Here is a 273,196-nt window from a genome sequence, read left to right as displayed (position 1 = left end):
AGATTGGCTAATATGTCAGTAAGGAAAATGGTAAATGTTGGAAGGGATGTAGCAAAATTGGGACACCAATGCATTGTTGGTGGAGTTGTGGACTGATCCAACCACTCTGGAGAGCAATTTGGAACTCCGCTCAAGGGCTATAAAACTATATATACCCTTTGATCTGGTAATATCATTACTGGATCTGTCTCCTAAAGACATAATAAAATAGGGAAAAGGACCTACTTCTACAAAAAATGTTTTTAGCAGCTCTTTTTGTGGTGGCAAAGAATTGGAAATTGATGAGATATTTATCAATTGGGAAATGGCTGAACAAATTGTGGTATATGTGGGTGATGGAATACTATTATACTATAAGAAATGATAAGTAAGATTATTTCAGAAAAAGCTGGAAAGATCCATAGCAGGGGTCTGAAATAGAAGAGTAAACTGAAGGGGAACTGTTTCTTCTTACAACAACTGCTGTTCTCTGTTTGGCTGTGACTAGAGAGAGCTGTTACAGGAACCTGGAGCTGCTTATTTGTAATGGAGGGAGGAATGAGAAATGCTGAGGGATGCCACACAGGGATACTAGTATACAAGGGACTGCTCTGGAGAATACTCTGAGGTCTGCTCTGGGGTTCTGCCTATTGATCCCTACTGAGGGCTGATGGATCAATCTATTTCCTAACCTCCTTCCTCCCTCGCTCCCTCCCAACCCTCTCCACCCAGTTCTTCTTGAAGCCTTTGGCTCCTTCCCTCCCCACTTGAGTAAATTATAAAGATTCTCTTTTCTTTTCCTTTTTCAAGTCAAGGGGTTTATTGGGATAACAGGATGGGAAACTGAGGTAAGAGGGATGAGGTAATCTAAATGAGGTAAAATTGAAGGTTTGGGGAGTCACAAGTGTGACTCTTAGACAGTTAGGGAGATGGAGGACAACAGCAGTTCAAAATCTTCTTTCTTCTTCTTCACAAAATCAGCCTGACTTGTCTCCTTTCTCAGCTTCAACCCCAGAAAAAAACAAAGTTCAAAGTCTCTATCTTTCTCCTGGCCAGCTCAACTCTCTCCAAGAGACCACCAACTGAAAAGCCAAGTTTCTTTTTCTTATCAGCTTCAACTAATCAGAGTCATAGAGACAGAGACCAAGTCCAAAACCCAAGTTGTTTTTTTTTCTCAGTGTGGCCAGCAAAACCCCCAACTGCCACTCCTTGGAACATTCCGTTGGAATCTTCTCTGATTGACAGCTAGAGCTAGGTCTCCAGCCTTGGTTCTTGAAAGTTCTCTCTTTTCCCATGCCTCTACTACAGGTCCCAAAACTTTTTTTTTAGCTTTATTTGTCTTGCACAGTGATACTCAGCTTTATTCTTGGTTGTAAACCCAATTCTTTTGCTCTTCAAAATATCTTGTGTTATCCTGATCGTAGCCACATTATTTATTTATTTATTTAGATTTTTAAATTTGTTTTTGTTTTTTATTTATTTTTTTTCCCATTTGAATTAGTTTATTTAGTCAATTTAGAACATTATTCCTTGGTTACATTAATCACATTATTTCCCTCCCTCCCCTCCACCCACCCTTCCTGCAGCGGAGGTACAATTCCACCGGGTATTACTTGTGTCCTTGATTAGAACCTATTTCCATGTTGTTGGTGTTTGCATTAGGATGTTCATTTAGAGTCCACATCCCCAACCCTATCCCTTCAACCCATGTATTCAAGCAGTTGTTTTTCTTTGGTGTTTTTACTCCCACAGTGTTTCCTCTGAATGTGGATAGTGGTTTCTCTCGTAGGTTCCTCCAAGTTATTCAGGATCACTGCATTGCCACTAATGGAGAAGTCCATTACATTTGATTGTACCATAGTGTATCAGTCTCTGTGTACATTGTTCTCCTGGTTCTGCTCCTTTCGCTCTGCATCACTTCATGGAGGTTGTTCCAGTCTCCATGGAATTCCTCCACTTCATTATTCCTTTGAGCATAATAGTATTCCATCACCAACATATACCACAATTTATTCAGCCATTCCCCAATTGAAGGGCATCCCCTCATTTTCCAATTTTGGGCCACCACAAAGAGCGCAGCTATGAATATTCTTGTACAAGTCTTTTTCCTTATGATCTCTTTGGGGTACAAACCCAGCAGTGCTATGGCTGGATCAAAGGGCAGACAGTCTTTTAGCACCCTATGGGCATAGTTCCAAATTGTCCTCCAGAATGGTTGGATCAATTCACAACTCCACCAGCAATGCATTAATGTCCCAACTTTGCCACATCCCCTCCAGCATTCATTACTTTCTGTTGCTGTCATGTTAGCCAGCCTGCTAAGTGTGAGGTGATACCTCAGAGTTGTTTTGATTTGCATTTCTCTGATTATAAGAGATTTAGAACACTTTTTCATGTGCTTATTAATAGTTTTGATTTCTTTAACTGAAAATTGCCTATTCATGTCCCATTTATCAATTGGAGAATGGCTTGATTTTTTGTACAATTGGTTTAGCTCTTTTGTAAATTTGAGTAATTAGACCTTTGTCAGAAGTTTTTGTTATGAAGATTGTTTCCCAATTTGTTGCATCTAATTTTGGATGCATTAGTTTTGTTTGTACAAAAACTTTTTTAATTTGATGTAGTCAAAATTATTGATTTTACATTTTGTGATTTTTTTTTCTAGCTCTTGCTTTGGTTTTAAAGTCTTTTCTTTCCCAAAGATCTGACAAGTATACTATTCTGTGTTTGCCTAATTTGCTTATAGTTTCCTTCTTTATATTCAGGTCATTCATCCATTCTGAGTTTATCTTGGTGTAGGGTGTGTCCAAACTTTTTACACAGGGGGCTAGTTCACTGTCCCTGAGACCACTGGAGGGCCAGACTATTAAAAAAAAACCTATGAACAAATCCCTATGCACACTGCACATATCTAATTTTAAAGTCAAAAAACAGAATGGGAACAAATACAATATTTAAAATAATGAACAAGTAAATTTAAATCAACAAACTTACCAGTATTTCAGTGGGAACTATGGGCCTGCTTTTGGCTAATGAGATGGTCAATGCCCGGTTCCATATTTGTCACTGTTAGCCATAACAAGTGATGCAAGTGTGCATCAGTTAGTCTAGATCTGGTTGGAGATTTCAGATGTTTCATTCTGAAAAAAATCTGTTCACAGACATAAGTGCTGCCAAAGATGGTTGCCCTTTTGAGTGCATGGTTCCTGACATTAGGATATGTCTCAGAGAGGAGAAATGCATAGAAATTAGGCAACCTGCTTGACTTGAATGCATCTTTCAGAGAGTCAGAATTCTGCAGTTCAGCCAGTTCCATTTGGTAAATTGTATCCATATTTTCAATGTCAATAGAAAATGGATTATGGAAAAGCTATATGTCCTGTTCATGGAGATAAAGCTCTTTAAATCTGAATTGGAACTCCTTTTGCAACTTTTCCAGTGAATCCACACATGTTTCTTTTGGGAATATAATCAAGGGCTTTTCCACTAACAGATTTTGAGTTAAGGGGAGATGGTAGAAAATGTTCTTCTTCACTTGTTTGTAAGCAAGGAAGAATGGCAAAAAGCAGAGTAAAACCTGAAAGGTAATGAAAATGGATCCAAGAGAAGCAAACGGAACAGTCATGAGCCAGCAGGGGAAGAAAATTCCATGGAATTCCAAAGAAGACTGAAAAGAGAAAAAACTATTGGCCAGAACTAGGTCTGGTCACTCTCTCACTTTTCTCATGGACCTACTCTCTCACCAGAGACTCTGACCAGAGCTAGGGAAGAGTTGGTTTTCCATATACCATTTCCTACCTGGCTGTTGCTGAAGAAAAGTGTTTCTACTTTGTTATTGAAGATTATTCTGAATCATCATTTCACCCTTGAAAGACAGTTTGATCTCCCATCAAATATAGCTATAGAAAAGATAGGGGGAGGGTCTCCCTAGTCCCTCTGTCCTACATTTTCCCCTTTTGTCTTTTCCCCCCAAAAAATAAATTAGCCATTTAGTATACCAAAGACTGTCTCTGAAGTTTGCAATAGGAGGAAAGATTTTCAAAGTGAATACAGAAGAAAGTTGGGAGGGGTTGACTCACTCTTGATCAGGTCCAGACTCCATTAAGCTTAGTGGGGAAGGAGGAAGTTGCCACACATTAATCAGCCCCCTTCAGCAGTTGGTTTCCTGTCCGTAGCATTTTGAGGCCCCCTCTGTCAAATACCACTATTACAATAAGGAGGCCTAATTTTATTTCAAATGCTTTCACATGTGACTGCATATCACAGATGAGCTTCCCTTTTCCTTGAAGTTGCACATTGAAACTGTTGAGTATCTCTGTTATATCTGTCAGAAAGGCGAAATGCCATTTCCATTCTGCATCATTGAGCTCTGATACTTCTTTGTTTTTTGAAAGCATAAAAGGTGGAATCTATGGAAGCAAGTCATAGAAATGTCTCAAAACTCTCCCTTGACTCAGCCAACAGACTTCTGTGTGGTACAAAACATCTTCATAGGCAACATTTAGTTCAGACAGAAATTCTTGAAAATGTCTGTGGTTTAGTGCATTAGCTCTAATGAAGTTAACACAAGATACCACAATTTTCATAAGAATCCCACTTCAGTGATTTACTACATAGCAGCACTTGTTGGTGGATGAGGCAGTGTATGGCTATGGGATGAGAATGGTTACATTTGTCCATCTCTTGGTTAATGCTTTCTTAAACCCCACCATGTTAAGAGCACCATCAGTTGTCACACTGGCTAGTTTAGCCCAGTGTAGCTCCAAATCCTTCACAGTTTGAAAAACCTTTTCATAGATATCCTCTCCTATAGTTGTTCCTTTGATGCTTTGCAGTGCAGCAAGCTCTTCTGTGACTTTTTGTCACAAATTGTCATTTGTCTCACGAATAAAAATTAGAAGTTGTGAAGAATCATGAACATCATTGCTCTCGAGTGCCAAGGAAAAATAGGAAAGTTTTCTTGTGGAGTTTTGCAAATGCAGATGCAAATTGTCTCCCATTTCTTCAATCCTTCGTGTAATTGCAGATCCTTAAAGGCTAACTGTACTAAATAAGTCTGCCTTTTCTGGACACATCTCTTTGGCAACAGAAAGAAGGCACTCTTTAACAAATTCTCCCTCCACGAATGATCTGCCAGTGCACACTATTAGCTTGGCAACTTGAAAACTTGCTCACAATGATGAAATATTTAGCTGCTTCTGCTTCACAAAAGTATTTTGCTGAGTTGTCAATGTTGTCAATGTATTTTTCAGTTTAAATATTTTATCTTTTCTCACATCTCCTACTAAACAATCATATTTATCTTTATGTTAAGTTTGAAAGTGTCGATGCAAATTGTATTCTTTGAACACAGACACTATATTCTGGCATATCAAACACAGCTCTTTCCTTGTACTGCATGAAAAAGTAATAGTAAGTCCACTGTTCTTTGAATATCCTATACTCTGAGTCAATTTTTCTCTTTCTTGATGTCATTGTTTCCTAGGAATTTCAAATTGCTATTAGTATAGCCCTACAAAAACAATATACCAATGATAATTTTGCCCACACAGAGGCATACAAACTGCACTGCCCATCAATGCAGTCTGATCTGTGTCCATCAATGCAGCCTTCCCAGTCCACATTATTTCAGCCTCACCAGTGACCATATTGGTGGAACTCCACATTTATCTCAGGCTCACACTGGTGCAGTGCAGGGACCAGCACTATTACAGAGTCAGTTCCTCCACAACCTTTCCAGTTCACACTACCCTGTATAAACCGCACTGCGATCTGTGAACGCACATAGGAATCTGATCACACCATGCAATCAGATTCCATGGCAGGAAAAAAGAAGGCATGACACTAGTGTGTGTCCTCTCATGGTTCGTATTTATGGATCTGTAATTATAGACCATAAAATGAAAAACATATGACTCACTTCCCCCACATAGTACAATGGCAACCATGCTCCCCCAGATGCACAACATGATGGCCCCTATAACCTCTTTTTGCCCCAAGTCTCTCCCCACATTACTACACAGTACAATGGCCCTTTTACAGGGGCCATTATGTTGTGCATCTAGGGGAATATGGGGGCCATTGTACTACCATGTTTCCCCCCAAATAAGACACTGTCTTTTATTAATTTGACCCCCCCCCCCCCAAACAGGGGGTATCTTATAAAACACCTAGTAGCAGTGGTGGACTTCTCACAGTAGAGGCCCACTGCTGATGTCATAGGTCAGATCATCACTATCCAATGCCTGTATACAGTACTGGAGGCAGTGCTGGGCTTGTGACACTGTATACCGCTGTCTGGGATAGTGGAGGCTGTAGCGCTGGCTCTGATGGGCCTGTCACACCTCAAACAGGTCCATCATCACCACCACTATATCTGGCAGCAATATACACAGTGCGGAATCCCCTCCCCCATATCGCCACTCACCATGCTGATGTTTTTCATTATGCAATCACATAATCCTTTGCGCAGCTCCTTGTTTTCATTCAGTTATTTTCAGAACAAGGCGCCACGCAAAGGATTATGTCACCGGAAGTAGTACTGTATATGAGTGATGTCACGCTTTGCGGCACCGCCACATATAGTACAGCAGATGCATCTTGTGCCCCTCTCACTGACCACTAATGAAAGAGGTGCCCCTTTTGGAAGTGTAGTGGGGGCAGGATAAATGGCCTCAGGGGGCCGCATGTGGCCCGCAGGCTGTAGTTTGGGGAACCCTGATCTATAGGTACTGATGCAGAGCAAAATAATGAAAACTAGGAGAACATTGTACAGAATAACAGAAATATTTTATGATGGTTATCTGTGAAAATGTGGCTTTTCTCAGCCATGCAATGATCAAGGACAATCCTGAAAGACTTATGACGGGAAATGCTCTCCTAACTGTTAGTCATCTTTCACATCAGTGTCCTTATGATAAATCCTAATCTTATATCAAGCAGATAGTTGATAGGAGATGATGTCACCTGTGTGACCCCAGAAAGGGTGGGAGGGTAAATTTCCTTCACATAATCTCCCCCCTCTGATTCTTTGGGAGACCAGCATGTTAAATCTCTTCCAGGAGATTAACATGTCAGATCTCCCCAATGGATCATTCCACATATGGAACCTATATATTTAAAGATTCTCTTACTAGAGGGATATAAAATATTGCACCTTACATAGAAGGAATTGCCACTAAAGCTTCCTCAGAGGGAAGAGAAGCTTTAAGGTAGGAAGATAGAGACAGGATAGAAGTTTTAGATACCATGAGGGGGATGACGGAGTCGAAGTAGAGATACGAGGTGGCCAGAATGAGTCTTTATTAATTTTCCATGAGCCACAGCTAAGCTCTGATCAAAGGACCCTTCCGAAGGCTTTTACCAGTCCAGAGATCCACATTTAATACCACACAGGTCAGAGAGGTGATAGAGAAAGATTAAAGATGGAGCTTGGCCAGAGGCCAAGCTCCTGCCAAGACAGCCATCAGCTAGCCTGAAAGAGAGAGAGAGAGAGAGGCAGAGCTTGCTGGGCTAAATATAATCTTTGATATGCAAATATACACAGTACATAGGGATGATTCTCATTGGTTAATGACAAGGTATAGGTGTGGTTTCTCTTAACCAGGTGAGCACAAAGAAACCTGTGTTCCCGCCTAACTTGGGGGAAGCTGGGGTCAAGGGTCAGAGGCTTCCCCAGCCACGTGCAATACTGAGCATGCTCAAGACTGAGCATGCTCTCTTCTAAGGCAATCTGTACATACCAACAGTTTCCCTTGCCCATAGCTAGGGGTGGACTGCTACAGATGTAATTACTTTTTATTATGTGAAAGACAACCTAATGAAATAGCTTTCATCAGTTTATATTCATTGTTTTATGCCTTTTTAGACCTTTAAATCCTCTACATGTATTCCTATTAGATGCTCAGTTTTATAATGTTATAGCCACAGATTTAATAGTAAGTAAAAATCCCAAATGTTGATTGAATAATTAATAATCATACTGTGAGTAAAATCACAAGGAAAATCTCCAAAGTGCTTTGGCAAATAAGCCTAGAAATTTATGACACCTCAGTTATAAAATAATCTTGTTCACCTTCATTTTTACTATGGAACAGGGGGCTATATAATCTGGGGAAATATGGGGAAAACCTCACCTTCTCAAGAAAGAAATCTAGAAGACAAAAGTCTGGTTGTCTCCCTTAGAAGAAATATTCAGCTGACCAACCCACTTTTTGGGGGGTAATTTTATGTAATCCAGCTCTCTTGCATAAAATATATAAAAATCAGTCAACAAATGTGCTCAGGATTATAAAGATTAAAATTAATATGCAATAATGAAATATTATATTTTATAAAGTTTTATTAATAACTAAAGCAAAAGAACTGCCTGAATTCAGCCTGGTTGCAGGTCAAAGAGAGAGTCTGGGAGGTGCATACATCCACTTAAATACCAATAACATGATCTTGCCAACGTGGATATGCCGGAGAGGATATATATATTATAAGGAATTTTGGGAAATACTAAGGACTTCTGGGGAATGAAGTCAAAGGTTCAAAATCTCCATTTATATATGCCCCCCCCATCCTGTTGAGAAATCAGTTTCCCCAGATGGAGCATAGAAACATAATCAACTTTAAAATTACAATAATTTGTGGATAAAAGTGAAAAACAAAGCACAAAACCAATGATTATTAGGTTGACCAAAAAACAGTTTGGGGGCAGTCCCCTTTGGTATAAGAGTATACATTCAAAACAAAGGCATTTCAAACCCCCATAGTTCAATTCACATCCCAAAATTCACTCTGGATCTTCTGGTGCAGCATGTGGTCTCTGCAGGCATCTATCTTCATGGCGCATTCTGGATTCTGGGAGGTAGCAAGTTTCTCATCCTAAAATTGCTTAAATTTAAATCAGAGTTCACAACAATAACTTGGCTACACTGAGGTGAATAATAAAAAACACAGGGATCACTCAGGGATGTATGGCTGGGTTATGATGTATATGAATCAATTTGCAAAAGAAAATAAAAAACTTGAAAAAATCCAAATAAAAGAGAAAAATAACTTGTGAATGAAATACAAAATGTAAAAAGTCTTATGTATAAAAAAAATCTAAGTAAAGGAAAAATGAATCTATAACAGGTCTTTGAATCAGAGACCAATTAAAATGGTTTAAGAAATTATGCACTAGTGTTCATCAAAACAATATGGTACTGGCTAAGAGACAGAACCAAAAAGGTTTGTGAAGGTAACCTTGACCTGATCACACGGCCTATTGCCTAAGATAAGCCCATTAACATGCTCGGAGCACTTGCCCGGGAAAGTGAGGTTATGACCTACATGCCCAAAAGGTGTTCCCTCCACTATACCAACCAATCTTGATTGTCTAAGATATGTGATGTAATTTTTACGTGATTAGAGGCATCTCTCTGCCTCCTCATCAATAAAAGCAAAGGCAACCCCTGGGATTTTCTCTTTCTAGGAAAGTTCTTTCCCCAGCTAGGATCTCCATTCTTCTCTCTCTTTCCTCTAAGTCCTTTCCTTCTCCAAGGCTGTAACCATCTCGGCCTGCATTCTCTACCTTAATCTCCTCAACCACCTCGTATTCCATTAATCCTCATTTTCCACCTTAAGGAAAATCATAGGGGTTGCCTGCCCTATCCAACACTGACGTGTCGGTGTCTTTCATTTCCACCCTGGTTCTTGGTTCCTATCTCTCCTCGGGTCCCATTACAAAGGTGAGCCCCTTCCCTTGTGGGACCCTGCTGGTCAGGGAAGTCCATTAGGGACAAACCCACAAAAATGATATCCATTTTCTTTTTAACTTAGCCATGAACCACAGTGTGGGTACGTTATGATTTTCATAATAAAACAGTAATACAGTAGATAATGCACATTCAAAAAAGTATCAAAGTCCCCAAAATTCACAATAGTCCAGTTGATTACAATAGCAAACAAACCCACTATCATATTTCATGTAAGTTGCTGTATGACATAAAAAAACCTATGAACTGATGAATATTTGTCACAATTTTTACAGATGTAGCAAATCTTTCAACCTTGGCAAATATATTTTTAAACAAAGTAAAACTTATTTGGTTCTAGAACATCAATATATTTTTAAACAAAGTAAAACTTATTGGGGTCTAGAACATCACCAAGAAATCTAGATTGTTTTGGTGTAAGTAAATTAAACTGAAGAGTTAAATTATTATGCATGTACAGAAGCTCTTTTTGACTTCTTGCTTTATATGAACTTTTTACCTTTAATACAACATTCTTTATAATACATATATAATATAAAAAATCATCCATTCAGAAACCACTAGTTATCTAAAATTATTTCTGAAGACACCTTAAAATTTAAATTCTTTAAAAGTTGTATATAGCTTTTGATGAAGTCCATCCATCATAATCTATGTGACAAGTCACAAAGGCAACATGTGATCTTCAATGGATCTAATGATAAGGGTTTGGGCAAGATGTTCATGGGCTCATATAATATTTTGTTCTTCAACAGAGGTAAAGGTACAAATTAAAGATCAATATAGGCAAAACAGTAGCTTAAAATGATTCAGTATTACAGAAAGGTATTGACTAGATTAATACAGATAAACTTAAAAAAATTTAAACCTTAAAACAATCAGTAAATATAATTATATAAACAAATGAGAAGGTGCAGGCAGGCAGTGCAATCAAAATCCTTTTTTTTTTTTTACCAATCCCAATAGACTTGTATTATATTATAGGAGGAGAATAAACTCAGAATAGTTAGCAATAAACTTCCAGATCTCTTTTAAAGTTTCTTTCCCCTCCCCCAGCATTTATCATCCATTTGAATCTCTTTTATCAGAGCTCTGAAGTTTCTGATAGAAGCACTGGGCAAAATCTCCACTCTGCATGTTGAGAGTATTTAAGACTTTTAGACCTTTGTCAAAATATTTCAGTTTGGTTTGTAGTTTAAGTAGCATAGTTTACTACATATTCTTTTTTTTTAATATTTTATTTGATCATTTCCAAGCATTATTCGTTAAAGACATAGATCATTTTCCTTTCCTCCCATAGCCAACGCGTAAATCCACTGGGCATTACATGTTTTCTTGATTTGAACCCATTGCTTTGTTGATAATATTTGCATTAGAGTGTTCATTTAGAGTCTCTCCTCTGTCATGTCCCCTCAACCGCTGTATTCAGGCAGTTGCTTTTCCTTGGTGTTTCCACTCCCATAGTTTATCCTTTGCTTATGAATAGTGTTTTTTTCTCCTGGATCCCTGCAAATTGTTCAGGGACATTACACCGCCATTAATGGAGAAGTCCATTACGTTCGATTATACCACAGTGTGTTAGTCTCTGTGTACAATGTTCTCCTGGTTCTGCTCCTCTCGCTCTGCATCACTTCCTGGAGGTTGTTCCATTCTCCATGGAACTCCTCCACTTTATTATTCCTTTTAGCACAATAGTATTCCATCACCAACATATACCATAATTTGCTTAGCCATTCCCCAATTGATGGGCATCCCCTCGTTTTCCAGTTTTTGGCCACCACAAAGAGCACAGCTATGAATATTTTTGTACAAGTCTTTGTGTCCATTATCTCTTTGGGGTACAGACCCAGCAGTGCTATGGCTGGATCAAAGGGTAGATATTCTTTTGTCGCCCTTTGGGCATAGTTCCAAATTGCCTTCCAGAATGGTTGGATCAGTTCACAACTCCACCAGCAATGCATTAATGTCCCAACTTTGCCACATCCCCTCCAGCATTCATTACTTTCTGTTGCTGTTATGTTAGCCAATCTGCTAGGTGTGAGGTGATACCTCAGAGTTGTTTTGATTTGCATCTCTCTGATTATAAGAGATGTAGAGCACTTCTTCATGTGCTTGTTAATAGTTTTGATTTCTTTATCTGAGAACTGCCTATCCATGTCCCTTGCCCACTTATCAATTGGAGAATGGCTTGATTTTTTGTTCAGTTGATTTAGCTCTTTATAAATTTGAGTAATTAAACCTTTGTCAGAGGTTTCTATGAAGATTTTTTCCCAGTTTGTTGTTTCCCTTCTGATTTTAGTTACATTGGTTTTGTTTGTGCAAAAGCTTTTTAATTTGATGTAGTTAAAATTATTTATTTTACATTTTGTGATTCTTTCTATGTCTTGCTTGGTTTTAAAGCCTTTCCCCTCCCAAAGGTCTGACATGTATACTATTCTGTGTTTACCCAATTTACTTATGGTTTCCTTCTTTATGTTTAAGTCACTCACCCATTTTGAATTTATCTTGGTGTAGAGTGTGAGGTGTTGATCTATTCCTAGTCTCTCCCACACTGTCTTCCAATTTTCCCAGCAGTTTTTATTGAATAGTGGATTTTTGTCCCAAAAGCTGGGATCTTTGGGTTTATTGTATACTGTCTTGCTGAGGTCGCTTTCCCCCAGTCTATTCCACTGATCTTCCTTTCTGTTTCTTAGCCAGTACCAAATTGTTTTGATGACTGCCGCTTTGTAATATAGTTTGAGGTCTGGGACTGCAAGGCCCCCCTCATTTGTGTTTTTTTTTTCATTATTTCCCTGGATATCCTTGATCTTTTGTTGTTCCAAATGAATTTTGTTATAGTTTTTTCTAAATCAGTGAAGAAATATTTTGGTAGTTCAATGGGTTTGGCACTAAATAGATAAATAAGTTTGGGTAGGATGGTCATTTTTATTATATTGGCTCTTCCTATCCATGAGCAGTTAATGTTTTTCCAATTGCTCAAGTCTAGTTTTAGTTGTGTGGAGAGTGTTTTGTAGTTGTGTTCATATAGTTCCTGTGTTTGTCTCAGGAGGTAGATTCCTAGGTATTTTATTTTGTCTAAGGTGATTTTGAATGGGATTTCTCTTTCTAGTTCTTGCTGCTGAGCTGTGTTGGAGATATATAGTGTAGCAGTCCAGCCCATAGGTATTATGGAGAGACAAGGATTGTGAGTGAGCACATGGCCATCCTGCGCATGGCAATGAGCTCCATTGCCAGCGTGGCTGAAGTTTAGGCGCGAAACCTTGCTTTCCTTTGTCTCACTCTCCCGAGGATAATAACCCCACCTTCACCTTGTCATAAGTTGCATTATCCAATGGCAATACCCCAGGTAACTCATTCATATGTATTGAGGTATCATGTAATTGTTCAATATGTATTGAGCTCATTTGTATATCAAAGAGAATAAAATGAGCAAGCCACAGCCAGCCCGCCCACTTGGAGGACACCGACAGGTTTGCAAAGGAGCATCTTCTCCCCTTTCTCTCTCCTCTCTATCTTTCTCCCTGAGGCCTGGTCTTTAGGCCCGGCCTGCCTTCCTTCCTCTCTCTCTCTTTCTTCTAATGCTAATACCTAGCATTATCTACCTCCTTTAGTTTCTGATCTCCTTTCCTACTGAGCTAGCATTATCCTCTGACCAGTGCAGTGTTAAATTGAGACCATTGGGTGGGATAGCCTGGATAGTAACGCCCAGTGGTCAGAGCAGGCTGTGGCTCCCGAAAAATGATAATTGTTTACTGACTTGATTATTTACATCTCTAAAGTCGGCTCGTTCACGTCCTTCGCGGGATCTAAAACTTCTACCCTGTTTCTATCTTCTCTACTTGCAACCTCTCGCGGGCCGGGAGGTTGTATCTGGCGCCCATGTGCCCAGGACTCACACCTGGCACTTTCTTGTGGCATTCTATCCTTGTTTCTCACAGCAGTTGGGAGGGCTAGCCCCAGGACGCAAAGGATTTCTCAGGCTAGGCGGAACAGAGCGAGAGGACGATCCCTTCGGATCTGGCCAACTGAAGGTGAATCGTTCTCAGAGATGGGCTTGACCATTTCCTCCCATGCAGGTTACATACAACTCCTCATGTCGTTGGTTGAACAGGGAGGTAGGAAGGTCTCCAAAGCGCAGATCAAAGCCTTGCTAAAGGTAATTCAAAAGGCTTTCCCAGGCTTTCCATCTATGGGGACGCTAGAGGTTGCGCAATGGGACCGAATCGGTCAAAGCTTAAAAGACTATCAAAAGGAAGGTAACAGAGTCAGGAAAACGGTATTTAACACCTGGTCAATTATCAGAACTATTCTAGAGGATCTGGCTATTCAAACATCTAATGCAGGGGAGAAGGAAACTCCACAGACTCAGGAATTAAAAAAGCAGGATCTCAAACCCACTGCTCCTGAGGCAACTGATGGGGGAGGGGAAGGAATGTGTTCAGAGTGGTCTAGGGATCCTCCAGAGGCCCCAGGCTATACTTCTAAGGGGAATGAAACAAAAGAGTCATTTGCAACTCCAAAGCTGTATCCCTCTTTAGACAATCAGGCCCCTCCCCATTCCCCTCCTCCCCCAGACTACAGGTTGGTTTCATGAACCTCTCTCGTGGCCACCCCGCCCCCACCCTGCTCGCCTGAGGTTTCTAAGCCTGGTTCACTCAGGAATGAGCCGATCTCACCTACTCAAAAAGGCAAGGAGGACATTTCTGCTTTCCCAGTCAGGTATATAGAGGACCCTGAGGATGCCAACAGACGCATTGCTCAGCGTAAACCCATAGACTGTAAGGTCTTGAAAATGCTCAGAAGCAGTGTATTGAAAAACGGGGCAATCGCTCCATTCACATTAGCGCTCCTCAGCAATCTGACCCAGCAGACACTCACCCCAGCTGACTGGTACCTGGCAGCTGAGTCCGCCCTCAGTGGAGGTGACTATTTGACCTGGAAACTGAAATTCCATGATCTATGTTCCCTACAGGCCTCAGAGAACAGGCAGACAGGAATCAATGTGCCCTTTGAACAATTGGTAGGGCAAGGAGAATTTGAACCGATTGCTAGGCAAATTACAGTGACAGAGCAGGTTTTTAACCAGATAGCCAGCGCTGCTACTAGGGCATGGAGAGTCCTACGCGGGAAGGATTCAGAGAGCCTGTACACAGAGATTATTCAAAAGCAAAACGAATCTTTTGCTGACTTTGTTGATAGGCTCAGTACAGAAGTCCGCAGACATATTCCTCACGAAGATGCAGCTAAGGTTCTAATTAGGGACCTTGCTTTTTTAAATGCTAATGAACAGGCCAGAAGAGCTTTAGCTCCCATTAAAGCTACAGGAACCCTAACAGATTTTTTGAGAGCATGTCAAGACATAGGCATGGGTGAGACACAAACTGGTTTAACAGTACGTGAGCAGCCGAGAATGCCTAAAGGGCAATGCCATGTGTGTGGCAGGAGAGGTAACTATCGTAGAGCATGTCCAAATAAAAGAACAGGAAAGGTTCCGAATATCTGCCCTAAATGTGGAAAGGGCAGGCATTGGGCATCTGAGTGCAGAGCTGGCAATAGGCGAAGTCTTCCCAACACAGGGCCTAACAACCAGTTAAACTAGACTTCGGGCCAGCCTTGAGCCCAGGAGTAAATCAGGGCAGAACCATGAGGTGTTCTTTTCAATTCCCTATAATTGCAGCCGAAAGCATAGTATTAAAAGAGAAGTCAGAGCCTACTTGGATTCCAGCTAGCTTTCATTTCCCAGTACCTCAAGGTGTTAAAGGGTTAATACTAGGCAACCCTGACCTCATTGCAAAAGGTTTAGAAATCTTTCCCACATTGTTTCAGGATAAGGAGACTAATGGGCTCCACATCCTGGCTGCTGCAAAGCCAGCATTTTGCATTTCAAAGGACACTAATCTAGCTTACCTGACCATATTCCCTGAGGCTGATTTTTCTCTAAAGAGCAAGCTTCAAAAAAGTAGCTCTGACCCCACAGCTCACGGATTGTTTTGGTCTCAAAAAGTGACTCAGGATAGGATGGTAATGTCTTTGTTTGTAGAAGACAGGGTTATCTCAGGCATTTTAGATTCTGGAGCAGACATCTCGGTGATCTCTGCTACGGATTGGCCAGAATCATGGGAAGTCATTGAACCTCACCAGAAGTTAATAGGCATAGGCACACCTGAGCACATTCTCCAATCAGCTAATACTTTATCGTGGTCTGATAGTGAAGGACATAGAGGTATATTTAAACCTTACGTGCTAGATATTGCCCAATCTCTTTGGGGCAGGGAGGTGATGTCCGAGATGAACATAACGTTGACCACATCGGACAAACTGCACACAGAATTTGTGGGTGCGGCAAGCGTCGCCCTGCTATTCGCTGACCCTATCACATGGTTAAATTCCAAACCCATTTGGATTAACCAGTGGCCGATATCTAAGGAGAAATTAGTACATTTAGAGGCCATAATACAGGAACAATTAAGCTTAGGTCACATACGAGAATCAAACAGTCCCTGGAACACCCCGATTTTTCTGGTGCCAAAGAAGGCAGGGAAATGGAGGCTAGTCCATGATCTTAGGAAGATCAATGAGCAGCTAGTGGACATGGGGACGAGGCAACCGGGATTACCTTCCCCGGGTCCGATTCCCATAAACTGGAATCTGATAGTTATAGATTTGAAGGATTGTTTTTTCAATATCCGCCTGTCCCCCCAAGATTGTCACAGATCGCGTTCTCTGTACCCTCAATCAATTATAGTACGCCTTTCAAAAGATTCGAATGGCTCTGCCTGCCACAGGGCTTGCGTGTAAGCAGCTGTTTATGCCAGAAATATGTAGCTAATGCCCTAGAAAAGGTTAGACATAAGCACGCAAAATATCACATAATCCAATATGTGGATGACATTCTGTTAGCGGCGCCATCTAGTGGCGAGGTGGAGATACTGCTCGCAGACGCCACCAAAGCTTTAATGGCGGCAAATCTGGTGATCTCTAAGGAAAAGATTCAAACCACGCCCCCTTACAAGTACCTAGGAACGCTAGTGTATGATCAAGAGATCCGACCACAGAAAATTGAGATTCGTAGAGATTCCCTGAATACGTTGAACGATTTCCAGAAATTGTTAGGTGATATTAATTGGCTCAGACCTTTTCTTAAAATCTCTACAGGACAGTTAGAAAACCTCTATGCCACTTTAAAGGGAGACACTGCTTTATCATCCCCTAGAACACTTTCTCCCAAAGCGGAGGAGGAGTTAAAGGCAGTGGAAGAAGCTGCATCAAAAGCCAGATTGTATAGAATTGATCCATCATTACCCTTAATAGCATCTGTTATACAGACAAGGTATACTCCCACAGGTGCTTTGCATCAGGGTCAACACATCATAGAATGGATTCACTTAGCCAATCAGCAAACTAAATCCCTCACTAGCTATCTAGAACTTATCATTTTACTGATAACTCATATCAGAAAAAGGGCAAGACAGTTAACTGGCATAGATCCTAGTACAATTCATGTTCCCATAACAAGAGAGCAAGTTCAGAATTTATTTGCACAGTCTTTGCCATGGCAAATTGCTTTTGCAGATTATACAGGGCAGATTGATAATCACATTCCTGCTAATAAGATATAAAATTGACTCCTATTATTTTTCCAAGAATGACATCCATGCATCCTCTTGTAGATGCTATGAACGTTTTTACAGATGCATCAAAACATGGGAGAGCAGGAGCTGTAGTCCAGGATAGCACAATGTTATTAGACACTACTTATAGCTCTCCACAAAAGGCTGAATTAGCTGCAGTTCGCAGTGTACTAAGGGATGTAGTACAAGCTTGTAATATAATCTGTGATTCATTATATGTGGTTAATTTGGTTAATTCTCTGGAAACAGCAAAGATTAAACCTGTACCTGATGAAGAGTTATATCTCTTGTTCCGTACCACCCAGATGGTGATATGGCAAAGGCAGAACAAATTTTTTATAACACATATTCGTGCACACACTAACCTCCCTGGTCCTCTCTCGGAGGGAAACGCTAAGGTGGATACCTTAGTGGCATCTGCTTTTCAAGAAGCAGTTAAATCACATTCTTTATTGCACCAAAATGCAAAATCTCTCAAATGCCAATTTGACATTACTAAAAGACAGGCACAGGAGATAATCCAGCAGTGCAGCTCGTGTGCCCAGTTCTCCTCTACACCTCTTCCTCCAGGAGCTAATCCTCGAGGCCTCAAAGCTAACCAGCTTTGGCAGATGGATGTGACTCAATATGCTCCTTTTGGAAGGTGGAAGTATGTGCATGTGGCAAATGACACATACTCAAGGGTCATATGGGCCACAGCACAAACGGGAGAAAATGTTTCTCATGTCATTGCACACTTGCTGGAAGCATTTGCTCATTTGGGCATTCCAAATCAGATAAAAATTGACAATGGTACTGCATACACCAGCAAAAGGTTTGCAGAATTTTGCAAATTGTGGAATATAAACCATAAAACTGGAATTCCAGGTAACTCCACTGGTCAAGCAATAGTGGAGAGAGCTAACAGGACTCTCAAGAACCAGATACAAAAACAAAAAGGAGAGTACCTGACAATTTATGAGGGTGATATCTCCAAACCCAAACCTATTATTCCTAACAAATTGTTAAGGATGGTACTTTTAACTCTCAATCATTTCTCCATCCCAGAAGGGCTGAATGCTACACCTATGCAGACGCATTTTGAGTGTCATGATACAATGGACACGGTGCAGCAGCCCTGGGTTTTTTGGAGATTGCCAGGAGACAAAGATTATAGAGGTCCGAACAGACTAATAACAATGGGTCGAGGCTATGCTTGTATTTCCACAGATAATGGAGAGATCTGGACTCCCAGCAAGCACCTCAAACCATGGAAGGGACCGCTTCCAGATGCAAGGGGAGCAGAGCAACAGGCTCACCAGTCTAGCACCGCACCGGCTGCCCGAGACCAGGATGAGAAGCAGACGAGCATCGCTGCTGTCTCCAGTCAGCTACCTGATGGTCAAGCGCAGGGCACCGGGATCGAAGGCATTACTGGTGAATGCACGCACTCTGAACACTGACATTACATTTACTCTGATAATATTCACTATTTTGACTTTGCTGAACATCGGTCATGCTGAAGTCTACTGGTCCATCGTGCCCAAACCTCCCATTTTGAGAATGTTAACTTGGATGGACAAGCCCCCTCTGGTATATGTTAACAACACGGACTGGCTACCACACCCTATTCTAGCCAAACGTGTTCCTCTAGAGTCTGAAGGGGCTCTGTACAATTATTCAGGATCTACTGTGTATCCTCCATTTTGTATATCTTTTAGAAATTCGTTTATTGGTAATTCTTTCTGTGTACCACGCAGACATCAAGCGTGGATTGTCAAAAATGCCACTGACAACAGTTATGTAGGGGTTGGCATGGGTGTGATAGGAATGGGAGATGAGTCACCACGTAAGGCGTTCCAATCTAAACACCCGGCTAACAAGTACCTATGTCCAAATCAGATAGGTACGGTACAAAAGGAGTTGCCATGGACAGATTGTTCTGTCCGAGTTCCCAGAAAGGTTAAGATGCCGGCAACCATAGACTTTAACATCTACAATTGGGCACCCAGGTTACGTTGTGGTCGCTCTGAACAACTGACGCGATTAGACAAATACACTGACTATGAGAAATGGCACCTGCCATGTCAGGATTTTCAGAAACTTGAGGACTTACTAGAAGTGGACATGGCTGGTTCTAGACTTGTTATTGAAGCAGGTCCTATACAGAACACGCAGTGGAAGATAGTGGCTGCCACGCAGCCGATATACAAGTTTAAGGTCAAGGTGAAGAACTCAGGACTTGATCTTGAGTATGACAGTCACATCAATGTCACTGCATGTGTTTTTGCTCCTTATGTAATGCTAGTGGGTAACAGCCTTCGAATTTTTAAAAATGACCAAGGTCTATATGAGATCAACTGCACAAAATGCCGCCTACATCAATGCCTTAGTCCTAAAAACCAAGATTCACATGTTGCTATTATGTATCATCCGCCTTTAATGTGGGTACCTGTCAACTTGACAGAGACGTGGGCATCTACGCCTACTGTGCACATTGTTCAAAAGGCATTTAACATGGTTATACATAGGCCCAAGAGAATGGTCTTGGAAGTTATAGGAGCCGTAGTCTCAGTAATTGCCATGATCACATCACTAACCACGGCAACATTGGCATTAACTTCCTCTATCCAGAATCATGAGTTCATACAGGAAGTGGTGTCTAACGCTTCCAAATTATGGCACACTCAGCAGAGTATTGACTTAGCTTACAGAGATGAGTTGGACAGTTTAAAAGATGCTGTGTTTTGGTTAGGTAAAGAGGTTGAAGCTTTACACACAAGAATTACTTATCCCTGTCATTACAATCAAACGGGTTATTGTATTACTCCGTTGCCATATGATAATGTGTCATATGAATGGCAGCTGGTCGTTCAGCACATCAAGGGTGCTTGGGGCAGTCAAAACAGCACTTTGGACATTATTAAGTTGCAACAGCAGATCAACAGATTAGACCAAATTGTATATGAGAATGAGGCTGCAAACATAGCTTCAAATTGGAAAGCAACTTTATCTTCCCTGCATCCCCAAAATTGGTTTGGTAGAGCTAACTTAACCAGCATTGGTACTATCATTTTGTTCATATTACTGGCTATTGGTTTGATTATACTTTGCAGCAGAAGCTGCAAAAACAGAGCCTATATTCAAGGCATACTGCCAGAATTGGCACGGTCTTATCACACTCGGCAGTTGGTGCCTGAAAATGTTGAATTGAACACGACCAATCTATGAAAGACCAGAGTATCATGATATTTTGCATTCCAATCTTTGCTATATACTGAGTATGTGAAGGCATGTTTGCTATGTCACATGTCTGTCCCTCCTGAATTGTTCAGAGAGGATGTTTTTCTTTAAAGGGATCTCTCCCAACACACAAACAAAAAGAAAAGGGAGAGGAATCTTATAGAGATCAGTATTTTTCTCTAAGATCAGTATTTATATCTTTAGAGGACACTTTTTAAAGTCACTTTTGATTGATCAACCTTGATTTTTTCTTTTACACTATTAATGCCAGAACTTTGAGTACAAAGAAGGTACTGTTAATGCTCTGATCCAGAATTATGAAGGTGCAAAGATTTCTAAAATTACAGTCATCTTACAGTCGGTAAAGATGAGAACATGGCAGCAATTGTTAATTTTCAGTTGACCATTCTGGAGAGTGATGTCTGATTGCATGCAACGGGAATCATAATGAATCTTTCATTATGGACCGGACAGCCTAAGCCACGGTAATGCATTTTCCATGTGAAATGGATGTTTGAGGTTGGGGAATGCAGAGACAGCACACTGACGCCCTCAGTCACTGGATGTCCTGGCATCGTCCTTCCAACCAGTTTCTTAGGTGGCAGGCATCTGGCAGTGAGAGCGAATAGATCCCAAAGATGCAGAATCAGTTCAAAAGAAGGAAAGCAGTTATCCTTCGGGTCCAGAGGAGGTCAGTTTTGCTAATCATGATGAGATCTGACAGCTTCTCATGGTTCTGACTGGTGAAGAGTGACGTGGTTAACTGAAGCACCTATCTTGTCAGACAGAGAACTTCTACCTCATGAAACCAGGATCAGTGTTATGGAAATTATTTTTCTTTTTGACATTTTTATATCTTATATAGTTATTTTGTTAAGCAGATAGATAGAAAGAAAGTTCACACTTGATTTTATATTTGAGTTTTATAATCTGGTTTGGTTTTCTCACTTTGAATCGTTGTGATTGTGCACCAGTGTGTTTATATTTAACATGTGTTGAGTTACGTTTTGATATTACACTATTCATTTGTGTGTAAAACAAAAAGGGGGAGATGTAGCAGTCCAGCCCATAGACACTATGGGGAGACAAGGATTGTGAGTGAGCACATGGCCATCCTGCGCATGGCAATGAGCTCTATTGCCAGCATGGCTGAAGTTTAGGCGCGAAACCTGGCTTTCCTTTGTCTCACTCTCCCGAGGATAATAACCCCACCTTCACCTTGTCATAAGTTGCATTATCCAATGGCAATACCCCAGGTAACTCATCCATATGTATTGAGGTATCATGTAACTGTTCAATATGTATTGAGCTCATTTGTATATCAAAGAGAATAAAATGAGCAAGCCACAGCCAGCCCGCCCACTTGGAGGACACCGACAGGTTTGCAAAGGAGCATCTTCTCCCCTTTCTCTCTCCTCTCTATCTTTCTCCCTGAGGCCTGGTCTTTAGGCCCGGCCTGCCTTCCTTCCTCTCTCTCTCTTTCTTCTAATGCTAATACCTAGCATTATCTACCTCCTTTAGTTTCTGATCTCCTTTCCTACTGAGCTAGCATTATCCTCTGACCAGTGCAGTGTTAAATTGAGACCATTGGGTGGGATAGCCTGGATAGTAACGCCCAGTGGTCAGAGCAGGCTGTGGCTCCCGAAAAATGATAATTGTTTACTGACTCGATTATTTACATCTCTAAAGTCGGCTCGCCCTTCGTGGGATCTAAAACTTCTACCCTGTTTCTATCTTCTCTCCTTGCAACCTCTCGCGGGCCGGGAGGTTGTATATAGAAAAGCTGATGATTTATATGGGTTTATCTTGTATCCTGCAACTTTGCTAAAGTTGTTGATTATTTCAATTAGCTTTTTGGTTGAATCTCTAGGATTCTTTAAGTAGACCATCATGTCATCTGCAAAGAGTGATAACTTGGTCTCCTCCTTGCCTATTTTGATGCCTTCAATTTCTTTTTCTTCTCTAATTGCTACTGCTAGTGTTTCTAGTACAATGTCAAATAGTAGAGGTGATAATGGGCATCCTTGTTTCACTCCTGATCTTATTGGGAATGCGTCTAGTTTATCCCCATTGCAATTGATATTAGCTGATGGTTTTAGATATATACTGTTCATTATTTTTAGGAATGACCCTTCTATTCCTATGCTTTCTAGTGTTTTTTTTTAAAATATATTTTATTTGATCATTTCCAAGCATTATTCGTTAAAGACATAGATCATTTTCTTTTCCTCCCCCCCACTCCCCATAGCCGACGCGTAAGTCCACTGGGCATTAGATGTTTTCTTGATTTGAACCCATTGCTTTGTTGATAGTATTTGCATTAGAGTGTTCATTTAGAGTCTATCCTCTGTCATGTCCCCTCAACCTCTGTATTCAGGCAGTTGCTTTTTCTCGGTGTTTCCACTCCCATAGTTTATCCTTTGCTTATGAATGGTGTTTTTTTCTCCTGGATCCCTGCAAGTTGTTCAGGGACATTACACCGCCACTAATGGAGAAGTCCATTACGTTCGATTATACCACAGTGTATTAGTCTCTGTGTACAATGTTCTCCTGGTTCTGCTCCTCTCGCTCTGCATCACTTCCTGGAGGTTGTTCCAGTCTCCATGGAACTTCTCCACTTTATTATTCCTTTTAGCACAATAGTACTCCATCACCAACATATACCACAGTTTGTTCAGCCATTCCCCAATTGATGGGCATCCCCTCGTTTTCCAGGTTTGGGCCACCACAAAGAGCGCAGCTATGAATATTTTTGTACAAGTCTTTGTGTCCATCATCTCTTTGGGGTACAGACCCAGCAGTGCTATGGCTGGGTCAAAGGGTAGATATTCTTTTGTCGCCCTTTGGGCATAGTTCCAAATTGCCCTCCAGAATGGTTGGATCAGTTCACAGCTCCACCAGCAATGAATTAATGTCCCTACTTTGCCACATCCCCTCCAGCATTCATTACTTTCCTTTGCTGTTATGTTAGCCAATCTGCTAGGTGTGAGGTGATACCTCAGAGTTGTTTTGATTTGCATCTCTCTGATTATAAGAGATGTAGAGCACTTCTTCATGTGCTTGTTAATAGTTTTGATTTCTTTATCTGAGAACTGCCTATCCATGTCCCTTGCCCATTTATCAATTGGAGAATGGCTTGATTTTTTGTACAATTGATTTAGCTCATTATAAATATGAGTAATTAAACCTTTGTCAGAGGTTTCTATGAAGATTTTTTTCCCAATTTGTTGTTCCCCTTCTGATTTTAGTTATATTGGTTTTGTTTGTACAAAAGCTTTTTAGTTTGATGTAGTCAAAATTATTTATTTTACATTTTGTGATTCTTTCTATATCTTGCTTGGTTTTAAAGCCTTTCCCCTCCCAAAGGTCTGACATGTATACTATTCTGTGTTTACCCAATTTACTTATGGTTTCCTTCTTTATGTTTAAGTCACTCACCCATTTTGAATTTATCTTGGTGTAGGGTGTGAGGTGTTGATCTATACCTAGTCTCTCCCACACTGTCTTCTAATTTTCCCAGCAGTTTTTATCGAATAGTGGATTTTTGTCCCAAAAGCTGGGATCTTTGGGTTTATCGTATACTGTCTTGCCGAGGTCGCTTTCCCCCAGTCTATTCCACTGATCTTCCTTTCTGTTTCTTAGCCAGTACCAAATTGTTTTGATGACTGCTGCTTTGTAATATAGTTTTAGGTCAGGGACTGCAAGGCCCCCATCGTATGTGTTTTTTTTTTCATTATTTCCCTGGATATCCTTGATCTTTTGTTTTTCCAAATGAACTTTGTTATGGTTTTTTCTAAATCAGTGAAGAAGTATTTTGGTAGTTCAATGGGTATGGCACTAAATAGATAAATAAGTTTGGGTAGGATGGTCATTTTTATTATATTGGCTCGTCCTATCCATGAGCAGTTAATGTTTTTCCATTTGTTCAGGTCTAGTTTTAGTTGTGTGGCGAGTGTTTTGTAGTTGTGTTCATATACTTCCTGTGTTTGTCTCGGAAAGTAGATTCCTAGGTATTTTATTTTGTCTAAGGTGATTTTGAATGGGATTTCTCTTTCTAGTTCTTGCTGCTGAGCTGTGTTGGAGGTATATAGAAAAGCTGATGATTGATGTGGGTTTATTTTGTATCCTGCAACTTTGCTAAAGTTGTTGATTATTTCAATTAGCTTTTTGGTTGAATCTCTAGGATTCTTTAAGTAGACCATCATGTCATCTGCAAAGAGTGATAACTTGGTCTCCTCCTTGCCTATTTTGATGCCTTCAATTCCTTTATCTTCTCTAATTGCTACTGCTAGTGTTTCTAGTACAATGTCAAATAGAGGTGATAATGGGCATCCTTGTTTCACTCCTGATCTTATTGGGAATGCATCTAGTTTATCCCCATTGCAGATGATATTAGCTGTTGGTTTTAGATATATACTGTTTATTATTTTTAGGAATGACCCTTCTATTCCTATGCTTTCTAGTGTTTTTAATAGGAATGGGTGTTGTATTTTATCAAAGGCTTTTTCTGCATCTATTGAGATAATCATGTGGTTCTTGCTAGTTTGCTTGTTGATGTGGTCAATTATGTGGATGGTTTTCCTAATGTTGAACCAGCCCTGCATCCCTGGTATGAATCCTACTTGATCATGGTGAATGATCCTTCTGATCACTTGCTGGAGTCTTTTTGCTAGTATCCTATTTAAGATCTTTGCATCTATATTCATTAGGGAGATTGGTCTATAGTTTTCTTTCTCTGTTTTTGACCTGCCTGGTTTTGGAATCAGTACCATGTTTGTGTCGTAAAAGGAGTTTGGTAGAACTCCCTCTTTGCTTATTATGTTAAATAGTTTGTATAGTATTGGGATTAACTGTTCTCTGAATGTTTGATAGAATTCACTGGTGAATCCATCAGGCCCTGGGGATTTTTTCTTAGGGAGTTCTTTGATGGCTTGTTGGATTTCATTTTCTGATATGGGATTATTTAAGAATTCTATTTCTTCTTCTGTTAGTCTAGGCAGTTTGTATTTTTGTATATATTCATCCATGTCACCTAAATTGGTGTATTTATTGCCATATAATTGGGCAAAGTAGTTTTTAATGATTGCCTTAATTTCCTCTTCATTGGAGGTGCTGTCCCCCTTTTCATCTTTAATGCTGTTAATTTGCTTTTCTTCCTTCCTTTTTTTAATTAGATTGACCAGTACTTTGTCTATTTTGTTTGTTTTTTCAAAGTACCAGCTTCTTGTCTTATTTATTAAATCAATAGTTCTATCACTTTCGATTTTATTAATTTCTCCCTTAATTTTTAGGATTTCTAGTTTGCTTTTCTGCTGGGGGTTTTTAATTTGATTGCTTTTGAGTTTTTTCATTTGCATTTCCAATTGATTGATCTCTGCTCTCCCTACTTTGTTAATATAAGCATTCAGGGATATGAATTTACCTCTGATTACTGCTTTGGCTGCATCCCAAAAGGTTTGAAAGGATGTCTCGCCATTGTCATTTTCCTTGATGAAATTATTAATTGTTTCTATGATTTCTTCTTTAACTAAACGATTTTGGAGTATCATATTGTTTAATTTCCAATTAGTTTTTGATTTGGTTTTCCATGTACCATTACTAATCATTATTTTTATTGCCTTGTGATCTGAGAAGGCTGCATTCATTATTTCTGCTTTTCTGCATTTGTGTGCTATGTTTCTGTGACCTAATGTATGGTCAATCTTTGTGAATGTGCCATGTGGTGCTGAGAAGAAGGTGTATTCCTTTTTATCCCTATTTATTTTTCTCCATATGTCTATTAATTCTAATTTTTCTAAGATTTCATTCACTTCTTTTACCTCTTTCTTATTTATTTTTTGATTTGATTCATCTAAATTTGATAATGGTTGGTTTAAGTCTCCCACTAATATGGTTTTGCTGTCTATTTCTTCCTTTAATTCTCCTAGTTTCTCCATTAGAAATTTGGGTGCTATATTATTTGGTGCATACATGTTGATTAATGATATTTCCTCATTGTCTAAAGTCCCTTTTAACAAAATATAATTACCTTCCCTGTCCCTTTTGATCAGGTCTATTTTTGCTTTGGCTTTATCAGATATCATGATTACCCCTCCTGCCTTCTTTCTGTCAGTTGAGGCCCAGAAGGTCTTACTCCATCCTTTAATTCTGACCTTGTGGGTGTCAACCCACCTCATGTGTGTTTCTTGAAGATAACATATGGTAGGGTTTTGGATTCTAATCCATTCTGCTATTCGTCTATGTTTTATGGGTGAGCTCATCTCATTCACGTTCAAAGTTATGATTGTCATTTGTGGACTCCCTGGCATTTTGATATCCTTCCCTAATTCTAACCTTTTCTTCTTAGGCTCTACCTTTTAGTCCAGTGATTTACTTTGAATCAGTCCCCCTTGTCCTCTCCCTTGATGTTTCCCTTTTTAGTCCCTCCCTTTTTGTTCCCTCCCCTTCCCCCTTCTCTTTCCCTTCCTTTTTGTTTTCCCTCTCCCCCTCCCCCCCTTGGTTTTCCCTTCTCCCTACCCTTGTTGGGTAAGATAGAATTCAAGATCCCAATGGATCTGGATGTTTTTCCCTCTCAGAGTTGATTTCCCTGAGATTAAGGTTTAAGTAAAAAACCCTCTCTTCCTCTCTTTCTTATAGGAGTTTTCTTCCCCTCCCCTTCCCATGTGAATCTTTGTGTGAGAAAGATTATTCTATTTGGTCTTTCTTTATCCCCTATTTATACATTATATTTTCCCCACATGTTAGTATACATAGATTGATATAAATGTAGTCCTTTTAGAAGAGAGTTTGAGTAAAAGAAGAAGATAACATTTTTTTCCTTTCCCCTTTCCTTCATATTTACCTTTTCAGGTATTCCTTGCTCTTTGTTTTTCGGTATCAAACTTTCCACAGAGCTCTGGTCTTTTCTTTGCAAAAAGTTGGAAATCTTCTATTTTGTTGAATGTCCATACTTTCCCTTGGAAGTATATAGTCAGTTTTGCTGGGTAGTTGATTCTTGGTTGAAGACCCAGCTCTCTTGCCTTTCTGAAGATCATGTTCCATGCCTTATGATCATTCAGAGTAGAATTTGCAAGGTCTCATGTGACCCTGATTGGCATTCCTTTATATCTAAATTGTCTTTTTTCTGGCTTCCTGTAGGATTTTTTCTTTTGTTTGAGAGCTTTGGAATTTGGCAATTACATTCCTGGGAGTTGTCTTTTGGGGGTTTAGTGTAGAAGGTGTTCTGTGAGCTCTGTCAGTGGCTGTATTACCCCCTTGTTCTAGAATCTCTGGGCTATTTTCTTTGATTATATCTTGTATCACAATGTCGAGTTTGGTGTTTATTTCTGGCTTTTCTGGAAGTCCAATTATTCTTAAATTATCTCTTCTCCCTCTATTTTCCAGATCTGTCACCTTGTCAGTGAGATATTTTATGTTCTCTTCTAATTTCTTGGTATTTTGGCTTTGCTTTATTAATTCTTGCTCTTTTACGCGATCGTTGTCTTCCAGTTGCCTGATTCTGGCCTTTAAAGCCTGGTTTTCCTTTTCAGTTTGGTCAAACCGGTTTTGTATATGCGTGAATTTCTTTTGCATTATTTCCCACTTTTCCTCCCAGAAGGCTTCCATCTTTTTGGTCATTTCTGATTCAAATTCTTCATGGGTTTGTGGAGAGTTTCCATTTCCTTTGGAAGGTTTTGGAGCATTTTCTTGGGTATCGTCTTCTATCTCCTCTGTATTTTGTATTTTGGCTCCATAGAATGTGTCCAAAGTCGCCCTTTTCTTCTTATTTTTCTTGGGATTTTGGGGCTTCTGTGCTTCTGTGGAGTTTGCCATCTCTGAATGGGGAGGATTAGCTTTTCTTATCTCTGTCTGGTGTTCAGAGGCTTTAGTCCTGGGCAGATTGTCCATTCTATGAGCTTTCCCTGAATTGAACTGAGTATGCCTTAAGGCAGTGACTTTCACTGGAACTGGAATGGAAGGATCTGGCCAGGGGGTTACTTCGCCCCTGGCTCTCTTTGTTTCCCTGCTGTTTGGGTTCCCCCTCCACTGGGTCGGGTAGCTTTCTGGAAGTTGCCTTCAGAATAGCTGGCCCTGAGGCTGTCTTGCTGCCCGGAGGGTTTCTGTTGTTTCAGACAACCCTGCTCTCTGAGGGGGGAGGGGCCGCAGCTTCCCAGAGCTCCGAGGGCAGTGACTTTCACTGAGACTTGGATAGAAGGATCCAGCCCATGAGGCTGTCTTGCCAGCCCTGAGGGTTACTGTTGTTTCAGAAGACCCTGCTCTCTGAGGGGGGAGGGGCTGCGGGTTCCCGGAGCCTTGGACTCTGCGCTCCTACCCCTTAGGTCCGAGTGTTCTCGGGTTCTGGCTTTTGAAGGGGGCCATACCTTTTGATCCAGGTCCAGGTCCAGGAGGAGGATTCCCAGGGTCTATGCTGTTGATCGTTTTGAATTTCAGCATCCTAGGAGCCTATAGTTTGAGATCGGTCCAGACGGGTTTCCGGAGATCTGAACTTTAGCTTTCTCTAAGCCGCCATCTTGACCCTTACTACATATTCTTGAGGGGAAGTAAGCAGAATGGGCAATAGGCAATGAAAATACAAGCTGCTAGTAAGAAACTCAAGTAGAGTCAATATATGCTTGCTAGCTCTAAATCAGACTGTTCTTTGAGAGTTTGAAGAATGTTTTGGAATAGCTTTTTTTTTTTTCAAAAAAAAGAAAAAGGCAGGAGCAGCTGGGTAGCTCAGTGGATTGAGAGCCAGGCCTAGAGATGGGAGGTCCTAGGTTCAAATCTGGCCTCAGACACGTCCCAGCTGTGTGACCCTGGGCAAGTCACTTGACCCCCATTGCCTAGCCCGTACCACTCTTCTGCCTTCGAGCCAATACACAGTATTGACTCCAAAACAGAAGGTAAGGGTTTTAAAAAAAAGGCAGAACGAAAAGGAATTAGTTAGGAGGCTTGGAAAAGTATTGGTCTTTCACCTCCTCCCTAGGGGCAAAACTTCGAGGGAAAACAATAGCATATTTGCATATGATAGAAAAAGTACTGTTCCTTGGTGTTTGGGATCAAGAGAAAGAAGGGGGAAAAAACAGGCTTATTTCCCAAAACAGACTAATACCCTTCCAAACTAGAAGTCCAGGATCAGCTTAAAAAAAAAAAAGATCTGCTTGAAAATTAGGTGTGGGGTTCTTTTCTCCACACTGAAAAATGGCTATGGCAGGCTAGAAAAACTCAAGTGGAATGTGGAAAGGGATTGGGGTGGAAAGATTTTCATATGTCACTCTCTATGGGAAAAAAAATGGCTGAGATTGGCAGGCTCTTGAGGCAGGTCTGGACTTGGCAAAAAGAGGTTCCAAGCTGGGTAGAGAGTGGTGAGGATTTCTGGCTCAAGCAGATGAGCTGGAGAAACAGCAGGCAGTGGCAGATGGCAGGATGGGGCAGGAGTGCAGACACACCCCACCGCCAGACCAAAAAATGTAAAGATTAAAATTAATATACAATGACTAAATATTATATTTTATAAAGTTTTATTAATTTATTTTTGCTAAAGCAAAAGAGCTGCCTGAATTCAGCCTAGTCGCAGGTCAAAGAGAGAGCCTGGGTGGTACATACATCCACTTAAATACCAGTAACATGATCTCACCAATGTGGAGACACAGGAGAGATTATAGGGAATTTGGGGAAATACTAAGGACTTCTGGGGAATTAAATCAAAGGTTTAAAATCTACGGTTATACAGGATCTTAGACATGTCTAGAAACCCTGACTTTGTGGTATAGGGCTCTTTCAATAAAGTCAGTAATGGCTCAAAAGATTGAAGATTGTTTACCAATATTACATATTGTACAAATACCATTTGAAGTCTTCAGGTACATGAGAAGAATTGATCTTAACAAATATGCATATACTTTTAGAATAGAATGTCTGTAAGCAAATTAATGATATTCTTCTGTAGGTAAACTGCCTCTCAGTAAAAGTTCATCTGTGTGGATAGTGCATTAGACCTGTCCCTAAGTCAATGGTTGCGCCTTGTTTGTTCATCTGCTGTTTTTTCTGGTGTCTGGCCTCGGTGTTGTGCTGTGGTTCATGCTGTACAGACATCTGCTTACTCCTCTCTCTGGACTGGCTTTCTTTGAAAATGCTTGATGACTTTGGTTTTCTTCCATAGATTTCTGGTATCTGCCAAAATAGAAGCAAAATCTCGACCCCAAATGAAAGACTTATTGGGTCTTACTCAGTTAAAAAGTGACTGAAAATATATCCTTTTTGCGTTTGAATTTGGGCTTTTAAGTTTCTTTGAGCTCTTTCTCCAATTGCTTGTTTTTAAGAATTTTCTGGGATATCAGTCTTATGAGAGGTGTTTCATGATTTATCCAACTTAGCCCATGTATTGCTGGTGAAGCACTGTTATTCCAATTTTTTAAAACTGTTTTGGAATGGCCAAATGTGCAAGATTATTTAAAAGATGTGCAATAACTTTGCATACTTCTTCATTTTGAGCTTTAGCTCATACATCATGAGAGTAATTATCTCCAATCACATATTATTTTTCAATTTTTACAACAGGAGCATATTGTAATGCATCCCTTTGCCAAAATTGTGCAGTTCTTAAAATTCTGCAGTTACCTCTTTGAAGTGAAGGAATGACATTATATAATCCACAAAATTTGCACTGCCAAGTAATTTCACTTGTTTGCATAGAATATTGAGGTTCAATAGATCTGGCACTCTGATATGGTAGTGAGTGCGAATTATCTGCTTGCTGAAAAGCATTGGCAGCTAGTCCATTTACTTTTGAAATTCCCTCATAGATAGGTCAAGGGAGGTTCATGCCAGAGTAAATGTGTGTTATAAAATTTTCACTTAGACTTTGCAAGATAGTATTCATTGTGATGTGAAATTACAGAACAAGTTCTATATCTTGCATTAGTTTAATATTCATATCTTTAAAACAAATAACCATATAAACAACATGCAATGAATCACATATGATTTCACAAGTCTGTGCTATGATCTTAAGCATGTGTCTAACTGCAGTCCACTCTGCTTTCTGCAAAAAAACTATACTGTGCATGCACCAATATTACAGGACTGTCTGATATAGAGCTTCTGCTTTTTCCTGATTTGATGCAGTGAAAGTATTCACAGCATTATCAACAAGGCGCAATGATATTATTATTTTTTAAACAATTATATATAAATTCATAACTTAGAAGATTTTGGTACTAGGAATAGGATTATCAATTTTACCTATAAACTTTGCAAAATTCAATTGCCAAGATCGATACTGTACAAATAACATTTGGAGTTGTATTCCTGTCATTGGGTTTAGACTAACCAATGTTTGTCATTTGAGTAAGTAGTAGTTCTGTCAATTCTAAACAACTAATAAATAACTCTACTGGTTAATAACTTAATTAATAAAGTTAATAAATAATTACTGGTTAAAAATTTGAATCCATCCAATAATGTGTCCTCTCTGATGCCATGCATCAATGAGAGTGTGTCTTATCTTTAAAATTGAGGCTACATCAGTTTGAGAATGATTAATTGTAAATAATTTGCTTTTGGATAAAGTTGTATCAAGTTTTTGCATTTCTTTCTTAGCCTCAGTTGAAGTTTTCTAGTTTAGGAGAGTACAAAATTTTCTTTTAAAGTAACTAATGATTATACCAACTCTCCTGTGCTTAATTTTTTTTAAATGCCTTTGTCAATGTGCCTCATATAAAGTTTCTGAAAATCATTCAAGTTTCTTAAACCATTTCTCCTTATTTCTATTCTTGGTGACCTCATGTCCTGTTTAAAAACAATTGTCCCTACATATTTAAAATTTGGATACATTTGAAATTTCTCTGAAGCATAGACCAATTTAGGCTTGTCATCATGTGGCAGGATTAATTTTATTAGTCTGCTGGAGTAATTTTCTTTTTAAGATCCAAATAGGTTTAGAAGCAAGTCATGTGACTGGACCATCCAATGTAGCTTCATATCTAATTAAAAGCCTTAAAGATTCTATTTGCACTATGATACTTAACCTAAAGTTATACTAAAATGTAGCCTAAAATTCATTACAGATAAAGTATCTCTTGTCCAAAGAGGCTACGGATATGAAAAATATCAGAAAAAAATTTTACTTTCCCTATAAAGAAATATAATCAGATATTTCTTTCTAATTTGCCGTGTCCAATATAAATTTGAGCTATTTGGTTTGAAATTTGACTTCACAGTAACTCCATCTTTTAGCAAAGATCTGTTTAAAAAAAATCAGGTGTACACTTTTTTTTTTAATGACAAATTGCAAAAATGTGAAAAACTTTAGTTGTGATTTGTATCTCTCCCTAACAATGTTTAAAGTTTGTAAATTGTGAGGAATGATACTTTTGCCTTTAAGCAATAGTCACCATGGATTCTCTGGGACTGTTTTAAAGAAATTTATAATAGTCTCCCAGATCCCCTTTTGATATGCAAAAATTGCACTGAGCTTTGCTGATAAAGAAAAGCCCATTGCTCTGGCTATTTGCTTGAGAGCAACATTTCTGCCTGTTTTAACTTTTTTTGGAATCAAGAGCCTTTTCTTTGGGGTCCTGAATTTCAAAGTAGCTCAGGATTATTTTGCCAATGTTTAAATTTTATTTAGGCCTGTGGTCTCAGTAGATATGGTGTGACCCAATGCTGTTATGTGGGACATTCTTTGAAAAATTCAGGAGACCATTTCGGCTTTCATTTGGTACATGATCAGTTAAAATGTCCAGCTTTGCGTTAGGTAAAGCAAACACGTGTCCTCTTTTTTAAATTGAGCTGCCATCGGATTCTTGAGTACTAAAATTTCTGTGTCTTGGCATGTTCTTATAGCCCTTTTGTGAGGAATTGTCTCCTCAAAGAACTCTTTAACATTACATTGTTTAGTTATGATTTGTCATGCCAGCTAGCCCAATGTGATTAAAGGTCTGTTCCAAACATAACAATTACTCTATTAAGACTTCTAAATTTCCCTGTGCCAGTTATTTCCTCATAGGTAATGGGCACATGGATTTCCTTATTTTTTTCTAGCTTGTTCCTTGCAAAATGTTTGAAATAGCAGTTTTCAAGTTAAGAAAATCTTCCACAATAAGCTTAGATTCAATTGATACCAATGATCTGGCCTTAGGGATTGCTTGCTGATCTTGTCCAGCAGCTCCTAGGTGTTGGCAGCTTCATTCCATACTGAATTACCCTGCTTTTGATCTCTTTAGGAGTCAGGAATGCAACATTATTAGGCTGTTCTAAACTTACTTCTGCATTCTATGGAAGAGGCATGAAGGAAGAGGATTTTGTGGACAAGCCAGGCATGCAGACCAAGGTGAAGGACCTGTCTGTCAATCAAGGGGAAGATTCCAAACAGAATGTTCCCAGGAGGAGGCAGTTGGAGCTGGCCAAAGGGAGGAACTGATTCTCTCTCTTTGGGGGTTACTGACCAAGGGAGAAGCCTTTTCTCTGGGTTCCTGACCAAAAGGAAACCTCTTCTGGCTTCTCTGGCTTTTCCTGACTTAGGCAGAGAGAGAGACCTCTGTGGCTTTTGACAGAGTCTCAACTTGAGTTACTCAAGCAGAGATTATCTGACTAAAGAAAGAAGAAAAGAAGAAAGATACTTGTCCTCCAAACTCTCTGATTGTCCCTGATTCACAGCTGTGGCTGGACTGACATTTCCCACACCCTCCTAATTCTTGTAGATTAGGGTCACTCCTATCCCTCTCACCTTCAATTTCCATTCTGTCCAATCTTTTCCAATAAACCTTTTTACCTGAGAAAGAGAGCAAGAGTATCTTCTCTAAACCTCTCAGTTCACCTTTGAGTTATATAGAAAGGTGACTGACTAAGACTAGGGGAGGGGAAAGGGTGGCAGGAAGGCTTAGGGTAGAAGACTGGAAGGGTGGAGGGTAGAAAATAGTTTGATTTACTAGTCATTAGGGATCAATAGGGAGCCCAGAGCAACCCCTCTAGCAGCATTTCGGCATCTCTCTATATCTCTCCATCTGTCTCTCAGAAGTACTTCTAGCTCCATAACAAATAGGCATTCCTGAAGGTTTCCGTTAGCAACTCTCTTGTCAGCCGGAGTATTCAGTTGTTACAACCAGAAATAGTTTCCACAGATAATCATTTTATTACAATTGGCACCTCAAAGTTTGACTGAACCCCACAATCCTTTTACAGGCAGAGTAGAATAAGAGGGAAACAAGGTTTAGACAAGTTATTTCTGGAGTTGTGATTGTGGCTGTAATTGCCTATTTTGGGGTTTACCACATATTGTATAGCAGAGTAAACCATATGGCAGTGGAAACTATTGATTATGTTGGCAACATAACAATGTCCGTTTTGCAGTTGCCATTCCAAAATGAACTGGTAATCTGGCAAGTTCTGGGTCAAGTGTACGTGATCTTTATGGTTGTCCTGCAGACTCTGACCCAAGTTAAAAAGATCTTTAGATTTGTGGTTCCCCTTAAAGCAGAGAAGATTATGGCTATTGATAACAACCTAGAAGGCATGATTAAGGCGATGTTTGAGAAATTAAGGAAAAAGGGCTGGATCTGGTTGTGGGCAAGGACAATGAACATATAGAAAGTGTACCTCAGGAAAATGAAGGTGACCATGAGAACAAACCTGATGGTGACCCTGAGAAAATCTGTCCATTAAAAGAGGTCACCAAATTGTCCAGTAATGCTGGTGTGATCCACTCCAAAGCCCATAGACAATTCTCCACACAGGAACTTGAATCCATAAGGAGCAGTTTCCCTAAATTTGTAGAGAATCCTTTCAATTATCAGAAGGAGCTTAAACGGGCTTTCAGGATCTTTGGTCCAGATTTTGAAAATATAGATTTCCTATTGTCAGAACTGTTCAGCCCCCATGAAGATACAATTTTTGGAGAAGACAAGATCTGATAGCAATTTGACTAGCTGGCCAGCTGTAGAGCAAAGGATCAACATGGACTTTTCTTTTTTTTTTTTAAAAATATATTTTATTTGATCATCTCCAAGCATTATTCGTTAAAGAGATAGATCATTTTCTTTTCCTCCCCCCACCCCCCATAGCCGACGCGTAAGTCCACTGGGCATTAGATGTTTTCTTGATTTGAACCCATTGCTTTGTTGATAGTATTTGCATTAGAGTGTTCATTTAGAGTCTATCCTCTGTCATGTCCCCTCAACCTCTGTATTCAGGCAGTTGCTTTTTCTCGGTGTTTCCACTCCCATAGTTTATCCTTTGCTTATGAATGGTGTTTTTTTCTCCTGGATCCCTGCAAGTTGTTCAGGGATATTACACCGCCACTAATGGAGAAGTCCATTACGTTCGATTATACCACAGTGTATTAGTCTCTGTGTACAATGTTCTCCTGGTTCTGCTCCTCTCGCTCTGCATCACTTCCTGGAGGTTGTTCCAGTCTCCATGGACTTTCTCCACTTTATTATTCCTTTTAGCACAATAGTATTCCATCACCAACATATACCACAGTTTGTTCAGCCATTCCCCAATTGATGGGCATCCCCTCGTTTTCCAGTTTTGGGCCACCACAAAGAGCGCAGCTATGAATATTTTTGTACAAGTCTTTGTGTCCATTATCTCTTTGGGGTACAGACCCAGCAGTGCTATGGCTGGGTCAAAGGGTAGATATTCTTTTAGCACCCTTTGGGCATAGTTCCAAATTGCCCTCCAGAATGGTTGGATCAGTTCACAGCTCCACCAGCAATGAATTAATGTCCCTATTTTGCCACATCCCCTCTAGCATTCATTACTTTCCTTTGCTGTTATGTTAGCCAATCTGCTAGGTGTGAGGTGATACCTCAGAGTTGTTTTGATTTGCATCTCTCTGATTATAAGAGATGTAGAACACTTCTTCATGTGCTTGTTAATAGTTTTGATTTCTTTATCTGAGAACTGCCTATCCATTTCCCTTGCCCATTTATCAATTGGAGAATGGCTTGATTTTTTGTACAATTGATTTAGCTCATTATAAATATGAGTAATTAAACCTTTGTCAGAGGTTTCTATGAAGATTTTTTCCCAATTTGTTGTTTCCCTTCTGATTTTAGTTATATTGGTTTTGTTTGTACAAAAGCTTTTTAGTTTGATGTAGTCAAAATTATTTATTTTACATTTTGTGATTCTTTCTATATCTTGCTTGGTTTTAAAGCCTTTCCCCTCCCAAAGGTCTGACATGTATACTATTCTATGTTTACCCAATTTACTTATGGTTTCCTTCTTTATGTTTAAGTCACTCACTCATTTTGAATTTATCTTGGTGTAGGGTGTGAGGTGTTGATCTATTCCTAGTCTCTCCCACACTGTCTAACATGGACTTTTCTAATCCTACTTGCATGTCATATCTTGGAAAATGTAGGCAAGATTTGCTACAGGTCATAAAACTATGTTGTTCAAAACCTAATGCATAGGCTAGGTTTGACAAGATCTTGCAGGATAAAGGGGAACATCCTGCCACATACATTGTCAGAGATGGCAGATTCCATCTGTGAACCTTAAAATTTTTCAGACCCTACTTCATAAGATTGGATTAAGACCATTCCCCATTTGGGCAGTGAACTCTACTTAGATCAGGAATGTGAGAACTCTACTTCACCTACTTAAGTCTGCCCTAGGGGAAGATAAAATTGTAAACTCTTTTCTGAACAATGAAAAGTACTTAAACCCATACTTATAATAAGGCAAAAAGTTCTTAAGATAAGTACCTGTAAAGGTCAAGCAACTTGTGAATTTACAAGGAACAAAGAGCTGAGAAACTTACTCAGATCTTTCCTGGTGTGAATTACTCAAAAATGTACACCTTCTTACGTGTGGACTAAGAATGGTCTGTCCTTTGAAAAACATCTACTGTGATTGGGAGATATAAGGACTTGGGGAGGTGACATAGGAGAAAATGCCCTTTAAATAGGAGCTCAGATTCATTCAGGAAACATTCAGATTCAGGATTGAGCTGGTGAAGTCAGCTGAGATGGAGCTGGCCTGATGTCACTAGAATCCTTGCTTGGACAGATCTTGTGGTGAGTGATTAAGGACTGACTGATCTTTTCTCTTAGGGCTTAGGCCTGGGTTGGCCAGGACTGGCCAGGGCCAGCTTATCCCTTTCTCATTATTTCCTTTTCCTCTCTTTCTCTCCTTTTCTTTAATTCCTCATTTGTATTAATTAAAATCTCTATAAAACCCAGCTGACTTGGGTATATTCTAATAATTGGGAATATTTCCTTGGCGACCACCTTATATATTGATTTAAAAACAAGACACTATAGTGGAAACATATTTTCTGTGGTCACAACTTACTCATCCACTCTTATATCTACTACAATTTATATCTTCCACTATTTTAATTACTACCGTTTATGACAACCAACTATTTTAATTATTACACATCTTAGGTCTAGAAGCAGATAGTGAAGTGTTGGCTTGCCATGTCCATAGGCAATTTCCAAGGGGTTGCTCACCTAATTTGGAAACTTTTTTCAAACACTATTTCCCCAAATATGATTCAGTCTCTGATTGAATTGAGAGAGGCATCAACTTACTTGCATGAGAATGAGTCAGCACAAAGTAAACAAGTTCAGGACCTGAAGGACAAGTTTGCACTGACTGAGAAAATTTTAAAACAAAAGAAGATTGATGAAATAAAAAATCTGAACATGCTTAGGACTTATATAACAGCTAATGACAAGCAACCTAGTTACATGGAAAGACCAGTGCAGAAAGAAACTAGGGAATGTTTCTTTTGTCACAGGAAAGGTCACTTGATTAGAAATTGTTTTTTCAAGAAGAAACATGAGATTAATAATAAGAATACAGAAAATATACAAACTAGGCACAAGAAGTCTACTTGTTGTTCACAATGCAAATTAAAGTCCTCAAAGCAAGCTAGTGATTTGCAAGAAATGCAAAATGCAATGAACTCTCTGTGGAGCAAAGCCTAAATACTCAGATACGGTTAGGAAAGAGTTATGAAACCAGGCCCATAAGATAGATAGTGTGACAAATGGAGATAGAAGAAATAGGGAGAATGAGGCTGCAGTTGAAAATAGTAGAAAAAAGTTGGGAAACAGTGAAAATTCAGTGCAAAGAAGTGAATCTGTGAGTGTTAGCTATTTCAATAAAGTAAGAAAAAGACACAGAGTAAAGAAATTGAGGCAGAAATTGAGGAAATAACATCTCAAATAGTGAATGAGATGAAAGACTTTGAAATCAGTTGTACAGTAACTAGACAGGAAAAGTCTGTAAAGGAAATCAGATCATTCCTCGAGAACTTTTTTCCAGTATAGAGTAGATAATGGGATTGAATTATGCAAAAGAAAAAGGATGAAAAAGTCATAAGAACTCAAGCAAAAGTTTGTGACTGATACAGAGACACATAATTTCAATTCCCTAGAGGTTACTGTTGCTGAAGAAGAAAATATAAAGGTTTTGAGACCGTTCACAGATGACCTCCCACCAAACTCAGTTATTTCTGTAAATAGCTTTATGGCACAGGTACCCTTAGAAAATACATCTAATTTGAATCCAGAAGCTAATAGTTTCCATCCAGCAATGAATGATTTAGATGAGGAAAAACTAACTGAAAATGGAGCTGACATTATTTTTGACAATAATTATCCTATTCAAAGCATTGGAGGTGACATTACAGTTAAATTTGAATCTGGGGATGGGATGGCAGGCTTAGTAACAATCAAGGATTCAGTTGGTGCCAACATTCCAACAGGCAAATGAGTATCTGACCAAAGCAACAGCAGTGACTTAGGTTCATGTTCCATTGTATTAGGGAATACAATCTCGAGTGTAGACTTCACAGGGAATGAATCAAATCAAAAAGAATTAACTGGGATACATATGGAACTGGCAGAGGGTAGCAGAGAAAGGAATAATGATTCAGTGGATATGAACACCTTAGCTACAAAGGCGGAAACAGATATATGTTGTAGTGGGGGACAATATGAAAGCACACATCCTAATGATGATGCAGGGAGACATGCCAACTTATTCCCAGAAGAAAATACTGAAATAGAGGGAAATATTCCTATCTCTACACAGTCAAATGAGAATGAAGATAAACATAAACCTCATACTAGTGGTGGATATTTTTCCAATCTTAGTCTCAGGCAATTAAGCTCTTGAGACTTCCCTTCCTCCCCCCTCAAGCAATGACATTAAGAGTCGAGCAGGGTTCAGAGGAGTGACCCACCTCGAGCAGAGGAAGACTTAGTGTTCTTGGCCAAGAGAATCGGAAAACTCCCTCAGACCCTCGTCATCGCCAATCCTTCTTTTGTTTTCCCTCGTGTCAGGGGGTGTGCCCTGCCTACCAGCTGTGCAAAATAAAGGGTTGAAAGCCACAAGGGCGCCAGATAAAGCTTCCTCAGAGGGGAGAGGGAAGCTTTAAGGTAGGAAGATAGAGAAAGGATAGAAGTTTTAGATACCACAAGGGGGATGATGGAGTCGAAGTAGAGATATGAGGTGGCAGGAATGAGTCTTTATTAATTACCAAGGAGCCACAGCCAAGCTCTGATCAAAGGACCCTTCCGAAGGCTTTTACCAGTCCAGAGATCCAGATTCAATACCACACAGGTTGGAGAGATGATAGAGAAAGATTATAGATGGAGCCTGGCCCAAAGCCAGGTGTGGTTTCTCTTAACCAGGTGAGCACAAAGAAACCTGTGTTCCTGCCTATCCTGGGAGAAGCTGGGGTCAAAGGTCAGGCTTTCCCAACCATGTGCAATACTGAACATGCTCAAGACTGAGCATCCTCTCTTCTAAGGCAATCTGTACATACCAACTGGTCCCCTTGCCCATAACTAGGGGTGGACTGCTACACATACCATCGAGTTTTCCTATTCAAAATGAAAGTATAAAGCCTAGTGATGACAAACTACCTGAAACTGATTTGAGAAACACAGATGGTGGTGACATAGGCTTAGATCAAAATGCAGAGCCAGAGTTATCAACATCTGACAAGAGTTTACATGACATTGAGCAAAATCCAAAGAACATAGTGATTGGATTCAGTGATTCAGATTCAGATACTGAATCAGAAGGAATACCAGAAGGTGTGATAATAGTGAATGGAGATGATTTAGAACAAATGACTTATCAGTTTTATAAGCTTTATGAAGAGGTAGACAAGAAGGGGATGTGTGGGACACAAGTGAGAAGATAGAGTACCTGGAACCAGTGCAAATACAATCTTACCAAGACTATGATGAGGAGTTATTTTTTGGGCACAGAACAATTTGCATACCATTAGAAGAAATTTATGCAAGCTTAGGGGTTGATGATGAAGATGATTTTATAGATAAGTTGAATTACATGGCTTGTTCTGATACAGATTTTGAATGGGAAGGAGAATATCAAGAAACATATTAAAGAATTGGAGGAAGAGAGATAGATACACACTTTCATTTCTATTCTCTAACTTCAAAAACATGACAAGTACCATTTATGCTGTAATAGTGACACCAAGATTTGTTGGAGTTCCACAGGGTGCCATACTACACAAAACCTCATGTGAATGAAGACTAGTCTTGGGGTAGCATAGAAAAAAAGTCATTCCAGCAAAAGAAGAACAAGTAATTCAACATCTTGAGCACTCCTAACCTTGTAACATAAGACTTCATCTTCACAACTACGTCAGACACAAACATCTGGAATGCTAGAGAAGCATGGATTCACATTGGTTGAATTTGTTATATTAGACTTTTAACATCGAGTTGTTGTTGAGAACTGAAAGAAAAAAAGGTTATCCATATCTTTCAAACTTCATCCTTAATACAGTCTCTACCGAGGGAAGGAAGAAAGAGAGCGTATACTATGTAAATATTATTTCAGAGTTTCAGTAACCTCTCTAGACACAATGATGTGATCATGTCATTAGTTAAGATACATACAAATGACATATGAAAAAAAGTCCTAATCATGAAAAGCAACATGAATAGCCCAAGAAGTAGGAATCGAAACAAAAGCCTTATGAATGTAAGCCTACTGAAAACAGGAAAGCATCCCTGAAGTAAATAGTACAGTTCCAGTAAGAAATACAGCCAGTAAAACAAAAGGAAAAATGCATTTGAAAGTTTAGCAGCCATATAGAAGCCTCTATATAATTTTTATACATCGTCTCTACCTGACACAATAACTAAACAGATAGAAACAATGTTATTGCAAATGAAAGCATAATTTTCTATATCCTATCTCCAAGAAAAGATTACAGTAAACATTCAATAAATCTCCTAGTGAAAGGTGAAACAACAAGAATTAGCAAGATTCAAATGACTATTCTTAACAAAATCTTGAGAACCTATGCATAATGCTTATACCCATCCACGAGAAACACACATTCAGCTTACTTGCAGGCATGAAGATGTACATATGCAAATCTTACCCCCATGTATGAAGAAAACATGTAATCTTACTTGCAAACACGAAGATTGATAAATTCTAATAATCATTCATGAAGATTTCAATTTACTTCCATGCATTTGTAAATTTGATGATTACCTGCACACACACATGTAACAACCCGAGTTTCATACATGTTCGTGTGTTCTTGGTTCCTGATTTTTCCAGTGGATCCTGATTGGAAGAGCATGTCTTCAATCAAGACTGGAAGGTGAAGTCTGGCATGCTGACCAGACGAAGGACCAGAGAGGAAGAAAGAATTTCTACAAGCAACATGAATGGACATGGAAGGACTTTGGAACTTTGGAATTTTGGAACTTTTGATCGTGAGGATATGTAAGAGAGCATTGTACATGTTACATCACATATATGCATGCACATCCTACATAGAATTACACTTTAGGAAGATATCTCATGGACTGGGTAAGTATACAACATGCATAGTTGCATAACAAAGAGACACACTGATAAAATTTCTGTGGAAAATTCACACAGCTAAGGATATTTCTTTTCTGTATGAGTTTGCACGGAAATTTAGAATGATGTACATATGTAAATCTGTACTAAGTACAACCTATGTACACATGTACATACTAAAATACTAATGAACTAATTTAATTAGAATAGTTTATTAATATTCTAACTACTAACAATAATGGCAATATAGCAAATTTGTTCAAGTCTTGGGAAAACAGAGACTGAAGTATAGAAGTTAGATTGCATTTTGATTATATGTTAGCATTTGTTAGTATTATAATATTTTGCTTAGTGAATTTATATATATTAGGAAATAGGAAGATTGCATATTCTGAATGTTAGTGTAATTGTTGAAATGATTTGAAAATTGTTACTTGATTTGTTATGGAAAACTATGTTCATGTAAATCCCTTACCTAAACATTTTCCTAACCCACTCTTAGTTTAGCATCTAGGTAGATGGAATAGCTAAGATAAGTTGGGATTTTGTTATTTTGGGGGGGTAAGAGAATATTTCGAATGGTACAGGGTTAAGAATAGATATATAGAATTATTATAAAGGTAAGTATCATTGAAAAATGCAAGGTGCATTTTTTGGAGAATAAAAGGGGGGATTGTGGAAGAGGCATGAACAAAGAGAGGATTTGCAGGACAAGCCAGGCATGCAGACCAAGGTGAAGGACCTGTCTGTCAATCAAGGGGAAGATTACAGACACAATGTTATGTAAAGGTTAAAATTATGGTTGAGACTGAATGTAATAATTATATTTCGTCACCAAGGATATTATTTATAAAATCCTAATGAAACACCCAAATTCAGCTGGAAAATCTATGGTGATTTAATGGATATAGTGGAGGAGATTAAGAAGAAGGAAGAAGGAAGGGGCTAGTACTGGGCAGGAAGATTAGGAGATCTAGAAAGTAAGGTTTTGAGTTTGAAGGAGGAAAGAATCAGCCTCAGCTAAGATGCTCAAATCTGAATCAGCTCAAGGGCAAAACTTACTACCAACCCTCCAAGATGTTGAAACACCTAGCACACTCTCAGCCAGATGCCTCTCCAGGGAAAGAGCAAGAGAGAGGAAGTGACGTGCCTTATATGGACGGTTTTATATCACTTTCCTGCATCTCATTTGTACCAATGATTGCTTAGCTTGGGACAACCCAGGGGTCTGTCTGTTTTTCTGCACATGTCTGTTGAAGGCCATTTCCTCAGATAATTAAATCTTGAGTTTGATGCAGAGCTTCCTAATCTTGTTAAACTAAGAAGTGTGGAGAAATGTAGACTTTCCAAGATCTGATTCTGTTATTCCAAGTATCTGCATTGTTACTGATCAGGAAATAGCTAAATCAGACCTTATAAAGTACAGTCTGATTAGGGTGAACTAGTTTTAAAATTCACAGTTCCTATGAGGAGGCAGTTGGAGCTGGCCAAAGGGAGGAACTGATTCTCTCTCTTTGGGGGTTACTGACCAAGGGAGAAACCTCTTCTCCCGGTTCCTGACCAAAAGGAAACCTCTTCTGGCTTCTCTGGCTTTTCCTGACTTAGGCAGAGAGAGAGACCTCTGTGGCTTTTGACAGAGTCTGAACTTGAGTTACTCAAGCAGAGATTATCTGACTAAAGAAAGAAGAAAAGAAGAAAGATACTTGTCTTCCAAACTCTCTGATTGTCCCTGATTCACAGCTGTGGCTGGACTGACATTTCCCACACCCTCCTAATTCTTGTAGATTAGGGTCACTCCTATCCCTCTCACCTTCAATTTCCATTCTGTCCAATCTTTTCCAATAAACCTTTTTACCTGAGAAAGAGAACAAGAGTATCTTCTCTAAACCTCTCAGTTCACCTTTGAGTTATATAGAAAGGTGACTGACTAAGACTAGGGGAGGGGAAAGGGTGGCAGGAAGGCTTAGGGTAGAAGACTGGAAGGGTGGAGGGTAGAAAATAGTTTGATTTACTAGTCATTAGGAATCAATAGGCAGCCCAGAGCAACCCCTCTAGCAGCATTTCAGCATCTCTCTATATCTCTCCATCTGTCTCTCAGAAGTACTTCTAGCTCCATAACAAATAGGCATTCCTGAAGGTTTCCGTTAGCAACTCTCTTGTCAGCCGGAGTATTCAGTTGTTACAACCAGAAATTGTTTCCACAGATTATCATTTTATTACAATTCTCAGAATTATCTCTAGTTTCTGTTGGAGAAGCTGTTTTACCTGCTTTCTTCTCCAGAGTTAAGATGATTGTAATCCTGCATTAGGTTTTTGTGGAGGTGGAGGTTGAAATTCAGGAGGAGTGTAGGGAAGGGCGGCCAAAGAGAATCCCCCTAAGGTAAGGGAGGGTCTCTTACTCTCAGTTTCTGTAGCAACCTCAAGTAAGAGGGTAGGGAATGAATAGATATAGTGGCTGACATGGGCACTGTATCCCAGAAACCCAGGCGAACTATTGTCAAGGGTACTCCCTTGTTTTTTTTTCTGACTCTGAGACTAAAAACATCCAATGACCCCACCTATGGTCCTGAGATCACTATCTTCCTTTGATCTTCCTCTATATGGTCAGAAAGATGCACCTTCAGACCACACCTCGATGCTATTGGACATCCATTTGTTCCCTAAAACTAAGGAATCTTTATGTCCCCAGGCAGACCCTAGTATGATCACCCCACCTCATGCCTGAGTGACTAACTGTTGTGAAGAATGTATAAAATCCCCAGAACTGATGTCATCTGGGGGGACAGCCTTTCCTTTCATGCTGTCCTCCCAGGGAACTGCCCCCCACCTTGCTGTTCTACCTTGCTATCCTCCTGGCCACTCTCAACATTACTTTCTAAATTAATAAATCTTTTGGGGTTTGGGAAGGATGCCTTTTGCAAGCATGCAATGACTCCAAAACTTAGCTTAAAAACAAAAAGAGATTTATTAATCTCAGGACGCTGGGTGGGGTCATTGGGTGTTTCTAGGTTGAGTCACAAGGATGCAAGGGCAAAGGAGTTTTCTCTGATAATAGTTGGCCTGGGTTTCTAGGGGTACAGTGCCCATGTCAATAACTATATCTATATAACCATATAACTGACTAGTTAAAGCCATAAAAGTTGAAAGAGCAATAGTGATCTGTTAAGTGTTAACAGAATTAGTGAATGGTGGGGGTGGATACTGAGAAACAGCTCAACTCTCCACATGTTGTGCAGTATTCTGACTAGATTACATGTGATCCAAATTTTTTTTTTTACTTCATTTCATAGCTTGCCCTATTAAATGCCATAGTTGTTTAGTAAATACTCCTTGTTCTGCAAAGTTAGGACATTACCAGATAACTTTAAGTAACACCTGGAGCTAAACTTCTGAGATCTTAATTCCTAGTCTTAAAGAGTTCACAATATGAAAAGACGGGTTTTTGACCCATATTCCTGAATGGAACAGCAACTCACCCCACTGGCCAAGTGCAGGTCTGCTGATCCATCTCCAATCTTAACCCCAATACCTCTCCTCAGGTGGTTTATACCACCTTGGGTGCCATAATGTAACCTCCTGTAGTTACATCTTGAAATTCTCATGGGTGGACACCTGAGAAGGAGATTGGAAACTGAAGGAAAACAGATAAAGGAGAGAAAGAGAGAGACAAAGAAATAAAGACTCAGAGACAAGGAGTTAAAAATATGGACATGTTGCCGAGCTCCTCAGATGGGATTTTAGAGGATGCTCCACACGTGTCCTCAAACTTTTATTGGAGAGTTTAGAATTGTGGAGTGGGAGGTAACTAATGAATATGTGACATGGCATAGGTTTTAACATTGGTTGAATTGACAATCATGTAATCAAAGAGGAGAAGGTTAATTGAACATGCAACTTGGAAAGGAATGTGGTCTAACAAGGTGTGAGCTAGGACTCTGTGGCAAATAATGTCCTGCTCAGGAATTCTTCTTGTCCTTTGGACTGAAGATTTGGCAATACAATAATCAATAAATAACATGACCATGAGTCTGGTATATGAACACATAAGATACAATATCAATACACCAATCATACTTTCAAGATGCTAATCTAGTTGGTATGCTACAAGCACTAAGGCAGAAATGAAATGAATCCAGGTATTCTAGCTCCCAGATTGTTTCTAGAACTCTGACATTGGCAGATTAGAAGCAAAGAAACCTGCCATCTACCTGTCAGGCATTTCCTCCTGCAGTCAAGTAGTACAGGTAAGGTATGGGTGTTTCTATAGGCGAGGCAGTCCTGGCAACAAGATAAATGTGTACCCAGGCACTGATCTAAGCCATTGGCTCTCTGCTGCTGAAGTGAAGACGTCTTAGGGTGAACTTCAGTCTTTTCCGTCAGCCCTCCAAAGGTCTGGAATATGCTGGGAGTTGGAGCCCTTAAAGGTGAGCTGGGCAAGGCTAGGCTGTCCCAGGGTTGCAGTATCTTCCTCTCCTACCCAATTCAGCCAGGATATGTTGAGCACCCATGGTGCCTGACTGGGTTTAATTGGGATCTTGGACAGAGAGCTTTTATGGTGGAGAGTTGGGGGAAAGGCAGTCATCTCTCAAGGAAGATCTGGAGTATTTCCCCTCTGACTATCTCTAAGCTTTAGAAAGCGGGTCTCTTAAGATCCTGGCATTCAGGTGACTGGTTAATCGAGAGGAAAGCTTAAGGATCATCTGACCACTTCCTCATTTTAGGCTGGAAAATTGAAAACTCAACAGTTTGGGTTTCCTCAAAGTCCTGCAGCTAGCCTGTAGCTAGGTCCCACCTACGGAAAAAAATTTTCTAGAAGGGAAAGGAGCAGCTTTGAGCCTCAGGGTAAGCCTGTTGGACTGCTGCCAAAGCTGGAGGAAGCCTTGGGGGCTGAACACTTACCTCAGCCTGGGACCCCCAGCAGAGTCCAGGTTTCTCTGGTTGTGTCTTAGTGAGAGGATCAGCCCCTGGTAGGTCTCTTTTCTCTTCCTTCTCAAATTTCCCCTGCATTTTAATCCTGTGATTCCACGGTAGATAGGACTAGACCTGTAGCTTTCCTCTTCTGACTTTTGCATTTGGCTTCTGGCTTTAGGTCATCCTTTCCCTTTCCTCCCCACCATCACTGAGAGGTTTTGCATGAAAAGAATACACTTAGAAAATGGTCCCCAGGTTTTGAGTGGGTGGTTTGGGACTTGAGGGTGTCTGCCAGAGTGCAGCCAGTTATCGTTCTCTGGTCCCAGAAGGGGCTAGGAAGGCTGTGGGGACGTAAGAGCAAGAGGAAAGAAGCAAAGAGGAGAAAGAAAGGGTGGAGAGAGGAAGGATTGGAAAGGAAGAGAGAATGGGCTGGAGAGAAGGGAAGGGAAAAGAATGGAAAGGAGGAAGAGAGCGAAAGGCAGAGAGGAGACAATGGGGAAGGGAGTTGGAGTGAGTAGAGAGAAGGAAGGACAGAAATGAGGAAAAGTATTCTCAACATGGAATCTGGAAACCCCAAACTTGTAGCCTAGAAAGATTTAATGATCACCAGTTTGCTTAGCTTAAAGGTGCAAACCTCAGGTTTGACCCTGTTCCTGTGAGAATCCACCCTGAGAAAAATCTCAGGTTTAACAATCTACTTCAGATGGGGACTAAGCCCAGGCGGAAGCCCATGACTGGTGCGTGACTGGTGCAGTAGGCAGCAAGTCAGTCTACAAACTGAAGGTCCCAAGTTCAATCCTGGGAAAGAGGGTGTGATATCCTGGTACAGGCTTCTGGAGATAAGAAGGGGCTTGGGCTTAGGTAAACCTCACAATGAACCCTGAAGATGGAGTGCTTGGTAGAATAGATGTTCCATGCTCTTGGGGACACATTTCTCACTTGGCTCTGTTCCTGGAGTCCTGACCACCTACCACCACCAGTAACATACTTCTTTCTGGGGAGGGGATAAATCCATGCAAATAGTTTTGGAGGCTTCATGGAGGAAGAAAGAGGAAACTGCTTTACTTGGACTCTGGTGCAGATAAATATAGCCAAGGTCACCTCATCCAGGGCTGGAGACCTCTAGGACCCTTAGAGGCCTTCTTCCTAGAGAGGTACATTGCAAAGATCCGTGAGATCCCAGCCTTACCCAAAGTTTGGTGTGGTTTTCTTCTCCCCCCAGAAAGAAGTATGTTACTGGTGGTAGATGGTCAGGCTAGTAATAACCAATCAATTGAGTGGTTCATGATCTCAGTGATCAGAGACAAATTCATTCAGCATCTTGAATCATCAAATACAATTCTGGAAATTCATTATTTAGCCCTTCCCTCTCATTGATAGATACCTTCTGAGGTGGGGTAATATTTTAAAGGTCCTCCCTGATTCCTTGGTGATGTTGGGAAAATCACATGCCTGATGATGGGACCCACTATCTACATGAAGAAATCAGATTATGCCTGGTGGCTAAGAATGACTTTCTTCATTCACCCCAATGCAGGGACCCAAGGATGGTGCTATGCAGCCCCCTAGACAGGTGGCTTAAGCTAGTTTCTATTAACCAGTTAAAATGGGGTTCACAATCTCAATCTCAAGCATCCCAATTTTATAAACTGTTCTGCAGCAGGAAATGTGAGAACGTCAGGACAAAGGAATGAGGAAAGAGGCTTGAAAAATACTGAACCCTAAACAATAACCAGAGCATTATTTAGAAATAAAAATCATGTAGCAAGACTGATCATACCTTGAAGAGAGGACATTTTTGTCCCGAGCAAGTCACTCTTGTGGGCAGAATCCTTTTTCCTCCCCTCCTCCCTCCCTGCTGTCCAATGTTTTCTCTGAATAAAGCCTCTTTTCTCTGCCAGCACCTTATCAAGTCTCCTGTCTGCTCATCAGAGTGATTTCTGGGGGTCCCTGCCCAGAATTCCACTCCACACATCCCTAACTCCACTTGGGCTGTAAAGGCTTTCAGCTCCAATGAACCAGCTACTCCCCATATCAACCCCGCTACTTTCTGGCCTCCTTCTTTGTGTCACATCCCCCATTACATAGTAGTCTCCTTGAGGGCATGATCTCCCTTTCTTTTTATTAATCTATATACTATCACTTAGCACCAGGCCAGTAATGACTTCATTTTTCCATAATCAAATAGTCCCCTTGCTGACTTTACCAGAAAGGAGCTCCAAAGACAGAGAATGACTCAATTGACTGGGAAGTAGTACATCTAGGCTCTTCCCAGCCACCCTAGCCTCCTGCTATGGCTTTCGAGAACTCAAGAGAATGGCTATTGTCCCTTCCCCTTTCCAAAACATAAGTGAGCCCTCCAATTTTCTGTACTGGATTGGGAAACCACGAGGATGATGCCTGTCAGAGGAGAAAGGATAGAAAGGGATGATGCCAAGAAAGAAAAAGCAAGATGTCAAACAGTAAGCTTCCATTCAAAGAAACTCAGGAATTAGAGTTGGATGGGACCCCCCTCCCTTCCTCCTCTCCCCTCCCCCACCTTCCATTTTAGAATCAATCCTGTGTATTCCAAGGCAGAAGAGCAGTAAAGGCTGGGCAATGGCAGTTCACTGACTTGCCCAGGGTCACACAGGTAATGTGAGTGTGAAACCTCCTTTCATGATTACAATAGTATTAGCCTTAATGATTATTTTGATGACGTAATCATTAGTTTTGAGTTAATAGTCAAATAATATAGTTTGCTGTATAAAAATTATAAACATTAGCTAAGAAGAAAACAGTTTAAGGTGGTATCAAATCTTGTTTACAGGCATTTTGACCGTAAGCCTATAACCCAAGAGTTAACAGTGAGCCCACCGTACCCCTTTCTGTGTATAACAAGACAGTCAAACAGGAGGTAGAGTGTATGACAAGATGGCCAACAGGAGGTGGAGGACTCTTGTTTGCCCATTATCTGTCCCCCAACTGCTGACTCCTAATATTACACCATAATTGCCAGTAAAAACACCAAGACCCTACGTATTGCAAAGGCCTTAGAAAGGTCAGTTATAATAAGAGACATAAGTTACCACCCATAGTGATCTTTTTTACACTTCTTAGTGTTTGGGCAGGCTCATCCCCCCAGAAATCACTCTAATGAGCAGACAGGAGACTTGATAAGATGGTGGTAGAGAAAAGGGGCTTTATTTGGAGAAAATATGGGGGGAGGGTAGGAAAAGGGCTTCTGTCTATGCAAGAGGCTTGCTCAGGGGAAAAACTGCCCTCTCTTCTTCTAGGTACCATCACAGGCTTTTATAATAATCCTGATGCAAGATTTTCCTCTTCCCCTTTGTCCAATCCCACGGAAGGGGGGACTGTGATGTTTATAGTCGAGCACATGATTTTCAACCTTATGTGCCCCTAAAGACCCCCATGATCAAGAAAAATCCGTGACTATCATGAAATTCCCAGGCTGAGACCATAATGATAGTTTTGAAACTTATTATACTTTCCCTCCTTCAGCTTATCTTATAGTTTTGTTATGGGGGGCAGATGTGTACCCCTGGGGTTCAGGAAGGATACCTTTTGCAAGAATGCAAGACTCCAAAACTTAGCTTAAAAACAAAAAGAGAAATTTATTAATTTAGAAGGTAATATTGAGAATGGCCAGGAGGATCGTTAGATTTAAAATAGTTTTGAGCGTTAAATAGTTGTAGATAAGAGAGTGGGAGCCATAAAATGTGATAATTAAAATGTTTGGGAGCAAAGGAAATATATAACAATTATGACTGCTGAAATATGTTTTCTACTGTGTCTTGGTTTTATATAAATATAAGATGGTCGCCAGGGAATATATTCCCAATTTATGAATATGCCCAAGCCAACTGGGTTTTATAGAGAAATTTAATTTATAATATACTGATTAATCAATAGAAAAAGAGAGAAAGTAAGAAAGGAATAAGAATGAAGGGCCTCAAGCCAATAAGGCTTAGACCTCAGTCCTAAGAGATAAATCAGTCAGTTGGTTTTATCACTCACCCAGGATCTCTCTAGGTAAGGCTTCTCATGCCAACCTCAGGCTCCACCTTCAAGAGAGCCTCCTTTCAAGAAATGTTTCCAGAGAATCCTCCTCCTGACTCCTCCTGAGTTCTCCTTCCACAGCCTCCTTCAAGACCTCTCCAGGAGCTCTCCCTCCAGGACCTCTCTCCTCTCAGACCTCCTTCAGAGCATAAAACCTCCTCCCCTCAGTCCTCAGACCTCGCTATCTTTAAGCAAAAAACTAAGTTCCCTCCCCTCAGTTCTCAAATCTACCAATCACTGTCAATGTCTCCCCTGTGCCAATGGTGGCTCTAGCTTAACCCAGGACTGCCCAGAGGTCTGGCCCCTTTGCACATGTCTGTTGAAGGTCATATTCTCAAATAATTAAATCTTGATCTTTGCTGCAGCCCTTCCTAAATCCCGTTACTCTGAGTAGGGTGGAGATTGTAGTTTCTAAGACCTGGTTCTGTCATTCCAAGCATCTCTATTGTATCAATTCTAAAATCAATCATGACTCAAAGAACTTCCTGTTCTATGCTTAAGCATAGGCCAAAGTCCTTTCCATTGTTTAGCAAAAGGTTTCTGTCCTAAAGTAGTCTTAAGTAGGGAGGAGAAGGATCCTCCCATGCCAAGGAGTTTCATATTCCAATAGAGTTCTTACTATCAGTAGGAAATTTTTTCAAGTATGAAATTTCCCAATGGGGAAATTTCCAACATTCATAAGTCTAAGAAATTTTAAGGTTTACAGGATAGCCAGGTAGAACAGCAAGATGGGGAGCAGTTCCTGGGAGGACAGCATGGATGGAAAAGTTGTCCTCCAGACGACATCAGTTCTGGGGATTTTATACTCTTTGCAACAGAGTGTTAGTCACCCAGGCATGAGGTGGGGTGATCATACTGGAGTCTGCCTGGGGACATAAAGATTCCTTAGTTTTAGGGAACAAACAGATGTCTGATAGGATCAAGGTGTAGTCTTTCTGTCCATCTTAAATCTAGAGGACGATCAAAGGAAGATAGTGATCTCAGGACCCTAGGGGAGTCATTGGGTGTTTTTAGGCTCAGAGTCACAAGGATGGAAGAGAGCAGGGGAGTTTCCCTGATAGTAGTTCACCTGAGTTTCTGGGGGTACAGTGCCCATGTCAGTTTGTCTTTCTTCCCAGGGTACAGATAAACTTTTCTCAAGGCTTTTGAAAATAGGTCAGGAAAACTAAAAGTTTTATGGGGGAAAGGGTACAGCTTATGGAGGAAGGAGGGAGGGTACAGCTCTACTCCAAGGAATAGTAATACTAAAGGGTCTTAAAAATTGGGGTTATAAGCCAAATACTACTCTGAGAATGACACACTGAATCTCATCCCCTACACTAGCTTATTCAGCAATTGTATCATTAATTAAGAACTGCCCATGTGAAAGATTTTATATCCATTCTATTTTAATTTTGATTGTATTTTCTGTCACTGTTATATTTTTTGGCATAAAAAAAGGCTCTGTCCTAAGGCTTGGGGTCTCTGGTTCTGATCTAGACCAGAGTATGGCTTTATTATGAGACTAGTCACCTCTTAATAAAGCTACCATTCAGCTTGGAGATTATTGGTGTGATAAATTTCACCACAGTAGGAAGTATTTGAGGTCATATTTGAATCCAATGATATGGGGCTTCTTGGGTACCCCAAATCCCCAGAGGAATCTCAGGTCAAAGAATATGTGAGAAATTCCCCATTCTTGCACCCCCTGAAGTGTTGGCTAAAGGAAGTTGTCATTTCTTTAGCCTTTCCCCAAGCTATTTGATAAGCACAGCTATATACCTTTTTTATATCAATTATACATTTTGTAAAAAATAGACTCGAATACAGGACTACAATCCCCATGAGCCTTTGCTCCACTTCCCCAGAATGCCTTGTAATCTCACCTGGGCCAAGATCGAGAAGGTATTTATGCTGATTCAAAGGCTTTTGAGGGCTCTCTTGGACTTCCGTTTTGGGGCAGGCGTGGCTTTTTTCACAATGTAGGTGAGGTTGTGTCTAGGCCTCTCTATGGCCTGGACACGTGTCTCTTATCCTGTATTTTCTTTAATCCTTAATCTTCAATAAACCTCTAAAAAATATAATACTCCTTGCAGAGAGAAACAAATTTCTACCTGCCTCAGTCTCCCCATCTCCCTAATATTCCTAAATTTTAATCTTTACAATTTCCTTTGCATTTCCCCTAGCTTTTAAATTTGCATCAACTATACATTTCCTTAGATGATAAGCATAGACACATACCTTTGCACCTTAGATATCAATTCGTTTTCTGAGATATACAAGTCACCCTCCTTTGTGATCAGGGACACCTGGGTTTCTCTTCTCACCCTCTATACCCTCCACCCCACCTCCATGTAGTCCCTGTCCCTATGAGGTATAAAAATCCTGAACCCCATCTCTTCATAGAGGCAGTCTCTTACTTGCATCTGCCTCCTGGCCATTTCAACTTAATAAATTTCTCTGCTTTTAAAGATAATCATCGGAGCTTGTCATTCTTGAGGGAACACCCTTCCTGGCTCAGGATTAATCTCAAGCTCTCCCATAACACCAGGATCTCTCATCTCTCTGCCCTCTCCATCCACTGAGCCACCAACCTTCCTCCTTCCCTCACTTTCAAATGGGAAAACTGAGGCCTAAAGGGAAGGAAAATTATTTGTCAAAGGTCACACAGGTAATTATTGACAGGGCTGGAAGTAGAATTCATGTCTTCCTGAATATGAAACTTAAAGATGTGAGGTGTCCCCACTAAAGCATCTGGTTCTGTGCTTAGATGATCAAAAAAAGTTCTACATTTTGGAAAACTATGAACATATAAAAAGTGTTTGAAATCCAATTCCTTCCAACAAGCATTGAATGAAGGGAGGAAGAGGTGTTCTTAACATTAATAATAATGATGATATTTCACATTTCTATATGTAACCTCCTGTAGTTACATCTTAAAGTTCTTGTGGGTGAACACCTGAGAAGGAGATTGGAAATTGAGGAAAAATGGATAGAGGAGAGAGAGAGACAAAGGAATAAAGCCTCAAAGACAAGGAGTTAAAAATACGGACTACATGTTGCCGAGCTCCTCAGATGGGATTTTAGAGGATGCTCCACATGTGTCCTCAAACTTTTATTGGAGAGTTTAGAATTGTGGAGTGGGAGGTAACTAATGAATATGTGACATGGCATAGGTTTTAACATTGGTTGAATTGACAATCATGTAATCAAAGAGGAGAAGGTTAATTGAACATGCAACTTGGAAAGGAATGTGGTCTAACAAGGCGTGAGCTAGGATCCTGTGGCAAATAATGTCCTGCTCAGGAATTCTTCTTGTCCTTTGGACTGAAGATTTGGCAATATAATAATCAATAAGTAACATGACCATAAGTCTGGCATATAAACACATAAGATACAATATCAATACACCAATCATACTTTCAAGATGCTAACATAGCTGGTATGCTACATATCCCCCTTTTTGCTTAAAAATTAAAACAAGACAGTATAATGGTAAAAAGAAACTATAAACCAAACAAAAACAACAAAATAATGATTATAGCAAAAATAATAAATAAAAAATGAATTCTAAATCAACTAGCAAAATTAAATTTAAAAAATTATGTAAGACCAATAATAACAGTAAAAATGACCTTAACTCACCAGTCATCCTGAATTAATGTGAGCAGTCTCATAGTCCTGTAGGACAGGTGTATTAATATAACATTTTACCCATGTTCAGCCAGGACTGTAAGAAGTTGCCAGACTTTTAAATCTAAAGAAAGGGACTATAGTGTGAGATGAGAGGGAAGTCTTTCCTTTCCCTTGGTCTGATCATGCATATTCTTTGGGATATTGAAGCCAGGCCACATAGATATTTGATTGGAACTTTGGTACCAGGCTGACCTGTGTTTAAGGGCGTCAAAACACTGCATCCTTTTACTTACAACCTTATCAACCAATATTTATCCATCTCATATGGATTATAGGCCTCTCTATGTCTTAGGCTTCCTGGCAAAGTGTAATGTATCCGTTGCAATTCCTTCTTCTGCAATCAGACAAAATAACTCACATTAGTCCCATGAGGTTTAACAAATTTTTGCAGGTTCCTATAGTCTCAAGATTTTGGGTAAGCATATATAGTAAAGCTTATAGAAATTGTTTACTCATTTCAGGATCACAATATTAATACTGCTTTCAATGTACTTCTAGTGCTTAAGAGAAAATATATGGGAAAAATAATCAGGGAAAATAAAAATAAAATTAATACAAAATTTTAAACACATAGCTGACATTTCATGTGGCATTGTTTTAGCTAAGCCAATGTGTAATACAAGAATTTTCATTCAAAAATGATTTGTTTCCCTAATTTCAGTTGACCAAGATTGACATTGTAAGTGTGCAAAATTTTTCATCATGAAAAGCTTTACAAAAACATCAATACAACAATTAATGTGAATTTTAAAAAGTATCAACATTCCCATAAACATTACATTCTGATTGGTTGCTGCTCTATATCATTTTTTAAAATAAGAATGATGAGAATGAAGTGATATTGTAACTTCTGGCTGCATATTTCTTATATAAGCCTTATTTAAACCTCTTCTTCTGTATAAATAAACCAATCAATATAACAACCATGAATACGACATTATCAATGTTTGTAAAATTAATTCTGCCAAACCAATTTTTTGGGTTAATAGAAGCTTAAGTTTCTTTTCCATTTAGAAGCAATTTCTCCAGCTTCTTGCTCACATACAATTTGGTCTAACTTATTAATTTGTTGTTGTAAATGTGTAATACACATTGTGCTTTTGTGATGTCCCAACGCACCTTTAATGTGCTTTGCTATGGATTGTCATTCATATCAAACATTATCATATTTTTGGTTGAAATGACATGGAAAATAATTCTAGTGTGCAAAGTTTCAACCTCTTAGCCAAAATACAGCATCTTTCAAAATTTCTAATTCATCCTTAAAAACAAGGTGAAGACTTTGTTGTGTGTGTCAAAGTTCAGATGAATTAGATACAACCTCTTGTATAAAACCTTGGTTTTGTATAGTCAGTGAACACAATTGTTGCTGCAATTATAGCAATAATTGAAACTATTGCCCCTATAATTGCCAATATAAAGCATTTGGAGTGATGCATAATGATAGTAAATGCTTTGTGAACAAAATGAACAGTTGCAGTAGATGTCCATGTCTGTAAGATTAACATATAACCACACCAATGGTAGTAGTAGTAGTAGTCTCTCAGTAACCAAGGATGACGATTGTCTTTGTGCGTTTTCATCTATGATAGATGAGTGTGCACAAAGACAATTGTGCGTGAAGGAGATTTAAGTGGAAAAGTCGATGCACAGAGACAGTCCCACTCTCTCGGCATTGGAAGCCTGGGCCCAGTGGCACGAAAAGTTGTTGCACCTGGAGACTTCCTCAGCTGCATTGGATGGCCGTGTTGTCCTTTGTGCTCCAACACGCCCTGAGCACTGCACAGTGCTTTGCTGCGTCGCCCTCTCAGCCGTTGAACCTTCTTATTGGTTTCTTCTGCCTGTTCGGCCAAAGCAGTCTTCACACACTGGGTGAGCAAAGCCCTGGTTCACCAGGGATCTACAACCCGATGGCTACCCTCACAAGGTTTAGCCGGCCTGTCGAAGCCGTTGCCCGGGGTGTTGGCCACTGCCGCATGCTAGCAGCTACTGGGAGCCACAAGTGAGAGCTGGGTGTCAGTTGAGGGTCAGAGGTTGGAGAGCTGCCCTGGGAGGGCATGACAAGCCCTCCATACTAGAGATACTCCTCCTCCCTGAACACCCCATACACCCCCTCATGGAAGTTGATAAGACACAAAATAGGCAACTATAATATATTAATATTTTATAATATATTAGTCATAAAGTTTTACTTCCCTTGATTTGAACTCCCCGAACATAAATTACTACACCTTCCCTTTCTTTATGAAAATCTCATAATAATAATAATAATGGTACATAATAACTGCATAGGTATTGTGATGAATAGAATCAATACATTGATGTAGATGACAGTTTAAGTAATTTAGGTTCCCAATTAAAATCTCAAAGTCTATTCCACCTGATATCTCATTCTTTCTAGGAGTTTGACCAGGACAATCTGTCCATGATAAATCCCTGGGCAGTGTCTCTACCTGATTAAACATAATTTTTTTTTTTTGTGCAAATATAAAATGAACTGTTTAAGGCAATTATCATACATACATTTTGGATAATATAAACAATTTCTGTTGGAATTGAACAGTATCCAATGTACTGTTATAACATTTCCAATTGTACAATTTGTTTTTTGATCAAATTTGGGTACCATGGAACAATTCCAATAAAAGAATTGCAAGTTACATATTGTACAAATACCATTTGAAGTCTTCAGGTACATGAGAAGAATTGATCTTAACAAATATGCATATACTTTTAGAATAGAATGTCTGTAAGCAAATTAATGATATTCTTCTGTAGGTAAACTGCCTCTCAGTAAAAGTTCATCTGTGTGGATAGTGCATTAGACCTGTCCCTAAGTCAATGGTTGCGCCTTGTTTGTTCATCTGCTGTTTTTTCTGGTGTCTGGCCTCGGTGTTGTGCTGTGGTTCATGCTGTACAGACATCTGCTTACTCCTCTCTCTGGACTGGCTTTCTTTGAAAATGCTTGATGACTTTGGTTTTCTTCCATAGATTTCTGGTATCTGCCAAAATAGAAGCAAAATCTCGACCCCAAATGAAAGACTTATTGGGTCTTACTCAGTTAAAAAGTGACTGAAAATATATCCTTTTTGCGTTTGAATTTGGGCTTTTAAGTTTCTTTGAGCTCTTTCTCCAATTGCTTGTTTTTAAGAATTTTCTGGGATATCAGTCTTATGAGAGGTGTTTCATGATTTATCCAACTTAGCCCATGTATTGCTGGTGAAGCACTGTTATTCCAATTTTTTAAAACTGTTTTGGAATGGCCAAATGTGCAAGATTATTTAAAAGATGTGCAATAACTTTGCATACTTCTTCATTTTGAGCTTTAGCTCATACATCATGAGAGTAATTATCTCCAATCACATATTATTTTTCAATTTTTACAACAGGAGCATATTGTAATGCATCCCTTTGCCAAAATTGTGCAGTTCTTAAAATTCTGCAGTTACCTCTTTGAAGTGAAGGAATGACATTATATAATCCACAAAATTTGCACTGCCAAGTAATTTCACTTGTTTGCATAGAATATTGAGGTTCAATAGATCTGGCACTCTGATATGGTAGTGAGTGCGAATTATCTGCTTGCTGAAAAGCATTGGCAGCTAGTCCATTTACTTTTGAAATTCCCTCATAGATAGGTCAAGGGAGGTTCATGCCAGAGTAAATGTGTGTTATAAAATTTTCACTTAGACTTTGCAAGATAGTATTCATTGTGATGTGAAATTACAGAACAAGTTCTATATCTTGCATTAGTTTAATATTCATATCTTTAAAACAAATAACCATATAAACAACATGCAATGAATCACATATGATTTCACAAGTCTGTGCTATGATCTTAAGCATGTGTCTAACTGCAGTCCACTCTGCTTTCTGCAAAAAAACTATACTGTGCATGCACCAATATTACAGGACTGTCTGATATAGAGCTTCTGCTTTTTCCTGATTTGATGCAGTGAAAGTATGCACAGCATTATCAACAAGGCGCAATGATATTATTATTTTTTAAACAATTATATATAAATTCATAACTTAGAAGATTTTGGTACTAGGAATAGGATTATCAATTTTACCTATAAACTTTGCAAAATTCAATTGCCAAGATCGATACTGTACAAATAACATTTGGAGTTGTATTCCTGTCATTGGGTTTAGACTAACCAATGTTTGTCATTTGAGTAAGTAGTAGTTCTGTCAATTCTAAACAACTAATAAATAACTCTACTGGTTAATAACTTAATTAATAAAGTTAATAAATAATTACTGGTTAAAAATTTGAATCCATCCAATAATGTGTCCTCTCTGATGCCATGCATCAATGAGAGTGTGTCTTATCTTTAAAATTGAGGCTACATCAGTTTGAGAATGATTAATTGTAAATAATTTGCTTTTGGATAAAGTTGTATCAAGTTTTTGCATTTCTTTCTTAGCCTCAGTTGAAGTTTTCTAGTTTAGGAGAGTACAAAATTTTCTTTTAAAGTAACTAATGATTATACCAACTCTCCTGTGCTTAATTTTTTTTAAATGCCTTTGTCAATGTGCCTCATATAAAGTTTCTGAAAATCATTCAAGTTTCTTAAACCATTTCTCCTTATTTCTATTCTTGGTGACCTCATGTCCTGTTTAAAAACAATTGTCCCTACATATTTAAAATTTGGATACATTTGAAATTTCTCTGAAGCATAGACCAATTTAGGCTTGTCATCATGTGGCAGGATTAATTTTATTAGTCTGCTGGAGTAATTTTCTTTTTAAGATCCAAATAGGTTTAGAAGCAAGTCATGTGACTGGACCATCCAATGTAGCTTCATATCTAATTAAAAGCCTTAAAGATTCTATTTGCACTATGATACTTAACCTAAAGTTATACTAAAATGTAGCCTAAAATTCATTACAGATAAAGTATCTCTTGTCCAAAGAGGCTACGGATATGAAAAATATCAGAAAAAAATTTTACTTTCCCTATAAAGAAATATAATCAGATATTTCTTTCTAATTTGCCGTGTCCAATATAAATTTGAGCTATTTGGTTTGAAATTTGACTTCACAGTAACTCCATCTTTTAGCAAAGATCTGTTTAAAAAAAATCAGGTGTACACTTTTTTTTTTAATGACAAATTGCAAAAATGTGAAAAACTTTAGTTGTGATTTGTATCTCTCCCTAACAATGTTTAAAGTTTGTAAATTGTGAGGAATGATACTTTTGCCTTTAAGCAATAGTCACCATGGATTCTCTGGGACTGTTTTAAAGAAATTTATAATAGTCTCCCAGATCCCCTTTTGATATGCAAAAATTGCACTGAGCTTTGCTGATAAAGAAAAGCCCATTGCTCTGGCTATTTGCTTGAGAGCAACATTTCTGCCTGTTTTAACTTTTTTTGGAATCAAGAGCCTTTTCTTTGGGGTCCTGAATTTCAAAGTAGCTCAGGATTATTTTGCCAATGTTTAAATTTTATTTAGGCCTGTGGTCTCAGTAGATATGGTGTGACCCAATGCTGTTATGTGGGACATTCTTTGAAAAATTCAGGAGACCATTTCGGCTTTCATTTGGTACATGATCAGTTAAAATGTCCAGCTTTGCGTTAGGTAAAGCAAACACGTGTCCTCTTTTTTAAATTGAGCTGCCATCGGATTCTTGAGGACTAAAATTTCTGTGTCTTGGCATGTTCTTATAGCCCTTTTGTGAGGAATTGTCTCCTCAAAGAACTCTTTAACATTACATTGTTTAGTTATGATTTGTCATGCCAGCTAGCCCAATGTGATTAAAGGTCTGTTCCAAACATAACAATTACTCTATTAAGACTTCTAAATTTCCCTGTGCCAGTTATTTCCTCATAGGTAATGGGCACATGGATTTCCTTATTTTTTTCTAGCTTGTTCCTTGCAAAACATTTGAAATAGCAGTTTTCAAGTTAAGAAAATCTTCCACAATAAGCTTAGATTCAATTGATACCAATGATCTGGCCTTAGCGATTGCTTGCTGATCTTGTCCAGCAGCTCCTAGGTGTTGGCAGCTTCATTCCATACTGAATTACCCTGCTTTTGATCTCTTTAGGAGTCAGGAATGCAACATTATTAGGCTGTTCTAAACTTACTTCTGCATTCTATGGAAGAGGCATGAAGGAAGAGGATTTTGTGGACAAGCCAGGCATGCAGACCAAGGTGAAGGACCTGTCTGTCAATCAAGGGGAAGATTCCAAACAGAATGTTCCCAGGAGGAGGCAGTTGGAGCTGGCCAAAGGGAGGAACTGATTCTCTCTCTTTGGGGGTTGCTGACCAAGGGAGAAACCTCTTCTCCCGGTTCCTGACCAAAAGAGACTGGCTTTTCCTGACTTAGGCAGAGAGAGAGACCTTTGTGGCTTTTGACAGAGTCTGAAATTGAGTTACTCAAGCAGAGATTATCTGACTAAAGAAAGAAGAAAAGAAGAAAGATACTTGTCTTCCAAACTCTCTGATTGTCCCTGATTCACAGCTGTGGCTGGACTGACATTTCCCACACCCTCCTAATTCTCCTTGTAGATTAGGGTCACTCCTATCCCTCTCACCTTCAATTTCCAGCCTGTCCTATCTTTCCCAATAAACCTTCTTACCTGAGAAAGAGAGCAAGAGTATGTTCTCTAAGCCTCTCAGTTCACCTTTGAGTTATATAGAAAGGTGACTGACTAAGACTAGGGGAGGGGAAAGGGTGGCAGGAAGGCTTCAGGTGGAAGACTGGAAGGTGAAGGGTGGAGGGCAGGAAATAGTTTCATTTATTAGCCATTAGGGATCAATAGGCAGCCCAGAGCAACCCCTCTAGCAGCATTTCAGCATCTCTCTATATCTCTCCATCTGTCTCTCAGAAGTACTTCTAGCTCCATAACAAATAGGCATTCCTGAAGGTTTCCGTTAGCAACTCTCTTGTCAGCCAGAGTATCCAGTTGTTACAACCAGAAATTGTTTCCACAGATAATCATTTTATTACAATTGGCACCTCAAAGTTTGACTGAACCCCACAATCCTTTTACAGGCAGAGTAGAATAAGAGGGAAACAAGGTTTAGACAAGTTATTTCTGGAGTTGTGATTGTGGCTGTAATTGCCTATTTTGGGTTTTACCACATATTGTATAGCAGAGTAAACCATATGGCAGTGGAAACTATTGATTATGTTGGCAACATAACAATGTCCGTTTTGCAGTTGCCATTCCAAAATGAACTGGTAATCTGGCAAGTTTTGGGTCAAGTGTATGTGATCTTTATGGTTGTCCTGCAGACTCTGACCCAAGTTAAAAAGTTCTTTAGATTTGTGGTTCCCCTTAAAGCAGAGAAGATTATGGCTATTGATAACAACCTGGAAGGCATGATTAAGGCGATGTTTGAGAAATTAAGGAAAAAGGGCTGGATCTGGTTGTGGGCAAGGACAATGAACATATAGAAAGTGTACCTCAGGAAAATGAAGGTGACCATGAGAACAAACCTGATGGTGACCCTGAGAAAATCTGTCCATTAAAAGAGGTCACCAAATTGTCCAGTAATGCTGGTGTGATCCACTCCAAAGCCCATAGACAATTCTCCACACAGGAACTTGAATCCATAAGGAGCAGTTTCCCTAAATTTGTAGAGAATCCTTTCAATTATCAGAAGGAGCTTAAACGGGCTTTCAGGATCTTTGATCCAGATTTTGAAAATATAGATTTCCTATTGTCAGAACTGTTCAGCCCCCATGAAGAGACAATTTTTGGAGAAGACAAGATCTGATAGCAATCTGACTAGCTGGCCAGCTGTAGAGCAAAGGATCAACATGGACTTTTCTAATCCTACTTGCATGTCATATCTTGGAAAATGTAGGCAAGATTTGCTACAGGTCATAAAACTATGTTGTTCAAAACCTAATGCATAGGCTAGGTTTGACAAGATCTTGCAGGATAAAGGGGAACATCCTGCCACATACATTGTCAGAGATGGCAGATTCCATCTGTGAACCTTAAAATTTTTCAGACCCTACTTCATAAGATTGGATTAAGACCATTCCCCATTTGGGCAGTGAACTCTACTTAGATCAGGAATGTGAGAACTCTACTTCACCTACTTAAGTCTGCCCTAGGGGAAGATAAAATTGTAAACTCTTTTCTGAACAATGAAAAGTACTTAAACCCATACTTATAATAAGGCAAAAAGTTCTTAAGATAAGTACCTGTAAAGGTCAAGCAACTTGTGAATTTACAAGGAACAAAGAGCTGAGAAACTTACTCAGATCTTTCCTGGTGTGAATTACTCAAAAATGTACACCTTCTTAGGTGTGGACTAAGAATGGTCTGTCCTTTGAAAAACATCTACTGTGATTGGGAGATATAAGGACTTGGGGAGGTGACATAGGAGAAAATGCCCTTTAAATAGGAGCTCAGATTCATTCAGGAAACATTCAGATTCAGGATTGAGCTGGTGAAGTCAGCTGAGATGGAGCTGGCCTGATGTCACTAGAATCCTTGCTTGGACAGATCTTGTGGTGAGTGATTAAGGACTGACTGATCTTTTCTCTTAGGGCTTAGGCCTGGGTTGGCCAGGACTGGCCAGGGCCGGCTTATCCCTTTCTCATTATTTCCTTTTCCTCTCTTTCTCTCCTTTTCTTTAATTCCTCATTTGTATTAATTAAAATCTCTATAAAACCCAGCTGACTTGGGTATATTCTAATAATTGGGAATATTTCCTTGGCGACCACCTTATATATTGATTTAAAAACAAGACACTATAGTGGAAACATATTTTCTGTGGTCACAACTTACTCATCCACTCTTATATCTACTACAATTTATATCTTCCACTATTTTAATCACTACCATTTATGACAACCAACTATTTTAATTATTACACATCTTAGGTCTAGAAGCAGATAGTGAAGTGTTGGCTTGCCATGTCCATAGGCAATTTCCAAGGGGTTGCTCACCTAATTTGGAAACTTTTTTCAAACACTATTTCCCCAAATATGATTCAGTCTCTGATTGAATTGAGAGAGGCATCAATTTACTTGCATGAGAATGAGTCAGTACAAAGTAAACAAGTTCAGGACTTGAAGGACAAGTTTGCACTGACTGAGAAAATTTTAAAACAAAAGAAGATTGATGAAATAAAAAATCTGAACATGCTTAGGACTTATATAACAGCTAATGACAAGCAACCTAGTTACATGGAAAGACCAGTGCAGAAAGAAACTAGGGAATGTTTCTTTTGTCACAGGAAAGGTCACTTGATTAGAAATTGTTTTTTCAAGAAGAAACATGAGATTAATAATAAGAATACAGAAAAATATACAAACTAGGCACAAGAAGTCTACTTGTTGTTCACAATGCAAATTAAAGTCCTCAAAGCAAGCTAGTGATTTGCAAGAAATGCAAAATGCAATGAACTCTCTGTGGAGCAAAGCCTAAATACTCAGATACGGTTAGGAAAGAGTTATGAAACCAGGCCCATAAGATAGATAGTGTGACAAATGGAGATAGAAGAAATAGGGAGAATGAGGCTGCAGTTGAAAATAGTAGAAAAAAGTTGGGAAACAGTGAAAATTCAGTGCAAAGAAGTGAATCTGTGAGTGTTAGCTATTTCAATAAAGTAAGAAAAAGACACAGAGTAAAGAAATTGAGGCAGAAATTGAGGAAATAACATCTCAAATAGTGAATGAGATGAAAGACTTTGAAATCAGTTGTACAGTAACTAGACAGGAAAAGTCTGTAAAGGAAATCAGATCATTCCTCGAGAACTTTTTTCCAGTATAGAGTAGATAATGGGATTGAATTATGCAAAAGAAAAAGGATGAAAAAGTCATAAGAACTCAAGCAAAAGTTTGTGACTGATACAGAGACACATAATTTCAATTCCCTAGAGGTTACTGTTGCTGAAGAAGAAAATATAAAGGTTTTGAGACCGTTCACAGATGACCTCCCACCAAACTCAGTTATTTCTGTAAATAGCTTTATGGCACAGGTACCCTTAGAAAATACATCTAATTTGAATCCAGAAGCTAATAGTTTCCATCCAGCAATGAATGATTTAGATGAGGAAAAACTAACTGAAAATGGAGCTGACATTATTTTTGACAATAATTATCCTATTCAAAGCATTGGAGGTGACATTACAGTTAAATTTGAATCTGGGGATGGGATGGCAGGCTTAGTAACAATCAAGGATTCAGTTGGTGCCAACATTCCAACAGGCAAATGAGTATCTGACCAAAGCAACAGCAGTGACTTAGGTTCATGTTCCATTGTATTAGGGAATACAATCTCGAGTGTAGACTTCACAGGGAATGAATCAAATCAAAAAGAATTAACTGGGATACATATGGAACTGGCAGAGGGTAGCAGAGAAAGGAATAATGATTCAGTGGATATGAACACCTTAGCTACAAAGGCGGAAACAGATATATGTTGTAGTGGGGGACAATATGAAAGCACACATCCTAATGATGATGCAGGGAGACATGCCAACTTATTCCCAGAAGAAAATACTGAAATAGAGGGAAATATTCCTATCTCTACACAGTCAAATGAGAATGAAGATAAACATAAACCTCATACTAGTGGTGGATATTTTTCCAATCTTAGTCTCAGGCAATTAAGCTCTTGAGACTTCCCTTCCTCCCCCCTCAAGCAATGACATTAAGAGTCGAGCAGGGTTCAGAGGAGTGACCCACCTCGAGCAGAGGAAGACTTAGTGTTCTTGGCCAAGAGAATCGGAAAACTCCCTCAGACCCTCGTCATCGCCAATCCTTCTTTTGTTTTCCCTCGTGTCAGGGGGTGTGCCCTGCCTACCAGCTGTGCAAAATAAAGGGTTGAAAGCCACAAGGGCGCCAGATAAAGCTTCCTCAGAGGGGAGAGGGAAGCTTTAAGGTAGGAAGATAGAGAAAGGATAGAAGTTTTAGATACCACAAGGGGGATGATGGAGTCGAAGTAGAGATATGAGGTGGCAGGAATGAGTCTTTATTAATTACCAAGGAGCCACAGCCAAGCTCTGATCAAAGGACCCTTCCGAAGGCTTTTACCAGTCCAGAGATCCAGATTCAATACCACACAGGTTGGAGAGATGATAGAGAAAGATTATAGATGGAGCCTGGCCCAAAGCCAGGTGTGGTTTCTCTTAACCAGGTGAGCACAAAGAAACCTGTGTTCCTGCCTATCCTGGGAGAAGCTGGGGTCAAAGGTCAGGCTTTCCCAACCATGTGCAATACTGAACATGCTCAAGACTGAGCATCCTCTCTTCTAAGGCAATCTGTACATACCAACTGGTCCCCTTGCCCATAACTAGGGGTGGACTGCTACACATACCATCGAGTTTTCCTATTCAAAATGAAAGTATAAAGCCTAGTGATGACAAACTACCTGAAACTGATTTGAGAAACACAGATGGTGGTGACATAGGCTTAGATCAAAATGCAGAGCCAGAGTTATCAACATCTGACAAGAGTTTACATGACATTGAGCAAAATCCAAAGAACATAGTGATTGGATTCAGTGATTCAGATTCAGATACTGAATCAGAAGGAATACCAGAAGGTGTGATAATAGTGAATGGAGATGATTTAGAACAAATGACTTATCAGTTTTATAAGCTTTATGAAGAGGTAGACAAGAAGGGGATGTGTGGGACACAAGTGAGAAGATAGAGTACCTGGAACCAGTGCAAATACAATCTTACCAAGACTATGATGAGGAGTTATTTTTTGGGCACAGAACAATTTGCATACCATTAGAAGAAATTTATGCAAGCTTAGGGGTTGATGATGAAGATGATTTTATAGATAAGTTGAATTACATGGCTTGTTCTGATACAGATTTTGAATGGGAAGGAGAATATCAAGAAACATATTAAAGAATTGGAGGAAGAGAGATAGATACACACTTTCATTTCTATTCTCTAACTTCAAAAACATGACAAGTACCATTTATGCTGTAATAGTGACACCAAGATTTGTTGGAGTTCCACAGGGTGCCATACTACACAAAACCTCATGTGAATGAAGACTAGTCTTGGGGTAGCATAGAAAAAAAGTCATTCCAGCAAAAGAAGAACAAGTAATTCAACATCTTGAGCACTCCTAACCTTGTAACATAAGACTTCATCTTCACAACTACGTCAGACACAAACATCTGGAATGCTAGAGAAGCATGGATTCACATTGGTTGAATTTGTTATATTAGACTTTTAACATCGAGTTGTTGTTGAGAACTGAAAGAAAAAAAGGTTATCCATATCTTTCAAACTTCATCCTTAATACAGTCTCTACCGAGGGAAGGAAGAAAGAGAGCGTATACTATGTAAATATTATTTCAGAGTTTCAGTAACCTCTCTAGACACAATGATGTGATCATGTCATTAGTTAAGATACATACAAATGACATATGAAAAAAAGTCCTAATCATGAAAAGCAACATGAATAGCCCAAGAAGTAGGAATCGAAACAAAAGCCTTATGAATGTAAGCCTACTGAAAACAGGAAAGCATCCCTGAAGTAAATAGTACAGTTCCAGTAAGAAATACAGCCAGTAAAACAAAAGGAAAAATGCATTTGAAAGTTTAGCAGCCATATAGAAGCCTCTATATAATTTTTATACATCGTCTCTACCTGACACAATAACTAAACAGATAGAAACAATGTTATTGCAAATGAATGCATAATTTTCTATATCCTATCTCCAAGAAAAGATTACAGTAAACATTCAATAAATCTCCTAGTGAAAGGTGAAACAACAAGAATTAGCAAGATTCAAATGACTATTCTTAACAAAATCTTGAGAACCTATGCATAATGCTTATACCCATCCACGAGAAACACACATTCAGCTTACTTGCAGGCATGAAGATGTACATATGCAAATCTTACCCCCATGTATGAAGAAAACATGTAATCTTACTTGCAAACACGAAGATTGATAAATTCTAATAATCATTCATGAAGATTTCAATTTACTTCCATGCATTTGTAAATTTGATGATTACCTGCACACACACATGTAACAACCCGAGTTTCATACATGTTCGTGTGTTCTTGGTTCCTGATTTTTCCAGTGGATCCTGATTGGAAGAGCATGTCTTCAATCAAGACTGGAAGGTGAAGTCTGGCATGCTGACCAGACGAAGGACCAGAGAGGAAGAAAGAATTTCTACAAGCAACATGAATGGACATGGAAGGACTTTGGAACTTTGGAATTTTGGAACTTTTGATCGTGAGGATATGTAAGAGAGCATTGTACATGTTACATCACATATATGCATGCACATCCTACATAGAATTACACTTTAGGAAGATATCTCATGGACTGGGTAAGTATACAACATGCATAGTTGCATAACAAAGAGACACACTGATAAAATTTCTGTGGAAAATTCACACAGCTAAGGATATTTCTTTTCTGTATGAGTTTGCACGGAAATTTAGAATGATGTACATATGTAAATCTGTACTAAGTACAACCTATGTACACATGTACATACTAAAATACTAATGAACTAATTTAATTAGAATAGTTTATTAATATTCTAACTACTAACAATAATGGCAATATAGCAAATTTGTTCAAGTCTTGGGAAAACAGAGACTGAAGTATAGAAGTTAGATTGCATTTTGATTATATGTTAGCATTTGTTAGTATTATAATATTTTGCTTAGTGAATTTATATATATTAGGAAATAGGAAGATTGCATATTCTGAATGTTAGTGTAATTGTTGAAATGATTTGAAAATTGTTACTTGATTTGTTATGGAAAACTATGTTCATGTAAATCCCTTACCTAAACATTTTCCTAACCCACTCTTAGTTTAGCATCTAGGTAGATGGAATAGCTAAGATAAGTTGGGATTTTGTTATTTTGGGGGGGTAAGAGAATATTTCGAATGGTACAGGGTTAAGAATAGATATATAGAATTATTATAAAGGTAAGTATCATTGAAAAATGCAAGGTGCATTTTTTGGAGAATAAAAGGGGGGATTGTGGAAGAGGCATGAACAAAGAGAGGATTTGCAGGACAAGCCAGGCATGCAGACCAAGGTGAAGGACCTGTCTGTCAATCAAGGGGAAGATTACAGACACAATGTTATGTAAAGGTTAAAATTATGGTTGAGACTGAATGTAATAATTATATTTCGTCACCAAGGATATTATTTATAAAATCCTAATGAAACACCCAAATTCAGCTGGAAAATCTATGGTGATTTAATGGATATAGTGGAGGAGATTAAGAAGAAGGAAGAAGGAAGGGGCTAGTACTGGGCAGGAAGATTAGGAGATCTAGAAAGTAAGGTTTTGAGTTTGAAGGAGGAAAGAATCAGCCTCAGCTAAGATGCTCAAATCTGAATCAGCTCAAGGGCAAAACTTACTACCAACCCTCCAAGATGTTGAAACACCTAGCACACTCTCAGCCAGATGCCTCTCCAGGGAAAGAGCAAGAGAGAGGAAGTGACGTGCCTTATATGGACGGTTTTATATCACTTTCCTGCATCTCATTTGTACCAATGATTGCTTAGCTTGGGACAACCCAGGGGTCTGTCTGTTTTTCTGCACATGTCTGTTGAAGGCCATTTCCTCAGATAATTAAATCTTGAGTTTGATGCAGAGCTTCCTAATCTTGTTAAACTAAGAAGTGTGGAGAAATGTAGACTTTCCAAGATCTGATTCTGTTATTCCAAGTATCTGCATTGTTACTGATCAGGAAATAGCTAAATCAGATCTTATAAAGTACAGTCTGATTAGGGTGAACTAGTTTTAAAATTCACAGTTCCTATGAGGAGGCAGTTGGAGCTGGCCAAAGGGAGGAACTGATTCTCTCTCTTTGGGGGTTACTGACCAAGGGAGAAACCTCTTCTCCCGGTTCCTGACCAAAAGGAAACCTCTTCTGGCTTCTCTGGCTTTTCCTGACTTAGGCAGAGAGAGAGACCTCTGTGGCTTTTGACAGAGTCTGAACTTGAGTTACTCAAGCAGAGATTATCTGACTAAAGAAAGAAGAAAAGAAGAAAGATACTTGTCTTCCAAACTCTCTGATTGTCCCTGATTCACAGCTGTGGCTGGACTGACATTTCCCACACCCTCCTAATTCTTGTAGATTAGGGTCACTCCTATCCCTCTCACCTTCAATTTCCATTCTGTCCAATCTTTTCCAATAAACCTTTTTACCTGAGAAAGAGAACAAGAGTATCTTCTCTAAACCTCTCAGTTCACCTTTGAGTTATATAGAAAGGTGACTGACTAAGACTAGGGGAGGGGAAAGGGTGGCAGGAAGGCTTAGGGTAGAAGACTGGAAGGGTGGAGGGTAGAAAATAGTTTGATTTACTAGTCATTAGGAATCAATAGGCAGCCCAGAGCAACCCCTCTAGCAGCATTTCAGCATCTCTCTATATCTCTCCATCTGTCTCTCAGAAGTACTTCTAGCTCCATAACAAATAGGCATTCCTGAAGGTTTCCGTTAGCAACTCTCTTGTCAGCCGGAGTATTCAGTTGTTACAACCAGAAATTGTTTCCACAGATTATCATTTTATTACAATTCTCAGAATTATCTCTAGTTTCTGTTGGAGAAGCTGTTTTACCTGCTTTCTTCTCCAGAGTTAAGATGATTGTAATCCTGCATTAGGTTTTTGTGGAGGTGGAGGTTGAAATTCAGGAGGAGTGTAGGGAAGGGTGGCCAAAGAGAATCCCCCTAAGGTAAGGGAGGGTCTCTTACTCTCAGTTTCTGTAGCAACCTCAAGTAAGAGGGTAGGGAATGAATAGATATAGTGGCTGACATGGGCACTGTATCCCAGAAACCCAGGCGAACTATTGTCAAGGGTACTCCCTTGTTTTTTTTTCTGACTCTGAGACTAAAAACATCCAATGACCCCACCTATGGTCCTGAGATCACTATCTTCCTTTGATCTTCCTCTATATGGTCAGAAAGATGCACCTTCAGACCACACCTCGATGCTATTGGACATCCATTTGTTCCCTAAAACTAAGGAATCTTTATGTCCCCAGGCAGACCCTAGTATGATCACCCCACCTCATGCCTGAGTGACTAACTGTTGTGAAGAATGTATAAAATCCCCAGAACTGATGTCATCTGGGGGGACAGCCTTTCCTTTCATGCTGTCCTCCCAGGGAACTGCCCCCCACCTTGCTGTTCTACCTTGCTATCCTCCTGGCCACTCTCAACATTACTTTCTAAATTAATAAATCTTTTGGGGTTTGGGAAGGATGCCTTTTGCAAGCATGCAATGACTCCAAAACTTAGCTTAAAAACAAAAAGAGATTTATTAATCTCAGGACGCTGGGTGGGGTCATTGGGTGTTTCTAGGTTGAGTCACAAGGATGCAAGGGCAAAGGAGTTTTCTCTGATAATAGTTGGCCTGGGTTTCTAGGGGTACAGTGCCCATGTCAATAACTATATCTATATAACCATATAACTGACTAGTTAAAGCCATAAAAGTTGAAAGAGCAATAGTGATCTGTTAAGTGTTAACAGAATTAGTGAATGGTGGGGGTGGATACTGAGAAACAGCTCAACTCTCCACATGTTGTGCAGTATTCTGACTAGATTACATGTGATCCAAATTTTTTTTTTTACTTCATTTCATAGCTTGCCCTATTAAATGCCATAGTTGTTTAGTAAATACTCCTTGTTCTGCAAAGTTAGGACATTACCAGATAACTTTAAGTAACACCTGGAGCTAAACTTCTGAGATCTTAATTCCTAGTCTTAAAGAGTTCACAATATGAAAAGACGGGTTTTTGACCCATATTCCTGAATGGAACAGCAACTCACCCCACTGGCCAAGTGCAGGTCTGCTGATCCATCTCCAATCTTAACCCCAATACCTCTCCTCAGGTGGTTTATACCACCTTGGGTGCCATAATGTAACCTCCTGTAGTTACATCTTGAAATTCTCATGGGTGGACACCTGAGAAGGAGATTGGAAACTGAAGGAAAACAGATAAAGGAGAGAAAGAGAGAGACAAAGAAATAAAGACTCAGAGACAAGGAGTTAAAAATATGGACATGTTGCCGAGCTCCTCAGATGGGATTTTAGAGGATGCTCCACACGTGTCCTCAAACTTTTATTGGAGAGTTTAGAATTGTGGAGTGGGAGGTAACTAATGAATATGTGACATGGCATAGGTTTTAACATTGGTTGAATTGACAATCATGTAATCAAAGAGGAGAAGGTTAATTGAACATGCAACTTGGAAAGGAATGTGGTCTAACAAGGTGTGAGCTAGGACTCTGTGGCAAATAATGTCCTGCTCAGGAATTCTTCTTGTCCTTTGGACTGAAGATTTGGCAATACAATAATCAATAAATAACATGACCATGAGTCTGGTATATGAACACATAAGATACAATATCAATACACCAATCATACTTTCAAGATGCTAATCTAGTTGGTATGCTACAAGCACTAAGGCAGAAATGAAATGAATCCAGGTATTCTAGCTCCCAGATTGTTTCTAGAACTCTGACATTGGCAGATTAGAAGCAAAGAAACCTGCCATCTACCTGTCAGGCATTTCCTCCTGCAGTCAAGTAGTACAGGTAAGGTATGGGTGTTTCTATAGGCGAGGCAGTCCTGGCAACAAGATAAATGTGTACCCAGGCACTGATCTAAGCCATTGGCTCTCTGCTGCTGAAGTGAAGACGTCTTAGGGTGAACTTCAGTCTTTTCCGTCAGCCCTCCAAAGGTCTGGAATATGCTGGGAGTTGGAGCCCTTAAAGGTGAGCTGGGCAAGGCTAGGCTGTCCCAGGGTTGCAGTATCTTCCTCTCCTACCCAATTCAGCCAGGATATGTTGAGCACCCATGGTGCCTGACTGGGTTTAATTGGGATCTTGGACAGAGAGCTTTTATGGTGGAGAGTTGGGGGAAAGGCAGTCATCTCTCAAGGAAGATCTGGAGTATTTCCCCTCTGACTATCTCTAAGCTTTAGAAAGCGGGTCTCTTAAGATCCTGGCATTCAGGTGACTGGTTAATCGAGAGGAAAGCTTAAGGATCATCTGACCACTTCCTCATTTTAGGCTGGAAAATTGAAAACTCAACAGTTTGGGTTTCCTCAAAGTCCTGCAGCTAGCCTGTAGCTAGGTCCCACCTACGGAAAAAAATTTTCTAGAAGGGAAAGGAGCAGCTTTGAGCCTCAGGGTAAGCCTGTTGGACTGCTGCCAAAGCTGGAGGAAGCCTTGGGGGCTGAACACTTACCTCAGCCTGGGACCCCCAGCAGAGTCCAGGTTTCTCTGGTTGTGTCTTAGTGAGAGGATCAGCCCCTGGTAGGTCTCTTTTCTCTTCCTTCTCAAATTTCCCCTGCATTTTAATCCTGTGATTCCACGGTAGATAGGACTAGACCTGTAGCTTTCCTCTTCTGACTTTTGCATTTGGCTTCTGGCTTTAGGTCATCCTTTCCCTTTCCTCCCCACCATCACTGAGAGGTTTTGCATGAAAAGAATACACTTAGAAAATGGTCCCCAGGTTTTGAGTGGGTGGTTTGGGACTTGAGGGTGTCTGCCAGAGTGCAGCCAGTTATCGTTCTCTGGTCCCAGAAGGGGCTAGGAAGGCTGTGGGGACGTAAGAGCAAGAGGAAAGAAGCAAAGAGGAGAAAGAAAGGGTGGAGAGAGGAAGGATTGGAAAGGAAGAGAGAATGGGCTGGAGAGAAGGGAAGGGAAAAGAATGGAAAGGAGGAAGAGAGCGAAAGGCAGAGAGGAGACAATGGGGAAGGGAGTTGGAGTGAGTAGAGAGAAGGAAGGACAGAAATGAGGAAAAGTATTCTCAACATGGAATCTGGAAACCCCAAACTTGTAGCCTAGAAAGATTTAATGATCACCAGTTTGCTTAGCTTAAAGGTGCAAACCTCAGGTTTGACCCTGTTCCTGTGAGAATCCACCCTGAGAAAAATCTCAGGTTTAACAATCTACTTCAGATGGGGACTAAGCCCAGGCGGAAGCCCATGACTGGTGCGTGACTGGTGCAGTAGGCAGCAAGTCAGTCTACAAACTGAAGGTCCCAAGTTCAATCCTGGGAAAGAGGGTGTGATATCCTGGTACAGGCTTCTGGAGATAAGAAGGGGCTTGGGCTTAGGTAAACCTCACAATGAACCCTGAAGATGGAGTGCTTGGTAGAATAGATGTTCCATGCTCTTGGGGACACATTTCTCACTTGGCTCTGTTCCTGGAGTCCTGACCACCTACCACCACCAGTAACATACTTCTTTCTGGGGAGGGGATAAATCCATGCAAATAGTTTTGGAGGCTTCATGGAGGAAGAAAGAGGAAACTGCTTTACTTGGACTCTGGTGCAGATAAATATAGCCAAGGTCACCTCATCCAGGGCTGGAGACCTCTAGGACCCTTAGAGGCCTTCTTCCTAGAGAGGTACATTGCAAAGATCCGTGAGATCCCAGCCTTACCCAAAGTTTGGTGTGGTTTTCTTCTCCCCCCAGAAAGAAGTATGTTACTGGTGGTAGATGGTCAGGCTAGTAATAACCAATCAATTGAGTGGTTCATGATCTCAGTGATCAGAGACAAATTCATTCAGCATCTTGAATCATCAAATACAATTCTGGAAATTCATTATTTAGCCCTTCCCTCTCATTGATAGATACCTTCTGAGGTGGGGTAATATTTTAAAGGTCCTCCCTGATTCCTTGGTGATGTTGGGAAAATCACATGCCTGATGATGGGACCCACTATCTACATGAAGAAATCAGATTATGCCTGGTGGCTAAGAATGACTTTCTTCATTCACCCCAATGCAGGGACCCAAGGATGGTGCTATGCAGCCCCCTAGACAGGTGGCTTAAGCTAGTTTCTATTAACCAGTTAAAATGGGGTTCACAATCTCAATCTCAAGCATCCCAATTTTATAAACTGTTCTGCAGCAGGAAATGTGAGAACGTCAGGACAAAGGAATGAGGAAAGAGGCTTGAAAAATACTGAACCCTAAACAATAACCAGAGCATTATTTAGAAATAAAAATCATGTAGCAAGACTGATCATACCTTGAAGAGAGGACATTTTTGTCCCGAGCAAGTCACTCTTGTGGGCAGAATCCTTTTTCCTCCCCTCCTCCCTCCCTGCTGTCCAATGTTTTCTCTGAATAAAGCCTCTTTTCTCTGCCAGCACCTTATCAAGTCTCCTGTCTGCTCATCAGAGTGATTTCTGGGGGTCCCTGCCCAGAATTCCACTCCACACATCCCTAACTCCACTTGGGCTGTAAAGGCTTTCAGCTCCAATGAACCAGCTACTCCCCATATCAACCCCGCTACTTTCTGGCCTCCTTCTTTGTGTCACATCCCCCATTACATAGTAGTCTCCTTGAGGGCATGATCTCCCTTTCTTTTTATTAATCTATATACTATCACTTAGCACCAGGCCAGTAATGACTTCATTTTTCCATAATCAAATAGTCCCCTTGCTGACTTTACCAGAAAGGAGCTCCAAAGACAGAGAATGACTCAATTGACTGGGAAGTAGTACATCTAGGCTCTTCCCAGCCACCCTAGCCTCCTGCTATGGCTTTCGAGAACTCAAGAGAATGGCTATTGTCCCTTCCCCTTTCCAAAACATAAGTGAGCCCTCCAATTTTCTGTACTGGATTGGGAAACCACGAGGATGATGCCTGTCAGAGGAGAAAGGATAGAAAGGGATGATGCCAAGAAAGAAAAAGCAAGATGTCAAACAGTAAGCTTCCATTCAAAGAAACTCAGGAATTAGAGTTGGATGGGACCCCCCTCCCTTCCTCCTCTCCCCTCCCCCACCTTCCATTTTAGAATCAATCCTGTGTATTCCAAGGCAGAAGAGCAGTAAAGGCTGGGCAATGGCAGTTCACTGACTTGCCCAGGGTCACACAGGTAATGTGAGTGTGAAACCTCCTTTCATGATTACAATAGTATTAGCCTTAATGATTATTTTGATGACGTAATCATTAGTTTTGAGTTAATAGTCAAATAATATAGTTTGCTGTATAAAAATTATAAACATTAGCTAAGAAGAAAACAGTTTAAGGTGGTATCAAATCTTGTTTACAGGCATTTTGACCGTAAGCCTATAACCCAAGAGTTAACAGTGAGCCCACCGTACCCCTTTCTGTGTATAACAAGACAGTCAAACAGGAGGTAGAGTGTATGACAAGATGGCCAACAGGAGGTGGAGGACTCTTGTTTGCCCATTATCTGTCCCCCAACTGCTGACTCCTAATATTACACCATAATTGCCAGTAAAAACACCAAGACCCTACGTATTGCAAAGGCCTTAGAAAGGTCAGTTATAATAAGAGACATAAGTTACCACCCATAGTGATCTTTTTTACACTTCTTAGTGTTTGGGCAGGCTCATCCCCCCAGAAATCACTCTAATGAGCAGACAGGAGACTTGATAAGATGGTGGTAGAGAAAAGGGGCTTTATTTGGAGAAAATATGGGGGGAGGGTAGGAAAAGGGCTTCTGTCTATGCAAGAGGCTTGCTCAGGGGAAAAACTGCCCTCTCTTCTTCTAGGTACCATCACAGGCTTTTATAATAATCCTGATGCAAGATTTTCCTCTTCCCCTTTGTCCAATCCCACGGAAGGGGGGACTGTGATGTTTATAGTCGAGCACATGATTTTCAACCTTATGTGCCCCTAAAGACCCCCATGATCAAGAAAAATCCGTGACTATCATGAAATTCCCAGGCTGAGACCATAATGATAGTTTTGAAACTTATTATACTTTCCCTCCTTCAGCTTATCTTATAGTTTTGTTATGGGGGGCAGATGTGTACCCCTGGGGTTCAGGAAGGATACCTTTTGCAAGAATGCAAGACTCCAAAACTTAGCTTAAAAACAAAAAGAGAAATTTATTAATTTAGAAGGTAATATTGAGAATGGCCAGGAGGATCGTTAGATTTAAAATAGTTTTGAGCGTTAAATAGTTGTAGATAAGAGAGTGGGAGCCATAAAATGTGATAATTAAAATGTTTGGGAGCAAAGGAAATATATAACAATTATGACTGCTGAAATATGTTTTCTACTGTGTCTTGGTTTTATATAAATATAAGATGGTCGCCAGGGAATATATTCCCAATTTATGAATATGCCCAAGCCAACTGGGTTTTATAGAGAAATTTAATTTATAATATACTGATTAATCAATAGAAAAAGAGAGAAAGTAAGAAAGGAATAAGAATGAAGGGCCTCAAGCCAATAAGGCTTAGACCTCAGTCCTAAGAGATAAATCAGTCAGTTGGTTTTATCACTCACCCAGGATCTCTCTAGGTAAGGCTTCTCATGCCAACCTCAGGCTCCACCTTCAAGAGAGCCTCCTTTCAAGAAATGTTTCCAGAGAATCCTCCTCCTGACTCCTCCTGAGTTCTCCTTCCACAGCCTCCTTCAAGACCTCTCCAGGAGCTCTCCCTCCAGGACCTCTCTCCTCTCAGACCTCCTTCAGAGCATAAAACCTCCTCCCCTCAGTCCTCAGACCTCGCTATCTTTAAGCAAAAAACTAAGTTCCCTCCCCTCAGTTCTCAAATCTACCAATCACTGTCAATGTCTCCCCTGTGCCAATGGTGGCTCTAGCTTAACCCAGGACTGCCCAGAGGTCTGGCCCCTTTGCACATGTCTGTTGAAGGTCATATTCTCAAATAATTAAATCTTGATCTTTGCTGCAGCCCTTCCTAAATCCCGTTACTCTGAGTAGGGTGGAGATTGTAGTTTCTAAGACCTGGTTCTGTCATTCCAAGCATCTCTATTGTATCAATTCTAAAATCAATCATGACTCAAAGAACTTCCTGTTCTATGCTTAAGCATAGGCCAAAGTCCTTTCCATTGTTTAGCAAAAGGTTTCTGTCCTAAAGTAGTCTTAAGTAGGGAGGAGAAGGATCCTCCCATGCCAAGGAGTTTCATATTCCAATAGAGTTCTTACTATCAGTAGGAAATTTTTTCAAGTATGAAATTTCCCAATGGGGAAATTTCCAACATTCATAAGTCTAAGAAATTTTAAGGTTTACAGGATAGCCAGGTAGAACAGCAAGATGGGGAGCAGTTCCTGGGAGGACAGCATGGATGGAAAAGTTGTCCTCCAGACGACATCAGTTCTGGGGATTTTATACTCTTTGCAACAGAGTGTTAGTCACCCAGGCATGAGGTGGGGTGATCATACTGGAGTCTGCCTGGGGACATAAAGATTCCTTAGTTTTAGGGAACAAACAGATGTCTGATAGGATCAAGGTGTAGTCTTTCTGTCCATCTTAAATCTAGAGGACGATCAAAGGAAGATAGTGATCTCAGGACCCTAGGGGAGTCATTGGGTGTTTTTAGGCTCAGAGTCACAAGGATGGAAGAGAGCAGGGGAGTTTCCCTGATAGTAGTTCACCTGAGTTTCTGGGGGTACAGTGCCCATGTCAGTTTGTCTTTCTTCCCAGGGTACAGATAAACTTTTCTCAAGGCTTTTGAAAATAGGTCAGGAAAACTAAAAGTTTTATGGGGGAAAGGGTACAGCTTATGGAGGAAGGAGGGAGGGTACAGCTCTACTCCAAGGAATAGTAATACTAAAGGGTCTTAAAAATTGGGGTTATAAGCCAAATACTACTCTGAGAATGACACACTGAATCTCATCCCCTACACTAGCTTATTCAGCAATTGTATCATTAATTAAGAACTGCCCATGTGAAAGATTTTATATCCATTCTATTTTAATTTTGATTGTATTTTCTGTCACTGTTATATTTTTTGGCATAAAAAAAGGCTCTGTCCTAAGGCTTGGGGTCTCTGGTTCTGATCTAGACCAGAGTATGGCTTTATTATGAGACTAGTCACCTCTTAATAAAGCTACCATTCAGCTTGGAGATTATTGGTGTGATAAATTTCACCACAGTAGGAAGTATTTGAGGTCATATTTGAATCCAATGATATGGGGCTTCTTGGGTACCCCAAATCCCCAGAGGAATCTCAGGTCAAAGAATATGTGAGAAATTCCCCATTCTTGCACCCCCTGAAGTGTTGGCTAAAGGAAGTTGTCATTTCTTTAGCCTTTCCCCAAGCTATTTGATAAGCACAGCTATATACCTTTTTTATATCAATTATACATTTTGTAAAAAATAGACTCGAATACAGGACTACAATCCCCATGAGCCTTTGCTCCACTTCCCCAGAATGCCTTGTAATCTCACCTGGGCCAAGATCGAGAAGGTATTTATGCTGATTCAAAGGCTTTTGAGGGCTCTCTTGGACTTCCGTTTTGGGGCAGGCGTGGCTTTTTTCACAATGTAGGTGAGGTTGTGTCTAGGCCTCTCTATGGCCTGGACACGTGTCTCTTATCCTGTATTTTCTTTAATCCTTAATCTTCAATAAACCTCTAAAAAATATAATACTCCTTGCAGAGAGAAACAAATTTCTACCTGCCTCAGTCTCCCCATCTCCCTAATATTCCTAAATTTTAATCTTTACAATTTCCTTTGCATTTCCCCTAGCTTTTAAATTTGCATCAACTATACATTTCCTTAGATGATAAGCATAGACACATACCTTTGCACCTTAGATATCAATTCGTTTTCTGAGATATACAAGTCACCCTCCTTTGTGATCAGGGACACCTGGGTTTCTCTTCTCACCCTCTATACCCTCCACCCCACCTCCATGTAGTCCCTGTCCCTATGAGGTATAAAAATCCTGAACCCCATCTCTTCATAGAGGCAGTCTCTTACTTGCATCTGCCTCCTGGCCATTTCAACTTAATAAATTTCTCTGCTTTTAAAGATAATCATCGGAGCTTGTCATTCTTGAGGGAACACCCTTCCTGGCTCAGGATTAATCTCAAGCTCTCCCATAACACCAGGATCTCTCATCTCTCTGCCCTCTCCATCCACTGAGCCACCAACCTTCCTCCTTCCCTCACTTTCAAATGGGAAAACTGAGGCCTAAAGGGAAGGAAAATTATTTGTCAAAGGTCACACAGGTAATTATTGACAGGGCTGGAAGTAGAATTCATGTCTTCCTGAATATGAAACTTAAAGATGTGAGGTGTCCCCACTAAAGCATCTGGTTCTGTGCTTAGATGATCAAAAAAAGTTCTACATTTTGGAAAACTATGAACATATAAAAAGTGTTTGAAATCCAATTCCTTCCAACAAGCATTGAATGAAGGGAGGAAGAGGTGTTCTTAACATTAATAATAATGATGATATTTCACATTTCTATATGTAACCTCCTGTAGTTACATCTTAAAGTTCTTGTGGGTGAACACCTGAGAAGGAGATTGGAAATTGAGGAAAAATGGATAGAGGAGAGAGAGAGACAAAGGAATAAAGCCTCAAAGACAAGGAGTTAAAAATACGGACTACATGTTGCCGAGCTCCTCAGATGGGATTTTAGAGGATGCTCCACACGTGTCCTCAAACTTTTATTGGAGAGTTTAGAATTGTGAAGTGGGAGGTAACTAATGAATATGTGACATGGCATAGGTTTTAACATTGGTTGAATTGACAATCATGTAATCAAAGAGGAGAAGGTTAATTGAACATGCAACTTGGAAAGGAATGTGGTCTAACAAGGCGTGAGCTAGGATCCTGTGGCAAATAATGTCCTGCTCAGGAATTCTTCTTGTCCTTTGGACTGAAGATTTGGCAATATAATAATCAATAAGTAACATGACCATAAGTCTGGCATATAAACACATAAGATACAATATCAATACACCAATCATACTTTCAAGATGCTAACATAGCTGGTATGCTACATATCCCCCTTTTTGCTTAAAAATTAAAACAAGACAGTATAATGGTAAAAAGAAACTATAAACCAAACAAAAACAACAAAATAATGATTATAGCAAAAATAATAAATAAAAAATGAATTCTAAATCAACTAGCAAAATTAAATTTAAAAAATTATGTAAGACCAATAATAACAGTAAAAATGACCTTAACTCACCAGTCATCCTGAATTAATGTGAGCAGTCTCATAGTCCTGTAGGACAGGTGTATTAATATAACATTTTACCCATGTTCAGCCAGGACTGTAAGAAGTTGCCAGACTTTTAAATCTAAAGAAAGGGACTATAGTGTGAGATGAGAGGGAAGTCTTTCCTTTCCCTTGGTCTGATCATGCATATTCTTTGGGATATTGAAGCCAGGCCACATAGATATTTGATTGGAACTTTGGTACCAGGCTGACCTGTGTTTAAGGGCGTCAAAACACTGCATCCTTTTACTTACAACCTTATCAACCAATATTTATCCATCTCATATGGATTATAGGCCTCTCTATGTCTTAGGCTTCCTGGCAAAGTGTAATGTATCCGTTGCAATTCCTTCTTCTGCAATCAGACAAAATAACTCACATTAGTCCCATGAGGTTTAACAAATTTTTGCAGGTTCCTATAGTCTCAAGATTTTGGGTAAGCATATATAGTAAAGCTTATAGAAATTGTTTACTCATTTCAGGATCACAATATTAATACTGCTTTCAATGTACTTCTAGTGCTTAAGAGAAAATATATGGGAAAAATAATCAGGGAAAATAAAAATAAAATTAATACAAAATTTTAAACACATAGCTGACATTTCATGTGGCATTGTTTTAGCTAAGCCAATGTGTAATACAAGAATTTTCATTCAAAAATGATTTGTTTCCCTAATTTCAGTTGACCAAGATTGACATTGTAAGTGTGCAAAATTTTTCATCATGAAAAGCTTTACAAAAACATCAATACAACAATTAATGTGAATTTTAAAAAGTATCAACATTCCCATAAACATTACATTCTGATTGGTTGCTGCTCTATATCATTTTTTAAAATAAGAATGATGAGAATGAAGTGATATTGTAACTTCTGGCTGCATATTTCTTATATAAGCCTTATTTAAACCTCTTCTTCTGTATAAATAAACCAATCAATATAACAACCATGAATACGACATTATCAATGTTTGTAAAATTAATTCTGCCAAACCAATTTTTTGGGTTAATAGAAGCTTAAGTTTCTTTTCCATTTAGAAGCAATTTCTCCAGCTTCTTGCTCACATACAATTTGGTCTAACTTATTAATTTGTTGTTGTAAATGTGTAATACACATTGTGCTTTTGTGATGTCCCAACGCACCTTTAATGTGCTTTGCTATGGATTGTCATTCATATCAAACATTATCATATTTTTGGTTGAAATGACATGGAAAATAATTCTAGTGTGCAAAGTTTCAACCTCTTAGCCAAAATACAGCATCTTTCAAAATTTCTAATTCATCCTTAAAAACAAGGTGAAGACTTTGTTGTGTGTGTCAAAGTTCAGATGAATTAGATACAACCTCTTGTATAAAACCTTGGTTTTGTATAGTCAGTGAACACAATTGTTGCTGCAATTATAGCAATAATTGAAACTATTGCCCCTATAATTGCCAATATAAAGCATTTGGAGTGATGCATAATGATAGTAAATGCTTTGTGAACAAAATGAACAGTTGCAGTAGATGTCCATGTCTGTAAGATTAACATATAACCACACCAATGGTAGTAGTAGTAGTAGTCTCTCAGTAACCAAGGATGACGATTGTCTTTGTGCGTTTTCATCTATGATAGATGAGTGTGCACAAAGACAATTGTGCGTGAAGGAGATTTAAGTGGAAAAGTCGATGCACAGAGACAGTCCCACTCTCTCGGCATTGGAAGCCTGGGCCCAGTGGCACGAAAAGTTGTTGCACCTGGAGACTTCCTCAGCTGCATTGGATGGCCGTGTTGTCCTTTGTGCTCCAACACGCCCTGAGCACTGCACAGTGCTTTGCTGCGTCGCCCTCTCAGCCGTTGAACCTTCTTATTGGTTTCTTCTGCCTGTTCGGCCAAAGCAGTCTTCACACACTGGGTGAGCAAAGCCCTGGTTCACCAGGGATCTACAACCCGATGGCTACCCTCACAAGGTTTAGCCGGCCTGTCGAAGCCGTTGCCCGGGGTGTTGGCCACTGCCGCATGCTAGCAGCTACTGGGAGCCACAAGTGAGAGCTGGGTGTCAGTTGAGGGTCAGAGGTTGGAGAGCTGCCCTGGGAGGGCATGACAAGCCCTCCATACTAGAGATACTCCTCCTCCCTGAACACCCCATACACCCCCTCATGGAAGTTGATAAGACACAAAATAGGCAACTATAATATATTAATATTTTATAATATATTAGTCATAAAGTTTTACTTCCCTTGATTTGAACTCCCCGAACATAAATTACTACACCTTCCCTTTCTTTATGAAAATCTCATAATAATAATAATAATGGTACATAATAACTGCATAGGTATTGTGATGAATAGAATCAATACATTGATGTAGATGACAGTTTAAGTAATTTAGGTTCCCAATTAAAATCTCAAAGTCTATTCCACCTGATATCTCATTCTTTCTAGGAGTTTGACCAGGACAATCTGTCCATGATAAATCCCTGGGCAGTGTCTCTACCTGATTAAACATAATTTTTTTTTTTTTGTGCAAATATAAAATGAACTGTTTAAGGCAATTATCATACATACATTTTGGATAATATAAACAATTTCTGTTGGAATTGAACAGTATCCAATGTACTGTTATAACATTTCCAATTGTACAATTTGTTTTTTGATCAAATTTGGGTACCATGGAACAATTCCAATAAAAGAATTGCAAGTTACATATTGTACAAATACCATTTGAAGTCTTCAGGTACATGAGAAGAATTGATCTTAACAAATATGCATATACTTTTAGAATAGAATGTCTGTAAGCAAATTAATGATATTCTTCTGTAGGTAAACTGCCTCTCAGTAAAAGTTCATCTGTGTGGATAGTGCATTAGACCTGTCCCTAAGTCAATGGTTGCGCCTTGTTTGTTCATCTGCTGTTTTTTCTGGTGTCTGGCCTCGGTGTTGTGCTGTGGTTCATGCTGTACAGACATCTGCTTACTCCTCTCTCTGGACTGGCTTTCTTTGAAAATGCTTGATGACTTTGGTTTTCTTCCATAGATTTCTGGTATCTGCCAAAATAGAAGCAAAATCTCGACCCCAAATGAAAGACTTATTGGGTCTTACTCAGTTAAAAAGTGACTGAAAATATATCCTTTTTGCGTTTGAATTTGGGCTTTTAAGTTTCTTTGAGCTCTTTCTCCAATTGCTTGTTTTTAAGAATTTTCTGGGATATCAGTCTTATGAGAGGTGTTTCATGATTTATCCAACTTAGCCCATGTATTGCTGGTGAAGCACTGTTATTCCAATTTTTTAAAACTGTTTTGGAATGGCCAAATGTGCAAGATTATTTAAAAGATGTGCAATAACTTTGCATACTTCTTCATTTTGAGCTTTAGCTCATACATCATGAGAGTAATTATCTCCAATCACATATTATTTTTCAATTTTTACAACAGGAGCATATTGTAATGCATCCCTTTGCCAAAATTGTGCAGTTCTTAAAATTCTGCAATTACCTCTTTGAAGTGAAGGAATGACATTATATAATCCACAAAATTTGCACTGCCAAGTAATTTCACTTGTTTGCATAGAATATTGAGGTTCAATAGATCTGGCACTCTGATATGGTAGTGAGTGCGAATTATCTGCTTGCTGAAAAGCATTGGCAGCTAGTCCATTTACTTTTGAAATTCCCTCATAGATAGGTCAAGGGAGGTTCATGCCAGAGTAAATGTGTGTTATAAAATTTTCACTTAGACTTTGCAAGATAGTATTCATTGTGATGTGAAATTACAGAACAAGTTCTATATCTTGCATTAGTTTAATATTCATATCTTTAAAACAAATAACCATATAAACAACATGCAATGAATCACATATGATTTCACAAGTCTGTGCTATGATCTTAAGCATGTGTCTAACTGCAGTCCACTCTGCTTTCTGCAAAAAAACTATACTGTGCATGCACCAATATTACAGGACTGTCTGATATAGAGCTTCTGCTTTTTCCTGATTTGATGCAGTGAAAGTATGCACAGCATTATCAACAAGGCGCAATGATATTATTATTTTTTAAACAATTATATATAAATTCATAACTTAGAAGATTTTGGTACTAGGAATAGGATTATCAATTTTACCTATAAACTTTGCAAAATTCAATTGCCAAGATCGATACTGTACAAATAACATTTGGAGTTGTATTCCTGTCATTGGGTTTAGACTAACCAATGTTTGTCATTTGAGTAAGTAGTAGTTCTGTCAATTCTAAACAACTAATAAATAACTCTACTGGTTAATAACTTAATTAATAAAGTTAATAAATAATTACTGGTTAAAAATTTGAATCCATCCAATAATGTGTCCTCTCTGATGCCATGCATCAATGAGAGTGTGTCTTATCTTTAAAATTGAGGCTACATCAGTTTGAGAATGATTAATTGTAAATAATTTGCTTTTGGATAAAGTTGTATCAAGTTTTTGCATTTCTTTCTTAGCCTCAGTTGAAGTTTTCTAGTTTAGGAGAGTACAAAATTTTCTTTTAAAGTAACTAATGATTATACCAACTCTCCTGTGCTTAATTTTTTTTAAATGCCTTTGTCAATGTGCCTCATATAAAGTTTCTGAAAATCATTCAAGTTTCTTAAACCATTTCTCCTTATTTCTATTCTTGGTGACCTCATGTCCTGTTTAAAAACAATTGTCCCTACATATTTAAAATTTGGATACATTTGAAATTTCTCTGAAGCATAGACCAATTTAGGCTTGTCATCATGTGGCAGGATTAATTTTATTAGTCTGCTGGAGTAATTTTCTTTTTAAGATCCAAATAGGTTTAGAAGCAAGTCATGTGACTGGACCATCCAATGTAGCTTCATATCTAATTAAAAGCCTTAAAGATTCTATTTGCACTATGATACTTAACCTAAAGTTATACTAAAATGTAGCCTAAAATTCATTACAGATAAAGTATCTCTTGTCCAAAGAGGCTACGGATATGAAAAATATCAGAAAAAAATTTTACTTTCCCTATAAAGAAATATAATCAGATATTTCTTTCTAATTTGCCGTGTCCAATATAAATTTGAGCTATTTGGTTTGAAATTTGACTTCACAGTAACTCCATCTTTTAGCAAAGATCTGTTTAAAAAAAATCAGGTGTACACTTTTTTTTTTAATGACAAATTGCAAAAATGTGAAAAACTTTAGTTGTGATTTGTATCTCTCCCTAACAATGTTTAAAGTTTGTAAATTGTGAGGAATGATACTTTTGCCTTTAAGCAATAGTCACCATGGATTCTCTGGGACTGTTTTAAAGAAATTTATAATAGTCTCCCAGATCCCCTTTTGATATGCAAAAATTGCACTGAGCTTTGCTGATAAAGAAAAGCCCATTGCTCTGGCTATTTGCTTGAGAGCAACATTTCTGCCTGTTTTAACTTTTTTTGGAATCAAGAGCCTTTTCTTTGGGGTCCTGAATTTCAAAGTAGCTCAGGATTATTTTGCCAATGTTTAAATTTTATTTAGGCCTGTGGTCTCAGTAGATATGGTGTGACCCAATGCTGTTATGTGGGACATTCTTTGAAAAATTCAGGAGACCATTTCGGCTTTCATTTGGTACATGATCAGTTAAAATGTCCAGCTTTGCGTTAGGTAAAGCAAACACGTGTCCTCTTTTTTAAATTGAGCTGCCATCGGATTCTTGAGGACTAAAATTTCTGTGTCTTGGCATGTTCTTATAGCCCTTTTGTGAGGAATTGTCTCCTCAAAGAACTCTTTAACATTACATTGTTTAGTTATGATTTGTCATGCCAGCTAGCCCAATGTGATTAAAGGTCTGTTCCAAACATAACAATTACTCTATTAAGACTTCTAAATTTCCCTGTGCCAGTTATTTCCTCATAGGTAATGGGCACATGGATTTCCTTATTTTTTTCTAGCTTGTTCCTTGCAAAACATTTGAAATAGCAGTTTTCAAGTTAAGAAAATCTTCCACAATAAGCTTAGATTCAATTGATACCAATGATCTGGCCTTAGCGATTGCTTGCTGATCTTGTCCAGCAGCTCCTAGGTGTTGGCAGCTTCATTCCATACTGAATTACCCTGCTTTTGATCTCTTTAGGAGTCAGGAATGCAACATTATTAGGCTGTTCTAAACTTACTTCTGCATTCTATGGAAGAGGCATGAAGGAAGAGGATTTTGTGGACAAGCCAGGCATGCAGACCAAGGTGAAGGACCTGTCTGTCAATCAAGGGGAAGATTCCAAACAGAATGTTCCCAGGAGGAGGCAGTTGGAGCTGGCCAAAGGGAGGAACTGATTCTCTCTCTTTGGGGGTTGCTGACCAAGGGAGAAACCTCTTCTCCCGGTTCCTGACCAAAAGAGACTGGCTTTTCCTGACTTAGGCAGAGAGAGAGACCTTTGTGGCTTTTGACAGAGTCTGAAATTGAGTTACTCAAGCAGAGATTATCTGACTAAAGAAAGAAGAAAAGAAGAAAGATACTTGTCTTCCAAACTCTCTGATTGTCCCTGATTCACAGCTGTGGCTGGACTGACATTTCCCACACCCTCCTAATTCTCCTTGTAGATTAGGGTCACTCCTATCCCTCTCACCTTCAATTTCCAGCCTGTCCTATCTTTCCCAATAAACCTTCTTACCTGAGAAAGAGAGCAAGAGTATGTTCTCTAAGCCTCTCAGTTCACCTTTGAGTTATATAGAAAGGTGACTGACTAAGACTAGGGGAGGGGAAAGGGTGGCAGGAAGGCTTCAGGTGGAAGACTGGAAGGTGAAGGGTGGAGGGCAGGAAATAGTTTCATTTATTAGCCATTAGGGATCAATAGGCAGCCCAGAGCAACCCCTCTAGCAGCATTTCAGCATCTCTCTATATCTCTCCATCTGTCTCTCAGAAGTACTTCTAGCTCCATAACAAATAGGCATTCCTGAAGGTTTCCGTTAGCAACTCTCTTGTCAGCCAGAGTATCCAGTTGTTACAACCAGAAATTGTTTCCACAGATAATCATTTTATTACAATTGGCACCTCAAAGTTTGACTGAACCCCACAATCCTTTTACAGGCAGAGTAGAATAAGAGGGAAACAAGGTTTAGACAAGTTATTTCTGGAGTTGTGATTGTGGCTGTAATTGCCTATTTTGGGTTTTACCACATATTGTATAGCAGAGTAAACCATATGGCAGTGGAAACTATTGATTATGTTGGCAACATAACAATGTCCGTTTTGCAGTTGCCATTCCAAAATGAACTGGTAATCTGGCAAGTTTTGGGTCAAGTGTATGTGATCTTTATGGTTGTCCTGCAGACTCTGACCCAAGTTAAAAAGTTCTTTAGATTTGTGGTTCCCCTTAAAGCAGAGAAGATTATGGCTATTGATAACAACCTGGAAGGCATGATTAAGGCGATGTTTGAGAAATTAAGGAAAAAGGGCTGGATCTGGTTGTGGGCAAGGACAATGAACATATAGAAAGTGTACCTCAGGAAAATGAAGGTGACCATGAGAACAAACCTGATGGTGACCCTGAGAAAATCTGTCCATTAAAAGAGGTCACCAAATTGTCCAGTAATGCTGGTGTGATCCACTCCAAAGCCCATAGACAATTCTCCACACAGGAACTTGAATCCATAAGGAGCAGTTTCCCTAAATTTGTAGAGAATCCTTTCAATTATCAGAAGGAGCTTAAACGGGCTTTCAGGATCTTTGATCCAGATTTTGAAAATATAGATTTCCTATTGTCAGAACTGTTCAGCCCCCATGAAGAGACAATTTTTGGAGAAGACAAGATCTGATAGCAATCTGACTAGCTGGCCAGCTGTAGAGCAAAGGATCAACATGGACTTTTCTAATCCTACTTGCATGTCATATCTTGGAAAATGTAGGCAAGATTTGCTACAGGTCATAAAACTATGTTGTTCAAAACCTAATGCATAGGCTAGGTTTGACAAGATCTTGCAGGATAAAGGGGAACATCCTGCCACATACATTGTCAGAGATGGCAGATTCCATCTGTGAACCTTAAAATTTTTCAGACCCTACTTCATAAGATTGGATTAAGACCATTCCCCATTTGGGCAGTGAACTCTACTTAGATCAGGAATGTGAGAACTCTACTTCACCTACTTAAGTCTGCCCTAGGGGAAGATAAAATTGTAAACTCTTTTCTGAACAATGAAAAGTACTTAAACCCATACTTATAATAAGGCAAAAAGTTCTTAAGATAAGTACCTGTAAAGGTCAAGCAACTTGTGAATTTACAAGGAACAAAGAGCTGAGAAACTTACTCAGATCTTTCCTGGTGTGAATTACTCAAAAATGTACACCTTCTTAGGTGTGGACTAAGAATGGTCTGTCCTTTGAAAAACATCTACTGTGATTGGGAGATATAAGGACTTGGGGAGGTGACATAGGAGAAAATGCCCTTTAAATAGGAGCTCAGATTCATTCAGGAAACATTCAGATTCAGGATTGAGCTGGTGAAGTCAGCTGAGATGGAGCTGGCCTGATGTCACTAGAATCCTTGCTTGGACAGATCTTGTGGTGAGTGATTAAGGACTGACTGATCTTTTCTCTTAGGGCTTAGGCCTGGGTTGGCCAGGACTGGCCAGGGCCGGCTTATCCCTTTCTCATTATTTCCTTTTCCTCTCTTTCTCTCCTTTTCTTTAATTCCTCATTTGTATTAATTAAAATCTCTATAAAACCCAGCTGACTTGGGTATATTCTAATAATTGGGAATATTTCCTTGGCGACCACCTTATATATTGATTTAAAAACAAGACACTATAGTGGAAACATATTTTCTGTGGTCACAACTTACTCATCCACTCTTATATCTACTACAATTTATATCTTCCACTATTTTAATCACTACCATTTATGACAACCAACTATTTTAATTATTACACATCTTAGGTCTAGAAGCAGATAGTGAAGTGTTGGCTTGCCATGTCCATAGGCAATTTCCAAGGGGTTGCTCACCTAATTTGGAAACTTTTTTCAAACACTATTTCCCCAAATATGATTCAGTCTCTGATTGAATTGAGAGAGGCATCAATTTACTTGCATGAGAATGAGTCAGTACAAAGTAAACAAGTTCAGGACTTGAAGGACAAGTTTGCACTGACTGAGAAAATTTTAAAACAAAAGAAGATTGATGAAATAAAAAATCTGAACATGCTTAGGACTTATATAACAGCTAATGACAAGCAACCTAGTTACATGGAAAGACCAGTGCAGAAAGAAACTAGGGAATGTTTCTTTTGTCACAGGAAAGGTCACTTGATTAGAAATTGTTTTTTCAAGAAGAAACATGAGATTAATAATAAGAATACAGAAAAATATACAAACTAGGCACAAGAAGTCTACTTGTTGTTCACAATGCAAATTAAAGTCCTCAAAGCAAGCTAGTGATTTGCAAGAAATGCAAAATGCAATGAACTCTCTGTGGAGCAAAGCCTAAATACTCAGATACGGTTAGGAAAGAGTTATGAAACCAGGCCCATAAGATAGATAGTGTGACAAATGGAGATAGAAGAAATAGGGAGAATGAGGCTGCAGTTGAAAATAGTAGAAAAAAGTTGGGAAACAGTGAAAATTCAGTGCAAAGAAGTGAATCTGTGAGTGTTAGCTATTTCAATAAAGTAAGAAAAAGACACAGAGTAAAGAAATTGAGGCAGAAATTGAGGAAATAACATCTCAAATAGTGAATGAGATGAAAGACTTTGAAATCAGTTGTACAGTAACTAGACAGGAAAAGTCTGTAAAGGAAATCAGATCATTCCTCGAGAACTTTTTTCCAGTATAGAGTAGATAATGGGATTGAATTATGCAAAAGAAAAAGGATGAAAAAGTCATAAGAACTCAAGCAAAAGTTTGTGACTGATACAGAGACACATAATTTCAATTCCCTAGAGGTTACTGTTGCTGAAGAAGAAAATATAAAGGTTTTGAGACCGTTCACAGATGACCTCCCACCAAACTCAGTTATTTCTGTAAATAGCTTTATGGCACAGGTACCCTTAGAAAATACATCTAATTTGAATCCAGAAGCTAATAGTTTCCATCCAGCAATGAATGATTTAGATGAGGAAAAACTAACTGAAAATGGAGCTGACATTATTTTTGACAATAATTATCCTATTCAAAGCATTGGAGGTGACATTACAGTTAAATTTGAATCTGGGGATGGGATGGCAGGCTTAGTAACAATCAAGGATTCAGTTGGTGCCAACATTCCAATGGGCAAATGAGTATCTGACCAAAGCAACAGCAGTGACTTAGGTTCATGTTCCACTGTATTAGGGAATACAATCTCGAGTGTAGACTTCACAGGGAATGAATCAAATCAAAAAGAATTAACTGGGATACATATGGAACTGGCAGAGGGTAGCAGAGAAAGGAATAATGATTCAGTGGATATGAACACCTTAACTACAAAGGCGGAAACAGATATATGTTGTAGTGGGGGACAATATGAAAGCACACATCCTAATGATGATGCAGGGAGACATGCCAACTTATTCCCAGAAGAAAATACTGAAATAGAGGGAAATATTCCTATCTCTACACAGTCAAATTAGAATGAAGATAAACATAAACCTCAGACTAGTGGTGGAGCAGGATCTATGATTATTAACAGTATAGTCAATCTGCATAACCCCAAACTAAAGCTTCCTCAGAGGGGAGAGAGAAACTTTAAGGTAGGAAGATAGAGAAAGAATAGAAGTTTTAGATACCACGAGGGGGATGACAGAGTCGAAGTAGAGATATGAGGTGGCAGGAATGAGTCTTTATTACCAATTACCAATGAGCCACAGCCAAGCTCTGATCAAAGGACCCTTCCAAAGGCTTTTACCAGTCCAGAGATCCAGATTCAATACCACACAGGTCGGAGAGATGATAGAGAAAGATTAAAGATGGAGCCTGGCCCAAGGCCACCTTTCACAGTCTGGACTATCAGAAGTTGTCAGCCTTTTCAACAGTTAGTAAAATACTATCTCTGGAGATGAAGGATAAGCCCTTCCTTTCTCTTGTACTGATACTGCATCTTAGGGATCTATCCGTGCTCACTGCCAGATGCCTGCCACATAGGAAACTGGTTGGTAGCCCGATGCCAGGACATCCAGCGACTGAGGGTGTCAGTATGCCATGTCTCTGCAATTCCCAACCTCAAACATCCATTTCACATGGAAAATGTATAATCGTGGTCATGGCTGTCTGGTCCATAATGAAAGATTCATTATGATTCCCATTTCAATGCAATCAGACATCACTCTCCAGGATGGTTATCTGAAAATTAACAAATGCTGTCATAATTCTCGCAGTCTCATATTTCTCTGTGGCTGAAACAGTTACATACTTGCACCTCTGTAATTTTGGATCAGAGCATCAACAGTACTTTCCTAGTACTTAAAATTCTGGCAATAATTTTGCAACAGAAAAATCAAAGTTGAATACCTGAAAATGAATCAAAAGTATTCTCTAAAATGAACATACTGATATCTATAAGATTCCTCTCCCTTTTCTTTTTGTTTGTGTGTTGGGAGAGATCCCTTCAAAGAAAAACATCCTCTCTGAACAATTCTGGAGGACCATGTTATCACATATCAAATGATCTTAGAAAATGATCCTGGGAACCTGATCCCAAAATTAATAATGAATTCTAGACTCTTGGCTCACTGTCTATGTGGTATCTTTGAAACTGAACCAATGTGTAATATCAGAACTTATATCCCAAATGATTTCTAATTCCTGATCTAAATAGATCAAGATTCGCCTTGTATATGAACATAACTTTGCACCATTACAGGCCTTGCAAAAACATTAATACATCACAGTGCAATTTTTAACAAATACCAATATTCCCATACACTTTACATTCTCAATTGTAGCTTAAATAACCATGATTGTGATAATGAAGTAATATTTCAAATTCTGACTGCATATTTCTCATATCATCCTTATTTAAATCTGTTTGCACAAATAAACCCATCAATATGATAACCAAGCATATAACATTACCAATATTTGCAAAATTCATTCTGCCAAACCAATGTTTGGGTAAATAGAAGCTTAAGTTGTTTTTCACGTAGAAACAATTTCTACAGTTTCTTGTACCAATAGAATTTGACATAGCTTTTTCATTCCTAGTTGTCAGTGTATAATATCCAATGTGCTTTTTCTACAAGCTTATCTGTGCCTATTGTGTCATGTTTTCAATCCATACTCCAAAACTTAGATTATACTTTGCCCTTGCTCCATGAATTTGTGTAATAATTTTTTCCACCTAGGAGAGACAATGACTGCGCGTCCGCAGAAATTGTCAAACCTAGAGTCCTCAGTTTTTTCCTGAGGTCTTACTTCCATATACCAGAACGTCTTCCAGTATATGAAAGGGAAGCCAATAGATCTCGAATCCAGTGGCCATCTGAATTCTGGGACTGTTGGGAGAGAGCAAGACATTTTTCCTATCAAGATATTACCCACAAAGACAGGGTATCAGGAGTAATGGTTAACAATGGTATTAACACTTAAACTATACCTATGGTAGTCAGCCCTTAATGTCCATCCTGGTATTGTCAGGAACATAATCTCTGCCTGGATGTCAATGATCTTTTACAATAACTCAGGTTCCTGATTAAAGATTTCAGAGTGCATTTTGCCTGATCTCTCATCCTTTCTTGAGAGTAACATCAGTGTCATCTGTCCATTAACCATGTCTGTGCAGCATTTTCTGCTTAGCACTCATTTGTGTTGTCAGAGGTATCAGATCTATGCTATGAATGAAAGTTTTCTATCTCCTACTCTTTGGAGTGTCATACCAAGGTCTATACCCTTGTTGTTAACAGCATTTCTTACAATACAAGTGGTAGATTTACAATGCATACAATATACATTCCTTTTGACAGTATCATATACAAAATACAGGGTATACTTTAGTAGCTAAACAATTGTAGCTATTTCATCTCAATCCCATAGCAAAGTCTTTGGAGTGTGGGATATATTTGGTGTCTTGTACAGACATGAGTGTGATTTAGTCCTTCTGAGTTAGCATACTAGATGTTGTTCTGGGTACCACATCTCAATGGATGTTAGCATGACAAGTGTCCCTCCAGCGTGCCTGGATTGTGGCTGGCATGTAGAGTTAGCTGATGCCATCACCTTCCGTCTGCTTCTCTTCCTGGTCTGTGTCAGCTGGCATGAAGCATGACGTGGGTGACCAGATGTTTTCATTATCTGTGAACATACAAACAAGACCTCGACCCAACGTTATCATCCCCTTGGGTCCCTTACAGTCTTAATATCTTGATGATATTCAACCCAATTCAGGTATCTCACACAATGTAATCTTTATCATTACATTCAATACTGATTATTACAAAGCTTTAACTTATATTCCTTCTGGGGTGTAGAAGAGATAGATGATTAGTGATACCATATCCACCCCTTTTTCTTACGAAAGTGGAACAGTTACAGCTTAACAAAATTGACTTCCAGCTAAGTCTGATTCTCATAAAGATATGTTGTTTGCAAATATGATGTACCCTTGAAGACAATAATCATAATTACATTTTGGATAGTAATACCCTTTTGTGCTGCAAGTGGACAGCATCCCTTATACTGTCATAACATTCCCAATTGTACCCTTTTGATATTTGATCACATTTGGCTAACATGGAACAATTCCAATAAAATGATTTCAAGTTACACACTGTACCAGTACCATTCAAAATTTTCAGGCATGTAATAAAGTTAGATCTTTTACCAAATACCCATATATTCCTAGAACAGAACATGTTAGTGACTTAATGATATTCTTCCGCATGTACATTGTTTTTCATACAATTACATGTGTGTGTGGATAGTGTGTTAAACCTGCCTATAGGGCAGTGATGATCTTTCCAGCTCATTTGCTGTTTTTCCGATTTTTCCAGCTCATTTGCTGTTTTTCCCGGTGTCCTGTGCCAGACACCTCTGCAGTCTGTCCTTGTTTTGGGCAGATTGTCTTGCCATCAGATGCTCTTGATCATCTTCCATGGACTTCATGTATCTGAGAAAGTAAACAGAAAACCTCGACCCCAAATGAAAGCCTCATTGGGTCTTAGAAAGTTAGAAAGTGACAGAACATATATACCTTCAGTTTTTGAACCTTGGGGCTCATGAATTCCTTTGAGCTCCACTTACCATAGCTTGCATGTAAGCTATGAGCTATGCAATTTAGCCCTTGCATTGCTGTTAAAATCCCTGCTATTCCAAGCTGTTTGGAATAGACAGTAGTGCACAGATATTTATAAAATCTGTAATCACTTTGCTCACTTCTTCATTTGAGCTTGAACCCATAAACCAGGAGAGTAAGTATCTCCCATCACTTTTCACAGTTCAACCTTTGTGCCAGGAGCATGTTGAAATGCATCCTTTGCTCCAAAATATACAGTGGATATCTATCAGAGGTGAAATTAATCCACAACAGAAAATATCATTCCATAAATCACTTATGATTTGACCCATGTGTGCTGGGATCTTAAGCCTTTGTCTGCCTGCACACAATTTTTGCTTTTTGAAAAAATTCACCTTGTGCAGTTATTAAAATTATAGCATTGTCTTATGTTGTAAAAATATGCACAGAATTATCAAACATTTGCAAAGGAGTTGTTGTTTCTGAATTACTGCAATTAAAAGATCTTGATACTGTGACTAGAATCATTACTTTCATCTGCTAAGTCTGCAAATCTTCACTGCAGAAATAAATCAAATCGTGCCAGTAACCTTTGAATTTGCCTTATTATCATAGGTCTCTTTTCAATATCATGATCAGCTTCAATATCTCTAATTTGAATAAATGATAGTATTGCCTCTTTCAAATCCTTTATAAATCACTGTACTGAATAACAGATTCCTTGATAACTTTAATAATTAACTACTGGTAAACAGATTGAATCCTTCTAACCATGCTTTTACTCTGCTGAGCATGTGTCTTATTTTTCCATAGTAAAAGCTATTCTAGTTATAAATCATATGCTTTCTGGATACAGGTACATTAATATGCCCACTAAAAAGTTTCTGAACTGCATACAGGCTGTTTGAATAAGCTCTGCTCACTATTCATCTTGTTGCTTTATGTCCTGCTTAGAAAATTGTTAATAATTCCTCCATAGTTAAAATTAGAAAGCCTTATAAATTCCTTTAAATCATTCCAATTCATGCTTATTATACCTTAGTATTAAATTTTCCTTCTAGCCAATTACAGCATTAGTGATAAAAACTTGGAACCTCAGTTACTCTGATGCTATCTTCCACGTGGCTCAAGCCACGTGGCCAGTAGAGAAAAAAATTCAAGCTGCTTCAGATTTAAGCCCAAACCTTAAAAATTTTCTGTTTGCACTTTACCTCATGCTTTATACCAAAATTTCTCTACAGATAAAACGTTTCTAGTCCTGTTATTCTGTGGCATATAACAAAAGTCAGAGAAAGATTTTTAATTCTCTTTTTTAACTTCCTTTATCAAAAAGTATAAGCAGACATTCCTTTATAATTTTGCCTGTATCCAACCTAAATTAAAATGATTCAAATTTCCAGATCTCATCTCACTGTGCTTCTTATCATTTGCAATCACCCAGGTAAAGCCTGCCTTTACCTGGCCAGACCTCAAACAAAAGAGTTCCTAGGACCTTTTTCAAATGCTAAATGAGTGTAGAGGCTTGCTTTTTTTTAAAAAAAATCTTCTGCCTTTGGTTACAGAATGGCAATATCTTTTTACAGCCTAGGCTGTTCTGAATTTAACCTAATAACCAGGATTATTACCTTGATTCATTAATTTTGCTGAGACCTGTGGTTTTATTAGAAAAAGTTTTTTGTTTTTTATCCCTTTTGCCAAGTGATTCTGATCCTTTAAATGCCCTGCTTTGAGTCAAAGCAACTACTTTCAGACCTCTCCTGAAAAGGCACAGGGATTTTCTTGTGAAGATTAGCTTGCTCCCTGCAGAACTTTTGAAATAAGAAGTGTTTAAGAAAGGACTCCTTAGCATTCTGCAGCAGTTTCTACCTTGTTTCTTCGCTAGCCTTTCCAGCTTTTGCTAAACTGCCTGTTTTTCCATATGAACAGCAGCCTGGCTCTCTGAGCTTTTGTCTTAAGGAGCCGGTAAATTTGACTTTGCACTTCCCTGATGAAATCTTAACTCCTGCTTTTTCTTTTCCCAGTTGCTCCTCTCGAAATTCACTATGCTCTACCAACTGTCTGTTTTAGACTGAGATTTCTCAAGTTCTCAATCGCCCCTAGTGAGGGTTTTGCTAGGTCAAATTTTCTTTTTTCTTCCCCTCCCCCTCAGACCGCTCCTCAGGTGTTTCTTAACCTCCAGAGATCCAGGTCGGGGAGAAGAGGCCACGGCACAGCATTGTACTAGCAGGCCCAGGTGGGGGAGGGAAATGGCACTCCCCCACAGAGCTAGTTTGAGAATCATGCTCTGACTGACCATGTGCTTATCTCATCCTGATATTTTTCCAATCTTAGTCTCAGGCAGTTAAGCTCTTGAGACTTCCATTCCTCCCCCATCAAGCAAGGACATTAAGAGTCGAGCAGGGTTCAGAGGAGTGACCCACCTCGAGCAGAGGAAGACTTACCATTCTTGGCCAAGAGAACCAGTAACTCCCTCAGACTCTCGCCATCACCAGCCTTCCTTTGTTCCCTCGTGTCCTGGGGCGTGCCCTGCCTAACAGCTGTGAGAAATAAAAAGGGTTGAATGCCACGAGAAAGTGCCAGGTGTGAGTCCTGGTCACGTGGGTGCCATATAAAGCTTCCTCAGAGGGAAGAGAAGCTTTAAGGTAGGAAGATAGAGACAGGATAGAAGTTTTAGATACCACGAGGGGGATGACAGAGTCGAAGTAGAGATATGAGGTGGCCAGAATGAGTCTTTATTAATTTTCCATGAGCCACAGCTAAGCTCTGATCAAAGGACCCTTCCAAAGGCTTTTACCAGTCCAGAGATCCACATTTAATACCACACAGGTCAGAGAGGTGATAGAGAAAGATTAAAGATGGAGCTTGGCCAGAGGCCAAGCTCCTGCCAGGACAGCCATCAGCTAGCCTGAAGAGAGAGAGAGAGAGAGAGAGAGAGAGAGAGAGAGAGAGAGAGAGAGAGAGAGAGAGAGAGAGAGAGAAAGAGAGAGAGAGAGAGAGAGAGAGAGCAGAGGCGGAGCTTGCTGGGTTTACATATACCCTTTGATATGCAAATATACACAGTACCTAGGGATGATCCTCATTGGTTAATGACAAGGCATAGGTGTGGTTTCTCTTAACCAGGCGAGAACAAAGAAACCTGTTTTCCCGCCTAACCTGGGGGAAGCTGGGGTCAAGGGTCAGAGGCCTTCCCAGCCATGTGCAATACTGAGCATGCTCAAGACTGAGCATGCTCTCTTTTAAGGCAATCTGCACATACCAATTGTTCCCCTTGCCCATAGCTAGGGGTGGACTGCTACAGCCCCAATTTGGGGAATAAGAGGGAAAGAAAGAAGGAAAAAAGTGATTGAGAGACACATTGACAAAAAATCAATTAGGGGGCACTCCCCTTTGGCATAAGAGTTTACATTAAGAATAAATGACAGGGACTTCCGGTCAAGATGGTGGCTTAGAGAAAGCTAAAGTTCAGATCTACGGAAAACCCTTCCCGACCGATCTCAAACTATAAGCTCCTAAGGCGCCGAAATTCAAAATGATCAACAGCATAGACCCTGGGAATCCTCCTCCTGGACCTGGACTTGGATCAAAAGGTACGGCCCCCCTCAAAAGCCAGAACCCGAGATCACTCGGACCTAAGGGGTAGGAGCGCAGAGTCCAAGGCTCCGGGAAGCCGCAGCCCCGCCCCCCTCAGAGAGCAGGGTCGTCTGAAACAACAGTAACCCTCAGGGCCTTCTATCTGAGTCCCAGTGAAAGTCACTGCCCTAAGAGCTCTGGGAAGCCATGGCCCATCCCCCCACAGAGAGTAGGGTCGTCTGAAACAACAGTAACCCTCAGGGAGGGCAAGACAGCCTCACGGGCCAGATCCTTCTATCCAAGTCTCAGTGAAAGTCACTGCCCTCGGAGCTCCCGGGAAACCACGGCCCATCCCCCTGCAGAGAGCAGGGTCCTCTGAAACAATAGCAACCCTCAGGGCCGACAAAACAGCCTCACGGCCAGCTATTCTGAAGGCAACTTCCGGAAAGCAACCCGACCCAGTCGAGGGGGCACCTTAGCAGCAGGGAAACAGAGAGAACCGGGGGAGAGTGTGGCCCCCTGGTCCGACCCTTCCATTCCAGTTCCAGTGAAAGTCATTGCCTGAAGGCATACTCAGTTTAACCCAGGGAAAGCTCATAGAACCGACAATCTGCCCAGGACTAAAGCCTCTGAACACCAGACAGAGATAAAAAAAGCTAATCCTCCCCATTCAGAGATGGCAAACTCCACAGAAGCCCCAAAATCCCAAGAAAAATAAGAAGAAAGGGGTGACTTTGGACACATTCTATGGAGCCAAAATACAAAATACAGAAGAGATAGAAGACGATACATAAGAAAATGCTCTGAAACCTTCCAAAGGAAACGGAAACTCTCCACAAACCCATGAAGAATTTGAATCAGAAATGACCAAAAAGATGGAAGCCTTCTGGGAGGAAAAGTGGGAAATAATGCAAAAGAAATTCACGCATCTACAAAACCAGTTTGACCAAAGTGAAAAGGAAAACCAGGCTTTAAAGGCCAGAATAAGGCAACTGGAAGACAACGATCGTGTAAAAGAGCAAGAATTAATAAAGCAAAGCCAAAATACCAAGAAATTAGAAGAGAACATAAAAAATCTCACCGACAAGGTGACAGATCTGGAAAATAGAGGGAGAAGAGATAATTTAAGAATAATTGGACTTCCAGAAAAGCCAGAAATAAACACCAAACTCGACATTGTGATACAAGATATAATCAAAGAAAATAGCCCAGAGATTCTAGAACAAGGGGGCAATACAGCCACTGACAGAGCTCACAGAACACCTTCTACACTAAACCCCCAAAAGACAACTCCCAGGAATGTAATTGCCAAATTCCAAAGCTCTCAAACAAAAGAAAAAATCCTACAGGAAGCCAGAAAAAGACAATTTAGATATAAAGGAATGCCAATCAGGATCACACAAGACCTTGCAAGTTCTACTCTGAATGATCATAAGGCATGGAACATGATCTTCAGAAAGGCAAGAGAGCTGGGTCTTCAACCAAGAATCAGCTACCCAGCAAAACTGACTATATACTTCCAAGGGAAAGTATGGGCATTCAACAAAATAGAAGACTTCCAGCTTTTTGCAAAGAAAAGACCAGAGCTCTGTGGAAAGTTTGATACCGAAAAACAAAGAGCAAGGAATACCTGAAAAGGTAAATATTAAGGAAAGGGGAAAAATGTTATCTTCTTCTTTTACTCAAACTCTCTTCTATAAGGACTACATTTATATCAATCTATGTATACTAACATGTGGGGAAAATGTAATGTATAAATAGGGGATAAGGAAAGACCAAATAGAATAATCTTTCTCACACAAAGATTCACATGGGAAGGGGAGGGGAAGAAAACTCCTATAAGAAGGAGAGGAAGAGAGGGTTTTTTACTTAAACCTTAATCTCAGGGAAATCAACTCTGAGAGGGAAAAACATCCAGATTCATTGGGATCTTGAATTCTATCTTACCCAACAAGGGTAAGGAGAAGGGAATACCAAGGGGGGGAGGGGGGGAGGGAAAACAAAAAGGGAGGGAAAGAGGGGGGGGGAGGGAACAAAAAGGGAGGGACTAAAAAGGGAAACATCAAGGGAGAGGACAAGGGGGACTGATTCAAAGTAAATCACTGGACTAAAAGGTAGAGCCTAAGAAGAAAAGGTTAGAATTAGGGAAGGATATCAAAATGCCAGGGAGTCCACAAATGACAATCATAACTTTGAACGTGAATGGGATGAACTCACCCATAAAACGTAGACAAATAGCAGAATGGATTAGAATCCAAAACCCTACCATATGTTGTCTTCAAGAAACACACATGAGGTGGGTTGACACCCACAAGGTCAGAATTAAAGGATGGAGTAAGACCTTCTGGGCCTCAACTGACAGAAAGAAGGCAGGAGTGGTAATCATGATATCTGATAAAGCCAAAGCAAAAATAGACCTGATCAAAAGGGATAGGGAAGGTAATTATATTTTGTTAAAAGGGACTTTAGACAATGAGGAAATATCATTAATCAACATGTATGCACCAAATAATATAGCACCCAAATTTCTAATGGAGAAACTAGGAGAATTGAAGGAAGAAATAGACAGTAAAACCATATTAGTGGGTGACTTAAACCAACCATTATCAAATTTAGATAAATCAAATCAAAAAATAAATAAGAAAGAGGTAAAAGAAGTGAATGAAATTTTAGAAAAATTAGAATTAATAGACATATGGAGAAAAATAAATAGGAATAAAAAGGAATACACCTTCTTCTCAGCACCACATGGCACATTCACAAAAATTGACAATACATTAGGTCACAGAAACATAGCACACAAATGCAGAAAAGCAGAAATAATGAATGCAGCCTTCTCAGATCACAAGGCAATAAAAATAATGATCAGTAATGGTACATGGAAAACCAAATCTAAAACCAAATGGAAATTAAACAATATGATACTCCAAAACCATTTAGTTAAAGAAGAAATCATAGAAACAATTAATAATTTCATCGAGGAAAATGACAATGGCGAGACATCCTTTCAAACCTTTTGGGATACAGCCGAAGTGGTAATCAGAGGTAAATTCATATCCCTGAATGCTTATATTAACAAACTAGGGAGAGCAGAGATCAATCAATTGGAAATGCAAATGAAAAAACTCAAAAGCAATCAAATTAAAAACCCCCAGCAGAAAAGCAAACTAGAAATCCTAAAAATTAAGGGAGAAATTAATAAAATCGAAAGTGATAGAACTATTGATTTAATAAACAAGACAAGAAACTGGTACTTTGAAAAAACAAACAAAATAGACAAAGTACTGGTCAATCTAATTAAAAAAAGGAAGGAAGAAAAGCAAATTAACAGCATCAAAGATGAAAAGGGGGACAGCACCTCCGATGAAGAGGAAATTAAGGCAATCATTAGAAATTACTTTGCCCAATTATATGGCAATAAATACACCAATTTAGGAGATATGGATGAATATATACAAAAATACAAACTGCCTAGACTAACAGTAGAGGAAATAGAATTCTTAAATAATCCCATATCAGAAAATGAAATCCAACAAGCCATCAAAGAACTTCCTAAGAAAAAATCCCCAGGGCCTGATGGATTCACCAGTGAATTCTATCAACCATTCAGAGAACAGTTAATCCCAATACTATACAAACTATTTAACATAATAAGCAAAGAGGGAGTTCTACCAAACTCCTTTTACGACACAAACATGGTACTGATTCCAAAACCAGGCAGGTCAAAAACAGAGAAAGAAAACTATAGACCAATCTCCCTAATGAATATAGATGCAAAGATCTTAAATAGGATACTAGCAAAAAGACTCTAGCAAGTGATCAGAAGGATCATCCACCATGATCAAGTAGGATTTATACCAGGGATGCAGGGCTGGTTCAACATTAGGAAAACCATCCACATAATTGACCACATCAACAAGCAAACCAGCAAGAACCACATGATTATCTCAATAGACACAGAAAAAGCATTTGATAAAATACAACACCCATTCCTATTAAAAACACTAGAAAGCATAGGAATAGAAGGGTCATTCCTAAAAATAAGAAACAGTATATATCTAAAACCATCAGCTAATATCATCTGCAATGGGGATAAACTAGATGCATTCCCAATAAGATCAGGAGTGAAACAAGGATGCCCATTATCACCTCTACTATTTGACACTGTACTAGAAACACTATCAGTAGCAATTAGAGAAGAAAAAGAAATTGAAGGCATCAAAATAGGCAAGGAGGAGACCAAGTTATCACTCTTTGCAGATGACATGATGGTCTACTTAAAGAATCCTAGAGATTCAACCAAAAAGCTAATTGAAATAATCAACAACTTTAGCAAAGTTGCAGGATACAAAATAAACCCACATCAATCATCAGCTTTTCTATATACCTCCAACACAGCTCAGCAGCAAGAACTAGAAAGAGAAATCCCATTCAAAATCACCTTAGACAAAATAAAATACCTAGGAATCTACCTTCCGAGACAAACACAGGAAGTATATGAACACAACTACAAAACACTCTCCACACAACGAAAACTAGACTTGAGCAATTGGAAAAACATTAACTACTCATGGATAGGATGAGCCAATATAATAAAAATGACCATCCTACCCAAACTTATTTATCTATTTAGTGCCATACCCATTGAACTACCAAAATACTTCTTCACTGATTTAGAAAAAAACATAACAAAATTCATTTGGAACAACAAAAGATCGAGGATATCCAGGGAAATAATGAAAAAAAAACACATATGGTGGGGGCCTTGCAATCCCTGACCTTAAACTATATTACAAAGCAGCAGTCATCAAAACAATTTGGTACTGGCTAAGAAACAGAAAGGAAGATCAGTGGAATAGACTGGGGGAAAGCGACCTCAGCAAGACAATATACGATAAACCCAAAGATCCCAGCTTTTGGGACAAAAATCCACTATTCGATAAAAACTGCTAGGAAAATTGGAAGACAGTGTGGGAGAGACTAGGAATAGATCAACACCTCACACCCTATACCAAGATAAATTCAAAATGGGTGAGTGACTTAAACATAAAGAAGGAAACCATAAGTAAATTGGGTAAACATAGAATAGTATACATGTCAGACCTTTGGGAGGGGAAAGGCTTTAAAACCAAGCAAGATATAGAAAGAATCACAAAATGTAAAATAAATAATTTTGACTACATCAAACTAAAAAGCTTTTGTACAAACAAAACCAATATAACTAAAATCAGAAGGGAAACAACAAATTGGGAAAAAATCTTCATAGAAACCTCTGACAAAGGTTTAATTACTCATATTTATAATGAGCTAAATCAATTGTACAAAAAATCAAGCCATTCTCCAATTGATAAGTGGGCAAGGGACATGGATAGGCAGTTCTCAGATAAAGAAATCAAAACTATTAACAAGCACATGAAGAAGTGTTCTACATCTCTTATAATCAGAGAGATGCAAATCAAAACAACTCTGAGGTATCACCTCACACCTAGCAGATTGGCTAACATAACAGCAAAGGAAAGTAATGAATGCTGGAGGGGATGTGGCAAAATAGGGACATTAATTCATTGCTGGTGGAGCTGTGAACTGATCCAACCATTCTGGAGGGCAATTTGGAACTATGCCCAAAGGGTGCTAAAAGAATATCTACCCTTTGACCCAGCCATAGCACTGCTGGGTCTGTACCCCAAAGAGATAATGGACACAAAGACTTGTACAAAAATATTCATAGCTGCGCTCTTTGTGGTGGCCCAAAACTGGAAAACGAGGGGATGCCCATCAATTGGGGAATGGCTGAACAAACTGTGGTATATGTTGGTGATGGAATACTATTGTGCTAAAAGGAATAATAAAGTGGAGAAGTTCCATGGAGACTGGAACAACCTCCAGGAAGTGATGCAGAGCGAGAGGAGCAGAACCAGGAGAACATTGTACACAGAGACTAATACACTGTGGTATAATCGAACGTAATGGACTTCTCCATTAGTGGCGGTGTAATGTCCCTGAACAATTTGCAGGGATATAGGAGAAAAAAACACTATTCATAAGCAAAGGATAAACTATGGGAGTGGAAACACCGAGGAAAAGCAACTGCCTGAATACAGCGGTTGAAGGGACATGACAGAGGGGAGACTCTAAATGAACACTCTAATGCAAATATTATCAACATAGCAATGGGTTCAAATCAAGAAAACATGTAATGCCCAGTGGAGTTACTTGTCGGCTATGGGGGGTGGGGGGGGGGGGGGAGGAGAAGAAAATGATCTATGTCTTTAATGAATAATGCTTGGAAATGATCAAGTAAAATATATTAAAAAAAAAAAGAATAAATGACAGGTTCAACCCTCTTCAGTTTAGTTCATTATATCCCAAAGTTCATTCTGGATTTCTAGATGTAGTGTGTGATTTCTATAGGCATCCTTATAGCATCTTCTCCAGAAGATTCACTTTCTTGGTTTGGGGTATTAGTGATTTTCTTTTCCTAAAATTACTTTAAAAGATCCTAAACTTTGGATTTTAGGACATTTACACAATGCTCCCCTCAGGAGGGTGTTTACTAATATTATAATCACCCCACCCAAGAATGTATGGCTGAGCTATGAGGTGCACAAATCAATTCTCAAAACAAAAACAAAAACCAAACAGGAGATAGAAAATTTTAGACCAAAAAAATACATATTCAATATATATTATGTCACACATATATATCTCTAAGGGTTAAATTAGGAGTTTTGACAAAATAAGATAGTAGCTTTTAATAACTTAAGTTTTAATGAGAATATAGAAGAGTTGTAAATTAATATTATCCCTTTAAGCCAGAGGGGGAAAAATTTCTAGCAGCTTTTTAACAATTTAAATAAATTTAACAATTTAGTTTTATTAAAATAGAGATAGTAAAAGAATATAGTAAAATGAATATAGTAAAGGAGACAACTATAGGAAAGAGGTAGAGGAAGAAATTGCTTAATACCTAACTACCCTATTACCTATCACTGCCTATATCTGCTGTTGGAGAAAGTCCAGTTAATCACCGTTTAGCTCAGCTCACCAGGCACAATCAATCTATCTCTCAACCACCAACTAACAACAAACCCCTAACCACCAACTAATCACCAACCTACACCACCAACCAACCCCCAACGACCAACTACCAACTGCCAACAATCAACTACCAACCACTTCCCAACCCCAAAAAGGTAAAAAACCCCTCTTAGTTCTCATGCTGGCCTTTTGTAAACCCCTTTCTTTCCTGATTTCCTGTCTTTCTGGTTTCTACTTCCTTTCACTATGGGCTGGTATTTCTATAGTAAAAGAACCTCCAAGTCCCCAGTTAAACTAGAAGTGAGAGATTAAGAATTTCCTTTTACATATCATATCATATCATATCATATCATATATATGTGTGTATATATGTATATATATACATACATATATATATATATATATCAAAATCCTATGTGTATAAAAATTAAGAGTAGAAATAAAATCATAGCAGGTCCTTGAATCACCAGCAAGGCCCAATTGAGGTAGCTTATATCTTACAATCATGTAGGACAATTGCAGTAATACTACACTTACCCGTTTGCAATTAGGACTACAGAAAATTGCCATACTATAAAAGAGAAAAGGGGGCAAAAGTCTGAGGTAAAAGAGAAGTACGATTCCTTGGTATTATTTTTTTCCTTCAATCTCAAGGAAAGGGGAGCCAAAATGAAAGCCAAATAGAAGTACTTGTAGAAACCAGGCACAGAGAAGTCCTATATCTGAAGTCACCAAACAGTTATTTCCTCAAACTCAAAGACAAGTCTTCTATTTTGGCATAGATCCTTATCAATCATACAGGGATTATTGGTCTCCTTGACCTTGTGCTTCTTTGCACTGTGTAATGGCTCATTAGTAATACCTCCTTCTGAAATCAGACACAAATTAAAGTTAAAGTCCCATAATACTTAACAATCAATGGCAGGTTTCCATAGTCTAAAGCTTTTGGGTATACAGTGTTATTAGCACTAATAGGTATTATAAACTTATCTTTCAAAGTGAAAAATATTAATGTTGATTCCATATGCTCAAGTTAAAAAAAAGAAAAAATAAAATTCCAATTAGAAAGATAGAGAGAAAAAAAAAAAACATATTGCACATCCCTTTAGATAATGGGTCAGCCAAACAGAGGCATTTCTCACTTAAAAGTAAGATCTATTTCCTCTCTAACTTGGCCATGATCCATAGTGCAAGTATAAATAATTTTTTCACCTGGTAAAAGCTTGTTATAAACTGTAGTACAACAGCTAATGCAATGCAATGGAACTTATAGCTAATAAATAAAACATACTAACTGGAAGTAACCTTGCATAAAAGAACATTTTAGATTAGATTAGATTAGATTAATATGAAAACTTAAAGCAAAATCAGATCCCAAACCAAAGAAGCAGCAAATTCAATATATGTGACAGGATATAGCCACTCAATGTCAGTAGAAGGTACCTATTTTACATATGATCAATGAATCCAAGAATCCTTTTCTCCAATTTTGATAGCTGTCAGAGTAGTTAATAGTACTTGAAATGGCCTTTCCCAGGTAGATTGAGTTCCTCCAGTGAGCTGGAAATTCTTTATGTATACCTTGTCTCCTGGGTATAGATCATGGGGTGAGAAGTCTAGTGGTCCAGCCTGTACTACAGCTCTAGATTCATGGAGTTCATGCAATTTGACCTGCAAATTTTGTATATATAAGAAGCAACAGAAGTGTCCCTCCCTAACAATGATGTGTATGCAGGGGAAAAAGGCTTGGTCTGTATGGGGTTGTATCCAAAAAGCATCTCAAATGGTGATACATGTAGATCTCCCCTGGGCTTCCTGCAAAGGTAAAACAGGAGTAAGGGGAGAGCCTCAGGCTATTTCAAGTGAGTCTCAGTGTGCAATTTACCAATCATATTTTTTAAGTTCCCTATTCTTGCATTCAACTTGGCTTGAGCTCTGGAAATGATGGGGAGAATGGAATTGGGGATTGTGTGAAATGAGAAATTAGTGTTATTTCTTCCCTATATGTATGTTGCTTTCTGTCCTAATAAGACAGAGGCTAGAAAAATGTATTCAACACTGCTCCTCCTCCTTCCTCTGATGACCAGCAGAGAGAGAAGATAGAAGAGAAGAATAGGAGGAGATGTTTTACTCTCACAATTAAGATTTTTACTTAGGAATAAATTTTAAGGTTGACGTATGTGATTTCAGAAAATCACAAATGATTCTGGAATGTATTTGCTGAACTAAGTATAGTGAATGTAAAAGTTAATTCACTGTTGCAAATTGTTTATCAGTTAATAAGATTCCAAGAGGGTTCTATTCTGTTTTAGTAGTGAAAAAGCTGTATGTCCCACTGAGATTTAAAATCAACAATGGTTAGAGATTTGAAAGCCTAAAATATTTGTATTTCAGTAAACTGAAGGTGGGGATTGAAATGACATGGGTAGTCAGCCTGATTGTGCATCTGTTATGGGGTGGGGAGGGGAGGGAAAGAACATGAATCATGTAACCATGGAAAAATATTATAAATTAATTAATGAAACAAATAAAAATTTTCAATTAAAAAAAAGAAAATTGGGGTTATTAAGCCAAATACTACTCTAAGAATGACATACTGAATCTCATCCCATACAGGGAGAAAGTCTGGTTTCTGCTTTTTATAAAGGAAGGCATTGGGAGAAGTTTGATACTACATCCTGTAGCCCCCCCATCAGAGGGGAGAGGAGATTGAGGGAGGTGGTCTCAGTCAAAGCTTGAAAGTATGGTGATGAGATAGAGGTGCCATGCTTAGCCTCAGAGGGGCATCTTATTCTGTGGAGTTGAAAGTAAGCATGGAAGGAAATATTATACTCACCTTTCCAGTGATTTCCCAGATTGAAATGTTCTTCCCTCGTCCCTACTTCCCTTCAAGATTTGTGCTCCTCCCCAACTGAATGTAATCTACTTGATTACTCAGGACTGTCTTGTTTCATTTTGCTCTTTGTATCTTCAGCTCTTAGGGCAGGACGTGGCCTTTCATTAGTGGACTCATGTAATATCTAGAAGACTGTTAAAGTTAGTGAAACTGATTGGGATTAGGATAAATGGAACTTGAAAGAAACATCTTTAACTGGTTACAGGGCCCCCATTAAGAGACTGAACACTTGGTCATAGCTTTACAAAATGGATATTTTGAACCTATATACTGATTATTCCAGGACAGTTATCTCTGGTATAAAATTTATTCTATTTTGGTTCTTATTTTTGGTTTAAATCTGCAGGTCAAGTCAAATCACAAATTATTTAAGCACCTACTTTGTGATAAGAGCCACAGAGGCAAAGAAAAGCAAACACAGTCCTCAGACACTTCCCAGCTGTGTGACACTGGACAAATCACTTAACCTCCACTGCCTAATCCTTACTATTCTGTGGAACCAGTACACAGTATGAATTCCAAGACAAAAGGTAAGGATTTTAAAAAGATAAAAGAACTTAACATATGGACTTTCTGTCTCAGAGATGATAGATACTATCATGGGGCATAGCCTCATCACTCAGGAGTAACCAACCCATTTCTTTAGGGGAAAGGTTCCTAGTTCATTCATCCTGTTCTCCTTTGGGGAAGTTCTCTTACACAGTGTTTGGCACATAGCAGAAGTGCGGTGGTTATCGGTAACTGGTTACAAAGTCTCAGCAAAGTCTTTGTGACCCTTCAGAGTATGCTTTTGTGGTAGGACAAACTTCAATCTATCCTAACAAAAACATGTTCATAATTCCATTCTTTGGTTCTAAGAATGTTAGTGGCAATGGCATAGTGTTGTTGTTGGGCTGGAAGCCCAACCTCTCATTTCCTCTTGCAGTTTGTCAGCGATGCTACTTCTTCCCTGCTTCTTCCTTGGTTCCTCACTTCAGAATAAGCTTTCTTTCTAGATATTCCCCTGACTATTTCCTTCTGGAAGATTTCCCCCCCCCCCCCCCCTTTTAAAATGACTGTGAGAGGTGGCTGGGGAAGACATAAAAAAAAGGGTAAGCAATAGGAAGACAAATGACCAAGGGTCCAATCAAGGAGGTGACTTCAGTTACAACAGGATTTCACTAGAGCTATACTCTGAGGTCATGAAGTATGTTTGAGCAGGTCCTGCTTTTTCTGAGTTCACTTAAGAGTAGAGATCCAAGGCTGGTCATTCCTCACTTCCTCTGTATCGGAAATCATTTTTGGCATGGGTTGAATAGAGTTCTCCTGATTTGGGCAGTCCTATTCTTTTAAATTTGACCACAAGGAGGAGGACCAGTCTGACTAGCAGTATTACTTTGCTCTTTGGGAGTGTTTCTGCATCCTTGGAGTTCTAGGCAAGCAAGGGTGGTCAGATAGCTCTATCTAAACTAATCGTTGGGTCAATGTGCACTTTTTAGGGAAAATTGAAATATCTTTTTCTCAATTTATATAAAGACAACATTATTTTTAAAAAAGCAACTTTGAAAAACATTAGGACTCTGCTCAAAGCAATAAAATGATAAGTCATGAGCCCATAGCTGAAATATGCCCATTGACCTCCTGGTGAAAATGAACTTAAGATGTAGGCTGATATATATATATATATATATATATATATATATATATATATATATATATATATCCTTAACCTTCTGTCTTAGAATTAACACTGTGTATTGGTTCCAAGGCAGAAGAGTGGTAAGGGCTAGGCAATGGGGGTTAAATGACTTGCCCAGGGTCACCCAGCTAGGAAGTGTCTGAGACCAGATTTGAACTCAGGACCTCCTGTCGGTAGGTTTGACTCCCAATTCACTGAGCTACCCAGATGCCCCCTGAGATATATATTTTTGGACATGGTCAATATGAAAATTTGTTTTGCTGAATGATGAACGTTTGTTATAAAAGCTTCTTTCTTTTTAAAAATTTGTTTAATGAGAGGATGGGAAGACAGGATAAGGATTTCCTGATTGGTCATGATCGTGTGTGCTTCTTGGAATGGCCAATCATGACTAAAACAAGGTTTATGTTTCTCTGATTATCTTCCAGTGATAAAAGGTCAATGCAGAGTATCCAAAAATTACTAGCACTTATTATGTCCCAATGTACCATATAAATTGGTAGAATGTCTCTTTGTATATCCTTCCCCCTCAGACACTTTTAAAATTAAATTATTTATTTTTATATTTTTGATTATACATTTCTTAGTGACTCTGTTGCCATCTTGAGTCAGTAAAATCTTCTTTTTTTTTTAATTTCTTTTATTAAATTAAAAACTTGATACTATTTTATGTTTCTCCCAGTTACATGTAAAACCAATTTTTAACATTTAGGTTTTTAAAAAATTTTGAGTCCCAAAATTTTCTCCTTTTCTACCTCCTCTCCTCTCTCACTGAAACAATAAGCAATCTAATATAGATTTTACATGGGCAATCATGTAAGCCATTTTTCTGTATTGATCCGTTTGTGGATGAAAACAAAACAAAAAAGAAGAAGAAAGATAGTGAATTGTAGCATTCTTTGGTCTGGATTTAGACTACATCAGTCCTTTTTCTGAAGTCAGATGACATTTTTCATGATGAGTCTTTTGGGGATGTCTTAGATCATTATATTGTTGAGAATAGAAAAGTAATTCCCAGTTGTTCATCAAATAATATTGCTGTTATTGTGTACAATACTCTCCTAGTTCTGTTTACTTCATGCTGTATTCATATTAGTCTTTCCAAGTTTTTCTGAAATCCTTTTGCTCATCATTTCTTATAGCACAATAGCATTCCATTTCAATCATATACCATGATTTTACTAAGACATGCTTCAATCAATGAATTTCCCCTCATTTTTCAATTCTTTGCCACTATAAAAAAAGCTTTTTTTGTTTTTAGGTCTTTTCTTTTTTTCTTCTTGATCTCTTTGAGATATAGACTTAGTAACAGTATTTCTGGGTCAAAGAATATGTATGATTTTACATCCTTTTGGGCCTAGATCCAAAGTACTCTTCAGAATGGTTAAAGAAATTCACAACCCACCCAACAGTGCTTTAGCGTCTCAATTTTCCCAATCCCTTCCAACTTTTGCCATTTCCTTTTCTGCCTTAATAGCCAGTTTAATAGGTATGGGGCAGTACCTCAGAATTGTTTTAATTTACATGTCTTTAATTAATATCTGCTTAGAGTTTTTTTTTCCACATGACTATCAATAGCTTTATTTTGTTTAAGAAGTGTCTGTTCATATTTTTTGATGATCTATCAATTGGGGATTGACTTATATTCTTATACATTTGGCTCATTCCTCTGGGTGTTTGAGGAAAAAAAGTCCTTTATTAGAAACAATTGTTATAACTTTTTTCAGTATTATGATATTGTGTATTGTATATCTTTCCTATTTCTCCCCTTTTTTAATCCTACTCTTTCTCCTTACATTCTGTCCATCCTCAAAAGTGTTTTGTTCCTGACCACTATCTCCCAGCCTCCCACTTCTCTTATCTCCCTTTCCTCTGACTCTCCTTTGGGTAAGATAGATTTCTATATCCAAGTGAATGGATGTTCTTCCCTCTTTGAGCCAATTCCAGTGAGATTAAGGTTCAAGTGCTCCTTTCCACACCTCTGCCATCTTCCCTAAAAGTTCTTTTGTATCTCTTTTATGTGAGATAATTTACCCCATTCTATATCAGCCTTCCCATTTCTCCCAATGCATTCCTTTTTCTCACCCCTTTATTTTATTTTTTAGATGTCATTCTACCATATTCAATTCAGACCCTTGTCCTCTGTCTTCTATGAGGGAAAATTGTGAGACTGGCTGTAAATTAATACTTTTATTAAATCAAAAGTAGTAGGGGGGAAAGATGGAAAAATAGAAGAGCTATCAGTGGGGTTGGAACCATGAATGGCTGTTGAACTTCCAGACTGAGCAAGATAGGAAGATCCAGTTCTCACCACCACTCTAAAAAAATAAATTGAGTAAGAGGAAAGGAAATGAAAGCAATTAGAGAGGATAGGTTTTCCTAACAGGATAGGTTGCTTTTCTTCTTGCTCCATTTTAGCTTGTTATTCTCTGGCCACCGTTAGGGCCCCTTAGCCATGCTCATAGGGAAATCCAGCCAGCAACAAACACAGAAGATAAGAGAGCCAAATCTGTTCTTGCCTCAGTTTATCAACCCTTTTCTCCACCCACTAACTCTCATGCAGCACCTCGGGAGCCAACTGTGGCTTTCTATTTTGCCTGGGTAACCCAGGGTGTGCAGTCCAGGGGACATTGGCCCTGCCCCTGTCTCATGATCTCTTGACTATTGCTGCCGTTTTCCGGCTGCCATTCTATCCTTGTGACCCAATCCACTCAATGATTTCCTTCACACAATCCTTGCTTCTGGGTCAAATTCAGGTTCAAGACAGGTAGTTGACAGGAGATGATGTCATCTGCAGGACCCCAGAAAGCAGGGGAGGGTAAATCTCCTTCACACACTGGCATATGCTCTGGTCTATGAGTGACCCCAAGCGCTCTTTTCTTCCTAGAATTATGACCAAGGTTCCCACTCCCCTGGAGCCAAATACTCTAGTGCTCCTCCTCATTGTGGGTTTGTGACCCAGGACTGTGCCCCAGATTTGCATATAGGCAATGTAACAGAGTTCTAGACTGGTGAAGCAAAACTCAAATAATATATTATTTATTTTTTGCAGACTGTCTAAGTAAAACTTACAGGGACTGGCTGTGGGTGATATTGGTGTTGGCTGCTTTCCTGGGTGGCTACAGGTAAGGGAAGATTTTTTTTTTAGATATGATCTTTGGAAAAAATGGGGGTATGTCTCAAAAAGGAAAGAGTTCTAAATCTAGAAGGAAAACAAAGATTGATTCATGTTGCTTTTCTTGCAAGACATCTCAGAGGTGGGGTTCTCAAAACCATGCTATTAATTGGTATATAGGTTTTCCATATTTCCTTCTGTAATAATTAAAATGAAATTATGAGACTGTTAGTAGCTTTAGTAGATTTATTACATCAAAGTAGAGATAGAAACGAGAGGGAAATATAAGAAAGAGGTAGAGAGTTACCTCACATACCATACTATGTGCTGTTCTGATGAAATAGAAGTTCGACACCAACAGGGGGTCCAATCTCTAGCTAGAAGTTCACAAGAATCTCTTCAGCAAAAGTCACCAGAGCAAGAGTCCTTTCAGCAAGATTACCAATGCCAGACTCAGAGTCAGAATCCAAATCCAAATGCCCATCCAAATGGGAATCAGAATGGGAATGTCCATTAGAATGTGCTCCAGACCTTTGATCTCATTTTTATAAACCTTTTTCTCCACCCATTGGCTCTTGCAGGTCACAATCATAGTTCCTTAATTTGCCTGGCACTGTCCAGGGGGGCGGTGTTTGTGGGATCAATTTTCTGTTTCTTTGGTTTCAACTTCCTTTCACTGTGAGCATGTGTATCCTTGCACATCTCAGTGGTAAAGTACCTCCAGGTCCCTGATTAAATTAAAAGGGAGGGGAATTCCATTCTCACACTTCCTTCCTTCCTTCCTTCCTTCCTTCCTTCCTTCCTTCCTTCCTTCCTTCCTTCCTTCCTTCCTTCCTTCCTTCCTTCCTTCCTTCCTTCCTTCCTTCCTTCCTTCCTTCCTTCCTTCCTTCCTTCCCTCCCTCCTTCCCTCCCTCCTTCCTTTCCTTCCTTCCTTCCTTCCCTGCCTCCTTCTTTCCTTCCTTCCTTCCTTCCTTCCTTCCTTCCTTCCTTCCTTCCTTCCTTCCTTCCTTCCTTCCTTCCCTCCTTCCCTCCCTCCTTCCCTCCTTCCCTCCTTCCCTCCTTCCTTCCCTCCTTCCCTCCTTCCTTCCTTCCTTCCTTCCTTCCTTCCTTCCTTCCTTCCTTCCTTCCTTCCTTCCTTCCTTCCTTCCTTCTCTTTCTTTCTTCCTTCCTCCTTTCTTTCATCTCCTTTCTTCTTTTTCTTTTTCATTTTTTCCCAATATCAAGAGGGCCATATTTCATGTACTGTCCTTATTTCCCACAGCACCTATTTCATTCTGGAACACCATAGCTCTTCACCAGAACCAGCCACACAAAGGTGAGTTGTCTTGCTCAGTGAAGAATGCTGAAAGGTTAAATTACTTGCTCAAGGTCCTTCAGACACTATGTGTCAGAAGCAGAACATTAACTCAGGTCTTCTTGACCTTCTGTTTACTAGTGTCCTATCCTTCCCCTTGGAAAAACATTGGAAATAAGAGAATGAGAGGCCATTGGTGGCTGGTAAAAATAATTTGTGGAATCTTTTCAAAATATAAGTCATCAAATGATTATTGTCTCCTGTAGGGGCTTGAAGAGTTCTTGAAATAATAGCAAGGATTTTTGATTTTTAATCAAACACTAAGATACTGTGCTCTTTTGCTTCTCTATCTTGTATACCTTATCTGTTACACTGATCAACTTCTATTTCTTATCCAGTACCAAATTGTTTTGCTAATTATGACTTTGTCATATAATTTGAGATCTATTACTCCTTGGCTCTTTTCCTTCTCATATAAACACACACACACACACACACACACACACACACACACACACACACACACACACACAACTCAACTTCTATCTTAGAATCAATGGTAAGTATCAGTTCCAAAGCAGAAGAGAGGTAAGGGCTGGATAGATGAGGTTAAATGACTTGCCAATGGTTGCACAACTAGGAAGTATCTGAGTCCAAATTTGGAGACCAGGACCTCTCATCCCTAAGCCTGAATATCTGCTGAATCACTCACCTTCCCCTTTTTCCCACTTTTTTCCCCATTAATTCCTTGTATTCTTGACCTGTTGTTCCTCCAAATAAATTGAGTTATTTTCCCAGTTCAATAAAGTAATCCTTTGGTATTTTGATTGCCATAGTAATTGAATAAATAAATGAGTTTGGATAGTAATGTTATTTCTATTATATTTGCTTTATCTACCCAGGAACAATCAATATTTCTCCTATTATTTAGATGTCTCTTCATGTAAAGAGTGTTTTACAATTATCTTTATGTAGTTCCTATGTATGTCTTTGTAGGTAAATTTCCAAATATTTTATGTTTTCCATAGTAATTTTAAATGGATTTTTTTCTATCTTTTCCTGGTGAATTTTGTCTTTAACATAAAAAATCGCTAATGATTTTTGGGGGAAAGTTTTATATCTTAACTTTGCTGAAGTTAAATTTGTTTTGATTAGTTTTTTAGTTGACTCCCTAGGGTTCTTTATAAAAACTATCATTTCATCTTCAAAAAATGCTAATTTTGTTTCTTTTTTTGCCTATGCTTATTTCTTCAATTTTTAAAATTTATTATTGCAATACCTAGCACTTCTAGCACAATATTAAATACTAATGGTAATAATGGAAATTTTTGCTTGCCCCTGATCTTCCTGGAAGGACTTCTAGTGTATCCTCATTACACATAATGCTGTCTCTTCATTTTACACAGATATTACTTATCATTTTAAGGAAAGCTCAATTTATTCCTAATCTTTCTGATGTTTTTGATAAATAGTTATTGTCTCTCGACAAAAGCTTGTCCTACATTGAATGGTATAATCATATTATTTTCTTGTTAATATTATTGTAATATAATATTATAACTAATATAGTCCTATTCTATTATGAAAATATCCATAGTTTTCTTAATATTAAACTGATGTTCTATTCTTGGTATAAATCTAGCCTTGTCTTTTTATATAGACTCTATAATATATTGCTATATTATCCTTGCTATTTAAATAATGCTTATTAAAAATTTTTGTATCAATAAGAGGGGCAGCTGGGGGGTTCAGTGGATGGAGTACCAGATCTACAGTCAGGAAGACTTGAGTTCAAATCTAGCTTCAGAAACTTCCTAGCTGTGTGACCCTAGTCAAATCATTAACTCTAATTTTCTAGCCCTTACTGCTTTTTTACCTTGAAACTGATACTTGTATTAATTCTTTTTTTTTTTTAAACCCTTACTTTCCATCTTAGAATCAATACTGTGTATTGGTTCTAAGGCAGAAGAGTGGTTAAGGGCTAGGCAATGGGAGTCAAGTGACTTGCCCAGGGTCACACAGTAGAAGTGTCTGAGGTCAGATTTGAACCTAGGAGCTTCAATCTCTAGGCCTGGTTCTCAATCCACTGAGCCATCCAGCTGCCCCTACTTGTATTAATTCTAAGACTGAAGGAAGATTAAAGGTTTGAAAAAATATTCATTGGGAATATTTGTCTCTAGTTTTTGTTATCAGTTTTTATACTCCATAGTTTAGGTATTAATTTAGGTGTGCATTTTTGTCATAGCAGGAATTTGGTAGGAACCTTTCTTTTCTTTTCTTTTTTTTCCAAACAGTTTGTGTAGTATTGGATTTCACTGTTTTTTAAATATTTGGTAGATTTTGGGGGTTAAATCTATATGGTCCAGGGTTGTTTTTTTTCCTTTAGAATTCATTTATAACTTGTTCAATATATTTCCCTAAGAAAGAATTACTCTATTTCCTGTTTGGTGAATCTGAGCAATTTATATTTTTGCAAATTTTCATCCATTTCATTTTGATTGTCAGGATTTGGGACATGTAGTTGGGCAAAATAGTTCCTTTTCATTTCTTTTATTTCTTCTTCATTGAGTGTGAATTTACCTTTTTCATTTTTGATACTAGCAATTTTTTCTTTCTTTTTTAAAATCAGGTTTTCTATTGCCTTATCTATTTTATTTTTAAAAAATATTAGTTTGATTTGTTAATTCATTGTGCTTTGATTTTTTTGCTTGTTTGTTTGTTTTTGTTTAAAAATTTTTTTTATCCTTACTTTGATTTTCAAGATTCTGGTTTTGGTGTTTAAATGGGGATTTCTTATTTGTTGTTTACAAAGTGTTGTTGTTTTTTTTAAGTTGCAAACCCATTTCAATGATCTTTTTTTTCTTTTACTAATAAAAGAATTTAGCAATATAACTTTTCCTTCAGTACTACTTCAGCCACATCCACCAAATTTTGGTATGCTGTCTCAATGTTTTCATTATCTTTAATGAAATTATTTAGTCTTTCTACATTTTGTTCTTTGAACCACCTATTCTTTAGGATTAAGTTAGTTTCCAATTAATTTTTAATCTTTGCTTCAAAGAAAATTGAATATAACTTTTATTACATTATGATCAGTAGATGATCCACTTAATATTTCTGCTTTTCTACACTTGTCTCTGAGGTATTTATACCCTAATATATGGTTAGTTTTTGCGAAGGTGCCATACTACTTGATATAATATATACTCCTGCCTATTTTCATCAGTTGGTCTCTGGAGAATATTTAACTTTGAAAAAGTTCTATTTGAGAGGGCAGCTGGGTAGCTTAGTGAATTGAGAGCCAGGCCTAGAAACAGGGGGTCTTAAGTTCAAACCTGGCCTCAGACACTTCCCAGCTGTGTGACCCTGGGCAAGTCACTTGACCCCCATTGCCTAGCCCTTACCACTCTTCTACCTTGGAACCAATACACAGTATTGATTCCAAGATGGAAGGTAAGGTTATTTTTTTTTTAATTCTATTTGGATCCTTTATTTATTTTTTGGTCCAACTTATCTGGGTCTTGGAGAGGTTAAACTGAGGCCTTATTCTAATACAATTTATCATTCATTTCCCCCTGAAACTCACTTATATTTTCCCTTAAAAATATAAATGCTATAATATTTGGTACATATATGCTCACTATTGCTATTAATTTTTTTTCATGGTACTTTCCAGAAAAACATAGCTTTTTTTGATTATGATGGATTTTGCTTTTATTTTGTCTGAGATCATGATTGTCACAATTCCCTTTTTTACTTCAGTTGGAACATAATAGATCCATACCATAAATTTTAAAATAGCATAATAGGTCCTTATTTTTTTCTTTTCTTTTTTTTTTAAACCCTTATCTTCCATCTTGGAGTCAATACTGTGCATTGGCTCCAAGGTAGAAGAGTGGTAAGGGCTAGGCAATGGGGGTCAAGTGACTTGCCCAGGATCACACAGCTGGGAAGTGTCTGAGGCCAGATTTGAACCTAGGACTTCCTGTCTCTAGGCCTGGCTCTCAATCCACTGAGCTACCCAGCTTCTACCAATAGGTCCATTTTAAACTCTATCTTTTTGTTCCAAAAAATACACATCAGTTCCCAAGAACCAAAGGAATTCTTGATTTGGAGTAAGGAAATATGCTTTGGGGGCTGAAAATTGCTTATGTGTGATCTTCAGCAAGTCAAAATGATGTATTATCTTTTTTTAATTCTTTTACCTAATACTGCTTAGCAGAGTACTAAAATATTTGTAGTTGAAGTTGTCAACAGCATGGACTAGATGCCTTCAAATACTTTTTGTCCCTAATGATCCTATAGAATTAGTCGTTGGGCATCTTACTACTTCCTTGAATATAATCGGTAAGATGTACTTTTTAGTCAGCTTAAACTGTCAACCCTGTGTTGTAAAAATAAATTTGGCGAGTTATATAAAATAAAATATTTAGATGGTTCAAAACTTTTCAAAACTGTTTAACTCGCCAATCAGGTTCAAACTGTTCAGATACTTTTGATAGCAGTAATCAGAAGTATCCTCATTGATGAAGTGAAGCTCAAATGTGAACTTCCTTTCAGGGCCAGGCGCAAGGACACTAAAGACACTCTTATTATAAACATAAAATGTTTATTGAAATATGTAAGAATAAATAAAATATTTCTAATTCTAAATCCATACAAATAAACTCCTGGGTTCTGCAAGGAAACACTTCTGTGTTTCACAGGCTACTCTAATTCTCCTTAATCTGACTAACCCAAATTTATATTATCTAAATAAAACTACCGCTAACATCCTTATAAACCTTAACTTTGCCTTCAATTATAAAATACCAAAGGCTAGCTGGTTGAGTCTTGTGAATTTTAAAACTACTCCACCCTACTCAGACCATACTTTAGAAGATTTGTTTTAACTATTTCCTGATTTGTAACAATGGAGATACTTGGTCTAACAGAATCAGGTCTTGGGAACTCTACATTACTTAGTTTAACAAGGTCAGGAATGTCTGCACCCATACTCAAGGATTAAGTATCTAAGAAGATGGCCTTCAACAGACATGTGCAGAAACAGCTGACAGACCCCTGGGCTGTCCTATGTCAAGCTAAGCTATCATTGGTACAGATGAGATGCAGGAAAGTGACGTAAAACCGTCTATATAGGGCATGTCACTGCCTCTCTTTGGCCTCTTTCCCCAGAGAGGTGACTCTGGCTGGCAGCATGCTAAGTGTTCCGACATCTTGGTGTGGTGGCAGCTATTTGTCTGAGTTTTGGCGGTGAGTTTGCCCTTGAGCTGATTCAGGTTTAGGCATCTTGGCTGAGCCCTCTTGGATTTCAGGCTGATTCCTTCCTCCTTTACTCTCCAAAACCTTACCTTCCTAGAACCTTCCTCCTAGAAGAAGACCAGAGTCTTCCTCCTGGCACATGCCAGGCAGGAGAAATCCTACACCCTTTCCTTCTTCTTAATTTCTTTCCACTATATCAATTAAATCACCATAAATTTCCAGCTGACTTGGTTTTTTTTTTTAATATTTGGGATATCCATGGCAACCAAATAATTAATACAGTGTAGGTCACATTGCTAAAATTATCCTTTACAGTCTCAACAAGAATCAAGTTAGGACTCTGAGTCTAACCAAAGACCAGGTTTTTCTTTGGTCTTCTCAGATATAAATCAATCTATAAAAAGCGCAATAGATATTTAATAGTGTTTCCCAAGTTGGGAAAGGAAAACACTGAACTCCTTCAGGTCTTTCCCTCAGACAGAGAGAGAGGCAAAGATGTTACCTCCTTCAGCACTGAGAGAGAGTCTCTGAGAGTGTCTCTGCCAACTGCCAGAGAGAGTAATTGACACAGAAAAACGGTTATAACTGTCACATCTGAAATTAATTGCTCTCTCAGCTCTGCTTCAAACTCTAGTTCTTTTCTCAAGCAGCCACTCTACTTCTTATCCCTAAACTAATAACACAATACTTATTTTCTAATATCATGATTACAGTGTCCAACATCATGAAAAGCCCAAGATTGAACTTCAAACTGTGCCACAAAGGTAGGCTTCTGATTTTGTAAATGGTATGTGTTTGATATTCATGTCACATATCCAAACTGAATTCATTGGGAACATAGTTTAAGTTGTTGGTCTAAACCCAACTTCTTCCAGAATTCTTTCCAAATAGGAACATTACTGGGCAATTTATGTTTTGGGGAATTATTGAACATTAGTTTATTGAATTCCATTATTCCCAATTCTTCCCTATCTAATAGGCTTCATTGATCTGTTTTTCTATTCTTTAACCTATACTAGATAATCTTACTGATTACTCATTTGTAATATATTTTAAAGTCAGGAACTGCCCATCTTTATTGCTATCTCCCATACCTCTTATTTCCCTGAATTTTCAAGATCTTTTTCCTCTTCCAAATCAATTTGTCATTATTTTGTTTTGCTATGCAAAGTTTTTTGCAGCAATGAAATTAATGCATGTAGGAGAAGAAGGGAAACAGTCAATTAGGGGAAATTTTTGTAATGAAAAATCTCTGAGAAGGGCCATAAATCCTATAGGCAATGTGAGAAAGAGATTACAACATCAGTGAGATTGGCAAGCAAATGCAAGGAAATGGAAGCTTGAAGGAACTGCCAATCAAGGAGAGAAGGAAGGAAGATTCTAAAGAAGAATCTGGTCAAGGAGACAGTTAAGAAAGCCAGCATCTGAAACTGGTTATTTCTTCTCTCTTGAACTTTGGAGAAGGAACTAGCAGGCAACTGCTCTGGATTCCTGGCTGGTGACTTAACATTAAAAAGACTGGAGCATAGCTCTGAAGATCCTTTTCAGTTATCAACAATATCCCCTCAGAGACAAATCAACTTTACTTCCTTGTATTGAATTTCATAGTAGATTAGGGAGACCATAAATTCCTTCTTTCCCTTCTCCCACCATCCCTAACCTTTCTTCAAGAATAAACCCCTTTCAGAAAGAGCTATAGTGTGAGAGTAGTCTGAAATTTCTAAGAACTCACCACTTTGAGAAGAGGTGTTAGACAGAGACAGGAAGTGGGATGGGGTGGGGAAAGGAGTAAGAATCCTAGTTTTCCCTCTAACCTCTTTCCTGGTGTCATCGCTCCAGCCTTTCTCTGCTACCTTAAATATCCTAGTGAGGAGCATCTATTACAGCAACTAATAAAAGCATATAAGATCAAAAGCTATTCCCCAATAGATGAATGGTGAAAGAATATGAAAAATGGTTTTCTTCACAACCGCAAAAAATGATTAATGAAAATATAAAATATTACTTTAATCACTAATAATGAGCAAAGTCTCCAATTTGAAATTCCAAAGTTTAACCTTGCAGCCAGCAGATTGGCAAATATGACAAAATATAGGAATAGGTGATATTGGAGAGCATTGTAGATACCAAAAAGATACCAATATAGTATTGGTAGAAATTTAGGCCAACAAATATGGAAAATTATTTACAATTATTCAAAGAAATTAACTAAAATGTCCACATTCTTTGGCTCAGAGATCTCACTGCTAAGTTCACAGGCTACACTAATCCTCCCTAATCGGACTAACCCAAATTTATACTATCTATATAAAACTACTGCTAATATCCTCATAAATCTTAACTTCGCCTTCAAATTATAAAATAGCAAAGGCTAGCTGGTTGAGTCTCAACAAGAATCAAGTTAGGACTCTGAATCCTAAAAAAAACCAGGTTTTTCTTTGGTCTTCTCAGATATAAACCAATCTATAAAAAGCACAATAGATATTTAATAGTGTTTCCCAAGTTGGGAAAGGAAAACACTGAGCTTCTTCAGGTCTTTCCCTCAGACAGAGAGAGAGGCAAAGATGTTACCTCCTTCAGCACTGAGAGAGAGTCTCTGAGAGTATCTCTGCCAACTGCCAGAGAGAGTAATTGACACAGAAAAACGGTTATAACTGTCACATCTGAAATTAAATGCTCTCTCAGCTCTGCTTCAAACTCTAGTTCTTTTCTCAAGCAGCCACTCTACTTCTTATCCCTAAACTAATAACACAATACTTATTTTCTAATATCATGATTACAGTGTCCAACATCATGAAAAGCCCAAGATTGAACTTCAAACTGCGTCACAAAGGTAGGCTCCTGATTTTGTAAATGGTATGTGTTTGATATTCATGTCACATATCCAAACTGAATTCATTGGGAACATAGTTTAAGTTGTTGGTCTAAACCCAACTTCTTCCAGAATTCTTTCCAAATAGGAACATTACTGGGTAATTTATGTTTTGGGGAATTATTGAACACTAGTTTATTGAATTCCATTATTCCCGATTCTTCCCTATCTAATTGGCTTCATTGATCTGTTTTTCTATTCTTTAACCTATACTAGATAATCTTACTGATTACTCATTTGTAATATATTTTAAAGTCTGGAACTGCCCATCTTTATTGCTATCTCCCATACCTCTTATTTCCCTGAATTTTCAAGATCTTTTTCCTCTTCCAAATCAATTTGTCATTATTTTGTTTTGCTATGCAAAGTTTTTTGCAGCAATGAAATTAATGCATGTAGGAGAAGAAGGGAAACAGTCAATTAGGGGAAATTTTTGTAATGAAAAATCTCTGAGAAGGGCCATAAATCCTATAGGCAATGTGAGAAAGAGATTACAACATCAGTGAGATTGGCAAGCAAATGCAAGGAAATGGAAGCTTGAAGGAACTGCCAATCAAGGAGAGAAGGAAGGAAGATTCTAAAGAAGAATCTGGTCAAGGAGACAGTTAAGAAAGCCAGCATCTGAAACTGGTTATTTCTTCTCTCTTGAACTTTGGAGAAGGAACTAGCAGGCAACTGCTCTGGATTCCTGGCTGGTGACTTAACATTAAAAAGACTGGAGCATAGCTCTGAAGATCCTTTTCAGTTATCAACAATATCCCCTCAGAGACAAATCAACTTTACTTCCTTGTATTGAATTTCATAGTAGATTAGGGAGACCATAAATTCCTTCTTTCCCTTCTCCCACCATCCCTAACTTTTCTTCTTTAAGAATAAACCCCTTTCAGAAAGAGCTATAGTGTGAGAGTAGTCTGAAATTTCTAAGAACTCACCACTTTGAGAAGAGGTGTTAGACAGAGACAGGAAGTGGGATGGGGTGGGGAAAGGAGTAAGAATCCTAGTTTTCCCTCTAACCTCTTTCCTGGTGTCATCGCTCCAGCCTTTCTCTGCTACCTTAAATATCCTAGTGAGGAGCATCTATTACAGCAACTAATAAAAGCATATAAGATCAAAAGCTATTCCCCAATAGATGAATGGTGAAAGAATATGAAAAATGGTTTTCTTCACAACAGCAAAAAACAGCAAAAAATGATTAATGTGTGGAGAAGAGAGAAATTTTAAGAAAATGCATGCAAAGGACAGAAGTTGGAGATGGGTCAGCTGTCAAGTCAAATGAAGATTCCTTTTGGAATGTGACCGGGAAAAGTAGTTTGGATCCAAGCCAACTGCTGGACTTTTTCTGGGTCTTAGGGGCTTTCTGGCTGATGTGAAGGAAGAAGCTGGGTTTATCTCTGGGACTTGGGATAATCAAGTTGGAGGTGGCCTGGCTGATTTGAAGGCAGAAGAAGGACAATAGTCCATATATCTCTCTCTGACTGGCTCTGTTTCATGCTAATGACTGAATTGTCATTTCTCTCAATATCCTCCACCCTAACACTCATTGTAGATAATAGGGAAATCCCACCCCTCTTATTTCCATCCTCCACCCTTGTCCTGTCTTCCCCAAATAAACCCCTTGTTTGACAAAGAAGATTAAGGACTATTTCATTGAAACCTCACAGCTCACACTGAGTAACTTGAGGGAGACTGAAGAAGGGGGGGAGGGGAGGCTGAAAGGCTTCTGAAGAGGAGGTACAAAAGGGAGGAGGTTAGGCAAAAAGAAGATAACTATCTGATCCATTAGTTATCATTTCCCCATCTAATATACCCTCCAAATATCATCTATTACAAATGACAATATAAAATATTACTTTAATCACTAATAATAAGCAAAGCCTCCAATTTGAAACTCCAAAGTTTAACCTTGCAGCCAGCAGATTGGCAAATATGACAAAATATAGGAATAGGTGATATTGGAGAGCATTGTAGATACCAAAAAGATACCAATGTAGTATTGGTAGAACTGTAAATTTAGGCCAACAAATATGGAAAATTATTTACAATTATTCAAAGAAAGTGACTAAAATATCCACATTCTTTGGCTCAGAGATCTCACTGCTAAGCATATACCCCTAGGAAGTCAATGGTCAAAGGAAAGACTTCATAAACCTAAAAGTATTTATAATACTTTTTGTCAGAGCAAAAAACTGGAAACAAAGTAGATTCCAATTGACTGGAGAATTATGAGTATATGAGTATATACATGAGTATAATGGAAAATTCCTGTACTGTGAGAAGTTAAGAAATATGGAAATAAATTATGGAATTGTAGGACATAGAAAAGCTTTTATGAAGTAATATAAAGCAAACAGAACCAAAAAACTGTGTATTCAGTAGCATAAATGGAAAGAACAAGAATAAAAGAATTGAAACTGAATGTTACAAAAGCACAATGATCAGATTTTTCCCTAAAATTACTCCTGGTTACACATCATTCTCCCAGTGATTCTGAACTCCCAATGGTCATCATTCAAACTATTTCCTGTTGTAATAATCAAAATGAATTGGACAAATATAAGAATTTTAAAGATTTGTGGTCACCATTTATAATGCTAAAAAATTAAACTATGAGTATATTAGTAGCTTTAGTAGTTTTATTGCAGCAGGGTAGAGATAGTAAAGAAAGGGAAATGGAAGAAGAAGGTAGAAAATATTGCCTAGCTAAATACCCTATAATTGTTGATCTGAAGAAATCCAGCTCAACTCCGACAAAGGCTCCTTCAGGTCCTGATCTCCATCCAGGAATCACGGAAGTCTCTTCAGCAAGAGTCTCACCAGTGCAGAATCCCTTTTTTAGAAAGAGCCACCAACACAGAATCCAAGGCAGAATTGGATGCCTAATCAAGCTAAGTTGAGGAAAGATTCCCAGGGCTCCCAGTCTCCTGCTTATATGCAGTTTTCTCCACCTATCAGCTCTCCTCCTCACATCTAAGGAATTAATCACATTCTCCCAATTTGCCTAGCACTGGGGGAGGGGGGGGGGAAGGAGGAAGGATGCTTGTGGGCTTTTAGGGTATGAACTTCTTTTTCTAGTAAAAGGTTCTTACTAAATGCTAATGACTAAATAAGTGTGAAAGGCAGGGGACTCCAAATTCTTGATTTATTAACTTAAAACAGAGAGTTTAAATTCTCTTTCACACTGCTCCCCAGGGCTGATCCCATATTCCCATTCCCTTCAAACTGTGACAAGGAAATCACTTTAAAAGACTGATATATATTAATTTAAGGTCGCCAAGGAATTCAGCTATGTAATTCCTAAATGAAAACTCAAGTCAGCAGTCAACCTTTTATAAAGTTTAATTACAAACAGGAGGAAGAAAGGAATTAGAGATAGAGAGAGAGAGGGAGAGAGAAAGGGGAGAGAAGGGAATAGGGCTTAAATACCCCTTCTGTTTAGGCTGGGCCAAAAGGCCCAAGCCCTTAGATAGCTGAGGCAAAGAAAGGAGATCAGTCCCTATTACTCACGTGACCAAAATGGAGAAACAGTCTCAGGGGCCTCTACCTCCAGCTTCCTTCAGAGCCAACTCTCAAAGCACCACCTCTCAGACCAAAAACCTCTCCAACCAACAACCCTCAGTCCTCAGACCCCTCTATCTTTAAGGAAACCATCCAAGTTCCCTCCCCTCAGTACTCACATCTACCAATCACTGTCCATGTCTTCCCTGTGCCAATGGTGGCTCTAGCTTAACCCAGGACCGCCCAGAGGTCTGTGGCTTTGCACATGTCTGTTGAAGGTCATATTCTCAATAATTAAATCTTGATCCTTTGCTGCAGCCCTTCCTAAATCCTGTTAGGACTGAGTGGGGTGGAAATTGTATTTTCCAAGACCTGGTTCTGTCATTCCAAGTATCTCTATTGTATCAATTCTAAAATCAATCATGACTCAAAGAAATTCCTGTTCTATGCTTAAGCATAGGTCAAAGCCCTTTCCATTGTTCAGCAAAAGGTTTCTGTCCTAAAGTAATCTTAAGAAGGGAGGAGGAGGAACCTCCCATGCCAATGGGGTTCACATTCCAATAGAGTTCCCACTATCAATAGGAAATTTTTCAAGTATGAAATTTCCCAATGGTGAAATTTCCAACATTTATAAGTCTAAGAAATTTTAAGGTTTACAAAACTAACCTCTTTAAATTTCTACTCCAAAGCTACCTCCCCCTGTCACGGTGCTCTCTGTTCCATAGGCAATACATTTTTTTTTCATCATAAATCGTTTCCTTTCTCATTCCTTCTATTTTCTGGCTCTCCCTGAGGCCAGGATCCCTCCTTGGGACCTAGCCCCCCTGACCTCCATTTTCACTACTGGCTGTACTTTCACTCATTTCCTCTCACTGGGGAACAAAGAAAATTCCAAGATATTAACTAGAGATATTTTGGTGTTTACTTTATATTCCATTAAAAATTGTATATGAAGTGTGAATTTCTGACAAAATCTCTTGCAATATTGTGACTATGATATATTTTTTAAAATATATTAATTAAACAAAATTAAAAGATCTCATCACTTTTATTAAATACTAACTACATGCTAGGCACTGAGCATACAAAGTGAAAAGTCAAATAATTTTTGCTCTCAAGAAGTTTATATTCATTTGAGTAAGACAACAGAGGTATATATAAACATATGTGTATTGATATGCAGGTACATATATATTTCAAAAAATTCAAAATAAATGAGTGGGGAGCCATGAGCAACTGTAAAAATTAAAATTAATTATGTTAATTTCAAATATTATATTTTAAAAGATTTATTAATGATCATTAGAAATAAAGGATTAAAAGAGAAACAAAAATTTAAAAAATCACATGCCCATGGCTAATCAGACTGTTCAAAATCCCTGCTTACCACCACAGTCGCCAACAGGAAGCAAAGAGCCTGAGACCAGGAATGCCCACTAAATTTATCCCTCTGTCTACAGGAAGTACATAACGATAGGATGTCAGTCGACTCACAGGAAATGTAGTTTTTCAGGTAACAAATTTCTAGTTATACACAATAGGCATGATGAGGAAAGCTCTCCCATAGAAGGTAGCACTTGAGCTTAACTTTGAAGGAAATGAAAAATTCTAGGAGTCAGAGGTGAGGATGAACATTCCAGGAATGAGAGACAGCCTATGGAGATGAGAGTTGGCATATCATGGGTAAAGAAGAGTGAGAAGCCCAGTTTGGCTGTATTCTTGAGTTCATGAAGGTAAATAATGTAAAATGAGGTTAGAGTAGTAGTTTAAGTTATCTGATAAATGTCTTTAAATGATAAAAAAGAGTTTCTATTTGATACTAAAGGTAAAAGGAGAGATTCAAGAACTGGATGGAGTTCACAGGTGGCCAAGCTGGTGGTGACCAGCCAGCCTGCACAACACACTATGGCCATCTAGCTCTTAAGCCACTTCTGCTGTGACCTGTGGAACCTGAAATACTTGCACCACTTCAGGTGGAGCCATCTGAGTGAGTGCCTGGCCTAGGAGCCCCATGTTTGGCAGCAGCTGGTCCAGGAAGAGATTTCCCAGGCCAAAGGGGAAACAGACTTTTATCTGCAGAGCATAGAGAAAAAGAAACGGTTCCTGAAGAAGGCAGGAGCCATTTTGGTCCCAGAGAAGAACTGGAGCTTCACCCAGTACCCCATAGAGGTGAAGATTCAAAATCACAAAGATATTTGGGTCAGCCAGGGCAAGCTCAGATCCAGAGGCTTGCCAAGTAGGTCTAGCCAAATGCACCCTTTGCTGGCCCTTGGCTCTTCTGTGAAAGTGGCTGACCTTCCCAGTGCAGGGTGCCCCTTCTGGATTTCTACCCTCCCTGCCTTGGGGTATCCTCTCAGGACCAATTCCAGATTCCTGCTTGAATTTTCACAGCAATAAAGTGAAGCAATGGGGGGGGGGGGGGGGGGGCGGGGAGAAGGAGACAGAGAATCAAGTAGGATAGAGACATAGTCAGATGTATACTTGAGGAAGATTGCTTGAGCAGTTACATGGAGGATAAATTGTAGAGAGGGAAGACTTGAGAAACATAAGCTACTTAGGAAACTCTCAGAGTAGTCAGCTATTTAAGGATAGGCTCTGTTTGGGTTTTGTCTTTGTATCCCTAATGTTAAACACAATGTTTACACATAGTGAATGCTTAAAAACTCTTCAGTGAATCAAAGGATGGAAGGATGAATGGATGCTTTGTTCACAACAAATAATCTTAACATTTTTAATAGTTTGAGAAAGAAATTCACGAGACAGTTTGGTAGAAGACAGGGAGTTGGAAAGAAGGCCCATCTCTCTCCCAGCCAGGCTCTGGAAGGTTTAACTAGAAAAGACTGGCCTACTGGAACTACATAGGGACAAAGTTAAGCAAACTTGAAGAGAAGGCAATTTGAAAGCAAGGTAGATTGAGATGTATATGAGTCAATGTAAAATGTTTAATAGTATTTGAGTGAAGCCAAAACACAAGAGAACCCAAAACACCAGCTTGAATAGACCCCAAAACCAGTCCTGGGTGCAGTAACCTACAAGAATTTTCTGAGTGGACCTAGGTCCTGGGGATCCCAAAATACTTGTAGCCATCTGCAGCATTTCTGGAATCACTGAGGTCAGGATGTAGATAACCTTTCATCATATAAAGTTAGATTTAAACAGTAAAATAATTTTTCCTGAACAAAATAATAAATCATTTCTCCCTTAAATGGATAAAGAGGAAGAGCCTTAGAATGGAATATAGAGAAAAGAACTTGAGACTAAGCTCCAAGAAAGAGATTAGAAGAGTTGTAATCATGCCCCTCAGTAGTTGTAATAGAACATAATGCATGATTTAGAATCACAAAGACTTGTGTTCATATTTTGTTTAATTTCTTTATCAACTATATCACTTTAAATGGAGAAATTACTTCAACCTCTCTGAACCTCAATTTTTTTTTTAATAAAATGGGGATAATGATAGCATCCACCTTTTTGGGGTTTTTGTGAGACTCAAATCAGGTCTTACTGATTCAAGGCCAAGCTATCTTTTCACTGCATTATTCACCTGCCTATAATTGGGTTAACTGTCTTTTGTAGTGATTAAAATAGTGGGAGTTATAAATTGAGGCAGATAAAGGAGTGTTTGCCTTAAATTGTGACCGCAGAAAATATGGTTTCAAGACAGAGTCTTGTTTTAAATCAAATATAAGGTGGTCGCCAGGGAAAAATTCCCAAATATTAAATATACCCAAGTCAGCTGGGTTTTATAGAGATTTTAATTAATACAAATGAGGAATTAAAGAAAGAGAGAGAGAAAAAGGGAATAATGAGAAAAAAGGCTAGGCCAGCTTAGGCCAGCCTTAAAAGAGAGAGATAAGTTATTCATCAATCCACTCACCACAAGATTTGTCCCAAGCAAAATTCTAGTGTTCAGAGAGACACCAGCTGCCTTCTCCAATTCAGCTTTTCCCAGCTGATTGTCCTCAACTCCCTTTCTGAGCTCCTTTTAAAGCAAATTTTCTCCTATGTCACCTCCCCTAAGTTCTTACATCTACCAATCACAGTAGATGTTTTCCAAAGGACAGACCATTCTTAATTCACACCTAAGTAGTCTAAACTTTTGAGTAATTCACACCTGAGTAAGTTCTCACCTCTTTGCTCCTTGTAAATTCACAAGTTGCCTGACCTTTATAGGTACTTAGCACCCTTTTGTATTAGATCTAAAAACAGGCACAGCTTAAGAACTTTTGCCTTACTTTAAATATGTGTTTAAGTATTTTTCATTGTTCAGCAAGGAGTTTCTTCCCCTAAAGTATGCTTAAGTAGGGGTGGAGTAGAGGTCTCACATTCCTGATCTAAGTCCCTTCATTGTTTAAATGGGGAATGGTCTTAACCAAACCTTATGAAGTAGGGTCTGAGAATTTTTTAAGGTTCACACTTTCTTTTTCTGGATCTCATTTTTCTCCTCTAAAAAGGGAGGGGACTGAACTAAGGTATCTCTGAAATTCTCAGTCTCACTATATTCTTATAATTCCATGTTCCATAGGCGCATCGATGTCCCACTCCTGACTCCTTGGCTTGCACCCATTGTTTGGGATGGAACTTTCGATGAGGACATCTTGAATGAACAGTTCCAAGGCAGGAATATCACCATTGGAGTGACAATATTTGCAATCAAAAAGTAAGTCCTGGGATCCTAAAGTGACCATGCAATTGAGAGAGTAGAAGGAAGTAACTGCATAGTAAAGAAAGAAGTAGATCTTTGTTATTAGGGACCCAACCATATTAATTATGTTTGTTTGTATTTTTTCATGTGGAAGATGGTTTAAGAGGGTTGTGATTGCAGATATGACAAATAAAAATTCCAAGAGTCTGGGTTCTGGGTAAGAAAATCAATTTATTGATTAGAGTATCTATAACCAATAAATTAATTGGTCTATGATCTCTCTCGGTGATCAAAGACAAATTCATCCAGCATCTTGAGCCATTAAATACAATTTGTAAGTTCATTATGAAGGACCTTCCTATATAATCTAATACATCTCTAACTGGTGGATATTTAATGAGGGCATGGTTTAATATCTTTCAGTCCCTTCTTGATCCTCTCATGATGATGAGCAAAGTCACATGTCTGATCATAGGATTCCAATATCTTTGATGATTAATCAAATTAGGAAATCAAGTTGGACCTGGGAAAGATTGACTTTCCCCCATTCATCCCAATGGGCAAATCAAGGACAGGACCATACTGCCTCTCAGACATATTTGGCCCAAACTAGATTTGGTTTAATAGACAGGATGGAGCTTGTTTTCTTAATCTTAATCACCCCAATTTTAAAAGCTGTTTTGGGGCAGGGAATGTGAGGGCATCTCTGATTATCAGGGCAAAGGAATGAAGAAGAAGGCTTGAAAAATACTATGTAATGGAGCCCCATTAGAAATCAAATGTTAGAGTCAGAGTATTATTTAGAAATAAAAATGACACAGTGTTAGGAATAAATCTTCTCACTAGTTAGGCTGTTCTTGGGTGTAGGTGGAATAATCACCTACATAATGAAATTGAAGTGTCTCTGCATCAAGCTTCTGAAATTGTCTATTTCTGAGGCTAAGTAGAGGCTTCACAGAAGTATCTGCTGGTCCAATAATGCAAAGCAATAGTCCCTTAATTGGGTTCTGTGACCTCCAAGAGAAAATCTCCAAGACTGGGAACACTGTGGGAAGTCAGGACAACAAATAAAAAGATCTTGGGCAGCACCTCACCTTGAGTGGCAACTGACACTTTCAGAATTGAACAGAAGAACAGATAAAGAATTCAAGGATGAAAGTTGTCACAAAGTCTCAGGCACAATCATCTTTAGGACATAAAAGGAAAATTGATAGTCCTGAGGCAGAACTCAGGTCTTTAAGTCAAAGACAGAACTTTCAATATGATAATGGTTGTTAGGATAATGAAAACTATTTCAACTGGATAGCCAGTTGAGGGAATGATAGGATGAAGTAAAACAGTAAAAGAGCTTTTTGTTCCAAGACTCAGTCAACATTGGGACTGGTAATAAGTATTCATATTTAATTTCTGATTTGACAATCCACTGTAAATTCAGGGAAATCTCAACCAATTTTGTTTGTATTATAATTTATAATTCTATATTCAGAAGATCATGCCTAATTTGTTGTGGTCATGAATTTAGCCTCTTTTTGTGTTCATTTTTTAAAAATCCCTTGCCTTCCATCTTAGAACCAATATTGTGTATTGGTACCAAGGCAAAAGAGTGATAAAGGCTAGGCAATGAAAGTTAAGTGATTTGTCTAGGTTCACAGTTAGAAAGTGTCTGAGATCATATTTGAATCCAGGACCTCCTATCTCTAGCCATGACTCTCAATCCACTGAACAACTTACCTGCTCTCCCATCTTTATGTTTAATGCAATAAATCTCAGGAATGAAATAGATTCCTTTCTTATTTATTTCCTATTATTCTTGCTCTTTACTTTTGTAGTTCAGATCAAATGAATAGAGTAGATTAAATAAGTCCTCAGATACCAGATTTTTAGAAGCTTCCTACTGCTTATAAAGCCAGCTTTTTGATTAATAGTATACCAGTTCATTGGAAGTAATTTTTACAGATGGATAAACATAGAACCATTTGATGATTCGTTTGTGGTCATCTGCGAGGTGTTGCAATGGAAGTAATGCTTAGTGCATAAGCAATATTGGCAAGTCTTCAAGACAGAATCTCCAGAGCTGACAGGGGAAGATCCAAAAGCTGTTGGAGGGACAGATTCATGGGGCAGTCTGGCATACAAAGAAATTCATGCTCCACAGATAAAGGACCTAAAGTAATCATTTTAGGTTGTAATTTTGCTACTCTTTCTGGTTTTCCAGTTGCTCTATTGTGACAAAGGTAAATGCTTGAAGCAGGATCTGAGCCTTTTTTCCCCCCAGAATCACCAAATGTGAGAGTTGGAAGGGATCCCAGCAGATTTCTAGTTCTAATCCTATCCTATAAGGAATCCCCTCTACAAAATACCTGTTAAGTGGTAACTTTGCCTCTGCTTAAAGACTTCCACTCACTACCTCATTTCCCTTTTGAAAAGTTTTAAGTACCTGAAATTTTTTTGACATCAAATCTATATTTGCCCCTTTGTAACTTCCATGCACTGCTCCTGGTTCTTTCTTCTGGACTCAAACCAACAGCTCTAAGCCCTCTTTCTCATTGCAAGTTGAATGTTCATCAATGTTATATCCTATTAATTTTAATCTTGAATCCTATATCAAATTGAATGATAATTCTTTGATATGTGGGCACAAACAACAGATTGTAAACTCCATGGAGGTAGATCCTATGTGTTTTCCATAGTGTCCATCACACCATTAGCTACTTTAAAAGTATTTTATGACATTCCTTTGAGAATAATGCTTTTCTGTTATTTGGTGGGGGATTATTGCCCTTAGGTATGTTATCTTCCTGAAGCTGTTTCTTGAAACTGCAGAGAAGCATTTCATGGTGGGATACAAAGTGAATTACTATGTGTTCACTGACCGGCCAAATGATGTTCCAAAAATACCCCTCCAAGAAGGAAGGAAAATCATCACGTTGGTGGTCCAAAACTATTCCAGGTGGCAAGATATCTCTATGCACCGGATGGAAATGATTAGCAATTATTGTCATCAGCTCTTCTTCAAGGATGTAGATTACCTCGTATGTCTGGATGTAGACATGAAGTTTAATGATCATGTCGGGGTAGAGATGCTTTCTGACTTGGTTGGCACTCTTCATCCTGGCTTTTATGGAGCTTCTCGGGAAACCTTCACCTATGAACGCCGCCCTAAATCCCAAGCCTACATTCCCAGAGGCAAGGGTGATTATTATTATATGGGGGGTTTTTTTGGAGGCAAAGTACAACAGGTTTATAAATTGACCAAGGCTTGTCATGAAGCTATGTTGATTGACAAAAGTAATAGGATTGAAGCAGTGTGGCATGATGAGAGCCATTTAAACAAATACCTATTTCTTCACAAACCCACCAAAGTCCTTCCCCCAGAATATATGTGGGATAAACAACTCTTAGGGTGGCCAGCCTTCCTCAGGAAAATGAGGATGTTGGCTGTGCCAAAGAACCATGCTAAGATTCGGAACAAGTAAAAGCTCTCTTCTTACAAAGTTATTGTTGAGGGATTATTTTAAAGGCAATAAAACCAACACTTCCGCATTTCTTTGGCTAGATCTCAATTATTTCCCACCCTAATTCTGAAGTAGTTCTCTTTCTCTACTGTGATAAAATCTAAGGAGTACAAGAGTTAGGAAGACCTAACTTCAAATCCTCCTTTCCACACTTACTTGTTCTGTGACCTTGGTCAAACCATAAGACCTCTCAAAGACTCAGTTTCCTCACTGATAAAATAAGGATAATATTAGCACTTATCTCCTAGGATTTTATATATATATACACATATATATACTGTAAAAATTAAATTTGTCTCTAATAATAAAAGTATTATATTTTATGAGGTTTATTAAAGATTATTAGAAATCAAGGAATAAAGAAATACAAAATAAGAAAACCACGTGCCTAGGGCTGATCAGCCCATACAAAGCTTACTTACTACATCTTGCAATGACCAATTAGAGAGAGTGAGAGCATAGAAGAGCTTGAGATAGGCGTTATTGCTAGTTTAAATACTAATTGTGATCTCACCCAGGGGGAGACTCAGGTGAGATTATAGGGAATTCTGGGAAATACCAAGGACTTCTGGGGATTGAAGTCTGTAAAGATTAAAAATTTTGGGGAAGCTGATACAGGTAGAAATTAGTTTCTCTCTGCAAGGAGTATTATATTTTTAGAGGTTTATTAAAGGTTAAGGATTAAAGAAAATACAGAATAAAAAAACGTGCCTAGGCCAGAGAGGCCTAGACAAGATAATCTCACATCATGGAAGAGCCGTGTCTGCTCCAAAACAGAAGTCCAAAAGAGACACAAAAGCCTTTGCAATCAGGTTAAATACCTTCTCGATCTTGGCCCACCTGAGAATTCAGTGAGATTACAAAGCATTTTGGGGAAGTGGAGCAAGGGCTTGTGGGGATTGAAGTCCAGAGTTCAAGTCTATTTTTACAAGTCTAGGGTTCAAATCTCCATTTTACAATACTCTGTCTCTGTCTCTATATGTGCACTTTATAGAATATATTTACATATAAATATATGATAAAAGAACTATATGTACACACACACACACACATATATAGTGCTTTGCAAACCATAAAGTGTTATATAAATACTAGATAGTTTTACTAGTGTTTTATCAGTGAATCAGTCAATGCTCATTCATGAAGCACCCACTCTGTGTCAAATCCTAGGCTTTTGTATGACTGTATAAAGACAGAAATGACTCCATCTGCCTTTAAAAAACTTGGATCCTACTAAAGGAGATAAAAAGGTATGAGGAAGAGAAGATACAAAATAGACAAAATATAATAGTGGGGGGAGGGGGGAGTGAGGGAGATTCCAGCAGGTATAAATGGGAATTATTGTTTCCAAAAGAAAGGTACATGGAATTATGACAAATTTCCTTACTTTGCACAATGATTAATAGACAGGACATATTTTAAAGAACTTAAATTTGTGTCATTCATTTGCATCCATTAATTCTGTTGAAACTTTGAAGTAAATGCAAGAGAAATTATTACTACTGCTTGACAGTTGAGGAAACGAGGCTGAGAGAATAAAGTGACTTGCCCAGGTGCATACGGTGAGATAGCATAAGAGGTAAGACTCACCTCTAGCTCTTCCTTCTAGCCTTCCTTCTGTCCTGTCCCAACTTATCCCCCTCCTCTCCAGGGATGGTAAGGTGGTATATTTCCTTCTCTCTGTACTCTTCCCATTAGATTACAATATAACACTGATTGGTATGCTCTTTGATTATTCCAGGGAAGAGGTCTGGGCTTGCTACTTTTAACTGGGTTCCTTTCTTTCTTTCAAAGTCAAATCAGATTTTAGCAATTATAATGTAGAGAAAAAACGTTAAAAGTAAGACTGTGCCACCTTTCCAGGAGGCAAGATGATAACAATACCAGATGTCAGCTGGTACCAGACTCTCAGCATCTTGTCAGCCTCTTAAAATGTATTCCTGAGCACATTAGATGGTAATCATTTATAGGCATTAGGTATGATGGTTTTATAGGTATTTCTTTTTTTTTTAACATTATTTTATTTGGTCATTTACAAACATTATTCATTGGAAACAATGATCATTTTCTTTTCCTCCCCCCGCACCCCTCCCACCACCTCTCCCATAGCCAACATACAATTCCACTGGGTTTCACATGTGTTCTTGATTCGAACCCATTTCCATGTTGTTGGTATTTGCATTAGAGTGTTCATTTAGAGTCTCTCCTCAGTCATTTCCCCTCAACCCCTGTAGTCAAGCAGTTGCTTTTCATCTGTGTTTTTACTCCCACGGTTTATCCTCTGCTTGTGAATAGTGTTTTTTAGATCCCTGCAAGTTGTTCTGGGACATTGCATTGACCCTAATGGAGAAGTCCATTACCTTCGATTGTACCACAGTGTATTAGTCTCTGTGTACAATGTTTTCCTGGTTCTGCTCCTTTCGCTCTGCATCACTTCCTGGAGGTTGTTCCAGTCTCTATGGAATTCCTCCACCTTATTACTCCTTTTAGCACAATAATATTCCATCACCAACATATACCACAATTTGTTCAGCCATTCCCCAGTTGAAGGGCATCCCTTCATTTTCCAATTTTTGGTCACCACAAAGAGTGCAGCTATGAATATTCTTGTATAAGTCTTTTTCCTTATCTCTTTGGGATACAACCCCAGCAGTGCTATGGCTGGATCAAAGGGCAGACAGTCTTTTAGCACCCTTTGGGCATAGTTCCAAATTGCCCTCCAGAATGGTTGGATCAATTCACAACTCCACCAGCAATGAATTAATGTCCCTACTTTGCCACATCCCCTCCAGCATTCACTGCTTTCCTCTGCTGTCATGTTAGCCAATCTGCTAGGTGTGAGGTGATTCCTCAGAGTTGCTTTGATTTGCATTTCTCTGATTATAAGAGATTTAGAACACTTTTTCATGTGCTTATTAATAGTTTTGATTTCTTTATCTGAAAATTGCCTATTCATGTCCCTTGCCCATTTATCAATTGGAGAATGGCTTGATTTTTTGTACAATTGATTTAGCTCTTTGAAAATTTGAGTAATTAAACCTTTGTCAGAGGTTTTTATGAAGATTTTTTCCCAATTTGTTGTTTTCCTTCTGATTTTAGTTACATTGGTTTTGTTTGTACAAAAGCTTTTTAATTTGATGTAGTCGAAATTATTTATTTTACATTTTGTGACTCTTTCTATGTCTTGCTTGGTTTTAAAGTCTTTCCCTTCCCAAAGGTCTTTTATAGGTATTTCTAATAAAAATGTCTAAGGATCTCCTTTGAATATATCAACCAATCAATAAATAAGCATGTATTTGTTATATGCATTGCATTTGTGCTAGATTCTGAGAACATAAAGACAAAATGAAACCATGCCTTCCCTGAAGGAACTCACATTTTACTGGAGGAGGAAAATATATATACCAAAATAAGGAAATGCAAAATATAGACCAAATTGATACAAGGTGATGAGGAGGAGATGGTATGAGTGACCAGGAGCAGCAAGAAAAGTGATGCTTGAACATTGAAGGAGGGTAGGATTTTTAAGAAGTGAAAGTAAGGGAATTTTATTCTAGATATGAGTTACTATGTAAAAACACAAAGACAGGAAATGAATGTAGTAGCTTGTATAAGCTAGAGCAAGGCCAATTTGGCTGGATGGAAGCAAACAGGGGAAGTAATATGAAATAAGACTAGAAAAATAGGTTGGGATCAGATTGTAAACACCATTCAGTACCAAATAAAGACGATCATATTTGATCCTGAAGTTGGGGGGGTGGAGTCTTAAGAGCTTATTAAAAAGATAATGACATGTTCAGATATGTACTTTAGGAAAATCACTTTGGCATTAATGTGAATGCTTTATAATTTAGGTTTCCTTTTTGTATATTCTTCATTTTTTTACACACAAATTATTTCTGAGTGGAATTTTGTAGGTTGATTCATTTTTCCCCTTTCATAATAATTTTCATATTGTAAAAATTATTTTTAAAAAGCTGTACTTCACCAAAATAAAGTGTATCATTAACATTAGTTTGTAAATCATCTTTATATCCATTACCTGCCAGGCAAGGAAGATGGAATCCAGGAGAATCATGATAATGTATAAGAGAAGTACCTTGGGCAAACTGCAGAACATGAGTAGACATTCTGTAACTAGTTGTGGCTGACTAACTTTGTTCCCAGTAGAAGGCTCTTTGGATTGGCCATGTAGCAAGAACTGGGATGTCCTGAGTAACCTTTAGGTGTCTCTATACCACTTGAGTCTGAGGTTGTTTGGGTTTTTTTGGCTTATAGTTTCTGTAAAAGAAATAGTTTCTCCAACTTTTGAGTTTGAGAGAGTGAGCCATAGAAATCTATGAATTGGAATCTTGGTTGAGTTGTCTTAGCCAGTACAGTATCAACACCCCAAGGAGCAAGAAGCAATGTGCAGCAGCAGCTGCCGCCTATTGGATCCATGATAGAGAATTCTGAAATGAAGACTCATCCAGCAGTAATACAATCTTTGAAGAAGAACTTGGTGGGACTAATCCTGTGTAGAACTGAGCAAAATTTCAAGCTTACTCTGCCAGAGACTGAGGTAGTATAGGAGAGACTATGCCCTGGAGGTATTGAGAGAAATGCTTGTATGTTTGTTCTTACTATATCTTTGAATTAACTATCCCTTTCTAAAAGTTACCTGATGTTAAGTGATTAAATGGAACTAGGGTGCTTGGGTTATGTCCAGCCTACTATATGTCCACACATGTAAAGAGAGAGGACCATATAAAATAATAATGGTCCCAGTTATAATCATATATTCTAATATATATGGTCTAATGAGGAACTGAGTCTGGTGCTAGAAACTCTTCCAGCTGGTTGTCCAACAATAAACCTACCTAATGGCCTTGGTGCCAATCCACAGCTGCAATATTTTTTTTCCCCCCAGCCTGAGGAATTTCTCTCTGTGGATCATATTTGTTTCCAGGGTTTTTTTTTTAAACTAGCTTTGAAATTTGTGGACTTGTTTTTGTTTTTTTAATATATTTTGATAACTATACTTCAAATACAATTGGTTTCCTTTATAATCCAATGTAATTTTTTTGCATTTAAAATAATTATTCTGAGAAGGGATTTATAAGTTTCACCAGATTGTCAAAGAGCACAAAAAAGACTAAAACTCCTAGTCTAAGGAATAATGATGACACAAACTCATTCTCTCTCTTGAGGACATTCAAAGTTTCTCCTCCACCTCAGAATAAAATACCTTCTCCCAGGCTTACTCCAGCTGCCATCATTAATGTCCTCATCCAATGCAGGTGGCCTGTTTAATAAATAAAATGGCATAAGACTTAAAAGGTATCAGATAGGGAACAAAAGTTTAGATTTCAGCTGCTTAGGGAGAGACAAATTCCCTCTCTCTCTGTTTTTCTGTTCATCTCAATTTTCTCTCACAATCTCCTACTTCCCCTCCTTACCAAATGTAAGAAAAACAGGAAATAATTATCCAACATAGGTAATATATGTTTCTACAAGAATTGTCTAAATGCATTTCCCAGGGAGACATGATTCATATCTTTGGAAACTTGTCTTCCTGTCTTCAAGGAAGACTTTGATTTCTGGGAGAGGAGAAGGGGCCATTCTATTCTTTTTTTAGAGGGGATACCAGACTCTCTTTGAACTACTAAATATTTTTGGTCTGGGGTGCAGTCTTTTGGTTTAAACTGCTTTTCTGGTTGCTACCCCTTAAAGGGGGGTGGTACCCTAAATTTACACCCTTTAATTTGACTTCTCATCAAATGTTAGTTACACAAAAAGCCATTATAAATGCTAACTAGTGAATAAGCCCATTTATCCACGCAAAAAGTGAACAGAAATTGGAGAAGTTATCCAAATGAAAATATGCAAAAAAAGATAGAGTGAATGAGCACCTCCCCTCCCTTCCTTTTTTTCCTTTCCCTATCTTTCCCTCCTTTTTCCTTACATCATTTCTGGCAACCCAGATGAGACTTGAACCTACCTGCCTACCTGCCTGCCTGCTTGCTTCCCTGCCTTACTACCTACTGGTAAGCTTTACACTCCCTGTCCCAACCTCAGCCCAGTGGGGGCCAGCCCAGGAGCCTTAGTTTACAACTTAACCCTCCTCACCCCCACCGGGCTAAAAACCAGCAGGGGTCTGAATGCACACCCCACACAGATAAACACTGGAATCCTGAGAAATTGCTAAAATTATGAACAGTCTACCTCTGTGATTTATTGTTTGCTTGCTCTGCAGAATATCAGTATGGACACATATGTATACTTTGTTCAAAACTACCAATCCCCTCCTCTGGTGCATTTTCCTGTCCCTCATAAAAACCACCTTAGCCCCTTTGTTTGAGGTGACTCCCCTCTGGAGCCAGTCTGATATTCTGTTATCTACCCCTGGGGGTGTGAACTGGTAAGGATATAGGTTGGAAACCCTATGAAGCATGTGAAGAGGGGCTTTGAAGATTTACCCCCTTCAGCCTTCTCTCCTTAGCTATGGCTGCTCTCCCAGGTGTGCTCTTGTTCCTTTTGTCCCCCCTCCACTACTAGAGACTTAAATGTTTCTTCTTAAGATGTCTCTCCCCCTTGAAGCTGTTCACTCACACTTGATTCAAATTTGGGGGAAGGATAACTACTTTAATGTCAATTAACTCAATCAGGGTAATACAAAGGAATGGCTGACAGCCTGAGCCCCCTGAGAGATAGTCAGGTTGACTGACCCTGGGTTTGGCCCCTTGGCCACTGTTCAGACCCAGGGCAACAGGAGCTGAGGTAAAGTCTGATAGGATTCAAAAATGTCTTTCTCAGGTCCCTCTTCAGTAGTCTTTTCAATCAGGAAATGTTGGGGCGGGGGGGGGGGGGGGGGGGGGGAAGATTTCCAGTCACAAGCAGGAAAAAGGTGGGTAACCCTCAGGAGAAAATCTTAACCAGCCCTCTCTCTGCAGCTTCTCAAAACTGAGAACCCAACTGCTGCTTCAGAAGGAACCTTCAGGCTCCTTAAGATTCCAGCCTCCTGGGGCCCATCCCTCAATGAGGAGAAAACTCTTCCTTTAGTGTCAGCTCCTGTCACATTAGTCACAGTCTCATCTCTTTATGTTCTTAATTGGATACTCACAAAAAGAAAAATGGGGAAGTTGAAAGGTTGAACTTCCCACATTCAAAAATCCTCAATTGAGGACAAAAGCAAATGTTTGTTCAATGATTTTTCCTCTTTCTTCCTTTGAATAGGCTCCCAAGGGAGTGAAAAAGAGAAAACTTAGAGCAGAAAAAGGAAGATTTTACTTCACAGTTTGATTCAATTTCTACTTAAGATTTAATTTTAAAGATTGATATATGCAACTTTGGAGGATTGCTAATGACTTTGATATGATACAATGTAATTTCATTTATTATGGTAATTGTCAGTTAAATGTGAAATGTTAGTTGGATTTTATTGAGCACAAATGAACGCATTTATTGAACACATAATAGTTTCAGTGAATTTGAGAGCTGTTTGAATGTGATTAATAGCCCACCTGAAACAGAGAGGGAATGTTTATTCTATAAGGGCAAAAATTGTACTGGCTACTTTGTATAGTATAAGATGTAAAAGTCATTCAGAAAACGTTGTAATGTCATTGAGGAGAACTTATTCTAGGATTTTAACTTGGGATATTTTACGTGAGATGTTATTTAATGTATGTGCTGTCAGAACTAGCAACAAGTGATCATATGACACACAGGAAGTTTTAAAAGTGGTTAATCTGTGTATGTGAATTAATATAGGTACTAAGAATTTGGTATATTGCAAAAGAAGGAATTTCTAAACAGTGTTACATTTGAGTAAAGCTATATGAATTGTTTTTTAAAATGTGTACAGTATATTAGAAGGAATTTGTGATCTAGAGATTTAACGTATTCAGACACAATTTGTTGGAAAGTAATGATGAGTGATTACAAAATATGTATGCATTTGTACTGTAAAGAGGATTAAGTTTTCATTTGAATAGGTTAAGGATATATGACATGCAAGCTGCAAGCTGTATGTACTTAACAAAGTAAAATTGACCAGCCCTGAAACCAAATAGGGTTTGACATGAGAATTACATGCAATTAAATATAGTATCTTTTCTCTATTTGCAATAATGGTAAAGGAGGAGAAACTAGCATAGAAGTAATGGAGAAGGAAATAATAGGTGTGAATTCTAGTGCAGAACAGACACAACGAATGGTAAATCAGAATAATATGTAGCAATGTTTTGAGGTGAAAGAAACAAAACTGGAGGTTTTATTCTGCTTTAAACAGAGGTGTGAAAGGAGTAATAGTAAATGCTTTGAACTTCAGTTCCTTTAAATACTGGAAGTTTGCTAAAGTTATTTGGAAGTTGTGGAGTTCAAATTAAAATCCATTGAGAAGAGGGCAGCTGGGTGGCTCAGTGGATTGAGAGCCAGGCCTAGAGATGGGAGGTCCTAGGTTCAAATCTGACCTCAGACACTTCCCAGCTGTGTGACAAGTCACTTAACCCCCATTGCCTACCCCTTACCATTCTTCTGCCTTGGAACCAATAAGGAAGGTAAGGATTTAACAAACAAATAAATAAAACAAAATCCACTGAGAGTAATTTATTATCAAGGTTTTGATATATGCAAAATTTTAAATTGTAGTGCTCTCACTTGTTAAAGGGGAATGAAAGACAAGGTTGTTAAGTAATAAAAACCTAAATCAAGCCAGGCACCCTTGGGATAAATTGCTCACAAGCTAACCCCTTCCTCACACACAGGAAAGAGCTATTAGTGCTTATTATTGTTCTACATTGATACTTAGGCACTGAAATAGCAACCCAGTGCATAAGTATGACCACAAAAAGTTGACAACCACTGTGTGATAAAACTTAAAGGTGGGTATACTTTAATTATACACTTCAGAGGATTTAAGAAAATATTTAAGCAAGTAAAAGTTGCCAGCTCTGTCAAACAGAACAGCTTGTTTGAAGCTATGGAATCTTAAATGCAAACATTCCATGTCCAGAATGATAAAATGTGTTCAGTAATATACATAATTGATGTTACCTCACACGAACTTTGGGAATATAACACGAGAACCCCCCAGATGTTAGTTGACAGTTTGATTAAATATTGATCTGTATAAAGATATATGTTGCAAATGGTAGCCAAGGAGAAGGCAGAACTTTAAAAATGGCATATGTGTGGAAAATGCTTGCTCAGAATTTTCTGACTGTAAATTTATAACTGATGAGCAGTATGCTAAAGATACAATGTTTCAGTGATGTAATCCTTTAAATCAGGATTTTTTGGAGTTATTGATTAGCACTTGCAGGGCTACCAAATGGAATGTTTATTTTTATAATGGTAAAAGCAAATCAGAGACGGTGAAGATGTATGTTGTGTTTGAATATGGAAGAAAGAGGGACTTTGATATAAAGTCCATAAAGCTTGAATATGCAGATTTGTGAAGGGAATCTATGTGTGAAAAGAACAAAAATTGCAGATTTCAAATGAAACAGAAAGGTGATTAAAACATATGGAAACAATTCCTATGAAAATTCAGAATTTTAGGATTTAACCTGCACAAAATTACCACACAAAAACTATGACATCATGTAAACTAATCTGTGAAATTGCAAGTGCTGATTCGATTTTACTTTCCCAACTGGGAATTTATGTAGCACCACACAAGCATTAGTGGTGAAACTGCAGATCCCAAACTGTTAATTCAGAATTCAGGAGAGGTTCAGGTTACAATAGCGATTGCATTAACTACTTAGATAACTATGTGAAGGTAACAGAAAAGAAGGTTTCATGGTTAAACATTTAGGAAAAACTTTATGGGAGAAGGGAAGTCATATATTTGAGAAATGTAGCCTTTATTAAAGATTTATTAAAAATGTCACATCATTATAATTACTTTGTCTTACTTTCCTATTCCCCCCTTTTAGTTTCTGACCTCTACCTCCCCCAATTTGCCCTCTTTTCTATCTTTTCTATCCCCTGTCCCTCCTATTTTCCTGTATGGTAAGATAGATTTCTATATCCAATTTATTGTGTATGTTCTTCCCCCATTGAGCCAATTCTGATAAGAGTAGGGTTCACACACTCTCCTTCCCATATTCCCATTTTCCCCTCTCCTGTGAATGCCCTTTTATGACTTTTTTTAAGGGCAATAATTTCCCTCCTCTTTCACTTTCTCATGCCTTAATTTAATTTAATTTTTTTTATATCGTACCACCATATTCAACTCATCCTCATCCTCGGGGATACCAGAGACTTTTTTACCAAGTCTGTTCCACTACATTGTAGAATGAAAACAAGAGTAGGACAGCTAAGGTTCTGTCCCCAGGCACCAGATTTTAGGGGACACTGATACAACTTACATTCTAGAAGCATAGAAATGTTTGAGTTTTGTACCTAGTTTAATGGAATATTTAGTTAAAATAGGAAGCTACCAAATGCAGATGGCTGAATTCCAGCTATGCTCTTTCCTGGGCGTCTTGGCTTTGCTATATCACTACAAAGTGGCACAGGATCTCCCTAGTAAAAGTTATAAACATTGCTTATAGCTCTGCTTCACCGTGCTTTTTGAGAGGTCTCATGATGCCCCTGATCCATTGGGGCTTACTTCTTTCCCCATTAAAGACTCAGTGTGAGGCCCACTGAGGAAAGCAGCCATGCTTTCCTGAGACTGCTGGCAAGGCCCCAATCTCTCACACAAAGGCACTGCTGCTCTTGGCCAAAGGTCATTAAACCCTGAGTCCCCCCTCCCTCTGAAGAGCAAAGATAACATCACAACTGAAAGTACCAAGCCTGCCTTTCCCTAAGAACAGATTAGCAATCACTGTTTCTCAGCTTGCTTCTGTCTATAATAAGCAACCCTGATAACGTTCATGTTTGAAGCCATTTTCTTAAACATTATCCTGTGGGAAAGTAACACCCCCCACAAGAATGTGGTCATGCTTGGAATTCTACTTCCTCTAAAAGTCTTTCTCTTTGTCATAATAAACAAAGCTCCCAGCTCCCAGTCTTGGTGCCAGTGATTGATTCTGTGACTCTTCCTCTGGGTCCTTTTCAGGATTGCTGACCACAATCTTTCCTGTCCTTCTTTCTTCTTATCTCACTCTTTGGAGTCAGGAAGAACTGAATTCAAATCCAGCCTCAGATACTTACTGGATGTGTGACCCTGGGCAAGTCATTTAACTTTGCCTCAGTTTCTTCATTTATAAAATGACCTAGAGAAGGAAACCAAGTCTCTCCTGTATCTTTGCCAAGAAAACCCTAAATGGGGTTATAAAGAGTCAGGCATGATTGAAACAACTGAACCACCACAATAAAACATCACAACCATTGAAGAACCTTTGCTCATGGTCTCTTTTCTTCACCTCTTCTGTCCTCAATCATTTTTCTTTTGCGTTCCTTTCCTACATTCCTTCCCTCATCCAAACCCCTTGCTTCTTATCCCTCATTGATTTTTGTCCTGCTTGCATCCTTGGATATCAAGGATAGATAGAAGATTCCCACAATTTGGCTGCATTTGTCAGCCCTTCTCTTTTTCCTCCCCTCTTCCCTCTACCTTCCTCCCATCATGTCTGTTACAATAGGTGTTTCCAGTAGAAATGGAATCTGTTAGGTTAACTTCACTAGTTGTCCTATTCCATTGCCCTATTATGATTTGGGAGATAGAGATTCAGAATAGTGAGATGAATGGGGGTCACCCATATAATAGAAAATGATAGAAAATGCAAACACCCTCACCTGGCATTTAAGGCCTTCTACAATCTGGTCATATCCTACATTTCTCATTTATTTTATAATCTTTACACACTATGTTATAACCAAATTGGTCTACAAGTTGCTTTCTGAGTTTGATCTATTTATTACCTTCTACTTCTATTAATTTGTACAGATTGTTGTCCATGCCTGGAATATGCCCTTTCATTCATCATTTTACTAGGTTCCCACCAGAAGGCTCTTTTAAAATCTTTTTGCTTCAAGGTTCATATAAGGCGTTACCTCTTCCACAAAACTTTTCCCCAGTATGCCTCCTCCTATCCAAAAGCATGCAGTATTCTTTCTTGTTCTGTTTTGCCCCTGCTACATTTTACCTTTTATCACTTTTATTTGAATAAACACATGCCATATCCCACCCCAAATAGACTATAAGTTCTTTGAGGCCAGAATTGTGTCATTTATTTTTTGTGTCTACACCACCTACCATGACCTTTGCATGCAAGGATCCATTATCTCACCATTGTGGACATGCTGTCTTCTGATGCATATCAGTCTCTCTATGACATGATAGAATGTCTTTGAGAACTTCTGTGGCTTACTGTCAGTCTGGGAATAAGTTTCCTCAATCTTTGTAGGGCTTTGATCTTCAGGCAACAGACACACAGTATGTAAGATAATTGAGGGTAGGCAGTGTCTAGAGGAAAGATTAATTAGGGGTGGGGTTACTTTAACAGAGAATAAATTTGGGAAAGAAGGAGAATGAAGTTGAAGGCGAACTGATTAATTTGGGAGAGAAAAATAAATGTCAAGGGAGACAGGATAAATTCTGGAGAGGCAATAGATGGACAAGGAAATGAATGGGAAAAAGAAGGAAGGATAAATTGGAGGGGAAGGATATATGGGAGAGAATGTATTCTGGTAGGGGAAGGAATTGAAGGATATATAAAGAAAAAGAACATTGATAAAAAATTTTCCAAAATGTTAAGAAAGCTAAGCAATAAGAATTCTTCAATGAAGTAGAGCCTCACAGTAATGACACAAATAACAATGAAAATTATATTAACTTTTTGTTTAACTTTGTGTTCCTTTTCTTTTTTAAAGGTGTTTTTATTGATATATCCTGCTTCTTACATCATCATGCTTTCCCCAAATATTCCTCCCTCATTTTCTTTCAGATAGCCATCTCACAGAACAATTTATTTTAGAGAGGGTGGAAAAATCATCACAATTGAAAGAGTTGGAAAAAAGGTGCAATGTGTTGACACTTATGGACATTCCACCTCCACGAAAGGGTAGGTTGAGAATGTCTTCCTATATCTTTTCAGCCAAGTTTTGCTTGATCTTATTTTATTTTAATTTAATTTTATATTTTATTACCCTTTTGACTTTTTAATGTGTAGTTGTCCTTTCCACTTACATTGTTGTAGTTACTATGTAGCTATATTATCTTCCTGACGGGTTATTTCGTTCTTCTTTTCATGGAATTTTAGTCTTTTAAATAAGTCATGTGTTAAATATAAAAAAGGAGTAGAAGTACTGGGTAAAGGTGCTGTGTAAGCGGAGTCCCTCTCTTCAATAGGCTGCCACCAGGGGGCGGACAAGACACCATCTCAGAGACGCTTCCCTTGTCGTTATGGACAACAACCCAACAGCAGAGGCTATGAAACAAAGGACTTCGAGAAGTCAGGCGATAAAGCTAGAGTGGACGTTACCATGGTGAGGACACGCGGCCCCGCACTGGGACCCCCTGTCCCGAGCCCGCGAACCTCAATAGGCTTCTGTTTCTCCAGTATCTCCTTGGCTCCAGTGCCTATCGGACCCAACCATAGAAACAGAAGCTGCTTCGAACCTGAGGTGCGTCAGAGCGGGAAACTGAAGGGTATGAAGAGTTTGCTTGGGGATGAATCCTTTCCCATTCATTTTTTCTTTTTTCTTCATTTTTGCTTCAATTCATTCTTCTTCCTCAAATTATCCTTCCTTTCCCTTGTTTCTTCTCCCATTCATCTGCCTCTCTTTTTCTCCTCTAAGTTAGCCATCTCCCCCTTGATTTTTCTTTTCTAAATGTATCCTTCCTCATTCATCAACCCCCTCCAAAATTCATTATTCTTCCCCCAAGATCATGAAGCCTTTCCTCCCCAAAGATCATCCTCCTTTCCCTACAGATTTCTTCTTCCTCTTCTCAAAATCACCGGCCTTTTCCCCAAATTCATGCTTTCTCCAGTACATTACTTTCCCTTAGGTTCTTCTTTAGGAAATCTGACATCTGCTAAACCTGTCCCCATTCCTTTGACCTTTAAATAGCCCATTAAGGTAGCCACTTATCTAATTCTCTTCCCTTCTAATTCCCCCATCAAGCCGGAAGATAATCTCTCTGCACCATTCCCTCCTCCCATACACATAATATAAGCGTATGTATCCTCAAATACTAGCCTCTCTGCCTTGGCTTCTCCCAAGTACCACTTCTTCCTAATCTCAAAGTTTCCCTTCTTTATCTCCTCTTCCTGAGATCCCAAGTGATCAGTGTCCTAAAGAGACAGACTGCCCTTCAGATCCCAGTGGCCCTGAATTCAGTACAATTCAGTAAACTTTTCTTCTATTTTGTACTGTGTACAAAGCACAGTTTTAGATGTTAGAGACAAAGCTCAAGTAGCCTTTGATTCCTATCTTCCCAGAGTTCATAGTCTAGAGGGAGATGTGACTCAAACACACGTAAAATATGCAACATTATCTAAGGACTTTAGACAAGAGACCGTCATGAAACAGAGCAGTTAGTAGTAATTTGGATGGATATATGACTGACTTCCCATTCCTCTTACCCAAAGTTAGGGTCTGGGGCCAGATACACTGTATTGCTTATGACATTGTCATTTAACTTTACACTCAGAGAGATAAGAACAGTATTTTCATCTGATTTATGAATCCCCTTGAAGTTATGGAGACTGTACCTTATTCATCTTCATATCACCCACAGCACAAAAAGAAGGAAAATAGTATTTAGATTCCCCACTCCATCCTCACTCTTTCCCTCATTTTGGCTTTCTCTTATGCACTTAGTAATAAAGGAGGCAACAAGATTCTGCTCCCTGTGACTGTTCATTTTTCATTTTCAACTGTTTTTTTTTTTACTCCCTCATTCAAAAAAATAAATCTCTATTGCCTATCTCTCTTTCTCATCCTTGTCTGCTCTCCCCCTCACCATGGGCTTTATTGGTACTGTATTCCTGGATGGAGAGTATATCTGGATTCATGTTTAGGGAGGAAAAGAAAGGGAGGAGAGGGAAGTTTTGTGATTCTGTTAGCTTCAGGCAAGGTGATAAAGGGAATGAGTAAAAATCTATGATTTTATTATCTGATAAGGCTTTTGTTTCTATAACTGTGCCTCCTTGTTGACTTTGAATATTCCTTTTATTTTCTAATATCTTTTGGACCCCTATCAACAAAGACTTGGGAAAGAACTTCAAACACAATTTATTCTTTGGGAAGAAAAAGACCATTACCTAGAATTCTTCCTCCAAGGAACCGAATTTCTACTGAGGACATTTCCTTGGGGAAGAAGATGAGGACAGTTAGAAGTGGAAAAGTTTACCGACAGATCTTTGATGATGAGGTATGCTCTCCTCTCCTCACCACACTTCCCTCCAGCCCTACCCCAATTAATGCATGTAGTAGAACTGACAAATCAATGAATGCCAGGATGATATTTTAATAGATCCATGATCTCAATTGTATAGGTATTTGTTCCACTAGTATGAACTGCCTTCTAGTCTCCTTGTTCTCTATATTTCTTATTATGTTTTTCCTCAAATCTTTTAACGATTTGGAGTTCTTACCCTTTTTGTGTGTGTGTCATGGACCCCTTTGACAATCCAAAAAAACAAAGATGATAACCCATGGATCCTTTTTCAGAATAATATTTAATTTCCTACACTCACAACTGAATGAAATGCAAGTGGAAGTTAGTGCAAATAAAGGTGTTATTTTTTTCTCATCTAAGTTAGCAGACCTTTTAAATTTTATCCAAAGACCCTCCCAAAGGGCCTGTGAACCCCAAGTTAAGAACCCCCGATAGAGAGGATTTGTCCAAAATGTTGAAGATGATCTTCTGATTTTCATAATATATATGGGACACCAGTAAACTACAAAGACTATCCATCTGCCATCTCACGTTTTCCACACGAAGTTAGTTCTTTTCTGATTATATATGGCCTTAATAATGCTTTTCCTTTACATCACTTCTTGTATGCAGTTCACTTGTAGTAATTGCTGCAGTCTTCTCATATCTACCATGGATCTTTCCAGTTTCCATTGGGTTATATGGAATTTTGGTCTCTGGATATTATGCAGTTTGTCTTATGCTTTGTATCTATGTAGTCTTATTGGTGTTATGTTGGCATGGTATAGTAGTAGTTCAAAAGAAAATGATTTTATGTTCTTGATTAATATTGAAGTGTATTAATATGGAAAGTCAGAAAGCTGCTTTTCAGGATTTAACTTGCTTATATGAAAGGAACTTCTTTCTCATTTAGATTTCCCAAATAATTTTAACATATAGATGTATATTTTTCAAAAATAGGGTAGAGAATTGTGACTTCTCTTGACCTCAATTTTTCCCAAATGGATTTTAAAAAATCATGCCCTTAAAATCATGAAGATTTTACATTTCTAACGTATTGATTCTATTATGGAATAGGTCCAGCTCGTCCGTTCCTTGGCAGAGAGTCGAAAAAAGGCATCAGAGCATCCTGGGTCTTTGAAGTCTGGAAAGATCCCCACAATCAGGGACACTGAAATACATCCAGGTCAACTCTTATCTCCTCGGCAAAAAATGTGGGCTCACAGTATGCCGAATGACACAAACACAGAAAATCCTGTTTTGTTCAGGTACAATGGGAATACTGTCTTGTCAGATTTTCTATTTTTACTTTCTTACTACTTACCAAACACATATATTGATGATGATCATTACATCAGGCATTTATAAAATTTTTTGTATTAACTTACTGAATGTGTGTTAGATTAGTTAAATTATAGACACAAATGCAAACAAATTTTTAGAATTTCAGGAGTTAAGTTGCAATTGAGGCTAATAGTCAAGTTGAGTTGGCAAAATATTTGTTAAGCACCTAATAGCATAAGACTCCATGCTCTTTGGATACAAAGAAAGGTAAAAGATGATCCCTGCTCACAAGGAGCTCACAGTCTAATTGGGGTGACAACATGCAAAGACTATGTATAAACAAATTATATACAGGATATATTGGAGATGATCTACAGTAGGAAAGTAGTAAAAAGAATATTGGAGTAGGTAAGCAGCAAAAGGTTTGGATCTGAGGGGGCAGCTGGGTAGCTCAGTGGATTGAGAGCCAGGCCTGGAGACAGAGGTCCTAGGTTCAAATCTGACCTCAGCCACTTCCTAGCTATGTGACCCTGGGCAAGTCACTTGACCCCCATTGCCTAGCCCTTACCACTCTTCTACCTTGGAGCCAATACACAGTACTGACTCTAAGACAGAAGGTAAGGGTTTAAAAAAAAAAAAGGCATGGATCTGAGTGGTAACTTTTTTACTTAGTAGGCAAATGCTCTTAGAAAAATCTCTACTTCTCTAAGCCTCAATTTTCTCATCTATAAAAAGCTTAAAGCTCTCTCTTTAGCTATGCCTATGTTTGTGATATTGTTAGGATAATTGTCCATTCAGAGTTATAGTCCTAAATTTCCATCAGTGAAGCTCCTTTTAAACATTTAGAAAACTTTTTTTCATTCATTATTTTCTGATTACGTTAATTTTTTTAACATTAATGAAAAACAAATTTTAATTCCAAATTCTCCCCCTTCCCTCATGCTTGGTGAGCAATATTACATTGTCTATGTATGTGAGGTCACACAATATGTTTCTATAGTAGCCATGTTGAAAAAGAAACACACACATCTAAAACAAGAAAAATAAAGTGAAAAAAGTATGCTTCAATCTAGATTCTGATTTCATTAGTTCTCAGTTTTCTCTTTAGAGGTGTTTAGCATTTTTCATCATGAGACCTTAGGGGAGTTATCTTGGATTATCATTTTGGTCAGAGTAGCTAAGAATTTCAGAGTTGATCATCTTTATATATTGTTACTATGTCCAAGGTTCTCCTTATTCTGATCATTTAATTTTGCATCATTTAAGACTAAGTTTTTAATGAAGTTCCTTTTATCAGCCCTAGTTAGATAACACATGAATTCAGGGCAAAAAACACTTAATAAGACAAAATGAGAAGATAAAAATGAGAAATGATCTCTATTTCTAAATAAAAATGGTACTTCCTTTATATATATATGTACACATATGTACATATATATATATACACACACGCGTGTACGTATGAAGTACAATATCCCACAAATTCACAAACTGCTATGGGCATAAAGAACTCTTCTGGAAAGCACATCATCTGGGCATTGTATCCTAACTGGCATACCTTTCATAACTATCACTAAGTCTTTCAGCAACCAGCCAAGCTTTCATTACTACCTCACTCCACTTCCAAAAATTGCCACTTGCTTCTTTGTAGAGTAGCTGCTGTCCACTGCCATGGAGCTTCTCTGCTGAGCTGCTATTCTCGTTTGTGGGAGCCATTTCCAACACTTAAGGGAATGAATGCTCCTTTGTGAGGCTGTTTATGCTGGAGGGCTCTTTAATCTATGTTTTTGTCAGGCCCATAGCTGCACCAAGCTAGCATAGCAGAGTCTTTCAGATGACAACCTTTCATATGGGAATTCTCAAGGTCTACTCAATATTTATACCAGGGCAAGAAAATTCTTTTCAGTTCACTTCTTGGCAGCTAGAGACTGTTCTGAAAACTACCCTTCAGTGTCTCAGAGTATTTAGCAATGCTAGAGCTAGTGGATTTTGCTTTTTATTCCTTCAGTTATATCCAGGTTGTTGTCTTCCTTAAAAATAACTCATATTTATATAGCACTTTATGTTTTATAAGTATTTTCCTTACTACAACTTTAGAAATAATTAGTAAGACTATTATTATCCTTGTAGGAGCTAGGTGGCACAGGGGATAGAGTGTTGGGCCTAGAGTGAAGAAGAATCATCTTCCTGAGTTCAAATATGGCCTCAGACATTTTACTAGCTGTGTGATCCTGGGCAAGTCACTTAACTCTATTTGTCTTAGTTTCTTTATCTGTAAAACAAGCTGGAGAAGGAAATGGCAAACAACTCCAGTATTTTTGCCAAGAAAACCCCAAATGGGGTCATGAAGAGTTGAACACTACCGAAAAATGGATGAAAATTATTATCTCTCAGTGTCACACAGCTAGTAAATTTCAGGGCCAGGATTGGATTTTATATGTCTCCTGACTCCAAGTCTAGCACTCTTTTTACTACACCAGGACACCTACCTCACAAAGTGGTTGGTTTTGTTTTAGTCCAGATCTACATTTTATTCATGTAGGAGACTGCTAGCATGGAAACTATTTCCACAGGTTTAGATCAATAACTCATCTATAACTATTAATTATAGAGTATTACCTGGGGCCACTAAGACTTGCCTAGGATTACCTAGCAAATATGGGTCAGAGGCAGACCCTGAGTCAAGGATGGACCTCTATTTACTACCTAATGCTGCATCTTGCCTCCTAGGCTTATTTAGAATCAAATAAATTAAATTAATTATCAATTATCATAAACTCCCATCCTAAGAATTCCATTTGAAATCAGCCTAATTGGTGAATGAATTCCTTTCCATCAGATTCTGATTTAGGTTATTAACTAAGCCAGTGGTGGTGAACCTATGGAACATGTGCCAAAAAGGGCACAAAGAGCCTTCTCTAGGGCATACCTGTGGTTGCCCTCCAGAGTTCATTACTAGAAAGCCAGAGGGTCTCAAGGCAGAGCTTTGCCCCTCCCCCTCTCCATGTGCCCAAGGACATTCTTCATATCACCCACCCCTCTGCCCAGCTGCCCAGTGGGAGCACTTCTTCCCTCCCCTGTAAGGGGGAAGGGGGGAAAGGGAGATATGACACTTGGCCTTTGGGAGGGAGCAGGCACAGTACTCCATCTCAAATTTACCATCACTGACCTAAGCTAATGCCATTTCAAAGTGCTCCACATTAGCCATATTCAGTAGTAAAACTCCCTGAACTATCCTATGTCTTTCCAAAGTTACCCTGATGCTACTTTTAATGGATAGATAAAATATTTTATTTTGATTACTATTGTGTGAAATTAACACATGCACATTAAGATAGGATGCAGGGTGACTACAGTTTCTGACTTCTGGAATTTTTTACCCTTTGACCTGGCAGCATAGTGTGATTACATGCCTGGATATCAGAACATATGACCCAGACTGTCCAATTAAAAGCCAACTAGGTGTAACATCATGGGCACTATGAGGTCTAGGACAAGTGGGAACTCGGGCTCTTTGGCTTCGGTCCCTTCTTGAACTAAAGCCTGATTTGTGGATGGCCTTAATTTGTCCATATGATTATCTGGACCCGATGAAGCAGCAGCAACACAGCCAAAGACTTTGGATAGTTAAGCTAGTAATACCTTCTTCTTTCTCTCTTTTTCTCTTTACTAATAAATACTTATAAATTTAGTCTCCAAGATTAACTTTTATTATACTTTGTACCAGGCCCTGTGCAAAGTACTGGAGATAAAGATAAAGAGCAACCTTTACCCTTACAGAACTTGTATTGAAATAGGGAAGAGAACATATAAAGGGGAGTCTGAAAGGGAGCAGTGCTACATGTGCTCTGGCATGGTAGGGAGCTGGTGACCAGGAAATGAGATTGACACTGAAGGTTAAGAGGGAGGAGTCCTTCCTAATAGGAAGACAGTAGGGATAAAGGCAGTAGTGGAAGTGATATGATCTAATAGCAGAACACTGATCTAATTAATTGAATATACTTATTGGGATGGGTGCTACAACAGCCCTCTGCTGGGTTACAATCTTAAAAGTTTGCAAAAATATATATATTTTTTATTTTTAAAATGAATTTATTTAGAATATTTTTCCATGGTTACATGATTAATGTTCTTTCTCTCCTCCCTTCCCTCCCTCCTTCCCAAATTGATGAGAAATTCCACTGGGTTATACATGTATCATTGTTCAAAACCTATTTCCAATATTATTCATATTTGCAATAAAGTGATCATTTAAAGTCAACATCCCCAATCATATCCCCTTTGAACCATGTGATCAATCATATATTTTTCTTTTGCATTGCTACTCTTACAGTTCTTTCTCTGGATGTGGATAATGTTCTTTCTCATAAGTCCCTCAAAACTGCTGCTAGTAGAGAAGTCCATTACATTCAATTGTGCCACAGTGTATCAGTCTTTGTGTACAATATTCTCCTGGTTCTGCTCCTTTTGCTTTGCATAAGTTCCTGGACATCTTTCCATTTCATATAGAAATACTTCAGTTCATCATTCCTCATAGCACAATAGTATTCCATCACCATCAGATACCGCAACTTGTTCAGTCATTTCCCAATCAAGGGACACCCCCTCATTTTCCAATTTTTTGCCACTATAAAAAGATTGGCTAGAAATATTTTTGTACAAGTCTTTTTTCCTTTTTTATCTCTTTGGAGTACAAACCCAGTAGTGATATGGCTGGATCAAAGGACAGGCAGTCTTTTAAAGCCCTTTGGAAATAGTTCAAAATTGCCTTCCAGAGTGGTTGGATTAATTCACAACTCAACCAGCAAGTATTAGTATCCCAATTTTGCCACATGCCCACAAACATTTATTATTTTCCTTATATTGGCCAATCTGCTAGATATGAGGTGGTACCTCAGAATTGTTTTGATTTGTATTTCTCTAATTATGGGAGATTTAGAACACTTTTTTCCTGTGCTTATTGATAGTTTTGATTTCTTTATCTGAAAACTGACTATTCCTGTCCCTTGACCATTTGTCAATTGGGGAATGATTTTTTAAATTTTTTAAATTCCAGTGATCACATTTGAGGTTCAAACTTTCTCTTGCTCATTGGTTCCAGAGAACTTCAAGATGCTGCCATAGAAAAGGCTCGTGAAAATCAACACATGATTACTGTCCGAGAAGTCAGAGGTCTAACTGACACTATTGGTAAGCTGAAGATTTCATTACAAACCTGTTTCCTATGTTGTCCTGAATAACCCCTTGTGGGAAAAGGCTTGCTTGAAAAACATACACATATTAAATTATTTTGTAAGAGTTTCTAGGATGAAACTATTCTCACACCCACTGTGCCAAGCGAGCAAGAAAAATAGTAATCTTTCTTTCATGAAGTTTATATTCTATTAAGGAAAACAACATATAAATCTGATCATATATCATCTGATCAAAAGTAGATTATGATATCTTACTGTGTCCAGTTTCAAGCACAAAATATAAGCTGTGTTAGAGGGGGTGGAGCCAAGATTGCAGCTTAGTAGCAGCAAAAGCTGAAACTGCTCTGACAGTTCTTCCAAGTCAATCTTGAAAAAGCACCTCAGAATGACAGGAATCAAAAACCAACAGCAAGATGGAGTGAGAGAACTCTCCTACTGAACACAACTTGAAAGGTAGGAAGAGAGAACTGATTTTTATGGGATGGGGGAACTGGAAGCAAAACTACACATACAGGAGTACTGGTCAACCACTTCCCTTCCCCCGCCCCCACCCCCCACCTACTGGGCTAGATTCCGAACCTAGACATGGGCAAACTTTAGAATCACAGGACCCAGGCTATCCCAACAAAAGAGCACCTCAGACCCACCCTTTGAAATCCCTGTCACCAGCCTATAGTGAGACCCCAAAGTTCATAGTGCTGGATACTTTCAAGGCTTAGCCCCTGCACCAAAGACCTAGCCCCAGGGCAAAATAGCTCATCAGGTCAAACCCTATAACTGTGTTAGAATAACAAATATGGAGTAATACCTAATAAAACATGATTTATCTTTGAGTCCCAGAAAAGTTAAGGTTATTTTAAAATCATTAGTTTCTAGATTGAGAGTGAGGCTGAAATATTTATCTTGAAACTGTTTTGTCTTCCATACAATAATCTCTAGGAATTCAGAGATAACTGGCTTTAAAACATTTTTTTATTGATACTTTTGTTTTTATATCTCTTAAATATTCCCTTGCATGCTTCCCCCTTCACTTTCCCACAGAGTCAGCCTATAGAACAGAGAATAATTTTTAAAGGAAAAAAGAAGAGAGAAACAATCTGGAAAACTGATTAATTTATCCCCCCCCCCCAAAAAATTCAAGTTTCCATAATTGTGGAACTCCTACCACTGCAAAGAAATTGGGTGGAAGGATCTTTTTGTATCTCCTCTTTAATGCTATACTTGTTCTTTGTAGTTTTGCAACATTCACTCTTGATTATGTTGTGGTGGTAGTTCTTTCAATTTATGTTGAGGTCATTGTGTACATTGTTTCTTTGGTTCTGCTTACTTCATTCTGTATCACTTAATGGAAAACTTTCCATGCTTCTTTGTAGTCATCATATTCATCATTTTGTAGAGTTCAATAATATTGCATTACAGATAATTGGATTTTTGAGTTGTCTTCATTTTAACAGCTGCTTAGTTTTAGAAATTTTATTAATCCTTACTATAAAATATGAAAGTCTGGGCAAGTTTTTCTATCAAACATACCAATGATATGGCAGATTAGAGGTAATCCAGGGAACCCTGGTCACAGTTCCAAGAGAAAGAGAAGTGTTAAGAATTGCTGCTGCTACAAGGGACCAGGGGATCCCAGTGATCAGAGTCCAACTTTAACCGAAAGTTCAAAGTCAAAAAATAGTCTAGGAAAATGAGCAAATAACAAAAAATGGATTTGAATGCCAAAAACTACTTACAGTGGCAGGGGAGATCAAGATATAAGCTCAGAGAAGACAACAATGTGAAAAGAGCTATAAAATTTTTTTCAAAGAAACTGCTAATTGGACTCAAGTACAATAAGAATTCCTAGAAAATTTTAAAGAGAGATGATTGGTAGAGGAAAAGTTGGGAAAATAAATCAAAGTGATATAAGAAAATTCCAGTAGGAGAATTAACAACTTGGTAAAAGAGGTATAAAGAATACTGAAGAAAATAATCTTAAAATATATAATTGGCCTGATAGTAAAAGAGGTACAAAAATTCATTGAAGAGAACATCTTAAAAAGTAGAATAGGCCAAATGAAAAAAGCACTACAAAATTTTACTGAAGGAAATAATTTTTTAAAAATTAGAATTGGGCAAGTGAAAGATAATTACTCCACGAGACATAAAAAACAAAAACAAAAACAAAACAACAACCCTCAATGAAACAAAAAAAAGGAAGAAAATGTGAAATACTTAACAGGAAAAACAACTGACTCAGAAAATAAATCAAGGAGAAGTAATTTTAAAATTGTTAAATTATTAAAAGCCCTCATGAAAGAAAGAGACTAGAGATCATATTTTTAAAAATTATCAAGGAAAATTGCCTCAATATCTTAGCTTCAGAAGGAAAAATAGCAATAGAAAGAATCTACTAATCAGGTACTGAAAGAGATCCCAAAATGAAAAATTTCAAGAATATTACAGCCAAATTCCAGAACTCTTAGACCAAGGAGAAAATACTTAAAACAGCCAGAAAGCAAAAAAAAACAAAAACCCTCAAATATTGTGGAGCCATAGTCTGGATCACCCAAGATTTGTCTGATTCCTTATTAAAGGAGCAGAGGTCTTAGAATACGACATTTTGGGAGGCAAAAAGGTTAGGATTACAACCAATAATAACTTTTCTAGCAAAACTGAGTATGATCCGAGGGGAAAGTGGATATTTAAGGAAATAGATAACTTTCAAGCATTCCTGATGAAAAGACCAGAGCTAAATAAAAAATTCTATATTTAAACACAAGATTCAAGAGAAATATAACATGGTAAATATGAAAGAGTAATCATAAGGATCTAATGTTAAACTGTTTCCATTATATGAAGAAAATGATACATGAAAAGCCCAAGAAATTTATCATTACTAAGGCATTTAAAAAGTTTACATAAATAAAGGGTATGGATTATGAGTCTATTATGTTGGACTGACCACCCCCCCCCAAAAAAATAAAAGGGTGAAAAAGAGAAATACACTGGGAGAAGTAGAATGGGGTAAATTTTCTTACATAAAAGGCATGCAAGGAAGAACTTTTACACTGGGGGGGGGAGGGTGGAGATGATAAAAGAAAGGGCAAATAAATGGAGGCAGTGGTTAGAGGCAAAATAGGCTTTTGAGAAGGGATTTTTAAAAAGAGAAAAAGAAGAAAATGAGATGGGGGAAATAATCATAACTATGAATATTAATGGATAAGCTCACCCATAAAAGGGAAGTGAATAGCAAAATATAGCAATATGTTGTTTATAAGAGTCACACTTGAAAGAGAAAAAATCCTAGAATTAAAGGATTGGTGCAGCAATATATACTTCAACTGAATCAGGATCTCAGACAAAGCAAAAGTAAAAATAAAACTAATTAAAAGGAATAATCAGAAGTGCCATAGACAATGAAGTAATATAAACATTTTTAATAGTATTTTTGATATGGGAATCATTTCTCAAATACTGAGTATGGAACTGAGTCAAATCTATAAAAATAAAACCATTCCTCAAATGATAAATACTCAAAGGACATAAACTGGCCATTTTCAGAAGTCAAAGCTATCTATAGTCAGATGAAAAAATACTCTAAATCACTATTGATTATGAGAAAGGAAAATTACATCAACTCTGAGGTATCACCTCACACCTCTCAGAAATGTCAAATGCTGGAGGGAATGAGGGAAAAATAGGTACAGTAATAAACTGCTATTGCAGTAGAAAACTAGTCTAACCATTCTGGAGAATAATTTGGAATTAGGCCCAAAAGGCTATAAAACTGGGCATACTCTTGGACTCAGCAAAAGCACTACGAGGTCTGCATCTCAAAGAGATCAAAGAAAAGGGGAAAAGGCCTTCTATGTACAAAATACATATTTTGTAGTGATATAGAACTGAAAATCAAGTTGGGAAATGTCTGATTATGATGGAATACTACTGTGTTATATGAAATGATGGAGATTGTTTCAGAAAAAATCTGGAAAGTCATATAAACCTATGCAAAATAAAGTGAGCAGAGTTAGGAGAGCATTAGCTATAATGGTAGTAGCAATATTGTAATAATCGACTCTGAGACTTAGCTACTTTGATCAGTATAGCCATAAAAATTCCAAAGAACTCATGAAAGCAAACAAAAACCTCCAGATAACTGATGAATCCTGAGTACAAATCAATGTACAATTCTCTCAATTTATTTTTCTTGCTTATTTCAAAATAATGGCTAATATGGAAATGTGTTTTGCATGATTTCACAGGTATAGTTGATGTCATATTGTTTGCCTCCTAAGTGGGCTTAGGAAGGAGTTAGTAGGAAGAAGAGAATTTGGATTTCAAAATTTTAAAGGAAAAGAATGTTAAAAATCAATAATTTAAAATATTTTTAAAGGTTTAATCTGGAAAAAACCAACCTTAGTGATTTGACCTATAAAAGACTTTTCAGTTTTCCTTATGCAATTCATTTTTATAATTTGAGATTTAAGTTGATTAAAATTTAGGTTATTTCAACTAAGGAATTTATGAAATTTGAAATTCCCTCCCTCAATTCTACCCTAGAAGAAAAGCATGAAGGAAACATTTGAAAAAATGGAAAAAAGAATGTCTGCAGTCTTATAAGCCAGTATTGAGAGGTGGTTCTTCTGACAAGCATATGATTGGAAATCCTGATTAATAGTCTTGTGACAATTTTCTTGAGGTTCTCTTACAACCAGATGTCTTGAGGAACAGCACCCATTCATAGAAACCCTTTCCTTAGAAAACAGAAAGCGGCTTCATCTTGGGCCAATCAAATTAGGGATTGTATTTGATCCTTAAATAAGCTTCCATTAGACATTTTATACTCTATAGAGACACTTTCCTGATCCTAAAGATACCTACTTATCTGTATGCTTATCAAGGTGATTGGAGAGGGGGCAGCTAGATTGAGAGTCAGGCCTAGAGATGGGAAGTCCTGGTTTCAAATGTGGCCTCAGATACGTCCCAGCTGTGTGACCCTGGGCAAGTCACTTAACCCCCATTGCCTAGCCCTTATCACTTCTCTGCCTTGGAACCAATACACAGTTTTGATTCCAAGATGGAAGGTAAAGGCTTAAAAAAAAATCAAGGTGATTGGAGATCTCCCCTGATTACTTTACCTTCCTGTACCCAAGAAAATCAGCAACAAAACAGCTTCTGGAGAGACTGCAGGGTGCAGTGAAAACACTAGATTTGGCCTTGGATCCCAGTTCTGCTCCTTCCCACCTATGTGCCTTCAGGAAGTCCCAGAACCACTCTGGGATTCAGTTTGCTCTTCGTCAAAATTAGGGAGATAGATGAGATGATTCTGCAGCCCTTTCCATGTACGATCTGTAATAGGCATATTTAGGGGATGGGATTGGATAGGATTAAATGAACTTCTTTGGGCCAGTAACAAAGGAAAGGCTTGCCCAGGCCAGAGCCTGGTCTAGGGTACTGCACACAGATCAGTCACAGATTAGGCAAAAGTCACTGGGAGTTGTAATTTATTCTATAAGAGAGGTTTGGAGGGAAAGGGAATTACTATCACTATTTTTCTAGCTAATGACCCCAGGAACTACACCTTCATGAGAAGGGTCTTCATAGAGTTGTTGGACTACTCTTATCACCCTCTCCTCTCTCACCCCCAAATCCCAAACGATGTAGGCTCTAAACGATCACCCTAGCACAATTATCAATAATATGGAAATAGGTCTTGATCAATGACACAAGAAAAACCCAGTGGAATTGCTCATTGGCTACGGGAGGGGTGTGTGTGAATGGGGGGGAAGGAAAGAACATGAATCATATAACCATGGAAAAATATTCTAAATTAATTTAAATAAAATATTTTATTCAAATAAATAAAAGTAAAAATCTCGAGCTCTAGAACTAGCTATCCTACACTAACCCAAACCTCTTTTGATTGTTACTAGAGGTATTTGTCTATGGCAGATTTAGACAGGGACCCAAGGGGAAAGATCCCAAGTCCAGATGGATTCAGACCTCCCACTCACTGACAGCTGCAGATGACTGGATGTTGTTTCAGGCTAGCTTCAGGTTCAAAGATCTTCTTCCAAGGGAAACACAGGTATTAACAGCAAGGACAGGTACAGGAACTCCTCCAAGTATTTGGCATTAAATCCTTCTAGGTGCTTGCAGACAGCAAACCCCCAGAGAGACTCTCAGCTCAACCCTTCCTTTTCAACATTCCAGAATCTTTCCTCTTGCATCTCTCCTCTGCAGACCATCATCTCTTACTATAACCCTCTCTTCCTTAAAACAGATCTCATGAAGCTCCAGGATTGCTGCCAAAACTGAAAGTCTTTAATTGTAGACCAGATGTGGACTAGCATGGTTAAATTTGTCAAGAACCATCACTGTGTTGGTTACACAGTTAGAAATTTTTCAGCCATAAGACATAAGGCTAAAGTATAGAAGAAACATGCCATCATATTCATACTGATGAAACTATAATACTTAAGACTAAAATATATATTTTTTAAACCCTTACTTTCCATGTTGGAATCAATACTATGTATCAGTTCCAAGGCAGAAGAGAGGTAAGGGCTAGGCAATGGGGGTTAAGTGACTTGCCCAGGGTCACATAGCAGGGAAGTATCTGAGGCCAGAATTGAACCTGGACCTCCTCTCTCTAGGCCTGGCTCTCAATCCACTGAGCTACCCAGCTGCCCCCTCTCCCATTTATTTTGGAATTAATGGTTATAATTATTATTCCTGAGTAAGCATTTATTATAGCCAAAGAGAAATAATTTGTATTGGCTTAAGAGTGAATTTGCGAACCCCCCCCCAAAAGAAATAGATTCTATGAGAATGAAAGAAATATTGAAACCATGAGACAACAAATAATTGGAATTGAATGGATTTTACATCAGTCAATAAGATCTGGAGTGTGATCTTTTGCATTTTGTATGTATCAAAAAGAAATAGCTAGAGTCCAATTGCTGTGTAGCTCAGTGAGTAAGAGCAATGGGCCTGGAGCCAGAAAGACCTGAGTTCAAATCCAACCTTACATGCTTCCTTGCTGTTTTTTGTTTTTGGGGGTTTTTTTGGTGATAATAATACATAACAGTTCCATCAGTAAATCTTACTTAGTTTTTATTCTTCCAAATTAAGGCTCATATGATTTCAGGATTTGCTTCTGCAAGTGAAATTACTTATTTCTTTGGAATTCTGGGAAATGACAATGAGAAAACAATGAATATTTCCACTGATTATACAGTTCTGTACATAGTGGGTATTTGCTACATAAATTGTTTCAGTAAAGATCAATAGTTATTATTGCCATCTGAACTTCATGTACAAAATAGGTCTTCCTTTTCTAATTTCTGAAGTTGGGGCATTAAGCATTTTTACTAGACATTCTGCCATTGACACATCTAATACTTTCTTAGCCCATCTTTTGTGCTTTTTTCTATATATAGTTCCTGAGAAGATTAATAGTGACATCATTCAACGGTTAGAAAAGAAAAAAAGAGAAAACCATGAGTCCAACTTGAAAAATCTATGGAAAGAAATATCAGATATTGCGATGGTGAGATTTAATGCCTCTCCTCCCACTCCCCAACCTATCCTCCATGGTGCTACCAGATTAATCAACTTTAAACATTGCTTTGCCCATATTGCCCTTCTGCTATTAAAAACCTTCCATACCTCCCACTGCTGGTAGTTTAAATTTTGACCACCTCAGTTGGGCAGTTAGGACCTTCCTGCATCCATCCACAGCATTATTCACTCTTTTCCTCTGAGGAATGTATTCTTCCCCTTTTCAGGCATGGCGTATTTGTCTTTTTACTTATCTAAGCCCTATCCTGCAGTCTAGTTTATATGTCTTCCCTTGAGGCTTTCTTGCCTAGACCTGAGGAATCTCTTCCTCTGAATTTCTAGAGAATACACTGTGTGTATATCCACTGCACATGTAGCATACTGTAGCTCATATTGTTATTTATTTTGCTATCAGACACTTACTAGCTTTTTGACCCTAGGCAGACCCCCTAATCTCTCTGTGCCTCAGTTTTCTTAATTTGTGAAATGATTTAATCTGTGAGGTTATGCTCATCTGAATATGGATGGACCAGTTAAAGAATGGAGGTCAAGTTAAATGTGATATTGATGGCTGAGGGCCCTTCCCATTTGTTTAAGGAAACGGAATCTCTAATTATGGAACCTGGACAGGAACTTTTGACACAACTGGCAAAGAATGATGCAGAAACTGAGACTCTCTTCAAAGAAATTGAAAGTGATGTAGAACAACAAACTTTCGAAATTCAGGTAAGAGCAGAGATAGCAGGTCTCCCAGCCCACTACAGGTACCTTGCCCTCCCCTTTGGCCTTTATACCCTGCTGCTTCCATGAAGAACCCACCACACATCTTCTATTTATGCCTTTTAAATTGTAATGTTTCTTTTAATCTGCCATAAACTCCACTTTGCAGAATTTGTGGGAACTGTGGGATAAACTCAATGAGAAATTCACAAATAGAAGAAAATGGATCAAGAACTTTGATGAAACACTAAAAAAGATTGAAGCCGGCAGAGCTGAGAAAGTGAGATAAAGTTTGCATGGTTTCTCTCTACTTTGTGTCTTGTTGTTGTGTGCAACGTGGCATAATGGATAGGGTGCTGGACTTAGAGATAAGGCTATCTGAGTTAAAACCGACTATCTGATCCTGGACAAGTCATTTAAGATCTCTCAGACTCAGTTTCTTTAGCTGTAAAATGGGAATAATTATATCCTTAGCACTTAGTAAGATATTGAGCTGTTTTGTCTGTTTTTTTTTTAATGAGTTAGTATGTGTGTATGGTGCTTTACAAACATTAAAGCACTATATTCATGTCAATTGTAATTTTTTAATGTTTCATGGTAAAGAATTTGATAAAGCATTCATGATGTTTCTTTTTAACACCCCAGTTAGGAGAGGTGCTGAAGAAATACATGAACATTTTAAAAGAAAATGCCTATCTCCTCTACCCTGATATAGACAGGCTGATTCACAAAGAAGCTATGGTAAGTTGATCTTTGGAGGAGGGTAGTAACTTTCAAGAAGGACATCCCAGTCAAAAGTTACAGTAGTACCTCATCACTGGTCTCTGGTAGAAGCTCTTCCATATTTGTGAATTTTCCAGTGGAATGAAAATAACTATAACTTAACATTTATATAGTTCTAACACACACACACAAGTGCTTCACAAATATTATCGTTTGACATAACAACCCTGAGAGGTAGGTGCCATTTTATCCTACAGAGGTAAACACATTAAATGACTTTCCCGGGTCATACAGTTGGTTAAGTATCTGAGGTTGGATTTGAATTCAGATCTTCCCTACTCTTGTCCTACTTCTCTATTTGCTGCACCATCTGACCACCCCAACTCTCGATGCCAACACATTATTTTAACAATTTGGGATGAAAGTCTAAAATATATATTATACATTACTTTCTAGAGTACTTTTGTTACTGTTGTCATTGTTCAGACCTGTTTTCATACTCCAGTTCTGCTATCTTTAGCCAATTCAAATCTTTAGCCAATCTTTGGGGAAAGAGTTTGTTAAAAATAAAGAACCTACTTAATTTCTTCCTTCCTCCCTTTTTTTTAACCCTTAATTTCCATCTTAGAATCAAATACTTAGACAAGTAGTAAGGGCTAGGCAATAGGAGTTAAGTGACTAGCCTAGGGTCACATAACTAGGGAGAGTCTGAGGTCAGATTTGAACCCAGGATCTCCTGTCTCTAGGTCTGTATTTCAACCCATTGAACCACCTAGCTGCTCCCTCCTTCTTTCTTGCAACATGATATAAGGGAAAGCACTCTGGAAATTGAGTCTGGGGAGACTTGGGTTCAAATCCTGTCTTGATACTAATTATGTGACTGGCCAGTCATTTAATTTCTCTAAGTCTCAACTTAGTTATCTATAAAATGAGAAGAATAATAGCTGTTGCTCTAAGGATGAAATGAAATAATGTACATGTACCATGAAGCATATTGCAAGTCTTAAAGTCTTCTATAAATATAAGCCTTCCTTCCTCCCTTCTTCCTTTTTATCTTTCTTCCTCCCTCTCTTCCTTTCTTTTTCTTTTCCTTCCTCCCTCCCTTTTTTTTCCTACTGTATGCAAGACCCAGCCATAAGTTCCATGAAGACTACAGAGAAGAGCAAGATACCTCTCTTCCTTCACAAAAATTTCAGAATCAAATAATGATATTATTTTGGACAACAGATAACAAGTCAACATAAAATGTTGCAGAACAGGGGCAGCTGGGTAACTCAGTGGATTGAGAGCCAGACCTAGAGATGGGAGGTCCTGGGTTCAAATCTGACCTTAGACACTTCCTAGCTCAGTGACCCTGGACAAGTCACTTAACCCCCATTGCCTAACCCTTACCACTCTTCTGCCTTGGAACCAATATACAGTATTGATTCCAAGATGGAAGGTAAGGGTTTAAAAAAAATGTTGCAGAACAGTAAGAGACCCAGAGTACTATAAGAAGCAACATGGTTCAGTGGAAAGAACACTGGATTTAGACTCACTTACTTTAGAATCACTTACTACTTGTGTGACTTTAGACAGATCACTTATCCTCTCATGGCCCCAGAATAAATGAAGGGGTTGGAATGTATGACATCAGTTTCCTTATCTGTAAAATGGAGTGGGAGGCATACAATGGGGTATTGAGGTCCCTTCCAATTCAGCATCCATAATTTCATACTCTAGAAATTCAGAGAGTGGGAGCTTTGTACCCAAGATCACTGTTCCCCATCTAACCTTTACAGAACATGAACCAAGCCCTACTGGGAAATCAAAGGGCCATCGCGAAATTGTTCATTAATATGATGGAGTCTAATCTAAAGCAGGAAATCAGTAACCACAACAGGTGGCAAGATGTGATAAAACACTGGAAGAACATACAGAAGGATTTGATGATTCAGAATTTAAGGTCTGAAACTTTTTTTATTAGAAAATTATGGGGCCTTGGCACCTGCACAATGATTCCAGCTCCCTATGTGTTTGGTTATAAGGCAAGGCTTTCCTTTACAAAAGGAATAAATATCTTATTCTAGGATTTCTAAAGTATAATCAAAACTGCGCCCCCCTTTTTTTTGGTGAGGATGGGATCCAGGTATGACATTCTTTTTTCAATTCAATTTTATTTTCAGTTCCAAAATCCCCTCCCCCACTTCTCTTAACCCTTTGATTGAGAAAGCAAGAAAACCAAAAACCCATTATAAATATGTGTAGTCAAGCAAGCAAATCTTCACATTAGTCATGGCAGCAACAAAAAAGGGAATCACCTATCTGGAGATGGTTAGTATGTACATTACATTCTCTGTTCATTTGCATATATAGTGAGTTTTAAATAGGAAAATGATCACGTCAAAGATAGTCTGCCTAATAAAATAAAGGGGGAAATAAGGCCCTTAGATACTTATTTTATGCTCAAATGAACAATTATTTATGGTCAGAACCTCCTTGCTAATCGGGGTGTTGGGATATAGGTGAGAAAGTGATGTGTTTTTTTTTTCTGGGAGTTGTATCTAAAATCTGCTTTGTTTCCTATACCTCTATTCCCCCCTCTTACTTCCCCTAATATTTTTGTGTCCTTTAGGGAATTCCTGGATACCGACGACATCCAGAATCCTCCCTCTGTAAAGAGGGAAATGGATAACATGACAAATGAGCTTGATAGAATAAATAGTGAGAGAATGAGACTTCTCAAATCAGTTAGGTATGGAGAATGGTGAACAAAATAATCTCTAATGAGTAGAATTATGCAATCTATTTTTATTTATTTTAAAGCCCTTAGCTTCCATAAATGCCCCTCCCATTTAAAAAAAAAAAACCTTCCTTCTGTCTTAGAAGTAATAAGTGTTAGTTCCAAGACAGAAGAGTGGTAAGGGCTAGATAATGGGGGTTAAGTGACTTGTCCAGGGTTACACAGCTGGGAAGTGTCTGAGGTCTGATTTGAACCCAGGACCTCCCATATCTAGGCCTGGCACTCAATCCACTGAGCCACCCAACTGCCCCCCAAATTATACAATCTAAATAAGTGAAGTAAAATAACTATGAAGTAGGGAAGCAGGAGGAAAGGATGACCATAAAGAAATCTAGTAGCTATTTCTAAGGAAGCAGTGTGCAATGAAATCCAGGGGATTGGAGTGGTGGGTATTCCTCATCCCTTCTCACAGTCAGGCTGATGCCTTGGTGCAACTGCACTGAATATTTTGGTTGATGATGACACAGGTGAAAAAGGGAGGAGGAGGGAAAAAGTGAGGGGAGGGAAGAGAGGAAGGAGAAGAAAAGAAGAAAGAAGAGAAAGAGGAAGGAAAAGGAGGAAGAATAGGAACAAGAAATGCACACTATCAATTGTAAATCATACTTTACACAGGAAAAGGAAAAGAAGAGGAAGAAAGGGAAGAAAAAGGGGAGATGAAAGGGAAAGGGAGGAAGAAAGAAAAAGAAAATGGGGAAGAAGAGGGAAAGGAGGAGGAGATCATCTTTCTGATTCAGAAGAGAGAACTATTTATCAGGGCTGATCACAATTGGGAAGGTTTGATGAAATCTGCAGCTTAACTTGATAGAGGAAAGATTGAAGGGTGGGGGAGTGCCTAGGCTTCTTTCTCGCCCTTTAAAGTCACACTGTAAGGGGAAGGAAGGAAGAAAAGAATGAAGGAAACATTGATTAAGAACCTACTATGTGTCAGACACTGTGCTAAGTACTTTATAAATGTTATCTCATTTCATCCTTATAACAACGGTGGGAGTAGGTACTATTATTATCTCTACAGTTGAGGAGACTGAGGTAAATAGAGTTAAATGACTTATCTAAGGTCACATAGCTAATAACCATCTGAGGCTGGATTTTAACTTGGGTCTTTCTGACTCCAGACCCAGTATATTCTATCCTTGGTCAATAGTACTTTCTACTAGACTATAATAGTGCCTCCTTCAAAAAAACACTTGTGAATCATGTAACCATGGAAAAATATTCTAAATTAATTCATTAAATCAAACTTTAAAAAAGACTAAAATAAATGAATAAATAAAATAAAATAAATACTTGTGGCATAATACAGTCAGTGCATTTATACCAGTATACCTCCCTGATTGGGTGAAGGGGTGAGGAAAATCCACCCCTTCCAACTCCCTTGGAATTCATTCCCTGCTACTTCTTGGGGAACCAAAGGAATGCCTGAGCATTTGAGAATTTTGTACTTAATCCAAAACTCTGTGGTCCCCCACTAGTTGACCTTTTTCCAAAAGGCTTAGTACAATCTCATTTTATTAGGGTTGTTGCTTGATTCCATTAAGGAAAAGTTTGGATTGTGAAAATGTACAAGCTTTTGAAGCTTGTTTCTTCTTTTCACAGAGATATTCTGCCTCCTTTCTACTCAAGAGATAAGTTGAATCAATGGCATGCTTCTTTTCAGGCGTTGAATAAAGATTTAGGTAAGTAGTAATATTGGGGAACTAAGACTTTGGGGGTTTTCTTGACAGCTCTATCCAAGAAGAGTATAGAGACAGAATGATTGAGTGGCAAAGGTCTTAGACTTGGAGATGGGAGGCCACTTAGTACCTGTGTGACCTCATAAATGAGGGGATTGGTCTCAAAGGTCCCTTCTAAACCTTAATCTCTGAGCCTCCAAATCCCTGCTCCATGATTTAGTAGCAAGATGATCTTTTTCAAGTTATTTCAAATCTCTGGGTTTCTCCATCTGTAAAATGAAGATTGTTGCATGTGCTTGTTTTCTGAGACTTAGTTTTGGAGAAGCTCGTTCTCAAGTGGCCCATGGGGTGATGAATTTTTTTGGACACAGCAACTCAAGGAAGTTTTGAAACCTGAGTCAGTGGAGGGATTACTCTCACTGACCCAGCCACTGACACTTGAAGGAATAAATTCTTCTTCTTCTTTTTAAAACCCTTACCTTCCATCTTAGAATCAATACTGTGTATTGGTTCCAAGGCAGAAGAGTGGTAAGGGTTAGGCCATGAGGGTTAAGTGACTTAGGTGACTTGGCCAAGGCCAAGCTAGGAAATGCCTGAGGTCAGATTTGAACCCAGGACCTCCCATCTCTAGGTCTGACTCTCAATCCACGGAGATACCTAGCTGCCCCTAGAATGGATCATTCTTTTTTCTATTCAAAGATATTTTATTTTCCCAATTGCATGTAATAACAATTTTCAATATATTTTCTCCCTCCTTTCCCTCCCCCCTCTTGGAGATAGTAATCAATTTGATCTCAGTTATACATGTATTATCATGCAAAACACACTTCCATATTGGTCACTGTTGTAAGAGAATACTCATATAAAACCCAAACCTCAAAAATAAAACCACAAATAAACTAAAGTGAAAGATAGTCTGCTTTGATCTGCATCTGACTCCAACAGTTCTTTCTCTGGAGGTGGAGAGCATAGAATGGATTATTCTTAAAGTAAGATCACTCCCATCTGTTCCTCCTCTTTCTCTCCCCACTGTCTCCACCCTAGAATCAAAGCTCCCTTGGATCACCTTTCTCTTGGGATGATAGCAGTGGTTTCCTTAATGGTACCCCTGACTTCTTAAGTAACTTTAGAGGTCACTGAATCCACTTCCTTCATTTGACATAAGATGAAGATGACTCTCAGAGAAAAATGATATGCCTAAATTCATAAGCTAGTTAAGTGGAAGTGGAAGAGCTACATCTCAAACAGAGATCTTCTAACTGTTCCTCTTCCATTTGACACATTTTACTAGTCATAATCTTCCTTTTGGGCAGGTCTAGCCATGTTCCCACCTTCCCTCTTCTCCTTCTCTTCCTATATTCCTACATACTCCAAAATGTTCAGTTGTTTCCTATTACTACCAAGGAGCAGCTAGGTGGCACAATGGATAGAGTACTGGTCTGGGAAAAAGGAAGACTTATCTTCATGAGTTCAAATCTGGCCTCAGATGCTTATTATATGCCTCTGGTCAAGTCAACTTAACTCTGTTAGCCTCAGTTTCCTTATCTGTAAAATGAGTTAGAGAAGGAAATGGCAAACCACTCTAGTATCTTTGCCAACAAAACCCCAAATAGGATCATGAAGAGTCTAAAACAATGGATTTTTTAAAAATTGCCAAATACTGTCTAAACTCCTAAGCCTGGTGTTTGGAACCCTCCATAATTGGGCATCTCCCTATATTTCCATCCTTGCCTTCCACATACTTTTTCATTCCATTCAATGAAGCAAGCTTTTATAAGTAGACATTTGATTCAATGGTAATGGTAATGCAATCTCATAAAATTAAGCAAGGCTTAGTAGAATGTATTAATGACTTTGTGATAAGACAGCATCAGCCAAGGCATTCCCATGTAGCACTAGGACAATGCAAATTTAATCCATTTGAAAAACAAAGGAATTGACACATTGTTCCATGGAGAACCCTTCTAACTGCCAGATTGTGCAGTGGAAAGCCTTTCCAGAATGACAGTCATAGGACAGTCATAGTGACCAAGTTACCAAGAATAACAGCAAATGAAATCTCTGAGTGGCTTAAAATGGTTGCCCTTCACCTGTCAAACTGACTTGGATCTCTGCTCTTTTGTTTATAAAGAATATTGCATTATGGATGGCATGACAAAAATACGCCTTCAGAATGAAGAAAATTGGTGGAAGTGTCTGAACTACTTGTCAGATCGCAAGGTATTAAATCTTCCGAGAGCCTTCCTAGTTCATCTCTGAGTATTCTTAGAGGGACAGGATTCTTGGAGCCTTTAGAGTGACATTTACCAAACAGATAAAATATCCAAAGAAGATGAAATAACTCAAAAGGGTACTGGAATGACATGTAGTAAAATAAAAGATTCATTGAGAACCAACTAAAGCCCCAAATATGAACAACAAAAAAGTTAAATGTCTTTAGGGTTATTGCAACTAGCTGGAATTCCATTGCAACTTGAAAACTTTTTCTCCTTTTTTTGGTAATTTGAGAAACATATTTTTGCAAAATGTAAAGAGATGAAAATAAGTGATATCTCCTATTGGGCCAACTGTGCGTATGTATGTGTGTGTGTGTTTTAATAATTTTAATTCTTTAAAAGGATTAGGAACAGACATGCAATTTAACTGTTATAGGGAACTCCGAAATGAGGAAGTTCCTTCTACTTATTCAAGTAGGCACCATTTCATCAATTTATAGTTTTAGAGAGTTGCCTAGAGCATGGAAATGTTAAGAAATTTGTCCAGGTTTACACATCTAGTCTATTTCAGACCTGAACCCACCTTTACCTGTTAGAGAGAGAGAGAGAAAGAGGGATATGATATATGGAGAGATTAAAGCTAGGGAGATCTGTATTGGAACCTGCTTTCTGACCCTGAGTAATTCACTTCTCAGTATTCTAGGTAACTTCCTAAGACATAAATTGCAAAGTGCCTACTTATGTTGACAGAAGGAGTTTCCTCACTGGAGAGTTCCCTAAAATCACAGTTCTAATCCTTGTCTTTTCATATAAATGTGCATCAATTTATGTTATGCATGGGTGGGCTGGCAAATGTTTTAACAGCTTGACTCCAGAAAATAATATGTACACAGGCCACTTTAAAGCAAAATCTTCATTTGTAACACTTTCTCTATTACTTTCTCGAGTTAAGATGATCCACAAAAGTCAAGCCCTGATTTGTAGCATTTGTTCATTCATTTCCAAACTGTAAATGCTCCTACTGAAAGTTCACTAATTGACTCTCAAGGGCCTGTTCAAGCTGGCTCCAAGCACACCTCTGAATATATGTGCAACATGGATATGAGTGTGCATGACCAGTACTCCCAGAAACCACATGAATAAAGCATGAAGGGACAAAAGAGGATAGAATGTTTTTTGTAACCTTTATACATTATTCAAAGGGTGGTTGACACATTTCCTCTTTATCCATATACTTTTCCTTCTAGAGTTTCTTAGGAAGAGAGGTAGTTGGTGCTATCTTTGTTTGTTTGTTTCTTCCTTTCTTTTCTTCTTTCCTCCCTTCTTTCCTTGCTTCCTCCCTCCCTTCCTTAAGCTCTTTCCCTCCCTCCCTCCCTTCCTCCCTTCCTCCCTTCCTCCCTTCCTCCCTTCCTCCCTTCCTCCCTTCCTCCCTTCCTCCCTTCCTCCCTTCCTCCCTTCCTTCCCTCCCCTTCCCTCCCCTTCCCTCCCCTTCCCTCCCCTTCCCTCCTTCCCTCCTTCCTTCCTCCCTTCCTCCCTTCCTCCCTTCCTCCCTTCCTCCCTTCCTTCCTTCCTTCCTTCCTTCCTTCCTTCCTTCCTTCCTTCCTTCCTCCCTCCCTCCCTCCCTCCCTCCCTCCCTCCCTCCCTCCCTCCCTTCCTTCCTTCCTTCCTTCCTTCCTTCCTTCCTTCCTTCCTTCCTTCCTTCCTTCCTTCCTTCCTTCCTTCCTTCCTTCCTTCCTTCCTTCCTTCCTTCCTTCCTTCCTTCCTTCCTTCCTTCCTTCCTTCCTTCCTTCCTTCCTTCCTTCCTTCCTTCCTTCCTTCCTTCCTTCCTTCCTTCCTTCCTTCCTCCCTCCCTCCCTCCCTCCCTCCCTCCCTCCCTCCCTCCCTCCCTCCCTTCCTTCCTTCCTTCCTTCCTTCTTTCCTTCCTTCCTTCCTTCCTTCCTTCCTTCCTTCCTTCCTTCCTTCCTTCCTTCCTTCCTTCCTTCCTTCCTTCCTTCCTCCCTTCCTCCCTTCCTCCCTTCCTCCCTTCCTCCCTTCCTTCCTTCCTTCCTTCCTTCCTTCCTTCCTTCCTTCCTTCCTTCCTTCCTTCCTTCCTTCCTTCCTTCCTTCCTTCCTTCCTTCCTTCCTATCTTTCATCTTAGACTCAATACTGTGAATTGGTTCTGAGGCAGAAGAACAGTAAGGGCTAGGCAATGGAGGTTATGTGACTTGCCCAGGGCCACATAGCTAGAAAGTACCTAAGGTCAAATTTGAACCCAGCACCTCCCATTTCCAGGCCTGGCTCTCAATCTACTGAGCTACCTAGCTGCCCCTGGTAGTTGGTGTTTTAAGTATTTCTCAAATACTCTGTCTTATTAACTGTTTTTTTCCCCTTGCAATATCATAAACTTAGCCTCAATCTTTTTCTTTAGAAACAATTGCTCAAATGGAAAGTTTTCTCACGAGAGGAGATAGAAAATTCCATAAGTCCCTACTTCTACCAGATAGTAGGAAATCTCCAGAGTCAAGTGGAAAAGGACCTGGAAACGATGATGGTAAATCTCTGAAATATATTCTAAGAGAAATCAAGTCTTGCTTCTCCTTAAATAAGAATACAACATGACATCTATGAATTACTCAAGTGGTAGTGCCACTGATTGTTCTTTAAAAGCTGTACCTGGGGCAGGTGGGTGGCTCAGTGGAGAGCCAGGCCTGGAGAAAGGAAGTCCTGGGTACAAATCTGGACTCAGACACTTCTCAGCTGTGTGACCCTGGGCAAGTCACTTCTCAGTTGCCTAGGCCTCACCACTCTTCTGCTTTGGAACTGATATTGAGTATCGATTCTAAGACAGAAGGGGGGGAGTCTTAAAAAAATGATGCATAAAGTACCAAGAGATAGCTTGCTAAGTAATCATCCTGGTCTTGAATGCCCTTTCTTTCCTCCAACCCCAGGCTAATTTGTTGAGTTAAGGTCACAATGAGGTAAGATTTACCAAGCTGTTGGGAAACTTTAAAGTGCTCTATAATGACTAGCACAAAATCTGGTGTGATAGTAGATAGCTAGGTGGCACAATGAATGGAGTGCTGGATCTGAAGGCAGAAGAACTAGAATTCAAATCCAGCCTCCAACACCAGTTATGTGATGCTGGGCCAATCACTTGACCCTGAGCCACCTACCTCCCCTGTGGATGTTCTCTTTTGCTTCCTCTCCTCCTCCTGCTTAGAACTTTAAGCATTCACCTTCTCTGGCCCAGACCCAGGTCTCCCATGCTACTTCCCAGCTCTTTCTATGCCGGGATTATCCCTTCTCTCCTTTTTCCAACTCTAGCTCTGAAAGTAGTCATCAATACTATCATTCCTAGGAAAGGACGTGCCAACCAATTGTCTTAAATCACTCCAGTTCCCCTATATCCCTGTCCAAAGCATTCCTTCCTGGACATCATTCCCCTACCAGGCTTGGAGACAGGGAAGTCTGGAGTTCCAGGCTAGACTCAGATGCTTACTAGCTCTCTGACCTTGAGTAAGTCACTAATTCTCTGTTGGCCCCTTACTGGTTACATGGGGATAATAATAGCACCATCTCCCAGGATTACTATGAGGCTCAAGTGAGATAATAATTTTAAAACACTTAACCCAACACATCGTCCATAGTAAATGCTATATTTATTATTCAGTCATGCCCAGCTTTTTTTTTTTAAACCCTTACCTTCCATCTTAGAATCAATATTATGTATTGGTCCCAAGGCAGAAGAGCAGAAAGGTATGATAGAGGTCTGAATAGGACTCTAATGGGGGTTAAGTGACTTGCCCAGGGTCACACAGCTAGGAAGTGTCTGATGTCAGATTCGACCTAGGACCTCCCATCTCTAGGCTTGGCTCTCAATCCACTGAGCCACCCTACTGCCCCCAGGTCTAGCTCTTTTTAGTAAAGATACTGGAGTGGTTTGCCATTTCTTTCTCCAATATCCCCCATTTTATAGATAAATAACTGAGGCAAATAGGGATTAAGTGACTTGCCCCAGGGTCACATAGCAAGTAAGTGTCTGAGACTGGATTTGAACTCAGAGCTTCTTTACCCAGTTACCTCCTAGTTGCCCCAAGTGCTACATAAAGATTAGCTATTATTATTATTATTATTATTATTATATAATCAGTGCTTAGCACAGTGCTGGACACATAGTAAGTAACTAATAAATGCTCCTTTCATTTATTCATTTGGGTTGTATCCCCCACCCTTATTTCCTAAGATGATAGCCCCCTATTTTAATTAATCATTCTTGATATTCTTGATAACCAGGTGCCTGAGTTAGTTCTTTCTCTTGCCTTGTACTGAGCAATCAACTTACTGAGGTTGAGAGGGCTACCATCTTTGTGAGCTAGTTGCCAGTGGTGGGGAGGAAAGTGTGGTGTTTCTCTTCAATCCCAATGGTTCTTGAGTTCTTTGGTACTTGTGTTGTGACCCCTAACTCTAGGTGACATATATGAGGTGGGCCATGAAAAAGAACATTATTATTTTCAAATTTTTGGTCCAGGGCCCCTCTTACTACCCCCAGACCAGAACAGAGCTTGGATCTCATCAGCTATGGGCTTTACCCACCTTCTTTGACAGAGGAACTCTAGGTGCCAGAGCCGGCTATCAAAATGCTACCCCAGCAGTAGAGGGAACCCTCTAGTCCCACCTTTACACTCCCTGTCCTGTTACTAGCTCTGATCTATTATGGTTCCAACACTTGATCCCACCCCAGCCTTCTCCCTTAATGCTCATAAAGCAGTGGCTCTTAAGTTCCCTCATTTTGGGGTAAATTTCATGCTTTTCAGTAAATCCCTACTTTGGTACTTTGCCCTGATACCTTATCTTGGTTACAGTTCTGGAAATATCACTTGCCAAAACTAAAATAGTGATCTTGTTAGCACATTCACTAATTTATAGCAAATGTTTATTGGGCATCTATCCACTAGATTTGAAGTCAGAGGAACTGAGTTCACTTGCCAGATATCATCAGTAATTCACCATATGAATTTGGCTAAACTTCTCTGGGCCTCAGATTTCCCACCTATCAAGTAAAGGATTGGGGAAGATGTCCTCTAAGGTTTCTACCTTTTACTGCAATGTTACTATAATCAAGAAGATACACAGAATACTACACCTGGATCTCAAGTCATTTTCAATGTCCTTGGGGGGTGCTAAGCTTTATAAACATGAAGAGTGTATTAAGATGACTTGATGGGATAGGAATGCCCAATGTATGCTACAGCAAATATTATATGAATTTGGAAGAATGAGTTTTTAAAAGCACTATGTTGTAGACACTGTACTAAGTACTGGAGGATACAAAAGTAAAGAAACAAGATAGGAGAAAGGACCTATTTGTACATCAATTATTTCTAGCAGCTCTTTGTATGGTGGCAAAGAATTGGAAATTGAGAGGATGTCTATCCTTTGGGGAATATAATGGAATATTATTGCTCTATAAGAAATGATGAGCAGGAGGATTTCAGAAAAACCTGGAAAGACCTGCATAAACTTATCCTGGGTTAGATAGTAGATTCTCTGCATTTTGTTTTTCTAGGAATCTCTTGAGGAGAAGGCTAATTGGACAGAGATCATGAGTGAAGATCTATTCAAATATTTAGAGACAACCCTTCAACTTTGGGAGGTCCATCACAACCAGCTGGTCATGGAAGATTTAACTCTTGAGAAGAAAATAGAGCAGCAACGATATAAACAAAATTATGAGAATGAGGTAAAAACAAAAATATTGTCTCATACAGAAAGCACAGTGTGTTTTACAAAACTTGCCATGAGGTGGGCAGGATAAGGACAATTCAGTCTGATGGATTCGTGGTCTCACTAGTGTGTTCAGGTCACAACTCATCTGTATTTTTATCCTTTGCTATTCTGCACTTTGTCTCTCCATAGATCTCCCACAAAAGATCTATCCAGAAATGTTGCAGATCCTTCTCTTTTTCTGTTAAGATTTCAGTGATAGCAGCATAGCATTACAGCTATCTATCTGCTATCTCTGCACCACCAATCCATCTCCTTTTCTGGCCATAGCTATATTTTTATCACTCTTCCCTCTTTAAAAAAAAAAACAAACCAAAAAAAAACCCTTGCCTTCTGCCTTGAAACCAGTACCAAGTATTCCAAGGCAGAAGAGCGGTAAGAGCTAGGCAGTTGGAGTTAAGTTACTTACCCAGGGTCAAGTAGCTAGGAAATGTCTGAGGCCAAATTTGAACTCAGGACCTACTATCTCTAGTCCTGGCTCTATCTATTGATGGCTTCCCCATTGTTCACTTTTTTTTCCTAATACTTGCTCACCTTGGAAGCAGGAAGAGACCAGAAAGGCCTGGGAACCTTTTTTATTTTTTCGAACAGGCCTAAATCAGGTTGGTCCAATATTTGGGTTTGGGATTGGCATTAAAACAATATGATGTTAGATTATCTAATCTTTAGTGAAAGGATGTTAATTTAACAATAGCATAGCATGGAAAGTATATTCAGTAAGAATACAGCATTGATTCAGTTGTATCCTGTTCCTCTGCCTTGGCATTTGCCATCATGGTCCTTTTAGGAAATGTCAAGTGTCAAACCTGAGGAGTTTTTATACTTAGGCAGCTAGGAAGCTATGTCAACAGTCAAGCATTAGTCTCCTAGACCAACTAGTTCATGAAAACAGTTTAATTGCTTTTTTAGGAAAAAGAATAGCACAGCGTATGTCTCAAGCCACTTAGTAGATATCTCTCCTACCACATCTACCTCTTTCTTGATCTGGAAATAGAAATCACATGCATATTACCATTGCATCTGAATAGGTTGTGCCAATAGATTGCCCTATATCTCCACTCATAATCTTTGTGAAAATTCCTGAATCAAAACTCCCTTCCCTAACCACTATTTTTATATGTCTTTTTAAATTATAAATTAAACTCGTTGAGAGTAGAGATTTGTCACATTTTTGCCTTTGTGTTCCCAGAGAATAACATGGTGCTTGTCACATAGTAAGCACTCAATAAATGATTTTAATTCATCCATTCATTTGTATGTAACATGTAACAAGCATCACCTAACAAAGTTGTATGCCGTATCCAAATACATAGGTCACAATGTAATGGATAATTTTAGCATTGTGACCTAAACTATATTAATTATTTGGTCTCCATGGAAATCACAAATAAAAAAAATACCCAAGTCAGCTGGAAATTTATGGTGATTTAAGAAGGGAGAAGGAAAGAGTATAGGATTTCTCCCTCCTGGCTTGAGCCAGGGGGAAGATTAGAGGCTCTTGAAGGTAAGGTTTTGGAGAGCAAAGGAGGAAGGAATCAGCCTGAACTCCAAGAGGGCTCAACCAAGATGCCTGAACCTGAATTAGCTCAAGGGAAAACTCACCACCAAAACCCAGACAAGTAGCTGCTACCATGCCAAGATGTCGAAATGTTTAGCACACCGCCAGCCAGGGAAAGAGGCCGAAGAGAGGAAGTGACATGCCCTATATAGACGGTTTTATGGCACTTTCCTGCATCTCATCTGTACCAATGATAACTTAGCTTGACTTAGGACAGCCCAGGGGTCTGTCAGCTGTTTCTGCACATGTCTGTTGAAGGCCATCTTCTTAGATATTTAATCCTTGAGTATGGTGCAGACATTCCTGACCTCGTTAAACTAAGTATGGTGGAGCAATGTAGAGTTCCCAAGACCTGATTCTGTTAGACAAAGTATCTCTATTGTTACAAATCAGGAAATAGCTAAATCAAATCTTCTAAAGTATGGTCTGAGTAGGGTGGTAGTTTCAAAATTCACAACATGCAGAAATGCAATCAATGCAATAGAGTCAAAGATTTGAATCCAACATGAAGCATACATGGCAAACACAGGGATATTAGACAACGCATAACATATGTTGACTATCTTCTTCATGGGTACCCCCTCAACCATTACATTTTAAGCACCATAAGTTAATTTAGTCATTGGTCAAATAGCACTGATTTTTTTTTTAATCAGGACCTTTTGTTAGCTTTTTACCTTGGTATCAGCAGAACTGCTAGTCTGAATTTATTCTTCTGAGTACATTATGTCACACACAGTCAATGCTTGATAAATACTTTATCCATCTTTCTACTCTGGAACATATGAATGTCCCAGGTTGACTGGTAGCACCTGCAGGTATTCTGAATGGTTTCATAGATGCTTCCAAATGTGAATTATTAGGAAGCAACATGGTAGTTTGGGGATTCAATATTTCCCTAGTGTCTAGGCAGAGTTCCCTCTCAGACCAGAACAAACTTTTTTGACTTCTCTGACTTGTTAGTGGGCACCAACTCACAGTTTTGTCCTCATCCACATCCCTTCCTTTTGGGGATTTACCTAGCTCTCAATTTATCTGCAATTGGGAGGTGTGCTCTTTTTCTTGGAAAATCCTTGGTTATCAACTGTTGAATAATTGCAGTGTTCAATCTCACATACACAACTCGATAGATTGTCATCTAGCCTTTGTTTCTCATACATAAGATTCCATCTTCTGTCTCCATTACTTTACATTGGTTGTCTCTCATGCTTGGCATATCCCACCACCATACTCCCTGTACTTGGAATCCATGACTCCCTTCAAAACTCAACTCAAGCAACACCTTCTATAGCAGGCTTTCCTGTTCCCCCCAGTTATTGGTGGGTTTGCCTCTGTAATAATTAAAATGAGCTTGACAAATATAAGAATTTAAAAAAAGGTTGTGGTTGCCATTTATAACAATTAAATATTAAGTCATGAGACTATTGGTAGCTTTATTACAGCAAAATATAGTGATAGTAAGAGAGGGAAAAGTAGGAAGGAGGTAGAAAATTTAAGTAGGAGAGTAAAGAATATTGGTCTCCTGCAGAGGTCCAAGAGGGGATAGAGCTAGGTCCCAAAGAGTAGACCTAGAGAACGAATTATAATTTTTTAATTTTAGTTTTATCTTTAAAAATATTTTTCCACATTACATGATTCATTTTCTTTCCCACCCTTCTTCTCTCCCCACTCCCAGAGCCGATAAGCAATTCCACTGGGTTTACAAAAGTTATCACTTGATACCTATTTCCATATTATTCATTTTTACCATAGAACTGAAACCCCAAATCATATATCCATATAAACAAGTGATAAGTGATATCATAAGCTTTTCTTCTGCATTTCTACTCCCATAATTCTTTTTCTCAATATGGCTAACGTTTTTTTTTATAAGTCCTTCAGGAATGTCCTGGATTATTGAATTACTATTAGTAGTAAAGTCCTTTGCATTGGATTGTCTGACAATGTTTCACTTTCTGTGTACAACGTTCTCCTGGTTCTGCTGATTTCACTCTTCATCAGTTCTTGGAGGTCTTTTCAGTTCATAAAGAAGAATTAATTATAATTAATGAATCATATTAATGAATCCCTTGAAGCAGGATGTATTAGAATTCACTAGAAATTATAATTATATAAAATGTCATAATTCTTTTCAGCCCATTAGAAATATGTAGTGCAAATTTAAATAATGTGACCATATCAGAAAGAATTCATTATTTGTACCAGTTCCTTTTTTTTACTTTCCTATGCAAATAAAAAGGATGGAGGCTAATATTTCTAGTACCCCTGAACTGAAACTCCATATCAGTTCTATTAGCATCTATTATTAAGCTAACACAATACAATGACTAGATTTCTAGTCCAGAGAAAAATTAAACTGGGGGGAAAAAAAGTTTGGTTTTTTCCTAGTATATATTGGTGGGAAAAAAATTCAATTAAAAAAAATCTCCCCCTAGTGGCAGATGCCCAGGAATACAAAAGCAACTTTAGTCTATTAATGGAATCTCCACCTGTGGAAATTGTAGCCTACCTATGCCTTTTCATCTTGTGTAATTTTTGTTCTTGCCTTGCCACACATTCTCCAGAGCGGGGATTGGTTATCTCTTACTCTTGCCACATGCCTAGGCCACCCCTTTTTAGGTCATATGCGTCCTTGATGTCTTTCTTCAGAGACACTTCTCATGCCCAAGGGCGATACGTGGCTTAAACTTGCCATTCATTTCAATCCAACTCAGCATAATGCAATTCAATATGATCCAAGAGAGAATTTATAGGACTTGGCAATGGATTGGATGATAAAATTAAGGGAAGAGTGCCTCAATTTTGAACCTGGGTGATTGAAACAATGTATTGCTCTCAACAGTCTAATCTCTTGACTGGAGTTAATTTAGGAGTAATCAAGTCACAGAACCTGGGAATTCCACAACATGTCAGATGGATGATTGCAAATGATTTAGCTCAATTCTCTGATTTATATCACTCGATTTAATTTCAAAATGCAAATATTTCAACAACTACTAACCACGCTGCTTAAAGCTTTGGGAGGGAGGAGCAGTGCCTGCTTTAAGTATTTCTAGATTAAAGAACCATTATTACTTCTTTAAGTATTAGGCTGCAAACTTGCCCTCAAGAAGTTTATGCTCTTACTTGGGAAGAAAAGAAATACTCATGGGGAGTAACTGAACAATACAAGCCTACAGAATGAGCCATACCAACGGTAATACTACAGTAGTTCAGAGTAGTTAGGGTAACACACCAAGAGGGAACAAGCATTTATTAAGCATCTCCTATGTGCTGGATACTTTTCAAACATCATCTCATTTGATTCTCACAACAACCCTTTCCAATTTAATTGCAAGGCAAGACATCACCCTGTGATGTGATTGGTCCTTTTAAAAAACAGAGGCAAATGGAATGGCTTAAGCCTTGAAAATAAAACTTTTCTTGATCTTTTTTGCTACCTAATGGAATAACCCTCTTTATTTTGGCAGTGGATAGAGCCTGGACCTGGAGTCCGGATGACTTGAGTTCAAATCTAACCTTAGATAATTATTAATGTGTGACTTTGGGCAAGTCACTTATTCTCTGTCTACCTTAGTTTTCTTAACTATAAAATGGGAATAATAATAGCACCTACCTCCCTGGGATGTTGTAAGGATAGAGTAAGATAATATCTATAAAGCATGTAGCACAATATAGGTACTACATAAATTCCAGCAATTATTATGATTATAATGGTAATTATTTAATTAGTATTTGAGGCACTGAATTGTGGACAGAGAGCCAGCCTTCACATCAGGAAAAAAAAGGTTCAGGATCCACTTCTGACACATATTGGTTTAGTGAACCTGGGTAAATAGTTGGTTCTTTTTTTTAAACTCTTACCTTCTCTCTTGGAATTAATATTGTGTATTTGTTCCAAAGCAGAAGAATAGTAAGGGCTAGGGAATGGGCATTAAGTGACTTGCCCAGGGTCACACAGCTAGGCAAAATCTGAAACCACCTTTGAACCCAGGACCTCCTGTCTCTAGGCCTGACTCTCAATCCACTGAGCCCCCGAGCTTCTCAGTTGGTTTTTTAAGGCAGTAAATTGTGATGTAGGTACAAGCCTAGATTGGTCAAGGGAATTTCTCTATGTAGGCAGCAGGTGGCACCAGCAAACAAGGCAGGCTGAGAACCCAGTGTATTCAGAGAAGTGGAGGGAGAAACTCCCTTTGAAAGCCCAGCTTTCTTGCGGATTTCTGGTCTTGGAGGAATGACTTTTCTTTAGAACTCAGCTTACCAGAATGGCATCTGTCAGTCCATAATATTATATTACTATTATCAAGGGATTATAACAGCATCTACCTTTCCGGTAGGTTTTGAGAGTCAAATGAGCACATTGCCTGGTGCATAGAGTAAGTACTTAATAAATGCTCATTCCTTTCCCCACAAAAAATGAAACTAGTTTACCCAAGCATCCCTCTGGTTCAGCCTCCCAGTCTCGTCAAGCCAGTGATTTATATCTAGTAGTATCTGAATCCCAGATTTATATGCCAGGCTTATACATCTGAGATTACTCTCTTATTTTTGTTTTATTTTGTTGAAGAATTTCAAGCCCCCCAGATCAGTTTCCACTAATCAGGCCTTTTGGTTTGCTAGACTAGCAGACAAATTGGCAAGTTTAAGGCAGTATCATAAAATGTTAGAACTAAGTCTGGGGTGAGTCTGAGGGACTTGGGACAAAGAATGCTCTCCAGCTCCAGAGAAAGAATTTTTAGAATCAGAATGCAGATCAAAGCATATGGTTTTCCATTTTAACTTATTTGGGTACCATTTTGGAGTCTGGTTTTTATATGATTGTTCTCTTACAAAAGTGAACAATATGGAAATGTTTTGCATGATGATAATGCATAACCCAGACTGAATTGCTTGCCAGCTCCAGGAGCAGGGAAAGAAGGGAGGGAGAGGAGACTATTTGGATCGTATAAGTTTGGAAAACTTGTTGTTACATGTAATTGGTAAAATAAAATATCTTTGAGAGAGAGAGAGAGAGAGGGAGAGGGACAAAGAGATTGAGAGAAGGCAGAGCTAGAGGTAGGGAGAGAGATAGAGTCCAGAGGCAGCTGGGTGGCTCAGTGGATTGAGAGCCAGATCTAGAGAGGGGAGGTGTCCTGAATTCAAATCTCGCCTCAGTCACTTCCTAGCAGTGTGACCCTGGGCAAGTCATTTAACTCCAATTGCCTAGCCCTTACCTCTCTTCTGCCTTGGAACCAATACACAATATTGACTCCAAGACAGAAGGTAAGGGTTTAAAAAAAAAGGGACCAAGATAGACCTTAAAATTACCTACTCCTCCCTTTATTTGTACAGATGAAGTAACTTGAGCTCAAATTGAAGTGATTTAGACCCAGGGATTCACAGCAGTGGCTGTGGAAGGAGAAATATCTACTACTACTAATATGGTTGGGAGCCATGCAGTGGTATACTGGAACCAGTTCAGATCAGCTCCTGATAGTTGATTATTAAATTTTCAGTATGAGCATTTACACCTCAGAAATGGGCAAACATTACATTTCATGGCTTAATTTATTATTTTGTTGATTGTCTAGATTTAAGAAAGTATTAATAATGCTGAATGTGTTGTGTAATTTTTTTGAGAGTTGGTTGTTAATTTACCAGAATCCATGGTGTAAGATTAGAATCCTTGTAACATAGATTAGTTTTTTACCTAAAATGACACCCTCAGGAGGCAGCTAGGTAGCTCAATGGATGGAGAGCCAGGCTTAGAGATGGGAAGTCCTGGGTTCAAAGTTGATCCTCAGACACTTCTTAGCTGTGTGACCTTGGACAAGTCACTTGACACCCATTGCCTAGCCCTTACCTCTCTTCTGCCTTGGAACCAATACACAATATTGACTCCAAGACAGAAGATAAGGGTTTAAAAAAAATGACACCCTCAAAACTTAAATCACCCAGGGGACTAAGGCTCCAACCAATGGCATAACTTCTCAAAGTTACCATAGCATCCAATGATGTACCTTCAGTGACACAGTTTAGAGAAGTTAAGTCACCTAAATAAGTCACCTAAATTGTGACTACCCAACCTGTAAGTAGTCAGTGCTCCTTGCTGCTCCACTGCCATGTTGTGGTGGCAAATGTTGGGAAGGAAAAAAAGAGACTGAACCAACCCTGTATCTTAGCTGAATATCTTTTCTATGATATTGTTTAGGGAACTTTGCTTTTAAAAAATTACTTATTTAAAAACCCTTACCTTCTTTCTTAGAATTGATACTGTGTACTGGTTCCAAGGCAGAAGAGTGGTAAGGGCTAGGCAACGGGGGTTAAGTGACTTGCCCAGGGTCACACAGCTGGGAAGTGTCTGAGGTCAGATTTGAACCTAGGACCTCCCATCTCTGGGCCTGACTCTCAATCCACTGAGCCACCTAGCTGCCCCTAAACTTTCCTTTTGATATAGAATACATGGTGTAAGGGTGTGCCATGTCATTCCCATCCTGAGCCTGAACACTGGCCTATCCTGAGTTGGCCCTTGCACTCTGACTCAAGTCTCCTGCCTACCAGTCTAATATTGCCCTTTCCACCATCCTGTCCTGGCTTCTGAGTCTAGGGTGCACCCAAAGCTGTTTGGGAACCAGTCTTACAGGCTGCTTATGAGGGACCCCAAAGCCCTGTACTGGGCATGAGAAAAGATACAGAATTTAGATAAGATCAATTATAGGATCATCCAGCTAGAGCGGGAAGGGACTTAGAGGCTGGCTACTCCGACTCCCTGATTCCATAGCTAAGAAAACGGGTTAAGTGGCTTGCCCAGGGTCATTCAATTAATAAGAGGCAGGGCCTGGATTTGAACTCAACTCTACAAGCACAAATTCAGTACTAAAATTCCAGCCCTTTTTCCATTGCACCACAGAGGTTTTTGAGTAAAGACAGGATCCCCATCTTCACTCTAACTTTATGGTCTAATAAGGAGATAAGATATAAGCAGAAATTACAGGGAATGTCTTGGCCAAGAGAACTGCCATCTCTCCTGCTACAGAGTTGCCATGTCTTCTGGTCACACTGCTTTCAGCCGGGCACGTCCTCTCCGATGAACATGTTGTCTCTGGGCATTGTGTAGTCTCTGCTGCTCTTGCAATCATCAAGTATTTCTCTGCAGTAATTAGAACGCCTCTAGCTAATAGGGTAAATGATAACTTAGTGTCATCGTCAAGGCCATGTCTTAGGACAACCAATGAGCAAACACAGACAGCATCTCCAGACTAAAACTGAGTCTACATTGGACTGCCTGTATCTGGAGATGATTCACTGTCCGAATCAACTATTTAAGTTATTTTAAAATGCCTTGTTCTTCCTATTTAATCCTTTAGCAAGATCTTGTGATGACAAAACTCAATTTGGGGAGATTTCCAAAAGAAATACCAAGGGTGTGCTGACCAGCTCAAACCACCTTGCAAGAGCAAATGATAAGATCTGTAGGGTGCATTTCTATCTCTTACGTTGGCAAACAATATGAATCAGGGATTGATTTATTGTTTGATGATTACCTAGATTTAAGAAATCAAAGATAGAAGGTAAGGGTTTTTAAAAACTTGGATTTGGAGAGGACTGAAAACGATGACTTCTAGTCTCTCCCAGTTTTAAGTATGATTTTATATGTATCAGGTGCAAAAAACAACTCTGGTTTTGTGTTGTATTCTAGTTCCAAAATGTCACTGTTTGCCTGAATAATTTCAAATTTCTTTGTGAAATGACTTTCAAAATACAATAGGTAGCCTTGAATATAGGTCATCAATGGTGCTTGTAAAACTGAATGAAAATAAATGAATGTGTTCCCTCTCCTTCCGACCCTTTGCTAAGCAGTCTGTTTCTCTGATTCAAACTTGTGAGAAGGAAAGGAATTGACCAAGGTTGATAGTATCTTGCATTCCAATGGATCTGTGCTGATTTTTAAAAAAATGTTTCTCTAGTTAAAGGAAGCATGCTTAGATATTGTTCTGGATCAGATGAGACAACAAAACAATGAGGATTCTTTGAAGAGTTACCTGGACAAGGTTCGATTTCTGCTTCATGACATTAAAAAAAAGTAAGTAAGCATTGAATGCTACAAACAAGAAGAAAATCTGGAGTGGCAGAAAAAGTGAAGGATGTTGACAATTTGAGCCCAGCCTACAGGTCTTCATGATCTTTCCTTTGGGGAAGACATGGTACCTAGCCAAGGTAGTTCCTCCAATGAAAGATTAGCTTTGTAGGGCGATATTTTGCACCCCTCCCTGCCCTCCTGGGGATCCTACAACAATTATACCATGTTGGAGAAAAACAAAGAATCATGAAGATGGAAAAGGAGAATTAAAAATGACTTTACCCAGAAACTCTTTTTGAGGTCATATATAACCTTAACCCTGGCCAGTCAGGTTGCAAATGCTTAAAATTGGCTGAGGCTGGACAGGAAAATATGAACTAAAAACCCCTGCCTTACTTTAAATAATTCAATATTATTGCCTTTACATATGGAAGACCCTACTTTTTATTTTTTTAAACCCTTACCTTTTGTCTTAGAATTGATACTAAAGATTGATTCCAAGGCAGAAGAATAATAAGGGCTAGGCAATTGGCAGGGGAGAAGGAGTGGGTGGGTGCTAAGTGACTTTTCCAGGGTCACACAGCAAGAAATGTCTTGAGGTCAAATCTGAATCCAGGACCTCCCCATCTCCATCTTTATCCACTTAATCACCTAGCTGCTCTGACAGTAATTTTTTAAAAATGTTTTTTTTTACATTTATATTTGGTTCTAAAAAACCCTCTACATTAGATGCCTCATGATGTTAATAAAGACAATACAGGGTTTCCCCAAACTTTTCCTGGCAGAACACAAATTGACAAATCCTACCAAGCAAGAAAGGTTTTAAGTACAGATCTCAGGATTTACACTGGGTCTTTCCCTCCAAGATGAGCCTTCATATGTTAGAGATTATACTGGGTTTATCTTGCTAGGAGAACCCAAGTTCAGATCTTGCCCCTGACCCAAGCTCCATGACCATTGGCGAGTCCCTTAGCTTCCCTGTGGCTATTTCCTTCTTTCTAAAATTGAAAGAATTTACTTCTACTACTTACTTCACAGGACTGTCATGAATCTTAATAGATATGATAGATATAAAGCACTTTCCAGGGTTATTATTATAAATACCAATTATCTGGGAAAGGAAAATGTCATCTAAACATTTAGGATCATGGTTTTAGAGCTAGAAAGGGCCTTAGAGAGCATTTAATCCAATTCCCTTCTTTTTATAGATGAGGAAACTGAGGACCAGAAAGGCTAAGGTGTCAGTCTCTTAATTGCCAGATCTAATAGCCTTTTCTCAAAGATTGTTCTTTCTCAGTTTTCTTTGTTGCCTTTCCATCCACATCATATCTGCCAACCACGTTGTCACTCCCACTAGCCTGGGAAGTCCTTGAAAGCTGGGACCGTCTTTTTACTTTCTTTGAATCCCCAGGTTTAGCATAATTCCTCACACACAGGAGCTGCTTAATGCTCACTTGACTGGCTTCTGATTCCTAATACAGCACTGTCCACTATTCTTAACAGGCTTCTAAGTAACCTAGAACTCTGGCTCTGATTTCTGGGGAAATGAGAGACTCAGCCTCCATTCTCACCAACTAATTTTAAGCATATTAAAGATACTCTTATCACCCCAAACTTGAAGATGTATGGAAGAAGGTTTAAAGACACACAAAGCTGGGGCAGCCAAGAGGCTGAGTGGATAGGGAATCAGGCATGGAGGCAGGAGGTCCTGGGTTCAAATCTGACCTCAGACATTTCCTAACAGCGTGACTCTGGGCAAGTCATTTAGCCCCAATTGCCTATCCTTTACTGCAATTCTGCCTTAGAACCAATACACAGTATCGATTCTTTTTTTTTTTAAACCCTTACCTTCTGTCTTGGAGTCAATACTGTGTATTGGCTCCAAGGCAGAAGAGTGGTAAGGGCTAGGCAATGGGGATCAAGTGACTTGCCCAGGGTCACCCAGCTGGGAAGTGGCTTAGGTCAGATTTGAACCTAGGACCTCCTGTCTCTAAGTCTGGCTCTCAATCCACTGAGCTACCCAGCTGCCCCCCACAGTTTCGATTCTAAGATGAAAGGGAAGGGTTGTTTTTGGTTTTTTTTAAGATGAATGAAGGAGCCCTAAGATGATTTTCCTGGGTTTGTGTATGTTAGTGTTAGCTTCCTCTTCCACTTTGTATAAATGTTTCTAATATGATACAACCCAGATAACTACATTTTTTTTTATAACAGGTATAAACGCTTTCATGAAGATGCCCTACTCAATTTAAAAAGCTATCCGTTTAGTGTTCTGAAAGCATTGAAGTCATACAGTACTTCTCTCAGTCAATATTTTTGTGTTAGAGAAATCTATGAAAAGGTATGAAATAATTAACATTTTAGGTATAAATATATACACATTAGTATATATATATTCCTATAATATGAATATTAACATGTAAAGTATATTTGTTTATGAAGAAGCAAAAATGAAGTCATGTCTTTGTGGTTAAATTAGCTTTCTTTCTTTTTACTAATATTCTTATCTTCTGTCTGATGTTGGCCTACTTAAATCAACTGACCCTGTCCAAATTAAACAAAATCTAGCCCACTTCCTTCCATTCCTCAGTACCCTCTCTCAAAGGAGGCAATTGAGGGCATTGTCCCAATAATAAATTCACTAATTGACCAAGCTTCATAATTCCCTGAAAATCTGAATACAATATGCCCATCCTGCCTGTTAAAAAACCAAAATTGGGGCCCAATGGCAAGCATCTTTATGGGTTCATCCAGGATTTGAGGGCGGTGAACAATCACATTATAAAGAGACACCCCATAGTTTCCAACACAAACACTATTATTTCTTCTATTCTTAGCACAGCTACATACTTTACTGTAGTGGATTTGTGCTCCACTTCCCCCCCACCCCATATCCATACATGAAGACTCCAGACATATCTCTGCTTTTATTTGGAAGGGTTTTCAGTGAACCTAGACCCGTTTACCCCAAGAGTTCTTGGGCAGCCCTACATTGCTTACACAATTCTTAACTGTAGATAACCGATGTCATTAAATTTAAATAGAGCTGCTCAATCCAACATATGGATGATTTGCTATGGGGGATTGAATGAATTTATTTTGAATGTACACTCTTATGCCAAAGGGGACTATTCCCTAACTGACTTTTTGTCAATGCACTTAACATTGGTTTTGTTCTTTTTCTCTTTTATTTTGCCTTATCCCAAAAATTATTGTAATTTTCTTTTAGAAACTACAATATTGTATATACCTTTAGTTAAATATGCTTATTAAATTGACTTGAGGTAAGTGGAAGGATTTTGGCTTTGGCTATTATTACCTTTCAAAGCTATTTGCAAAGACCATATGCTAAGGACTAAAATCTTTAAAGTTTTAAGTTAATTATGTTTAAAATGATCCATTGGGGAGACTAGTCTCCCAAAGGATCACAGGAGTAATGTGCAAAATAGAAATTTGACACACACCTGAACTACATTTACCCACTTCCTTTTAAGTTACATGCTCACTTTGCAGTCAGGATGTTTGGGAGATAAATTTTGCTAAAATCCACATGGGGCTTTTGGTCTTTTGCTCTAGTAAAGTGTTGCAGGTATGGGTCTTTGGCTCTGTGCTCTGTTCACTTGGCTGTATTAACCCCTTTCTCTCTTACTTTGTTATTATTAAAATCATATAAATTTAAATACTTGAAATATTAATTCATTTTTACTCTCACAATCTATACTAAATATTACATCCAAAGCAGAAAAGCAATAAGGGGGCTAAGCAATTGGAGTTAAGTGACTTGCCCAGGGTCACACAACAAGGAGTATCTGAGGCCAGATTTGAACCTAAGACCTTCTTTCTCCAAGCCTGGCTCTCTATCCACCAAGCTGTCCCTGTTGGCTTAGCTTTTAAACGTATTCACATTGTAAACAAAAGTTCACTATGTGAACTGAAGAGGCCAAAGGCCTTTTGATATTTGTAAAAGCATTAGTAACTAATATCCTATGATGATCAAATGCAAAGGACTAAACCATTATCAGCAAAGCAAGTCTTTAAGATAATCACAAGGGACTCATGATGAAAAATGCTCTCTGGCTAAAGAAGGAACTGTTGGAGTCTGTGTGTACATGCCATCTTCCACTTTAATTCCTTTATGAGTTTTTTATTGTATGTGTGATATGTGTCTTCTAACACAGCATGAGCAATACAGAAATATGTATTGCATGAAAACACTTGGTATAACCCATATCAGACTATTCACTGCCTTTGGGAGGTGGGTGGAAAAGGGATGGAAAGAGAACACCTGAATCCTAAAATGTCAGAAAACTGTCAAAAATTGTTTCTACATGTAACTGAAAAAATAATTAAAATTTTAAAAAGGTTAAATTATATAATTTTTCATTTGTTTCAGACCATGGAAGGCGAGGTGATAATACGGTTTAGAGAGCCAGGTAACATCTTTGTAATATAGTTTAAGCCACATTGCTCTTTGGGTTTGTATTGAGTGCATGTTTATCATTATTTCTATCTATTTGTTCTGTTTGGGGGAACAACAGAGGAGCTTCTACAAGAGAGTCCCTCATATTTAAAAGATATAATAAAAAGTTTTTTCAAGTTTGAAAGTGATTCAAAGATAAGTTTTTCTATGAGCCGTGTGACAACAGTCCCAAGCAAGATTATAAGCGAACCCCTCCAGGAGGAAGCAAGTGAAATTCCAAAGATACCGAGCCCTCTCCGGGAACCCACAGAACTGGGGATTTCAGACCTAGACGATTTTACAGAGGACGTAACGCAGGAAAGCTGGGAAATCATGTCTTCTTACCAGGTGAGTTAAAAATACTTTTATTTTTCTCTGGCTATCTGCCCTGCTGGGAACAATTTTTCCCTCTTCTGTCCTGAACACTGACCTGTCCAACTTTCTTTAAGAGTCAGCCAAAATCTCATCTTTTACTGAAAGGCTTCTCCAACCCTTCTTAACTCCAGTGCCTTCTCTCTGAAATATTTCCTATCTGCCCTGCATGTAGCTTACTTCATATATGTTGGCTCCCCCATTAGATTGTAAACTCCTTGAGGACAGGGACCATCTCTTTTTTTAACTTACTTTCCATTTTAGAATCAATACTGTGTATTGGTTCCAAGGCAAAAGAGTGGAAATAGGGTTAGGCAGTGGGAGTGAAGTGACTTGCTCAGGGTCACACTGTTAGAAAGTGAGATCACATTTGAACCCAAGACCTCCAGTTTCTACATCTGGCTGTCCAACCACTGAGTACCTAACTGCCCTCCAGGGACTGTCTTTCACTTCTTTTTGTATCTCCAGTACTTAACACAGTGCCTGGTATATAGTAAGTGTATAATGAATGCTGATTAATTGGCTTTGTAACAGTAGATCTATTTAGAGATTATGAAAATCATAAGATGTTCAGTCTAGTAAAAATCACAAGGCAGTGCCTTAAAATTTTTTTTATTGATATCTTTCATTTCTATATCACCTTAATTTCCACATATATCCTTCTCCTTGCCCCTCCCCCAGAGAGTTATGACTTGTAAAATAGAATGAAAAAGTGAGAAGGGGAAGGAAAAGTATTTGAGCAAAACTAAGCAGCAAACTTTGTCTTGCTTTACACACAATCTCCACCTCTGCAAAGAAGTGAGGGAGGTACCCTTTTTTCTCTCATTTTGGAAGTCAAATCTGATCACTATAATTACACAAGATTCAATCTGTTTGAGTCTCTTCCCTTCCCCCCCTTTTATATTGTTGTAGAGAATTGGGTATGTTGTTTTCTTGGGTCTACTGATTTCATTTCATATCAGTTCATGCTTCTTCTCTGTGTTCTTCATATCTGTCATTTCTTATATTCCATTCCATCAATGTATTTGTTTAGGCATTCCCAGTTAATGGAGATTAACTTGGTTTACAGGTCTTTGCTACTACCAAAAAAAAAATGCTGCTTTGGAAATTTTGTTGAAATATGATCTTTTTTATTTCATTTTTCCCCAATTACATACAGAAGCATTTTTTAACATTCATTTTCTGACATTTTGCAATCCAAATTCTCTTCCTCCCTCCCTCCTTTCACTCCCTCCTTTCCAAGGCAGCAGGTATATAAAATGTATGTTGTCATACAATACGTATTTCCAGGCATCATATTGTGAAAGAAGACATATTGCATATTCTAGGAAAAAACTCATGAAGGAAATAAAGGGGAAAATGGAATGCTTTGATCTGCATTCAGACTCCATCAGTTCCTTCTATGACTGTAGATAGCCTTTTTCACTATGACTCTCTTGGGATTATTTTAGATCCTTGCAATGTTGATAATAGTTAGGTCTTTCACAGTTGATCATCATATCATATTGATGTTACAATGTACAATGTTCTCCTAGTTCATCATAATTCACTTTGCATCAGTTCATATAAATCTTTCAAGGCTTTTCATTTTTTATGGCCCAAAAGTATTCCATGTAATAGGATCTTTATTTTTATATTTATTGCTGACCTCCTTGTGAGATATGCCTAGCATACATAAAGAGATAGGTAGGATCCAAGACAATGTAGCATCTTGATTTTAACCAATAAAGAACATGAGGCTATTTTTTGTTAATGGGGGCATGCAATCCCATGAACAAATAATAAATCTTTCACTAGTCTCCTTTCCTAAAAAGACCTGAGTGAGTCCTAACTTTTGCTTATAAAGGGAGTTGTATCTTCTTTCTGATTGGCCTGACAGTTGAACCTTTGAACCTCCCCTGAAAGTCCTCATTGGTGGATGTTTCATTTTTTTTTTTAAACCCTTACCTTCTGTCTTGGAGTCAATACTATGTATTGGTTCCAAGGCAGAAGGACTAGGCAATGGGGGTTAAGTGACTTGCCCAGGGTCACACAGCTGGGAAGTACCTGAGGTCAGATTTGAACCCAGGACCTCCCATCTCTGGGCCTGACTCTCAATCCACTAAGCCACCCAGCTGTCCCCATTTTGGTGGATGTTTCAAAAAAGAAGGTGGACTTAAGAGACCTCAATCTTCCCCTATTACTCCATCATAGGGGTGACAGGTCTTTGTTCTCACTAGGAAGATGCCAACACACCCTTTCTTCCCCTCCACATGTCTGGGCCAACTTTTCAAATGGGTCAGAGTTAAGGCTTTAATCCTTTTAAGATCTTAACAAAAGACAAAAGGTCTCAACCCAGTTTGATAGCCTGGAGGGGAGGCCTGGGAGTAATCCCAGTCTAGAAGCATTTTTGTCTGACACTGGGAAGCCAAGAGGGAAATACTACTAAAATTAATACAATTCAGTATTTTCCTCAACCACCAAGACTATTTTATCTTTAATAGATATCAATCTACCACTAGAGGCATCAAACTATTTTTACCAAATCTCAACTATCTACAGTCTAAGAGTATGTATACTTTTAAGAGACTCAGAACAAAAACCACTGCCCTGATCACTTAAAAAAAAATAACCCTTACTTTTTATCTTAGTAACAACTCTAAAATAGAATGGCAAAAACAGGGTCAAACAGCTAGAAAATATCTGAAGCCAGTTTTGAACCTACTCCACCTGATTCCAGGCCTGGCACTCTATCCACTTGGCCTCCTCGATGCTTCCCTGGATCACTTTCAAAGGAGAGGGTAGCCCTTAGCTCATAATCACTAGCTTAGTCCCTTCCACCAAAAACTACTTACACAAAAGACTGTCATGAATAATTAATCCTTTTTTTAAAGACAACAAATCAGAAAAGTCATGCAAATTAGAATAAAACTAAGAGTATGCATAACAGTGAATAAGGTCTTCCTTTGAAAGAGAGCTCAGGGCTCATCTCAAACCAGAAGAGAGAAGAGTCTCACCAAATGGAAGTCTGCTCTCGGCAGTCTCTAGGGCTAAAAGAGCTGGAAGTCAATAGATATGATTGGAGACCATCTTCCTCTCCATATCTGAAGGCTTCTGAGGCTCCAGTCCACTATTCAAAAGTCCCAGCCTTTCTCTCTCAACATCCTCTCTAGAAGCGTGCGTCCAATGAAAGCGAAGAGAATCTCTTTTGCACTGACACAGCATCATAGCTCAGCATTCTCTCACTCCATCAGCAGGCACATCTCCTTACATAGACAAGGCAAGTACCTTCAGGGCACCTCTTGGCAAGAGGGAAGAGTCATTGCAATAGTAGAATTTAGAATCTGGAAGTACTATTTCCTTTTCATTCCTAATTTTTTACATTGTATTTTCCTTGAGATTACAGATCTTTTTGTTATTCCAAATGAATGTTATCATTTTATCTACCTCCAGAAATATTCCTAGCCAGGATAAGTTGTATAGCTCTGTATTTGTAATGTGATTTCGGGGGCACTTTCATTTTTATTATGTCACTGCAGTCCAGCCATGATATCATTAATGTTTTGTTTTAATATTGATTGTTTTTATAGCATATTTTCCAACCTATCTCCCATTCTATAGAACCCTACTTTGCAACAAAGTCAAACAGGCTAATTATCCAGCAAAGTACTGAGCATAAGCAACATTCTGCACCCCCAACAAAAAGAAGGAAATTTGTTTCTTCATTTGTTCTTTGGCAATAAGATAGAACAGCTAGGGGGTCGTGGACTGAGCCCTGAATCTAGAGTCAGGAATGCCTGGTCCTAATTTGGCCCCAGTTACCTTGGGCAAGTCATTTAACTTCTGTCTAAAATGAGGATTTTAATAGCACCCACTTCCTAGGGTTGCTGTGAGAATCAAATGATATAATAATCATGAAGCATGGTAAATGCTATTATAAATGTTACTATTGAGGGTAGCTGGGTTGCTTGTTCAGTGGATTGAGAGCCAGGCCCAGAGATGGAAGGTTCTGGGTTCAAATTTGACCTCAGATACTTCCTAGCTGGGTGACCCTGGGCAAGTCACTTAACTCCCATTGCCTAGCCCTTACCACTCTTCTGCCTTGGAATTCTGCTCAGTATTGTTCCAAGATGGAAGATGAGTTTATTTAAAAAATAAAATAAAAATAAATGTTACTATTATTATTAATGAGTATAATTAATCTGAGTTAGGCTACCTTTTAGTGCTCTGATCACATTATTGTGGTCATTATACATATTCTCCATATGTTTTCTTTGCTTCATTTCCCACAAATCTCAAGTTTCTTTGAATTCCTCAAATTCATTGTTTCTTACAACAAAGTAGTATTACAAGGACCTTCAGATAGCACAGCCATTCTCTCACAGACATTCAACTATTTCATTTATGATTTTTTTAACTAACCATAAAAAAGTATTGCTATGAATAGTTTGTTATATATGGAGCCCTTCTTTCTAACTTTGACCTCTTTGTAGCATGTGGCCAGTAGTGGGAACACTGGGTCAAAGAGTATGAACAATTTAGAGATTTATCTGGTCCGTTTCCAAATTGTTTTCCAATACAGTCAGACCAAGGCATGTGACTCCACTTATCAGGGAGCTTATCTTCCCCATAGTCCCTCCAAGGGTGACTATTCTTTTATTATCTTTGCCATACCATAATCATAAGATTGCAAACAATATTTCCCATATTGGTTTTTTGTTTGTTTGTTTAGTAATTGGGACATAGGATTAGAAAGAAATTGAAGAAAATGTATTAAGATTCTAAAGCATATTAACTGAAAAGTTTAGTAATCCCCCCCCCCCAAAAGGCAGAATAGAGGGGGGAAAAAAAAGCTGAACTGCATATTCTGGCACTGTAACTATAGGAACCAAGGACTAAGCAGTAAGACAGCAAAGGCTCAGGGACTGGGAGTGGTTTGACCAAATTCACATAGCCTGTTAGTTACAAAGGACTAGAATCTAGGACCCCTGACTCCCAGTGGTATCCCTACCTACAGTGCCCTTCCCATTACACTGCACTTCTGCTTTTATAAAACTCCTCTGAAAAGAGCATCTAGTGACTTGCCCAAGGTCACACAGCTATAATGTTTCAGGGATCGGACTCAAATCCAGGTCTTTCTGACTCCCCAGGCCAGTTCTCTATCAGGTCATGATCATCTCACTTTCCATATTGTAGATAACATAATAAATGCATATTGAATTGCATCCCATTGGATTAGACTGGGTCAGAAGAGGGAGTACGATGGATTTCATCTTGTTCTTGGGATGTGCCATTACCCTGTAGAATTAGCTCTTTACTCTCTTGTAATGTTGTCCCTGTCTCTTCAATCAATCATTGCTCTACTCACTGCATGAAGAAAACCCATTGGAGATCTTATAGAAAGTAAATTCTTAGTGGACTTTAGCATTCCATATTCACTCAGGTTGCTATCTTTGCCTAATGGTCACATCTGAACTTTATGATTTTGATTATTGATAATTATGATCATGAACTGAGATTTTCAAATTTAAAATGTCATATCTGTTTGAAGTCTCTCCCCATCTCTCCCCTTTGGATATGCTGATAAAAATCGTTTGCTGCCTATGTAAGGTATAAATCTTAAGTAGAAATCCTAGTGAGGCATGATCCTTGGATGATTGGCCCTTGTACCCATGTGTGCCTGAGACAAGCTGCACAGAACACATGTGGTTCTTTTTGGAAGTTTGCCAGAGACCCAGAAACTACTCAATGGCTGTTGACAAGGCTATCATGCAAAGAGCAGGAAGAGCAGAGATGATGCCAGGCTAGGGAGGAGCTTACTGGAGGTGTAGGGGAGAAAAAAGGGCACCATTTTACTACTTCCTATTATTGCTAACTAGGTGCTGAGCTCAGTTGTTTTTGTTTGCTAAAGGACCAGAAGTGTTCTTAGTACCCTCTAAATTTTAGTGTCCTGAGGAAAAGCCCCAATCACTCTACCCTAGTTACAGCTCCACTTATATAATAAAGCCATTTTATCTCTAGGTTCCTATAATCACTGAGGCTGTAAGAGAGGAGGAAAGTACAATCGCAACCTCTGAAGAGGAGTATGAGACCTTCATAACTTCCAGTGGGAACAAGTATTTGGCCTTTTCACTTTCTGAAGAAGCTGAAAGGAAAAAGCTTTTTCAACAATCTGATGTTGTAGAGGAAACTGACACTGTTGAGAATTTTGCCCCATACCTGGAACATGTGGATTTGCCATTTACGTTGTTTTCAAAATTAAAGAAAGAGTAAGAATATCCTTCCATCAGTATTAGTTGGACTGGGTTTTAAGGAGGAAAACTGAAAAGTGTTAAAAGTTTAAAAAAGATGCATCTGCAATAAGTATGCAAAAGGGACTCTTTTAAACTGGGGGAGGAATGATTTAGATGATAAAACAAAACAAAACCCAGCAAAATTATTTGCCGTTTACTGGTTTAGTGACAATCATCTTCAAATCAAGGTAGGAAGCCCAGCTTCCAGCCATGACTTTCACCTGTTGGAAGAATCCTAGCTTCCTTCAAAGCTCCTACATTTATATAAAATGCTAATTAGCAATGCTTTCTTCTTCCTCAATTATTTTGTACATATTGCTCTGTTTTCTTAGTAGAATGCATGCTCACTCAAGGCAGGGAATATTTTTCTTTTTTGTTTTTTTGCAACTCCAGTGTCTTGCATATAGTAGGCATTTAATAAATGCTTGTTAAATTGAATTGATGTAAGTGGAAGGATTGTTGCTTTGACCTTGCAAAGCCATTTGCAAAGGCCATCCGCTAAGGACTGCTAAAATAGCACTCACAATTTTTTCAAACCCATACCTTCTGTCTTAGAATCAGTTCCAAGGCAGAAGAGCAGGAAGGTCTAGGCAATTGGAGGTGTTATTTGTCCAGGGTCACACTAGGACCTTCTGTCTGTAAGCCTGGCTTTCTATCCACTGAGCCACCTAGCTGCCCCTGAACTTAGAATTTTTATTTACTTTTTTAAAAATGTATTTATTACCAATTACATGTCCCATATAACAAATTTCTGCATAAATTTTCCCAAGTAATATGATCAATATCATCTCCTTTCCCTTCCTCCTGGTGCTGGCAGGCAGTTCATGTGTTATCACACAAAACATATTTCCATATTTGCACTTAAGACTTTTAGCATTTATCTAGTAAATTCTGTTCCCTTTATGTGACTTTACTATTTCTTGATATGCTTCCTAAATCTCCTCCTCGGGAAATGAAAGTCTGGATTACATGGGAGTGTCTTCTAAACCCAGTTCTTTTTTCTTGATCCAAGAGTCCGCTTTGAACTTTTTGAACACCTTGAGAAGTGGTTTGGCCAATGCTTGACTAATTCTATTATCATTGTTGATGCAAAGACTGAGGAGCTGAATTCAGAGCTGGAGCTGAAGCTCCACTTACACAAATCAAGGTTCAGTCGCATAAGGATGGACGTCCATAATGTCAGAGCAGGTACCTCCCACTTTCCTCCCATTTCCCCCAGAGTCAAGATGGGGCAGTGAAAGGAATAATACATTTGGAGTCAAAGTGTGCTTTGTGACCATAGACCAATTACCTCCTCTCTCCAGCTCTCCATTTTCTCAGCTGTAAAATGAGAGGCTTAGATTAGAGGACCTCTGAGATCCTTTTGAGCTCTAGATCTACAACCCTGTGAAATGTGGCTGCCTGAGATTTTTCCTGGAATTGTCATTATAGTCTGTTAATTACATCCATTTGCCTAACACTTATAGTCTGTTTAGCACCTTTTTGCAAACTGTGGAAAGTGACTGTGAATTTGCAACTTGTCTGGAGTTTTCAGGGGGGAAAGAGTGATAGCTTCTTGTGCCTTTTCTTTTACTACATTAAGAAATTACAATCTTTTCTAAATGACAGCTTGGTCAACGTGTGAATACAACGCCTCCACTTCCCTCCAAGTTTTGTAGAGATTGCACACCTACAGTTTCTTCTGGATTTGAGGCTACTAACCACTGCATCACTTTGTCATGCCTCCACTTGTCTTTGGTCATCTCAGTTGGGTGTGACCCTTGGTGACCAAATTGGGGGTTTTCTTTGAATGAGATCCTGGAGTGGTTTGCTATTTCCTTCTCCAGCTCATTGGACAGATGAGGAAACTCAGGCACACAAGGTTAAGTGACAGTCACACAGCTAGTAAGTGTCTGTGGCCAGATTTGAACCTGGAAAAACAAATCTTCTTGAACCCCAGTACTCTGTCCACTGTGCCTTTAAGCAGAGGATAAGAAATGCAGGAATGGATTGAGGTCTTCCCTGCAGAAGGATGTGTGCTATTTCACATGAGATACCAGATCCTTCAAAGTATTGTATGTAGCTAAAATGAATGATGTAGCACCTCTGTAATCCCTTCTTTAGGCCTATTGAATCAGGAAAATAAAATCTCTTTTTTAAAAATTCTTATTCAAAAATATTTTATTTTCCCAATTACATGTAATAACAATTTTCAACACACATTTTCCAAAATCATAAGATCCAAATTGTCTTCTACCCTCCCTTTCCTTACCTCTCTTGGAGATAATAAGCAATTTGATCTGGGTGATAATAGGTGTTATGCAAAACATACTTCCATATTGGTCATTGTCATATTCACATAGAACCAAAACCTCAAAATAAAACCTTAAATAAATCAATGTGAGAAATAGCATGCTTTGATCTGCAGTAAGATAGGATCTCTTTAGTGGAGACCTGCAGGATTTACAAGAAGTTGGCTTCAGAACTCTGCTGGATTTGAATCATAAAATTTCAGAGCTGGATGGGGCTCAGAAACCACCAGTCCAACCCTTTTCAATCATTTAATTAAAGCATTTGCTATGTAGAAGACCCTGTACTATGCACTGAGGATCCAAAGACAAATGAGGATCATTTCTTTCTACCTTGGGATTATTGAAAATGCTCTGAAATCTTAAATCACTATAGAGATATGTCATTTTTATTTTGATGTGTGTTGTTCACTTCTCATTTCTTTGAGAAATTTCTGCTCTTCTCCACCCTTGACTCTTCAGGCTAAGAGAAAAGAGAGAAAGAAACTATCTTTTCCAAGAACAGTCATTGCCCCCACTTAATCTGTAAATCAGAACACACTGGTGATTTCTGTATCATCCTAACAGAAAATATACCCTGGCTAATAGTCTGAACTCCTTGAATAAAAAGATTGTATTCAAAACAAAGGAACACAGAAATCTAGAGCCAGAAGGAGCCTCCAAAGTCATCTAGCCCAATCCTTTGATTTTATAGTTGAGAACACTGAGGTCCATGGATGCTAAGTGATGCCCAAGTTAGAAACACAACAAATTCAGGATTTGAATACACATCCTCTTGACTCCAGAGTCGATGCGCTTCCATTTGTATTGCCTAATATTTCTCATAATGGGTCATCTCTTTGAGCCTGAACATTTCCTACTAATTCTTTGGGTACTCTCAGCTGGTGAGAGTGGCACATTGTTGCCATTATTCCTCATGGTCTGGGAATTGATTTGGTCCCCCAGTTTGTTTGGGAAGGGACTGCCAAGAGGGGTGGCAATACCTACCCATGTCCCATCTTTGCTTTGCAGCTGAGATAACATTTCACCAAGAACGGCTCGATCGTCACTGTGCGAGCATCATGGATACACTTCAGAGAGAGAGGTTATTGTTCTATAAATTCAGTGAAGAACAAAGCAACAAGAATAGAAACTTCAGGAATTGGATGGCCAGCATAGAGCAAGCCTTCTTCAACTCCACAACAAGTCGAAAGTAAGGGCCCAAACATTTCTCAGTTGGGAAAATGTCCTCAAAGGATTTCTATTAGGCTGCAGACTCAGAATCACTAGTCAACTTCCAGGGGAAGAACAGAATGGACTAGATACTCTCCAGGAATAATCCAATCCTTCTCCTTTGTTTTAACCTCAGAAAATTAAAAACCTATTTTCCCAAAGTACTCCCACTGCCTTGAAATGGCTATGTCAGCAGAATGTAAACTTAGCTTTTTCTAGCTATTTTGCTCATCAGTGCCACAACTATATAAAAAAGCACACTGAGAAAGCTTTTTTTCTTTAAAGTGTGACTGTAAACACTACATTTTGAACATTTTATTTGAATCATCTAGGGAAGCAAGCAGCACTAGATTGTTCTCTTTCAGAAAACAGTCGAATGAGTTTCACAAAAATTAATCTTGGGAAAGTAAAATAAGAGGCAGAAAACTGGTGGCCTGCAGTTGGCAATAGAAGTAAAAGGAGAGGATCTCTGAAAGCATAGTATGGAAACAGTATTTCGAGATCACAATTCTTTCAGAATATCCTGGCAACACTCCTGAGAAATTTTCCTTCTTTCAAAATGGGCTTGCTTTCTTTTCTTGCAGGTTGTCTCAGTTAAGTGCCAGTCTGCACAGAGAGTTGCTCTCTTACGTGGACGTTATGCAAGTGTCCCTCCGTGGTTTCCGCCAATATGTAGAAGAAAACATGGAGAAACTTCGAATTGCAAATATGGGATTTATTAAAAGATGCAGGTAAAAATTGATAAAGGTTTCTTCTCTCTCTCTCTGTTTCTGTTTTTTAAAACCCTTATTTTCATCTTAGAATCAATATTGTTTATTGGTTCCAAGGCAAAAGAACAGTATGGGCTAGGCAATGGAAGTTAAGTGATTGACCCAGGGTCAAGTTCCACCTCCAATATGGTCTGGCTATGTAATCCTGGTCAAATGATTAACTTTCTTTTTTTTAATATGATGAAGATATTTTATTTTACCAATTAAATGTAATAATACATTTCCATATATGTTTTCTGAAGTTAAATGATCACTATACAAAAGCAGGTGGTAGACCAGATTTGCCCTCAGGCAGTAGTTTGTGGACCTCTGACCAAAGGTCAGAAAAGGTACCAATCTGCCTTGGTTGGGGAAGTGCCCCACCTGGGAACTAGACCTGTCTGCCAATGAAATTGCAAGACCTGCTTCTATCCTTTCTCCAAATATGGCAGCTTATAGGCATTTTCTTTGACTTTATCTCTTGTATTTAGTTAAGTAGAAAGTCCAAGAAGAGAGAAATGTCCTGAGATGACTTTTATTTCTTCTAAATTATTTTCAGATTGTTTTCAGAGGGAGGAAACTTCTCCTCTGAAGAACTAAGTTCGTTTTGTGGTAGACTAGAAAAGGAATCCTCACGGATTGAATTTGTTGAGAGTTTCATCGTGTTAAAAATGGAGAAAATGGAGAGTGACTATGTAGATCAGGTGAGCACACTCTTCTCTTCCCCCAGGTGGTAGTTCAAATGCACTAGGCATTGACATTTTGACATTCTAAAAATTAACATCTTCTAGGTTTCGAAATTTTAAGGTACTGTATATAGTTTGTTTCTTTGTTTTAAATTCAGGGAGGGAATTCAAATCAGTTTCTTCCCTACATTAATTTTCTTTTTTTAAAAAAATATGTTTTATTTATTTATTTATTTTTGTTGCATTTTCAGTTCTAAGCTGCCTCTTTCCCTCCCTCCCCCACTCTGCACCAGAGAAGATGTTAAATGTTTCCTGTGTATGTATATGTATAAAATCATATACTTTCTAATAACACATATAATTCTACTTATTAGTTATTTCTCAGTTATCTTCTAATTTGTTTTTGATATCACCTTTTATATCTAGCTGATGCATTCATTTTTATCTTGGTAATAGCATAAGATAATGGTCTATACATCATTCCTGCCAGACTGCTTTTCTGTTTTCCCAACAATTTTTAACAAATAGTGAATTCTTATCCCAACCGCTTGAATCTTTATATTTGTCAAATTCAAGGTTACTATAATTATTTACTACTGTGTGTTGTATATGTACTTTGTTCCATTGATCCATCTTTCTATTTCTTAGCCAGTACCAGATAGCGTTGATAATTATTGCCTTAGAATAGTTTAAAATCTGGTACTGCCAGATCTCTTTCCTTTACATTTTTTCATTAATTCTTTTGACATTCTTGACTGTTTGTTCTTCTAAATGAACTTTGTTATTATTTCTTTAGCTCAAAAAATATTTTTTTGCAATTTAATTGGAATGGCATTGAATAAGTAGATTAATTTAGGTAGAAAAATGCTCATGTTTGTTATATTGGATCTACCTATCCATGAACACTTAATATTTCTCCAGTTATTTAAACCTGACTTTATTTGTATAAAAATTATTTTGTAATTATGTTCATGTAATTTCTGGATTTATTTTGGCAGATGTATATTCAAGTATTTTATTCTGTCTATGATTATTTTAAATGGGGATAGCTTTTTTACTATCCTTGTTGGTAATATCAAGAAATGCTGATGATATAGGTTTACTTTATATCCTGCTACTTTGATAAAATTATTGTTTCAACTAGCCTTTTAGTTGAATCTCTAGGGTTTTCTTTCTTTCTTTCTAAAAAAACCCCCAAACCTTTTATCTTCTGTCTTAGAGTCAATTCTAAGTATTAGTGCTAAGACAGAAGAGCAACAAGATCCAGGCAATGGGGGTTAAGTGACTTGCCCAGGATCACACAACTATGAAGTGTATGAGGTTAGATTTGAACCCAAGACCTCTCCATCTCCTCTGGGTCTCCATTCAGTGTCCCATCTAGTTGCCCCCTATTGCTAGCATTTTGAATGTTAAATAATATTGGCGATAATAATGAACGTCCTTGTTTCACTCATGATCTTGTTGGAAAAGGCTTCTAGCTTATCCCTATTACAAATAATGCTTGTTGATGGTTTTAGGGTAGGTATTTCTTATCATTTTTTTTAAACTCTTACCTTCCATCTTAGAATCAATACTAAGTATTGGTTCCAAGGCAGAAGAGTGGTAAGGGCTAGGCAGTGGGAGTTAAGTGACTTGCCCAGGGTCATCCAACTAGGAAGTGTCTGAGGTCAGATTTGAACCCAGGACCTCCCATCTCTAGGCCTACCTCTCAATCCACTGAGCTACCAATGCCCCTAGTTCTTATCATTTTAAGGAAAAATCCATTTATATTTATGCTTTAAAGTGTTTTATTTTAAATAGGAATCTGTTATATTTTGTCAAAAGCTTTTTCTGCATCTATTGATATAATCATGTGACTTTGTTACTTTGTTATTGATATAATCAGTTATGTTAATAGTTTTCTGCCACTTTAAAATTTACTCTGAGGCATTTAAAAAAATTATTTGTGGGGGAATTTGGGAGAGCCAGGTAATTTCCTGCCTTATTTATCTGTCTTCCCACTATCCCCTCTAGATATTTCTTATGTCTAAAAAATTTAGAATCAAGCCTGTACTCTCTACTTTTTAATCTCTCTTTGTAGGCAAATGATATCATCAACAAATTTGAAAGTAAATTCCATAACCTATCAGTGGATCTCATTTTTATGGAGAAAATCCAGCGATTCTTCACAAATTTGCAAGTGAACCTCAAATCAGAGGTAATTTCTCATTCCCTTTACTGATGAATTAATGTCATCTATTTCATCTTACGGGTTTTGGACCAACTGTTGAGAGAAGTAGGTAATGCTGATAAAGAAAAGAATGTGAAGCCCCAAGAAGAATGTCACAGATGAATAACTTTCAGCAGATTGGGATTGACTTAATCATGGTCATCCTTGTGCCTAGCGAGACTCATTGCTTTGGTGTCATCCTCTTCATTTTTCTACTTTGCAAAGACTCAAACCTGAAAAAAATTGGAAGAGGCTGGACATTTCAGTAGCTGCCCTCAGGAGCAGCAAATGAGTGGCATCAATGACATAGAATGAATTGGCTTTGTCTGTGGCTGATTAGATCGCTTGACAACAACAAGGTGCTCATGAATTTCTGAGTTCAGTTGCCCAAGATAACAGTTAAACTTGAGCTCCATAGGTGGTCATAGACTGAGTCAATCAACAATTTCACCATAGCCAATGTCTGCCTTTGGATACAGCAGGGACAGGTTGGATAAATAGGAGTGGATTAACACAAATCCATCATTTCTAGAAAAACTGTTTCCTCCTAGCAGGTAATCAATTTTCACATGTAAAAGGCTACATGGTTGGGGCAGGTATGGTGCTGAATTAGGGTCAGTGTGTGACACATTACAAATTGTATTTGCTTAATAAATATTGTTATCCCTTTTAATACACAACCTCCATTGGTTAACCTTCATAGAACTTTCAATATGGCAGCTCTTATCACAGCCCACTCCATTTCTAACTCTAGTCCAATGCCCTCATTACAAATGGTCACCTGGGGCTCATGGATGAAATGATTTGCTCTAGTTAACCCATTACTTAGTAGGTAGAACCTGACCTTGGTCCCAGCTCTCATGCCTCCTAGATTATCATCCATTACTTGAGATTCTTTTGGCAAATGTTAAGATAAAGTGGCAGATCTTTTTAAAAGGTCCAAAAGATTCTTTAGATGCCCCATAGTCATACTAATAATTTTTTAAAACTCTTACCTTCCATCTTAGAATCAATACTAAGTATTGGTTCCAAGGCAGAAGGATGGTGAGAACTGGCAATGAAGTTAAATGGTTTGCCCAGGTTCACATAGCTAGGAAGTGGCTGAGGCTAGATTTGAACTTGGGACCTCCCATCTCTAGGCCTGGCTCTCTATCCATGAAGCCACCTAGCTTATCCCCATGGTAATAATTTTTAAATGATGATATATAAAAAACAAGATCTTTTTGGTTTTATCTAGACTTGTGATCTCATTGGTAATCAGAATTCCTTTTTTGAAGAAACCCTGTCTACCAAAGAAGATCAACGATTATTCTTTTTTTAAAACTCTAATCTTTTTTAAAAATTTAATCCTATTATACACTTAATCACCACCATCACAAAACATTTAACTAAACAAGTTCAAAATCACAAACTCCACATTGTTTGCAATTTGTTTAAAAATATATGAATTCTATATGTCTGCTAATAGAAATATCCTCTGTTCTTGAGTTCCCTTTGGATTTGTTTTACATGGATATTTTTTCTTTTGATTCTATTGTTATTGGGGTTTTTTTTTTAAACTCTTACCTTCTGCCTTAGAATCAATACTCTGTATTAGTTCCAAGGCAGAAGAGAGGTAAGGGCTGGGCAATGGCAGTTAAGTGACTTGCCCAGGGTCATATAGCTAGGTGAGGTCAGAGTTGAACCCAGGACCTCTTAGGCCTGGCTCTCAATCCACTGAGAAAACCAGCTGCCCTGGCTGTTTGTTTGTTTGTTTGTTTGTTTTTTAATGTAATCATAGTATGTATTATTCTCTTTTTTTCTTTATATATTTCCTTTATTTTCTTTATATTTCCAATATTTGTTATTAGCAATTATTCTTCAACTTAGCATCTTGGAGAATTGCCTAGGAGTCCATTAAATAACTTGCCCAGGGCTCATAGTTAGACAAAAATCTGATGAGTCTCTTCTTTTCCAGGTGTGCAGGTCTAATTTTCAAACAGAGACACTGAATAATGCTCTACAACAACTTCACCACAAGATAAGTATTTGTGGTCACGAGTTTGTGGATCAAAAAGTAAGTTCCTAGACCTACAGCATGTGCCTACCAGGTTACAAATCTGAGAATTGCCTACTGATAGAAACATAATTCTAAGAAGGAAACTTGATTTATGTCTAGATAAGGCTGGTAAGATTAGGAGCCTTCTCTTGGACTTCACTTGTTTTCTTGAGATCGATAGAGAAGAGCACTGTCCTGCTTAGGAAAGAAAATAGGCACTCCTTGATACACGCCTCCCTGAGGTGCCCCTCCTGAAATGTGAAATGAGTTTGGTGGCTTCAATTTTATCTTTGCCAAAAGATCACACCACTAGTTAGTTGGACATGATCATCTTTGCTCTAGCAGGGCCTTGCATTCTTTCCCTTTATATAGTAGGTAGGGGGAAGAGGGAGGGAAAGAAGATCACAACCAGAGAAGCACTAAATAAAGTCTGGAGAATGCTCTAGGCTTCTGGGACAGATGAAGGAAAGGGAAATTGATGAGACCATTTGGGGGCTTTTGTTATATGGAATATAAAACCTGCCTTATAAACAGACGTGTCATTAGCCTGAATGCTTGGGACATTTTTCTGGATGCTGAGAACTGAGTTATTCTGATCTTCTCAGGTCGAACCTTGAGTGAGGATACAGTGAGAAGACTGAGACAAAAGCTAGTCTGTGTGAGCCCCAAATGATGGCTTAAACTTAAAAGTCCCTTAAACTTCCTGCCAATTGTTTTGTTATTTCTGCTGGGGTTTTTGTTTGTTGGTTTTTAATTTGATTTGGTTTGGGGCTTTTTTTGTTGTTGTTTGTTTAGATTGTTGCAAATTTGGTCTTGTACTTTCTTTAATGTGGCATAAAATGATCCAAGGCCTGAAGAAAGAATTGTAGTGTAGTGACCATCTAGAGAGAAGAATATTGAATATTCTCCATAGCTTCAACTTTGCCACATCTAGCCAGAGTAGATTTGTTTTCAGAGCAGATATTGAATAGGAGACAAAAGTCCTTGGGGGCAGGGTATGAAAATTAAGTGTTGTTTTCATACTAGACCTACACATTTATAACATTTATGTTGGGGTTACAAAAAAAATCTTTTTTTTTTTTGTCATTTCTTCAATGCCCTTTCCCTTTGCATCTCTTCTCACGTAGGCAGTTTTTATCTGAAAGTAGATGCACTCAGTGCATTGACTTGCATTTTACAAGAAAATATTATCATTTATTTAGAAAATAACTTTGTTGTTAAATAACGTTTCTTCTATTTTCTAATGAATGTGAAATACTTCACCAGCAAAAATTAAGAGAAATAGACACTTCTAAAAACCAATCGAGTCCTTGTCACTAACTGAATCACCAGTAGCCCCCATTCTCTAAATATTGTTTTTCTTTCTCCCATGAATAGGCTGCCCCAAGTTCTTCTCATGACTTTTAGCCTCATTTATTATATTCCGTATGCAGCTATCATCTCAGATAGAGTTGCTAATTACTTTATACCTCTTTTTGATTCACTCCGAACAAAGAAAGTTACAAAAAATGCTTTTTGATGCTCCCAACCTGAGCCATCTTTCAGGTTTTGTTTTTATTTTTTTCAGGTACATGTAGAAACAGTTTTTGATGATTGTTTTTTGACGTTTGAGAATTCAGATTTTCTCCCTCCCCTTCGGTGCCTCTCCCAGAGAACCCTCAACTACCTTTTTGTTACCAGCTTTCTTCTGGGTCTCTGTGTCTGTCTGCCTGAATAGACTGAGGACTGTCAGAGGGCATGTGTTGAGGGTAGCTGCACGGGAACCCAGCTGTTCCTCTCTTCCTCTAAGTAGCTCCAAGCCTTTTTTAAAGGATGCCTATCATGTAATACGACTTCTGACACATGGTCAGGACCCTTCAACAAGCCACCTGACTTTTTTTTTTTAAACCCTCATCTTCTGTCCTAGAATCCATACTAAGGCAGAAGAGCAATAAGGGCTAGGCAAGTGGAGTTAAGTGCCTTTCCCAGGGTCTCATTGCTAGGAAGTGTCTGAGGCCAGATTTGACCCCAGGCACTCCCAATTCCAGGGCTAGCTCTCTATCCACTGAGCCTCCTAGATGCCCGAAGCCACCCGATTTATTATTATTTTTTTAAATGCTTACCTTTTGTCTGAGAACCAATAATGTGTGTTACTTCCAGGACAGAAGAGCAGTAAGGGCTAGGAAATGGGGGTCAAGTGACTTGCCCAGAGTCACACAGCTAGAAAGTGTCGAGATCATATTTGAACCCAGGACCTCCCATCTCTAGCCCTGACTCTCAATCCACTGAGCCACCCCCCCCCACACTTTTTAAAGGAGCCAGATGTAGAACCCAAGAGTTTTTTAGCTGCTGAACAAGGTTAAATATTTATTCATTTACAGTTGTGTTAAAAAACTAATTTTGGCACTCTCTACTTATTTTCATTATTTATTATTAGACTGTGACTGCTGAAGAGGTGTACAGCTTTTCCAGACAGTTAATGGATAAAATAGCCCGCAGAATTCATTATCTCAATTGCCAAACAGAAGCCCAGGTAATAATTATATCTTTTTCCCAAGGAAAGAGGTTATTCAGAATTGTTGTGTCTTTCAACTTTGGGTGTTATGTGGGGTAGCATCTTTTTTAAACCCTTCCCTTCCACCTTAGAATCTATACTGTCAGGTCCAAGGCATAAAAGTAGTAGTTAAGGGCTAGGCAAACAGGGTTAAGAGACTTGTTCAAGGTTTCACAGTCAGGAAATGTCCAGGGCTAGATTTGAACCCTGGACCTCCTGATTCTAGGTTATTCAAGAACTTGAAGGTGGCTATTATGTCTCCATTAATCTCCAAGATAAATATGCCCAATGCCTTCAGCCAGTCCTCATGTGACAGCCCTTTACTGTCCTGATCACCCTTCTCTGGAAGCTTTAATATTCCTTAAACCTTGGAGCCAAGAATGGAAAACATTCCTCTAGATGAGGTCTTTTGAGGATAGAGTTTAGTGAGACCATCATATTTCAGAAGTTAAAGTTTTGTTTTTTTTTTTAATCTAGCTCAAGGCTGAATTAGCTTTTTAAACTGCTTCTCCACACTACTGATTTGTATTGAGCTTGAGTTCCACTAAAACCCTCAGATCTTCTTCACAACTGTTTCCTATTGTACTTGTAAAATTGATTTTTTTTTTGGTACTCAGGTGTAAAATTTTATCTCTTCATTGCCACTGAATTTCATCTTACTAGACTAAGACCAATGGTCTATGCCCTAAAAATCCTTTTAGATTCTGAGTGTCATCCAGTGTGTTAGCTATCTCTCTAAGATTTGTTTTATATACAGATTTTATGAGCATGCTATCTACTGACTTTTATTCAAATCAGTCATAACAATATTACACAGAATAACAAGGACAGATCCCAAAGCACTTTACCAGAGACTTTTTGCCATGATGACTTTGAATTACTAACAACTATTTGAATTTGGTCAGCCAACTGGTTTTGACTTATCTAATTCAGAGATTCAAAATTCAAATTCACAACTTTCTGCATCTGGCCATAACACTCCTGAGCCCAGATTACAGTGTAATTGGAAAATATTTAAAGAAAATAAATAAAACAATATAAATACAAAAAGAATAAAAATACAATGAAACATTGTGTGGTTGAGTTGTTTCAATTATGTCCAACTCTTTGTGACCCCATTTAGTGGAGATTTAAAAAAGATTTGCCTAGGGACATACAGCTAACATTAAGTATCTGAGTAAGGATTTGAACCTAGGTCAACTTGATTCCCAAGTCCCATGCCCTCTCTTTCCACTACAATATGGGTCCTGTTGCCATAATGCTAGAATCTCCTCCAACTTCATCCATAATTGAGTTGTCCTCTCTTCTTGTGCCCTACCATCTTCCCATCTGAATTTGTCCCAGGGAGAATCTTAGTTAAGGCTCTAGGGGCTGAAAGAGTTCATTAATGGGTGTAAATTTGGAAATGTTGAGTTTAAATAGCTACAAGACAAGAGTTCAAGACTGGATACATATTGGTGAGTTTAGCTATACAGAGATGATAATTGTAATGAGTGTAGGTGAACTCTTTGGGAGGAGAGAGTATAAAGAAAAAAGAGAAGAGTTGAAGATAGTTCTGATACATGTGTTTATTCACTCATTTATTGAATATTTGTTGGAACACCTAAAGTATGCATGGTGCTATGTGCATGCTGGGCACTATGGGGAATAGCAAGTTGTGTGGTACTTAGGATCATAAGATTTGGAGGGGGAAAAGACCTTAGAAGTAAATCATCTAATCCAACCTCCCCCTCCCCTATTTTATACTTAAAACCTTGAGATTCAGAAAGGTTACATTTTAAAAAATATTTCTATTGATACATTTTGTTTTTCATTATCTAAATTCTTCCCATTTCCCTCCTGTTCCCTTCCTAGAGATTGATCACATATAATAAAGACCTTTTTAAAAGAAGAAGAAAAAAAAAGAGAAGGGGGTGGGAAACTGCAACAAAACCGGAAAAAATCTGACAACACTTGCAATGGGCCTCTCCCCAACCTCTGCAAAGGTGTAGAGGAGGTGACTTTTCCTATCTCCTTTTTAAGGCCAAGCTTGTTATTTATAATCTTGTGACATTCGTCTTTTAAAAAAATTATTCTGGGAGGCAGCTGGGTAGCTCAGTGGATTGAGAGCCAGGCCTAGAGACAGGAGGTCCTAGGTTCAAATCTGGCCTCAGACACTTCCTAGCTGTGTGACCCTGGGCAAGTCACTTGGCCCCCATTGCCTAGCCCTTACCACTCTTCTGCCTTGGAGCCAATACACAGTATTGACACCAAGATAGAAGGTAAGATTTTTTTTTTAAATTATTCTGAGGTTCCATTTTAATTGTTGTAATCATTATGTATGTTGATTTCTTGGCTTTTCTTACCAGTCATTTTGTTTCTGTTCATTTCATATGTTTCAAGTTCAGTTCAGTTCATACATTGTTTTCTATGCTTCTCTGAGTTCCTTCTTTCTGTACAGAGTAAGATGCCATCACATTAATTTATCATGATTTGTGTAGCCCTGGCCTACCCATAAGCACCTACTGGGTTTGTGTTTCTTTGCTACCACAAAAATACTTCTATAGAATTTTTGGGGTATATAGGACTTTCTTTCTTTCTTTCTTTCTTTCTTTCTTTCTTTCTTTCTTTCTTTCTTTCTTTCTTTCTTTCTTTCTTTCTTTCTTTCTTTCTTTCTTTCTTTCTTTCTTTCTTTCTTTCTTTCTTTCTTTCTTTCTTTCTTTCTTTCTTTCTTTCTTTCTCTCTTTCTCCCTTTCTCCCTTTCTCCCTTTCTCCCTTTCTCCCTTTCTCCCTTTCTCCCTTTCTCCCTTTCTCCCTTTCTCCCTTTCTCCCTTTCTCCCTTTCTCCCTTTCTCCCTTTCTCCCTTTCTCCCTTTCTCCCTTTCTCCCTTCCTCCCTTCCTCCCTTCCTCCCTTCCTCCCTTCCTCCCTTCCTCCCTTCCTCCCTTCCTCCCTTCCTTCCTTCCTTCCTTCCTTCCTCCCATTTTACAGTTGAGGAAACTGAGGTAGACAGAGGTCGAATGACTTGTCCAGGGTCATACAGCTAGTTAATATCTGGGTTTGGATTTGAACTCAGGTCTTCCTAATGCTATCCTCTGTGCCACCAACTGCCTTTAAAGCAGAGATGTTATCAGCCCATTATCAACAGTAAGTTGCAGAGCAAGAAAATGAACATATCATCTGAGTCTGAAAATATCTTTCCCATTAATCCTTCCCATGGTCTGTGAATTCCTTTATGGCCCAAGTTTTCAAGGAGCTCAAAGTCTAGTTACTAATCTAGTTACTAGACTAGATCTAGGTATTAATGGCAAGTGGGGAGAATCAACTAAAAGAATGCCAAACCTAAAAATAACATTTTGAACCTAGTGTCTCAGATACTTTGAAATACTCAGATCAGTCAACCATCAAACATGTATTAATTACTATTTTCCAGGTACTGTGCTAAATGCTGGGGGATAAAAAGAAAGGCAAAAGGTAGTCCCTACCAACTCTCTTCTAATGGGAGAGACAACATGCAAACAGCTAGGTACAAACAAGTTATGTAGATGATAAGCTAGAAATTATCAAAAAGGGAAGGTCCTAATATTGAGGGGAGTTGGGAAAAACTTCATGTAGAAGTGAGATATTATTGGGGACCTGAAGGAAGTCACGGAAGCCAGGAGGTGGAGATGAGAAAGGAGAATGTTCCATGCTTGGGAAGCAGCCTGAGCAAATATATATTCTGGGCATTATTGGCAGGATTCTTAAGTTTTCTCTTTGCTTAACCTTCCTACAACTGATGCTGGAAACAGAAGAGGATTCTCTTCTATCTCCAACTCTTTTCTCTTCCAGTCATCTGGTGTAAGTACAGAAAAGGAAAGTGTCCTCTTTCAATCTCCTTCTGAAGAAGAAACCAAGGTAGACATGATGAAAGAATTGCTTTTGCAACCTAGCCGAATGGGAAAACCAATGACGGAAGATACAGCTCTGGAAGTGATAAAAAACATCCTTCAGTAAGTCCTATTTCTTGGTATTCAAGCTATATATGTCTGATGTTTTTCCATCAGGAAATGAGAATTTTTTCTTGGTTTCTTATAAAATCATTGTTTTGTCATTTCAGTCTTAAAGCTTGGTGTCAATGTGTCTGGGTAAATCAAATTAAGGATTCATCCCTGCTGAAATTCTCTTATTTCATGAAACATAATAATTAGACTATTTCTTTTTTTTAAAAGACCAATACTTTATTTTTTGTATATTAAATTTTTATCTTAATAACAAACTTCATATAAGTTTTCCAGTCATATGATCCATATTGCCTCCCTCTCTTTTTCCCTCCCAGGGCTGACAAGCAATTCAATCTGGGTTATACATGTATTATAATGCAAAACATTTCCGTATTATTCATTTTTGTAACTGAATAATTTTATGGGGGTTTAACATATACCCAAATAAACATGTGATAAATCATATATTTTCACCTGCATTTCTACTCCAACAGTTTTTTCTCTGGGGGCGGTTAGCATTCTTTTTCATAAGTCCTTAGAATTGTCCTGGATCCTTGTATTGTGTTTAGTAGCAAAATCTATAATATTGCAGTTACCATGTATAATGATCTCCTGGTTCTGCTTGTTTCACTCTGTATCAATTCACATAGGTTTTTCCATCCCTTTCTGAAATCATCCTGTTCATCATTCCTTATAGCACAATAATATTCCATCACCATCATATACCACAATTTGTTCAGCCATCCCCCAATTGAGGGACATCCCTTTTTCAAATTCTTTGCCAACATAAAAAGAGCAGCTATAAATATTTTTGTTCAAACAAAAACCCTTTTCCCATTTAAAAAAATCTCTTCAGGATACAAACCCAGCAGTGGTATTACTGGATCAAAAGGTATGCATTCTTTTATGGCCCTTTGGGCATAATTCCAAATTGTCTTCCAGAATGGTTAGATCAGTTCACAACTCTATCAGCAAAGCTTTAGTGTCCCAACTTTGCCACATCCCTTCCAACATTTATTATTTTGCTTTACTGTAATATTGGCCATTCTGATAGGTGTGAGGTGGTACCTCAGATTTGTTTTAATTTGCATTTCTCTAATAAAGAGGGATTTAGAATGTTTTTTTCATATGATCATTGGTAGCTTTGATTTCTGTATATGAAAACAGCCTACTCATATCCTTTGACCATTTATCAACTGGGGAATGACTTGGATTCTTATAAGTTTTTTTTCTCAATTTGTTGTTTCCCTTCTAATATTGGCTGCATTGGTTTTGTTTATGCAAATCCTTTTGATTTAATATAATCAAAATTATTCATTTTACATCTTGCAATATTCTCTATCTCTTGTTTGGTCATAATGTTTTTCCTTCTCTAGATCTGACAGGTATTAAACTATTTCTTTACATTTTTCAAGGAGTGTAATAAATCAATCATAACCATCATCTTTGTTTACAAAGTTTCCAAGGATTCTTCTAGCTTTTTAAACTTGTTTTACTTTTTATTCCATCATTTCTCCAATTCTGTTCTCCAATAAAACAATTCTGTTCCTCAGTTAACCTATTGTTTTGTTTACATTTTCCATGGATATTTCTAAGATGTTAATTCCATCATTTATTTTTCCTCCTTCTTAATTTCATTCCATGATAATTTTACCTTTCATTTCTTTTGTTGTGCCTATTATCCACATCAGTCTTGTGTTAATTTTAGCTTTGTTTCCAGGAGAGAATTAATATGTTTTCTCTGTGACATTTTGACTTCAGTTTTCTTTTAACTATAATTCATTGTATTAGAACTTTCTTTATTTTGCTTATTTCTTTCATTGTCCTGGTACCAAAAATAAAAACAAAAACATTTTCTTTTGAGTGCCTCTGGTAGTCCTATGTCTTTACAGGGTCACTTATATTGCTGCTTTTGAAAGGAATATTAAGAAGATAGGCTCTTTTGTGAACTCTCACTAGGCCATCTTCCCTTTTCTTTTTCCTCTCTGTCATATTGATAATGTTGATCAGACTGTCCTTTTTAATAATTTTTCCTTCTTTGTCTTCCTTGACACCATCTTCTCATCCTCTCTATTCTTTCTTTGTGTTTCTAGTTCCTCTCACTCCTCCAGGTTTAGGATTTTTTCCCCTAAGAATCTGTCCTTGGCCCTCTTCTCCCTCTCTTAGCAATTTCTTCTATTAGTCCTTCAAGTGATCAACCAAACACACATTGATTAAGCACCTGCCATATCAAGTCAGTTCAACAAACATTTAGGTGTGTATTTTATGCTGGGCACTATTTCAAGTGCTGGAGATACATAAATACACAAAACAGTGTTCTCCGTTCTTAAGACACTTACAATCTAATGGGAAAGACAATATGCAAACATTGTACAAAGGAGAGAGAGAAGGGAGGGAGAGAGAGAGAGAGGGAGAGAAGGAAAGAGAGAGAAGGGAGAGATACAGACACACAGAGAGAAAGACAGAGAGAAGGAGGGAGGGAAGGGGGAAAGGAGAGGAACAATAAATTGGAGATCATCTTAGCAGGAAGACACTAGAATTAAGAAGGCCTGAGAAAGGACTTCTTGCAGAAAGTGGGACTTCAAATGAGACTTGAAGTCAGGCGATAGAGATGAAGAAGAGAATTCCAGGTATCAAATACCTAGCATTAGGACATGGAGAGTTTTGAGTAAGGAAAGTAAAGAGGCTAATGTCACTGGATTATAGATTAGGGGAGTGAAGTATAAAAAGACTAAAAAAGTTGGAGGGTCTCTAGTTATAAAAGGCAGGTTAAGCACTGGGCACCTAGAGATAAAAAAGAAACATTTCATGTTCTCAAGAAGTTTTCATTGTTTTGGGAGAGACTCATTGCATAGTGGATAGGGCACAGGATTTAGAGTCAGGAAGCCCTGGATTCAAATTCTGCTTCAGATACTTCTTAGCTGTGTGACTCTAAGTGACTTAATATTTCTATACCTAGTATTCTCATCTCTAAAATGAATGGGTATATCTCAATTAACCTTAAGGGTTCCTTTTAGCTCTAAATTTATGAAGCTATATAAATATGTAAAAGGATAAAGTAATTTTGAGGGTGAGGTCCATCTACTTCCATGATTTTGCCTACCTTTATATCAGTGATCTGAGTTCCAGGTCAATATTTTCTTCAGCCTCCCAGAAACATGAATACTTTTCTAACCCTTCAAACTCATCCTAGTCACAACTGAATTCCCTACTTCCCCCCCGCAAAAAAATAAAACAAAACAATAATGTTTCTCCCCCTCTCTTTTTTAAACCTTTACTCTCTGCATTAGAATCAATACTATGTATTGGTTCCAAGAAAGAAGAAAAACAAAGGTTAGGTAATGGGGGTTAAGTGACTTGCCCAGGGTCACGTAGCTAGGAAGTGTCGGAGGCCAGATTTGAACCTAGGACCTTCCATCTCTAGGCCTGGCTCTCAATCCACTGAGCTACTCAGCTGTCCCCATATGTTGTTGTTTAAGAAAGAAAAACAGTAGAAAAGCTGGGTGTCTCAGTGGATTGAGAGCCAGGCCTAGAGATGGAAGGTCCTGGGTTCAAATCTGGCCTCAGACACTTCCCAGCTATATGAGCCTGGACAAGTCACTTGACCCCCATTGCCTAGCCCTTACCACTCTTCTGCCTTGGAAGGTAAGGGTTTTAATTAAAAATAACAACAACAACAACATGAAACTATAATGATTATTATTGGTGGTGGTTGTATTTATCTCATTCTCATCTTTATTTGAGAGAGTTTAGATATAAACTGTCCTAGAATGTCTCTAAAAACAAATAAGAAACTCTTACCTTCTCTCTATTATACTATTATATTATAATTATATTATATATTATATATATAATACTATTCTAAGGCAGAAGAGTTGTAGTGGCTAGGCAATGGGAGTTAAGTAATTTTCCCAGTGTCACCCAGCTAGAAAGTGTCTGAAGCGAGACTTGAACTCTATCCCCTAAGCCACCTAGCTGCCTCAAAACTGTTTCCCTTTCCAGAAATCTCACAGCTTTTCCTTTTGGTTTCAGACTTCCAGAGCAAAAGCGTGATCGAGAGCATGTTAGCAAGGCTAAAGGTGTGTAAACTTTACTTTGGATGTGAAAAATTGGATGTCAGGAATCCCAGAGATGCTGTCAGTCTTCATGAAAGCACCAGGAAATGGTCTAAAAGTTTTGTTATTTCCTTTTCATCTTCTAAAGGGAAGCGTTCAAGGCGACGGACTGAAAGCATCATCGCAACACTAAAAAAGGTCACGTCAGTGGCCAGTTCTAGCTCACAGGCAAGGTAAGAGTTGTGTCCCCTTTTCTACCCCCCTTCCTCACTTCCCTGCCATCCTCCTTCTCTCTTCCATTTACTTCTCTACACTCTCCTTACCCAGTTTTCTCAAGTTCTTAATTTCCTCTTCTCTGAAGTACTGGCCATCTGAGACAGCCTCCCCTCCCCTCCTTGTCTCCTCTTTATTTCACTTTCCAGCCAAGTCCTTCTAGTTTTCCTCTTTAATCAATAGCCTGAGCTAGCTACTGTCAGCTGGCAGGCCCCAAAGTATCCTCCTACCAGGGTTGTCCACCAAAATAGACTGACTTAAAGGGAAACTGAGATGGGAGATGCCCCTCACAGCCTGGCACAGAGGATAGAGTTGCCAGGCCAGGAATTTTGAAAACCTGGATTGGAATCCTGCTTTTGACCCTTGCACTAGAACTGTTTGACTGTGGTCAAGTCGATGAAACTTTTTGGACCTCAGTGTCCCTGTGGGTAAAACGTGATCATTACGTTATTGGAGAGTTTGTAGCAGAGACTGGCCCCAAGAACGGAGAGGCTCCATTCAGTCAGAAGTAAGTGTGCAATTAGAATCTGCTCCCCAGGATTCAAATTCCCAGCATCCTACTTTTGTTCTCACATTACATCCTCACGTTTTGGAGATAAAGTTTTCTGTGACCCCCCCTCGCTTTCTTTTCCTGTGAATGTGGCTGGGAAAATGTCTCTTTACTCAGGCTTTTACTTTTCTTCTTTTATTTCTTTTTGCTTCAAGTGATTATTAATAAATCTTATAAAATATAATACTTGGAGTTATTGGATATTAATTTTAATCTTACATAAGAATTTTATTTGAAGAAGAAATCTTCAAGATTACATAATAACCTAAAAGATGGTGAAATAGCCTGGGAGCCAATCAGATGGCCTTGGGGCTGATGGGGAGAGAGGTGAGGACTAGTACAGTAGCCAAATACCTCTGGAGCTGATAGAGTTGCCCCAGAGCCCTGGGGCTGATGGAGAAGCTGCTCTCAGGATGATGGAATAGCCCAAGAAGTAATAGAGTGGCAGCCCCAGGCATAGAGTTGCAAACTGAGATGTAGATCAGGGTTTGCATGTTTATTAGGCTCTGGGAGCTAGTCATCTCCTATTCCAGGGAAATCTCCACCTTTCCCCCAAACCCTGGAAAATGGGCAAGACCAAATTCAGATGGAGACATGTTTTGGGGTACACATCATAGGCGAACTTGGGAACACTAGAAAGGGAATAAGGACCACGCACAAGTTTGCGGGATCCTTCTGGAATGGCAGGACCCGTAGGTGTGCATGTCCCATGGTCCCCCATAGTCCCACCTGGCATCCTTTGTCATTGTGGGAGATGTCTCCCTACCGTTCTGGCATGTCGAGAAAGGCTTCAGCACAGTAGATGACCACTATAGGTAATTAATAATGTATAGTTCCCAACTCAGGTAAATAAAGAACAATATGAGTGCTTAATAATGTAGAACAAGCTCAGAGCGGATGCCCAGTATAGAATATTACACATCCAGTACAGGTGATTGGCAATACAGATTCTGCAATTCATGCTTTACAAATGGGGAAACCACACCTCTTGCAGTTCATGTTTAATTAGCGCTAACTGGTGAGAAATACAAGATCTCAGGATGAGGGTCCTGTTTCTATTACTGCCCCTCACTGTCCCACAGCCTATCTCCATCAATTATAGCTATAAGACCTGCTTCTCCGTGTGGTGAGGCTTACACGAAATAGTGTGCAAAGTATTTTGTAAGTTTTGAAATGTTTTCTAAATACTAGTTTTTATGATTATATCAAGCTTTAATCTTTTTTCAGAAGAAAATACTTTCCTTTTCATACCTTTTTCAGAGTTAAGACTTCCTGAAATATACTTAAAGTAGGAAACAGCTCAAGATAGGAGTCAGACCCCTAAATTCATTGCTATAAGGAAATCCCAGTTTTAGAAATTCCCTCTACCAATGTAGGCTGGCAAATTCTCTAGCATTACAGTCTTAGACAGCTGCCTAGACCACTAAGAGGCTAAAGTGACTTGCCCAGGGTCACACAGCCAGGATGTGCCTGAGGTGAGACTTAATCCCAGGGCTTCCTGGCTCTGAGGTCAATTTTCTTTTCTTTTTTCTTTTAACCCTTACCTTCCATCTTGGAATCAATGCTGTGTATTGGTTCCAAGGCAGTAAAGTGTTAAGGGCTAGGTTAATGGGGGTTAAGTGACTTGCCCAGGGTCACACAGCAAGGAAGTATCTGAGATCACATTTGAACCCAAGATGACCTGTCTCTAGGCCTGGCTCTTAATCCACTGAGCTACCCAGCTGCCCTCTGAGGCCAACTTTCTAACCATCATCCTACTTTGCTTCATAAAATTAGTGCATTTTTTTTAGACATTTAATTTGGGAAATCTGAACTTATCCCAAGAAAAAGGAAGGTATTTAGAATATTTTCCAGGTGTTTGAATGTCACAAAATCCCAAAAGAATTTAGACTCAAGGCTCCCAAGATTCACTTTGAACATGCTGATATGGAAGTCCTTAGACTAGAGGTGTCAACCATGCAACCCCAAAACCAGAGTAAAATGTAATGAGGAAATATTTGACAAAATAAATAAAAATTTAATAAAATATAAATAACATTACATTTTAAAACTAAGTTAATATGTGGCTAGCAGGGATCCTTTTCAGTGGCCCCATTTCTGTTTGAATTTGTCACTACTGCCTTAGACTAGTATTTTTTTTAAACCATTACCTTCTGTCTGAGAATCAATACTAAGTGTGTGTGTATATATATATACATATATAGTAAGTGCTAGGCAATTGAAGTTAAATGACTTTTCCAGGGTCACACAAGTAGGAAGTATTCTGAGATCACATTGGAACATAGAACCCCCTATGTCTAGGTCTAACTACTTTACCCCCTTGCAGCCTCACCTTCAACCATTTCACTAACTGTTCTCTTTAGACAATTGCACCTAATCTTAGAAGGATGTTCCCTTAAATTGGTCAAGTTGTCCACACATTCTCAACTAGTTCCCCTTGTCATGAAGTGTGTTTATTTGCCTGCTGGCAAGGTTTAGGGGTAAAACAGAATGAAAGAAGTAAGTATATGGGGAGTACATGCTGGGATCCAGCTGAACTCTCCCAAAATTCCCCTCCAAACAACTTTAAAATAATACCTTGAATTAAATTTTGGAGGGATAGATAGAAGCAAGAGATCTGGAGACATTTTTCCAACCTAAGAAAACTTAGGCAGTCCACAGGAGAAATCTAGAATACTTGGATGACTGTAGGCCTAGAGAATGACAAGAACACTAGCTATGGGTCTTGGAGGTGGCCCTAACAGCAACAGTAGCAGCTTTGGGAGCTCTCTTCCTTGAGAATGGTAAGAGAGTGGGACAACTGTTTATAAAGATATTACAGGGAACCCAGAGCTGGCACTGGGTGCAACTGCCACTGGGAACTCTATTAACCATAAGTAGTTCTGGGTCATAATTCCAGGGCAGAGAGGAGCATTTGTGGTCAGTTTGCAAGGGATCAGGAGCCCTAGTCATATTTCTAGGGCCAAGAGCAGTACTGGCACAGGGGACTTGGTCACATTTCCAGGGCCAAGGGAAACAGTAGTACTTGTGGTTGCAGAGGAACAGAGGCTCTTCCTGGGTAAAGACAAGAGCATAAACTGAGTGATCACTTATCACATCTCTCCCAGGATAACACCATCTTGGAAATACTGAAAACTTGCACACTCCTAAAACTAGTTCTGAGAACATCAGCACAAATAAGTCTAAAACTTGGGACAGTGCTTCTCCATCCCTAGGTGACTAGAGTCTAACTTTACCATACAGTTCAAAGTCAAGAAACAGGCTGGGAAAATGAGCAAAAAACAACAGAAGAATTTGACCATAAAAAGCTACCACAGTGACAAGAAAGATCAAGATATAAAATTAGAAGAAGAAAACAATGTGAAAATATCTACAAACAAAACCTTCAAAGAAAAATGCTGATTGGATCCAAGGCCCGAAAAAATTTCCTGGAAGACTTAGAGAAAGAAATAAGAATAGTAGAGGGAAATTTAGGAAAAGAAATAAGTGATGCAAGAAAATTATGAAAAGATAACAGCTTACTAAAAGAGCCACCCAATGCTGAAGAAAATATCATCTTGAAAAATAGAATTGACAATAGCAAAAAAGACAACAAAATTCACTGAAGAAAAAAACTTGTATAAAAGCCAAATTAACCAAATAGGGGGAAAAAGGCTTAAAAGCTCACTGAAGAAAGTAGTATTTTAAAAAATTAGAATTGGGCAATTAGAAGCTAATTATTTCATAAGGCTTCTAGAAACAATAAAATGGTCAAAAGAATTTTACAAAATAGAAGAAAATACGAAATATCTTATAGGAAAAAAACAACAGGAAAATTGAGAAAAGAACGTCTGTTATTGGACTACCTAAAAGACATGACCAAAGAAAGAGCATAGACATCATATTTCAAGAAGTTATCAACCACCAATCACCTCCTGAAAGAGATCCCAAAATGAAAATTCTTGGGAATATTATAACCAAATGCCAGAGCTCCTAGGTCAAAGAAAAAATATTGCAAGCAGTCAGAAAGAAATAACCCAAATATTTTGGTGCCACAGTTAAGATCATACAGGATTTAGCAGCATGAAGAAATAGAAGGGCAGGAGTATAATATTTCAGAATGTAAAGGAGCTAGAATTACAACCAAGAATAACCTAACCAACAAAACTGAATATAATCCTTCAAGGGAAAAAATGGATATTTTGTGAAATGGGAGACTTCCAAGCACTTCTGATTAAATGAAAAGAGATGAATAGAAATTTTGATATTCAAATGCAAGACTCAAAAGAAGCTTAATATGGTAGACATGAAAGAAATCATAAAGGACTCAATTTAAAAACTATTTACATTCCTATAGGGAAGATGATACCCACAACTCCTAAGAATTTTATCATTAGGGCAGTTAGAAGGGGTTTGCATCGAAGGAGGGCACAGGAATGAGTTGAGATGATTTTCAAAAAAAGGAAGGATGAGATAAAAGGATGCACTGAGAGGAGAAGGTTGAAGGAGGAGCTAAAATGGGGAAATTTTTCTTAAAAGTGCGCAAGGAAGTTTTTATAGTAAGGGGAAATGAGAGAAAGGATGGCAAGGCAATGCTTTAACCTCACTCAATGAGAATTGATTAAAAAAAGGAAGAATATATATATATGTTAAATGATCTGTTCTTCCTTTATAAATATGTACATACACACACTCAATTGCGTATAGAAATCTATATTACCCATATAGGCAAGTAAAAAGATAAGAGGTATTTGGAGTTTGCAATAAAAGAGAGGGTGGATAAAGGGAGGCAGTGTTAAGAAACAAAATGGACTTTTGAGTAGGGAGGGTCAGGATAAAAAGAGAGAGAAATAAGGATAAACAAAACGAGAAGAGGGAACTATACAGTTAATAATTATAAATATGAATGGGATGAGCTATTCCCTAAAATGGAAGCAGAAAGCAGAATGGATTACAAACCAGAATCCAACAGCATATTGTGTATGAGAGATACACTTGAAACAGTAAGACACACAGAGTTAAAAGGCTGAATCAGACTATTATGCTTCATTCAGCTGAATTAAAAAAGGTAGAAGTGGCAATTATGATCTCCAACAAAGCAAAAGTAAAAAAATAGATCTAATTAAAAGAGATAATCCGGGAAACTACCATTTTTGCTAAAAGATACCATAGATAAGTAATATTTTTTAAATTACAGCAAGTTTTGTTTAAAAATATAGTAATATCAAAGATGTTACAGCATATTTCTTTGATAAAGACTTTGTTTCTCAGATGTATGGGAAATGAAGCCAAATTTATTAAAAATAAGAGCCATTTCCTGCTTGATAAATGATCAAAGAATATGACAGTTTTCAGAAGAAGCAATTACAACTATAGTCATATGAAAAATACTCTAAATCACTATTTTTAAAAACCCTTTACTATTCTAAGTATTGGTTCCAAGACAGAAGAGTGGGAAAGGGCTAGGCAATTAAGTGACTTGACCACAGTTACACTGCTAGGAAGTATCTGAGGCCAAATTTGAACCCAGGTCCTCCTGACTCCAGATCTGGCTTTTTATCCAATGAGCCAGCTCTGGTGCTCCTTCTAAATCACTATTGATTAGAGAAAGGGAAAGTAAAACAACTCTCAGGGGTAGATAGATAGCATTTCCTAGATGTGTGACACTGGGCAAGTCACTTAACCTCAATTGCCTAACCCTTATCACTCTTCTGACTTGGAATAGATATTTAGTATCCATTCCAAGATTGAATGTAAACATTTAAAAGAAAATCAACTCTGAGATACCACTTCACACCTATCAGAAATGACAAATGCTGAAGGGAATGAGAGAGAATAAGTACATTAATAAACTGATGATGGAGTAGTGAACTCATCCAAACATTCTGGAGAAAAATCTGGAGCTATGTCCAATGAGCTATAAAACTCTGCATACCTTTTGATCCAGCAAATACCACTATCAGGTCTATCCCTCCACAGAGATCAAAGAAAAAGGAAAGGAACCTATACGTACAAAAATATAGTAGGTTGTTTTTTTTTGGGGGGGGGGTGGCAAAGAATTGAAAACTGAAGGGATACTCATCAGTTGGGTAATGATTGAATAATTTGTGGTATATTGTGATGGAATACTATTATGTTACAAGAAATGATGTATAGGATGCTTTCAGGAAAACCTAGGAAGACCTACATGAACTGATGCAAAGTAAAATCAATAAAACCAGGAAAACATTGTATATATTAATAGCAATATTATAAAATGACCAACTGTGAATGACAGCTATTCTTAGCAATCAATGCACAATGATCCAAGACAATTCCGAGAACTTGTGATGAAAAAATGCTATCCACTTCCCTAGAGAACTAATAAACTCTTAAATGCAAACTAAAGTATATATACTTTTCTTGCTTTTGGAGAGGATATGACTAATATGACATAAGAATGATATTAGATAATAAGTATTGTTTTATTAGTTTAGAGATAAGAAGTAATATGGCTGGCTTGAAAAAAGAATTAGAGTTTGAAGCAGCGCTGAGAGAACGTGTTAATTTCAATTGTTGACTGTTATAACCATTTTTCTGTGTCAGTTACTCTCTGGCAGTTGGATTGTTGGTCTCTGGCAGTTGGCAGAGACACTCTCAGAGACTCTCTCAGGGCTGGAGGAGGTAATATCTTTGCCTTTCTCTCTGTCTGAGGGAAAAACCTAAAGGGATTTAGTGTCTTCCTTTCCCAACTTGGGAAACACTATTGAATATCTATTGTGGTTTTTATAGATTGTTTAACTCTGAGAAGACCAAAGCATATATATATATTTGCATATGCTTTTTTATATATACATATATATACAAAATGTACTTGCCTATGACTTTCTAATGCCATTACTCTCATTGATGCTCCTACAACTAATCGCTTATGGTCCCTGTGCTACTGTTGTTTATCATCTGCTTTTACATGATGATCAAATCTTTGGCAGTTATGTTTAAACATTTAAAAGCAGGCTACTGAAAAGAGTGATCTAATGTTAAAAGTGAATTATCTAGAGACTAAACTAGATAGAATGCAAACTCAATATGAGGAATTACTCAAGGCTAAAGGGATAATGGCAGAAACTAAAGAACATGATGCAACTAAATTAGAGGGTACAACTAAATCAGATAATCCAACTAAATTAGAAATGGAAACTGAAGCATTAGAAAGCAAACCAGTTCATATAGTTCCCTCTAAGGGAGGTACCCATAGTGTCCCCAGAGTGTGGTGTATATATATATATATATATATATATATATAATCTCATGAACCACAAAAAGTTTACATAGGCTGATATAGACAGTTTTAAGACAATACTCCATCATTGAAGAAGAACCCATGGCAGTTGTAAAGCAGTTTAAGCACTTAGTTAAACTTTACAATCATTCTTATTTGAACTTTGACATCCTTATGGATGAATAATTAACAAAAAGGGAGAAACAGCAGATTATACAGGACACTAATAATAACCCCCAAATCACCAACTGGCCAACTCGGGATCTTGATTAGGAATATATCTATTTTGCAGGGTTCAGAGACTTACTACAATCAGGGAAGCAATAATTGAAACTATGAGGCAAAATTCCAGACACCCAGGAGTACCTAAAAGCAGGAAGTGTGAGAGACTACCTCCACTTTCCACTGCACTTGAATCTGCAGAAAAATGGATTGGGTTGGATACTTTAACAGATGAGAATGTAAATCACATTCACAGGCAGTTTGTAAAAAATGCATGCCCTGTAGTCAGAAATTATTTTCAGAGTAACTGTCCAAATTGGTTTGATATGGGTCTTGACAAAATTCGGAGAATTGCTAACTATGTTTTCCAAGATGAGAAAGATAGGCAATCAGAAGAGGAAAATGATATAATTGATAACTTAACTAAAGATAACTAAAGAAATTAGAGAACTTAAACAAAAACTGAAATCCAATGATATATACATGTATTTATTTTTGCAGTTTGGCAAGCTAAATAGGACAAAGAACCTAATTGTCTGATTTATATATATACACTTTTCTTGCTTTTGGGGAGGATACGATTAATATGGAAATATGTCCTGTTTGATTTCACATGTATAACTGATATATTGTTTGTCTTCTCAGTGGGAGGAGGAAAGTGGGAGGGAAGGAGAGAACCTGGAACTCAAAACTTAAAAGAAAAGAATGATAAAATAAATAGCTTAAAAAAGAATTCTGAGAAGGGTGTGTAGATCCATTAGACCTACATGATCCTGGCCTCATTAACACTATATTTTGACCAACTCATTGAACCAGCTTTTCTTGTAAAAATTTCCTTCCAACCTGAAATGTATTTACTCATCTCACAACTGAATGTTTTATCTTCCTGTTTTTTAATGTATTGGTGTAGCTAATACACTCATCTGGACCTTGATTTCAATACATGAAACATTTTTTTAACCCTCGAGTCCTGGCATTATAGCATCAAATTATAACTCTATTACTCTTTACCTTTGTCGAAAGTTTCTGCTTCTTTTGTGCAAACATGGTTGATGGTATTGTTTACTCAGTCCCTCCATATCCTTTACACAGAAACCCATGAAGTGTTGCTTGTATTTTTCCAGAAAAAGTCTGCTTCTATCAGATGAAAGCAATGTAATTCATAACATTCCAACTACCCTCTCCCACTCCCTGGACTTTTTTTGGCCCTAACTACTTGAGGACTTACTTCCACATTCATTGTCCATATATTGTCATCATGCTTAATTCCAAAGCCTAAAAGTATCAAAACTGTTCCTTCTTCCAACACTAAATGTCTCATCTTTGGTTAATTCTATATAGGCATTTGGGGGGGGAGGGGATTTTATTTAATTAGCTAATTTAGAATATTTTCCATGGTTACAGGATTCATGTTCTTTCCCTCCCCCCAACCCTTTCTCATAGCTGATGTGCAATTCAATTGGGTTTTACATGTGTCATTGATGGAGACCTATTTCCATATTATTGATATTTGCTCTAGGGTGATCATTTAGAGTCTACATCCCCAATCATATCCCCATTGACCCATGTGATCAAGCAGTTGTTTTTCTTCTGTGTTTCTACTGTAAGTGGTAAAAATTATGGTTGGACTGAATATTTGAGAGTTTGGTCACCAGGAATTTAATTACTAAATCCCAATGAATTTACTCAAGTCAGAATGGCTTTTATGGTAGTTTATTTATAAATAGAGAGGAGAAGGTAAGGAAATTGAGAGAGAGAGAGATCTGCTCTGGCCTGGTCTGAACCAGGCAGGGATTCAGAGGCCCCAGCAAGGGGTGGGGGTGGGGGCAGAGAATTAATTTAACAAAGCTTCCAGTCATGAAGCCTCCTCCAAAGTGAGGGGCCTCTCCAGAGGCTAGTGTCTCCAGAAAGCCAAGGAAAGGGAGTCAGCCTTTCACTCACCAAGTGTCAGTCCAAAGGGAAGCAGCCTGAGATCTCAAGCTGAGCTCCTCCAAGGTCAAGTTCCCAGGCAAAGACACCCTCACAGGAAGTGGCCACCAAATTTAAAGGCAGTTCTTTGTGTCACTTTCTATGCCTTCCTTCCACCTTTACGTGTACCAATGGTAGCTTAAACTTGGCTCTTGGCTGCCCAGGAGGCAGTCAATTGTTTCTGATTTGTCACTTGCTAGCACATTCAAGTCATAAACCTTCCCCCCTCCACACTTAATCCTTAAGTGGGGGTATATACATTCCTGGTGGCTAAAAATCTAAAGAATAAGTAGAGTGGAGTTAATCCCATCTTCACACTACTCCCACAGTTCTTCTCTGGATTTGTATAGAAATCTTTCTGATAAGTCCCTCATAATTGTCCTCTTCCAGCATTGCTGCTGGTAGAGAAGTCCATTACATTCAATTGTACCATAGTGTATCAGTCTCTGTATATAATGTTCTCCTGGTTCTGCTCCTCACACTCTGCATCAATTCCTGGAGGTCATTCCAGTTCACATGGAATTCCTCCACTTTATTATTCCTTTGAGCACAATAGTATTCCTTCACCAACATATACCACAATTTGTTCAGCCATTCCCCAATTGAAGGGCATCCCCTCATTTTCCAATTTTTTGCCACCACAAAGAGCACAGCTATGAATATTCTTGTACAAGTCTTTTCCCTTATTATTTCTTTGGCATACAAACCCAGCAGTGCTATGGCTGGATCAAAGGGCAGACAGTCTTTTAATTCCAAATTGCCTTCCAGAATGGTTGGATCAATTCACAACTCCACCAGCAATGCATTAATGTCCCAATTTTGCCACATCCCCTCCAACATTCATTACTTTCCTTTGCTGTCATATTAGTCAATCTGCTGGGTGTTAGGTGATATCTTAGAGTTGTTTTGATTATATAGGCACTTTTCAATTTATTCAGGGGTGAAAAACAAATAAATTAGAAATTACAGAATGTATTTAGAATTTCATCACTAAATTTAAGTGTAAGATATCATTATAAGAACAGAAAATAACTCCATAGTTTCATAGCTGATACATCAAAGGAAAAAGAAAATACCCCTTATAAAAAGTCAGTTATTGTTGGGTTTTTTTTCCCCAATAATGAGACCTTTCCGAGTGCAATGAAATATCTATGTCTTTTCAGTGCCTTAAGATACTCCCGACCAAATCGACAAGACAAGAAGTATCAAGTGTTTGGAGACAGGCCTGAGCGAACTGAGTAAGACAGTTTTCATTTCAGTCCCATAAATATACTTTATTTCATCTTTTCTGGAAGTGGGGCAATCAAATACACAAGGTTGATTAGTTTGGTTTGATTCAATTTGTGGGATAAGTACCAATGTATGAAAGGCGAGTCTTTTTCAGCCATCTTCCTTCTGTTTGATTTCAGTCATTTTAAAAGTATCATCCGCTTACTTCTCTGGGAGGGCAATGACACTTTGCTTGCAGTAGCAGAGGTAAGGAACTCCACCTCCTATAACATTTTGGATTCTAGTCTTCATTCTGCTGGCATATCCTTGATTTGGTTAACTGAGTGCTCTCTAAGCAAGCAAGAAAGATATAATCCAAGTTCCAACAGGACCCTTCCATAGAATTTTAGAGCATCAAATACTTTTTAAAAAAAAAAGGAACTTAGAATATAGAATGGAGGAAAGAGAAGGGACTTAAGGTCATAGATTGTTAGAGCTAGAAGGGATTTTAGGTAGCATTCATTCTATCCTCCTTATCTGATAGACTGGAAATTTAGATGTGCAGAGAGGCTTTGGCTTAAGGTTTTTCATTGGGAAGGATAAGATTAGAGTCCAAGTCTCCCAATTTGTAATTAGGTATCCTGTCCCCTTTACCAGCAATTTGCAAACTTTTGGTCTCAGTACCACTTTGAACTCTTGAAAATTATTGAGGATCCCCAAAAACTTTTGCTTGTTTGATTGCATATATTATACCTCTTGATATTGGCTGGGATGCAATGTGCTGCAGATACAATGGATAAAGTACCAGACCTGGAGTCAGGAAGATTTCAAATCCAGCCTCAGACCCTCCCTAACTCTAGTGTGACCTTGGGCAAGTCCTTTAACCCTGTTTGCCTCAATTTCTTCATTTGTAAAAGGAGCTGGAGATGAAAATGGCAAACCTCTCCAATATCTTTGCCAAGAAAATGTCAAACAGAGCCACAAAGAGTCAGACATGACTGAAACAACTGAACAACAAACCTCTCGATATGTTCCGTATTAGAAAATAAAACATCTTAGTATAACAGTTTTATAAAAATAGCTTTGACCTAATGGACTCTATGAAAGGGTCTTAGGAACCCCCAAGGATCTGTAGATCACAGTTTGAGAGCTGTTGCACCACACCATGAATTACTCTGGAGTCTTCATCCTCTCTGTCATTAATTGCTACTACACACAAAGTGACTGGATGAAGCCTACAGAATTAAATACTAAGAGATAAGTTAGATTGATTCTGGTGGGGAGAGGAATGCTCTTCTTACTCCTTATAACTTATGAATGTGCCCACTGGCCTCTTGCTAAGAGAACAAAAGCATCTCTTCAGTGGTTTCTAGTGAGCAATATGCTGATTCCACTTCAGGAAGTGAAGATGCCCCCAAGCTGATTATCTGGTCCTATGGGAGGAGGACTCCTAATGGAGGAGCCTCTTCTTTCTGCTGGTCTTTTGCCTTTCTTTTCCCTTTATTCCCTTCAGAGGATGGCCCAGAGTACAATAGAGTAGTTCTGTCTTCTGGGGACAGAGGGAATGGGAGGCAAGAAAACCTGTACAGGTGCACAGTCTCCTCTCTCCTCCAGAAATTAATAGTTGGCTTTGAACAGAAGCACATTAGGAGTTATAGGTAACCCCCCCATTCATCCTTCCCAGAGTTGTAGACAGCTGATCATCTTGGCACAGCCCCAGACCCTGAAGCCCATCAGGATCTCAGTCACTGAAAACTAAGCAGGAGGAGGGGAAGAGATATGCCACCTTGAAGAAGGTTCTCCCTGATCAGCTTTCCTACCAAATACTCATATCTGCAATTTTATTCATCAGATACTTATGGAGCAATTAATTAATCAGCAAACATTTATCTACTATGTGCCATGCACCAGGTTATCTGTGCTATTTGCAGGAGATGCAAAGAGAGCCAAAAGACAGCCCCTGCCTTCAAGGATGACCCAACATACAAACTGTTGTTAAGTCATGTCTGACTCTTAGTGACCTAGTATTCTTGGCAAAGATACTGGAGTGGCTTGCCATTTCCTTCTCCAGCTCATTTTACAGAGGAGGAAACTGAAGCAAACAGGTTTAAGTGACTTGTCCAGGATCACACAGCTAGTGAGTACTTAAGGCTAGATTTGAACTCTGACCCAACACTCTACCCACTGAACTGTCTAGCTGTCTCCAACACGTAAATAAATATATATAGAGAAAAGTATATATAGGATAAATAGGAAATGATTAACAGAGGGGAGGCACTGAGACTAAGAGAGATTACAGAAGGCTTCTTGTAAAAGATAGGACTTTCACTGAGACTTAAAGGAAGCCAGGGAAGCCAGTGGTAAGAATGGAGGAGGGAGACTGCTCCAGCCATGAGAGACAATCAGAGAATGTGCCCAGAGCCAAGAGATGGAGGGCACGAACAGCTGAGAAGCCAGTGCCACTGGACCAAAGAACATATGTTGGACAGTAAGGATGCAAGGAGACTGAATAAATAGGATGCTTGGCTACGAATGCCAAACAAAACATTTTGGCATTTGATCCTGGAGGTGACAGGGACCACCACAGTTTATGGAGTAGAGAACCAGATGGTCAGACCTTTAGGAAAATCTCTGCAGAGGCAGGATTGGAGCATGGAGAGACGTGAGGTAGACAGACCTTCCAGCAACCTCTTGCTATAAACCAGGCCAGAGGGGATGGGGACCTGCATGAGAGTGGTCAGAGGAGAGAAGAGGACCTTTGTGAGATGTGAGGAAGATGAAACCAGGAGACAGGAAGGGATGCTGAGGAATCCCAGAGGACTCTAGTGAGCCGGGGGACCAAGAGGTTGCTTTGTTCTCTAGAATGATAAGAAAGGTGGAGGGGAGTGGGGAGTGTTTGGGGAGAAAGTGAATGAGTTCTGTTTGGGACATAATTGAGTTTAAAGCATCTACTGGGCATTTAGTACAAGATGTCTGAAAGGCAGTTGGAAAGGGCAGATTGGAGGTTAGCAGAGAGTTTGGGGCAAGCTAAGATAAGATCTGAGAATCATCAGCATCAAGATGGCAATTAAATCCATGGGACTTGATAAGATCACCAAGTGAAATAGGATAGAGAGGAGAAAAGAGGGTCCGGGACAGACCCTGAGGGGCATCTACAGTTAAATGATGTGATCTGAAAAAGGATCCAGCAAAGGAGACAGAGAAAGAGGAATCAGAGGGAGGAAGGGAACCAGGAAAGAGTGGTGTCCCGGGAAAGAAGAGAGTTCTCAAGGAGGAAAGGGTGAGGAATAGCACTGGCATCAGCAAGGAGAATGAAGACTGAGAAAAGAGCCAGCTTTGAAAAGAGCAGTTTTTATAGAGTGGTAAGATCAGAAGCTAAATAAGTAGAAAATGAGAGGAGAAAGAAGTTTAGCACATATTAAAATGGAGCTAATAATACTTGTACTACCCCAATGTGACAGAGGCTGGCACTAAAGTAAGTCAAATGCTGTGCAATCTTAAATTATTAAAAGTGGAAAAATCTTAATATGTGAAGTGCACCAGGATTAGTCACAAAGATGAATAAAATGTGAGCCCTATCCTTGAGTAACTCATTGCTCACTCTTTTTTTGTGTGTGACCCTTATCTTCCTTATTAGAATCAATACTGTGTATTGGTTCCAAGGCAGAAGAGTGGTAAGGGCTAGGCAATGGGGGTCAAGTGACTTGCCCAGGGTCACACAGCTAGGAAGTGGCTGAGGTCAGATTTGAACCTAGGACCTCCCATCCCTAGACCTGACTCTCAATCCACTGAGGTACCTACCTGCCCTCTCATTGCCCCCTTCTTGACCTTTGAAGCTTCTTGGGCACATCAGACCCCTGAGAATTTATATTTTTATCTATATATTTATATAAAATATATTTTTTATCTTCTTTAGGATTTTTACCGTAAAGAGAAACATTCTGTCACCAGGCCTGAGTTCATGCAGGATACCTTTGACCAATGTGCTGATGTATTTGCAAAGAAGCTATTAGAGTATGAGAACCAGACAGAAGATTACCATAATGCTTGTCTTATAGGTACTTGGAAGGCTGTTCATTTATTTGCTTCTATAAGACTCATTCATTCATTCATTTATTCATTCGTTCGTTCGTTCATTCATTCATTCATTCATTCATTCCTTTGCTTACTCAGTAAGTATCTATTAAGCTCCAGTTATATATATATATATACCCTTGGGGGAAGACACAAAGACAATCTATGGCCCCTTCCTTCAAGGAGCTAATATAGACGTATATATATGTACATCTATGTCCATACATATGCACTGGCGTAGATATATACCCTCCAATATAGAGTATAGCCAGTACGGCGCTGGAGTGCCCCTCTGAGGCTGCTCTCCCCAAATCACACTCCCATACTGGGTCACCTGGATGATGACTTTGACCTCAAGTTCAGGGGTTATTAAGGTGGGTCTACACTTTTAAATCTAGATCAAGAGCTCCCATCCTGCATGCTTGTCTTTAGGAAACACAAACAGCTCAATGCAAAATCATACACATAGTAAGGGCAACTACACAGCATTCCCCTCATAAAATGGGGGATAGACATAATATTAGAAGGAAAAATGTCTCTGTAACTGCTGGGCCCCCCATTTATCTCTTCAGGGTGTCCCAAGTTCTGCCCACCTAGACATATAGTATATACCAGGTGGGTCACTCAGCTGAGGTTCTTCACCAGCTCTTCTTCGACCCTCAGAACTAGTTCTCTCTTAAATTCATGGGCAGCAGTCTTCTCAGCTGCCAGAGGATGTGTTCTCTGATAGGGCTTGACATCCCTAACTCCGTGTGTGTGTGTGTGTGTGTGTGTGTGTGTGTGTGTGAGTGAGTGTGATACCTCCTTCTGGCCGTATTCCACAGCAACATACTACTGCAAACAGAGAGGACTATGACATAGAATCCCTTTCCTTTCCCATGCTACCCTTTGAGACATCACAAAGCTGCTTCTAGCCTCAACTCTTTTTAAGGCAAGCAGGGATGTGGCCACTCTTCTGCCATTCACCAGTTGGATGACTTAACAAAAGCAGCAAGAAAACGTCTTCCTATTTTGCATCCTGATAACAGAGCACAGACACATCTTTTCACTCTTTAACACTTTTAACTCCTCCTCTGTTAAATATTTCTTGGTTTCTGTGATTCCCTGAACTAAAATAAAAGAGGCAGAGAAGGATTGAGAACTGGCTTTTCCCCATTCCATAGAGATTAAAAATAACCCTCACTCTAGAGGTCAGTTTCAGTGTCTTTAAGGAAAAACTTAGTTTTAGGTTAAGTCAGAAATATATTTCCTGTGGAAAATTGTGTGGTGTCTTGTAAAATGGAAATCTTGGGTTTGGCTAAAATTGTTATTAAAATCATAGAAAAACAACATGGCGCATCTTGAAAAACGAAACCATTGGTTTTTATTGTAGCCGTTAGCTACTAGTACACTAATCTATGAACGGAAAAGAAATTAATGAGAATTCTTACATTCATACCTTTGACATCCAAACTGAAATCCAGCATGATTCTAGTATCTAGTATATATTGCTGCTCCATGTCACATTGTTCTGAACTGGAAAAGAAAGATTTTGCTTTTTATAGTTTTTGAGATAATCGTTGAGAGTCATTCTAGGTATCCAAGTTCATTAGGCATCTCGTTGGGCTATCAGTTGTTCTATTTCTCTCCAATCTGATAGAGTTACGGGATCAACTAAAGGAATTTGAGGAACAACTACCGCATGTTGCTGAACTTGTCATGGAAAACTTTCTCCATCGACATTGGGACAGCCTTCAGACCAGCAAAGCAGAGATCCAAGGACGCTTCAATGAACAACTTAAGAAATGGCTACAAACAAGGGTAGGTGGCTCAAGTGTCTCAGACTTCTAGTAATCAAAATTCTGAGGATTTCTGAGGCATCCCATGCCTGGGCTCAGGCATTGATTGCATTTATTAGTCCACCTTTTTGCCCTTGAAAACTACACTTTTTTTTTCCTTCCAGAAAGCATAAACTTTCCTTGAACTTCCCCTTTTTTCTTTTCTCAAGTCAGAATATTCATAGCCTCAGACACTTCCTAGCTCTGTGACCCATGCTATTTAACTCCAAATGCCTACCTGCCCTTTACCACTCTTTTGCCTTGGAAACAATACTCAGAATTGATTCTAAAATAGAAAGTAAGTTAATTTAAAAAGGCAAAATATTCTAGATATCATGATCATTAGAGTATAAGCTCCTTGAGAACAAAGACTATTTTTTTTTTGCTTTTCTTTTTAGCCCCAGAACTTAACACAGTCCCTGGTACGCAATAGGTGCTTAATAAATGCTTATTAACTGACCTAGAGAAAGCATCTTTTTTTAAGAGAACCATCATGGAATAGTGGATAGAGCACCAGATATAAAGTCAGCAAGATCTGGATTCAAATTCCAATTCAGACATATCTATGTACCCCATGGCAAATCATTTGCCTCTCTCAGCCTCAGTTTCCTTATATGTAAAAATGAAGAAGTTTGACTTAACCACCTTTAAGCTTCCTTTCTCTAAATCTAAGATCTTATGACCTCCTACCAGGCAAATCCTCATCCAGGACAGAAATTTCCATCAGCAAGACTTGTCTAGGAGTAACTCATAAAAAAAAAAAAAAGTAAACATATATTATACTCCGATCCCCAAAGCACAGGAGTGATGCCCTCAACTCATTTTGAGAAATATCAGACTTACCACGATCTGGTGACCAAACTTGGCCAGCAGGAGAGAAACTATACCAGTGAAGAGACAGGAGCACAGTTCCTTCGGCTAACTAGAATAGGGTCTTGGCATTTTTGTAAGGTTTTATCACAAGAGGCAATAAAAAATCAGCAGCGAGTCTTTGGGAAGAAGGGATGAATTTCATCAGAATGAAGTTGGTGCTTCTGTTTGTTCCTTCAGCCTTTTCCCTTCTTCTGTCCTTCGGGAACAGTATACTTAGCTTAACACCTTTTAGCCTAGAGCCTGACTTCTTGAACACTCTGAACTTAAAAGAGCAAAAATGGAGAAAGCCTGAGGCAAGGAGGAGACTACAATTTATGTTATGTGTTCACAAGCATCCAGCTTCAGCAGTCACTACCGGAGTGGGCCTGGTCAAAAGCCTGTCCTGTAACCAGCACCTTTGAGAGCTATATATTCTAAGTTCTATTTACTTGCATGCCCTTGGAATAAGTGAGAGGGGTTTATCTGGAGCCCCCAGGCCTCTAATCATAATATAGAGATAGCTGCCCACACTGAATAGCATCTAGATTGTTGTTATTCAGTTGATTCAGCTGTGTCTGACTCTTTGGGACCCCATTTGGGATTTTCTTGGCAAAACATAGAGCCAAGCCTCTCATGCTATCCTTTTACAATTTGATAACTGATAAAATTCAGATGGCTCAAAAACTCCTCATACTTTTAGGACAAAGATTGAAGTGGTTTGCCATTCCCTTGGTGTTTATTTTCCAGCTCAAGAAACAGAGGCAAACAGGATTAAGTGACTTTCCAAGAGTCACAAAGTAAGTGTCTGAGGCTGGGTTTGAACTCAGGAGCCATGAATCTTTCTGACTCCAGCCAGGCTCAGGACTCCATCCACTGAGCCACCAAGCTGACCTATCATCCAAGTCTCCAGAGATAATTTTGTTTATGGATCATCTATGTTCTTCCTTCCCCATCTCACTCAGAATTTTAGGAGAAAAGGCCGACATTTTATTCCTGGCATACCTTTTCAAGAACTTTGTCCTAAAAGTATGAGGAGTTTTTGAGCCATCTGAATTTTATCAGTTATCAAATTGTAAAAGGATAGTGTGAGAGGCTAGGCTCAGGCGGAATGGCTGTACCTCAGAATGCCTTTCCAGCTACTAGGACCTGCTGTCAGCTGAACCCTAGACCATCAGGTCTTGTCCAACCCCCTCATTTTTTTCTGATGAATCCAGAGGAGTGAAGAAAGTTGCTCAAGGTAACACAGTAAATTGCTGAGTCAAGATTTAAATCTCTGACTCCATATTTGCTGTTCTTTCTACTGTAAAACTTAAACTTAGCCACTTTAAAACTTCTCAGGCATCACAGTTCTGTGCATGTTGAATTATCTAAGAGTCAATTACTTAAAGCAAAGGCATTCTTGTTTGTTAGTTCCAAAAGCCAACATGCCAGTCAGGCTGGTCACTGTTAGCATGCCCATGCTATAGATCTGTCAGCATGGAAGAGATGTACAAGTGGGGGTTATGGGCAAAGAATGGGCCAGGCAAAGAATGTTCCAGTTAACAGGATAGGAAGAGAACCTGTTGGCACTGGGTAACTTGTAGAACCAGAGAGTTTGTTCCAGAGATCTGACTGGTAAATAGCTGGGATTTCTTGGTTCCGCAGATGCTATAGGCAATAATTGCTTTTCAGACTAGAGCCCCAGAGAAGCTCTTCTAAAAGAAGGCAGACAGATATAGTGGAAAGAGTTAGGATTACTACCTGTGCTGTCCCAAGGGAGTTACTGGCCATCTCTGGGCTTGTTTTCCCACCTATAAAATGAGAGTATTGGACTAGGCGACCTCTAAGGTCCTTTTCAATTCTATTGAAACTAGTTCCATAAAGACTACACTATGGCTGATTGGATTAGTCTCAGAACGGAATCTTCCTTTCTTTTTGGCTTTTCTGACATATCTAGTGCTTGAAATGGGGGTAGGGGGAGAAACCTAAGGGTTCTTAGTAAAAAGAAAATCTGATTCAATAAATATTAAACACCTACTATGGACCAAGGTATTATGCTAAGTGCCGGGGACATAAGACTCCCCCTTCTCTTCCCACCAAAAAAAAAAAAATCCTGTCCTTAATAAGTTAGCATTCCTGTCATGACTTTTATCACCAGGATCAAATGTAAAGTCCTTTGGCATTTAAAGCTTTTTGTGACCTGCCCCTTCCTAGCTTTCTTGTCCTCTTAAATTATATTCCCTGCTGCCCACTCTAGTATTTTATCTACTATTTATTGATTTATTTACTCCTCCCTCTCATATAACATATTTCATCTCTCTGCGCCTGGAAATGCTCTCCTTCCAAATCTCTAACTCCCAGAATCTCTGACTTCCTTGAAGATCTATCTAGGGGGCAGCTAGATGGCTCCATGGATAGGCTTGGAGATGGGAGGTCCTGGGTTCAAGTCAGATCTCAGACATTTCCAGTTATATGACTGTGGGCAAGTCACTTAACTCCCTTTGCCTAACCCTTACCCCTCTTCTGCCTTGGAACCAAAACACAATATTAATTCTAAGATGGAAGGTAAGGTTTAAAAAAATGCCTATCTCTTGAGGGGGCAGTGGTTAAGAACACTGGGCCTGGAGTTAGGAAGACTTGCTTTTGAAGCTGGCCTCAGATACTTCCTAGCTGTGTGTCCCTGGCAAATCACTTAATCTCTGATTGCCTAACAAAATGATCTACTGGAGAAGGAAATGGAGAACCTCTCCAATATCCTTGCCAAGAAAACTCCTTGGATAGCTATGGCCCAGGAGGTCAAGAAGATTTGTACACAATTGAGCAACTGAAAAACAACAAAATCCTGTGGACATGGACTGTTTTAGCATTTTTTTTTAATCCCTAAGGTTTAGCTAACAGAATTCCCAGAAAATAATAAGTACTTTTAATGACTATTTTGTTGATTGATGTATGGTGGTAATGCCATTCTCCAATTGTAAGTGATTACAAATCATCATCCTATGGTATGCACATTCCCCTCTCACCATTCCTTTTCCATTATTCTCCTACATCCCCACCCCCCATCACAAGGCTAATAGGGGCTTAGTCAGTATTTGGGAAGGGGAATATACTAGGCATCGAGGTGGTATAGTAGATAGTGTCAGGAAGATTTCTCTTCATCAGTTCAAATCTAGCCTCAGACACTTACTACCTATGTGGCCCTGGGAAAGTCTCTTAATCCTTAGCCCTATTTGCTTCAGTTTCCTCATCTGTAAAATGATCTGGTAAAGAAAATGGCACACTGCTTCAGTATCTTTGTCAAGAAAACCCCAAAGGAGGTCACAGAGAGTTATGCCAGACCGAACTGTTCTGAGAAGCATGGGGCAGAGAGAAAAGATTGGAAGGAAGGAGTTCAATTCTCTTTTTATGCCCTACCTCAAACCCCGTTCATATTATTTATGGATTGTTTGTCTAATCTTTATTTGAAGGAGAAAAATAAACAAGAGCTACAACCAGACCTTGGGCACCCATATAACTCCAAAACTTTGGCCTCTCTATGTGCCAGGGAAGAAAAGAGACAGAAAGAACAAGATACTGGAATTTTGAGCACTTCAGAGAAACTAGAGGTACAAGACTTGTCATGTTTATTGCATTTATTATTTGTAGAAACCCCAGGTGCCACTTCTACCAGCTGCTACTACCACCCCCTGCTAAAGTTATCTTCTATGTACTCATTTATAAATGTTGCATCCTCCATTAAAATGCATGTCTTGGGGCAGCTAGGTGGCTCAGTGGATAGAGAGCCAGGCCATCCCAATAATTAGGAATGTCCCTTCCTCCTACCCGCCAAACAACCACATTTTCTTCAACAACTTACTTTGGACCTGTAATTTCTACATTTGTCTAAAACTTTAAGAAATGTATATATATTAGATCTTTTTAGTCTGAGTATTGAGAATTAGATTGGAGTGCTGTAGGCAATACCAACGTTGAAGTCAAGAAAATCTGAGCTCTGGCCTTGGATACTTCCTTAGCTGTAAGACCCTGAGCAGGTCACTTAACTGCAATTGCCTAGCCCTTACCACTCTTAATATTGATTCTAAGGCAGAAGTTAAGGGTTTAAGAAAATGCATTAAGACCTCATACTAAGAGAGAAGGAAAGGGGGAGGGAGGGGAAGGAGGAAAGAAGGATGACAACACCCTCTAATGTAACATTTAAATTAGTTTCTCTACTAAAAGAGTTATATTTTTAGAGGTTTATTAAAGATTATTAGAAATCAAAGACACAAATCAATAAGCCACGTTTCTAGGGCTTATGATAAGCCCATTCAATTTCACTTACTACATCTTGAGAGACTCATGTGCTTAGAAGCGGAAGCAGAGAGGCAGTAGTCGGTACAGCCCCTTTAAATAATAATTTGTGATCTCGAATTCAGGTGAGGTTATAGGGAATTCTGGGAACTGCCAAGGACTTCTGGGGATTGAAGTCTGGGGTTCAAATCTCCATTTTTACACTAACACCTATTGATTTATTACCTTTATTCCACCTACTTTGAGGTCCCCTGAGAAACAGTCATTACAGAACAATTGCTTCACTCTCTGGATATTTTCCCCCGCTCCCTTAGGGTTACCTAATTAGTATTTCAGGACTGAAATTTCCAGCCCCCTTATCACATCTCTTGATGGATCTAATTTAGTATCAGGCTTGGCCATGACTAGGCCCCCTAACAAGGGGGAAAAGGGGAAAGAAAGAACCACTTTGTCCCTGTTTTGGCATCTACCTTAATCTTCCTGTATGACCAAATCTCTCTATCTGAGGGTCACTCACTGTAGTTGCCCAAGCTATTCTTGGTCATGAGTATGTGTGCTAAATAAACAAACTTGTCCCCTCCTTCCACAGTGCTTGTAGCACCAGCCCTAGAGCCACTTCCTAATGTGCCATGGGAATTCTCTTTGACATGTAGGCCCAACCTCTGGCACTACATTGGGATACCCTGAAAACTCCCAGCAGCCTCACCTATTTCCAAGGATCAGTTTGGGATGCAGAGAACAAGGGCTCAGAACATATGGATGTTCTCTGTGTCTGAAGAAGGATTGTCTATTTCTCTGATACTTGGACCAAGGCCAAGGGCTAGCATGTCCTTCAATTCCACTTTCCTATGACCTAATAAGCCCAGTGTAAGAATTAAATTTTAATGGTTTGACTAAAATATATGAAATTTATAAATAATATGGTAATTGCCAATTCAAAGTATTATTGCTTCAAAGTTTAAATGACTTTAATAGCTTTTGTTTATAAAAGAGGTGGAAAAAGTGAAAGCAGAGAAATACAAAAGGGTAGAAAAGACATTAACTTATCTAACTAAATATTGCTCTGGTGCTCCACTCAGCCAGGACTTGTTAACCTTCAACCATAATTTAACTCTCTCCAAAAGACAGGAAGGGAAAGCCAACTATCCACCCACCCAAGTTTCCTCCAAGAGGCAGGTCAAGATGATAACTTGAGTTGAAGGTGATTTCTGAGGCTGACTTTCTTTTTTGAACCAACCTTCTTGAAGTTGACTTCCTTCTTGGAGTCGACTTCCCCAGCCCCAGAAATTCAGAGCCTTTTATGGTGCCTTCTTGTCCCTTCCAGGGGCAAGAGCTTCTAATCAGAGCTTCCAAATCACCCAGCACTGCCCAGAGGGCAGTGTTTGTGGGAACCACTTCTCACCTTCTGGAGAGGTGAATACTCATCAAAAGGGTTCACAGATTCCTGGCTAATTGAGGCATGAATTCTCTAAGTACCTTGCTAGCTTCTCACCTTGTACTAAGTAGGGTGTTTAATCTTTTGTTGATTCCATGAAAAAGCAGACTAAGGAGAGTTAATCCTGTCTTCACAATCTAGTAAGATACTAAGTAGGGGTACTTAAATTATTGTTAATCAAGTGTTAACTCAAAATGAACAAAGGGAATAAAGGATTCCCTTTCACAAGTGTAAACTCAGAATAGACAAAGAGAACAAAGAATTCCCTTTTCACACCAGTCACCTTGACTTAACTATATGAGCCAAAGACCAGTTACTTCTCTTCAAGTTCAGTTATTGTTCAGTCATTTCAATTGTCTGACTGGGTGACTCCATTTGTGGTTTCCTTGGCAAAGATACTTGAGTAGTTTACCATTATTTGTGTGTATGTATATATGAGAGAGACAGAGACAGAGACAGAGAGTCACAGAAACACACACACATACCCACACAGAGAGAGAGAGAGAGATGCTCAGGGGGGAGAAGGAGGGAAAGATAGAGACAGAGAGAACAGGGTTAAGTGATTTATCCATGGTCACCCAGTAAATGTCTGAGATCAGATTTGAACTTGAGTCTTCCTGACTTCAGACCCAGCACTGTTCTATCCACTGTGCTTCACTTTTCTTGAACTCCCAGGAAATTTAAACACTGAAATCAGTGCTGGCTGCATTGGTAGAAGGAGTTTCCTCATTTGGGAGATCCCTATATTCCTCCCAAACCCCAAAATATTATTCCCTGAATGAATCAAAACACCATTTTAACCCTCAAGAGATCTAGCCTATGTCCTCACTCTCTTCCTCTTTAACAAAAATAAATAAATAAATAAATAATATGCCTACAATCCAACAACAAAGACATGAATCTTCAAATGCCTAGAATTATATGCCTCCTTATACTGTTATGTCAAGCCTGATCATTTTCATGTTCTCCAGGAATGTGCCAAGAAATGTGCCCGGAAATTTATAAGCTCTTTGGCTAGCTTGACTGAGAGATTCCTTCAGCAGCTGGATGAAGTCTTCACAGTGGATGATGTCCAAATAGCAAGTAAGGGGCTCTTCCTTCTATCTGTACTTGCAGATGTCTCAGGTTTCTAGAGTAAAGTAAAGGGTGGGGGGTGGGGGGGTGGGTTTGGTTCTTTCTTTTCTTTATCTTGCTCTCTTTTAATGATGACACCCTGCTCTCAAGTTTTTCCAGTTTGTAAATATGGTATAAATATATCTAGGACTTAAAATATGGATTGATGGGGCAAGATGAGAGGAAGAATGGGGATAAGAGGGTAGTGAGGGAAATTTCAATTTAACAAATATTAAGCACCTCCAGAAGGCTATTAAAAAAGTCCCAAACCAATTACCTCCTAACTCAGAATCAATACTAAGTATTGGTTCCAAGACAAAAGAGCAATAAGGGCTAGGCAATGAGGGGTAAGTGAATTGCCCAGGGTCACACAGCTAAGAAGTTCAAATCTGAGGTGAGATTTTAACCTAGAACTTTTTTTTTTAATTAGTTTATTTAGTCAATTTAGAACATTATTCCTTGGTTACAATAATCACATTATTTCCCTCCCTCCCCTCCACCCACTCTTCCTGTAGCCAATGCGCAATTTCATTGGGTATTACTTGTGTCCTTGATCAGAACCTATTTCCATGTTGTTGATGTTCATTTAGGGTCTAAATCCCCAACCATATCCCTTCGACCCATGTATTCAAGCTGAACCTAGAACTTGTCTTCCCCAGGCCAGGCTCTATCCATTGAACCACCTAACTGTGCCCACAGAGGGTTATTTCTAAAATTTTTGTCATAGATGTTGAATGTGAGACTGCATAAACCTGGTATTGAGAGCACAGTGAAAGCAAGTTCATAATTGTATCAAGTTATAGAAATTATAATGTGAAAAGATCCCTTAGAACAGAGAATATCAGAGATTTTAGTACAATAGGATATCAGAGACCAAAAGGACCCTAGAGATGTAAAGATTAAAATTTAGGGGAAACTGAGGCAGGGTAGAAATTAGTTCTCTCTGCAAGGAGTATGATATTTTTAGAGGTTTATTAAAGGTTAAAATATAAAGAAAATACAAGTAAGAGGAGGCATGTGTCTAGACCCAAAGAGCCTATTCACGACCACTCACATCTTGCCTGCTAGGTGGAGAGCCGTGTCTACTCCCAAGTGGAAGTAGGAAAAAGGCAGAGCCTTTTTACAACCAGGTTAAATACCCCATCTCACTCTCGGCCCAGGTGAGGTTACAAGGCACTCTGGGAAAGTGGAGCAAGGATTTCTGGGGATTGAAGTCCTGGATTCAAGTCTCCATTTTTACAGAGACCAACCTGTCTAGAATTCTAATTTTAAAGATAGTGAAACCAAGCCCAGCAAAGGTAAGAAACTTGCCCGACTTCACATGGAGTTTTGGGTAAGTTTGACACTAGAAGAACCTAAGTTTCTCCACTCTCATCCAGGGAACTTTGTACTACACAACATAGGCAATTCAGTTAGAAAGACTGATTAATAGAAGGAGACACTGCCTAAGAACAAAGAATCTCCCCTGACTTGACTCCTCTTTTTTGAATTTTAGAAATTTGCCTTGAAATCCTCTAATCTTTGGCAATTCCTCTTATTATCCAGGTCCCCTTCCTAGTCCAAGGTGGATTAAATTAGACAAAGTTCTTTTATTTCAGCCCTAAAGGACTAGGAGGTTAGAGAACCTGAAGCTTGTTAAATAGTTCCTTCATTTCCCTAAATCTGCTCCATGCACCTGCTATATTTTCTCATTTGATTCTCCAATAACAATGGGAGGGGGACAGCTAAGTGATTCAGTAGACTGAGAGCCAGGCCTAAAGATGGGCTGTCCTGGGTTCAAATTTGAACTCAGACACTTCCTAGCTGTATGACCTTGGCTAAGTCAATTAACTCCCATTGCCTAGCCCTTACTGTTCTTCTGCTTTAGAACCAATACACAGTATTGATTCTAAGATGGAAGTTAAGGATTTTAAAAACATTTTTAAATAAAAAAGAAATAATCCCAGGAGGTTAGTGTTGGTACTATATTATTCCCATTTTAGAATTGAAGAAACAGAGGCAGACAAAGGGTAAGTAACTTGCCCAGGGAAGCTGGCCCTGGGAAAAGAGCTTTTTAAAATCAGTTTTACAAATTCAGGATTTTTAAATAAAGGATAAGATTATAACACTTAGAGATGATGTAAAACTGGGAGAGCTAGCTACCATGTTGGATGATAGAATCGGAATTTTAAAAATCCAGATCCCAGGAAGCCACTAATAAGATGAAACAAATGAGAAAATTATGAAGAATTAAAGTTCAGAAAGCCTTCGTCACATAGGAAAAGGCCATGCATGATGTTTGAATTAAGTCAACAACTGAAAGAGTGTGCTGTGCTATCTTTCACTTCATTTCCTTCATGAGTTTTTTATTGTGTATGTCACGGCATGGGGAATATGGAAATATTTGTCTCACGAAAGCACTGGTATAATCTAATTCAGACTATTATACTGCCTGGGGTAGAGGGATAATCTGAATTGCAAAAATGTCAGAAAAATTGTTTCTACATGTAAATTTTTAAAAGGGAAGAGAAAGAGTAGGCTGCAAAGATTCCCAAAGCATAGCATCCAGAGGATTCTGCACTGTTCTGCTCACATTTGGGCATATCTCCTAATACGAAGAAGGATTAAAGAAACTAAGAGACCTTAGGGTCTAGTGAATAGTCTTCTTACATATGAAGGGCTCTCGTGTGAAAAAAGAGGGACTCAAGTTCTTTTCTATTCATTGGGAGGGAAGAGAACTGGGACTCAAAGTTGTGGATTACATAGAAGCAATTTTGACCTCCATGTAAGGAGGAAGTTCTTCATCAGATGTATCTTCAGACGGAAGTGGCTGCTCAGGAGAGTGCTCTCCACCACTGGTGGCATTCAACCTTGAGGGGCAGTGGCAAAAGCACTTCATCTTAGAGAGTCTGAGTTGGAGTCCTGGGCCTCCTGTTTCCTTGTATGACGTAGAGCCACTTCAGTGTCATCTCTAAAATGTGGCTCTCTAGGCAGGTTATCCCTTTCAGCTTTAATTTCCTATGCTGCTGTTGAAGAGGTTTCCTCGCACTCAACAAAGTTCTGTTCCTAGCTCGACCTCTGAGATAATTTTGAGGAACTAGAATTTGGCAGAAGTACTCTATGAAAACTGATAAGAGACCAGGTAGCCCCATGCAACAACCAGCCTTCAACAGAGACTCTGAGGAGGTAGAGAAGCCCTGGTCATTCTGAGGGACCATTCTCTGGCCATTCTCCTTGCATTCTTTGAGGGCCAGCTGGAACCAGTATGTAGCTGTTCATTTTCCTACCTAATATGGTAAGACTTTTCCAGCCTTCCAAAGAATATCTTCTGTAACCCAAGCTCCATGTCCCCATGGCACCTGTCCCAGAGTGACTTCTAATCCAGGTCTCGACATCTCGACTGTGTCTCTGGGCAAGGCAGTTTGCCTACTTGGTTTATTTATCTTGGGGGGAAACTCATAGGACCTGTGTCACAGGATCGTTTCTGGGGAAAGTGCTTCCTTTATAAACCTTAAAGTGCAGAAAGAATGGAAAATTCCTGACTAGTTCTTATGTTTCTTTATGACATTCCCGATTAGTGGCTAGCTAGCTCTGTCTATTGGGATTGTTCCTTACACTGAGCCTCCAGTGAATTGAGAGCCAGGCCTTGAGAAAGGAGGTCCTGGGTTCAAATCTAGCCTCCGACTCTTCCTAGCTATGTGATCCTGGGCAAGTCACTTAATCTTCATTGCCTAGCCTTTACCACACTCTTCTGCTTTAGAACCAATACACAGTATTGATTCTAAGAAGGAAGGTAAGGATTGTTGGGTTTTTTTAAATCTAATTCTAAATCTACCCCTGCAACTTAAATTGATTCCCAGGGGCTTTCTTTGCAGAATAATTGCAATCCCATTTCCTCAGGATCACCTGTCAAATACTTAATAATATTGGGTTTTATACTCTTAACTCAACAACTCCAAGTCTTTCCACCAATCCCAATATTGTCATCCAGATGGGTAGAATATTTCTGCCCATTCATCCCTGATGGCAACCTTTTAAGATATCAAAGGCTGGAATAGGGGAGGAACCTCGACAGTCATTCCGCTTTTTTTTTTTATTTACAAAGCAAACCGAACCTCCTTCTTTTCTTTCCAGAAATGGTGGTATTGGGGAAAAGTTACCCATAATTGCCTCCTAACTAATGAGAAAGGGGGTCTCTGAAATCAGGCCAGAAGGCATAGGGAGCCTCATCTGTCTAGTGACTGGGGCCTCCCAGGAAATTCTAATCAGGTACTGAGAATCAGATACTCCTGTTCAAGGTTTGCCAGGCTGCTTTGGAAGGAAAGAGAAAGAAGGGGATCCAAAGGGAGTTGGGGGGGAGGGCAGTCAGTATCCAAAACACACTATACTGTTCTCAGGGTCCAGGTCTTCATCTCCCTGAGCAAAGAGGACTTTTCTTCTTTCAGAAAAGATAAAATGTATCTAGAAGGGAAAGTATGACTCTAGGCCTGCTCCTTTCTGATTCAAGATCAAGGTCAAACTCTGGTAGTTGAGAGCTAAGGACACACTTGATTCTTTCAAGGAAGTCTAGGTGATCTGGCCTTCTTTAAATGGCTTCATCCCAGTTGCTTCAGGAAATCCTCACAGTAAAGTTGATATGGGGTATGTGTCACAGAACCCTTGAGGGTGAGGTGGGCTATTCTAAGGCTCTCTGCATACAGGCTATTATGGTTTACTCACCCCTCACTTTAGACAGGCCACAGAAAAATCTTTGGGACCCTACCTGAGTGAGGGATAGCAGCCAGTGGCCCCGACAGTGCCATCAGCTACACTCTCAGACACTGGGTCCTCCTTGCTTCAAGAAAACACAACTAGACACTGTGCCCCAGCTAACCAACCAAGGAGGTGGCGAGGCTTAGCTCAAATCTCTGTGACTTCATGTTGACTTGGGGCTAGTTCAATATTGACTTTTCTTGGCACCTGGGTAGGTTTTGATCATGGTTCTTTTCCTTTCCTTCTCAAACAGCTTCTTTTTCTTCCTCATGACTTCTGGGGAGTTGTGGACTCTACTGATGGTCAATCAGTTCACACCAATCCACAGCATGAATGTCAGGTAGCTCATGACTGACTGGTCACTCTGTCCGAGCATCAAAGTGGATGATGAGTAGTTATTGCAACATCCTCTTTACTGTGTCCATACAGATGTGTTATGGCTCCATCAGGTCTCCAGCCTCCAGCTTCATGACCATTTTGAAGCCTTGATTGGGGCAGTCCATATTAAAGAATCATGTGGGAACAGCTTTTTAATTGGTCTTTCTAAGGTACAAGGCACAGTAAAAAAAAGTCTTTGCATCCTATCCCTTCAAAGGAGTTAGGTCAACAGAGTTCTTCTGGCAGAAGGTAGCTTGGCAAGATGGCATGTGATGCTGTGTAGAACTAGCCATAAAAATAATCAGGTAGCCATCTAAGAGAACTTTGCCAATGGTGCTCACACAGATGTTGCCCAGGTTCAGTGGGTCATTGGTTTTCACCTTCTTCTAATCAGCTGCCTTCCACATAGACAGCAGATAGCTCACATCTTCTTGAAAAAGTAGAAGATGATGTCATAGTAGATTCTTGGAAATGTAGAGTGACTGCTAATTTCACCTTGCTCCTCCAGTTTCTTGATGCCATGGCCAACACTATGGGACCAGTCCATAGGATGGATAAGGAGATTCCACATGTGGCACAAGAATTCATTATTACCATCACCATCCTCATAGAGTAACCACAGTCACCTTCCCCCATCATCATGTCTAACATGTGCATGTCCCGGACACTTGTGTCTTGTCCACCAACTCTACTCACATACCCTGTTGGAAAGGTGTTGGATGCCTTTTGCCATCTTGATGTGAGAATTTTCCAGGAGGGTCCTGGCTCCAACCAGTCACTTCTTGAGTTAACCTCTCCAGTCTGTGTACTTCAAATGAATGTTCTGCGGGGGCACCAAGATTTTGCCATTGACTGCACTTCAGCTGATGGGTACATGTCCACAGTGCCCACGTTATACCAGTTGTTGTGGCGTGGGGGTCATTCTCAAAACCTTCATACCAAAGGAGTACCTTATACCTACTGTCTAGGTGACTGAAGCAATCCATCCAGTAGATGTAGTAGGGAAGTATAACATTCAGTACTTCTTCCCTCCTCATCCTGCTCATCAAATAGTGTTAAAGAAGCTCACAAAAGATTACATTGTAGGGGGCAGCTGGGTAGCTGGTGGATTGAGAGTCAGGCCTAGAGATGGGAGGTCCTAGGTTCAAATCTGACCTCAGACACTTCCCAGCTGTGTGACCCTGGGCAAGTCACTTGACCCCCATTGCCTAGCCCTTACCACTCTTCTGCCTTGGAGCCAATACACAGTATTGACACCAAGATGGAAGGTAAGGGTTTAAAAAAAAAAAAGATTACATTGTAATTGTATTCCTTCAAGAATTTCCCCTACTCTTGAGGGAGCTGGGGAGCAGAATGGACAAAAAGGAGGGCAAATTGGGGAAGGTGGTCATTGAAGACAAAACATCTGTGAACAGGAAATGCTAAAAGATAAATGGGGGAAAAAGATGAAGGGAAAAATAATTAGTAATCAAAATTGTGAATGTGATGTGATCAATTTACCCATAAATCAGAAAAAGATAGTAAAATGTATTAAAAATCAGAATGCCACAAGATGCTAACTACAAGAAACATTTAAAGCATGGAGGTACAGAGTAAAAATAAAGGAATGGAGCAAAATCTATTATGTCTCAGCTAAAGTAAAAAAACAAAACAAACAAGAGTAGCAATCATGATCTCCGACAAAGCAAAAGTAAAAACAATCAAAAGAGATAAGGAAGGAAAGTATATCAAGATAAATGACACCATAGACAATGAAACAATACCAGTAGGAATTCCCCCTAGTTGAAGCTCAGGACACACCTGACTGGCTTGATGCCATGAGGAAGAACAAACCTAGCCTCTGAGCTGTAAACATTTCTCCCAGCCAGAGCTCTCTAACCTCGAGAAGGAGATACTGGGGCCTAAAAAGAATCTTAATGTTCTGTTCCAATTTTCTCATTTTACACAAGGAAACCAAGAAAGGGAGAAGATCCAAGGCCACACCAAGTGAATTCATGGCCAATAAGAATTAAATTCAAATACTCATCACTGCCATCAAAACTCACTTTTCTAAAAAACTTTATGGTTTACAAAGCAAAGCACAAGTATTATGATACCCTTTTTACAAATGAGAAAACTGTGGCTCAGAGAATCAAATGGGGCTTACTCCAGGTCACATAGTTAACAAGCAGCAGAGCTTTGGCCTAAACCTGGGTCTTTTAAGAGGATAGACAATGACTATAGTACTCTTTCTACTCCACTAAGTGAATAATTACATGGTGCCATCTCTTCTGTCTTTTCCTGTTCCAGAATCAGATCTAGTAAGGCAAAAGTTATCTGTCTTAATGCGTCGGAAAATGGCCGGACTTCCCTTGGATGATGAGAGAGAAAAGCCACAAGGTGAACGAGGAAATAAGTAAGTTATACAAGCATTTTTAGGACAAATTTTTGAGTTAAAACTATGGCTGACTCTTCTTTGGAGGGAATGGAAAAGGCATCAGATAGCCTTTTAAAGGCAGATCTTCCAAGGTTTAAAAAATGTTTTAATATGGAATGATATTAAAATTATATTTTTGACCTCAATGGTTTTGCAGTATTGGAATTAAGCACCAAAGGAGTTTGACCAAAAATAAAATAATCATTTGTACAAAAAAAATTCTGACAGTTATTTGTAAGAATAAAAAACTATAAATGGAGTAGGTAGGTGTCCCATGATTGGGGAATGGCCATACAAATGGAATGGAACATTTATTACATTATAAGAATTTACAAATATTAAGTATTCAAAGAAATATGGGGAGACTTGTAGGAAGTGTTATAGGTCAAAGAAAACAAGAATAAAAGAACAATAAACATTGACTTCAACAATTGTAAAGAAGGTCAAGAAAATCAACAAAACAAGGGCAATGTTGTTACTGCATAAAAGTCAATATATATATCTTTAAGGGGATGAGGTTAACTTTTAGTAAATAACATATCAGAAAAAATATACAATCTTTTACATTTTTGGTGGGGTTTCTTTGGTTGGTTCATCATTTCATTTCAACGTAAATTTTTCTTCTTACGCTTTTTTCATATATTTGACTCTCTGTACTTGCCAATAGGAGTTAATATAAAATATATTTCTTTATGAATATTAAATTGAGCTGTTATATTTCTTCAGATAACTGAACTAAGATTTCATTATGTCAACACCTCCATTATCCTTCAGATACCTTGTTTTAATTAAATAGATGAATTTTCCCAGTCTGTAGTTTTAGGTCAGCTATTTGGTGCCAGCAAAGATGGAATATGTATTATTAGCCCATTGGTGAGTTAGTGAGAGGTCTACATCAAACATGTGTGAAGACTTCCCCCAGCAGAATGAGCAAATGAAACAGTTTGTTCCATTGGGTATGAAGGTGATTGAAACAAATGCTAAGGAACACTTACAGCTTGGTAAGACATTAAAGAATCCAAGGTCATTCATTGCATCCTAGGTAGATTAGTCATCCTGAATTATGTCTTTCCACTGGACTTTGATGACTGGAAGAGAGAATAAGACTGACAACTTTGTGCAATTCTGTTTCATTTAAATTCAGATCATGTACAAGTCAAGATATCACCAAGCAATGGCACTGGTCCTCTTTGAAAATGAAAAATCAGTGGGCAACTGGGTGGCTCAGTGGATTGAGAGCCAGGCCTAGAGAATGTGGCCTCAGATACTTCCTAGCTGTGTGATCCTGGGCAAGTCATTTAACCCTCATTACCTAGCCCTTACTACTCTTCTGCCTTGGAACCTATTGAATCTAAGGTGGAAGGTAAGGGTTTAAAAAAAAAAAAGATCACCAGCACTTCCTATTTTTAGGTCATAGATATGGGTAGAATGATGAGAGAACTTGTGTCTACTCCCCCCAAATGGTCTCAAATGCTAGGCCATATATGGAGACAGGAGCAAGTTCAGAAGTAGGCAGCACCAATGTGGCTCAGATTCTAAGAGCTAAGCAGGGTATTAATTCTAGGCTCCAGTCTAGTCAAGCCTGCAGGAATAGTAAGAGTAGGAATCCCATAGGGAGGGTGACCAGGCAAAAAGTAGGAACTGAAGAAAAAGGCAGCAGCTCCAAAGAGTATTCTGAGTTTGTGAAAGTGGGTGGGATAGGCAAAAAGCTTTGGCAGGAGAAATGTGACTTTAAAAAATTTTATCTAGGCTATCTTAAAAAAAAATTGAGAATTCTTTTCTCCAAGTGGTTGTCATCAATGCAAAAGTTAAAATGAATCTCAATAATAACAAATATTATATTTTAGGAGATTTATTAATGATCATTAGAAATCAAAGAATAAAAAGGATACAAAATAAAGACCACATGCCCATGGCTGATCAGCTAGTTCAAAAGTCCACCTTACCATCACTAAGGCTCGGAACAGGAAGTAAAGAGGTGGGACCCTCTACATCCACCTAATATCCCCTCTCTACAGGAAGTACAAAATGACAGGAAGTCAGTGGGCTCCTGGGAAATGTAGTTCTTTTTTTAAGGGTAACAGATTTTCAATTATACAGTCAAAGGATATAAGCAATTTAATAATATTTCTTGCTTTATTCCAAATTATTTTCTAGAAAGAATGAACCCATTCACTACAAGTTTTTTAAATAAGAGACAAACACATGGTGACTGCAAATGACTTTAGGTTTGAACCTTTAGGTCTTACTGATAAGAAATTTAGAAGAAAAATTTAAGTTTATTCTTGTCATTTCCAGGAAATGGCGAGGAATCATCCCTACACCATTCACCTCCACCAGCAAAATCTTCATCAGAGCAACCCCTACGATAATCACCACCAAAAACACCCCTGGCCACCAGGCAGTTGTGAAAGCAAGAGATGCTGTGTATTTGGTGAGTGTGAGGAAACGGGCAGTTGTCTGAAAAGGAAACTGAAATTTGTTTCAATTTAACAAACAATTAAGCTCTTATACTGGGTTTGGTGATGATGTATAAAGTGATAAGTGATAACTTGTACATATAGAAATAAATACAGGAGGGGGCAACTGGATGGCTCAGTGAATGAAGAGCCAGGCCTAGAGACAGGAGGTCCTAGGTTCAAGTCTGGCCTTGGACATTTCCTAGTTGTGAGCAAGTCCCTTAACCACCATTGTATAGCCCTTAACACTCTTCTGCCTTGGAACCAATACATATTATTGATTCTAAGATAAAAGGTAAGAGAGAGAAAGAAAGAAGGAGAGAAAGAAAGAAAGAAACAAAGAAAGAAGAAACAAAGAAAGAAAGGATATAGAAGAAAAAAGAGAGAGAAAGAAAAAAGAAAGACAAGATAATTTGAAGAACACAACCAACTAGGGGATAATAAGGAAGTTTTCCCTTAGGAAGTGGCATCTTCTAGAAGCCTTGAAAGGTTCAGGGTTCTAAGAGGTTACAGGTAAGAGCCGTTTCCCTTTCTTGACTGATTAACTCAAGATCTGAAATTGATTTGTCTCTGCCAAGCACAACCCTATGGGTAAAGAGCAACCAGGCGTATGCTAAGTGGGTGGTGTGGGCTGTTAAGATTAAATTTTAGTTTCTAGTAATAAAAGTATTATATTTTTATGAGGTTTTATTAAAGATTAAGAAATAAAGAAAATCTAAAATAAGAAAGCACATGGCTAGGAGGGCCCAAAGGCCCATTCAATTTCACTCACTACATCTTGGGAGACACGTGTCCCTAGAAGTGGATGCTGACAGAGAGAGTGTGGAAGGCGAAGTCAGTTTAAGTATCATTTTGTCCTCTGCCCAGGTGAGAATTCAGGTGAGGTTACAAAGCATTCTGGGAAGTGGCCAAGGACTTCTGGGAACTGACATCTGGGGTTCAAATCTACATTTTTACAGGGCTAAGGCCAAATCATCCTGAGATTACACCCATTCATGGCATATTTACTACAAAGAAAATACACTAAATGCCTATAACAAAGATACAATGTGGAATGCTATGATTCACCAGAAAAAATAATGTGTGCCCAACACTCTTCTGAATTTAATCTGCATTACTGGCATTTTCTTAAGTCTAAATACTCAACAAAACAACAAATCAAGCCCTGACTTGTAGCATTTCTCAATTTCTGAGGTGTATATGCTCACACTGAAAAGTTAACGACCAGTCTCAGGAGTGGGTCCCAGGGCCTGACTCCAGAATGCCCCAAGTGTAGTGGTAGTTGTTAGCCAATCGTGTCTGATTCTATGGAACTCCATTTGAGGTTTTCTTAGATCAGACACTGGAAAGGTTTGTGATTTCCCCCTCCCATTTTACAGAAATTGAGACAAAGAGGGTAAAGTGACTTTCCCAGGGTCATGCAGCTAGTGTCTAAGGTCACATATGAATTTAGACCTTCCTGACTCCAGGCTCAGCACCTTTCTACTACACTGCCTAGCTACCCATAATGGTGTGGAAAGTATGTATCAGAGAGGAGACTGTAGCAGCTTTTCTTGTCTTTGAAGGCAGTGACTAAAGAGATGATCTCAAAGACCGAAAGAGATAGTGAATCGAGTCAGCTAGGTGGCTCAGTGGATTGGGAGCCAGGGTAAGGGGCAGGAGTTCCTGGCTTCCAATCTGGCCTCAGACACTTCTTAGCTGTGTGACCCTGGGTAAGTCACTTAAACCCCATTGCCTAGCTGTTACTGCTCTTCTGCCTTGGAACCAATACACAGTACTGATTTTAAGGTGAAGGTAAGGATTTAACAACAACAACAACAAAGGTTATGGGTTCAGTTCCACTTCTGACACAGACTGACTATATAATCTTGGAGAAGAACCTGTCAGTGTCTTAGAACAGTGGAGTCAAAGCCATAGAAATGGATCCCCCCTCCCCCACCGCAGGCTGGAGAAACTTAGAAAACCACAAATTAGCATTATCTGTGACATGTTGCATTTTTATTGATTTGTTTTTAAACATTTCCCAAATTACATTTTAATCTGGTTCCTGCCCTACTCCAGACTGTGGCTGGTAGCTTGCAGATCACAAGTGTGACACCTCCAAGCTAGAAGAGAGCTCTCTAAAATTTTAAGTAGTAGAAAAGGGGCCATTTTGTCTTGAGAGAAGGTTCCCTGTGCCAGTAAAATCACAGATCCAGGGCCCGCCCTAATCCCTAGGCATATAAGAAAACATTAACTCTAGAGTATACATCACATACCAACATTTTGGAGTGACTCTGTCTGAGAATCTGACCACTGGGCAATAGAATGTAGTTGGAACAGCAGGAGACTTGGCTTCAAAAGACTATATGTGACTTGGCATAAATCACTTTATAGGCTGTCAGCAAAGACCACCACACGCAAAGTGGTTGTGCAGCTATTTCAGACACATCCAGCTCTTTATAACTGCATTTGGAGTTTTCTTGGCAGCTACTTTGAGAGAAAACAGAGATAAAAGTCAAACAACTCTCAGATTCAAGAAGCTTCTATTGTGGCAGGGAAGAGGCAACTTACATGAACACTTATAAGCATAAAGCAAATAAATACAAAGTAAGCAGGTGAGGGACCAAGAAATGCTGCCCATTAGAAGACATCATTTCAGCTAAATTTGGAAGGAAACAAGGGATTCAACCAGGCAAAGGAGAGGAGGTGTGTGTGTGTGTGTGCAGGGTGGGGTGGGGGGGGCATTCCAGGAATAATGAAGAGCCAGTATAAAAGTCCCACAAGTGACGTGTCATGTTGAAGAACAAGAAGGCTGGCCTAGTCTAAGAAATATAGAACACAACTGAAGAGCTAGTTTTGGGGGAGCAGCTAAGTAGCTCACTGTATAGAATGCCAGGCCTGGAGTCAGGAGGGACTGGATTCAAATCTGGCCTCAGACACCTTAATGTCATTTACCTAGCCCTTGCTCTTCTAGCTTAGAGTTGTTACTAAGAAAATAAGATAGAGAGCAAGAGAGAGAGTGAGAGAGAAAGGGCAAGAGAGAAAGAAAAAAAGAAAGAGCAAGAGAAAGAAAGAAGAAAGGAAAAAAAAGAAAGGAGAAAGAAAGGAGAAAGGAAGAAGAAAGGAAGAAAAAGAAAGGGGGGAAAGAAAGAAGAAAGGAAGAAAAAGAAAGAGGGAAAGAAAGAAGAAAGGAAGAGAAAGGGAGAAAAGAAGGAAGGAAGGAAGGAAGGAAGGAAGGAAGGAAGGAAGGAAGGAAGGAAGGAAGGAAGGAAGGAAGGAAGGAAGAAAAAGAAAGGAAGAAAAGAAAGAAGAGGAAAGAGAAGGAAAGAAGGAAGCAAGTAAGCTAGTTTGGGACCAGGTTATGATGGGCTTTAAAATTCAACCAGAGGATATTCTATTTGGGCCTAAAGGAAGCTAGGTGTCACAGTGAATAGAGCACAGGGCCTTATCTTCCTGAATTTAAATCTGGTTTTAGACACTTCCTAGCTCTGTGACTCTAGACAGGTCTCTTAACCTTGTTTGCCTCAATTTCCTCATCTGTAAAATGAGGTGGAGAAGGAAATGTCAAGTCCCTACAGTATCTTTGCCAAGAAATGGCAGATGAGGTCATGAAGAACCAGATATAATAGAAAACAAAGGCAATATGGAGTCATTGAGATATATTGAGTAATGAGTGGCATGATTAGATAGATGTGCGCTTTGGGGAAATTACTTTGGCAGCTTTGTGGAGAAATCAATGAGAAGAGTAGGAAGACTAAGAGGCTTTTGCAATGGTCTGGGCAAGGGGTGGTAAGAGACTGAGCTAGGGTGGGAGTCAGAAGAGTAAAGAAACACAGGCAAGAGACAGAGAAATGGAAACCACAGGATTTTGCCACTGGTTGTCTACAGAGGGTGACGGAGAAGGAGGATAAGGTATGTCTGGAGAAGAAACAAGCATAATGGGACCTGCACTTTCAGTCCCACAGTGTTATTGTTAAGGATCAGAAGAGATAACAGACGTCAAGGACTTTGTAAACCGCAGGACAACATACAAATGTCAGTTGCTACTGTCCTAGTTGAAACCAGAGAACTAGATTTCATTCATTGACTTATTTTTCAGAATGAGTAAATTAAAAACATCCTCCCCAGGGTGAAAGCCAGGCCTAGAGAAAGGAGGCCCTGGGTTCAAATCTAGTCTCAGACACTTCCTAGCTGGGTGACCCTGGGCAAGTCACTTAACTCCCATTGCCTACCCCTCCCTGCTCTTTTGCCTTAGAACTGATATATAATATTGATTCTAAGATAGAAGGTAAGGGTTTTAAAAAAATCTAGATATGTTTAAGACATCATTCTTGACCTCAGGAAACTTAAAGGCAGCTAGTTCATTGTATGTAATATTGGTACATGAATGTTACCTGTGGTGATCAGCTGTGAAGGACTTGGCTACTCCCAATGATGCAATGATCTCTGGGGCAATTCTGAAGGACTTAGGACAGAGTGTTGTCCACTTCCAGAGAATGAACTGTTGGAGTCAGAAGCAGATCGAAGCAGACCGTCTTTCACATCAGGGTGTTTACAGTTTTATTTGGGGGTTTTAGTTTTATGTGAATATTCTCTTCAAATGATGGTCCATATGGAAGTGGGTTTTGCATGATAATATGCAAATGGCCCAGATCAAACCTCTTCCCATTTCTGAGTTGGGGGAGGAAAAGGAGGGAAGGAGATGGTTTGGATCTTATAATTTTGGAAAACATGTTGAAAATTATTATTACACGTAATTGGGAAAATAAATATCTTTGAATAAAAAAAAACATCAGTGGGTAGATGATGTAGATCATGAGCAGGGCACTGCCTCAGCCATTGGAGATAGATGATAATGGAGAGATAGATAGTATAACTCCTGCCCTCAAATCCTTTCAAATCAACTCTTTGAAATAATTATGTAATATTTATATATAATAACATAACTTAAACGATAATTCATTCATTTTATAACTTGATGAATCTGATTACCTTTAATCTAGGTATAACGAGACTTAGATGTCAGTTTGTTTAAAGGCAGGAGGCTAAATTGAATGGTTCCTGGAAGTCCCTTTACAGACATTATTTTTGAGTTTCAAGTTAGCATTAGAGTACAAAGGGTTATTGGGAAAAACTTAACATCAAAAATGCTATAAACTCTAGTGTGTGCAAAATAAAAATAAAGATTTATGTACGCTAGTTGCCATTTATGATGAGAACTCAGAAAGATCTCTCACCATTAACAGGGCTAGGATGAAAATCCTATCCTGTATAGAACTAGTAAGGAGCTTATGAAACTTCCAGCTATCCAAGTGGGATTCATTTCCCTTCCTCCCCAGACCTCTAATTCCCTATATATGCCCTTAGGCTAATGACAGTCAACCTCTTATATGTAGTATTTTACAATTTACACAACAAATCCATGAGGAAGATAGCACAAGTATTATCTGCCATTTTTTTTACAGATGCAGAAACTCGGTGTTCAGAAAGTTACATTCACAGTGCTAGGGAGTGGCAGAATTAGAACTCCAAAAACCAAGCTTCCTAACTCCAATTCCATTTTTTCCATTTGCAACCCAGGGGGAGGAAAAAAGGATTTTTCTGACAAAGACAGTGCCCTTCCATGAATTTAGGGAAAATCGGGAGGGAACTTAGACAAGAAAAAAGATGTACAGGGAATGCTAGATAAATAAATAAAAAGAAAAGACCTGATTATGGGAGCAAAACCCAAACATCCCCTGCTCTCAAGTTGCTCACATTCTAATTCAAGACACAACACAATGTTTAAAAAAAATCTAGGGGTGAAAAAGAGGTTTGCACCAAGAGAAATAGGAAGAGAAAAGTAAAATGGGGTAAATTATATCACCTAAAGAGACAACACATAGAGGAAAGTTTAGTGTCAAAACAAATACAATTGATTTTGGTGGTCTTGAGGGCCACCAAAGGACCAAGTGGCAGGACAAGTGATAAAGTCCAAGAATCTTTAGGTCAAATACCAATGTTTGAAAGGCAGTTAGGTTGCTCAGTGGAGACAGGAGGACCTGGGTTCAAATTTGGCCTCAAATACTTCCTAGCTATGTGACCCTGGGCTTGACCTTGATCCCAGTTGTCTAACCCTTGCCATTCTTCTACCTTGGAACCAATACTCTGCCATAAGGAGACAGTAGAAGGGCCACTGGGAAGTGTGGAGAAGACCCAAGGATTGGAATAGAGCTACCTTCTGTTGGGATGGAATGGAAATTCAGTGTCCAGTCAAGAGAAGGAAAGAGAAAAGGAGCACTGGAAGAAAGGTTGGGTAGAAGAAAGGTTTCCATAAGATCTAGGTTAGGGAAGCAAGTAGGCTGAGAAAGGAGAGACAGAATTGGCATATTAGGGAGGATAGAAGTTTTCCTAATATGAACTCTTTCTTTTGCTTTGATAACCAGAAATATTTGAATGAATTACAACTGGATATGAAGAAAATTGTAGAGGAAAAGGATATGCATATGGCCAATGCTGAGAGTTGGAAGAACTGGTGGAATACTTCAGTTATCGTCATTAAGGGCTTGTATCCATGATCCCTTTGTACCCATCATCCCCTTTTTTATGTATGCACTTAGGTTTAAGAGATATTGAAATTTTTATTCTGCAAATAAAAATGTTGGTTACACTGATTTTGACAGCTGTGTCCTTCACTGTTCTGGGTTGTTATTTTTACTTTACTTTCATAGGTAGCCAGACCACAGGTCTTTCCCCCCACCCCCACCCCCATGAAGCAAACAAGCACTCCCCAGCTCAGTCAGTAGCCCAATGCAATGAAAAGAATTATAGATGGAAAGAATCTCTTAGGATATATTGTCTAACATCTTCCCTTTACATAGAGGAAACTGAAATCCTTAGCGTTTAAGTGATTCACCTAAGGGGTAGAGCTAAGACATGAACCAAGTTCCTTTGATTCTAGATTCAGTATTCTTTCCACTGAGTGAATGAAAGAGATATTTTTTAAATGAGGGAGAAGAAGGTAATCAAAATTTTTTTTCAAATTTCAAATAAAATACTAGGTTTTTTGTAACAAACTTTGCACCATTGAGAGAACTATAGACTCTACACTTGGATTCTAAATATTATGGTCACAGATGTCCCTATAGAGAATGTATTTTTAAATGGAATTTTAAAATGTCAAAAGATAGAAAACATCTGTATTATTCCAAGGGTATATAAAGGAGTTCAATGCTGCAACAGGTTCTGAGGACATCAAAGAAACAAGTAGCAGGGAGGGGAATTTACAAGATGTGAGAAAAATACTGTGTTCTATTAAGGACAAAAATTATGTAACCCTGGGCAAGTCACTTAACCCCCATTGCCTAGCCCTTACCATTCTTCTGCCTTTGGAATCAATACACAGTATTGATTCCAAGATGGAAGGTAAGGGGTTAAAAAAAAAGAACAAAAATTGTGACATAAAAATAATATCAGTGACCACAGACCAATATGCTATTTCCCCATCTATGTAAAAATTATAAGTATCAAATACACAGGAGGGTATTAATAGGGGACAGGCAGGCTTTTTGAAAGCAATATTCCATAGTTGACCCCATTGACTGAAAAAAAAAGATAGGCAATACAAGATTCCACTCTTTGTTGAATATAAAACAAAATTCATTCAGTTGAGCAAAGCTTCATTTTGAAGACTTTCTTCCACAAAGGTGTCTCTCACATAGACAACAAAATTATGCAATAAACTGTGAAAGATAAAAACAAAGGTAATCTTGTTCAATCTTCCTTTACTCACTTAAAACAAGAAGTAGCTCAGTGGTGGTCATCAGGCACTTGCAGAATACTTTGGATGTTCTCATTTTTTGTCCCCCTTCTTTCCTCTACCCCTGGCTCTAATTTCTCTGACTAGGATAGTGTACAACCTCAAATTAAAAAGGGAAGGAGAAAATGCTCTTGTCATTGACAGTGGCTCTGGGATATGCAAATCTGGCTTTGCTGGGGATGATGCTACTTGAATTGTGTTCCCTTCCATTGCTGGATGCCCCAAACACCAGGGTGTCATATTGAGAATGGAGCAAAAGACAATTCAATTACCAACTGAGAAGTTATGGAGAAAATCTGGTATCATACCTTTACAAGGAGCTTCATGTAGCCCCTGAGGAACAACACTCTGTTCTCCTTACAGAAGCTCAAACCCCAAAGCCAACAGAGTAAAGATGGCCCAGATCATGTTTTAGATCTTCAATCCCCCAGCCAATGGTATGTTGCTATTCAGACTGTGTTATCTCTGGTTGCCTCTGGTTGTACCACTGGTATTATTATGGACACTTGTGATGCTATCACCTAGGTTGTGCCCATCTATGAGGATTATGCTCTTCCCCATGCCATCCTTTGTCTAGATTTGGCTGGCCAGGACATCATGAAGGTCCTTTTTCTCAGAAAGAGGGTGCAGCTTCAGGACCCCAGCCAAAAAAGGAAATTGTTCCCAACTTCGAGGAGAAGTTGTGCTATGTTGCCTTGGACTTCAGGTAGGTGGTGGCCACTGCTGCTTCATCCTCCTCCCTGGAGAAGAGCTATGAGGTGATTACCACTGGCAATGAGAGCTCTGTTCAGGTGTCCCAAGGCCCTCTTCCAGCCATTCTTCCTATGTTTGGAATCCTGTGGCATTCATGAGACCACCTTTCATTCTATCAGATGAACCATCATGTTGATATCCAAAAGGATGTATATGCCAACACAATATTATCTGGTGGAGCTACCAGGTATAAATATATATATATATTACTGACAGACTGCAGAAAGGAAGCATAGCCCTGGTATCTAACATGATAAAAATTATGATATTGCTCCCCTTGAATGTAAGTATAACGTATAACATCTGGTCTGGGGACTATTCTGACTTCTCTTTCCACCTTCCAGGAAAGGTGAAACAGCAAGCAGGAATATGATGGATCTGGCCCAGCCACTGTCCACCATAAATGTTTCTAAATGGACTGCTAGTAAATGTGTAGCATTTGCTGCATGAGAATTCATAAAGTATAAATTTGCCTTGGCACATATACGCTTCATGTTAGCCTCATGAAACTGAATGAGTCTTATTTGAAAAGAAACTTTTCCTTGAGGAAGTTGTTCTCTGATATTAGACAAATATCAGCACTTCTTCGATTGTTGCATCATTACTGATTTGACCTCAGATTCAAGTTAACAGTTGTTCCTTTGGTGTACATTTTAGCATACCTTGTACATATCGTAAAGATTGGATTTGGCTCTCCCCTGATTGTAACAATGAAGGTACTTAGCTCTTCCCTGATTGTGAAGATTAAAATTGTAACTCATGTCTATTTTTAGATTTTAATCGCCATAAGTATAAACACCCTAAAGTTAAGTATAGAGACCTGCCTATTTTTAGATTCAGTCACAAAAAGTCAAAACATGGTACGTAAAGTTAAGTATGAAGATCTGCCCATTTATACCTAATCACCAAAAGTGCAAATATCCCACTTAATCATGAAGTGGGAGGACTGTGACCCAAGTGTGTGATAGTGGATGACAAATCAGAATTGACTAACTGCCTTCTGGATAGTCCTAGAGCAGAGCGTCAGCTGTGATTGGTATATGTAAAATTAAGGGAAGTGATGCAAGAAAAAAGGTCTTTAAAAGAAAGAGACAAGGGCCTGAACTCAGTTCTTCTGACAGTTCTTCATTTTTGGAAGTGGAGACAGGAATCTTGGAGTGAAACTTCCTGAGAAAATTAAATTCTTGATGCTTTCAAGTTGAGGCTGGTGAAGAGGGACAGAAGGATCTGCTGACTGGACTGACACGGTGGTGAGTGAAAAAGCTGGCTCTTTCCTGGATAGTTTTCTGAAGAGTCTAGCCTCAGGAGAGACTTCCCCAGGTCCTCAGCTTTGCCAAGGCCAGCTAAGGACCAACTCTCCTAGTTCTGGTTTTGAGCCAGGGGCTGAGAGTAAATTACTTAACATTTAGGCTAGATATCTTATCTTATCCTCTCTCTGATTTCTTGCTTCACTCTTTCTACATTTTGTAAATAAATTGTAAATAAAATCTCTTTGGAATTAATTAAATTCCTAGTGACCAAACTCTTAAATAATTAAGTCCAACCCTTTAAAAAATAATCCCTTTCCCCCCTTACAATATCTTTGATCTAAACCCTGAAAGAAGTCACTTCATTTTGACAGGTAAGCCTAAGAGTTAACTTCTATAGAGAATTGACCTGATAATATAGCAATACAAGTATCTGGCTGGTTGATTCTCTTAACAGCTGAATGGTTTAGGTCTATAAAGCCTCAGACCTGTACAGAGGATGTAAAGTTCAGATTTCCAGCATCTAAAGAGCTGACTTGCAGAATTTCTCTCCTAAGGCTGCTAAGAGTCTCCTAAATATATCTCATATTTTGCCATCATCCTGACAGGAATACATATTGAAGCTAAGCCTTAGCAACCAGTTTTTTTGTTCTTTAACCTTCTATTTTCCCCCAATGTGGTGGGACTAAGTTTTTCAACCTTGAGTTGCAAAAAAATTTGCATTTAGAGGCAGCTAGGTGGCTCAGTGGGTAGAGAACCACACCTGGAAATGGGAGGTCCTGGGTTCTAATTTGACCTCACATACTTCTTAGCTGGGTGACCCTAAGTAAGTGATTTAACCCTAATTTCCTATCCCTTACTGTTCTTCTGCCTTAGAACTAATACTCGGGGTTGATTCTAAAATAGAAAGTAAGAGTTTTTTTAAAGTTTGCATTTACAAGCTGTAATTCTGGGCATTTGTATGTTGTTTGAATGTTCCTATATGACAGAAGAATACCAAAATTTATAATTCATCCTAAGAGATGAGAATTGTAATGCCCAACACGTCATTGTGTAGGAAAAAATAAAAGTGTTGTAAGTAAATTGCAACAAAAATATGAAGCATAAAACAAGGAGCCAGTTCTATCCTGCCATGGAGGAGATCCTGCTCAACATGTCAATTGGAAGAGGATTCCTTTAATATAATGAGGTCCTTTAGCTGTTCCTATTATTTGGATAACAGCATGCTGGTTGCATTAATCTTTACAGTGCTGTAAATGATATCTATAACCATTCAAAAGAGTTTGCCCTAACCAACCACATAAAATAAGACAAATGGAAGAAGAATGTCTGTCATCCAGATTATGACATGCCATGAGTTGGACAATCTATAGAGTTCATCTAATAGTATATATGTGTGTATATAGGATATAAATATATATATATATATAAAACCAACACTATAAATGATCAGTGAATTGGGCTCAAAATTCAACAGGAAGAATAGAACTAAATACTGCCTTTGGGAAATTACAAAATCCCTTCAAGGACCTTAGATTTCTCTTAGAGACAAAGGCAGTCTTTTTCTCCCCCCCCCCGCCCCCCAAGGCTTAAGTGATTTGTGAGTAACTTAAGGTTAAGTGACTTGCCCAGAATCACACAGCTAGGAAGTATCTGAGGCTAGATTCAAAACCAAGACCTCCCATTTCCTGATCCAGCATTCTATCCACTGAACCACCTAATTGTCCCTAATCTTTTTAATTAGAAATAACCCACAGATGGGGCAGATGGGTGATACAGTGAATTGAGTGCCAGGCCTTGAGTCAGAAAGACTCTTCTTCCTGAGTTCAAGTTTCCTCAGAAACTTACAAGCCATGTTGTCCTAGGTAAGTCACTTAACTCTGTTTGCCTTGGTTTCTTCATCTGGAAATTAGAGAAGGAAATGGCAGACTACTCCAGTTATGGGGTGACAAAGAGTCAGATACAACAGAAAAATGAATAAACAACAAATCCCACTGGTGGTGTAATGTGTCTTCAAATTAATAAATACTGTAGTCTCAAAAGAATTAAGGGATATATGATCCAAAGGACAATGGAAAGTTGCTTTAGGTATAAATCAGCTTGCAACATCTACAGGGAGCTACCAAGATGAACCCAAGTAAAAGATGTCATCAAAGAAAACGTTTTTTTTCTTTAAGCCCATTACATTCTGGCAAAGAATCAATATTAAGTACTGACTCCAAGGCAGAAGAGTGGTAAGGAGTAGGCAGTTGAGGTTAAGTGACTCGCCCAGTGTCACACAGCTAGAAAGTGCCTGAGGTCACATTTGAACCCAGGACCTCTTATCTCCAGGCTTGGCTCTCTATCCACTGAGTCACCCAGCTGCCCCCAAATGAAATTTTTATAAAGGACTGGTTATGTAGTGAGAATAAAAGACCACCTACCTTTCCCTCATCCCATTCCCCACAATCCACTGGGATTCTCTGAATGTCAAAAGATAGCAGGGAAGGGCCAGTCATGTTTGGTGAACTCCTTGTGGCAAGCTTATGGGAACATCAGGACATGAGCCAGCCAGGATATGTTAAATGGGGATAAGTTATTATATAATGTGTACATCACTGGAGAGACTGTCCATATCAATGATATTACAGAGCCATTTGAATATTGTTTCTATATAAGGGTTTCATCTGATAACCTCACAGGATGGTGAGCCTTTGGGCTCACCTTTGGGCTTTGAGTAGATCTCCTAAATTAGAGGTGAATTGACCGAGTCATGGAATTAGTGAATTTGAGATTTGGAAAGGACCCCAGTAAACATCCAGTCCATCTTGTACATGACAGGAATCCCTACTATAACATAACTGGCAGGTGGTCACCCAGCTTTTGCTTAAAGACTTTCAAGGAGAGGGAATCCACTACTTCTCTAAGCACTCTATTCCACTTTTGAATTCCAGCCTCAGCTTGCTGCAAAGTCAAGAAAAGGCAATCCGTCCCAGAGGTATGTCTTCCTGTCCTTATTCCCATTTTCTGAGCTAAAGCCAGAGACCAGACACATGAAAGAAGACTTTGGTCCTTGGGGGGACACCTACATACTGACATGGGTTATGGGGCCCCAGAGATAACAGATAGCTTCTTAGACCAAGAAATGATACAACAGGGACCATGGCATAGTATCAAGAGGTTCTAGACTAGAGCGCAGCTTGGTGCCTCAATAGATAGAGATCCAGGCCTGGAGGCAGGATGTCCTGGGTTCAAATTTGACCTCAGACCCTTCCTAGCTGTGTGAACCAGGACAAGCCACTTAGTCCCTATTGCCTGGCCTTACTGCTCTTTTGCCTTAGAATAGATATGTTGTATTGATTTCAGGACAGAAGGTGAGGGTTTTTTAAAAAGAGTTCCTGCATCCCTGGTTCCTAGATTCTGCGTTTCTGGACCTAGCTCTGTAGCCCTGTAAAAGCAGAAACAGAGACATGTGATAGCTACCCCAACTCTCAAACACAGGAAAGAAACCAAATGGTCCAGGAGTAAGAGTGTCCCTAATCCCAGATTTCTGGAGAGAAATGGAGAGTTCCTGATCAATACCATTCTTGGGGTTGTGTCCCCAGTCACCTCAAGTTTATTTTCCTTCTGGAGAAAGTGGAGAGCTGGGGATGATAGAAAGGAATCATCAAGACCTTACGATGCTATCATAAAGCTTAAAGGTTTTTTGGATTTCTTGGTCAAAGTGGGTCTCACCAGTATGGTGGGAGATTATTTCCCTCTCAGGAGGAATCTTAGTATTTGAGATAGAACTATAGGATTGAATGTTTGAGAGTAAAAGCAAGCCTCCCCAGAGTGTCAAAGGGTGACCTCCCCTCAGGGGGAATCCAGAACACAGGGCATCACTTTGAGTCTGGGTGGGAAATATTTAATAAAATAAATAAAAACATAATATTCATATACAATTTTCTAAGTCAATATGGAACCCAAAGGGATCCTTACATACCCTCAAATGACCCCCATTTCTAATTGACACCCCAGCTCTAATACTTTTAAGTTACAGAGTGTGGAGGTTCCATTGGTAGAGAGAATTTTCTATCAAGACATTCAGAGGTCAATTCCTTATTCCAGTCTGTGTAGATTGGCTGGTAGGTTCCTCTTCCTGCCATCCACCCCCCCCCCCCATATCCAAACTGTTGCCAAGGCCTGTCCATTTTGCCTTTGCAATTTATCTTGAAGACTCCCCCTTCTCTTGTCTGGCACTGCCTCCACTCCAATGCAGGTACTGGTCACTTTACAAGTAAACTACTGTATTGGCCTGCTGGTGAGTCTGCTTGCCTCAAGTCTCTCCCCACTCCATTATATCCTTCATTCAGCCAAGTAGCAGTTTTCCTAAAACAAAGATCTGATCATGTCACAGGCTCCAACTCTATCATAAATTCTAGTGCCTTCCTATTGCTCCTAGCATCAAAACATGTATTGAAACAAAAAAACCCAAGCCTTTCCAGTCTTTGATACTATGGCAACAGTCTCCTGGCTATTCCACAAATAAGACTCTCCATCATTCCCTCTGGGTGTCCCTGAGGCCTGGAATGCTCTCCCTCCTTCACTTTAACTACTGACCTCTGTGGCTTCCTTAAAGTTCCAACTAAAATACTATCTTTTCCTGGAAGACTTCCCTGACCCCTATTAGACGGTAAGTTCCTTGAGGGCAAGAACTATCTTTTCCTTCTTTTTGTAGCACTTAGCACAATGCCTGGCACATAATAGATACTCAAAAAATGTTTATTAGTTGATTGATTGGTACAAAGTCTTTTCTCAATCATTATCTTATTTGAGCTTTATAACAATTCTGTGAAAGAGGAGCAGAGATGATTATCCACAGTTAACAAGAGAGGAAACAGATCCAGAGATAGGAAGTGTCTTGTCCAAAGTTATACCACTAATAAGTATCAGAACCAGGATTTGACCCCTTGTCCATTCTTTCTACTCTACTGTACAAAACTATACATATAAAACCCTCCCTCCTATAATGTCACTACGTTTCTGAAATAACTTTGCTGTTTCTCAGTTCCCAGATTTGCTTTAGCTGGTCATCCAGAGCTACAATATTATTTACATTCACTCAAGAAACTTTCAGTGAACACTTACTGTGAGCAGAACCCTGTGCTCAGTCCTGCAGCAACCACAATGTAAGGTAGTGTGATAAAATAGGAAGAAATCAAATCAACTAACATTTATTAAGCATTTAATATGCCAGGCACCGTGCTAAGTCCTGGGAATACAAAGAAAGGCAAAAGTAAAAGCAAACCCCAAAGCCAGACTTCCTCTCCAGGTGTTCAAGAAGTCCAAGAACACTTGTCCAGGAGTCAGAAAACCTTGGTTCTAGTTTTGACTCTGATATCTTAGGCAAATCACTTCTCCTGTTTGGGTCTCAGTCTCCCCATATGTAAAATGAAAGGTTGAGTTAGATGGCTCCATTCCAGTTCTAATTTTCAGTCATCCTCATTCTTTTTATTATAATTTAACTTGACATATTCTTGTCTTTCCTCCCTAATAGACTGTAAGGTCCTCAAGCTCAGAAACAGATAGTGTCTTTTGTTTGTTTCTTTGTGTCTTTCTGCAAAAAACTCTCTATATAGCAGTAAATATCTATTAATTGATTATCTCCAACATGGAAGATCTCATCTGAACCAGTGAGTCAATGGGGTACAGCTTCTTTTCTCTATCCCTAACCTCTGCCCTACAAACCCCTGAAAGTTGTATAAGATGAGGGCAACTGGATGTCTGAGGTTCAAGATTAGAGAAGAAAAAAGGTTGGCATTCCAGACTACATATTAAAGGTCAATGCAGCCCAGCAAGACAATTGCTGGGTCTATTTCCCTAGGAGACCAGGGGAAAAGAAGGACCTGTAAGTTCCAAAATATTTATAGCAGCAATCTTTGTGGTGTCAAAGAACTGGAAATGGAGGGAAATGTCTATCAATTGGGGAATGGCCAAACAAGGTGTGTTATATGATTGTGAAATGATGAGCAGATTAATTTTTTTAACTTGGAAAGAACTACATGAGATAATGAAGAGTGAAACAAGTAGAACCAAGAGAACACTATTATGCAGCTACAGATTTAATATTTGAAGAATGACTTGTGAATGTTTATAAACCTCCAGAGAATGAACTAAGAAGTGAAAACATGAAAAACACAATCTATATTTTTTGCTGGATGATGCCTCCTATGGTGTGGGGTCAGGAAGGAGGGACTAAGCAAAGCATTTAAAAAACAATTTTTTGAAGGTCAATGCAGAAGAGACTTTTTCTTCTAGTTTCAAATTCTATCAGGCTCCGATGCTAGTGGGATTAGGAAATAGGTGTATGAAAAAAGTTGAGGGGAGGGGAGGGAAGAGGAGAATCCTCTACCAGAGCCAAAAGGAAAGCATTAATGCATTTTTCCAACCCTATTTGCCATCCCCTTAACTTCTCCTTCATTAGGTGTGTTCCCAGATGATGCAAGCCAGCCTCCATTTAACTTCTCTCACCTGTGCTCCATGCCTCCAGAGGCACTACTCAGTCTGGTGTTCTTTCTAGATTTGCTGTGGCAGCAGTTCAGTTTTTGTCTGGAAGTCCACCTGATCAGTCAGCCTTTGCTCAGTTCTGAGCATATATTTCCATCTCCCTTTGTTTCAACTGGTGGGACGGTCTGGTGTTCAGTGTCTGAAAGTTCTACTGCCTGCTTGATCAGGATTTAGGTAAGGTTCTGAATAATTTGTTACTGATAGAGAAAAGGGGGGGGGGGAGAAGGAAAGGGAAGAGGAAAAAGTTAATTGATCAAGATCAGGAGTCAATAGAAATTTTATTTCTATTTCATTCCTGGTTTAAGAACTCTTGGTCTTGAGTTCTGCCAGGTGTGGAGTTTCCCTGGAGGTCTCTGTAAAACTGGCAACAAGGAGATGCTTCTTTAATCATGTCTTGGGGTAGAAAAAGAATTCTAGAATGTCACAGCTTAAGGACCATCTTTCTACTTCAATCCCCCTCACTTTTCTGATGTAGAAACTGAGGCACAAAGAGGGAAAGTCACTTACTCAAGATCACATAGTTAATTAAGTTGCAGAGCCAAAACAAGAACCCAAGACTTCTGATTCCCTAGCTCTCTACTCCACCGTGCTGTCCCTACAAGACAATCACATCCCATCCTCTGGCAGAGAGGACAAAAGGTAAAAGGTATAGGGCAACTGCTGGCTCCAAGCTGGTTGAGTATACCTGCTGGGAAAGGACCTTAAGTACCATTATCTACAACAGGCCCATCTCTAGAGGCTGCTGGGGAAATAAGGGAATAACTAACTGCAAAATCTTGGTCTCTGGTTTCCCTTCTTTCCAGGATATTTTAGGATAATTTTCTTTACCTCTCTTCTCCAGAAAACTCATTACATTCTCCTCTGATTTTGGCTAGTCTAAATCCAAGCCCTTGTCTACCACCCCCTGAAAGACAAGCACTCTAGCTTATTCTGCCAAGATCCGCAGAGAAACCAACTTTGCCAAAAAGTCCCCAGGTAGAATCAGGTTTGTGCTGATTAGATGAAGATAAAAAAAGGGGGATTTCCTTTCCAGACCCTAAAGTTTGGTTGGAGTTTTTGGGGGGGAGGGGAGGGAAGGCTCAGATTTCAGGGAAAAGGGAATTTAAGGAGGAGACAAATGTCCTTTTTTTTTTTTAAGAACAAATAGATTGTGGACAAAGGATTAATCAAGTGAAGGTGAATGAGGATACATTATATTTATCTAAAAATGTAATTATGACTTAATGAAGCCATGCAGCCTGATACCTAAGACGGAAATGGAGTTGGGTAACTGGTTTCTTTCCTCCAATTTCTTCCCTTGCAACTTTGTATTAAAGTTCCTTTGTTTCCTCCTGATTCTTTGTTTCTACTCCATACTTATCTAACAGGAATGTCAAGCCCAAACCTCTGACAGACCAACCAGCTTTTAATCCTGGACACCTTTCTGTAATAATAATCGCTATGTGGCATTTTGCCCCCCCCCCCCCCCCCCCCCCCCCGGAGCATCTGAATCTGGCTTGTCTTTCAGCAATTTCCCCTGACAGTATCTGGCTAATAAGAAGTTTAAATATAGGTGTAGTGATAGAACCTGGACTTGAGATTTCATTATCTGGGGTAGTGGTTCCCAATGTTTTTGATTCCTTGAAACCTCTTTCAAAAATCAACAATAGCAAAAGGTATTGTGATCCCTAGCATAATTTAATATGATATTCATAACATCTTTTTATATTTATTCATTAAATATCTATAAAAAGTATAATGATAACTTTTGCCCTGAAAAATCCAAATTAAAATGTGTTACATAATTATAAAATATAAAATTTTAGTCTAGCTATAATTATGAAAACTTCAAGTATAAAATAAGAAAATAATTATGAATATTTATGTAGGACATTCTATAAGAATTAAAAGAAGTAATCCAGGAAAACCTCATTATCTGCAATATAAACTTACCTTTGTAAGGAAAAGATTCTCTTCAGATGACTTTCTTTTCTTCTGCCAGTAAACACAGTTTACATTCTCCATAAACTCTTATTCTACTGAATAATTGACCAGTGCTGCCAGGCCATTCATTTGAAAATCAGCCAGAAAGAAGAATAGTACCAGAAGTAGAAGATAAGTTTCAATCAGAAAATAACCTTACTGCTGCAAAGTGTAGGAAGGAAATCACTTTAAAAGACTGATATATATTAATTTAAGGTCGCCAAGGAATTCAGCTATGTAATTCCTTAATGAAAACTCAAGTCAGCAGTCAACCTTTTATGGAGTTTAATTACAAACAGGAGGAAGAAAGGTATTAGAGATAGAGAGAGAGAGGGAGAGAGAAAGGGGAGAGAAGGGAATAGGGCTTAAATACCCCTTCTGTTTAGGCTGGGCCAAAAGGCCCAAGCCCTTAGATAGCTGAGGCAAAGATAAGAGATCAGTCCCTATCACTCACGTGACCAAAATGGAGAAACAGTCTCAGGGGCCTCCACCTCCAGCTTCCTTCAGAGCAAGCTTCTCAGAGCACAACCTCTCAGAGCAAAAACCTCTCCAACCACCCCATAGTCCTCAGACCCTGCTATCTTTAAGGAAACCATCCAAGTTCCCTCCCCTCAGTTCTCACATCTACCAATCACTGTCCATGTCTTCCCTGTGCCAATGGTGGCTCTAGCTTAACCCAGGACCACCCAGAGGTCTGTGGCTTTGCACATGTCTGTTGAAGATCATATTCTCAAATAATTAAATTTTGATCTATGCTGCAGCCCTTCCTAAATCCTGTTAGAACTGAGTAGGGTGGAGATTGTATCAATTCTAAAATCAATCATGACTCAAAGAACTTCCTGTTCTATGCTTAAGCATAGGTCAAAGCCCTTTCCATTGTTTAGCAAAAGGTTTCTGTCCTAAAGTAATCTTAAGAAGGGAGGAGGAGGAACCTCCCTTGCCAATGGGGTTCACATTCCAATGGTGAAATTTCCAACATTCACAAGTCTAAGAAATTTTAAGGTTTACAAAAGAGAGACAATGTAGGGTTTGTTTCTGCAGAATATTGGGAATGGCCTGTGATGATTTCAAGGTGGCTTGTAATACAAATGCCCCTGTGTTTTATAAACAGTCTGACATTTATTTTGCAAGAATACAATCATAACATTCTGATGATGTTACTACATGACTGATGAAGTACAGCAATAGGTACCAGAAGGAAAAGAGGGTTCTCTTCTGGTGCTGTGTGCAAAATGCAAAAGAGGCCATTGGTATGAGTCTGCCATCTCCAAAGAAATAATTGTTGAGGTCAGAATGCAGATCAAAGCATATGCTTTTTCATTTTAGTTTATTTGGGTTTCTATTTGGGGGTTTTGATTTTACATGAGTATTTTCTTACAACAATGAACAATAAGGAAAGAGATTTTAGGTGATAATACCCATATTACCCAAATTGAATTGCTTACCATCTTTGGGAGGGGGGAGATAATTTCGATCTTATTAGTTTGGAAAACAGATGTTGAAAATGGTTATTACATATACTTGGGAAAATAAAATATCTTATAAAATATATTTTTTAAATGTGCCTGACCATCTACTGGGAATTGACTGATGCTTGAAAATTGAATCTTTGTGGCAGTTTGGAAACAATTTGATGACAGGTTGAAGAAGTGCATTAATGTACTTAGTCAGAAGCAGTTTGATGTCATAACTGCATGAACACCAAAATCATTGTGTATATGACAATGATAGTTTAGAATTGCTGCAGAAACAAATCTTATCATGCTTCCAAAATGTACATACTTGTTGTCGC

At 38.8% G+C, this 273,196-nt stretch overlaps 3 protein-coding genes, 1 long non-coding RNA gene and 1 pseudogene across 10 annotated transcripts; 4 read left to right on the top strand and 1 right to left on the bottom strand.

Annotated features, from left to right (window-relative positions):
* Window positions 1-18,910: 18,910 nt before the first annotated feature.
* LOC107651081 (endogenous retrovirus group K member 7 Env polyprotein-like) lies at window positions 18,911-20,566 on the top strand. The gene has a single exon (XM_016429491.1). The coding sequence runs from the start codon at window positions 18,911-18,913 to the stop codon at window positions 20,564-20,566; it is 1,656 nt and encodes a 551-aa protein (XP_016284977.1).
* Window positions 20,567-72,534: 51,968 nt separating this feature from the next.
* ABO (ABO, alpha 1-3-N-acetylgalactosaminyltransferase and alpha 1-3-galactosyltransferase) lies at window positions 72,535-134,747 on the top strand. Of its 4 annotated transcripts, none has more exons than XM_007475221.2 (8): window positions 72,536-72,738; window positions 108,928-109,111; window positions 113,312-113,384; window positions 114,636-114,689; window positions 120,644-120,694; window positions 122,713-122,763; window positions 130,823-130,957; window positions 133,728-134,742. In XM_007475221.2, the coding sequence occupies exons 2-8, from the start codon at window positions 109,093-109,095 to the stop codon at window positions 134,416-134,418; spliced, it is 1,074 nt and encodes a 357-aa protein (XP_007475283.1). In that variant the 5' UTR covers window positions 72,536-72,738; window positions 108,928-109,092; the 3' UTR covers window positions 134,419-134,742. The 4 variants fall into 4 exon arrangements, with proteins under 4 accessions (XP_056668625.1, XP_007475283.1, XP_056668624.1 ...); XM_056812646.1 differs by lacking the exon at window positions 72,536-72,738 and adding an exon at window positions 98,055-100,285; XM_056812645.1 differs by lacking the exon at window positions 72,536-72,738 and adding an exon at window positions 105,674-105,840.
* Window positions 94,415-147,796, bottom strand: LOC103093009 (uncharacterized). The gene is made up of 4 exons (XR_458368.3): window positions 147,584-147,796; window positions 146,651-146,860; window positions 139,685-139,741; window positions 94,415-97,614 (listed from the first exon to the last, which is right to left on the bottom strand). It is a non-coding gene; the product is annotated as an uncharacterized LOC103093009 (long non-coding RNA).
* Window positions 146,713-259,769, top strand: CCDC180 (coiled-coil domain containing 180). 4 transcript variants are annotated; one of them, XM_016422885.2, is made up of 40 exons: window positions 146,713-146,830; window positions 147,342-147,458; window positions 147,746-148,020; window positions 149,609-149,773; window positions 150,857-151,047; window positions 156,165-156,253; window positions 163,686-163,795; window positions 164,404-164,532; window positions 164,696-164,806; window positions 165,172-165,267; window positions 167,031-167,194; window positions 167,864-167,983; window positions 169,625-169,704; window positions 171,833-171,921; window positions 174,326-174,448; window positions 177,464-177,637; window positions 187,186-187,301; window positions 189,510-189,636; window positions 191,689-191,728; window positions 191,834-192,102; window positions 198,127-198,374; window positions 199,411-199,586; window positions 201,698-201,878; window positions 202,483-202,629; window positions 203,207-203,351; window positions 205,414-205,530; window positions 207,500-207,598; window positions 209,997-210,092; window positions 213,922-214,082; window positions 218,106-218,152; window positions 218,277-218,361; window positions 229,545-229,619; window positions 229,791-229,857; window positions 233,507-233,648; window positions 235,304-235,464; window positions 239,780-239,917; window positions 243,009-243,120; window positions 250,549-250,654; window positions 252,974-253,109; window positions 259,542-259,769. In XM_016422885.2, the coding sequence occupies exons 2-40, from the start codon at window positions 147,434-147,436 to the stop codon at window positions 259,671-259,673; spliced, it is 5,064 nt and encodes a 1,687-aa protein (XP_016278371.2). In that variant the 5' UTR covers window positions 146,713-146,830; window positions 147,342-147,433; the 3' UTR covers window positions 259,674-259,769. The 4 variants fall into 4 exon arrangements, with proteins under 4 accessions (XP_016278371.2, XP_056668619.1, XP_056668622.1 ...); XM_056812641.1 differs by lacking the exon at window positions 167,864-167,983; XM_056812642.1 differs by lacking the exons at window positions 146,713-146,830; window positions 147,342-147,458 and having other exon boundaries at window positions 147,932-148,045.
* A 556-nt stretch (window positions 259,770-260,325) lies between these two features.
* LOC107651079 (actin-3-like) lies at window positions 260,326-262,225 on the top strand (annotated as a pseudogene).
* The last annotated feature ends 10,971 nt before the right edge of the window (window positions 262,226-273,196 follow it).

Source organism: Monodelphis domestica, chromosome 1 (genome assembly GCF_027887165.1).
Source record: "Monodelphis domestica isolate mMonDom1 chromosome 1, mMonDom1.pri, whole genome shotgun sequence".
Classification (NCBI taxonomy): Eukaryota; Metazoa; Chordata; class Mammalia; order Didelphimorphia; family Didelphidae; genus Monodelphis; species Monodelphis domestica.
This window is presented reverse-complemented; position numbering and strand designations above follow the sequence as displayed.

Bases quoted from the DNA above. Each gene is read 5' to 3' on its own strand.
- LOC107651081 (XM_016429491.1), top strand. From the start codon at position 18,911: ATGGACAAGCCCCCTCTGGTATATGTTAACAACACGGACTGGCTACCA.
- ABO (XM_007475221.2), top strand. The intron at 120,695-122,712 runs GTAGGCTTCTGA...TCATGATTACAG, and splicing joins CTTCAAACTGTGCCACAAAG to TGTCCAACATCATGAAAAGC. The intron at 122,764-130,822 runs GTAGGCTCCTGA...CATGTTCCATAG, and splicing joins CTTCAAACTGCGTCACAAAG to GCGCATCGATGTCCCACTCC.
- CCDC180 (XM_016422885.2), top strand. From the start codon at position 147,434: ATGGACATTCCACCTCCACGAAAGG. The intron at 167,195-167,863 runs GTCTGAAACTTT...TGTGTCCTTTAG, and splicing joins TTGATGATTCAGAATTTAAG to GGAATTCCTGGATACCGACG. The intron at 203,352-205,413 runs GTGAGCACACTC...CTCTCTTTGTAG, and splicing joins AGAGTGACTATGTAGATCAG to GCAAATGATATCATCAACAA.